The sequence below is a fragment of the Vicugna pacos genome, chromosome 15 (genome assembly GCF_048564905.1).
Source record: "Vicugna pacos chromosome 15, VicPac4, whole genome shotgun sequence".
Taxonomy (NCBI): Eukaryota; Metazoa; Chordata; class Mammalia; order Artiodactyla; family Camelidae; genus Vicugna; species Vicugna pacos.
This window is the reverse complement of record NC_133001.1, coordinates 15,810,537-16,098,894: the sequence shown is the minus strand read 5'-3', so window position 1 is coordinate 16,098,894 and position 288,358 is coordinate 15,810,537. Positions and strand designations below refer to the sequence as shown.

Here is a 288,358-nt window from a genome sequence, read left to right as displayed (position 1 = left end):
GTTAAAGACCAATCTAGGACTTTGGCTAGAGGGTTAGGACTATGAGAGTCTCTCCCTTTGTTAGATATTTCTGTATCATTTGGATTATTACAATGAGCAAGCATTACTTTTCTAATCAGAAAAAAACAAGAAATTGAAAAGAAACACAGATATATTATGAATCTTTTGTTCATATTACTCAAATATTTTATGACTGCATCATTGATTTTAAAAATTCATAGTTTTAGAAACAAATATTCTGCAAAGTAACTTTTGATTTAACTTGAGATTGAACGTGTTTATTTTGTTTCCCTTTGAAACCCCACTGAAATGAGGAAATGTAGAACCCACAAAGACTGTGCAAAACAGACAATACAGGATGAGAGATGTGTGTTCTTATCGGGAGAAGGAAAGGGAATAAAGAAACTATTGGAGCTAAGAAAGCTGAATGCAGAGGAGAATGCCAATTAGAAGTAAAGTACAGGCAACTCCCACATTTCAAAAGTTCACTTTTATGAAAAACCTGCATTATTGCCTATTTTCACTAAATGGGAGAAATCCGAAGAGGATTTTCTTTTTTTATTGGGGAAAAAAAGGTGAAAACCGAAAGTAGCATTCATTATATGTTTTGCAGTGAGCTGAGTGGCACTGCTTAACTCTTTCCCTGAGGAACTATACTCAGAATCTCAGCATCAAGCCGCCACAGCTTTGAACTGTGTCTTTGAACATCTCAGTTTATTTTGTGTATCCGTTAGCACGATGTGTCCTAAGGTAATTGCGTCTTTGCTTTATGCCGTTTGGCTGAGGAAATTTTTCATAGGAATGCTCTCCTTTCGATAGGTGTTGGGGGTGGAGAGGAACATCTGTAATTCATACCTCAGAACTCCAGAAATTCTCTGTAAAGGAAAATTCTATTTCTCTCTATTCCCAGTACTTCTGACACCAGATGTGTGGTAGTTTATCTCACATCAAGCAATTCTCCAATTCTAGGCAGACACTGACTAGATGGCCTACAAATTTAACTCAATTCTGACACTATCCACCTGGAGACAGCACCAGATCCCAGAGGTTAAGGACTGTTATGGCTCATTTTAATGTGTTAACTTGTCTTGCCCAAGAGATGCCCAGATAGCTGGTAAAACATTACTTCTGGATGTGTCTGTGAGAGTGTTTCTGGAAGAGATTAGCATTTGGTGCAATAGGCTGAGAAGAGACCTGGGGGATCCTGAATCCTTCTGAGAGAGTTACCAGGTAAATGACCACCATCTTGGTTTGTCTGGTACTGAGGGGTTTCCCTGAACTTAGAATTTCAGTGCTATACCTGGGATAGTCCTGGGCAAATTGTGACAGTTATTCACTATAGTTACCAGAAGACAATGCTTTGTTTCCTTCTGGACACTCTGAGGATGTGAAGCTTATAACTTCTGAAGACTTTTTGCCATAACTAAGCTAAACTTATAATGAAGTTGACAGAAAAGAAGGCTAACCAGAAAAATGGAAGGAAGTTGTGTCCATGACGACATCAAAATTCTCCTGAATCAAACAAACACTAAAACTCCTTCTAACTCTGGTCTTTCCAGTTACATAAGCCAATATATCTCTTTTATTGTTTATGCTAATTTGATTTCAGTTTCTGTTTTTTTTTTTTTTTTTTTTACAAAATAAGGATTTCCTAAGAATACAGTCCTGTCAGAGAATGCTTGTTGGCCCTCATTCATTCTTCCCCTTTCAATGGTAACAACTCTCATTTTCTAGGTGGGTATAGCTGCCCAGAATATAACTATATTTCTCAACCTTTCTTATTACAAGGTATGGCACTGTGACTATGTTCTAGCCCAAAAGATGTAAGCTTACGTGCTATGTGCAACGTTCAGGAAGTGTCCTTAAAAGAGAGGAGCCATTACCTTCCCTTATTCCTGAGATGGCTGGAGCTGTTACAATCATTTTGGATCATGAGATAATCATGAAGTAATCAAAGTCATACACGGCAGAGCATCACGAAACAAAGAATGTGAATTCCTGACACAATGAAGCACCGTATCAACCTTGAACCTTTTACTTCCCACTTTATGTGAGAGAAAAATAGATACATATTATGTAACCTACTGTTATTTTTGTTTTTGTCATTCATAGCTGAACCAAATCCTAACTAACACTAAACCTTATGTATGTTTCACTATGTATTTCCTTATATGTCAAATTCTACTAGGTGAGCTAAGAATCATAAATGAATCCCACACCAAAGTTCTGAGTTACTTACATTTTCATGGGACATTTTTGATGAGATAAATAAGTATTCCTAGAAAATGTGTTACATTGCAAACAGAAAAACACACACAAAAAAATGGAGGGAGGGATGAGTATGAATATATTTTTCTTCTAATACATTGAATGTGGGAGTCAGAAACCCTATCCTGACTGAAGGAAGGGATATCACTACATACTCTACAGACATTGAAAGAATAATAAGCCGTGGAGTGCATGCTTAGTAGGCACAAGGTCCTGGGTTCAATCCCCAGTACCTCTGTTAAAAAAATAATAATAAAATAAAATATAAAAATAATGAAAAAAACCTAATTACCTCCCCCCGACAAAAAGAAAAAAATTTTAATTAAAAGACTAAAATAAATAAGTAAATAAATAAAAAGCAGATTTAATCACATAAAAAAGATAATAAGAGAATAATGCAAACAACTCTATACACATAAACTCAACAACTTAGATGAAATGTACCAAAACTCATCCAAGATAAAATAGAGAGGGATGAGGAGGGAACAATCCTGAACTTATGGCCATCATTACCCTGATGCTAAAACCAAAGACATTACAAGAAAAGAAAACTACATATGTGTCCCTCATGAACATAGACAGAAAAATCTTCAATTGACTTCAAAATCAAATTTACTTACGTAATATAAAAAAATAATAATACATCATGACCAAGTGGAGTTTATTCTGGGAACACAGGGCTGGTTCAGTATTGAAAAGTTAATGTAATTACCAACTTACTAAAGAAGAAAACCACATGACTGTTTAATTAATGCAGAAAAATAATTTGAAAAAATTAAGTGCCAATTCATGATTAAAAAAGGACCCCTCAGCAAACAAGGGATAGAAGTGACTTTCCTCTGCATGATAAAGGGCATCTACAAAAAGCCTACAGCTGACATTACACTTCATAATTAAAGGCTGACCACTTCCCCCTAAGATCAAGAACAAGGCAAGGCTATCTCTCTCCTATTCAACATCATACTGGAAATCCTAGCCAGTGGAAACAAGAAAAATAAATAAAAGGTATGCAGAGTAGAAAGGAAGAAATCTGCAGATGACTTAACTGTCTACAAAGAAAATCCCAAGGGATCTATCCCCCCCAATCCCTGCAAAAAAAATCTGCTAGAATTAGTAAGTGAGTTTAGCAAGGTTATAAAGTCAACACACACACACAAAATCAGTTGTATTTCTATATACTAATGATGAATTGAAAACCAAAATTAAAAAAATTATTTATAATAGCTCCCCCAAAATGAAGTATTATAAATTTAGCAATACATTATTGCTCTAAAGTGGCAACTATTTTAATTTGTCTAAGTTCCCTTGTATAAATGATTTTAGGATCATTGAATGTTCATGTTTTTATATTATATTGCACTTACATTTTTCATATACATTTTCTTCTAAATTGATAGAGTCATCATATTATTTTAAGGGCTGCCCAATATTTTATCATATTGATATAGTAACATAACATAGCAAGAATGTGAGCTTTTTAAACAAGTCTGAATTCAAATTTTATTTTCCCCAATACTAGCAGTGTGATTATAGACAGGTAACCTTTCTCAGCCTCAGTCATGGTAAAATGCCAAGTTTTCAGCACTGCTGAAGAACATAATATGTGTACAATGCCTGATACATGGTAGGTATTAATGCTATAATTTGGGTATTGGGTACTAATACTATAATTTTATTAATTATAGTATTAATTAACACTATAATTTTGATCTTTCTCCTATTTTTAGACATTTAAGATTGTTTCTTGGCAGATTCTTTATTCTGGAGTCTGAGAATTGTTATCACTCCCCTTTTCAGGATTTTGATTTTCAGGCTTTTAAATCTGAAAATATTATTTTGAAGCTCATCTAGAATGATTAAGCCTTAGGGAATTAACTTACAAGTGCTGATTTGTATATCGAATACCAAAATGTCAGTTCGTGAATAAACAGCAATACTTGTATTACATTATTTTTAGTATTTGCTGAAAGCACACTTCCTGGTTCTTGCTTTCTGTTTATTTTAAATACTGTATTATCCATTCCCCTTCTGTTTGCATTGATCATGAGTGATGTAACCTTGGTCATCAACTAGTCCAGAATCCCCAAGCCAGTAGCCCAGGTAGGAAGCATGGGAGCTGGGGGATAAATTATCCTATAGGCATAACCTCCAAGGAGGGGTTAGCAGTCCAAATAGAAAATCACAGGAGTTTCAGTAAACATGATTCCAATCTGAGGAACAGGGGTAGTGTTAATAGAAGGGATTTTCAAGACAAATAGTTCTCAGGTTTAGAAGCAGCCCAGAGATAACAGTGACAAGGAAGTCCATCTTGGTAATGTAGGAAGCAACAAGCCACTGACAGACAATGGGGAAAAAATTACTGGGGAAAGTGTTGGCAAGATTTACAATCTGGAGTTCAAAGTCAGGCTCCAGCCTCAGCAGGGAGCCAAACTTGAAAACCAGTAACCAGGACTGAAGATTAGTCAGACAGATTGGCCACAATTGAAGGAAAACTATAGGCTTATTGTTCATGATGTGCCCAGCATTTCAGTTTATCCACAGAATGGAAGGAAGGACTGCTCTGTTTCCCTTTCACTAGTGCAAAGGGAGAAAACAATGTACCTCCAGGATCAGCTTGAAGGGCTGAGAAGGTTTTAGTTACAAACTATGCCATGACCAAGGAAATGCCTCCATTATGTGAATGTCATTGTGTAGCTGAATTGCAATGTAGAAATACGTTTCTGAGATTTCTTGTTGAAAATCAATACCATCTGTATCAGTCAGGATCCAGGAAACAGATGGCACCTACAAACTGGGTTATTAAGGAGTGTTTCATAAAGGCAAAGTTTAGAAAAAATAAGGAGAGGTGCTGTAACAGCAGAGACCTATTTCCACCCTTAAACGTGAAGAGGTAAGGGGAGGGGATGGTTTCTAAACCCTAGAGGAAGAGCTATGTTGTGAGGGCCACCTGCAAAGAGTGGTAATTTTGGCAGAGGGAAACAGCCAACCTATGTGGTAGGGAGGGAGCCAGAAAAGTAAATATCCCTTCTTTGTTCTCTAACCAATTTCCTAGCAGTATCAGCCCCCTTCCAGATTGGCTGAAACTAAGTGGCAGCCAGAGGGCAAGGGGGCCCAGTGATGCAGCCCATATAGGTCAGCCTCTCTGGACACAAAGTAGGCTGGAGAATGACTCTGAAGGGAAAAACAGATTATGGTGTGTAAATTTTCATTAAATGTAATCAAACTATCACTTTCCAGACCTGAGTATTTTGGTTTTTTCATCCTTTTTTGCCTCTGTTGTCACATCTTGGATTTTAGGCTTACCTTTCTTTTGAGCACATGGCCCTCTGTCCATCCAAGTCACACCGTCTGGAAGGGTCAAAGTGTAACCATCTCAGAGTCTCTGAGCTGCTATTTATTTCAATAATAGCCACAGCTGCCCCAGAAAAAGAAAGCTGATTCCTATAAGTGGGACGAATCGTATAACTGGAGCTCTGACTCCTTTAAGCATGGTTGGCTGTAATTTAGTTGAAAATATAGGCAGCCCTACAAAGACCTGTGAGGGAACAGAAGCAAAGCCCTAGGAGGCAGCCCCTCCCCCAGCTGGAGAAAGTGGCTGAGCATGCAGCCAGCCTCTCTGAGGGGGTTGTTATCACTCAGCCTTATTCTGCCCAACTAGGTAGGGGCTTCATTCAAATTGCCACTGGGGCATAACTATCAGAAAATAATTAAAATTAGCCAAATGGAAGTGATACTCCATTGGCAACATTCTACTGTTAAAACATTTTTTTAATTAAAAAAACTTTTTATTATTATTTTTTAAAATCGAAGTATTGTCAGTTTACAATGTGTCAATTTCTGGTGGACAGCATACTAGTTCGGTCGTACATACATATATTCATTTTCATATTCTTTTTCATTATAGGTTACTACAAGATACTGAATATAGTTTCCTGTGCTATACAGCATAAACTTGTTTATCTGTTAGCTTTCTGCTGTTTTGTTTTGTTTTGTTTTTTAATAAAAAATGTCATTCTTTTTGCAAGATAAATTTTGGTATACAGAGTTTGTCCGTAAAGAACAAGTTAAGTATGTTACTAGTACATTTCAATTGCCTTTACCAATGCCTTCTTTCATCAACATTAAAAATCAGTAATTGTCATGATTATGGAGCAAGTAATACATGTATGATGCAATTTCTTTATATTAATGGCGTATATGCACATTTTCAATGAACACAATGTACAGCTTTTGTAATTCTTTTCCTTTTTTCTATGCTATTTTTGTTCTGATTACATTTATCGAAATGTAAAAATAAAAGTCAACAGTTGATACACGTACATGAGGATTTAAGGAAAATTGCTTCTGATGCCACTTGAACATTTTGAGTTGTTTGTAAAGATGTCTAAGAATTTCAATTTACAAAGATAGATTAATATTCCAAAGACAGATTGGAAAAAGATAACCTTTAAGATACAGTCTTTCTAGTTAATTTAAGTAGGTTAAAATAATGGTAAGTTTTTGCAGTGCTGAGGAAAAGAACACATTTCTCAAATCATAAATCAGAAAGTTTATAGCACTATTTAGAGAGTAAAAGATATTTTCATATATGTGTTTTAAACAAACTGTCGCTATTTGATTAGTCATATTTAAAATCAAAATTGTTAGATAGCTCTTTGCTAGACAGTGAATCTAGATGAGAAGATTTTTGTATAAGCAGCTGAATGATAGCTGGAAGAAATCATTTTATCTAGAGGCCCAAAACAGCTGCATCTCCCTTTCCATGCTGAACATTTAGTCTCTTTCCCTTTTATGCACTAGCAAAGAGGCAAAAGAGTATTTGATTTGGTGTTACTAATATATGAGTCAAAAAATATTCAAACTTCATATTATCTTCACATATTAATAAAAATCTTTATAACTCATTGCAGATATTGTCATTTTTGAAAGTATTAAATATTATATCCTCACTTAGGTGATTTTAAGATACTTCGCCTGTGCACTCGAATATTTAGCACAAATAGCTCCATGGAGATGACAAAATGCAGCTCAAACACAATTCAGTTCCTTTCTTCTCCAGCGTGTGTGATCTGTTTCCATGGAAATTTCATGTTGACCAGGAATTGTAAAAATACTATAGGCAAACATATCTCAGAAGCAAATCATTTTGGAGAATAATCATGATTTGAGTCACTGCATTAAAATTGTTCAAATAATAGAAAAGACTATTTTTTTCTTTAGCACAGACCATTCTGCAATTCTCCTCAATATATTAGTGTTACAGAGTTGGAGATTATAAGGACTTTAATTTGTCTTTTGATGGGAGTAAAATTAAATTTTAATGATTTAGGAAAATGTATTCCTTCAAAACAGATTAAAGACTTAGTATGAGCAAGGTATTGTTGGGGTGCTGAAAGGAATACAATGATGTATACAACACAGTATGGTATGAAATGAGGTGACTGCATTCAAGTTGACACTGTGCTCTGGTGTGCAGAGGAGGGAGGGGATGTTTCTGGTTGGGGAAAATCAAGGAAATCTTTGGATGAAATGGCATTTGAACTGGGTCTTGACAAATGAGAAAGTAAGGAGAGGGTCTTCCTGGTAAGGGAAGCCATCTGAGCAAAGGCACAGAGGTGGCAGAGCAGAGGGCATGTTTGGGGAATGGTAAGTCCAACTGGCTGAGGTTTCAAAGGAATGGGGAGCTCAAATGAAAAGGGAAGCTGTGGCTAGCTTTTGCAGGAGCTTGAATGCCATGCTAATTTGAGTATTATGCCCAATAGCTGTAGTGTTCATCTAGGTGATGATAATGTGGATTGTCAACATTGAATATTGGGTAATGAGAAAGTAAGGAAGGGAGTAGAACCCTGTTTTGAGAAGAGTGGCACTGAAGGATTAGGAGCCACAAAGTAGCCTGAAGAACCAGCAGGCATGAAAAACAGTTTGAGAGCTATGGCAGCCTTAAAATATGTCCACGCATTTTTTGAAATTTCTTTCTTTAAGAGGTGGAGACTAATTTGGCTCTGTTGAGTATGGGCTGAATTTGGTAACTTGCTTGTAGGCAGAAGTGATGTTGTGCCACATCTGAGGTTAGGTCAAAAAAGGCAATGGGGCTTCCTTCTCAGGTCACTTGCTTTCTGGAATTGCTTGCTCTGGGGGAAGCCAGCTGTCCTGTTGTGAGGGAACTCAACCCTGGAAGTGGATTCTGCAGCCCAGTCAAGCTCTGGTTGACATCTTGATTGCAGCCTCCTGAGAGTCCCAGGGCCAAAATGACCACCAGCTAAGTGGCTGATATTCTCTTATATTCCTGACCTTCAGAAACTGTGAGATAATAAGTGCTTGTTGTTTTAATCTGCTAAATATTGAGATAATTTGTTATGGGGCAATAGGTAGCTAATGCAGGAGGTGTGGGAATAGAAGAATCTTTAACATGTTTGCGGGTTGAGAAGAAGCCAACAGAGACTGAGGAAGTGCAGCTCCCACAGGAGAGGGAGGATCATGGCTAGGTCAAATTCTGGAGGACTTTTGTAGGGGAGAGAATCATTACAAAAGGGTGAAATTATTTTTGCAAAGGAAGAGTGAGGATCAGAAACAATTTCAGATTGGAAGGATGGAAGGTGAAATCAAGCGAGATGTCCCTGATTCCTGCAGCAAAGGAGGTCAGGTCAGCCTCTGAGATGAAGAACACTCTGGGATCAGGAGCTCCAGGAGAGTAGGAAGAATGGGAAGAGCTACCGTGAGATAACACCCAGAGAGTCAAGTAGAGTAAAGAATATAATTCTCTCCACCCCTGTTCAGCAATCTGGGAAAGTAAACTACTGAAGACTGAGGATTAATAAGGCATATATGAAAGATGAAGTGGGCAAAGGATTCTAAGATGCTGCTCTCATTAAAGTGGCTGGGCATGAAGTCTAGAGCAGGTACAAGGGCATGAGAAACTATTAGATGGTTAATGAACTGAGACTATGAAAGAGTGGGTCTTCTATAGCAACTACAATCTGTATCACTCATTTCATATTTTATTCAAAAACTACTTAAATTATCATATAACTTTCTTAGTGTGTGAGCCTAGTTGCCCTGGTGATATCATAATCTCAGAGTAGTGACATGGTTTATACATTTTTTACTCCCTTAGCAACTAGCACATTGCTTCGCAGGGACTCATACATCTGTTGAATCAATGAATAAAATCATTCTAGTGTTCTGTGTGTTTTCTACTGAGTTTCTTCTTCCTTCACAATAAGCATCTGATTGAGGCTAAAGATCTGCTCCTTTAAGATAGATGAAAGTGTTCCAGCTTTGTCTCTAAGAGCCAGGATTTCTGGATGCTTTTAAGAAGCAATTTATAATGATGAAAAGGGGGACAATATCTGGTTGGCTAAAAATAATAAGCCTAATTATACCTATGTGAAGCAACTTGAAATAAACCTTGGGTGACTTCTCTTCAATCTGACAAAAATCAGAATAAAAGTGAAAAGGTTTAGAAAAAAAAAGAGAGAGAAATAGAGACCAGTATTCTCCTGGAAAATCAGGGGAAGCAGAGACCTCCATTATGAAGACTCTTGCAGGAGCTTGGATCCAGAGTGGCTCCCTAGCCTAAGTGGACATTTATATTTTCTTTACTTAGTGCACTCTTCTTTCATTATTTTCCTGGAAAATTGCAAATAGTCTTCTAAACAACTGAATAGAGTCACTGATTACACTAACATCCAGGTGGTTCTTTGGATCTTTACTACCTGCCTTTCTATGCTCAGACTCCAACCCACCTTCCCTCAGTTCAGGTTTTTCTGTATCAGTTAGTGAATTAATAACTTGAAATATATGGTGATAACAATCAAGAGTTTCAGTTTGGTTTTGGCGGTCACTGCTTTTGTTGATGAGTTTATTTATGTAATTATTTGAATATTTTATTCAAATATTTGACTTTTGAAAACCAATATTTGAATATTTGTTTATTTTTTATTAAAATGAAGAGAACCTCAAAATGAAAGTGCTGATCCCAGTGAGAGCAACTTTAGGTTTCATACATTTAGTACAATTTAGACAATGATGGAAATTATCTGACAATCTAAAAGGACCAGAACTTAGCCACAATCAGATGCTCATTGTAAAGGAAAAGAAACTAATGAAAGTGCTGGGACTAAATTACTGAAAATTATGTCTGAAATTGAGGTGTAATTAGGGATTTTATAATAATTTTTAGGTCTTATATCACGTTAGTCCTACTTTCAGCCAAGTAATATTTCAGGATAGAAAGAAAGAAAGAACTGTACTGTGTTGTTTTGTGTTCCAGGAGGCCACATGGACGTGCCTCGGAGGTCTAAGGGAGGCAGAGCTGCAGGCCTCCCACCTCTGTATCAGCTTCTGCCCAAATGAAGCTCTTTTTCTGTTTTACATTTTGGATTCTGAAAAGGATTTCTTTCAAAGAAAGAGTTCCCATGCAACAGGAGTCTGAAAATCACTGCCTTATCCTGATACAGTGTTTATATAAGAACACTGTGGGGGTGGGTACAGCTCAGTGGTAGAGTGGGTTCAATCTCCAGTACTTAAACACACACACACACACACACACACACACACACACACAGGGAACATACAGTAGTTCTTGGAGGGACTACTTGGCAATATCTATTAACATATAAGCATTCACTGGGGAGGGATAAATTGGGAGTTTGGGATTAACAGATACACATTATCAAATGTAAAATAGATAAACAACAAGGACTTACTATGTAATACAGGGAATCATATTCAATTTCTTGTAATAAGCTATAATGAAAAAAATCTGAAAATATATGTATATACGTGTATGTATATGTATAACTGAATTGCTTTGCTGTACAACTGAAACTAACATTGTAAATCAACTACACTTCAATAACAAATAAAACTAAAAAAAAAATTAAGAATTCATACTGTTTGACTCAGCAATTTTACCTCTAGCAATTGATCCTACACAAATAATCATTCAAGGGCAAAAAGATACGTGTATAGGATATTGATTGCAGCATTGTTCATAATAACAAAAGATTGAAAACAATGCAAATATTTATAAATATGCAATTGGTTAGCATAATGATATACATGTTCTGGGATACTACAAGTCTTTTTAAAAAATGATGGAAAGATGTCCGATACATTAAGCAAGTTATAAAACAGTATGATTCCATTTGTAAGTCAAATAATGTCAACAAATACAAGAAAAACATTGCCTTCCCATATGCAAATAGATAGCTATTACTTTACATCTTCCATTATAAAGACTTCCATGAAGTCTCATTCCAAATCCTTTTTAAGCGCTTTAAAGACAATCCGCTGGAAAACAGATCATTAATGGGAGAGGTTATGTTTGTGCGGAAGCAGGAGGTCTATGGGACTCTGCATACTTTCTGCTCTATTAGTTGTGAACCTAAGAGTGCTCTAAAAAATCAAGTCTATTAATAAAAAATAAAAACTTTTAAAATACAATTTGAAACAAAAAAAGAAAACAGATCGTGACTTTACTTGCCTTCTAAATAGAATGATCGCTGTCTCACTTTATACACTGCTGATCCACAGAGAGATTACACTGATGAGCTCATGGAAGGCACAAGGAATGCTCATCATCTGGAAAGCTTAGGTTGAAGCATAGGTTGTCATGCAACAGAGCTCAGCAGATTCACAGAGTCATACACAAAGGTTTAACTTGGAAGTTCACAAGCCAAAGTCTACAAGAGAGGGAACTGGGGGCCGGGTGCTCTGTTGAGCATGTCATAAGTGAGCATTCTAGTGAAGGAACTTCCTCTCTCCTGTTCTCTCTCTCCTTCAAGACCAAAGTCGTGAACATCCTTGTCAGTGCGGTTCACACAGACTACTTGGTATCAGGCTGTTTGGATGTCAACTGTCAAGCATTATCTGAGAGAGCCAGCTGCCTGTATCTGGACTCCTTGGGTGTCCATGGGAAGTGTCAACCCCTCTTGCTGGGAGGGAGGAAGCCACCATGGAAGCCTTAGAAAGGGGAAATTGGAAGAAATAGCGAGGCTGTTGGTCACAGCTGGTCTACAGTCCACGCAACCCAGAGTGATCTCCTGGGGTCATCTGCAGACTATTCTGTCTGTTTCACTGTGGTACTGGTCAGACATCATTGTTTTACATAAAAAGACATAGAATTTAGGGTTCTGTTTTTATTAAAAATTTTAAATGCTTGTTTCTGCCACCCTTGTTTGTAATTTTGAGAACCTTTTGTAGGCCTTCCATTTTATGCCAATTTAAACAAAACAAATTTAAAATATTTTAAAAGTTGGCATTTAATTAAGAATTTAAAATATTCCCCGCCCTTCTGGCTTTGGCTATGAATAGTTCTCCTCGGAGTTTTGCTACTTACTTATTGCCACCTGCTGGAAAAGAGAAGAAGTGCAGTTGAACACTAGCCTTTCAGGTAATAGACCTGTTGGCCTCGCTCAACTGTGGAAATCATACCATGTCCTCAAAGAAGTCGCCCCTTATTGCCCCAGGAGAAGGCAGAGGAATGTGTGTGGTGTGGACTCGGAAAGAAGGCGGTTCATTGACCTTTCCATTCCTGAGTGTGTCCTGCAACCTGCATACGTCCCTTCACCTCAGGGGATGGGTGTGGGCAATGCACTGAGCTGGGATAACACAGGTGGATTCACCCACAGGTCCTGAGAGCCAAGAGAAGTGCCAGCAATGATAACATTGGCTGCTTCCATACCTACATCTATCAGGGTCAGAGCAGCTTTGATATGGTTCCCTGGTCTGTGGACAGGTTAGGTTTACTTATCTAGCTAATGTCAGACAACCTTAGGAATAAAAACTAGAGAAAGCTATTTTCAGGCCTGTTCTTATAGCTACAAAATTAGGCTTATAAACAAGAGATTTGAAAACTCGTTCATCACAGACCACTAAAAGTTTTCACGGCTCCATGAAAATACTTAACTTTTTGTTTCAAGAAAATTACTGATGGAAATAATTTTTCAAATCTGTCAGCTTCCCCACTGAGCTCCAGTTCAGGTAACCACAGGCTGTCCCTGGAATCTCTCTTACCCAGACTGACGGGTGTCTGCCTCTCTTCTTGGCAACCTCTAGTCCATTCTCTCACTGCAGCTGGAACTATCATTATAAAATGCAGATCTGAGCCCTTCTTTAGAATCCTTCAATGGTTTTTGAAGTCCAGACTCTAATAAATTTGGGGGCCACACAGGGGCTGCTCCAGCCTCTTCTTTGAACCCTTTCCTGTCAGCCTCAGTTCTTACCATGTTAACCCACCTCCATTTCCCAAACACTAGCCTTTCGTTTCTGGGCTTTCGCACACACATACGCTGAAGTTTCGCTGTTTGAGCAACTGGCTGACTTTTATTCATTCTCAGGCCTCAGATTCCTTTCACAAGAGGCCTTTGGCCTCCCAAAGGCCAGCAGGGCTCTGCTCCCCCTCTGCACCCATCACCAGCCCCAGCGAAGCACCACGACACTCTCTGTGAGAAACCGTGTCCTTGCCACCATCGCATTCACACTACAGGCTTGCTGAGGGCAGGGGCTGGGTCGTGTTTGCTTTTGTATCCCCAGGGCCTAGTACTGTGCCTGGCACATAATAGGTGTTTAAAAAATAAATCTTGCATGAATAAATGAAATAGCATACTTGAAGCACTTTAATTCCCCTCCACCTAATATGCATGCTGTCAATTTCATGGAGTAAATCAGAACCAGAGCCTTTCTTTAGAATTAGGTTTTCTGATAAAAGAGAAATTCACAATTTACTCTCATAATAATACTTAAAAAATACTGATGCAAGAAATAAAAATGTACCCTTGAATCCGTGGTAAATGAAAAAAGACTCATGAGAATCATTCAATTCTTTCTTTTCTTAGACCTTACTTTCTCAGTAGAATATATTACTTAAGAATGGGATTTTTTTTACAAGACTAAAATACTATTATGAAAAATAAGTGTGAATTTACACACTGATTAAATTTGGCCGTGTTTGTATAATTCATAATATTCTTTACCACCAAAGAAAAGGTGAAAATACTTTGTTGGAACAAAGTTGTAGAATATTTGTTTCTTTTTAAGAGGCTAAAAAACAGGACAAGTTTAAATTCTGGGCCTCCAAACCAAATTTCGGAAAGGCTTAATAATATCAAAATGACCTATGGTTAGTGACTCCTATTTGTCCCTTGTTGTAGGGGCTGCCAAACACCCCAAAGGCTGTGCGGCTCCAGCTCTACCTGTGAAACTGGCACGACTCTGTGCATTGGCACATGGCAGGGACCCTAAGGTTACAGCCTGTTCCATGATGTGAAGATAATGACTCTAAGTGATAAATGGTAAGGATCTGATATTCTGCCTGCAAATCATGACGGGATCTCATCGTAGGATATAAAACATTTTGTTCTCAAATATTGCTTTGCCACCTCCACTGCTCATTAACTTAATTTTGTGGGAGTTTCTTGATGGAAGACAATCAAACAATTTTATGAATGAGTCACAACTACTATTACACTAATTCTTTGGAAAAGGTAATTCTATAGTCATGTATGAAAATAGCCATTGCCGGGGGGAGGGTATAGCTCAGCGGTGGAGCTTAGCACGCATGAGGTCCTGGGCTCAATCCTCAGTACCTCCATTAAAATAAATAAGTAAATAAATAAACCTAATCACCTCCCACCTCAAATAAACAACAACAAAAATAAGTTAATTAATAAAACTAAGAAAAAAATAAAATAGTCATTGCCTTTCTTCGTTTTCCAGAAATAAATGTGTTTTTTTCCAAGGAGGGGAAATGACAAAAGCAGAAAGAAAAAGATACCTCCTGGTATTCTCCTGATATATGGGAACTTCCCTCCAGCCACCAGAACATCACTATAGTGGGCTGTGTGACGGCCCCAGAGATAATCAGGTCTAATTCCTGGAACCTGCACATGTTTCCTTCTCTGGAAAAAGGATATTTGCAGCTGTGATTTTTTTCAGATTTCTTTTCAGTTGGGGAGATTATCCTGGATTGTCTGGTGGGCCCTAATGCCATCATGTACATTCTTGCAAGAGGGAGGCAGGCAGAGATTTGAAAGAGACACAGAGGAGAAAGTGATGTGAAGACGGAGGTAGAGACTAGACTCATGTCACCACAAGCAAGGAAGTCTAGCAGCCACCAGAAGTTGGAAGAGGCCAGGAATCGAGTCTCTCCTAGTGCTGCCAGAGCCAGAAGTCCCAGCTGACACCTTGATTTTGACCCAGTGACACTGATTTCACACTTCTGGCCTCCAGAACTGTGAGAGAATAAATAAATTTTGGGGATTTTAAGCCAGCTAGTTTGTGGTAATTTGTGACACAGTCATAGGAAACTGATACAACTAGAGTTACATTAACATCCATTTTAATGAGCTTATGGGGCAAAATGTTTATTTTAGTGGATTTTGATTATAATCCTGAGGATTCATTCAACAAATATTATCAAACACTTACTATGTGTCACTGGAATATAAGCCCCATGGGGCAAAGATCTTTCTGCTCAGTATCTAGAATGGTGCTTGGCACACAGCAGATGCTCAGTAAATATTTATGAATGATACTTGCTAGCCTCTCCTCTAGGCCTGAGGGTACAGCAGTGAATGATATAGATGATGTCTCTGTATTGAGGGAGCTTACATTCCAGTGGAGAAGAGACAATAACTAAGCAAGTAAATATATTACATAATGCCTAGTAATGATTGATGCTATGTGAGAAAAGCAGAGTAAGACAGACTGGGAATCTGAGGTGGTGCCTTTTTAGATATGGGAGTTAGGAAAGGGTTCTCTGAGGAGGTGACATTTGAACATAGGCCTGAATGAGACGAGAGAGTGAGACTGGTGACTGTTTGGGGAAAGAGTGTGCTAGATGGCGGGAAAGGCATGTGCAAAGGCCCTGTGGTGGAAGGGGGCTTGGTCTGTTGGAGAAACAGGAAGACCTGGAAAACTGCCAGTGTGGCTTTGGAGTGGAATGTGCAACAGTGGGACTCTGGGAAATTAGATCAAAGAGGTGGGCAGGGCAGGAGCCACATCATAAGAGACCTTTTTGGTTAAGACATGGCTGAAATAGGAGGGGAAAAAGAGCTATACCTAGCTCTCTACAAAGAATTTATAGGTGATCTTAATTTTCTGAACTTAAACTAGTTAAGAGGAAAAGAGAGTTTTCACATATCTACCTTTCTCCTCATCCTTTTCTTCTTCCAGGCTCTAATTTTTTAGTGTGTTTGGTTTAATAGGTTGGTGGTGAATCTAGGTTGTCTCTTCCAGAGAGAGCAGAGGATTGGATTTACAAAGGCTGTTGGTGATATTGCCTTTAAATGAGTAGCATTGTTATTCATCATGGTACGTTAAAGGTGCGTGAAAGATTCTGCTCAGATCATACTTGGTGAGACGGGAACTAGAAAAGACTTGCTCTGTGGAATAAATGGTTTCCAGAACTCATTGTCAATAGAACACATGATTACTTGCAAAGATTAAAATAACTTCCTTTATATAGAAAACACGACCATGCACAAGACTCTTCTCATTGGCTAGGCCTCTTGTGTTATAGTATTATTTTCATTACTCAATAAACTTTTTAAAAATTCTAATGAGATAGCTCTTTTTAATCTGCCCAGGCTCTTAATGGTGGTCCTGGCAAGGGTTAATTTCTGTTTCTAAGAATCAGACATTTCTGCTGTAGTGGATATATGTATTCTTTTTTGAAAAATTGAGTTTTGCAAAATCGTGCTCTAAAATCAACTGGACTTAGGAGGAAATGGGCCTGGTGCAAACTGCTTAAATTCTATGCAACTTTGTAACCAGAGCACTAATGAAAACAATAATAAATCTGATAAAAATATTAGCATATTAGATCTGCACATGCATCTGCACCCGCCTTCATAGCATCAGTCTTGGCACCACCAAGATGTAGGGCTCACACCACTTCCTTGGAGATGTAGATACATGACAGAATTACAGATCATCTTCACTGGAGGAAAATGAATTAAACGAATCATATGTGTACCCAACTTCTTCAGCTGCCCTTCAGTAAACTTTTACCAGATAACTTAACATTGGGGGAAGACTGGTAGTACTTGAAGCCACTAAATCACCACTACCTATGCATTTCTGCAGGATTTTCCTCTAAGAATCTTCAGATAGTGTTTCAAAATATTAATATGCTATGAACAATAGCATATAGACCGATGCAACTTCCATGTTATGCTGTCTTCATAACCCGATATGCCAATTGCATGGGAGCTAACCATTGTCACAGAAACATACATCATAGAAGAATAAATTGTATTTAGTAGGTTAGGTAGGGGAGGATTTTGTATAGTGCTTGTCCTATATTGGTCTTCTTGGAGCTTTAAAGACTGCAAAAAAAGAAAATGTCTGAAAGTGCCCGTCAGGCATTGTATCCAGATGCATGTAGTTGGGATGCATTCGAGCTACGATGGCTTTACCAAATACGGCTTTGTTTTTCATGTGGTAGGGGTTGAAAGGTGGGCAGTCAAGGCTGCTGCAGTTGCTCAAGGAAGTCATCAAGGGCTCAGGTTCCTCCTAGCTCCCCAGCCTCCATCCTTTGGATGTTTCTTTCCTCTTCATAATAAGATAGCTCCTCCACCATCAAGCATCACATCCGTGAGTCAGGCAGGAAGAAGTGGGGAAGGGAAGCGCATTGGGCAGAACCCCACCACCCACTGTTTACAGAACTGAGAATTGGCCAGAACTATTTTATATGGTACCCACGACTGCAAGAGAGGCTGGGAGTTCAATATTTTAACTGGCCACTCTGTGCCCAGAATGGAATTGGATTCTGTGAGTAGAGACAACAGGGGAATGGCTACTGGGCAAGCCACATGCAAGGTCTGTGAAACTGGCATAGTATGTACCTTAAGGATGCTAATTAAAAATCTGATGCTTTTTGAACTCTGGAATTTCTTAGGAGGACTTAGGGTAGAAGCTCACAGGAAACATTAATTCTTCTCTGTGGGGAAAATATTAAAGACCACCACTTCACAAATTACTGGAATACATCCTGCAGACCCTTAAATGTCGTTAATAAAGGACTTCAAGTAATGCTACCAGAAGGGCTCTAGGAATGTCATACAACTTTAAATTAAGAAACAAAACAACAAACAGAAAAGTGTACAATTTCCATTCTCTCCACAACTCTTTTTATGAAATGTATTAAACTGAATCAAAAACACATAAGACACATATATTTAACTTTCAGCCAGAATAAAATTGCTGATATAGTCTCTGGGTAAATTTATGAATCCCTAAGAACTTGCTTTCAGAATAATTGTTTGCTATAGCACATTCTTCTTAAAACAAAGCACTACATTTGGCAGGAAGGGTATAGCTCAAGTGCTAGAGCGTGGGCTTAGCATGCACGAGGTCTTGGGTTCAATCCCCTGTAGCTCCACTCAAAATTAATGGAATAAATTATCCCCCCAAAATAAAAAAAGTACTGCATCTGATTTCAGGAGAGCTACGTTTGAGTGCCCGTTCTTCTAGTTATTAGTTGGTGACTGCTGGGGGCACAGTATCTACCCAGAATCCACTCCCACCTTCCTCCTTCCCAATAACATCCCAGTCTTGCTCAGGCATCCACCCTGCCCCACACAGCCCCAGCACTTTAGGAGAAGCCAACTCTATCCCCAGTACCTGGGTAATCCACTCCCCTTTCCCAGTGGTTTTGTCAGGAATGGGCATTAGTCAGTATAAATTAGGATTTCCATTACTACTCGCAAAAAATATTCTAAACAATCACACGAATGTTGTACAAATTACTTAAGTATCCAGCACCCCAGTGGCCTAATCTATAAAATGGGGGTGATTCTGTCTGCCCTATCCACCCAACATCATCACTGCAAAAACGCTCTTTTTATTTTACAAAATGGGCTATACCCAGAAGATGGTAGTATGTCAAAAGAAAGACAACTGAGTCACTTGGGGGCATTTCCTATAAACCATTAGATTATTGCTGAATTTGCAAATTATGGAAGCTATTTTCTTTTGAAAACAACTATTTCAAATATATACATTCAGTGAGTACCATAGAATTAGTACCATTGTCAGTTTATGTATTTATTCATTCGGTTGTTCAACCTACGTTTATCAAGCATCCACCATGCACTGGGCATTATAGTAGGTGCTGGGGGTCAGTAATTGGCAAAATGGTCACAGGCCTGGCCCTCGTGGGGCCTCAGCTGCCAGCAGTGCTGCTCAGTGCCCAAACACGTACAGACCCACCTCAGAGGCAATTTCTGAGCAAGGCAAGAACACCAGTCTCGTTATTTTACTGCTGGACTTTTTTACAAAACCAATAGCACTAGTTTGACTATCTATCTTATTCACTAGACCTGTTATCAAGTGACTTTTGTCAGTTTTTTAAAAGATTAACTGTTCTCAAAGAAGAAATATATGGACTGTTGAGATACTCCAAAGAATACACCCTAGGCTCAGAAATCAATTTCAGTCCAGAAGGATGGTTCTAAGTATGTTTTGATCCACGGTGGCTCAAAGTATATTGAGAACCATTCTTTTGAAGGAGCCATCACTTCTTAAATAAATGCATGTTGAGCTTCTATTTTAAAACTCACATTATTTTTAGCTGGAATGACTTTACAGAACAGGCTTCAGATGTGGCAGTAACTGCAGTTACTCCCTATTATTCTATCACTGTCATTGTGAAATCTTCATTTTAAACACTCAGGGGATGGGAACATGAACCATGCCTTAAAATCAGGTAAAATACTAGTGGTCTTGAAATTTTAATACTAGGTCTCAGTTTTTATTTAGAGGTAAATCTAAGGAAAGAAATTGTTATAAGTAATTTATAGTAAAAATATTAAATCATGTGTATTTTCCACACGAAAGCAATTTTACCTTCCATGTCTTTACTTGAAAGAATCAAATTTCACATTTGTCAGATGAAATTGTTGCCTAAATTATCTAAGATGATTTTTCATGTTCTTTTATGGGAATCAATTTTTGTGAGGTTGTAGAATTTAGAAATTACAGTGGCATGTTCTTTCTTCCAGGAGAGCTTGCTAATTGAAGTTGAAGCATTAAACTTCCTCCTGAAAGCACTTAAGTTAATGAGGTAACCAAAGCCCAGAGGACAAAAACTAAGCAAAGCAAGTTAGTTCTTGCAATGAAACTCTTGAAACCCCAACTTGAGAAAATAAAGAATAAGGGGGAAAAATTTAGGAAAAGGAAAAAGTGACAATATGAGAATGACAGAATACTTATTAAAGGAAGTTTTTTGTTGTTGTTTAATTATAGATTTAGTTTTTCAATTACATGCATGGCATAGATTGTACTATATGGTTTCAAAATATGTCTCTTCCTTGTGTCTTTTCTCTCACTGCTCGAAAATGCACAAAAGAAAGAACTCCCCATGCCTATACCTCGAATGTGCCAGGTTACAAATTCACATGCCTTTTTGGCCAACCCCAGGGACTGTTTAAAAGGTCTAAACTGTATAAAAATCCTAAGAAGCTTCCCGGGACTGCAGAGGCTGGTTAAACTCGTCAGTGAGCTGAGTCTGTGGGCTGTCACCTCTTCCTGGCTCCCTTCTCAGTTCCTTCCATGTTTACAGACCCACCTGATGGTAAATATTTGACTTACCTCTGCCTTTGAGTTGTAAAATGATTCTTATAAGTGAATTAATGAGAAAACAGTCAAGATGAATATCAAATGCTGACCCAGGTGAAGCCATGACCCCACAGCACTGTTTACAGCGAGTAAAGGGAACGCTCCCTATCATGGTTCATCACCCTTGGTCTCCAAGACACCACGATCCCCAGGATCTTGCTTGCTGCTCCTCGTCAGCGTCCCTCGCTGACTCCTCTCCTGGACCTTTCAACACTGGAGGGGCCCAGAAAGACCCCTGGTACAAGTGACAGGAGGGAAGATGCACAGAGAAGGGGGAGAAGGAGGACCTCCAGGCTGGGGGCGGGGCACCCACCACAGAGACACGGGGGTGCAAGATTTGTGGAGACTTTGCTGCGCCCACCCTCTGAAAGGTGTGTGTCTGCAAAGGTGAGAAGCTACATCTGCTTGGACATTTGAGGATAAAAAGATCTTACTGCAGAGGGTGGAAACCGGGTGGTGGTATCTGAATGTTATATATTTTGTAGAGAGAAGGCAGGGCAACTGCATAATTGTTTGATTGATTTCTAGGTCTCTTGCTGTCCTGAAAATTCTACCATATTATTTTTTTTTAAAGAGAAAGAACTGAATTCAGCTTAATTAAGTAATTGGAAAAAAAAACACACACACAGCCCTGAAAAGGTTTTTTAAGTTATTTTCTAAGCAAACGAGAGCAGGAAGTGGAATATCAGGCCCTAGGCCCACTCTCCTGGATGCACAAAGGCAAGGTTCTCCTCCAACTCTTGTCTCCTTTATTTCCCAGAGTCCCCTCTTTAACCTCTTCCTATTTTCTGTCCCTCCTTCCCCACGACACCTGCCTTTACCCAGGGCAGACCAATCTTCCCAACAAAAATAAAGGAACTCTTGACCCCTTCTTTCTTGTGTCTTGCAAATTTTATGCACTTGGGCTTCTACTGGGAAGTCAGCATCTTCTGCTGAGCCCTTCGCCCCATTTCTGCTGGCTCCACAAAGAGGAAAGGTAAACCCAGACCTTGCTTGCCTCCTCAACCCCCACCTCTTGAGGACGGATAAGGTCTGAATCCTAGAATGCCAGTGAGATTTCCATTCCACTCTGGGATGCTTTCTCCCAGAGCATAAAACCAAACACACCTCTGCACCAAAGAATGCATGTTCTTCTGAAGCCCCACATCTGATCAACGCAAACTTTATTCATATTAACATATTTTCTTGCCTCATTACCTAATATTCACCCCTCCCCCACTAGCTCACATTACAAAGCACTCTGACCTTGACTGACAGCCAAGACATCCCCTTATTTCTTGCTCAGATCCCTAAGTACCACCTGGACATGGGGAAGTGGTGGACTGGGGAGTTCGGTCCACCTTCCCTGCCCCTTTGTAAACTAAGTTTATCAGCAAGTTTGATGATACGTGACATTTGTGCTCCTTGACTTAGATCGAGTGGCTCTTTCTTCTCTGTCCTACTTGCCTTGGTGACCCCATCCTTACAATAACTCTACTCCAGCCATGCTGGTTGACCTCGGCAAGAGAGGAAGTGGGAACCCGGATCAGTATTTCCAAAGTAGGAGGCACACCCGGGGGAGGAGGAGAGCAGGATGCCCCATTTGGTGTGGAAAGAAACGACTATGAGAAAATTTCTACTAATTATGTTTACAAAAAGAAAAAAGGCTTTACCGAAATTCAATGTGTGGACTGTCCCTGGCTCTTCACACAGCTCAGTCCCCAGACAGCTGGTGCCATTCTGGGACAGGACTTTCCTTTTTGCACGGAGTTTGTGGCCGTGGGTCTCAGGTTGTGTGTTCCCTGTCAAGGAGCTTCTCAGATAGTTTTAGCAGCTTTTCAAAACCAATCCTCACAAAACAGACACATGGCTTTAAAAGAAAATCCTGCAAAAGAACCTCTGACTGAGGACAATACTCAGCACAAGCACAAGGGAAGGAGAAAATGCCAAAGTGCTTCTCCTGTACCCGGTATGAGCTCTTAATCAGCCACATAAGGGGGCAAAAACAATGGTGACCTAATCAGTCTTATTTGGAGTAAGCCAAAAAATTCAAAATGACAGCAGATGATTGAAATAAGCATTTATGTTCACTGTGAATAACATCAAACCTCACCATATGTGGATACTGGATACCCAGCGTTGAGCCTTGTAGGGTATCTTCTCAGCATGACGGGCATTCAAGCCCACTGCTGAGACACACTCAACTTAGAACCAATCTTTCAAATTGCTTCATCTCCAAGTGTTAAACCAACATCTCCAACAATAAAGTATGCTATTCAATCACCCTCCTCTCATGGAGCAGAAGTTTTTATATAATTATCACATTTAAAAAATTACTTTCAAGATAATGTTATGTTATAATCTTATTCTTTAAAATATCTTTCTGTCCATGTTTTATAATGTACATATATATTAGCATAGTAGCACACACATATAATAAACATTATATTAAAACATTAATGCATAAAATATAAAATAACACAAAATATAAATATAACATAAAATATTAAACATAAAAATTATATACAAATAAAAACACAGTGGCGCTGCATGCTCTAATTTCTTTTTCTCATAGGTACAGTCAAAAAAGGCTGCATTCCATGGATGCAGGGGACAGGTGACAGTGATCTGGACTGGAGTCGGGAGGTAGAAATGGAAAGAAGTGCTCTGATCTTAGATATATTGTGGAGGGATTTCCAACAGGACTTGCTGAGGGCTTGGATGTAGGAGGTACAAGAGAAGTAGGAACCAAGGATGAAAACTCCCAGGTTTCTGGCTTGAACATGTGGGAAGAAGGCAGTGCTGCCTAATGTGAAAGCAAGAAAATCGAAGATTCATTTTTGGTATGTTGCATTTGAGATGTATTTGAGTCACTAAAAGGTAAGACTCTCAGGAGGGGTCTGAGATTGAGCTATGGATGTAAGAGTTTTCAACGGCAGATGCTACTGGAAAAGGATGGCATCACCTGTGGAAACGAAAGAAGCAGATCAGGGATGGAGCCCTGAAGAGCCCTTAGAGGGCACATGGAATTGAAGAGGCTGGCAAAGAAGGCAGAAAACAGGAAAATACCCAGGAGAAGAGAAAATATTATGAAAGGAGGAATGCTCTGACCACATGAACCCTCCTGAAACTCTATCAAAAATGCAATAAAACAATAAAACAAGTATAAAGCCACACAAAGAAAGCAAGAGAAGAAACAAGAGTGGATGAATCCAGAGCTTCACAACATCCAGAGAGATGTGAACAGAAAAGAGAAATAGCAACTAAAGGTAGAAGGCAGCTCAGTTGTAGTCAGAGTGTGGGGTTCAAAGAAATGATTTGGGGGGGGGATAATGTTGAAGAGAAGAGGTCCCTGGGCATGAGCAAGTCAAAGGTCTAAAGACTAAGAGGTCTGGGGAAGGACAGCTTGTCTGCAAAGAGGTGACATCTCTGTGAGTGATGCAGGTGACAGCAGGTATGTCTGAAATCTGTGATGCCATTCATAGGATATAGACAGAGATTACATATAGCATAGAATTGCTATAATATATGTATTATAGAATATTTACATACACATGTAATATTTCTGAAGAATTCACAAGAAGCTGTTTAAAAAAACTTATACCCTTTTATATTATTGATAGTGTTTACCATGAACATAAAGGATACTTTTAAAATAAGGAAAATGCTTTTTACCTACCACCTGAAAAAATCTTTGATTTAATCTTTAAAACTGACTTCCAACAATCACTGTGTAATGCCATGCACTAAGAAATCTTTCAGCTGTGAATTTGATGGCTTCCTAATATATATATATATATATATATATATATAGTGATTTTTACATAGAAGGATTTGAAACTGCCAGTGTCTTTTAAGTTTGGCTCTGTGTTTACCAGATCACTATCCTTTAAAAAGTGGTTCAGTTGACAAAACAAAAAAATAACCTACTAAATGGGAGAAAATGTTTGCAAATGATATGACCAATAAAGGGTTAATATCTAAAATTTATAAACAGCTCATACAACTCAATATAAAAAAAAAGTATCTAATTAAAAACTGTTCAGAAGACATATTCCAAAGAATAGACGTTTCCCCAATAGACAGATGGCCAACAGGCACCTGAAAAAATGCTCAACATCACTAATAATCAGAGAAATGCAAATCAAAACCACAATGAAGTATCAGTTCACACCTGTCAAAATGGCTATCATCAAAAAGTCTATGTTGTAACAAACGTTGGTGATGATGTTCAGAAAAGGGAACCTAGTACACTATCAGTGGGAATGTAAACTGGTGCAGCCTCTATGGAAAACAGTATGGAGGTTCCTCAAAAACACTAAAAATAGAACTACTATATGATCCAGCAATTCTACTCCTGGGCATATAGCCAAAGAAAATGAAAACAGTAATTCGGAAAGATAAACATACCCAATGATCGTAGCAGCATTATTTACAATAGCCAAGATATGGCAGCAACTTAAGTGCCCATCAACAGATAAATGGGTACAGAATATGTGGTATATATATAGAATGGAATACTACTCAGCCATAAAAAAGAATGAAATTCTGCCACTTGCAACAACATGGATGGACCTACAGAGCATTATGCTTAGTGAAATGTCAGAGAAAGACAAATATTCTATGTTATCATTTATGGTGGAATCTAAAAATAAAACAAACAAATGCATATAACAAAACAGAAACAGACTCACAGATATAGAGAACAAACTAGTGGTTACTAGTGGGGAGAGGGAAGGAAGGAGGGGCAAGATAGGAGAATGGGATTAAGAGACACAAATTATTATGTATACAATAAATAAGCAATAAGGATATATTGTACAGGACAGGGAACTATAGCCATTATTTTGTAAAAACTTTAAATCGAGTACACTCTGTAAGAATATTGAACCACTATGTTGTATATCTGAAACTAAAATAATATTGTAAATCAACTATACTTCAGTAAAAATCAATCAATAATTTTGTTCAAATATTTCTAACAAAATAATATTTAAATCACTTTGTATATCATTTAAAGAAAAGTATGTTTAGTTAAAGTTTCTTGAGGAATATTCTGTCCTCTAACACTATCATTTGAATAGCCTAGTTTACAAAGAGCCTTTCCATACATGATTTCATCCAGTTCTTCCTACAGCCACCCAAGATAAGTAATATTCCCAATTTTAAAGAAAACTGAAGATTGGTCCTCCCAAACTCTCCCCATGAAACTAAGGAGAAACAGAATGAGGAGGAAATCGTTAGCAAGCAAGTCACGTTTTAAAGTTTACAATTTGTGGATTGTGTTTCACAGGTTCTCAATAAATTGGAAAGGAAGGAAATATTTTTAATCTCATGTGTACTCATTTTGAAGTAACTATAATTGAAAACCATATTCATCTACTTACTCATCCAAGCATTTATTAAGTACCTACTGTATGTACAAACCTGTGCAAAAGACATACACAGATGAATTTTTAAATGGTGCCAAGTCTTAAAGAGTTTACAATCTAATGATAGTGACAAATAGTTTAACACAATCTGTAGGAAAGGAGTTATAAGTAAACATTTGCCCTTGATTGAGAAAAATCACCTTATTTCTTCATTTAAAGTATAAATTGCCCTTTAGGAAACACTATTATATACATCTTTATTAGTTCATCGTCTTTAAAGGATATTGGTTGTTTTAAGGAAAAAAAGTCTTACCCAATCACATCTTTATGACTGGTTTGAATTTTTAAAACAAAAATCTGCTCAAAGAGCAAAAATGATAGATTCATAAAATCAAATTAATATCATGCACAGAAAGACAAGTGTGTCTGCAATGATGTATAAAAGTGGAGCACAAATGGGTTGAGAATTAAAGAGTTAAATATGAATTACTTTAGAGACTCGAATAAATTATTATGCACAATTTCATCATATATAAAACGGGTGATATTTACTTCCCATTAAGATTATAACTCTTTGCTATAATTATTTCCAAATGCCATAATACACACAGCTAAAAAAACTAGTATAAAAACTTTTCTAATAATTTACATATCAAAAATAAATTGGAATAAAAGTAGGGGTAAAGGACAAAAAGTGATGATGGTGTGGATACTTTAACAGTAAAGTCTCAGTGGAGAAATGAATGTAAATTTCCAAGTTACCCAATTTTTTTCTATATCTTATTACTTTCTAAAAATGGCTCAGATAAGAAACTTAAAATATCTAGTAAAGTAAGTCTGAGGATTCATTTTGTGAGATGTACTGTGGGGAAAAAGAATGGGCAAATAGTATAACTTAGAAATATTTATTGATTGATGCTTTCCTGAAAATTTTTTTCCAACAAATCGCCAAAGGCCAATACTTCTCTCCACTCTCAGTGCTAAGCAATTTTTTCCACCAAAAATAATGAAGTAATGTATATTTTTATGCCTAATTGGCTTGTGACAGCTGTGATTCTCAAACATTTTTTAAAAATAAGAGTAAAATCAAAGTTGCAAACAGACCGTATGCAGCGATTTAAAAAACTGAATAGGCAAAGCCTTACTCTATCTGACCAAGCACCCATCAGCTGGATTCGGCCTCTTCAGGCCACAAGATGATTTTGCTCAAGAGCCCTGCACATATCAGAGGGGTCCTCATCCATGTCCTTGACACCAGAAGTGCCGCTGACGCCCGATGCTGCCAACAAGAGCAGGGGCACAGAGAGGAGACCCTGCTGATTCCTCCCCTTTTATTCTTCCCCTGTCTTCTCTTCTCCACGCTCTTCATCAGCTTCATCTTCTTCCTTGTGAGAATCTTGGCTGCTGGTATCAGTACAATAATTTTCTTCCCCATTCTCTCTTTCTCCTGTCTTTTCTTCTTCATTAAAGCTAGAGGAAGAAATTCATCAGTCTTTCAAAAGAAAAATGATCTGGTTTAAGGGAAAACAAACCCTCTGCAATGCATGACTGCCTGCAGTCAGTCTTCCTCAAGTGCCTAAGTTCCAATTTATCAAGAAAACTCTATGAAAGGACCAACTGGGAAAATAAATATTCCTCTGAGAACTAATTTATTTCAAAACTTGATTGACTCTTTAAACTTCATCTGAAAGCAAGTCATTATTTTCATTATTTAGGTCAGTCAGAAATTTAAATTATTTTACTTTAAAGACAAAATACTTCATCACCATGTAATATTTTACAGTGTCAAACATGTTAAAATATCAATACATTTTACAGTAGTTCACATGTATTCCATTAAGTAAAAGACCTTTTAAAATATTATAGAACAGAATTTTATGCTTTCCCACAAGTAAGAATTTTTTCAACAGTAAACCATTCAGACATCTTATATATGTTACCTTTCTTTATCTTCAGTGAAACTTTTCATCTCTTGATTGCTGAAGTATTCAAATATTTTTCCACTTTGGCCTTTCTTTGAAACAAACTCATCAGATATTCCTAGTGCTTTTAAGGTGTTAGAATAATGCCTTTCTGCTGCCATTTTTGCATTTTTCTATAGGAGAGACAAACCTTTTTAGATGAGAATGAAAGACTTTAAATTTCCATTAAAAATGTAAGGGTTAAAAGCTCCAGTGAAAATGAAATTCAATAATCACAGTTTGTTGAAAAATTATGCATACCCTCTGACCAGGAATTCCACTCCCAAGTATATGCCCAGAGAACGCCTACACATGAGCCCCAGGAGAGATTCCAAAATGCACAGAATAGTACAACCCCAAACTGGAAACAACCTAAATATCTATCAACGATAAGATGGATAAATAAGTTGTGGTCTATTCATACAACAGACTGAAATAAAGCAATGAAAACGAATGAACTCTGGCTACCTATCACAACAGGGATGGAGCTCACAAACGTAACACTGAACAAAAGCAGCATAACACAGAAGTATATCTAGCATGATTCATTCACATAAAGTCCCAAAACAGGCAAAACTAAACTATACTGTTTAGGGATAGGTCCACGTGTGGTAAAACTGTAAGAAAAACAAGGAAATGCTTATCTCAAAAGTTAGAACGGTGGTTACGTCTAGGGGACAGAGAGAGTGTTTTGATCCGGGAGGGGCACACAGGGTTTCTGGGTACCTGCAATGCTGTCACGCTGTATTTGTTAACCTGAGTAGTGGCCACATAGTTTTGATCTATAACTACTCTTTACACTGTACTGTTGTGATTGTTGAAGGATATCTGAAAAAAAATCAGTAAGAAAATAATTTCATGTGACAGTTGTCAGAGGTACTTTATGTGCTTACTGTAAATTTTACTCTTTACAAACCACATCTACAATCCATCAAAGGTGATAAGGTGATCAATGTTGCTACCTTTACTCTGGAAGAACCAAAAAAACAAAAACAAAAACAAAAACAAAAACAAAACCCCCATGAATTCAGAACTGGGTTCAAATCTCCAGAATGTCACTTCCTGACTCTGGGACCTGTGATAACCCTGTCATAACAAAAGCAAGTCAGTTGTCACAGTTCCTTAGACCACAGGCTTTACAAACACACAGATGACTGGGGTTCACACTAGTGCCTCAGCATTAGTCCAATTTTAGTTCCCATGAGTGAATATGAACTAGCATAGGGCCAAAAATTGCTACTTGGACCTTCAACTAAAGCAAAGTGACAAGGAATGACTCAGTCTCAGTGCACCAATGGCATCCCATACAGGAAGGGGTACGGAAGAGCACTCAGTCTCACCTCTAAATTTAACAACTTAAGGACACTAAGACACTCTCTCCATTCTTGTTGAGGTTAAGTGGTTTGCTTAAGGTCACAAGGATATAGTGAGAGGTAAAACCAAGTCTCTTGACCCTTTCCTGGGTCTTTCCACTCCACCATGCTGCCTTCTCTAAGTGGTAGTGGGCGTCCTGGGGCTTGCAGGTAGCCAAAAGCCTGACTTCAGCAAGGCTGTGTCAGATATCTTCCTAACCCACGGATTCCAGCATAAGGAGGGACCATGGAGTCTAGTATCCCATGGGAGAAATCAAAATAGCAAAGACTTATTACAATGGATAAAATTATCACCAGTGCATTTCCTGACACTCTGGAAAGCTAAAAAAGAAGCACTCAAGCTGCTGGTAAAGTGCACCCACTGTAAATAACAATTTTAGAAAAGTAAATAAAAATGCATCCAGAGGCTATGAACACCAACAGACAAGCCTTGGGGAGCCGAGAGGTAAAGCAAAGTAAGATGAGAACTGTGCCCCAAAGCCCGTAAAGCAGAATAAAGAAACCCCAAACCTAACTCTGAATGTGTTAAGAACAGTCAATTTTGACTTAAGCAAATGAGATATAAAAGAGATTTAAATGATACTGATCAAAATAAGTGCTTACTATTTACAATAGCCAAGACATAGAAGCAACCTAAATGTCCACTGACAGATGATTGGATAAAGAAGTTGTGGTATATTTATACGAATGGAATACCACTCAGCCATAAAAAAGAATAAAATAACGCTATTTGCAGCAACATGGATGGATCTGGAGATTGTCATACTGAGTGAAGTGAGCCAGAAAGAGGAAGAAAAATACCATATGATATCACTTATATGTGGAATCAAAAAAAAAAAGATACAAATGAACTTATTTACAAAACAGAAATGGACTCACAGACATAGAAAACAAACTTATGGTTACAAGGGGGGAAATGGGGTGGGAAGGGATAACTTGGGAGTTTGAGATTTATAGATATTAACTACTATAATAGTATAATAGATAAACAACAAGTTTATACTGTATAGCATAGGGAACTAAATTCAATATCTTATAGTAACCTATAATGAAAAAGAATTTGAAAATGAATATATGTGTGTATATGACTGAAACGTTATGTTGTACAGCAGAAACTGACACAACATTGTAAATTGACTATGCTTCAATTAAAAAAAATACAATAGCCAATGGATTAAAAAAAAAAACAGAGTGAGTGCTTGTAAGCCTTCATCTGAATTTGGTTTAAAATTCGATTTAACATCCATTCAGTTAATAAATCCTGTGACTTTCAAGGAACTGGAAAATATGGTTTTTTCTGTCATGGAGCACAGGCTTACTCTGCTAGTGTGAAGGAAAAGCCCAGCTGGGCTAACAAGCTAACTCACAAATCTAAGTGTAACAAGTGTCGGATTACTGATCTGAGTTCTGCTGGGCTAACTTGTAAATCTGAGTTAATTATTGTTGGTTTGCTGATTCCCTGTTCATGTTTTTTTTGCTAGCCAGCTGGATTTTCAAAGAGACATATCTGGCCTTGAAATGTTGGTTTCCTGCCTCCCTGCCTCTACTTTTGTGATAATGATGTTGCTAAAGCTGTTCCATGCCTATTGGCCAAATACCCCAAGCTTGTAGTTAACCCTATAAAACCTCATGCACACATCTTGGAAGTGCTCAGAGCTTCGGAGCAGAAGCCCCTCTGAGCCCGCTGGCGTAATAAATCTGAGTACTCCAACCCTCCGAGTGTTGCTTGTTTCTTGGCTGGCCTGTCATTTCCGTAACATTTCGGGATAACGCAACAGCAGCAAGGCCCAATTAACACTTATAAATAGGTAATGCATAAAGTTCTGAGTGAATTTATTAAATAACAGCTGTTAATTAGCAGCAATAATCACAGCAAAATAGACTGTAATAAAAAATGTACTAACTTATTTTAACAAAACCAAAACAATGGTGAGTCACTGACAGCCATCTTGTATATAGAAGTTATTACCTTTTAATATTTTATATCGAGATGAATAGTGTATAATTGTTCCTAACTGAAACAAACATTTCCCCTTGAATTTCACCATGCAAAAGAATTGTAAAGACCATGAAATAAAAGAAACATTTAAAATGATTATGGTTATTTTACTTTTCTATCAAAGACTCTGCAGAAAAAAAAATAGCTTTGTTTCTTCAAGAAACCAAAATAACAAGTACTGAGGAAAATTTGTCTACCCTCAATGCTCTAGTTTGAAGGTAAAAAAGGACTTAATTTTTATAAGCCCAAGTTTAGTTTATAGTAATTCCTTCCTTTATTTAATAATTACTGAATACTTATTTTGTGACAAGCCCTCATGGGAGGTAGACAGCGTATGGGGAGAGAAGAGTGTTTTGGGCAAAGGGACCAGCGTATGTGTGGGCCAAGAGTGGTAGAGGAAATATCAGCTGTGAAACTAACCTATGTTTTCAATGTTAAAAGTTTCTTTATGGGTTTAATTTCACACCACTTATTTTGCCACATTTCTCTGGTGCTTAGAAAGAGTGGGAATTAACAGCATGGCAAAACTGCTTGTTAACACTGAGATTCATTGCTAGTATGTCAGGGTAGTGCTCTCAGCCTGGGCTAAAACCAGAAACAATTCAGCTGGGTTCAACAAATGTTTGTTAACATCTCCTCTGTGTGATACTTGTCTTAGGTGCTAGGAATACAAAGACTTGACCAACACCTTTAAAAATAACTAGCTGGAAGGGAAGAGAGAGCATTAAACAGATAATTTCCAAACAATGTGGGAGAAGCAAAGACAGGAAGTGCACAAAGGGTAATAAAAGAACAGAGTAAAGGGCACCCAACCCAACCTGGGGAAACAATGCACGGAGTGATTCGACACTAAGCTTTGAAAGAGTAGGAGGAAAGATAGGAAGAGGCTCTAAGGATACAGAGAAACAGCATGAATAAAGATTTCAAGTTTAAAGTGAGTAGTCTGGTATGGCCTGAAAGTAAAGGGTGTACACAGTAGGGGTTGGGGGGAGTGCAGTGGTCGATGAACTCAAGAGGTCAACAGGGATCAGATCACAGAGGATTCTGTACACCAGGCTAAGACTTGTGGATTTATCTTCAGGAAGAAAGCAGGACGGCTTAGTGTTAAGTGTTTGGAAGCTGACTGACTTGGGTTCCAATCCTAGTTCCATTCTTAACTGTAAACCTTATGAGTTACTTATCTTCTTTCAACTTCTGTTTCTTCCCCTGCAGTATAGGAATACCCACCTTGTAGTACTGTTTGGAGAAGTCAACAAGACCCCTTGATACCATTCATTGAAAATGAGAACAAACGGCATCAATGAAAATGACTGCCACTGTTACTGGGGGTTATTAACTACCTGCTCAGAGAGAACACTGTAGCAAGGGAATGGGAAATACAATGGGTGGCTATGCAAAGAGCAAGGTAGGAACATGAGTCAAACCATTCTAATAACTCAGGCAGAAAGTAACAGAGGTTTCACCTAGCATTTCGCCTGAATGGAGAAATGTAGATCCCAAAATTTAGAAAGAGAACTTGTCAGGACTCTCAGTGACAACTGAACAGAGAGAAAAAGTGGTTCCCAGTCATTTAAACTGTGGCCCAACAAAATCAGGAACTCAGAGGAAGATCTAGCTAGGGGCAAGATGAATGTAAGATGCCTTGGGAAATCTGGGTAGATATATCCAGACAAGTGTGTATAAAACCTACAGTTGGGAGCTGGAGATAACTACTTTGAGCCAAAAGTCAATCACTTTATGCTGAGTAATGTGGAGCAGCTTATAATTTTTCCCCCTAAAATTGAAACTGAGATGTCAAAAAAAGGGAACTCATTCCTTAAAATGAAAAGCATTACATAAAATTATATTCAAATCAGTAAGTTAAATGTTCCCATAGTTTTGAGAGATTGTAAATGTAGATTTACCCACAAGACATGCTCCTCATCCTCAGTGAGTCATTGACAAGGGCAGTCCTATAAGGACACTCATCTGTCCTAGGCACTTGCTGGCAGGAAGCTCCAAATATAACAGCTTGAAATTCACAACACAGCACCTGTAACCTCCAGTGATTTTGTCTGTTGTTAAGTCCTTTGGAACGCCTCCCTTATGGGTACAAAGGAGAAGATCATCTGAAATTGACAAATCTCTCTAAAGGGAAAGACTGTAACACTGAGTATAAATGTAGTAAAATCAGGATTCACTGTCTGTAGGACCAAATTATTTTTCCAATAAAAAGGAAGTTCTTTTAGTAATTGTAGATAAAACAAAAAATTACAGGCTCACTTAAAAAAAACTGATCAACAAAGTGAAAAGGCAACCTACTAAATGGGAACAAATATTAGCAAATCATATATCTGATAAGGGGTTAATATGCAGTACATATAAAGAACTCATACAAGTCATTAGCAAAAATGCAAATAATCCAATTTAAAAATGGGCAAAGGATCATACCATACGGCCCAGCAATCCCACTCCTGGGCATATATCCAGAGGGACCCCTAATTCAAAAAGACATCTGTACCCCAATGTTCATAACAGCACTATTTACAATAGCCAAGACATGGAAACAACCTAAATGTCCATCCACAGATGACTGGATAAAGAAGACGTGGTATATTTATACAATGGAATACTACTCAGACATAAAAATGATAAAATAATGCCATTTGCAGTTACATGGATGCCCCTGGAGAATGTCATTCTAACTGAGCCAGAAAGAGAAAGAAAAATACCATATGATATCACTTATATGTGGAAACTTAAAAAAAAAGAGACAAATGAACTTACATATAAAACAGAAACAGACTCAGAGACATAGAATACACACTTGTGGTTGCCAGCAGGAGGCGGATGGGAAGGTATAAACTGGGAGTTTGAGATTTGCAGATACCGACTGGTATATATAAAATAGATAAACAAGTTTATACTATGTAGCACAGGGAAATATATTCAGTATCTTATAGTAGCTCATAGTGAAAAAGAATATGAAAGTGAATATATGTATATTCATATATGATTGAAGAATTGTGCTGTACACCAGATATTGACACAACATTGTAAACTGACTATACCGCAATTTAAAAAAAATGGGCAAAAGATCTGAATAGACATTTTTCCAAAGAAGATATTCAGATGGTCAACAGGCATATGAAAAGGTACTCAACATCACTAACCATTATGGAAATACAAATCAAAACCACAATAAGATATCATCTCACACCTGTTAACATGCCTATTATCCAAAAGACAAGAGATAAATGCTGGTGAGGATGTAGAGAAGAGGGAACCCCTGTGAACTGTTGCTGGGTATGTAAACTAGTATAGCCATTATGGAAAATAGTATGTAGGTTGCCCCCCCCCCCAAATTAAAATAGACCTAGTACATGATCCAGCAATTCCACTTCTGGCTATTTATCTGAAGGAAATAAAATCAGTATGTCAATTCACTGCAGCATTATTTATAAGTCAAGACATAGAAACAACTTAAATGTCCACTGAAAGATGAATGGATAAAGAAAATACGGTGTATACATACACAATGGAATACTATTCAGCCATAAAATAGAAGGAAACTCTGCTATTTGTGACAACACAGAGGGACCTTGAAGGCATTATGCTAAATGAAAAAAGAAAGAGAAAGACAAATACTACATGTTCTCATTTATATGTGGACTCTAAAAAATAATCACACACACACAAACAAAACACACACACACAGAACTCATAGAAAAAGAGATCAAATTTGTATTTCCTAGAAGAATTGGATGAATGAGTCAAAAGGTACAAACTTCCAGTTGTAACATAAATAAGTACTGGGGGTATATTGTACGATAAGATGATGATAGTTAACACTGCTGTGTGGTCTATTTGAAAGTTGCTAAGAGAGTAAATCCTGAAAAGTCTCATCACGAGGAAAAAATTTTTTGTTAACTATATGAGATGATGGATGTTACCTAAACTTACTGTGGTAATCCTTTTGCAATATATGTATGCCAAGTCATGTTGTACACCTTAAACTTATACCTGCTATATGTAAATTTTATCTCAATAAAACTGAAAAAAAAAATGGCAGAAATAAATCTGATTCAATTAGCCATTTTGTTTCATTTTTTAATTCTTCAAAGACTTCCAACTTATATCATGAAGCCTCACCTTAATACCTGGCCAAGTTGGTACTGAAGAGAGACTAGCCATTAAAAACAGGCTGTGAAATTAGTATTTTGAAAACGATTGGATGAGCAACATGCTCTTTCTCAAGCTTACGAGCCTCATCAACAAGATTTAATGCTCAGATTTAAGCTAAATTACTTACTTGACTGATAAGATGAAGCTGTCACAGAAATAAATTAGATAACACATAAGAAAAATGGACTATAATAATTTGCAGCTGGAGATGTTAAAAAAAAAAAAAGCTGACAATAGCTCTTAAATGCCAACAAACACAACCTGAGCAACTCTTTCAAATAGCAGCGGCCTGCTTTTTAATTTTTCTTCTCTTTCTTCTAGTTCTTGTCGGTATTTTCTCATCCTTTCCTTTTCACTCTTTCTAAAATCAAATAAAGGGAATGGAATTTTAAAAAGAAATAAGAACTTGCAACACAACATTTAGCTTAGATGACAAACCAGAAATGAAATTATGAGCAGAGTTTACAGTTTACCAGAATATATTTTCTAGACTGGTAAATTCTTATGGAATGCAGAAAAAAATCCTAAGGTTCTGAGACCACATGTTTTACATCCCAGGAACAATTTCTCAAAGGAAACTTTGAGGTTTCTGAAATCTTCAAAATGTAACTTACTAAGGGCTTCAAACCGGCCAGAAGAGATCGATGAATGACCTCTTATCTCATTTATAAGTATGTAAAACCAAGAAAATTTGGTCCAAATCAAATATCTTCTCTTTAAGGAATTTCTTCTGAAAACAAGACTTTGCTCTTCTTTTTTCCCCTAAGTGAGACCTCCTAGAGCTTGGTAGCAAAGTTAATGGAGCAGGTCAGGGGAGAAATGGGGAGTATGGGAATACAACACACAGAGGAACAAGAACCAAAATATATAAATTCACAGGAAATATACTTACTTTGAACAAGGTCCTATAATGAATTAAATTATGCTATTTTCTCATCATGTAATAAACCATAATGGAAAAGAACATGAAAAAGAATACATATATATGCATATAAATGTAACTGAATCACTATGCTGTACACCAGAGATTAACACAACATTGTAAATCAGTTATACTTCAACGAAAAATTTATGCTATTTTCTCTAAGTAAACCATACTAACTCTACCAAGAGCAAAAGATTTCATGGATTAGAAAAAATAATACTACTATAAAATGATAATTATGGTTAATTACAATTTAGCATTATTATTATTATCCAGCTTACTTTCTAAGGATGAAGAGTGTATTTCTAAGGATTTTTTTGCTCAAGTTCATCAAATCAAGCTCTATCAGTGAATTACACTGATATACGTTATAAGGAATATATACATAATATACATTATAAAGGAATATAATAATTACGATACATAATATACATTTTTAGAGGAATACTCATAATTTAAAGCAAATACAGATTTTGGGAGTATTTATAAGTCAGATTAAAAATTAATAAATCATATTACTTACCCAGATTGGGGGGAGCTATTTTACTACTTAAATAAACATGAACATTTTTTGCAACATAAAAATGTCCCTCTGGAACACTGATTTTCAAACTTTGTACTGCAGAATTCCACTGTGTAACACATACCACTAAATATTAACACATGTGCTAACTGACACATCACATAACTGATGTTAATTAACATCAATGTGTTAATCTGTGCTATCAGATTTCATGCAGACTTTAGAACAAAGCTCTCTGACATATCTATTTATGGAAGAATGTTCTGAGATATATGGCAAGCTGTTAAAAAAGAGCTTTATCTGAATCAAGATTTTTCTCAATATTGTACTGTGCAATAAAAAATAATATAAAGAACAAGATTAGATGATGATATAAGATCATAAATATTAACTATGGCCGCAATCAGAAATGTTTCTTCTCATCAACATGGTATCATGGTCCTCACCACGAGGTGAGAATACATGCTGGTTCTCACATGAAGTCAGTGAATGTGTGTGTGTGTGAGTATGTTAATTATAAGTAACTGATAGTAACTTGAATTCATAAACTGAAATACTAATACTATTCTTAATCTGTTCATAAATTGGGGTCCACTGATTAAAAAAAAAGTTTGAAAATCAATGATCTGCAGGGTCAGGATTCTCTCCTGATACCTGAGAGATTTCACTCTGGATTTAGACATCTGAGCTAAACTCTGATGTGAGTCATAAGCCTTAGCCCGAGTCGTCAGGAGTTTCTGCAATTCTTTCATTCTTTGCTTCTGCTTAGTTAGGATCCGATTTCTCTCTTCTTCCAACATTTTCTTTTCCTCAAGTGATCTCCTGAGGGCAACAAACTAAGGCTTAATTCACTTTAAGCCAATGAAAATGCTTTTTAGCAAAGATTTAACACAGGATATTTCAAAGGTTGAAAAAAAGGGGCAACCTTTTGAAAAGGATCTGACTTGTGAAATTAGGAATCAATAGGCTGACTGTAAGCTTTTCTATCCCCAAAGATTCATAAAATGGAAAATACATTCACTTCTTAGAAGAACACCTTCTGGCAAAAAGTCCTATATTATACAGTAAAATATGTTACCAGCTATAATAACTTCGTACTTGCAAATTCCCCAACACAGAATCAACAGAGCAACCATGAGGCGGCCAGTGCTCTATCGGTTATCTACCTTGTGGCTAGCTCTCTTCCTCTGGAGGACAGGGTGGGCATCGGAGGGTTGCAGCTATAAGGTGCAGGCTTCGCACCTGCACTTTCTACTGGTGACTTGCGCCTTGGAGACAGGTAAGGCCAATGTGTTTCTTTCAAATTTTCTTCATCTGCTTCAATATCTGCCAAAATTTTCTCTTTTTCAGTGGATGCATGTGAGGTTGTGTGAAGGTCATATGGTTCACAGACTGTTAGGAGCTTTGGACACTTCTGTTCTGAGTGGTGTTTCTGATATCTTTCAGGAAGGTTTTCAGAATCAACAGTCTGGCCCTTAAACTTGTGTTTATACTTTGACTTTTCAGCCTGTTCAGGACACTTGGGCTTCCTTGAAGCAAGACTTCTACGAGCTGGTCTATAAGGCAGAGGGGATGAATTCTGTAAAAGCTCTTGGGCTCTTTGCTGAGTCCTAATGTTTCTATAGAGCTCTTCTTCCGCTAACCTGTCCGTGATAGTTGAACCATAAGTAGATCGAGGTATAGGTCTAGCTTTAAATCGATTTGTTTTCTTTTCAGACTTAAAAAAGTCTTTCAGCTGCTTTTTCCGAATTGCTTGCTTCTGTTCCTCCCTTGCAATGAACTTAAATGGCTTTTGCGAGGCCAGAAGAGCTTCTTTGTTTTTCTCCTTCATAGACCTCCTCCGTTCTTCATTTTGCTTGACTATATCGTGATAAAGGGGGAAGAAAACAAACGCGGGAACTGGATTGGCTCGGAATTTTTTCTTACATTCTGATTCTTCTTCTTGTTTTTTGAGCAGTTTGCGTACCATTTCAGCCTCTGATTTAGATTTCATGTTCTCTTCTTTTTTCTTCTGCTCTCTAATCATCATTTGAAAAGGCTCAGGCACTGTAAGCCTTGGCACCCATTCTTTTGGTTTCTTCTTTGTTTTTTCACACACTGGCAAGTCAGCATCTTCATATCGAATATAATCTTCAACAGAGAAGTTTGTCCACATGTTGTTGATGAGCTCCTTAGCGTAGGTCATCATTCTGCTTTTCTCCGGATACTCTTTCTCTAAGCAGGGCAACTCATCTTCAGAGGAAGACACAATCAAGGAGGAAGACTGACCTAAATCAGGCTCTGAAATTGATGTCATTAACGAGACAGGGCAATAGGAGTTCCTTTCTGATACGGACCTAAGTGAGAAAAATAATTTGGTTACTCTTCTAGTTGTATGTGACCAAATATAAAAATTAAGAATTCTATAATTTCTAGGATCAAAGTAAAATCAGTTAGAAGACAGGTGCTGGATAGGGCTTGTGAAAAAGGATCACTTTTTTTTAGAACAGAGCCTGGGAGATGCCTATAAATGATCTAATTCAAATCCCTCATTTTGCTGGGCAGGAACCTGAGAACAGCAAAGGCTCCTTGTGTCTAACCGCTACTGAATTTTCCACACATTTCCCAGAGTCACCATCTTAAGACACACATCTGATCACATCACTCCTCTCCTCTAAACTTTTCCATGATTTGTATTGTTACAAAGTTGAATCTAGATTATAAAGCCCTTCCTACCTTTCCAGTTTCACCTCCTGCCTCTCCCTGCCCCAGTCACCACTCTTAAGTCAGATGCACTCACACAAAGTTCTTCCCACACACCGTGATTTCTCACAGCATCGTGCCTTTGCACACGTGGTTTCTGCTGCTGAGAAGGCCACTCCTTGCTTCCTACACCTGCTTCAGCTACTTCCTCTTTAAGACTGAACTCGGATATGACACTTCAGTAGCAAACTCATGCCTGCATCCCTCCAGTGACACCTGGACATTGTCAACTGCTTCTTCCTCCCTCTCCAAACACTCTGTTCCGCCGTGCTGTGTTTTTGGATCTCAGCTAGTCTTTGACCTCCTTGAGAGCATCTTGATTTTGACTCCTCAGTGCCCAGGCAAGGTCTGGGACACAGGAGACGCACAATCAGCACTGACCAACAGGACAAGTTAAGGGACTTGCCTCAAGTTTCAAAAGCAGTAAATTTATGGCAAAAGTGACTATTTGAAAACTTAAATCAGATTTATGTCTTCGTCCTGAACTCTTTGTACTATGAGTTAATGTTAATGAGTTCATGTTAATCCACATATTATAAAGGGCTTTTAAATTTTAATGTTCATCAGTTGAAAATGGCCCCAGACTAAATATTTGACACCTGTCTAAGAGTGGTGGGCCAGAGAGAAAAGAGCAAATGGCCACCAAATGACCCTCAAAGCAAGAAGCCACTTAGTAGGTTGATAAGCCATCAAAGAATTTTAATAAAATCTCACCTCTGTGTACCATTAAAAGCATAAAGGGACATTTGAGAGAAAATATTCTGAAAAATTTTGTTCTGTGCTGTTAAGTATACATTTTATTTTATGGTCCACAAATAACATTATGAACTTACCCAGAAGAGACACTAGAAGCTTCTTCCCTGATGATTGCTGGCTGAACTTCCTTTAAATGTAGTTTATTCTGGTACATTTTCTCTAACTTTGCCATAGTTTCCAAGTAAGCAGCCTTGAGTTCTTCTAGTTTCTTGAAATACTCTTCATTAGAGTGATAAATATCAGAAAAGTCCACAAAATCCTCATGGGATATACATTTTTGTTCGTCCACCCCAGGAACGTTGGTGTTAAAATCAGCCTGGTAGGAGGAAAACCACCTGTTATGGTGTCTGGATTGAAAGACAAATTAAGTTGACGCTGATTCCCAATGCTGCTTTTTAAAAAGTCCACTTAATTAGGTTATATGTTACTTGTGGACTATGAACATATTATGGATTATAAATTACTTGTGGGCTATGTACATTTTCTCCTAATGAAACGAGAGAGAGACCAAGCCGCCAGAGAATAAATGCTTTTTTATCCATTTCATAAAGAATGGTGAGATTCCCAGATCACGTACTAACCTATACACTTAATAGGATAAACCCAAACCACTCGTTATAAAGAGCCTCCTTCTAAGTAGTCAGTTACTTGAGGTGAAGAACACAGTTCCTCCTGCTGCAAACCAAGCAAGCATAGCCCAGCACTCTCCCCCAGCAGGGCTCCTGCAGCCTGGGCCCCAGGGGTGTGCCAGGAGAAGGGAGGGAACCAAGTTCTTAGTGGCTCATCAAAGGGCCAGGGAGAAGCCCTCCTGGATGTCGGGGGTGGGGTGGGGGCGAGGCCTCAGGAGGGAGTAGGAGGCCATGGGAGGGGGTGGGAGAGATTTTCAGAACAGCTGCTCCCAAGGGTGACAGGGATTGTGGGGTGACAAGACAAGAACATATAGTATAGCTGTTCTGTATACACGCCTGGAAGGGGATGCCCGATCTTTTTCCCTCACTCCCTTCACATACTTTTCAAAATTCTTTTAACTGCAGCAACTAAAGAGATAAAACCCCATACTCTCTACAAATATAAATATTTTAATATTTTCCCAGGTGAGAGACAAGTGAAATTACTTATGATACTATACAAAAAAGGCTGCTGACCATGGTTTTAAATTTAGCTTACTGCCTGAAATAGATTCAAAATGAAAAATGCATCTTTGCCATAGAAAATTACAGATCCAATCTGGTAAGACTCTAGAAAATAAATCTGAGTAGTGTCTCCCAACAGGAAAATTCCAAAGTCAGTTATATACAATATTTATAAATATAATTTTTCAATGGGCTAAAACAGTATACAAAAGGCCAGTGTTGACCACTTGAGATAACTTAGAGAAAACAAATGAAAGAAAACAAGCTTCCTTCAGTAGAACCAGTGTGCAGAAATTTATTACCAAATAAACTGAAGAACTGCTTTATGTCGTACAACTCAGTGAAGAGAATTTTCTGCTGTTTCTGTACGTGCTCTTCACCATTATCTTCTTAGCTATGAGAATGAGTACTTTGCTAATTTCCTCAGTCATTCAATATTTAGGGACACCCAGCATTCAGCTAGCTGCTGAATGGTACAAATCAGATAAAAACCCCATCTTCAAGAAGTTTCCAGCTAGTTTAGGAGAGGACGCGTAGATAAATAATTGATAGCAAATTGAACAAGACAGAACCCCTCATTCTTACCCACGAGCTGGGCCCCGCTGAGCAGGGAGACAGATGAGTGACCATGTATCACTATCAGACACCAGGAGAGCTCACAGAAGGGATACCTAATTCTCACCCGGGGAGAGAAGCAGCAGAATCCACAGAGGTGAGCCAGACTGGAAACATAAGGATGAACAAGGACAGAGTTTGCTAGAGAAAAGAAGCACTGAAAAACAAAGAAACTGAGGCATGGTGCTAGAACATTCATCGTGTTACCTTATGATGGTGCAACTGGCAGGTATTCTGTCTTCAATGAGGAAACTGAGGCTCAGAGGAGTTAGGCGACCTGCCTACGGTCATATAGCCAGTAAGTAGCAGAGCTGGGATTCAATCCCAAGTCTGCTAGGCCCCAAAGACACACCATACTCCTTCCAAGGACAGGAAAGGTTTTTTAGCCACAAGAGGAGGAAACAGGCATGGTGTGCTCAGAGGGAGGTTAACAGTCTGAGGGTGGCTGGGGAACAGGGTGAAAAAGGCAAGTCAGGAGCCCCAACCAAGAGCCCAGGGGGCCAGGCCACAGGCAAAAGAAGCCTTCAAGGATGTTAGCAGAGCAGTGACATGGTCAGCAACACTCAGGACTCTCTGGTAGCAAATGGGGTGGAGTGAGGGAACACAGGGTTGGCAGCAGTTAATGGGCTACTGCAAAGTCTGAGTCAGAGGTATTAAGGGTAGAATTAAGGGAACAGTACCAGGAACACAAGAAAGGAGGCTGTCTTGGGAGATTTAAGAGGTTGAATCATCAACTCAATAATGGCCTGGACGGGGGGCAAGAAAATGAAAAGATTTCTGCTTGGAGTGCTGTCTGTCTAGGTAGACGGTGGTGCTGCCTTTCAAAAATACAGGGAATACAGGGGAGAAGAGTGTTTAGGAAAAGGAAACTAATCTCTGTCCTAGACACACTGAGTGTGAGGGGATAGCGGGGCAGCCAGATGTCCAGGAAACATGTGGGTAAATGTATCTGAAGACCTAGTGAGAAGGCTGGGCTGGAGACAGAGGTACAGGAGCTAGCAATGCACGAAGAAGTGCAAGTGCAGCCTTGTGTGCATATGGCTGCCTGGGGGAGTGTGGGGGCAATGAGAGCAAGAACCTAAGGATGGAAATGCTGGCAAACACCAACATCGAAATAAGCAGTGACAGGAGGACTAAAGGGGAAATAGAAAGTGGTCATGAGAGATGCAAAGGCCAAGTTGAAACCAAGCAGAACCCTGTGGGGCCCTCCTGGGTACAAAAGCCTTTCAGTGTTCTGGTTCCAAAGGGCAGATTCAAACAGTTACCAATTAGAGTGAGGGAATGCAGAAACAAAGGAAAGGCAGTCAAGAAACTTTAGCAACAGTGATGGGGCAGGGTCCTGGTTCCTCCTCAAGAAACATACATAACAGTCTGATACCATCTCTGAGTTCTTCTACAGGAACTAAGGCCCCCATCCAGGTGGAGGATGGTAACTTCAGGCTGGGCATAAGCACATGGAAACCCCAGACTGGCTGGAACCAGAAGGCTGATGATTGAGATTCCTGGAATACCACCCTGTTACCTCCCAGCAGCCAATCAGAGGAAGGTCACACACCTGCAGCCCTCCCTCCAAATTCTGCTTATAAAAACTCTCCCTGAAAACCATCAGGGGAGTTCAGGTTTTTGAGCATGAACTGCCTGTTCTCCCTTGCTTAATCCTACAATAAATGTTTTTCTGCTCCAAACTACAATGTTTCAGTTTGTTCGACCTCACTGTGTGAAGGGAGCTCTGGTTTGGCTTGAGTTTGGAAGATAAAGGTAGGCTTCCTAGAGGTGGTGATATTTGAGCTGAGTCAATGAAATGAAGAATCTGGAGGATCAGAGAAAGTGGAGGGGGAAAGAGGGAAACGTACTCCAGACAAAGGAACTTACATTAGCGAAAGCGTCCAGGGTGGGGGTCATGGTAGAAAGCAAGGTGCACACAGCTGCAGGATGAAAAGAAAGTAAAAATGCATAAAGCAATTTTGGGAAGCTAACCTGGAAAGGGACGTTAGAGTGTAACCAAGTAGGATCCTATTGTCATTGGTGGCCTTATGGTATTTGTAACTGCTTAACTAACTATAATAATTTAAAGGGTTTTTCTCATGCTTTTGCTGACCAGGACTGGGCAGATTGGGTGATCTGCCCAACCCCCTTGTCTTCCTCCCAAAACCTCAGAGACAGCAGTTGGGTGTTTTGTACATCTTGTTGTTCATAACTGTCTGCAGTTACATTTAGCCCCTCATGGTTTCTTTGTATTCTGTTGTCCCAGCCTGTGCAAACACTGAGGCTCAGGCCTCAGCCTGCCTAAAATGCCAGAAGTATATATCAACCTGACTTTACACAGCACAAGTTTTTCTCTAGAGCACTTTTCTACAGATCCCTTTCCTAAGCACCTTTGTTCTAGACACAAGAATATTAGAAGAGTTTCAAAGCCAGAGGTGAACATCAGACCCAATAGAAGAAAGGGGACTACTGCATCTATGAAAACAAGAACAACTTTGCCACAAGTTGTTACCCTGTATGTGATCTCTATGGAAACCAGTGTCACCCCCTGAACTCTTACTATAAAACCCCCTACCTTCTCTCCCTGGCAGGATCAGTCTTGGAGGCATCAGCCCATCATGATCTCCTCTGCCCTGCAAAGAAATAAAGCTACCTTTTCCACTTCATCAAAACTCTGTCCTTGAGTCTTAATTCGGTAAATGGGGTCCAGAGGCCAAGTTTTGGCAACAAGGGCAAGCAGGAGGTAGTTTCTGTTTCTTGTCTACTGCTGGCTCCCGACTACTCACTGGTCACCTGGTTTCAGCCTCATTACAACACTTTGATGGAAGTTAACTTTTCAGTGTGGAGTGTTTTCATGGCTTGAGGAAAAGATTACAGATATGGCATCAGAATTCTCATTCAAGCCTAGGTTCTGCCCATGTAACATAGGCCCTAACCTTTTGAACATCAGCTCTACGATACATGAAGTATATGTGCCGGGTGTTCAACTGTTATCTCTCAGCTCCAGTGCTGTTCTTCTATACCCTGCTACATGATGCTGGGGATTGAACTCTGCAAACCATGCTTCTGCTTGGCCAGTCCCCGCTAGACTCTTCCAAAAGTGGGGCTAGAGGGAGACTGCAAGTCTGGAGGAGGAAGAAGGGACTTATTCCTTCAGATTAGTTCTCTGTCCATTTGTCTGCCTGTGCCACCCCAGCAGCGGTTCCTTCTAGCAGCAGTGGCTGATTCCAGTTTGCAGTTTTTTCAACACTCACAGAATCAGCAAAATCACCTCGGGGCCTTTACTGTTCCCTCTCTCTGGGATGCTCTTCCTCCAGTTACTGGCACAGCCCACTTGCTCACTCCTTCAGGTCTTTACTCAAATGTCATCTTCTCAACAGTGGCTTCACTGACTACTATTTGAAATTACCACCTTTCCCCTGACTCACTGTCAGCGTCCCTTTTCTGCTTTTTCTCATAAATACTCACCACCAACTAACATCCTACATAGCCTTCTTATTTGTGTATTGTCTGCCTGCCCCTACCAAAAAAGCATCACAAAAGCAGGCATTTGTTTGCTTTGTTCACACTTGTGTCCCCAGTGCCTAGAGAAATACCCAGCCAACGGCAGGTGCTCAATAAATATTTGCTGGATGAGTGTATGTCCAGCTAAAAACTACTAAGTTCCTCCCAAGGGAAGAGGACAGGTATTCCCTCACAAAGGACTGAATGAGTCAAAGAGATACTGGCTGCTCTAAAGAGCTATGTTCTACTGAGTATTAAGGAAAGGGCTTATTTTCCAAAAACTCTCATTAAAACTAGGTAGGGGGAGGGTATAGCTCAAGTGGCAGAGTGCATGCTTAGCATGCACAGGGTCCTGGGTTCAATCCCCAGCACCTCCTCTAAAAATAAGTAAGTATACCTATCCCCCCCACCCCACAAAATAAATTAAAAAGAAACTGGGTGGATATTCCAAAGAACTGTTTTTAGGCAAAAGCATCCACATGCTCTCCCGTCATTCTTTTAGAACACCCTTTAAAAGAAGGTCTTATAACAATCATTTTCACAGAAAGGATGATATTTATCTGAACCTGGAAAAACCATTTGAAAAACATTTAGGAGGATGCATAACTTTGGAAGGGATGTGGCAGGTCTGCTAATTATCCTTATGCACTGACTTCTGCACAGCATCCACTGCATGTCAGCCTAATACTGGTAACACAGATAAACTGTTCTCACAGTGTTTTACCTAAAACAGATAAATGGTTAATAGGTGACTTCCAACTCTTAATTTTGTCTTTAATTGTCTCTACACAGAAGGAAACATTAAGTAGATCAAATAACCTAGGCCAAGGACATTACTTTCCAAGAGCCTAAAATAGCACCCTTTCCCTTCAACTGTTGAGCTTTTCGTGGGACATTGTACAGGCAGCCACTAGATTAGAGGATAATCTTCCGTAGATTGGCTTGACCCATTTAGATGATGACTCCCTCCAGCACACATTGCTTCGTTAGTAACCAGCACTCGGAATTACCTGTGTTACAGTCTATCTAGCATTGTCTACCATTCTGGAATTATTATTAAAAAAATTTTTTTTGCATTAAAGGGATTTGTAAGGAATGAGGCAGATCTACATGTAAATGAAAAGAGGGAAAAAAACAAGCTGCAGAACAATATGTACATACAAAATGCTACCATATATTAAAATGTTATGTACACAGGAGACAGGAAAAAGCCCAGAAGGATATATATCAGTTTCAAAACTAATGAGGCTACTAATGAGGAGGGAGAGGACAGCCAGGTTTTCTTTTCAGGGGAGAGGTGTTAAAAGGGCCTAAGCCTTATTTATAACATTCGAAATTTTAAAAGGAGAATGTGTTCATGTATTACTTCCATAATTAAAATGTAACTTAAAAAGACAAAGAATGTTTTGTGAATATTCACACTAAATTAAAAACTGAACAATTTCTAATGGATACTTGGTCTGCCTGGCACCTCCCGTGTTCCTTCTGGAAGGTGGCTCTCACACTCCCCAGCAACACTGCCTTTCTTTCCCTTGCTCTTCTGCCTGTTCCCACTCCCACCCCCAGCTGTCCATGTAACTCCTTATTTTGGGGGGAAAATAGAAGCCATCATCTAAAATAGAAAACAGAAGTTCCCTCATCTTCCCATCCACAAAACTGTACGCTTTTGTTGCCCCTTTTCTCCTTCTCTCCTGCTTCAGGGATGAAATGTCCCTTTTCTCAGCAGTATTTGACCCTTTCTCTCATCATTGAAACCAACAAATTGGAAATTTCCACACTCTTGCAATAATCTTTCTATCACTCTAGCTGGTCTTAATCTCTTTTGCCCCCTTTTCTCTACCTGACTGTTAAATGTTGAGTGTTTTAAGAGTTCTATACTAGGTGCCTTCTTTCTGCACTTCCCCAAGTGACTTCACCCATTCCCATTGTTTAAAAAAATGCTGAAAACTCCCAGACAAAAATCTCCATCCCATGCCCCATAGGACTACAGTTTCATAGGCCCAACTCAGTATTTCACAGGCATCTCAAATTTACCATGTTCAAAACGGAAACCTTGATTCCCACCCAGCCTTTAAAACTATTCCTCCCCAAGTTATCTCCAGTTTAGTAAATGGCATTATCTTCCATGCAGCTGGTCAAACTAGAAACCTGGGGATGAATATTCTTGACTTCTTCCTTGGCCTTCACATGCAACCTAACAGTAAGTCCTATCCAATCTGTCCATTTCCTGCCATCTCCCCTGGACTCTAGGTCCAAGCCACCACCTCTGGCACTTGAATTTTTTTGCAACAGCCTCCTAACCAATGTCCTTGCTTTATCAAACCCTCCAATCATTCTTCACAAAGCCAACAGAATCATCCTTTAAAAATGTAAGTAGGAACAGGTCAGATCTCTTAAAAGTCTTCAAGGACCTCTCACTGGACCTATAATAAACACTAAATTCCTTACCTTGGTCTACAAGGCCCTGAATGATCAGGCCCTGCTTACCTCTCCAACCTCCCCTTCTCTCCCGTCTTCCCTCTCTCCCTTCCTTCTTTCCTTCCTTCTTTTTTCCAGAAAAAAAGAAAGGCTTTGTTTCAGATCCTTAATCACACAAAGCTCTGTCTCTTTCTATCTCTGGGCCTCTGCATATGCTGTTCCCTCTGCCTGGAATGCTTTTCCCACCTCCACTCATCAAATGGCTGTTCTTTCTCATCTATCAGGCATTGGCTTAAATGTTAACTTACTGAAGTAGGTTCCCTCCTATTTTTTTAATTATAGTCACCTGTTCATTTCTTTCCCAGTATTTCCTGTCTTATAATCATTTGTTCATTTTTTATTGTCTAACTTCCTCATCAGACTGGAAGCACTGTGATGACACGACCTATGTCCTCTTCATTCACTACTGAATAGTTCGTGACTGGCACTTAATAAATGCTCAATATTTGTTGAAAACGAGAAGACCATCCCATTAGGAAAGTCAGGGAAATTTTAACTGTGAATTATAGAATACTGCTTTACCCATGTCATCACCAACCACACAGCAAGGCCTATGAACTGATGTCTCCAACTGAGGCTAGATTCCAGAAACATGCTTTAGTGCTCAGTATGGGCCCAGAGTTCTGCATGGGGTGAGATGAAGGTGGGGGGTGGGGTGGCTGGCGTTGGCAAACCAAAGGATTTAAAGGGGCCTACTGTGACAGCTGGTTCTCTAATCAGTTTTGTGCAGCTATGGTAGCTGAGTTTACTCCATTTTACAGATGACAAAGTTGAGACAAACTAACCTTTAAAAATCAAGTTGGAGACACAAGCCAAACTGTGAGGAAGGCAAAGCTTAGCTCCTGCTCTCTTTCCTGCCTTTTTAGTGCTTTGTCCGTAAACCCGTGACCTCTGTCAGGCCTATTACAGTGGTAGCTTATCCAGATTTCCTTTTGGATCCATGTGGTGCTCTGAGAACAGTGTCAAGCTCAATTTAGCTACTACCCCCCACCTTTTTTTTTGGTGGGGTCCTGTCCCTTGGAAACTAGATCATTAGATAAATTAATCTCTCTTAAGGTAATATGTTTCTAATACAGATTTGCAGTTTAACAGGGCACTTTGGAAGTATACCTGTAACTACAGAAATAATGGACTTCTCTAACAAACAAGCAAGCCAAAGTAGAATCTACTCTTTGGGAGAGTTGTTCAAATGACAGTCCCATGGGCAGCTGTTATTATTATTACTAATTGATACAAACTGTTCTTTAGCTATGACACACATTCTCTCACTTGGTTCTCATATTAGCCCAATGAGACAAGAAAGATAGTTACTATAGTTCTTTTACAGATAAGGAAACTGAGATTGCAGGAAGTTACATCTTCATATCAACTAGCAAATGAATAGATCCTAACCCAGGATTCCAAATCTTTTTTCTCCATTCAAGTCTTTTTCCTCCATCACTTTGCCTCCTCTGTTGGCTACTGAAATTTGTGTTGAGGGGAAGCTTTATCATGAATGAATTTGGTCCTACGTTCATGTTCAGGGTCTCAATCTGTCTTACTATGGATAACCTCTGTTGGTAAAATACTACCCATAAGAGGTGTTGCTATAGAATTTCTCATTAATAGTGTTAGTGAAGATTAAAGAAATAAGAATTCCAAAGTATCCAGTGATTTCTATTAGCCCTAGACCACAATGTTTTGAATCTGAAAAGCTTTGGACAAAGGGTATTAAGAATCTTTAATTGGCGTTAAGGAGGTTTATATCTGCAGACTGCTAGTTAAAATTACGACTCCCACTTTTAAGTGAATGGAGCAGATGGTAGAGTCAGCCTTCTACCTGGTGGACAGGTGTTCAAAACACATTTGACACTGAAAATTGATCAGTGAGAAGGCTGTCTCACCCTACCCTGAAGAACCGTTTTGGAAACATTGGATCATCAGTAATCTGCTTCTCTGGACGCTTAACTACAACTGTGCTGGATCTATCCATTGACCTGCTGATGGTTTTAAACACCACCTCTCGTGTATTGTATTAAGATGCACTAATAACCAAGACATCAAGGTGACAACAAAATACACGTGACAGCACAGCTGATTACTTGCGTTTTATGAGTTATCCTCTATGGGATAGATCAGTTTTCCTCAAGTTAAAAAGAAAATCCCTACTCCTAACAGATGTTGGAGCATAAGGAGTAAAATTTTGTACTTTGCACTCTCTAGAAATAGAGCAGCGTAAATGCACTCCAAGAAAATTTTACTACAATCTCATTGGTGAAAATTAAAAGACTTTTCAACGCCTCAGTTTTGAGTATTTCCCGGGGCGGTGAGGTGGGGGCGGTTAGAGAGAAAGTGGTGGGCCAGGCTCACCATGTGGGGAGGTCTGAACAGGTAGGGTGCGTGTTTCCCAGCCGGCGTCTCACCACCAGCCTCCAGTTGCACCCCGCCGGCTCCCAGACCCAGCCTCAGCCCACGTCCCACCCCTGAGTTACCGGCGCCCGCGCCGGCCGAGCCGCCTTCTTCTTTTCCTCTTCCTCTTCTTCTTCCTCCTCCTCCAAGGCCGCCGCCGCCGCCGACAGGGACTCTGAGGGGTCTTTGCGTTCGTACTGGGCGACCCGCACTCCGGTGTTGGGATTGACCGGGATTGGGAGATGGAGGTTCGACAGCTTTGCCGCTCGGTGCAAGGCGGCCATTATCGCGCCGCCGAGGCCTGAGCGCCCGCGCTGGCCCGGGACGGGGATGCCGGCGCGGCCTCTGGCGCCCGACAGCTACTTGCTAGGGGAGGTGGTTACTAGGGGCCCGGTAACTAGGGACGCTACAGGGGCCGCGAGGGGCCAAAAGCCACTCAAAATCCGCGCACGCTGCGGGAGACGCGGGAGGAGGGCCTCCTGGGTAGTCGGAGTCAACAGTAAGTCTTTGCTAGTGTAGAGGGTTGAGGGCTGAACGGGGCACCTCTTCCCCTCCTTCGCGCGTCACCGCCTAGACGCAGATTTCACATTATACTAACGAAACGACTCGTTTTGTGGAGGGAAAAAAAGCGCATTTTTATTAACTGAATTAACATGTCAGGCGCAGATGGCAGCGGCAGAGGAAAGCAGGAGATGTTATTGTGTTTGCGGTCTCAGGAAAGTGGCAAGGTTTGCATCTTTCTACCTAACATGGTTCCCTGGGGCCAGAGAATGGGAAGGACTGCGGTACAGTCTACTCTGATTGACTGGAGAGCTTGCAGAAATCGACCAATCCGGAGGAGGCTTCCAGTTTTTCCTATCGCCTGAGTGACAGTGCAGGTGTACGAACCGGATGTTTGCAGTTTGGGTTCCTCAGCTTTATAATGGTGGGGTTGGAGGCGCCCAACGTTAGCCGCAGGCGCGCCTCATCTCCGCCTCACCCCATCAACATTTTCCACTTGGGATTTGGGCTTTTCAAATGGCGCCTTCCCTCTCTACACGACCCGTCTGAAAGACAGACCTCGCCTTAAAATACCAGGCGTGTTGCAGGTTTAGCCACCTGCTACCTAAGCCCCTATTTCCTGAGGCTGAGGCTGTAGCAACCTTCCCCTGCCTATCCTTCAGCCTCCTTCTGTTCCTGGCCCTACCACCCGCCATCACCACCAAAGTTACAGTGGGCAGCGCGCGATGTCCAGAATCCACCTTTGAGGTCTGAGCCTTCCATACCAAGCCTTTCTTGTTCACGGGTCTGGAGTGTGAGCACCTGCAAAATCTGTTACTCCCTCGCTTCTTCAGGCTGCTTTGTTTTGGTTAAGCATTTGCTTCAAACACTGGAACAGATGCTGGCTGGATTCTGCGCAGAACCCGAGCTGAAAGCCCATGAGGTATGGATGCCCCGATACTATAGAAGGCACTTCCTCTTGTTTGCATGCAGCTAATTCTGCGGCTGCACTACTCCTCCTGGAATCTGATGTAAACCCGGCCCCCTAAAACAGCAAGACAGGTCTACATGTTGAGACACTGCAAATGGATGACTAGAATAGAATAGATAGAAGGAATGAATGTGGAGGACGTGTGTGTGTATGTATGTAAAAGTGCAGAAAAGCTTCCATTCACCAGCAATATTCTAAATTTGCAGACATCTAGTAACATAGCCTCCAAGTATATACAGCAGAAATGGACAGATCTACAGGGAAAAAAAAAACGGTAAATTTTGCATCATCATAGGAAGAATTACTTTTGCACTTTTGCATCGAAATGTAACATATACAGTGCAATGAACAGATTTTAAATGCATAGTTAAATGAGTTTTGACAAATGCATACACTCATGAAATCATACTAAGGGATAGCACATTTCCATCATTCCAGAAAGATCTCTCATGCCCCTTCCCAGTCTGTTCCCCATTCCACTCCCTTGACTGTTCTAGAACTTCATATAAATGGAATCATACTGTATGTGCTCCTTTTGCTTTTAAACTTCTTTTGATCAGCAGTTTTGCTTGTTTTTCAGATTCATCCATGTTGTATAGATGAGTAGCCTGTGCCATTTAAATTGCTGAATAGTACTCTACTGAGTTTTCCAATACTGGAATAATTTTCCTCATTATTTTGTGCCATTCATAATGTAAGTTACAGAAAAGGCATACTCTTATTAAATTTAATCTGCACTCTGCACTGTTAACATTGTCCTTATCACTTTAAGTTTATTCATTCACTTGTCCCTTCCTCTGCCCCCCTGCTCAGTTTGGGTCCTTCAGGAAGATACCAAGGAGTTAGAAGTGCAAGAGATTTATTGGGGGAAATCACTGTGAAAGACAGAGAAGAGTAGGAATGTTTTCAGGCCAAGAAAGGAGGAAGAGAAGGGAGACTCCTCCTGTAGGAGGTTGATACTATAGGACAGCTCTGAGAAAGTCTCAGCCAGCTGAAAAGTTCCAGTACACAGATGGCTCATAGAGCAGAAATGGCCAGACCCTACTTGCCCTGCCAGCTCAGTCATTGGCTAGGGCTCCCTCTGAAGAGCATGTTCTCAGATGCAATACTGGGGGAAATCCCAGGTGTTGCCGCTGCAGGATGTCTGCCAGTCGCACGCTGGTAAATGGTTAGTGACTGGCTCCTGTCTCTCTGGGATTGTGTGACTATGCTTACATACATGTAAAAACCCCTCACAATTGATTCTCCAGAATACTTTCATCGGTTGTCGCTGAACTCTTGTACCTATAGCCAATCTATGGTTGCAACTAATCCATTAACATACTTCCACCATGAAATGTTGGCTGATATTTTTTACAGTAAGATGAAAATAAAACTGTGTATGTTAGAATTTCACTTGTTTGCCAATGTTACCAACAACTTTGCTGCACTATTTATGGTTAGAGATGGTGCTGGTTGATCAGGATAGAGGCAAAAAAGATGTTTTAAATCACTGCCAAATTACTAGTTAAGAATCCTTTTCCTACAAATAATTGATTTCCTATATATATGCAGACATTTTTTACTTTTAGAAGGAATCCCAATTAACAGATCAGTGGTTATTCTTGGAGAAAGGGATTAGAATGAAAAAAACTTTCATTTTTTACTTTCTGTACTGTTACCTTTTCAAACAGCATATATATTACTGTAAATGGGGATTTATCAGGGTAATAAACATATTGGATCATTTTTCCCCCTTCTCATTACTTCTATTAAAAAAAGCACATGAACAAAACTTAAAAGTACCCAGGATTAAGCCCTAAGAAAGTTAACAGGTAAATGTGAACTTTTTTCACCCCCTTTATACAGGTTTTTCAACAGTGTGAGAAATAATAGAACGTTGGGGAGGAGATAATGGAGGGCAGTAAATGAATCTGCTTTTTGAAACCAAACATTTTAATGTTTTTATTAAACTGTGTCAATACAATTTCAAGCAAATGTCAACTGGAAGACCAGGCCCAGAAATCCACAAAGTAAACAAATCTTCCAAACAATAAGGATGCCAAGGTGCTCTTCCACTCCAGATGCATTATTAGTGGCCATGATGGCTAGTGGCCATGATGGCGCCAGTCAGCCAGTGTTACCCGGATTACCGAGTGTTTACCTGAAAAAAAACAAAAACTTAAGTTTCAAAACCTGTAATGACAGATTTTTAAGGATGAAAGATGTTTAAGGCAATTGTACAAATCTACCTATTTTTATAGATGAGAGAAAACTAGAAATATAAACTGTTTTCACCCTTAATGACTAGCAAACTAACAACATTTACTGCTTCCTACCCCAACTCTTGAAAACAAACAAAAAATGCCTTTTTGACTTTGTAGGGAAGTTCACAACCTATGTATACTTACCACATCATCAATTTTCAGAATGCTCCGGACAGTTTCAGTTGCTAGAGTCAGTGCACTGACTGAAACCAGCAGAGGCTGAACAACCAGTTCCTCCAATATGTTGGAAATACCACCCTGCAAGTCAGTCCAAGTTGCTTTTAGTGTTTATAATGATACACATGGCCAACTACACTACCAGTATGCCCTAAGGCCTTTCAAACTTAGTTTTCCCCTGGTCTAGTCAAGAGTAAGATACTCCCTACTAAGCTCTTCTCTACACTGTAGGTTGTACTTCAACTAACATTTGGAAAAATTGAATTAACGCTGGATTCTGCCTATCCTCACTCTAAAACAACTCCTTGTAAGTTTCTTTTATTTAAAAGTATTCTGACAAAAATAAGATGATTGTAGTTATTAAAAGTAATGAGACTTTAAATCATCTCTGAATCCTAATTCTGAATTTGGCCAAGTCTGGTCTGCCCTGCCTTTATATCTTTCCCACTTTCCACTTTCAGATTCTTACTGCCACTAACCTAGTCACCTTTACCCCAGGATTAACAACAGGCAATTCTGTCTCCAGTCTTCCGGCCTCAAAATACTCTTTTCATCATCTTAGCCTCTTTTTTTTTTTCTCTTCTCACCTTAGATTAAAGATTAAATTACCTTTCGGACGTTAATGCCTGTAGTTTTTTCTCCTTGGGCATGCCGGTTTCTTAGTTCTGTTACTGTAGAAATGGGATTCAGGCCAGCATTTTCAGCTAGTGTAGATGGAATGACTTCCATAGCATCTGCAAAAGCACGAACGCAGTAGGCTTCCATACCACTCAATGTTCGTGAATATTCAGTTAACCGTAGGGCCAACTCTATTTCTGGAGCACCACCTCCTGCAATAAGAGCTCTGAAATTCACAAATATATTTTTAGCTTATTTTATCCAGTAGAAAGCTATATTAAAATAATACAGTATTTACACCTTAAAAATCAAAATACCTATGTTTTTATGCTCAAAATGTTACTGAGTAATTTAACATTACCTTTTCTTTACTAAACAGCGAATAACACATAGGGCATCATGAATGGAACGCTCAGCTTCTTCAATCACCAATTTGTTAGAACCACGAACAACAATTGTAACTGTTTTTCCAGGGCTTGCGCAGCCTGTAATCTTTAGTAAACAAACTCCTAATTAGGTATTTGAAGTAAGGGTTGACACAAATAAAACCCGCCACCCAACAAAAAAACCTAGGTAAATATAAAAGCTACTAACTGTAATACTGTTACCTTGAGCAGTTTGCCAGAACCATTTAAATTGACCTCCTCAGCTAACTCAGCTGATCCCAGCATGTCAGCAGTGAACTGGTCAATATGAGCAACCGGTTTGGTTCCAATCGTCTAGACAGGAAAAATAGTCAAATCCACAAACTGAGATATTTGAGTATCGAACATTTTCACACATACAGATGTTAAGAATATTTTACCTTACAAATGAATTCAATGTCTTCTCTTTCAATATCCTTAACCACCATAATCTTCATTTTGTTCAGGAAATGTAATGCAAGATCACTAAGAGCATCTCTAAAATACAAAATCAGTGATTATGTCAGTATTAGGTTAAAAAATTCTTTCGCTATTCAATTGCTTTTCAAGGTTTTCATAATTTTACGGTTATTTAAATGGCCAATTACCAAACAATTTATTTGTGAAAAAAGATGCTTTAAGTTTACCAAGTTTATGAGCTCAAAATTCTTAACTAAGATTTCTAATGGATATTTAAAATGCACCCCAATGATACTACTTGTAAAACACACAATGAAAGATAATTGTTAAAATTTTCTCAACACTAAGTAAGTATACCTCTGACAATTAACTTTATCAATACTTCAGGTTTTTAGGATTGAGTATGATTAGTTCAAGACCACAAATTTACACTTTCCCACAAATTATCTGGAATGATCCTCCTGACAACCCTGTAATACTGGAAGAGTGGATATTACTATCCTTGTTTTACAGAAAAGGAAATTGAGTTTTGAGAGCAATTTACTCAAGGTTACTAGCTATTACATAACCTGAGATTAGAACCAGGTAATCCAACTCTTCATCAAGGTTTCTGTATCAAGAGCATTTGTAGTACTTTCTGGCATAATGTATTAACAGAGTACATGAGACTGTGTCTACCTATTAGAAGAAAACATTGAAAACAAACAAAAAAGTTCACATTTCAGAGAATTCTTTCAATCCATGGACTAGCTAGCATTCCCCGTGGAACTTCTAAAATTTCAAGGAACTTTAAATAAATGCCCTTTTTAGCTGGTTAATTTTAGATCAAAGTTAGCTTTCTACTTGATATTAAGGGCCTTGGTCTAGAAAGATAACACATCTCACACTTAAATATCACACTGGGAAGAGAACTCACATTAGATCATTTACTAGAACAAAACAATGCCCCCAAGAGGAGATTCATTCCAGATTTCTTTGTGGTTTACCCACCTCAAATGTTTCTTTAAAAATTGCTAGAGGGGATCCAAAATCAATTATCATTAAGAGATGAACAAAATAAAAAGCCCCACACCTTAGGATAGACTTCTGTATGAGAAGAACATTACATCCTGTTTTTTTAATTTGCTTCACTAAATTTAGAATATAGGCTCTCTCCTCCCGCAGCACTCGGTCCATCTGGACATAGTCAGAAACTACTATTTGATTGTCCATCTGTTGATAAAAAGAACATTATAATTTGCATTTTAAGAGTTGTTTAGCGAAAAAGTGAAAGACTTAATGAAAATACTATGTACAGTATAAACACAAAGAAAATTGTACCAAATAAGAAATTATATATACATGCAGAAAAAATCTAGAAATACATGAAACTTAACTCAGGCTTTTTACTTTCACCTATACATCCTGCTGTCTTATTTGTAGTTTTCACACTTTTGCAATCATAAAATATAAAAATGATTATCCTGTTTCATGAGTATGTCAATTCTCTTCACACAAATTTATGTATTACTAATTTCAGTTGCATTCCTTTAGTCTATGGCTTGTTTAAAAAAAAAACTTGTATGCTAGAAGCACAAAGGACAAGTATTATTTATAACAAAGATCTACACATCAGCATTAATTTTTACATGGGTTAAAAAAAAATTAGGGAAATGACTTAGCAAGAAACCTCTACACCAGCACAATGTAAAATGAAAGCAAACCTTAGTGAGGTGACAAAGATCAACCACCCCTTCAGGGAATGGTATTTATAACTAATAAATATGAGAATACATCAATAAAAAAAGTTTCTTCAGAGTATGGACAATAAACTGATTTTAAAGTTCTATTCCTGCAAATGTAGGACAAAAAATCTGCCTGCTACTGAAGGATGGGTGAAGATTTCTGTTTTCAGAAAGCTAGAAAGAATCTGGAAATTCTATTTACACTACAACTTTTACATAACCTAGTTGTATTGTTTCATACATATCCCTATTGTTTTGTCTTCATTTGTGAATTAAGTCAATGATCAATTTCAATAAATAACCAGATTATAGATTTATGATGTTTGGCATCTAATAATTTTTACTTCTGGTCTCAATTTTATTAATTCTTTTGAGATCTATGCTTTTTTATCATAGCATTTTCTGTTTTTGCAATAACAAGCAAAAGCCTTCATCATTAGAAAGCCAAACATATAAGGAACCAATTTCAAGTGGTTCTACTTACATCTGTTTTGGGAGCAGATAAGCAAAACTGAATAAGCCCAATCTTAGCCTTTTCAACTCTGGTTATGCCAGAGTTTGCCACTTTTTGAGTAAGAACCAGACCTTCCACCAACTCACAGTCATCAATTGTCCCACTAAGAAAAAAGAAAAGAAGATAGTTAAGAGGAAGTGGAAACCTGTGAGTTTAGTAGACTGCTAACAGATTAAAAATCACCAGTCTGATAAAATGTGCTTCAGTCTCACTCACATTTATTAGTGCCCCATTCCTGAAACTCTCTGATCACACCACCGCCCTGCCATCATTAGGTAGTATAATTTCTTAAGATTCTCAGATTAATACAAGTTACCATGAAAACAAAACAACAAAACCCCCCAAAGTTCTGTGATTTTCATCTAAGTACTTTTCATTCAACATATTTATTTTTGGCAACAGCTTATGTTTACTTTCAAAATTAATTTTTATTAATTAAAGTTGTCATTAGAGATGCTTACCCAAGTTTCTTAACGATTTTAATATCTCTAAGATCTACACTAGTAGCTGTGGCTGGGTCAATCACTTTCATCACTGCATTCACACTCATTGGAGAAAGGAGACTTGAATATTGAGAGACAACCTAGAATTATATATATAAAAAATTAAGTCAAGGTCAGAACAGAAAAGTCCTAGTTCTTTAATAACAAAGATATTTGAGAAGTAATCTCATTCACTTTTTTTGGGCAGTGTGGAGAGCATATGAGGAAACATTCCATATATACTGTCTTTCCCATTCAGGTCTGTCAGTCACCAAGGGTACAAAATTAAAAATATACACTTGCTTTCCTCTTTTATTAATAAAGTAGTCAGGACTGACTAGATTACTAATAATTCTACAGGAAATCCAAAAAAGTAAATTAATGTTATGTTGAGATTTCTTATCTAAAATGAACTTGTGATCAGATGTTATAAATGTGCACCCCTAATACTGAGACACTGATAAAAATAGCTAATATTTAACACTGAGCACTTACTGTATGTCAGGCAGTGGCATTAGCACTTTACATTCATATAAACATTCAATCGTCAGATGAAGAAGCTAAAACATACATCTTAGTTAAGTGGAGCCAGAAATGAACCCAAGCAGTGTAGGCTCTACAACAATGCTTGTAACCATTATGATATTCTGTCTGTATTAGTTCTGAGGACATTCATCAATAATAACACTGAGTATCACCAATACTATCTAGCTTTTCACTTAACATTCAAAGAAAATGTGTATCAGTATAATGCCGATGAAAAGGAATGGGGTTGGGGGTATGACACATGACATAACAGAAAACGGGTGATGAGTTCCCAAGAAATTTAAAGTAACATCAAACATTAAGTCTGATGAATAAGAAAAGAAAAGTAGCATGGATATTAAGAGATGGACCATGATGGTAGCCCTGTCTTGGGTTCAAATCTTAGCTCTAACTCTTATTAGTGAGTCTTGGATAAGTTAATTAACTTTACCAGACCTCTTTTCCCACCTGTAAAATGAGGATACTACAACTTATCCAAAAGCCTTAAAGAAGTAAATTTTACTTGAACTAATTCAGTTACACAAACTAGTTTAGTACCTAGTCATTCTTGAGACTTAAAATTAACATTTATGAACTGTACAGCATCAAAAACCACTGCATAAGAGTTGCAGTTCTTAATGAACCTTAAACTGTAATTTTATAATGATCCCTTAGTGCTTGCCTCACCTTTGAGTTCAATGAAGTAGTCGCACTATTTAACAAAGTTTCTCTGTCACTCAGCTCCACAGGTCGAGACATGTCAGTCAAGATTTCAGTACCCTTTTCCAAAGCCTTCTGGAATGACTCAGAAATGATGGTTGGATGAATCCCTGTCATTTGTGAAAGGCGAGTTATTTAATCATAACAGATAAACTACATATTTGACATGAGTTAAAATGTTTCTATTCATTAAGATTTCAAAGCAGTTATAAATTTTAAGCTATCCTTAAGTATAAACTAAGCTTCAGTCAAATAGTAATGGCTTCAATACCCTTAACTGATAATATGTCGAATAATTTATTTCCATTTAATTTGGACTAGATCAATTACACATTCATGTGATATTTAAGACTAAAACCACTTTCATACTGTTCACAACTCTACAAATCTACGTAATAAGTAGAATAAGTGACTGGAGAGTCACTAATATAATCAAGCACTATTTACCAAACAAGAACTGATACTTTCGCTTCCAAATCACAGTCCTCATCTACAGTCTTAAGTTTAGCAACACTACCACCATTTGTTTTTAAAAAGCAAAATTTTCTCAAGTTCCATTCAAAAGGAAGCCTAGCAAAAAAATAAAACAGAAGCAAAAAGAATTTTCTAATTTATATGATAATTATTGCAAAATTTAATCTAAAAATTCCTAAATAAAAAGTTAGCTCTTCCAAGTTAAATTTTAAATCTCATATTACTCAACAACTTTTTGCCCTCATTTGGTAATGGACATGTCCTATGTCCTACCTACCTTTCTGAAGAAGCTTGGTACAGGAATCTAAGAGAGAGCCAGCAATAATGACTACAGATGTGGTCCCATCTCCCGCTTCTACATCCTGAGCCTTAGACAACTCCACCAGCTAAGTGAACAGAACATGTCTCAATGAGAAATGAGAACCCATAACATCTAATTCAAATGGCCTTCACATCAATTTCACATACAGATTTGGATTATTATCAACATCGTAAGATTCAATATACTCTTAACTTCTGATCTGTTGTCCACCTTGGGTTTCATTTAAAAATGATGACCTATATATATTTGTGGCAAGCAAAATTCTACTTATAAACTTTTATATACTTTCTCTCTAAAAAGCTACATTATGATTTCTAGTTTAGACTATGAGTTATAAAATTTTTCTTCCCACCTACTTAAAAGAACTATAGGTATCCTATCCAAGCTATGAAATGCAGCATTCCAGATGAGAGGAAATTGTTAGTTTGGAGTCCTTGGCCAAGTTTATCTAAAGTGACCCTGTATGAGCATAATCTATTCATTTTTAGTCATCTTTAACTAATTAAAAGGGACTTTTAACAGATAGGAATTTCTTTCTAAGCAATTTGTTCTTGATGTGGTGACTTCTCACTTGACATTGGAATCATCATGATGATCCTTAGCTGAATTAGCAACTGTTTCTAATAATAAATGTTAGTGCAAGTTTAAACTAAAGATTTATTTTGCTCTCTTCCAGCTAACATCCATGGAACCAATAATTTGTACAATTTCATGTTTTCATCTCTTCCTTCCTCATCTATATGGCACACTACTGTGGACAAGGACAAGATGACTCATGTTTTATTACAACTTGCAATGAAGACCATAATGCTAGGCATACAATGCATCTTAAAAATATGCCTATTTAGCATTAAAAAAGAGAAAACAATTTCATCATGCTTAAACATCTGATCAAATAAAACAAATTTAAACTGTTTACCAAATATCAAACAATACAATTAAAAGAAACTCACCTAAAAGTTACACTTACCATTCTGGCTGCTGGATGTAACACCTGCATTTGTTTCAGAATGGTGGCACCATCATTTGTAATGGTCACATCACCTTTTCCATCTTGAATCTGGAAAGTTTGTTTTTTTAAAAGAAAGTATATATTCAAAATATATTGTTGTTTCAATATATTCATATTTCAAAAATTGTCTTTACCCATATTAACGGGAAACTCTTAAAGCTCAATTAATTTTAATACTTATTGAGAACTTAATTTACATTTGCACAGTGCTTAATTTCAAATTCTTTTCCTTTACATAGTATATTGATTTAAGAATATGCAGTAAAAGTCCAAGTTTACAAGTGAAATAGTTATTCCTACTTAAAAGTTAAGAAATTGAGACACTAAATGAGGGGTAGAAAAGATAAAATAAATTATTGTAAGTGTATAATAACTATAAACTATAATTATTGTCATTCCTAGATTCATACTAATAAGAAACAATACCATGAATCCCCCAAAAGACAGCACCAGAATGTGACACACAATTCTTATAGTCAACACAGTAACTTGTTTCTAGCATCATCAACCAAGGGCAACAGCATTACTAGCAGGGACACATTTTAAAATATCCAGAGGGAATGATGACCTATAATCATCCAGACAACCCTCCATATAGTTTTCTTTTCAACGTTAACTAGCAATGAATTTGAGTGTATATTGCTCAGAAGTTACTGAAATGCGTCTGTTTTAAGCAGCCAGCCAATTAAGCCAGAAGTAGGGCTGAAATCCCATATATCCTTGTCAGGTCACAGAGTTACATCAATAAGTAACACAGAACTTAAGCCCCAACACCTACCCTTCCTATGCTTTCCATCTAATTAACTACTTTTGTGTATGCACTTTCATTGTTTAAAAAGCATTAAATAAAATATGAATTATAGTTAGGTCCTATTCATCCCAAAGTAATCTATCTCCTTCTGAATTCCCTAACGGCATATCTTAATCATCTATAGAGATCTTGCAGTATGGACAGTAGCACTCAATAGTAATGAATGATTCAGCTTTTTACCATTTTATCCATTCCTTTTGGTCCAAGGCTTGTTCTAATAGCATCAGCAACAGCTATAAACCAAAGGAAAAAAGAAATCAAGACTCTTCCAAGAGCAAAGCATTTCTATTCTCAAATACTCATTTTGTCCTTATCTGCATATGGTGCACAACAATCTGTCCACTAAAGAAAACTCAATGTCTAATAATTATCTACTGGAAACAGAATAATTATTTTACTCTTTTAACTGTACAACACTCACCCTTTGTTGTTAGAATCACTATACATGGCACTTGTACTCTACATATGGCAGAATAAATTTTGAGGATTCACTTACTCTTCGTTTAAATATCAAAATGGTACAATCTAGTTATGTGCGCTCACTGAGGACTGTACTATTTTCTTCATTTCTTAAAACAAAAAACAAGCAGCAATAGGACAGGGTAGGCCTCGTAGCACACTGTATAACTACAGTATAATTTCTGAGGGCAAAGGTTTTTGTTCACTAATGTGAAGCTGATATATGGATGGCCCACAGTTTAAAAAAAACCCCAAACACCTTTGACCCCAAAACAAAATCAAACAAAAACTCCACAAAAAAACAAAACTTCAAAATCTGAAATAAAAAAACAAATCCAAAAACCATAGCTTTTAGTCATAATTATATATTAAAAACCATCTCCATATATATAGCCTACCATTCCAAAGTTACCTGTTCTTACTACCTGTCCATGAGCATGTTTCTATTTTCTTAGTCTACTTATATTCTAAGAGATTGCAACTGATAAACAGTACTCAATCCCCTTTACTTTGACAAGTCCGGGGCGAATGAGTAAACCTTTCTCTTTTACATATACCATTACACCCCATATACACAGGTCTGAGATTGCATCCTATGTATATTTGTATACTCCACAACTAGCATAATGCTCCCCCATACTGTGTAAACAGTAATGCATAATCTTAGAGAGTCTGAGAACATGTAGTTTAAAAATTATACTGAACCTAAGTATTTCATAATTTTAGGCTGCATTTCCTAATCATCCAAACACCATTACCCTTTCAGGTGATCTTAGTGGACTCCTGTGGTCATGATTCTACAAGCAGACCAATTCACTTTAAGAATGCCCTTATATTCATTTACATGAAGATTCAAGAAAGACACACTATCCAAAAAATTAAAAATTTTAGACTGATTATCTCTCTGAAAGTGTCTGAAATTTAACATACTGTGTGGCATGCAGTATTATCTGTTAAATACCTAGTGCTGAATAGACTATAACTACTGCTACTTCTTTTGTGTGTGGTTTTTGACGTCAACCAATGGCACTGTTACCTTCTTGGAGCCAAAATGAAAAAATGGCTCCATGAATTACACTAAAGATGTACCTGGCAGCAGCTTTTCTAGACCACTTTGTAGGGTTTGTCTGACTTGGGCACACTGGTTATGCCCCTGTGCTCTATGAGCTCTCCTCACTTAAGATGTAAGGATGAGGCTCATAGGTAATTTAGGTGGTCTTTCCTTCTTGTAGGTAGTCCTCTCTCATCCAGTTTCAATCCTCTGTGCACCAGTATTTCCAAAGTTAATCAAAGTAAAGGTACCATCTTGTATCTCCCTTGTGTCTTGAAAATCTACCATATTACATAGCTTTTTTGGCCTCCCCAGAATCTATCCAACATCTTGTTTCTAAAGGAATAAATCTACGCTTCAACTATGCTCCCCAGGTAACTATTCACTAACTTTTATTTCCAGGTAAATATTCTTTTGAACTTCCAAACGATTCCTAAGCTTACTCATCAGGTCCTTTTGACCTCACCAACTCATTCAGACCCAAATGAGAACCTATGCTCTCTTTTTCCACTGTCCTTCCTCCAATGCACCTGCTGTTTTAGAATCATCACCACACCCTCAGTCACCCGGACAGATAAGCTCAAATATTTGTAAGGCTGTACTTTATATATGTGGCTCTTCATATGGTTTATTTAATCCTTACAGCAACCCTCCAAATTAGCTATTACCTCGTTATGCTAAAGGAAAATCTGTAGCTGCGGGAGTTACGCCAAACCCTTTCCAGTATACTAGGCCCTTCAAAATTTGGCCCACTCTGCCTTAGGATTTCACCTCTCATATTTTCATGCATCTTATTCTCTAACCCGAACGAAATACTCACTGCACCCAATACACAAAACCAGCAAAATCTCTTTAAGCCTTTGTTCCTCACTTTTACAGGTAAGAAAACCTTGTCTAGAATTTAAAGGTCAAAGCCATGAAGTAATGTGACAGAAGGGAAACCAGTTTTCTTGAATTTCACCAAGGGCCAAGTTGTTCTCCTTTTGCTTGTGCTCTGTTAAACGTGCAGAGAGAACATCGAGCACAATGTAGCTCCTCATAATTTTTCTCAAACAAGACTGGTAAGTCGGTTCCTCACACTTCTGTACAATGGGCCATGCCCCAATTTAAGATATGGAGAGTCTACCCAAATTCGTTTCAAAAGCTGCGCCGAGAGAAACCTACTTAAATGCTTTCATTAGACAAAAAACCCCGAAAAAGTATTCTGCAGATAGTCTACCAGTGGGCGGCTGCATGCGGGCCTCAGCCACTTTTTGAAGCATGATGAAGGAAGCACAGCCCAAAACGAAAAATTATGGGCGTCTAGGCCGCAGAACAGGGCAAGCCCAAGGGCCTCCATACTTGGGGTCGGGAATCCTGGGCAGACAACAGAAAGAAGATTCCCCGCAACGAGCTTATTCAATGGGAGGAACCAGAGGGGTTCATCTGAAGGAACACAAAGCGAGCCATGCCCACCCCAAAACCCGGTGAGTGTGCGCAGCTCGATCCCGAGGGACGCGGCAGAGGCAGGGGGAGCGATACCTTTGGCCGCAGAGATGTTGCTGAAGCGGATCTGGGCTGGCTTATCGCGGTCCTGATAAGCGCTCTTCCCGCGGCCACCGGCACCCCCGGCCGGCGCCCCGCTCCGAGGGGCCACGTTCTCAGGCATGGCGAGCTTAGCTGGGTCTGAGCGCGCTCGGGAAGGACAGATGGACGCGGATTCCGCGGACAAACGGTAAGAGCCCGCTGCCTTCACGAAGCTTCCAGAAAGCGGCACCAGCGCCGGGAGAAGGAGGCGGGGGCGGGGAAGGGGTCCTGATTGGCGGCGCGGCGCCGGGATGACGTAGCCGGCTGCCCGCTGCGCGCCGGGTGCGGGAGCCGCACAAGGGAGTTCGGGGCTGGCGGGGATTGTTAGGTTGGCGGGTGCTGTTAACCCGGGGCCCTGGGGGCCGCGGACACTCTGGACGGACTCCCAGAAGTAGAAATGACCAACAGCGATTGTAAAGGCGGGTGTCGAGACACCCACGTCTCCCCACTCCCAACACCTCCCGGGCGATGAGGTCCCTTCCGTTAACTCAAGCTGGACCCGTCCGAGGGTGTGGTCCGCCTTCAGGTTACGCCCGAGTAGGTAGGGCTGAGCCTGTTTCTGCCAGCGTTGAACCCGTGTTTCTTCATTTTGAAATTTTATTCATTTTTCGGAGTAAATACATTTATTGATATCCATTTTCTAAAATTCAATGAAATAATCTGTAAGTATAAAAGCATTTTTTTAATATCACCATGGTCTATGTAAATACTCAATCAACAGTCGGAATCGTTTGCAGGAAGCACTCCAAGTCACGCAGGTTTACAGACCTGAATATAAGTATTTGAGTAAACAGTGGCACTTACGTCCTCTAGTGGTCCAGTGCCTTGGAGTATATGACTACTGGGCATGTGGAGTAAAAATGTTAATATGTTAAGTTTAAATCAATGGAAAGGATATCAACCTTCAACAAAAAGAAACAATTATGAATTAATATCCTAGGTATACAAAGTACCACAGTTGACACTTGGCGTCAGAATCCTGGAGACGAAGTATGTTTATCAACAACAATCGTGGCGCCATGTGCTCTCTTGAACACCCAGTGTACAGTCCACCAGTGCGTATGGTCATTCATGGTCAACGAAACAGCAGTTCTTAAAGAATCTTGATGGCTTAGAATAAAAGGTGTGTGGTGCCTGATATCAAGTTTAAAGAAAAGTGAACTAAATATTTCAGTGACAATACGTTTCTCTCCTAGGAGGAGGAGATTGTGGGGAAAACAATTTTTAAAAATTCCCTTTGTTACAGTGATCATAATCATTTATCTTATGTAGGATAAAAAACCTTGACGTCTGGTACCCAAAACACAGGTGCAAAAATTCTCTTCTGTTTTGAAGTTTGTTCCTCACCGCAGGGAACAAATGCAGCAGCCACTGTTTGGAAGTGGGAAGAGAGATTTGGGAGAGGTGCCTGCTTTTCTTTGCTTTCTTTTAAATCGAGGTATAATTGATTTACAATATTATATTAGTTTCAAGTTTACAACATAGTGATTCAAAATTCTTATAGTTTATACTTCATTTAAAGTTATTGTAAAATACTGGCTTCGTTTCCTGTGCTGTACAATATATCCTAGTAGCTTACGTTATACATAGTGGTTTGTACCTCTTAATGCTCTGCTTCTGTCTTCCCCCTGCTCCCTTCCTTCTCCCCACTGGTAAACACTAGTTTGTTCTCTTTATCTGTGAGTCCTTTTCTGTTTTGTTATATTCATTCTTCTACTTATTAGATTCCACACATAAGTGAAAACATACAGTATTTGTCTTTCTCTGTTTCATGCTCCTATATAGAGGGACATTGTTATCTCACCTGCAACATGTCTGCCTATTCACCATTAAGTCTCTCCTTGACCTATTCAAACTGAGTTAATCATTTTTCTTTCTTTTATCATCAATTCTGATAGCTACTTCTAGGTACTAAGTAATAACAACCCTTAGTTCATTGCATTTTAAGAATTTGTTTATCTTTATTTTCCCTCTAACCTTCTGTTCTGGCTGGGACCTCTGCAACAAAAGACAGATTAATGAGTAAAATGAAAGGAAGTTTATTAATGTGTATACCTCATGTATACATGTGAGATGCCCAGGGGAAAAAATGAGTAACTCAAAGCATTTTTTGAGTGGCTTAGAACTCCAGTTTATATACCATTTTCAACCAAAGATAAAAGACAGGAAGGTGTCAGGAAGCCCAGTCACGGAGAGATGACCGGGAAAAGCACGGTAAATAAGAGTAAGTATTGTAACATAGATTTAAGTCAGTGCCTTCTCCATTGAAGAGGATCTAAAGTTGTCTCCTGGGATTAATTTTTGTCCTTGGTAGACAGGGAAGGAAGGACACCTTTGAAAAAATGTATGTCCTGCTTTTAGGCAAATAGGAGGGGAGCGGTGAGCTGTCGTTACATCTGCTTCTTCTAAGTTGACTTCAGCTCAACATAATCCTTATGCCAAAGTGGCTCTTTTGGGGTGGCGTATTTTGCTACCCTTCATTTACATATTCTTTTCCCTTACCAGAATGTAAGATTTTAGAGAAGAGTGTCTCATTCATTCTATATCTCCTGGAGCCTAGCACAACGATTGGCACAAAGCCCTCAACTGATGTCTGTTGAGTGGCTGGTTGAGTGGAGAGTGAATGGTGATTGAGGTAGAATTGGAAAAGGCAGAGGAGAGGCAGGGAGCAGGGAGAGTTTATTGCAAACTTTGGGGCCCTTTGATTTGCACTTTATTTTGGTTCACTTTTTAAAAAAATTTTTAAATTTTAACATTTTCAGAGATGGAAAGCCTTATAAAAACATATATTGCTGGCCTGGGACCAGACAGCCTGTGAGCCATGAAAGGAATAGTTTAATAGGGGAAGCGACTAGTTGCTTAAAGGAACTTAGAATGGGAAGCTATTTGGCCACAAGGAAAAGGAAACTGGTTTACCAGGAGGGCTGCTAGTTAGGTGCTTGTAGATTCCTTTGAGCCAAGGCTCAGGGTTTTTCCCTTGCTGTTGCCTCTCCTTAAGCAATTCTTGTAAAGGCTTGTGCTCAGGTTTGTCATCTGGGAAACAGGTTGTGTTTTGAGATTTAATAAAGCTTTGTACTTTGATCCTTTTCTTTGAAAGACATTTTAAAAATGTGGCTGTTACCAACCTGGAACAGTTACACTGGCAATAGCAGCCTCTGGTGGCACAGAGATGATTTTCTTTTATTGGTCACCTTGGTGTTTGGAACTTGTAGGCTTAGGCAGGCTAAGTTTTAAAAAAAACCCAACTCAACTGAGAAATTTTAAAAATCTTACTGGCTGTATTCAATGATTCATAAATCAAGCAGCATCCAATCTAGCGACAGAAAGGAGCTCCAAGGAGCGATACAAAATGAAGGACTTTTGTAGACAGAAGGAATTGGGAGCAAAGAAGTTATACTAGACAAAAAAGCCAGTTGGTTATTACAAGATCACCTTCCTTTAGGGAATGTCAGGACCCTATCGGGCAGATTACCTAACCTAATTAGGCGATTCCTGATTGACCAGTTTAAGATGCCATTTCTGGGAGAGCTGAAACTGTAATTAAGTTAAATCTCCCTTTGGTGATGTGGGGCTTTGCATAAGTGACTCCATTTTGCGTCTTTGTCTTATTTTTAACAAGTTATATGTCCAAGTATTATATTCATCTGAATAAGAATTAAATAATGATAATGATGTACAGAATTTCCCTGTTTCTAAAAGAGTAATCTATTTCTTATGAGGATTAATTAGAACTGAGAGTACTAAGGGAGTGTTCTTAGAGCCAGTGGAAAGCAAGCATGTTTAGGAAAGACGTCAGAGGGGTAAATTAACCCCTAGATACTGTAGACTACATTTGGTGTGTATTTGTATTTGCGGGGAGGAAGTATCTGAGGTTTCTATCAGATTGTGGAAGCATCTAATTTTATCAGAATGTTTAAGAAACACTAAAGTGCATGGCTTTTCTCAGTAATGTAGAACACATAGGCTGTTTAAAGCTTTTTATTAAAAATGCTGATTTTAGGACATACTGATTCATCTTTTCATTAAATAACTTTATTGCAACAATATTACATGTACACTGTAGACATTTAGAAAAAACAGATAAGCAGAAAGAAGCAAATCAAAACCATCTTCAATTACTCAGAGATATGCTCTATAACCGCATTGCTGAATAACTTTTCAGACTTTTTCTGTGCAGATTGATAGATTCAACTATATAAACCTGAGGAAAGTATTGCAATGTAGGTGACAAACATTAGTATTACTAATGTATAAATAGCTCTGAGAAATAGCTGAAGTGACAGAAACCCCTATAGAAGATGGGTAAGGAAATGGGAAGAAAGACAGGCGGTCAATAAATATATTTTAAACAGTCCTCCCATAAAGGTGGTTGTTAAAAACAAGACAACAGGTCCCACATGGAGTCACTTATGCTAAGTCAGCCCCATATCACCAAACTGAGACTTAATTACAGTTTCAGCTCTTCCAGAATTGGAATCTTAAACCAGTCAATCATGAATCACCTAATTAGCACTAGTTAAGTAATCTGCCTGACAGATCCCTGACAGCCCCTAAAAGAAGGTGATCTTGTAATAACCAACCTGCTTTTTTGTTTTGAGGTATACCTTCCTTGTTCTCACTGCCCTTTGCTTATAAAAGTCTTTTATTTTGTACAGCTCCTTGGAGTACTTTTCTAGCTAAGATTGGATGCTTCCCTACTCATGAATCCTTGAATAAAGCAAATATGATCTTTAAAACTTTCTCAGTTGGATTTTATTTTCTAACAGTTGAAAAGGTACAAAATTCTATTTTTGAAATAAATAAGTCCTGGTGATGTAGTGTACAGCATGGTGACTATAGCTAATAATACTGTATTGTGTATTTGAAAGTTACTAACAGAGTTAATCTTAAAAGTTCTCATCACGAGAAAAAAATTGTAACTGTGTGGTGATGAATGCTAACTAGACTTATTGTAGTGATCATTTTGCAATGTATACAAATATCTAATCATTATCTTGTACACCTGAAACTAACATAATGTTATATGTCAATTAAATCTCAATTTATAAAATATATCCACTCTTAAAATTTAATAAATACAAATTAAAACAATAAGATAATATTTCTCATGTATCAGATGGCAAAGACTGCAAACAATAATACCAGGGGATGGGGATTAACAGACACACATTACTATATATAAAATAGATGAACAACAACAATCTACTGTATAGCACAGGGGACTATATTCAACATCTTGTAATAACATAATGGAAGAGATTCTGAAAAGAAAAAATATATGTTTGTATATATATAACTGAATCACTGCTGTACACCTGAAACTAACATTGTAAATCAACTATACTTCAATAAAAGTTTTTAAAATTAAAATAAAGGGAATACCAGTCAGTGGTAGTAAGGTTTCATGGAAATAAATGGGGGTAACCTTTTTGGTGGGTAATTTGGAAGTCATGTGCTTAATAGTGCTTTCTATTCACTCACCACCCTTGTATTACTTTTTCCCGTACATCACCCATTCTCTGCAACTCCTGCAGGTATACTTAACATGATGTATAGTTTATCTCTAGGTTTACTCTTTTTGGAGCTGTGAAAGCATCTCCAAATTTGCATTTTAGAAAATTAATTTTTTTAGGGAAAGACATATCTTCTATCTTTTCTACTATAAAGAATACCTCCTCAATTCAGGCAAATGCTAGATAAATATTAGTTAAAGTAGTCTAGATCAGTTATTCTCAACAAGGTGGCATTACCTTGAAGGGGTATTTCAGTTGTCACATAATGGAGGGGGAAGAATGGCCCAGACTGGACAGACACCAAGGATATAAGGCATCTTGCCATGCAGGGGACATTCATGTAGGTGAAAAACCTACCAGTTTGTTATTGTCTAAGCCTGAAATCTAACATTTACACATTGAAATGCATATATTATAAATTACTTTCCTTTAATTTTTATCCTAAATTACAGTTAGGTCATTATATTGATTTTTAAATTGAGACATAATTCCCATACTATGAAATTCATCTTTTTTAAAGTGTACAATTCAGTGGGCTTATCTATTCACAAAGTTGTACAATCATAACCACTAATTCTAGAAGATTTTCATCACCACCAAAAGAAACCCATTAATAGTCATTTTCCATTCCTGACTCTTCCAGCTGCTGTCAACCATTAATCTGCTTTTTATCTCTATGGGTTTGTCTATTCTGGAAATTTCATATAAGTGAGATTATACAATTTCTGGCTTTTTGTGTTTGTCATCTTAGCATGCTTTTAAGGCTCACCATGCTGTAGCATGTATCAGTAACTCATTCTTTTTTTGTGAATAAGTAATATATTGAAGTTATATTATGTTCGTACTTCATTTCAGGATAGTAAAGAAAGTGTTAACAAAATATTTGTTTTAGAGAGGAGCATTGGATCGGAGGCAATCTAGCTGAAAAGACAAGACACATGTATATAAAAAGGCCATTAGCAACCCAAGCAAACATGTTATCAGGGTATGGTTAAATTTTCTTGGACAAAAGGAACACAGGTAAGAATTAGGCAGAGATCAGATTTGAGTGATGGATCCTATTCATATAATGGTTTGGCCAAGCTTGTGATGAGAAGCAGCGATCCAAAAGTTAAAACTGCCACTCCATGGATGCTACTCCATCTCAAGCGATCTCCACCAAATGATCTTTCCTTTGAGTACGGCCTAGAGTGATGAAGGAGATCTGCGGAAGCAAAGTGAGCCTTCTGGAACTGAATGGATAGATTGCTCCGCAGTGGCAACCTAAGGTTTGGGTTTTGCAAAGCTGGGAGCTACGAACACCGACCCCTGCAGGAACTCGAGCGCTTTTGCCTAGCTGTTTAGGCTCCTCTCGGCTGCCGTGGCGGGGCCGCGCTCAGCTGTTGGGGGCGGGGCCTCCGCTGACCATGGCGGGCGATCTTGAGAGCTCCAAGGCCCTGAGCGGGCTGCTGAGCGGCCTGGCCCAGGACGCTTTCCACGGGCACCCGGGCATCACCGAGGAGCTGCTGCGGAGCCAGCTCTATCCGGAGGTGCCGCCTGAGGAGTTCCGCCCCTTTTTGGCGAAGATGAGGGGGATTCTTAAGGTACCGCTCTTCCCCGCCGCCTGGGCTGCGGAGCCCAGTCTCTTCCCTGCCGCCCTCAGACGCATCCCCCCAAGAAGCTGAAATGCTTCCCTCCTCAGACCTCTGCTCTAGAGGCTCCACATCACGCCCCTTCAGATCCCGGGCGCTCGCTCTGTCACTTTCTTAGGGCTTACCCCCAGCAGTGCTGACCGACAGCCACGGGGGAGGACTGGGGGTTTTTTTCTCCAGACACTTCTCTATTGTTGTGTGGATAACAATTTCGCGTTCTCTGGGCGGATCTGTACGCTCAGTACTTTTTAACATTAAGACTGATCAAGCCATCAGCTTTCCCGGGTTGTAGACGTGTTTAATAGGAGTGTTAAAGTGAGCAGGATTAGCCAGAGTGAACCCCTGTCAAGCAATCCACTGTATGGTAAAGAGCACGTTCACCGGCTTGAAGTAAAGCGTGGCTCAGCCTGTAGAATAGAAATGTAATGAGAGAGCCAAACGTATAATTTTACATTTTCTAGTAGCCACATTAGAAAAGTAAAAAGAAAAAGCTGAAATAAATTTTAATGCTTTATTTAACCCAATCTATCCACAGTGTTATCTCTTCACATGTGATCAATATACAAAATATTAATAAGATCCTTTATATAATTTTTTTTTACCAAGTCTTTGAAATCTGAGGTGTATTTTACACTTAAAGCACATGTCAGTTTGGACTAGGCACATTTCAAGTGCTCAATAGTCATATGTGGCTAATGGCTACCAAATTGAACCGCACTGGTTGAGAGGAGAACTAGTCATAGTACCGAATCTAATAATGAAGTATACTGGAGAGATAATCTGTAAAAATTATCTATTTTTGTGGGCCTTCTCTGTATTAAGAACTCGATTAGACATTTTACATTTTAATTTGTTTCTTGCAAAAAACCTTTTGTGGCGGACACCCAGTTTAAAACTAGGAAACATGCTCAGGGAGGCTAAATAGATAGTTATTTCACACAAATAAAGATTGTCTCAGAAATGTAAGAGGTAATATCTCATGTGATTCTAGACATTCTAAGTAGTTTTAGTTGGTATCATAAATCGCTGGTGAATGCCTTCTATTTCTATCAAAGCTTACTCTTCAAGGGTTCAGAAAAGGTTTCCTAGAGAATTTGACATCTTATCTGGGTTTCTGAAGTGGTTGCTAGGCCTATGGGGGATGAGGATAAGGGATGAAGGCCAAAAAGTAAGAACAGCACTTGTATAGGCAGTGTTTTAGGATCTCTAAATATCAGGGGTTCCTTCTTGGTAGGCCATATTTTGACTCTTGTTTTTTTATGAGATAGAAATTGCAGGATACTGAGAGAAGAGATTGTATTGAAAACTCTTTCCCTTATTTTCTTTAAAATACATTGCCGAATAATATTTAGGTCTTACTCTCACTGCTCTCAGTCCTCTGCCTGAAGTTGGAACAGTTCAATTTTCTGAGTGGACTCTGAGTAGCATGTTTCTCTTGATATTGGAGTGGAACAGATTTCCCTGTGCCTTGCAGCACTGCCTCTGTGCAGCTGATTGCTCTGAGGTACCAAGGGAGAGAGCCTTTGATTGTTTTGACTTAAGGGCTGAAACTATGGGCCCAATATGACATCTAGTTCCAGTCTTCATTTACATTATAAGCAGCACCGAGGGATAAAACATCTAATTATTATGAAAACATAAAAAAAGCAAACATGATTTTTAAACAAAAAGGCTTTGAGCAGTGGTGGAATGTCCATCTGCAATAAAAGAGAACATACACAAATAAGCATTGGTAAAAGGATGCCAGAGTATTTGGAAACAGAGGTCTGAGTGGACTACTGTGGACAGAAAAGAGGTATTTTTGGCAAATTTCTTGGAGCATCTTTTGTTGCTCTTGAATGAAGTGTAGAAAATTTTAGACTGAAATGAGGGGCAGCCACATAGGACATTTAGGCTAAGAAAATAGCTGGGATGGAGCAGGAAAATGTAGACAGGTTCAAGAAATGGTGAATAGTCCAATTTGATCAATTAATGTATGGCAGTACCCAATAAAAAGTGAAACAACTTTTTACTCCTTTATTCCTACTAACCTTTATTCCTAATTTTTTAGCAGGGTAGTTATTTTTTTCCCTTCAATTTAAAAATTTTAGTAAAATACACAAAACGTAAGATTTATCATCTTAACCATTTTTAAGTATAGAGTTCATTGGTATTAAATACGTTCTTAATATGCATCCATCACAACCATCTGTGTCTATAACTGTTGTCAGCTTGTAGAACTGAAACTGTATACCCATTAAATAGTAACTCCCCATAACCACCCCTTCTGCCCCCTGCCAGCCCCCGGCAACCACCATTTAACTTTCTGTCTCTATGATTTTGACTACTCTAAGTATCTCATGTAAGTGGAATCATACAGTATTTGCCTTTTTTGTGACTGGCTTATATTATTCAGCATAATGTCTTGAAGCTTCATCCGAATTGTGGTTTATGCCAGAAATTCCTTTTTAAGGCTGAGTAATAGTCCATTCTGTATATACCACATTTTGCTTATCCATTCATCTGTCAGTGGACACTTAGGTTGCTTCCATGTTTTAGCTATTGTGAATAATGCTGCTATGAACATGGGTGTATAAATACATCTTTGAGACCATACTTTCAGTTCTTTTGTGTATATACCCAGAAGTGGAATTGCTGGATCATATGTTAATTCTATTTGTAATTTTTTGAGGAACTGCTATCCTGTTTTCAGAAGCAGCTGTGTCATTTTACATTCCCACCAGCAGTGCACAAGGGTTCCAGTTTCTTCACATCCTTGTCAACACCTGTTATTTTGTGTTTTTTTTTTTAATAGTAGCCATACTAATGAGTATGAAGTGGGCAGGGTGTACATTTTTACATGTTGGTGACAGCAGAGGTCAAAACAGTTTTTTTCTTTTGTCTGTGGAGTCTCAACAATCTTGAATTCAATATGCAGGCTAGAAGTAAAGCAGTGAGGAAAAATACTAAAGAAAAAATGGCAGGAGTTTAAGCAGAGGATAAAAATGGAGTAGTATCTCAGTTTTCATTTAGTGACCATACCTTTGAATCATATATAGAACATAAAGTTCTGTAAAGAGAGTGAAAATGAAGAGGGACAACTGGGGTAGGAGGAAAGGAAGGAAGGGATGTGTAACGCCCATCAGGGGTTAGGTAGTGGGTACACAGTTAATAGTCTCCTTAATTGTCAGCTGCCGGCATTTATTCATCCATAGGCTATATTTCAAGTTCAGGTCCTCCTGAGCTGTAGCCCTTCCCTCTAGCCTTGATGTTGTGTGCCCAGGTGTAGTGTACTGATTGTTCACATTTGTACTGGTCCCTGTTTTCCACTTGAAATGGAGCTTTCTTACCCTACTTGGCTGGGACACTGATTTCTCAAGCTCTGCCTGTTGGTCGTAAAAGGGCACATCTTTCATCTGCTTGCAGATGCATGAAGCCGACTGTCTACTTGCTTCAGTTTTAGTTTTTGGTAGCTTTCAAGAAGCAGTGAAATCAGTGAATTGAAAGGGGTGTGTTTAGTTAGGGAAGTCCTATATGACATCCCATATAAATACCCTGCCATTTTGATCTAATTTCTTTGCTCTCATTTGTAATTTCAACTTCTCATATATTTGCGTTTGCATACTCTCTAATTCTTGCTTATGCTGATAACCTTGCAAGTATGCTCCTTAATTCTAGCTTATTAGAATCCTAAAGAAAGGTCTTAACTATGAAGCTAGATCACATTTTGTACACTTAGATTCTGTATTCACTACTGCCCTCTGTTGGTGATGATGTTGTATTTCCTCACTTAAGTTTCATATTAGACGAACATTTTTTAATGGAGAGTAGATTTTTAAAAATTGGTATTTTCACCATTGTGTTTAATGTATTCATTGAAAATTAGAGCTGGCAAGAAGCTTCCATGACAGGAAGATCACCTAGTAAATGGGTTATTGCTCTTCTCTAGTGTAGTAGAATTTTCAGTACATCTTGGTTGTTATTTTCACACGTCCTGCAGAACCTCAAGAAGTGGTTAGCCCATGATGGACAGTAACTGCATCTTCATTAAGCAGCATGTATGAAAAAATAATTGAAATTCTGTTAGAGGTACTAATTGAAGATATTCTCCATTTACTCCACCTGACTCCTAAAAATTAAAATAAAAAACAATATACAGATGCTTAGGCCTGTATAACAATGAAGAAAACTCAGCTTGGAGAGAGTTGGTCATTGGCCAGCAAGAGATTTCAACACATTTACACTTTATGGGACTCGGTGGCCTCTGAGAGATGAGAGGGGGCGCCCAGTGTGGTTACCACCTGACTTTCCTAGGCATCTTAATTATATACTATGCACTGTGCTTGGGATACAGCAGTAAACATCACTGTTTAGTCCCTGCTCTGAGGGTCATGTAGTTCCTGGAGAATATAGACATTAAGCTAATGGTTACAGGTATTTTGAAAAGGCGGTCACAGAGTACTTTGTGCCAACTTAAGTAAACTATAGGAAGTTTAGAGTAGTTCCTAGCCCACTCTACAACATGAACAAAGAGAAAAAGGGGTGAGGGGGAGTCCTTCTTTTGAAATGTAGTGGACTAAAAGGAAAAGACAGAAATAGTATAGAACTGACTTCTCCTGGTTGTCTATTCCTTGTCCTACGATAGAGGTTTCTCATGAACGTGGCTGACTAAAGTCATGATAATGTCTTTCCTGGATGAAGATTTGGCTGCTCTGGGACCCTATTTTAAGTTTCTTGGCTCCATCTTTGGGGCCATTTTGGCTGTCAGAGCATCATGACCAGACCAAGCTCCATCTTCTCCCTGGGGTTCATCTTACTTACTGTGCCTCTTCTCAGATCCTGACACATGTTCTCAAGTAGTTCTGTAACAAAGGCTGTATGAGAGGTAATTTTTTTAAAGTCATAAAAAATGTCTATTGTAGTCTCACATTTAATTGCTAGTTTGTCTGAGGAGATGTTTCTAGGTTGTGAAATAATTGAGTCACAATTATTGTTTCATTGAATGTGACCTGTGTTTTTCTCTCTGGAAGCTGTTAGGATTTTCTCTTTATCCTTTATTTCCTTAAATGTCAGTAATGTATGATTTTCTTTCATTTCATTATTTGGTCCACTGTGTGCCCTTTTATTTTGGAGACTTAATGACCTTTAGCTCTGGGAAAAGTTGTATTACTACTTTGATTATTTTCTTGTCTCTTTTTTTCCTCTGTTCTCTTTCTAGTATTCTGATTTTTCAAATTTGCTTTTATTTTCCGTTTCCTTGTTTCTTCTGCATTTTGGTAGATTTCCTCAACTTTATCTTTAGCCTTTTAATTGAATTTTTCACTAGGTCACATTTTACTTTCCAAGAGTTTTCTTTTAACATGAACAATATGCTGTGTTTAGCCAGTGTAGGAGAGGAACAGGTTCCTGGCCGGGTCTGAAAATTAAACTGACAAAGACAGATTAATAGGAGAAAAGTGTATACATTTATTTAATATCAACTTTATGTGACATGGGAGCCTTCATAAGGAAATGAAGACCCAAAGAAAGTTAGACCTGAGTATTTTATGATGAAGAGTGGACAGTCATGGAGGAATATGATAGGTTAAGAAAATGGAGTAATTGAGTAAACTGAGGGAAATTTAGCAAGGCCTAAGGGTTCTTCTTGGAATTCCTCTGTCTTTAGAGATGAGGATTGATGCTCCATTCCTCTAGGTATAGGGAGGCACCTCTCATATGTGGGTTTTATGACCTGTTTTAGGGGGAAAGGGTGGAGGAAGGTCAGGGACCTTCCTGCCCTGCCTTTTCTCAGATTCCTTCTCCTTAAGGTATTCATTATGCCAAGGTGCCATATTTTGGGGTTACATGTCCTGAACCCATCATCAGCAGTCTCTCTTCTTTTTTTAAAACACAAGGGGGAGCATACAATGCATAATTCTTTGCATTTGGCTTTTAAATTTGACTCTGATTTTTTTTTTCACTACTCTTCAGTATCAGGAATTTAATACATTTGTACTCAGCACTGGTGAGAGCTTTTTGTAGAGGCTTTTGATAAACATTATATTGCTGGCCTGTTTTGAGGTTTGATGTAAATAAAAGAGGTTCAATTCTGTGGAAGGATACCCCACTTAATTTTTTAATATTCCAGTAGTTTAATGTTTTGCATACTATGGTGTGTATGGGTGTGCATTTTATTATTGGTATGTTTTATTTTAAAAGCGCAATTTGGTTCTAGTTTCCAATAACCTGGAAAATTTTGTGGAAAGCGTTTATAGTAAAAACAGAGGCTTAAAAGTGCACTTGGTAACAAATTTACTGAATGACTTGAGCTGACTGCCCATTAGTGATTTTTTTTTGTTGTCAAAGAATGGTATTGAAATTTATCTTGTGGCATGTATACAGTGCCTCATTCTTGTGAAAAAGCCAGAATGCTTTTAAATATTGAGCTTTCTTCCTTCTGCAGTAGAGTTTTTGGATTTATTGTATGATGTAGAAAGATTTTACTGTATATGATATTTTTTAATCTATTATTGGCCTCTCTTTACAAATGAAGAAAAACATGTAAAGCAGTATCTTTGATACTTGAGTCAATTTAAGAATGAACTTCATACATATACATTTTGGACAGCAAATATTAAGTGGTAATAAATTAACTTGAGTATAAAAAGTGGATGCAAAATATCTTGCTTTAAAATGTTTAGATCAGGAGACGTGAATAGGAGAGACTGAAAACACTTGACCTATTTTCAGGATTCATTTGTCTTTTTTTTTCTTAACTATAAGCCGTAATTCCCTTTTTCTACTTTAGGTGGCAGTAGCATACTGGCTTGCTAATACACTGATAAAATATGCTGGAAGCAACATAATGTTTAAAATATTCTTTCTCTTGAATGTTCTAGTTCAGAAAACAAGGTTGGCTGCTCAGCAATAAGAATTTCTTATCCAAAAAGAAGTCTAAATATTTGGTTTGATATTTTGAATTTAGAAATACCATTTTCTGGAAAATTTAAAGCTCTATAAACAGATTTCTTTTGCTATAGAGCTCTAGTTTTTGTGTAACTAAATTTTGCTAATTTCATTGATCATTTTTGAGAATTTAGTTAACTTATACATTCCTCCTTCTTTGAAAGATTGGCAAACAACTATTTTATAAGATGTTACTTTTTTATATCTTTGGACATCACATGATAAAGCGGCAACTGCAGATTATCAGCTAGAGTTTGCAGAATATTTTAGTAGGCTCAAATGACCTGTAATGAGGTGTTCTGTAAGTTTCTTTCTTTCTTTCTTTCTTTCTTTCTTAGTTGCGAGCAAAATCCATATTAACTAAAGATCTATTTTTGACTCTCCTTTTCTCAAAGCAACTATTTCTAGGTCTAGAAAATTAACTTGGGTTGAAGGAGTTCCTGGGTAGGAAGATTTTAAAGAAAATTTCTATCTTTGATTGACATGAAATACAGTCGGTCATGCTTATTCACAGCTTCCACATCTGAAGATACAGAGGGAAGCTATACTGTGTCATTTCATATAAGAGATTTGAGCATCTGTGATTTTGGTGTCCCTGTGGACACTGAGAGACAGCTGTATTTACTGAGTCCCTAATATGCTATACAAAGGTGAATGTCACAGTCTGTGTCTTAAAGAATCCTGTATTATATGGTAAATGCCATAAGAAAGATTTAAATGATGTGTTCTGCTGGAGTGGATCCTTATTTATAATTCTTATAGATTACAGAAATATGAAAAGTCTAAGTTTTTTTGCCCTAATAAAAAAACCCTGTATTTTTTGGCTTTGTTGTAACTTAGAATGTAATTTTTATAAATTTTAACTTCCATTATGGTTCATCTTTAATAAAAATTTATGTTTCTCAACCTAAATGTCCATCAATAGATGACTGGATAAAGAAGTTGTGGTATGTTTATACAATGAACTACCACTCAGGCATAAAGGAGAATAAAATAATGCCAGTTGCAGCAACTAGGATGGACTTGGAGAATGTCATTCTAAGTAAGCCAGAAAGAGAAAGAAAAATACCATATGATATCACTTATATGTGGAACCTGAAAAAAAAAAAGGCAAATGAACTTATTTACAAAACAGAAACAGACTCACAGACATAGAAAACAAACTAATGGTTACCAAGGGGGTGAAGGGAGTGGGAAAGGATAAATTGGGAGTTCGAGATTTGCAGATACTAAGTACTATATATAAAATAAACAACAAATTTATACTGTATAGCACAGGGAACTATATTCAATATCTTGTAACCTATAATGAAAAAGATTATGAAAATGAATATATGTATGTATATGTATGATTGAACTATTATGCTATACACCAGAAATTGACACAATATTGTAAATTGACTATACTTCAATTAAAAAAAAACTTAAAAATATATAAAGATTTATGTTTCAATGAGTTCCTTTTTTAAAAAGTCATATACTAAGTTGTAGAAATTTTGGTATGGGTTGTGTTATGTGTGCTTTATATATGATTGAATTTGATGTCTTTATATGCCAGTATGGGATTATCTCTGAAAGATATTCTTTGTCATGACATCTGGTCTCTTCCACAATTTTCTGGAGACCTATTTCTAAACAAAGAAACTACCTTAAATTTCCATTATGTTTTTCGGAAATATGTTTCTTAAGAAATAAATCATTTGCAAATCATTTATAACTTATTTAAAAAGTGTTTGTTATTTAAAAAGTGTTTGTTTATTCAAATGAACATTTATTGAGTACCCGCTATATGCCGGGGCCTATACCTGGGACTGGAAATATCATTGAAGCAAACTGACAATTTTCCTGCCTCCTGGACCTTACATTCAAGGGGGACTGGGTTATCTTGACAGGAAACAAGAATATGTGCATAAAGGAATGATGGCAAAAAATGTATTCTTTTTTTACATATTTCCTTCCCTTCACCTCTAATAATCTTTTCTGATCCCTTAAAATCAATGACAGACATTTTCCTAGGATAATGAATGTTAAATTATTAGTATCTTTGATTTTATTATAAGAAAACCACTAGATTTTACTTATAATCAAGGTGATAGATGTTAACATATTAATTTTATATAAATTTGATGTTTAGGACAGAATCTCCTAGTGTATTTTTTTACCATCCAGGTTTTCTTGGTATATAATAAATTTCTTGGTGTAGAGATTTACAGTGACTTAATTTTTCTATTGAGGATTCCACACTGAGGATTCTACTTCTACATATATATCATACATCAGATTTACTTTTCTTTAGATTCCTTTTATCTGTTCCTATCGTCAGTGAGTCTTTATATCTTTTATGGCTTTTCAGCTAATTGCCTAGAAGGAACACTTACATTTTATTTTTAAAAACTTGTTATATCGAATGTAACATACATGCAGAGAAGTGCACAGCTAACACGTGTGCAGCTTAATGAATTTTCACAAAGTGAACATACCCATTTAACAAGCGCCCTGAACAGGAAACCAAACACTGCCACTCCAGAGCCCTCCTTATGCTCTCTTCTGATCACTAGGCTCCTCCCTCCAAGGGAACCACTTTCCTAACTTCTAATACCATAGTTTAGTTTTTCCTGTTTGCGAACTTTGTTTATAAATGGTTTCTTACAGTACATACTCTTGTGTCTGGCTTTTTTCACTCGATATTATTTATGAGGTCCAGTATTGCATATAGTTGTAGATCATTCTTACTGCTGTAGAGCAGGGTCAGCTGCATGCCCCACAGGCTTAATCTGGCCCTCTACCCTATTTTTGTACGGCAAGTGAACTAAGAATAGTTTCTATTTATAAATGGTTTTAAAAAAAGAATTTTTTGTGACGCATGAAAATTATATGAAATTCAAATTTCACTGTCCACGGTAAAGTATATGTTTGCTTTCACTCTATAAGAGTAGAGTTAAGCAGTTGCAACAGGGATTATTGCCAAAGCCTAAAATATTTACCGTCTGCCCTTTACAGGAAAAATTTGCCAACTCCTGCTGAATACACCAGTGTTAGAATGTATCACAATGTGCTTATCCATTCTACTGTTCGTGGAGATTTGAGAAGTTTCCAGTTTTTGCCTTATTATGGATAGAGTATACATTTTATCCTTAAAATGTAACCATTATTTTTATTTTCTCATTACGTCTCTTCCATAAACAGAGAATCCTTCTTATTTATTTCAGATTTTATTTTATTATGGTAAGAAAACAAAATTTTAAGTATACAGTATAATGTTGCTGACTCTAAGTACAATGTTGTATAGCAGATCTCTAGAGCTTATTCATCTTGCTTAACTCAAACTTTATACCCGTTGATTCTTAACTCTTTCCCCTTCCCCCAGCCCCTGGCACCACCTTTCCATTCTTTGATTCGGCTATGAGTTTGACTGTTTTAGATTCCTCATATAAGTGGAATCACGCAATATTTGTCTTTCATTGACTGGCTTATTTCACTTAACATCCTGAAGTTTCATCCATGTTGTTGTATATTGCCATATTTCTTTCTTTTTTAAGGCTGAGTAATATAATAAGGTTGTATGAGAATCATTTTTGATCTCAGACAAGTTGACTTTATACGTTTTTATATGGTTTCATTGGGCTCTGTTTTGTCCTGACAAATAGATTGGAGGTAGGAAACCCTTCCCTGAGTTGTCTTTCTTTTAAGAGCCTTTATAACTGAGATGTTCCACTTTGAAGCTGAGAACGATTTATTCTTCTCAAGTATCATAACCCTGTTATCTCTCATCATACATTTTACAGCCTATCCAATAGTTCTTTAATGGCCTTATTAACTAGTACAACTGGTGCAGTATTTTTCTTTATCTTTTCTCTCATTCTTATTTTCCCTTTATTATGAAGTCATTTATATTTCCACAGGACCAGGACTTTGTCTCCTATTGCAGACCTGTGAACTTCAGCTGGTACTGGGGCTCTCATTGTAAAAGATGACCTCTAAGCACTTCTGATTCTTGAACTATTTTTTTTTACATAAATATTAATTTAGGCACTCGAATTGGATACTGCACTAATCATGTGCTGTTTCCCAAGAGAAGGCTTTATGGTCTGTCAGGAGGAAGGGAAGAATGGGGTTTTTTTGTTTTTTTTTTTGTTTTTTTTTTACTTTGTAATTGCTTCTGGAGACTTTCCCACACTTACGTCCCTGAGCTGGCCACAGAATGTTCTTTTAGAAAAGGCTAAATTCTTTCTTCATGAAGTTAAAGGCTAATGTGTTGCTTGGAGTGTTTAATAGGGGGAAACTTTTACTGTACTTTATCATGGTTTTTTTTTTTTTCCCCTTGCTGTCAGAGATAGAAGTCCTACCCAAACGGGAAGAACATAGAAGATAAATAAGTTACTGTGTAGCAGTAACTTGGCAGAATGAAGAGCAGTTAGTAACCGTGAGCTTCTACTGCAGAGTGTACTTGGGAAGCATCCTGAACAATAGGTGTTCTCCTTGTGGCATAAATGGCCGCTTAACAACAGATCCAAATCACTGTTTGATTCTCCCAAGAATAGAGGGGATCCTAAGCCTGAAAGATTTTTACTGGAGAAAATTCTGGGTTTACTCAGAGCTATATTTTCTATCTTTAATTATAATGCTTGAAATACGTACTTGTAATCTTTTAAAATGTGTTAAATTCTTGAGTTTTGCCATTTACAGAAGTATTGGAGTGTATGTAAATACATTCTGTTGGTCATTGTTTCTAGAATTAAATCAATCCAGCCTTATTTTGTGGGGGAGGGATGATTGATGATTTTGCTTTACCTTTCTTTACCTCCCTGTTTTGCATGAATTATTTTCATCTTGATCTCTAGGAAGATCTCAAGTCCAAAACTGGCATTGCTACAAATTCCTTTATTTCTTTTATAGATTTACTGTGTTTTCTTCATTATGTAGATGCAAACTGAAAAATTAGTTTTTTTGAACCCTTATTTAACTTGATGATTTTTTTTCTTATGATGTGTTCTGCATAGTGTTTTGGACTTGAGTATTATACTTGTTATCATTTTACTATATAATAGACTGCACAAGAAATGTAGAAGGTAGTGATTTGGTTTGTAGTCTTTTTAATACAAAAAATGAACAGGTCTTAATTTATAATGCTTCATATTATGGCATTGGAAAACTTGGTGACTTTTGGCGTTTAACAATGACATGGGCTTATTTTTTGGAGGAATCTGGGCCAATGCAGGAAGTATTCTATAGACTTGCTCTGAAGACAGAATCTTAAATTCTTAGTCTGGTTTTTTAGGTTCTGCTTCCCTCCTATTTTTATGGCTTTGTGGCTATTTTATTATCTTATAAAAGTTTGTGATTTTTTTTCCCTTTTTGCTATTTTATGCAACTTGAATTCGATTAAAATAAGCAAATGTGGAGTAATTCCAGAGATACTGTAAATTGTAATTACTTTAAAAGGCCCTATATAGACATCTGGCCAAAGATTGTATATTACCTGGGAGAAGGTTAAGATGGGGGTAGACATCTGTTTGGAGGAAGATGATTAAGAATCAAATTCATATATGAAAATATATGTATGTGTATGCGTGACTTGGGACATTGTGCTGTACACCAGAAATTGACACACTGTAACTGTACTTCAATAAAAAAATTTTTTAAAAAAAGAATCAAATTAATAGAATCACTCAACTTTGCATGATTTCTGAATTAGCATCGAAATTTGTTCTGGAGTGACTAAAATTGTAGATCTTTTTGTTGAATAATGGTGTAATTTAATCTAATCCTAGTGTAATGTTCTGTAATTAGACCTGGGTAATATGGAAAGCAGCAAACTGCATTCAGGATATCTAGTCTCAGGATAACTTTGCTGAAGCCGATACTAGGCTGTTCTTTCAGGCGATCAGAATATTAGGATTTTAAAGCTGGTTTGATTAGTGGACTTGGAAACAGAAAATACCACTTTTTATAGAATATCTGTCAAAATTCTTTCATTGTTAAGTTGTAAACCCTTTTAATGCTCCATCAGGTTAGGCATAGTCATTTTCTTCTGAATGATAGATGATTCAGAATTGGAGTAGTCATTGTAATCAGGTGATGAAACAAGTATGCAGTCTTTCATTCATTCCTATATTCATTAAATTGTGTGCAAAGTATTGTGCTAAGTATTGGGGAGGATATGAAATGTATAAGAGCCTGTAGTTTACTGGTTTAAAACACCTGACCCACAACACATTTGTCAATAAGGCTTCATTTTCATCAGGAAAGTTGCTTGGAAGGATCAAAATTAATCAGTTTGAATTTCACAACATTTTGTTGCTACTTACCTAGGTCAGACTTTCAGTAAACAACAAAATGATCATATGAGTGCAGCAGAAGGAAGCAAAGTAACAGGTGTGATCCACAAGATGGGAGATGGATCTGAATTATAAAGTTGATTTTTCCACAGGACAAAATACTGAATTTTGATTCCCATCATATATTACCTTTTCCTTTTATTTTCTATCCTATTGTGAATTTGTATTCATTGATAGTAAATTCACTTCAAAAATTAGTGGGTATGAATCTGGGAGTCATGGTCCTAAGGCATTGGTTTGGATTAGGTTCTAATTGGGGCAAGCCATTAGAATTGCTTTTGGTTTCCACTATGTCTTAGCCTGCTTTGGCTGCCATAACAAAATACCACAAACTGGGAGACTTAAGCAGCTGAAATTTATTTCTCAGAGTTCTGGAACCTGAGAAGTCTAAGATCAAGTGCCAGCAAGGTAGGTTTCATTCTGAGTCCTTTTTTCTTGACTTGTAAGCGACTGCCTTCTCACTGTGTGCTCACATAACCTCTTCTTTGGCACTAGTTCCGTTATGAGGGCCCCACTTAATCACCACCCAAAGGCTCCACTCCAAATACTATCACATTGGAGATTAGGGCTTCAACATTTGAAATGGGGGAATGGGTTGGGGCACAAACTGTTAGTCATGTTTGAAGAGGAAATTAATCTTTATGCTTACTTTTAGTTTTTATATAAATGTCTTCTTGAGACATTAATAACCATCAGGATCTTTAATCTTTTTAAATGAATCTGACATTTTCAGATTCACATAGTCAAACCTGTGGAATGCTCTCATTCTGAAGTCTACTAAATCAAGTTGTTTTTTGCACAGGGAGAGCAAGCAGTAAATAGAATAGGAACTGAACATGTATTTAAGCTGTGGTACAGGCTTGTTCCTAACTTTTGACTTTGCCAAAGAAGTAGGTAACAGTCTGCTCCTGGGAAACAGTTATGTCTCCTCCCCATAAAAAACAAAACCAGACTAATAATTTTCTTTTGACCATGTATGTCTCCTGATACGAAAACATGCATTTAATTTTCTTTATAATAACCAAGATCTTTGAAACTCATAGCCTTTTAAAAAATGTAAATAGGCTTAATTTTTAGAGCAGTTTTAAGATCACAGCAAAACTGAGCAGAAAGTACATAGAGTTCTCATTACTTCCTGTTCCCATACATAAAGTCTTCCCCCATTCTCAGCACCTCCTGCAGAATGGTACATTTATTATGATAGGTGAACCTACACTGACACATCATTATCACCCAGACACCATAATTTACATTAGGACTCACCTGTTCATCTCTCCCTCCACTTCTCCTTGGCAACCATGGTTTTGTCTCCATGGTTTTATCTTTTGTAGAATGTCATATAATTGGAATCATAGACAATGTAACCTTTCCAGATTGATTTCTTTCACTTAGTAATATGCATTTAAGTTTCCTCCATGTCATTTCATGGCTTCATAGCTCATTTCTTTTTAGTATTGAATTATATTCCATTGTCTGGATGTGCCACAGTTCATCCATTCACCTGCTGAAGGACATCTTGGTTGCTTCCAAGTTTTGGCAGTTGTGAATAAAACTGCTGTAAATATCTGTGTGCAGTTTTCTGTGAGGACATAAATTTTCAGCTCATTTGGGTAAATACCAAGGAGTGCAATTGCTGCATCGTATAGTTAAGAGTATGTATGGTTTTGTAAGAAACAGCCAAACTGTCTTCCAAAGAGTCTGTAGCACTTTGCATTCCTACCAGCAATGACTGAGATTTCACATTCCTTCACATCCTTGCCAGCATTTGGTGTGTCAGTGTTTTGGATTTTGTCCATTCTAATAGGTGTATTGCTGTTACGTTTTGATCTGCTGGTTTATTTCTGAAAATCCTAGAGACTGCTTGATTGTGTGAGAGTGTTATTAAATATCTTTCATGACATTGACACTGTATTTACCCAGAAAAGAATCTAATTGCAAGTGCCAAATAGTCTTGAGTTGTGTATACATGTTTATATTAAATGCTTTAATATATATTTATACTGTGACTACGCCTAGAATCAGAAATCATATAGGCGTATAAAGAAGAGCTAGAAGGGAACTTTAAAAAGTGATTTGTTGGCCTGTCTTTTGTTTTCATTAAGAATTATAACATTTGTAATGAAGTAAAGGAAAGCTTGAATAGTTTACCTTTTAGGATGTGTTTAAATATTTAATATTTGAGTTGATTTTAGTTGTAATCCAGGCCATTTGTTAAGTCTTTGTGACATTTGTTTTTGTTATATACACATTTATAAACTCTTTTCCTAAACTTGGTCGCCCCCCCTCCTTTTTTATTTTTTTACTGTATGTTTGATTATATTCCAGAAATATCACAGATTGAGAAGTGAAACGTGGACTACCATGGATTTTAATGACTTTGTATGTTCAAAACATTAGTGATGCTAAAAATACCTAAGATACTATCCCCATGGGTGAACTACATAAAACAGTGTGATTATATAACTAACACAATTGACAACAATTTCTTAATATTTCAGTGTTTCCCTAATTGCCCCCAGATATGTCTTTTATTGCTGGTTTATTCAAACCAGAATCTGATTGTAGACCACACGTTAACATTTGGTTGTTGTATCTGGAAGGACATTTAGAAGTAGAGATGGTTGAAGGAGCCATTTTTGGATTTTAGTAGTGAATTAGGACATAGATTCCCTGCAGAGATTGAAGGGTAGGAAGGAGGATTTGGAGTGTGGAGAGATTAGAAAGGATTTGAAATAAGTGTAGTTAGAGGTGAAGAAATAGATGCTAGGTAGCTTTGGTGGATCGGAAACCCTAACAACAGAAGGATTGAGAGTCAGCAGTGGATATCACCTTAGTCAAAGGATGAAAGTTAGCATCATCAATAGACAAATTGACATCTCTGTCTCACATATAATATTTCTGTCCCCAAAATGTATAAACCTACTCTAATGAATGATCCTGCAAAACAACTGACCTAGACTCTTCAAAAAGTCAGGAGAGACAGGATCATTGGGGGTCATCTTGGAGACTGGCTGCTATAAGGAAGAACAAGTTTTCTAGGTAAAGAAAACCATTTATTGGAACATTCAAGTGAGGATCCTAATGGGCTTGAATATAAGGAGTATGGAGTTTAGAAAAGATCAAGATTGGGAGTCATCATGATAACGATGATGATTGTACTGTTAAAATGTAATTTTTCCAAAAAAGTCAAATTGTGACTCCTACAAAATGAATACATGTTAAAGAATTAATTTTACTCATATGAGGCAACCAGGCAGATATAAGCCACTCAAAGGAAAAATCAAAACAGCACAGATTTTTGTGGTGTAAAGGAATTACATGAATTGTAAATTGAGACTAGACAAGACTGGTGGTTTCCCCACTCCCCGCCTCCAAGATAGTAATTAAATTACTATTTGACAGGACATAATTTACATATCTATTAGTAATCTACCACTTTCTTGCTAAATAGCACAAAGACATTTAATTGGACTAGAATCTGATAGCCTGGAAAAGTGTGCAGTAGAGGATACATAGGATATCTTGTACTGAGTTTCTCATTTAATCCTCAGTACAATCCAGTGGGGAAGATATTCTTAACTCCATATAAGAAATGACAAGTTGAGGCTTAGAGTAGATAAATAACTTGCACAAGATCTTCTTAGGGAAGTGGAAAGTGTTAGTACTGAACACAGGTTATTTTGACTCTTTAGTCTGTAGTTTTAATCACTCATAACAGGTAGAAAAATGGTATTGGGTAGATAAAGAGGAGGAAACCACTAATTTCCTGAGCTGTGTTCTAAAGGAGTTGGAGAAGAGTTGGGGGTTGTAGAGGATATCACAACCAGAGGAAGCATCTTGAGCCACAGCATGGAGATGTAAAAGATCATGGGATATTTGGGTAACAGTAAATACAAGAAGATGTCATCAACTGCCATCTTCCTACTTAAAAGAAGAAACCATTCTGTTGGTTACTGAACATGAGGTTTGGAGATCACCTAGCACCATTCTAGTGAATTTGTGCATTTTAGGAGACTGTTTGTTAGTAGAAGTAATAGGATTTCAGAGGCAGAAGGACTTTAGTTGAAAATCCCAGTATTACAGTTTACTAATTGGGTAAAGTTGGGTGAAGTGCTTCATCTTTCTGAGCCTCAATTTCTTTATATGCAGATTAAGAAAAATAATTTGTAATTCAGCTATATTTAGCAATATATCTAATATATGTGATAATATATGTAAAACTCCTAAATAGTGCTTGGCATATGATATGTATTTAGTAATTGTATCTATTATATTAAAGTCCCACTATGTGGTAAAGTGTTAATTCTCTTTATCCTTCAGGAAAGTAATTTACTTCAAGGATCTGTGTTTAGATCCACTGGATACAGAATATATTACAAGGGTTCTCAACAGCCAAAAGAAAAGGCCAGTTGTAGAGTTAGTGTTTTTTAAGTTAAACAAATATTTGCAAAATTTGCAAGTAAGAGTTCCCTCATTATGAAGTTAGGTTTTAGTTTTTTGTCTTGGAGAGCCATGTCCATCTGCAGTGGAATACACTTTATACACAGTGATAACAATCTTGTAAGAAACTGAGTCATATGTAGCTTTTTTTTTTCAGTATCCTAAAGAACTAATTAAAAATTTCAGTTTTGGAAAGGAATTTGTCAGATATTGGCTTTTTCAGGGACATCACCTTATCTATACAATCATGACCACATGTTATTAAAATTCCAGGTGAATGCTATTGGAGTTCAAGAAAAATAGGAGTTCTCCAATATAAGGAAGCCATCCAACTCCCAGGACAGTCTTCTTTGTATGGCAGAATTTTGAGAGTTACCAGGATTCAGCATTGATACTCTTTGAATGTTTCTCTTTTGTTCTGGCATCCAGAACTGGTCAGTCTCTTAGAGGTAGACTTCTCAGAGCCTGCTGGATAAATCAGAAGGGTTTTTGTTTCTGTTTTTGTTTTTGTTTTTGGTCATCTTATGCTTGAGCTCACCTGTATATTGACCAAAATATTTGTATCCATTGTTCAAGACACTTCTTACTAAGATTACCTACAAAATTAAGATAATAATTGGATGGTTGCTTCAACTGGAACAAAGGGAGTTGAGTGGGTATGTGTCTTTAGGGTTCTTTGGAGAAGGACCAAGTTTCAGGTATGCTAAGGCTTAACATGTTATGGATTGAAATTTTCAGTTAAGAGAGAAGGCTAAGGATATGCAACTGAGAAGTAAACAAAGTGGACAATGAAGGGCTAGGGTAGTGTAGCATTCACTGGTTTGTCAGTTAGGCTTTATGATTAGTGAAGAGCCCACTAAAGCCAAATATTACTCTCTAGAGTGTTCATAGTCTTCAGTGTTGAGGTTATTGGTATTGACTAGACTGTATTAAGAATATCTTTCCCGTTTCATTGCTTGATGTTGCTGAGAGGAAAACTTTTCCAACTTGGATCAAGTGGTTGTGCCTGCAAATTAGGTGATAACAGACAGATTAAGAGGAGGAAAAACAAAGTTTATTTAGGCTTTCATGGTATATATGAGGGAGTGCTCAATAGCCAGAGATAAAAGGTTTGTATACCAAACTTAACAAAGGTGGTGGTAGTTGTGTTTAGGGCTTCAGTGGGAAGGTATGGAAGGTTCCATTGGGCTTTCTGACGCTAAGACATAGGCCATCTGTCTTCATGGCAGCTGAATTCTCAGGAAACTTCTTTAGAGGGGGGAATTAAAGGCAGCTATGTTTTTGGAGACTCTGCTTTAGTCAGTAAGGAAAGTTTAGATAAGATTTCTTTCTATATCTTAATTCAAATGTTTTCACTTTAATATAATCTTTACATCAACTCTGAGGGTCAGAGTGGGTCCTCACATTTCTTCCATCTGAAACTTTCCTAGAAGCTTCACACACACACACACACACACACACACACACAAGCAAGAGGAACACAAATTAGAATGTAGAAACAAAGATTTTTTTCTTCCGTTAAATTTTTAATGTTTGGAGTAGACTATAAACACATTTTTTGAGTCCAGAGGGCAGCCAGTTGAGAATATTTCTAGATGTTTTTCAGCATCGTTTTTAGTTAGTGGAGTGAGACATCAGCGTCTGGTTATTTACTAGAGCAGAGCATGGAAGGTACGGGTATTTGGTGAACCTCCTGAGTGGTCCAAACTTGAAGTAGTAAGTGGTTTTAAGTTTATAGAAAGTTGTCCAGCTTTAGTTTGCAGGGCATTGGGACAAGACAACCTAGAGTGTCAGTAAGGATCTGGATAGTCAGTTTTTAGTTGTCAGTGATACTAAGTCAGGAGAGTGAGAGAAAAAAATGGGAACATGATGGCAGGATCCAGCTTACATGGAAGTGAAAAAGAGCTCAAAGACAATGAACAGAAATAGAATCTAATAACCCATAAGAGTGGGTTTTAGTTTTCTACTGAAAAAAATATTTCTCTCTGCAATTATGAAATTTCTCTCTATAATCACCCTCATTTTGATCAATGATATCAAAGTAAGATTATCCTTGTTTATAAAATAAGTCATCTCTTTAAATTTGGCCTAATTATTTACATAAATGCAGCAAGGTTGATAATTGACCACATAGACCTTTTAAAATTTGCTTTGCTGGGACTTTCATAAGGGATCTCAAATTGGACTTAAAACTCTCTTGAGGCCAGAAAGCCAAGCCAAGAACTCACCACAGGACTTCATCTGCAGTAATCTATAGATTTGGGTATATTCTTCTCTTTTTGTGGTCCCCAAAATAGCTTAAAGCTCCTGAGCTTGCCACTAGTGACCTTCCTTAGTCACCTATAAGGCTGGTAACACTGTAACTTAGATACCAGGCTGGCGGTTCAAGAGGGCTTTGTAAACATTGGCTCTATAAATCAACCATGGTTCCTTAAAACTGTCTGGTCATATCTAAGTCAATGCTCATCATTCTCAAATGTGGCATTTCTGTCCAAGTCTTGGTTAATATAACCAGTGTTTCCAATTGTGTCCTGTTACAGGGAGAACAAATTCTTACTGAACTTATGAGAATAACTATATTACCGTGAAAATAAGAATATGCAGTAAGAGTTCCCGAAACTAGTGGAATCAGGCAGGGAGAAAAAGATAACATATTTATTTTTGTTGACAAAGGTATAATCTACTAAATTGTTGTGAGTTATAGATAGTTTGAGAAAAAAGAGAAAGGGGAACTTTACCTCCAGAAAATAGAACATTAAAGAACCAGCAATGTTCCAAACAAACAAAAAAACTTATAATTACTCTTTATCAGTTAATTTAGTCCCATGTAATTAATTCTCATTCTGCTTTATATTGGGTTATCAGTTGTATGAACCCATCAGCATCTTCACTAGAGTTCTGGAAATTCTTGTTCAGTACAGAAGTTTGATCTCAAAGTTATGTAAGCAATGCTGTCAGAAGCCTGTATCTCAGGTTATTTGTCATAGTCCTTTCTGTGAGTTTCTAAAATAGTCCCTTTGTGGAAGATAAAGCATTCTGGTTTGTAGCTGATTGCAAATGCTTTCAAGAAAGCCTCAGAATAAAACAATAACTATATGTGAGTGACAGGAGACTTTAAATGGCCATGGTTATAGATCTGATGAGAGTTCGTTATAAAAATAATGCAGTTGATGAGAAATTTGGTTGTTTCTGTGACAACACATTTTAAGATAACTAGAATTATGACTAATAACATTATATCAGGACATATCAAGGATATCAAGAGTATTAACAAATTTCTAGGAACTTTGTATAATTTCTGAAGAATCTATATTAATAACATGTGCTCATACAAATATAACCGAGAGAAGGCTAAGCATCACTTCTTATTTGACAGTGTTTCCCATGCAATTTAATGTATCAAACAAACTTAATTATCTCAGACAGCTCTCTTTTTAAAAGGTGAAAGAACAGATCCTTTGAGGTTTTCCAGATGTTCTCCGGGAAATCTCGTAGTTCAAGATCAAGATTTTATTTAGGATTTGATTTGGGGAAGGCAAGATATTAAAAGCTGTCAAAATGTCAAAAGGCTTGAACACTTGATTAAATAGATCATGGGTCACTTTTTAGAAGAGAAGGCTCAGTTCTCTTAACTAATGACATGATAAAACATCAGAAATTATTCCAATAGACACAGAGTTTTTGTTTCCTTAGGTAGATTATTTAAAAGGTAAAGAAAAAGATAAAGTGTAGGCCAATAGTCCAATAAACTTTGTCCTTTTAAGAGAGGAAGAAAACCCAGTTTATTTTGCATATGTACAGTATTGATATTAAAGTTCACTTTAAAATCTTAAAATAAATTCATTCCGTCTTAACCAACTTGACCACATGAGATAAATTTCTCTTGCTCTTGGTTTTGTTTTCGTTTTCCCCACAGACCCTTTATTACTTTCTGTATCATTTTAGGTTTTGTCCTTTCACTTTCCTTTCTCTGGAGCAATCTTTAAACGATCTCTAAACAACTAGTTTAGGACAAAATTACTCCTTTTTTTTCCCCCCTCAACAAAAACATATCCTACATTCCTTGAATACTTTTCATACAGAAATGTTTCCCTTAACCCTTGTTGGTTTTTTGTAGTCCATTTACATATAAAATTGATGATAACTTTTAACCATTAGTAACCTTTATTTTATAGAGGAAACTAGGTAGTAGACAACAGAATTGCCTGTCATATACTAGCATTTTGTAGCAGATTAGCACATTTTATAAATACACTCTCTCACAACTTCTAAATGTATATGCTGTTTTCATAGTACAGTTTCTCAGTGTGACAGGAAGAACATGTTGATTAACAGACCTAAAATCTTTAGTCTCTCTGTAAAAATAAGCAAAAAATATATACACTCAAACTTATATTCAGTAATTAATGTTTCAAGTGTTTTATCTTATTTAGGAATGATCTGGGTACTCAGTAAATATCTATCACTTAACATAGTATAACTATCAAGTTCAAGTTACCAAAAAGATTTTGGACACTATTTCTAAGCAGTCCTTTTTATAACACAATTATTATTAAAATAGTTTGTCAGAATAATGATTCAGTTTGATTGAGATCAAACCATAAGTTTTATAATCTTAAACATCTAGTAAATATAATATTAGTTAATTTGACTAGTAAGTTCAAGTAGAATAAAATGTATGTCTGCATTATACTTAATGCTGACAACTCTGAGGACATTCCTGTTTTATTAAACCAACAATATTAAAGGTTTGTTATTTACCAAATCATGTTATTTTCAAGTCATGTGAACTCGAAAAACATTTTGGTTAGTTCCTATATTTCTGAGAGTTTAAGGAATATTTAATTTATATAAGTGCTTATTTTTTTCCCTAAGCCAATTAGAACCTTTTTGTTAATTTAGTAATACCATCTGGAGGTAGGAAAATACTACATATACATAACATATATATGGATAGACTGACATACACAAGTAGAGAGCTTTATGACTTTTGTTCTAAAATTTTAGCTATCAGTCTGGCATAAATACAGTAATACAGAATTCATTAGTTTATATTTAAGAGTTAGTTCTCATCTTTGTCCTACTTTATATTTTTACTGAATTGTATTTCTGGTAAATGAAACAAGCTGTTACCTACTCAATATAAGGGCTACAGCTTTTTACCAATATTTGTGGAGGAGACTGCTAAGATTTTCTTTTGTCTTGATGTATAATCTTCTGAAGGATGTGGGCTAAACTTTGTTTCCAGTTAACCTTTTTAGCCAGGTGGTTGCTTTTGTTGGGTCCTTGAGTCCCTAGAGGGAGAGAGCAGGGGTCTGAAGTTCCAGTGACTCTAGGGAGTTGGGCTGGAATGGGATGGGGAAGGTCTTGGTGGAGTGAGCTTGGGAGATGTTGAGTTTCCCAAAGAAGCCTTTGAAGTTCTAAATTATTCTTAGTAAAGTCATGCCAACAAGAGAGGAAGCCTATCGAGTTAGTGCTGTAGTGGCAGAGCGTATAGTCAGCAGGGGTTTGAGAAGGAAGGTTTCAGTCAACTTTTCAGTCAACTAAGTTTCCGTGGCAGCAGCAGGATCAGGTAGGGAGAACAGAGAGTCCTTGGAACAAAAAAACCAAGAACTCACAGCCTGAGAAAACAGAGAGGCTTCGAAACAGAACAGAGAGGCCTTGAAACCAAAGCCAGGAAGAACTCCCAGCCCAACAGGTACCTTACAAAAAAGACGCTTGGGACTCTAACCCAGCTTCAGAGAATATACTCATTCAAAATGTTACTCCAACCGTAAGATTTTTTATGGCTTAGTCATGGATGCAAAGGATATCCCCCCAAAGGTACAGAAGTGAAATGTCTATTTAAATCTTTTACCCATTGTAAATTCATTTGGTGTTATTACTGAGTTATAAGAACTTAAAATATATATATTCTGGATACAAATTTGTTACGAGAAATATGACTTGCAGATATTTCTCCCAGGCTATGGCTTGTCATTTAATTGGCTTTTGAACTGCAAATGTATTTGATTTTGAAAAAGACCAGTTTATAATTTTATTCCTTCATGGGTTGCACGTTTAGTGTTGTGCTTAAGAGCTGTTTGCAAACCAAAAGTTCTCAGAGATGTTCTCTTCTGTTTTTTTTTTTAAGAAGTTTTATAGTTTTAGGTTTTAAATTTTTGTATATGATCCATTTTGAGTTAATTTTTGTGTATTTGTGACTTAATGTTCTCATGCATTCTCAGTGCAGGAGAGAATTGGTTCTTGAGGAATGAAAAAATCTTACTGTTTTTATGTATAAATAAAGCAGGGGTAGATCTATAGTACATAAACAGATAATCAGGATATTTGTGTCATTAAAATTTTTTGAAGTGAAGGCCCAATTAGGTATAAAATATCTGGAGACACTCTTTAAGAATGTGATAATGAAAACTTGAGGACCACAATCTAAATTAGACTTTATGCACATGGGTGCACAATTATTCCAGCCCCATTTGTTGAAAAGACTATCCTTTCTTCATTAAATTGCCTTTTCACCTTTGTTGAAAATCAACTAACCATAAATATAAGGGTTTATTTCTGAACTCTTAAGTTTGTTCCACTCATCTTTATCAGATAACTTGGCTTTAAGATCACAAATAATAAGTAGGATAATTTTTGAGGTGCTTTAAAAGTTAGCCCCTCAAAAGTAATTCCTTGTAATTTTTATTTGAACAAAGATGCATAATTTTTGGTTGAAGGAAAATGGAAGTTTATGTTTTTCCCCAAGTAAAAATTTACATCTGATATTTTTATTTCATAGTGAAATGGATAGGAAAAGATGACTTACAAAAATTTTAGTTCAAATGTATTTTGCAAGGTCAGGGAACTATTTGATTTTTCCTTTAAGAATGATATTTAGATTTCTGTAAACAACTGTTTAATGTTAATTTAGATGCACTAAAGATGCATTAGGGAAAGGATTTAAATAGTCAGCCTAATCTTTGTTATTTAAAAAAGAAAATCAAAACAAAAACACCAACCCTCCCCCAAATAGTCACTTTAAAATAATTACTGAAGACAATTAAAAATGAAAATAGTAGCATATTTTGAATCCCCCCTTATACATTAAAACAAAACATGGCTTTCCAGATTTATTCCCTTTGATTATAACCTTTCTTGTTTTTATTATAAGATGGCTTTTGTAACTTTGACTTTTCGGTACCTCCTTGAACTACCATACTAAAACATTTCAAATTGTCATCTGGCTTGAGTGAAATCCTCTATTTTCTGTATAAGGACAGGATTTGCAATCTTTCTTTGAGACTGATTTTTCCACTTTTATCAAGGATTCTTACCTTAGTTTTTGTATTGACTGCTTTGCTGGCTGAGTTGAAGCCTTTAAAAACTAATGTCAGCTGTAAAATCTTGCTTGGTCTTAAAGGTAGACCAATGAAAGGAAACTTAAAGCAAGGAAAAGGGCATTCCACTTGTCAGCGTACTGAGTTTCTTTGTTATGAAATAAGCCCAAACTGCCTATGGTTTCTGTTTTAGGATTTTGAGTTTATTGTTAAACCCATTCTCTAACAAACCCAAATAACTATGTTCTTTTTTTCATTTTTCTTAAGAGTTATAAATAAAGATTTCTAAAGAATTATCTGCCCTTAGTAAAGCAGGCAACTACTCATGAAAAAAATCCTAAATGAGAGAAGGAAGAAAAAAAGAAAAATGTTTCTTGAGTGCCTACCATGTGTTTGATACCATTTCATGCTTTCATATATTATCTCATTTAAATCTTGTCAGTGTCGTTTGAGATTAGTATTACTAGTTCCATTTGAAAACAGAAGAAATGGAGGCTCAGAGAAGTTTGGCAACTTGTGTAGGATTTTGCATCTAGGGAGGAGATCTTTCTAATCTGAAATCCTGTGTGCTCATTCTGAGGTACTCTTAGGCTGAGTCTTTTAATCTGACATCAAATATTTCATAAAAATTAAAGATGGAAACAAGGGCAAAATGCACATCTATATTGTGTTTTCAACTGCTTTATTTGAAAAATCAGAGCAAACAAATGCCGGCCACTAGTTGTTTGCTGTTGAGACAGCACCCTCAGATAGTTTCGTTAGTCGATGCAGCTTTTCTGGCTACTTTACGAAGTATTGTTTTATTGCAGTGAAACTGGAGACATCTAAAATGTGAACCTTTTTTCTCTTAATGGCTTGTGCTTGTACAGAACACTTATTTCTATCCTGACTTTTTAAAAGAAGCCTTTTGGAGCAGTGAAGGTACCCTGCTTTCTATTTCACAGAAAGGTCATAAATGCACCCCCCCCAACACACACACAAAGCCTGAGTAATGACTGTTAAAAGATAAAGTGAGGCATATTAAAAATTTTAAGAGTTTAATTGAACAAAAATTGATTCCAGTTGGGCAATGCCAAATCAGAAGTAGTTAGGAGTTCACCGCTGATGGGAGCTAGGGAAAAAACTTTCATAGAGAAGAGATGGAAGCAAAGCAAGGAAATTATTTGATGATTATGATGATGCTGATGATTGGCTGTAGCTTAAGCAGTTGCCTTATTTGGGAAAGCTTAGTTGGCTCTTTGTGATTGGTTGTCCTTAAGTTTTGATATGTTAACCTTGAGGCGTTTCAGGCTTAGATTTGGGTTTGCTTACATAGGCTACCTGAGGTATTAGAGCCACCTCAGTCTAAAGGCCTCCTTGTTTAATTAATTTAACAGTTCTTCTCTTTTGGTCATCCTCTCATACATGAGAGATTAATCAAAAACTTGATATTAGCACATTCATGGTCACTACCAGAGTTAAGTTGTTCTTTTTTTGTGAAAGTTGTAGGTCATCATGTCAGGTCTGTGGAAGAATTGTTTTTGCTGTTTATCTCATTGTTCATTCTGTTTCTGTTTCTCTAAGTGCAGTGAGACCGTCTGATGTACTGTTGATGGGTATGAACACATATTTAAGACCCTTGAGAGAATAGTGCACCAGGGAGATTATATGATAATGACTATCAGGAGGATAATACCAAGAGACTAGAGTATGTTCCTTAGTCATGGCCCCCATGAACCAAACTAGTTGGTATCAAAAAAAAAAAATCAAAGAATGTCCCCAAGTGAATTGTTTGTTAAAACAATTTCTTATATTTGCTACAATATGAGAGGTTTTGCTTCATGTACAGTGGGAACTAAATGCTTTGGCACAGACTCCTCTTTGTTCAGCCGGTAAGTAATTTAAAGCAATTCTGTTATCTAAACCATCTTAGCCAGAAAGCCTAGGGACATTTGTTATGCAGCTGTGGCCTGAGGTGGCTCTAACTGAACTCAATTGCCAAAAAACAAATAATCGTGCCAATGTAATGAAACCCCAATAAAAACAGGAATTTTTATCTCTGATGAGTTTTCCTGGCAAAAAAGTAATCTGCATGTATCGTTATGCATTGATGTGCCAGGAGAGTGATGCATCCTGACTCTGTGGTGAGGTGACATGGAAACTTTGCATTCCCGCTCAAGACCTTGCCCTATGCATCTTTTATTTTGGCTGGTCCTGATTTATGTACTTTTTTGCTATAATAATACTGTAATTATAACTATGGTGCTTTTCTGAGTTCTATGACTTGTTTTGCTGAATTATTTAGCTTAAGCAGGTGCTTGGAATCCCCAAATTTATAGCCAGTTGGTCAGAAGTATGGGTGGCTTGGAATCCCCCAGCTCCATGGCTGGTGTCTGAAGTGGTATCCTCTTTGTGAAGGATTTTGCCCTTAATGTATGAAAATTGGCCCAACTCGGGATAGTTCATGCCATAATTGCATTGCAGGGTCACTGGTGGGAAGGGACTGGGTAGCCCATCAATCCTTAAGTAGAGTTACACTTCATCTCCCAGCTTTCAGAATAAGTCCCTTGCCTTGAGTTGCCTAGAGTCCTTCTAGTTTACTCTGTAGGGTGGAAACCCAGTCTTTCATCGAGGGCAGTGATGGGGTAGTAGTTGGGTTAAGTAAGTGGATTTTCAGCCAGTTCTCCAGTTTCCAACTCCACTTTCACTCTGAAGTACCTAGTACTTTCCATTTTTTTGTCTCTCTGGAGTTCTGCAGTGGGAATTGCTTGCCTCTGAGCTGTATCAGAGAAATCTAACACCCAGAAGTCCTAACACTCGTTTCTTACTATTTTCTATTCTTTCTCTTATCTTCTTCCTTGTATTTTTCATTTTTATGTTTGTGATAAGGAATTGAGAGATTGAGTAGTTCTTCTGTACTTACTATTGCCTGAATTTTATTTTTTCAGCTAGTTGACTTAAGAGTATTTGATATCTAAAAGAAGTTTTTGTGAATATTCAAAACAGCAGGTGTATTTATTTTGCTGTACATGAATGTAATTAAAAATTCTGAAATTACTGTGATCAAGTTTTTGTTAATATGGAAGCATAAACATGGAAATAAAATTTCATGTAAAAATGTTCTGAAATATATTTTCTTTAATTTCTGTAATTTCAAGCTGATAATTTCTGATAAATTACATATTTAATAGAGAAGACTATCTGGATAAGTCATGTGATTTGTATGTGAGGCTAACTGACAAGTGGGACTCTTTCAAAAACCAGATCCGAAACTACTTGAATAGAGAAAATCATGGATGTGATCTGTAGTCTCCTATGAGACTGTAAACATTGTGTGAGCAGGTATTTCACCATGGTGTTAAGCTTTGAACACTTAATACGTATTTGTTGATCAGTTGACCAACCCAGACTAAAGAATGAAATTGTATACATATCCAAGGAAGAACTTGAAAAGCCAAGTGTAATCTGAGTAGGGATAGATGTTTAAAAATACACCAGAGGAGTTACTAATGGTAAAAAAAAAAATGGCTGCTGCAAGAGGCTGAGTTATCTTTAAGGGCAAGATAAATCTCAGGGACAGGAGTTGCAGCCTCAAAGTTCAGCTACCCTTCTCACATGGAGACTCCATTGCCTTTTTTCCCCTCAATATTTTGTTATTTTTTTTGCCTTAAAAAAACTTTTCTAAGAATTTTTGACATATAAAGGGGGATATAAGTATTTGCCTTTATTGAAGTATCATGGTTTGATTTCATTAAGGAAACAAGTTCCATAAAGCTGCCCTGAAAATGTTGGTGGGAAGTTGAGTAGGTTTACTTACTAGTTAAGCAAGCATACCTCCTGGAACACGTGATTCAAATTCGTATGCGCACAGTGACCAATTACTGGATACTAAAGACTTCCCAGTTGCCCAAGGCTGTCATGCATGGGTGTTCTGTGAGATGATATGGGTATAATAACCAGTTTAATCACTCACTTGAATATAGTGTGTACTTTTGTATTTTCTCACTCCCACCTAGCTCTCTATCACCAGATTTTGGGCTTGGTTAGCTGTTCAACTGTCTGCCCTTGATTGGATTTTAGGGCAGCCAGGAAACTGGACAATTCCTTGCACAGTGACTGTTACGTAGCAGTTGCACAAAAAATCACTGAACTTTGGAATGTATCTGGAGGTGCTCTAGGGGAGTCCATCACTGGCCAAATTTTTGTCTTATGAAACCAAAGTATTTTCTTTTTTAATGTGTAAATTTGTTAAGTTAGCATGCAGAAGATGCAGTAATACCCAGGAGATGCACTGGTCAGCTGTGTGTTAAATCTAATAATGGGAAATATGAATTTGCCTTTGAAATATGATTTTTTTGAAATATGATTTGATTGCACTTCTGTGCTTTCCTGTGCCAAATGAAACATGGCTGGATTTTGTGCACCAAGTCTCTGGTAATTCCTGGATTTGGAGGCATCAGATAAACAGACTTTATTACTATATCACAAATGGCAAGAAACAGGACCAATTACACAGATGTGTGAGGAATGAATTCTCCTATCCACTCCATAGATCTTCTTTTTGCTGGAGTTTCTTCTAATTTTCATTTGCTGAATTGTGTAAGTTGAGGAATTCTAACTGATTATAGCTATTTTTTTTCCTATAAGAAGAGCCAGGCATAGACAACAGTGATTTATAAAATTCGCTGTCAACTTGAAATATTTTCCTTTCTCCCCAGTATAAAAGTACTAGCATTTTTTTTTCTTTTCTTATTTTTAGCTTTGACTTTAATCTCTCCAACTTATCCATGGCCAGCACTTTATTTTCTTTTTGGTATCCCTTTTTGCCTCTGTTTAAATGTAGCCAGGATTTTTATTATAGTAAATGTGGCCATTAGCTATTAATTGATGAAGCCTGATATGAGTTGAGTGTTTTTACTTTAAAATGCAGCTGACCTAAATTGCAAAAACAGTAGACCCTCCACACCAGTGTTTCTTAAATGATGACTGTTGAGGACCAGTTTTGTAGTGTATGTGTGTATGTGTGTGTATTATTTTTAGAACTTTTAATCCCGTGCCAAAAATATATAAAAACATAAGCTTCAATTATTTTATTGTTAGAATATTTGACATAAAATACCATCATATTGGCACAAAAATTTCTGAATGTTTACTCTCAGTTTCTATAGTCACCTCAGGGTGGACATGTAATGAAGTTTGTGAACTAGCACTGTTCTGCAGACTGCACTTTGGGTAATACTGCTGTCAATTTTCTGACAAATGAGAAAAGCCAAGGATGCTGCATTGTGCTTTTGGTTACACACCAGGTTGTATGCTCTTCAAAGACATGTTTGTATGTTATTCATCTTTTTTTGAGAACTTAGGACAGGGCCTGATAGGAAGGTGGTTGAAATTCAATGATATTGATTATACAGTGATAACAAGTGATGTCATGAAACTGAATGGGCTAGCACAAATCCTGCAAAAATTCAAAACTGAATTGTGAAATAATAACATAAGAGAGTTTCCATATCAAATTATCATCTTTTTCATCAGGGATAAAATAGGCCTTAGACATTTTCTAATAAAGTACTTTCAATCCTAAATGTCAATTGAGTGTCATTCAGTGCCTCAACTTTGAGAATACAAAAGCTAAGTGATGCCGAAGATAGTTTACAGAAGGGAATAAAGCCTAGGAGATTTAGCAAGGTCGAACCATTTCAAATTATCACTTTTGTAAGTCACAAGCAGTTGAATACTGGCAATTTTATGTAGTTCAATCTATAGATACAGCAACATGGAATGTTAATACTAGGGGTAGGAGTACATAGAGATCATTTAGCAAATCCCCTTCATTTAGTTTTAGGGAAACTGAAGCCCTAAGAGTTTCAAACAGCAAAACCATTTTCTAACTAACTATAAGTACAGTAAATCAGACTTCACTAGGAATTTGACACATTGTAAAATGATTATAAATCAATAAAAAAAAATCAGACTTCACTATTTTACTGAAGGTAAATAAAAGACAAAACTGAATTGCTTTTCTCTTGGACTATTTCTACTTACTTTTAAGACTGTGTTCTACTTAAAATAATAGCATAAACAATTTCAAGGGAAGTATTTAGTTTTTTTAAAACAAGAAGACTTTTAAGAGGGTTAGAAAACACTGATTTACCTAAACCATTTTTTGGACAATTTCACTTGCTTTATAGCTCATCATATTCTAAGAGTCCGTAGGAATGCAGCTAATTTCTTTTGACTTGGTATTTGATCCTTGTGTAAATACATATTTCTGACAAAATATTCTGATGAAATAAATCAGGAGAAAACACATTCTCTTGGTATGACCCTTTACTAACAAGCTAGTATTAATAGTTACTAGAGGCAAATTGCTTTTACTTTCTCAATGAGTTATTTCTTTGTGCTGACAACTGGTAGCATTCTGTAGTTTATAGACTTAGCTAAAGTAACATCTACCCATTATGGCATAGCAATTTCTTGGAACCTTAACAGAGCTGTTGACCAGGAAAGGTTTGTTTTTGTTACCATGAGTAGTTTCTATCGGGATCAAACTATTGTTAGTTCTTGGTTGGCCTCCTATGCTTATCAGTCTGTTTTCTTCAGAAATGATGATGAATTTAAATCTACACAATGTGTTCCAGTTCACTTACTTAATGAAAGTTGGGGGATTGCATAACTTTTGAGATTCTTATTTACTGTTCCCATTAAGGGGTTGGAGAAGCAAATATTTATATAATCATGCATTATCTTGGTTAATTCCTAATCGTTCTTTCTTCTTGGACATAACTTAGTCACTGGAAAAATAGCTATCCATTCAAACTACTGCTTTGGCATATTCCTGCAATACATATGTTTTTTACAATATTAAAAAACCCACATATAATATAACTGGAAAAAGACAGTTATTTCTAAGCAGAGTGAGATTGATGGCACAGTGACTTCCTACCAAAGAGTTGATTATAATAAAGGGGGGAAAAGTTATTTTACAATGAAGAAACCTGACAAACACTACTTGAGCTAGGTTTTATTTACAGTGGTAAGCCATGTTGATAGCATATACCCTTGATATGGTATGATGAGAATGACAGTTTACCTCTAACCTTTCTTTCAAACCCCTCAACCCTAGTCTAACTATGAGAAAAACAGGAGGCAGATCCAAACTGAGGGACATTCTACAAAATACCTGACCAGTACTCCTCAAAACTGTCTAGGTTATCAAAAACAAGAAAAGTTTGACAAACTATCTTAGCTGAGGGAAGCTTAAGGAGACATGATGACTAAATGTAATGTAACTTGGATGGGATCCTGGAACATAAAAAGGACATTAGGTAAAAACTAAGGAAACATGAATAAAGTCTAGACTGTGGTTAATAATGTATCACTGTTGGTTCATTAATTGTTACAGGTGTGACCATACTAATGTAAGATGTTTATAGCCTGGAAAATTGAGTGTGTGGTATATTGAAACTTTGTACTAGCTTCACAAGTTTTCTATAAATCTATTCCAAAATTAAAGTTTTATTAAAAACATTAAAAAATTACAGATACTACTAGAGCCCTCTATATACCTCTCAGATTTCATGCTCATTGAAATAACCACTAGACTGCATCATGTGTTTATCAATCTCATGCAGAAGTTTACATTTTTACTACATATAAATTTTAAATTTATAGTATTTTTCATCTTACAAAATTTCATATAAATTGTATCATACTTTATATATTTGTGTGCAGTTGCATTTTTTGTTATTGTTGTTCAGCATTATATTTGTGCTTTATCCATGTTAATAGATATAACTACTTAATTTATTGTGTATTAGTTCATTGTTTGAATGTCACTAACCATTTTTTTGGTTAAAGTTCTGAACATTAGGGTTGATTCTTATTTATTACTGCTACCAGCATTGTTGCAATAACCATTCCTGTTTAGGACTCTGAGTGCATGGTTATAAGAGTTCCTCTAAGGCTTTTCCATTGCGGAAATGAGTAGAATACATAGGTCTAGAATACGTAAATCTTAAATTTTGGTAGAGAATGCAAGACTACTCTTCAAAAATGTTATGTTTTCACGACAGTGTGTAAGAATTGTTGGTGAGGAAGTGAAGAAACAATATTCAGTATTGTGAGACATTTTACTTTTGGCAGTTTAATGGAGGGGAAATGGTATTAGTTTACATTTTCTTTATTACTAGTTAGGTTGAGCATATTTTTATTGATTGATTGATTATTTAGGGTTCCTTTTCTCTGAGTAGTCTGCTTGTATTTCTGGTCAGGTTCTTAGGTGGTATTCTTTTATTTGAAGGAGTTCTTTGTAAATTCTGCATACTACTCTTTTGTCAGTTATATACTTTACAAAATCTCAGTATTTCATTTGAATTTGTAACTTTTAGAAGTGATGTTTTTTGTAAGAAGTTGTTTTCATTTTTTGCTTTTAAAAAAACTGAGTATCATTTATATATGATAGTACTTAGATATTCAGTCTGAGTTTTGAGAAATCTATATTACCTGTATAATTCACACCTCTGTCATCACCTTAGCTTTCTATTATTACCACAGAGAGCTCCCTCCTTCCCCTTCCCACTCAACCCCACCTCTGCCTCAGGTAACCACTCTTTTGATTTCTGTTATCATAGATTAGTTTTACTTCTTCTAGATACTGGTCCTTTGTTGGATATGTGGCTTAAAATATTTTCTCCCGATTTGTAGCTTGTCTTTTCATCCCCTTCACAGGATTTTTTGCACATGTTGAAAGTTCTCACCAAATACAAGGACAAACTATATTGCATTCCTGGCAAATTCAGTGCTTATTAAAACTATGCAAAAAATACTTTTTTATGTAAAAAGAAAAAGATTAATTTCTAGACCCAGGTAATTATAAATAGGTTTTTCCACATAATGTTAGATTGGACATTACCAATTCATGTGGGACGGTGTCAGCTCATTCTGTAGGATGCTCTTGAGCAGGGAGGGTTTGGCAAACTACATCCTGCAGGCCACACTGTCTATTTTTGTAGAGCGCATGAGCTAAGAATGGTTTTTACATTTTTAAAGAGTTGGGCAAATAAAAAGAAGAATGTGTCACAGAGATGGTAACATCTTTACAGAAAATTTGCCAACCCTATTTTCTTGAGCACTGTAGGATGCCTGGCATCCCTGGCTCCTGCTCATTAGATGCCAACAACATTCTAGTTGCTATGAGACCAAACATAGCCCCAACATTTCTCAAGTACCTTGAGGGAGCAATAGTACCTTGTTGAGAACCACTACCCTAATTTATTAGTTTTCAATTTTTGTTCCTTTGTGACACACTTAAAGGATTGTAATACATACATGATATGTTCCCATGCAGAGTTCTCTTGTTTGTAATTTTCTTTTTTTCCCTTGCATTCAAGGAAACAGAATTAAAATGAAGAAAAAAATTGTTAATATAAAGATAAACTTGGGGAGTCACATTTCCCAATTTCAAAATTTACAAAAAGCTACAATTATCAAGACAGTGTTTTCCTGGCAGAAAAGACATATAGATCAATGAAACAAAATTGAAAGTCTAGAAATAAACCCTTATACTTAGGATCAGTTTTCGACAAGGGTGCCGAGACAATTCAATGGGGAAAACATTAGTCTCTTCAACAAGTGGTGTTTTGACATCAACATGCAAATGAATGAAATTAGAATTTTACCTCACACAATATGCAAAAATTAACTAAAATGGATTAAACACCTAAATGTTACAGCTAAAACCCTAAAACATTTGGGAAAAGACATAGGTGTAAATTCTCACAATCTTGGTTTATTCACTGTATTTTAGATGACACCGCAAGCACAAGCAACAAAATATAAAAATAGATAAATTGGATTTCTTCCAAATTAAAAATTTCTGTGTTTCAAAGGACACCATCAAGAATGTTAAAAGACAACCCTCAGAATCAGAGAAAATGCTTGCAAATCATACATCTGATAAGGGACTAACATCCAGAACATATAAAGAACTTTTACAACTCAACAATATGAGAAAACCCAATTAAAAACTGAGCAAATACTTGAATGGACATTTATCTAAAGAAGATATGCAAGTTGCATATAAGCAGATACAAAGATGCCCAACATCATGAATCATTAGGGAAATGCAATCAAAACCACAATGAAATACTGCTTCACCTTCACTAGTATGGCTAAAATAAAAAAGGCAGACAATAGCAAGTGTTGGTGAGGATGTAGAGAAATTGAAACCCTTAAACATTTCTGGATTGTAAAATAGAACGGCTACTTGGGAAAACAGTTGAACAGTTCCTTAAAATGTTCAACATCGAGTTCCCATATGATTCAGCACTCCTACTCCTAAGTATATATGCAAGAGGATTGAAACTTTAATAAGAAAACTTCTATGTGCACATTCATGTCACCGTTACTCATAATAGCCAAAGAGTAGAAACAACTCAAAGCCTGTTAACTGATGAATGGATACATAAAATGTGCTATATTCTACAATGGAATTTTATTCAGAAAAACAAACAAACAAAAGAGGAATGAACAATGCAGATGAACCTTGAAAACATAATGCTAATTTTAGGATGGTCGCAAAAAGCCAAATATTGCATGATTTGACTTATATAAACATCCATTATCTATAGAAAAAGAAAGTAGATTAATAGTTGCCAGGGGCTGGGGTCAAGGGAATGGAGATTAACTGCTAACTCTGGCCATGGTGTTTCTTTTTGTGTCGAAATCGATTGCAGTGGCTTTTGCACAACTCTGAATATGCTAAAAACCACAGAATACCTCAGATGGTGGCTTTTTTCTTAGTAAACCAGTTAAAAAAAAAAAGATAGCCTTGAAAATCCTCTGTTTTATACATGTGAAAATCAGTCTTCACAAATTTCAATACTTCTACTACTAGTAATAGCACTACTTGTAATATACCTCATAGTAGAATGTTTCACAACATTTTGACTAATAACCACTACAGCAGGTAGTGGCTAGCTGTTGGATAGCTTAAACAGGGAAGTGATAGGATCCTATTGAAATTTTAGATAGATCACTTTGGTGGTGGTATAGGAGGTAGACCTGAGGAACCTAGTTCAGGTGTAAGATAATGGGGCCTCTATCAGGTAGTAGGGATAGTACAGAGGGGACATATTATTAGAGAATCAGATATAAAAATCAGTAGAATTTGATGATTAAAAGATTATATAATAACTTACAATGGAGTATAAGCTACAAAAATGCTGAATCACTGTGCTGTACACCTGAAAATAATATAGTATCGTAGATCAACTATACTTCCATAAAAATTAATTAATTAAAAAAAAGGCTGGAAGCATTAGTTCTTAGCCTTTGTTGCCCATTAAAATCATTTGAGAACCTTCTAAACAATACCAGTGCCTGAGCCCCACTCTAGAATTTGTAGAAATCAGAATTTTGGGGGTAGATTCTGGGCACTCATATTTTAGAATTGTACCTCATGATTCTAGTGTACAGCCAGTGTTGAGAACCACTAATTCAAGTTGTGGAGAAGAGGGAAGAATCAAGGATAAGTGAATACCAGGCTGCCAACTTAGGTTACTAGTAGATAGAGGTGGCCTTTAATGTCTGTTCCATGGTAACTACTCAAATATTTCTTGAATTAAATGAAAATTCATGACTTTGAACTGGAACCAAAATCAATGCCTCATGTAATTTCTAATTATTCTAAATTTGGATGAATTGACCCCAGTTCAAGATATTATTAACTGGAACCCAACCAAAATAACCTCTATCACAAATAAAGTTAAATCAAAATGGATTTTTTGATATGCTTTGAGGAAAAGAATGATAAAAATCACCTGTGTTGATGGCGATATTGTGAATCAAAGTGCCAATGGAGATAATTTTATTTATAGTATATTATACAAATTAGTGTTTCTACTGAGTGGCATTGCCAGAGATTTGGGGTCCTGATACCTGGAAATAGGCAGATATTCAGTAAATATTTGTTGAATTGTAATGTGAAATATTTATTCTATGTTATAATATTTATCATACAATTATTATATTAACAGAGAAATGAGAGACAGCTTGTTTGTATTTCAGCTCCAGGTCCACCCACTCTGCCTACACTCCACCTGTACACACCCTACCTTTACATTCTCACTGCTTCTGCTCAAGTTTAGGTGGGATTCTTATTTCCAAATGATAAGAATACAGCTTAAACTATCTTGAATACTAAATGGGATTTTTTGATGCCTGAAGGTGAAAAGGATGCTGAGATAACATAAGGAATTGAAGGAAGGTCTGCAGGAACCTAGCCTTGGGGATTACAGAACACGAATATCACTCCACTAGAACCCACTCTCATCTCTGCTTGGTTTCATTCTATTTTATTGCAGTCAGGCCTTTGTCAAAAGATCAAAATGGTTGTCTGTAACCGCCCAGCCTTATGTTCTGGTACCATGACCTGAAGAGGCAAGATCATTTCTACCCCTGCTCTAAATTGAGAGATTCATTTGGCTCAATCACTGTCCCCAGAGAAAGGAGGTACTATGATATTTTGGTTTGGAGCTCATACCAACCCCCATGGGCAGGCAGGGGAAAGTTTGTTCTGGGACCAGATCATCAGCTATCACTGTCCTATCCAAGGCTCCATTGCCCCAGCCCTTTGATGATTTCCCACTTCAGTTTAGCTGTTTACTGTTCTCAGAACAGCAATGGCAATTAAGATTTGAAAATGTATGGAAAAGCACAAAGTAGTATACAGTTTCAGAGTAGTAGTATTGGATATGAGCTGTTTGGTTGAAAATGGGCTACAAAGCTAAAATAACACCTTCATTTAACAAAATTTACTTAGTACTTCATATGGACAAGGCATTGTACAGTTATAGTATATCAAACCAAGCCTGGTTATAAGGCACTGTGAAATTATGTAAGATTTTATCAGAGAACTAATTAATTTTATTCTCTTATTTTATTATTTTATTTTTATATATATATTTTTATTTGTTATTTTATTATTTCCCCACCATGGAACTGCATATTTATAGAATCTCATTATTGATAGAGAATTTGAGTGACATGGAATTTTTAACAGTAGCTCTTCTGAAATTTGATATTTTCAAAGGGAATATTTTTATACTTATGAAGAGCTTATTCTCATTACTGTCTTTTGATGACCCTTTTTGAAAGCTTATTCAGTGATTAAAAATCACTCAAAGTATGATCTGTAGTTGAGAAGCTTTTTCTAGTTATCTACCGAATTCAAATTTATTACTTTTTCTGTCATTATAGTCTATTGCATCTGCAGACATGGATTTCAACCAGCTGGAGGCATTCCTGACTGCTCAAACCAAAAAGCAAGGTGGGATCACATCTGACCAAGCTGCTGTCATTTCCAAATTCTGGAAGAGCCACAAGACAAAAATCCGAGAGAGCCTCATGAACCAGAGTCGCTGGGACAGTGGGCTTCGGGGCTTGAGCTGGAGAGTTGATGGCAAATCACAGTCAAGGCACTCAGCTCAGATACACACTCCTGTTGCCATAGTGGAGCTGGAAATAGGGAAAAGTGGACAGGTGAGTTCAACTTCAGTCAATTTCCCTTTGTCAACTATATTTTCCATTGCATATTAGTCATGTATTCAGATTGAGTTTGTGTAACAGTCTTTGTTTGTGGAGATAATAGCAGTAGACTCTGTTTCTTAGAATCCCTTTTCCTAGATAGAATCATCTGAAATTTTGGATATTCCCAATTGTGGATAGTCTGAAAACTAGCCTCTGGCAGCTATCTCAGAAGAACAAAATGGGTCAGTAATTGTTGACTGCACAGAAGTTGGCCACTGCTCCACTTAGGTTAGAGCTCAGAGTTCTTGGCGTTTGGCCAGAATCTCCAATGCAATGATAAGGATGCTAAGTAAAGACCAGGAATTGAGATTAAACAAAACAGAACAAAACTATCTCACAAAACTCATCTTTATAGGCAGGCATAGGAAGCAGTGTATTTTAATTGTAGTATTGTTCCTAAATACCCTAAGTATACTACTTCTGTCCTTGAGCCTCCAGATAATTTTTAATTGATCTTGATTGTTTACAAAACAGTATTGCTTTTCTTGCAGTTTCCAGTGTCACTATAGCAGACATCTACATGTTTTTTTTTTAAGTCATTCAGTTTGTACTCAAGATGACTGCCAGATCAGGCTTTTAATGACCAAGTGTATGTCTTTTGGGGAAAAAAAGCAGCAACTTGTATTTAGGAAGAGAAAACCCAGATCACTGACTTAGTTAACCAGATTTATTTTTAGATAAATAATCAAATAAGGGCTTCTATTACATCCTATAATGGAAATTTATATCTTTTCTTCTAATGATGAGAACATTGTTTAGCTGACAAGTTCTCTCACATATTCCCTTTTGGAATTTCTTAGGTATTTTCAGTATTTGTGGTTCTGTAATGCCTTTAATTTTAATTTAAAAGATAATTCTTTTTAAAAAATTGTTTTTCAAAATATATTTTGGGGACCTTTTATTCAGTTATTTTGCAGTAGTGCTAATTGCCTTTATTGGCGTTGGTTTGTCTGATCCTAAAGTCCATTTTCTGAATGTTTTCTTTTTTTTCAGGGTGGGGAGTAAATTAGGTTTATTTCTTTATTTATTTTTGGAGAAGCTACTTGGGATTGAACCCAGGACCTCATGCATGCTAAGCATGCACTCTACCACTTGAGCTATACCCTCTCCCTTATTTTTTTAACCATTGTGTTATAACGACTTTCCTCCTGTTGTTCCTAGTCCAAACATCTGACAGGTTAGAAAGGTGCAGAAAGTGTAACTGGTTATCTAAGTTTCACCAGCCATTTGTATAGGCTTTTTATTTTTTATGCTGTCAGTAGTGATTATTTCATTTTGTCTTGAAGTATTTATCATTTCTGCAGGAATATGAAAACGTGCATGTCTACTTTGACTTTCCTAGAAAGCAATCATAATATTTCTTTAACTTGATGTTTTCCTAATATTTCTTAAACTGGGGTTTATAATGTGCCTTTTGATTTTAGCAACCTATATACCATCTGAATCTATTGGGTATTGCTACAGCAGTTTTTAAATCTATTTTTAAGTTCCTATGGTTTTTCTTCCATTTTGTTAGCTACAGTGACAAAAATATTTTTTTAAACCGAATGATTTTTGCCAATCAGTAAATCTAAACACTCTACAAATGATCAGAGATAATATGAAACAAATGGACATTGCTGTCTTTCTTGAAGGTTTACCTATCTCAATAGAATCAGTAGGTCTTAGAAGTCAGAGAGTCCTTAAGCACTCATCTAAGGTGAATTACATAGATGAGGTGGGATATCCCCATTTTCTAAAGAAGGTATATGAGACAGATTAGTGACTTGCTTCAGACGTAGCTGTTAAGTGGTAAAGTGAAAACTAAAATGGGGATCACCAAACTGATTTTTTCCAAAAACCATTGATACCAACAATTAAGAACTTTTATTAGCTTTTCACAATAGTCTGTGCCAAGAAAGCATGTCTGTTATACAATGCGGTAATTGAGAGCATTGGTAGGAATATCAGTCAGCAATTGGAAGGAAAAAATTTGTGATACACACAAGATAGTTGAATCTCAAAATCATTTCCTAAGTGAAATAAGCCAGATAAAAACTTTTTTTTTTAGTGTAATATATGATTCTACTCATATAAAATCCTACAAAATGCAAAATAATCTATAGTGACAAAAAGCAGATGCCTTGGGATAAGAGTAGAGGGAGGTTAGATTAGATTAGAGGGATGCATGAAAATTTTTAAGTGTGATAAAAATGTTATGTTCATTTTAGCAATGGTTTCATGGTATACACATGTCAAAACTTATAAAATTGTATACTTTAGGTATGCAGTTTATTGTGCATTGTTTATACTCCAAAGTTGTAAAGAAAATGGTTGACATGAAAATGATTGAAAATATCGTTTAACCTGCAAAATCCTTTTAATGCAAATATATTCTTAAGTCAATAAAAGTTATAAAGAAAAAAGTAAACTATAGTAGAACCTGGCTGACAGTAAAATATACAACCCAAATCCTACAGGAAATGCTTTTGTGAGACCTGGATCCTTGGTTAGTACTTCTGTCAGTTTCTAGATGAATGTTATTTATGAGATAGTCCACTAAACCAAACCAGTTTTTAGAACACATGTAGGTAACTCAGTCAAAGTTGTTTTCACACTGCTGACCCTAGATGAGCTTGTGAGAGAATTCATGATCCTAGGATATCAAGAGGTTGCTTCCAAGAAGAATGACCAAGTTTTTTTGAACTCTGGTGTGTGTTTGTGTGTATGTGTGTGTGTGTGTGTGTGTGTTCATGTACCCCAAGCAACTAAATTACTGTCTTTAAATTATGCATTTTAAATCAGTGGTTCTCAGTCATGGCTGCACATAAAAACTCACCTTTGGAGCTTTAAAAATTGTCATACTCAGGCATACATCAGACCTGTGGGGATGGGACCTGGGCATCAGTAATCTTTAAAACTGGTGATTTCAATATTCAACCAAGGTTGAGAACCACTGTGATAAATACTCTGATTTGAAATGTTAATAGAGCTTAGTATCAAAATTTTACAGTGAGAATTCAATATATGTTGGCACGTTACTTCTGCTTGCCATTATTTGTTAAGTGCTTGGGGACTGTTTATTCAAGGACTGGATGTGGTGGGGGGTTATTTTTTTGTTTTCCCCTCCCTTTTTGAATTTCTCTCTATTGCTCAGTTTGTCTGCTTTAGTCCTTTCTTTGGTGCAAAAAGTGCATTTGACAATTGGGAGCCAAGTGCATACATTAATTTTTTTTTATTAACCACAATATATAATGCCTTTAGGATATGACGACGCCAAAGTAATAGAGAAGTAACTAAGGCAGATACATTTATGGAACTATGCAGAGCTAGAGGAAATAACTATGCACTAGTGACCTAGTTACCTGTCTTGTAGAATGGTTCTTTTTAACAGAAATAAAATATTTGCAAGAATAAAACATGAGTTCAGTTGTTAAAGTACACAGAAAACTTTGAGGCAAACATTTCATGTCCAAAGAGAAGAACGTCAGTGCTTTGCTTATATAGTTGAGATCCTTTCATATTTGGTCCTAAATCACTGAGGGGCCCAAGCCTTGAGGACTATTAAAATCTAGCATGTATCTTTAGGTAAGTTTTTATTGTTTTGCTTACTTCATTAACATCATTGTTGTGTTTTCCCTTCTTGGAACTTGAATAGAAATTGTAATGGAGTATGTCCTTTTTAAAAACAGTAACTTTTGGGGAGATAATTTATATGTTTCATGGAGTCTCAAATGTGGTTCTTTTTTTTTTTTTTTTTTTGAGACTGAATTTTGACATTTTATAAAGATGTGTTGGGTTTTCTTTTGTGACTTCTTGTTTTCAAGACCAGTAAATCGTTTTGAGAGGAAACATTTAGCCACAGCTTCCATTCTGAACCATTTAGTAATAAATTATTTCTCCTTTCTTTTACTGAATTGTTCTTTTATAAGCATTTAGAGATAATGCCTTGCCTATAGAGATCCTGAAATATCAAATTCAATTTCTTTATTGCCCTTTTAAAAAAATGGCTAATGGAGGATGTCAAGATGGTGGAGTGGTAGGACCACAAACTCTTTCCTTGCGACTACAGTGAAACCACAACTGAATGCTAAACAACCATCGAAAAAAAGACTGGAACCTAGCAAAAAAGATCTTCTGCAACTGGAAGCATAAACACAGCAGGATGGCAGGATGGGTGTGCTCGCCATATAATTGGGCCCCATACCCCCCAGAAGCTGAAGAATACTTAAGTTGCAGAGGCCCTCCCACAGGAGTGAGAGCTCTAAGCCCCACGTCAGTCTCCCCAGCCCAGGTCCTGGCATTGGGAAGAGAAGGAGACCCCAGGACATCTGGTTTTGAAGGCCAGTGGGGCTTGGCTCTGGGAGCTTCACAGGACTGGGGGAAATGGAGACTCCATTAGCTTGGAAAGGGTACACAGAGACTCGCGTGCACCAGGTCCAAGGGCAGAGGCAGTGATTTCATAGGAACCTGGGCCAGGACTTCGTGTTGGATTTGGAGGGTCTCCTGGGGATATGGGAGATGACTGTGGCTTACTAAGGAACATAAAAGCTGGTGGTGGACATTCTGGAAGTGGTCATCTACGTGAGCTTTCCTGGAGGCTGACATCTTGATTGGATCATTAGCATCAAGACCTAACCCCACCCAGCAGCCTGTAGGGAAGCCTCAGACCAGACAATGTACAGAGTGGGAACACCACCCCACCCATCTGCAGACTTCCTAAGCCACAAAGTCCCTACCCACCAGAGGTCCAGGACCAAGCTTCACCCAGCAGTGTGCAGGCACTAGCTCCTCCTGCCAGGAAACCCTCATAAGCCTCTAGTGCAGCCTCATCTACCAGGGGCAGATACTAGAAATAAGAAAGCAACAATCCCAAAGCCTGTGGAAGGAATCCACAAACAGAGAATGATAGACAATATGAGGCGGCAAAGGAATATCTCCTTGGCCAAGGCACAAGATAAAATCCTAGAAGAACAAATAAGTGATGAGGAGATAGGCAATTTATCTGAGAAAGAGTTTAAAGTAGTGATGGTGAAGATATTCAGAGAACTCAAGAGGAGTATCACAGAGCAAAGTTTTTAGCAAAGAATTGGAAAATATAAAGAATACCCAAACAGTTGAAGAATAAAATCACTGAAATGAATAACACACTAGAAAGAACCAAGAATAGACTAAATGAGGTAGAAGAATGGATCAGTGAGCTAGAAGACAGATTAGTGGAAATCACTACTGCAGAGCAGAAAAAAGAAAAAAGAATGGAAAGAAATGGATAGTTTAAGAGAATTCTGGGACAACATGAAGTGCACTAATATTCCCATTATAGGGATCCCAGAAAGAGAAGAGAGAGAGAAAGGATCTGAGAAAATTTTTGTAGAGATAATCACTGATTCCCCCAACTTGGGAAAGGAAACAGTCACCCAAGTCCAGGAAGCACAGAGAGTACCACACAGGATCAACCCAAAGAGGAACACACCAAGGCACATAGTAATCAAACTGACAGAAATTAAGGATAAAGAGAAAATATTAAAATTAGCGAGAGAAAAGCAACAAATAACATACAAGGGAACTCCCATAAGGTTATCAGCTGATTTTTCAGGAGAAACTCTGCAGGCCAGAAGGGAGTGGCACAATATATTTAAAGTGATGCAAGGGGAGAACTTACAACCAAGAATACTCTATCCAGCAAGGCTCTCAGTTAGACTTCATGGAGAAATCAAAAGCTTCACAGATAAACGAAAGCTGAAAGATTTCAGCACCACCAAACCAGCTTTACAACAAATGTTAAAAGACCTTCTCTAGTCATCAAACCATAAGAAAAGAGAACAAAAAGAAGAGGAAAAAAAAAAAGACCTACAGAAGATTGCTTTGGCTGTTCGGGGTCTTTTGTGGCTCCTTATAAACTTTGGAATTGTTTGTTCTAGTTCTGTGAGGAATGTTGTGAGTATTTTGGTGGGAGTTCCATTGGATCTGTGGATTGATTTGGGTAGTGTGGCCATTTTGATGGTGTTGATTCTTCCAATCTAAGAGCACAAGAAAATTTTCCATTTCTTTGTGTCATTTCGGTTTTTGGAGTGTAGGTATCCTCCTTTGTTAAGTTTATTTCTAGGTATTTTGATGTTTTTGATGTAATGGAAATGTTTATGCTGGTTATAAAATTCTGGTTTTTGAAATGAAATAAAAAAGTGAATGAAGGGCTGCAAATGGCAAAATATCCTTCTTTCTTATGGGTGAATTGTAGTCCCTTACATATATGTATATATGCTGCATCTTCATTATCTCTTCAACTGTTAATGTGCACTTAGATTGCTTCCATATCTTGGCAATTATAAATAATGTTGCTATTAATAGAGTGTATGTATCTTTTTGAATTAATTCTTATTTTGTGGCTGGCTTTATTCCTTTGATAACTATGTAAGTTTAAAAAGCTAAAGCTCTAAACATAATTAGAAACAATAAATAGTTCATATATGTATAAAAAAATGTGCAGAAAAAAAAAAAAGAAATGAGCTATCAAGCCATGAAAGACATGGAAGAAACTTAAAAGACATATTACTAAATGAAAGAAGCCAGTCTGAAAAGGCTACAAACTGTATGATTCCAACCAAATGACATTCTGGAAAAGGCACAGCTATAGAAACAATAAAAAGATCGTCGTTTTCAGGGGTTTGGGGAGAGGGAGGGAGGGAGGAATGAACAGATGGAGCACAGGGGATTTTTAGGGCAATGAAATTACTCTGTATGATACTGTGGTGGTGGCTACATGTCATTATGCATTTGTCAAAACGCATGGGATGTACAACGTCAAGAGTGAGCCCTAATGTAAACTATGGACTTCGGTTGATAATAACGTCCATGTTGGTTCATCAATTGTACCAAATATGCCACACTGATGAGGGATATTGAGGAATAGAGGAGTATATATATATATGTGGGTGGGGAGGGCTATGTGCGAACTCTCTAATTTTCTGCTCAATTCTGCTGTGAACCTGAAACATCTCTAAAAGAATAAAGTCTTAATAATTAAAAAAAGGAAGAATATCTCACCTGTCACATGCTACAACATGGATGGGCCTTGTGGGTATTATGGTAAGTGAAATAAGGCGGTCACAAAAAGACAAATACTGTATGATTCCACAAATCTGTAGTATCTGAAGTAGTCAAATTCATAGAAACAGGAAGTAGAATGGTGGTTGCCAGAGGCAGGGGGAAGAGGAATATGGGGGAAGAGTGGCTGGTGTTACTGTCTTTTCTAGCTTTAGTATTCCAAGTGCCACCCTAGTTTTGGGCTGTGTTATCAGCAGACATAGGAAAGAAGACAGAGTCTGTCTTTACTGGTCTAATTTTTTTCTGACCAACTCATCATATGTTCAGTCTTGTCACTTTTAAGCAGTTAGATAAGAGAATATTACATATCAAGAGAGTATATACAATGATATAATTACTCTAATTTAGAGGATCAAGGTAGGTTAGACTCTGTATTAAAAGGCCAACATTTTGTCTAAAACAAAGGTAAATTAACCTCAAAGGAAAGTAGTTGCTTATTTTTAATTTCCACAGTTCCTTCTAAAACGAAGTACACTGATCTCCTTGTATAATTCTGGCTGGTATGGAGTAAGAACCTGCTAAAAACCTATGATTAATAATCAATTTATGCTGAGCTCTGTTTTGCACTAGTGTAGTTCTACAAGCCTGAGCAGTGTCACAACTTCCTGCTTTGTGTCAGGAGAAAAAGCCAAATTTAAAAAAAGACATTTTCTCTCTCTCTCTTTCCCTTTCTCTCTTACATATATATATACACCCTTGTAAGTATGTGTATTAATATATGAGGAAATTTGTAAGGATAGGATATAGAGAGCAAATAAAATGACATTTTAGTTTATTAACACTTAGTTACTATTTTGAGATCATGTTGCATTTCTCCAAATAGCTATGAAGTGGAGCTTAGATAATCTTACTTGGTTATACAGTCTGTAATGCTTGGCCTGTTTCTGGTAATTCTTGTATTTAAGGTTGATTTTCACATTTAACAATGTGATAAAGGAAAGCCTCCAGAGAAACTATTCAAATGAATCTAATAAACAAACCACCCTTTTTCAGTAGGAATTGATGACATTTAACAGATTGAGGATGCTTAAATCAGTTTAGAATATCTATTTTTTTAATTAAGGAATTTTCCATTTTATATTTTATATCAGGTTTAGAACATGGGGTTTATTTAAACTTTAATTCTGGGGGTGGGGTGGGGAATAGCTCAGTGGTAGAGTGCATGCTTAGCATGCATGAGATCCTGCGTTCAATAAATAAATGAATTGACACAACATTGTAAAATGATTATAAGTCAATAAAAATGTTAAAAAAAGAAGAAAAAGAAATGAAAATAAATCTAATTGCCTTCCCTCTAAAAATAAATAAATATTTACAAGGGAGTCACAAAAATTAAATAAAATCCATGATAATACAAAGGAAAATTACCAAACCACAAAAGGAAGAAGAAAGGAACAAAGAGGATATACCAATTCAACTGCAAAGATAAGTTCAAAATGGCAATAAACACACATCTATCATTAATTACTGTAAATGTTAATGGACTAAATGCTCCAGTCAAAAGACATAGAGTGGCAGAGTGGATTATAAAGCAAGAACCTTCAATATGCTGCATACAAGAGACCCACTTTAGGGAGAAGGACACATATAGATTGAGAGTGAAAGGATGGAAAAGGATATTCCATGCAAATAGAAAAGCCAAAAAAGCAGGTGTTGCAGTACTGATTTCAGACAAAATAGACTTTAAAACAAAGGCCATAAAGAAAGATAAAGAAGGACATTTTATAATGATTAAAGGAGTGATACAAGATGAAGATATCACACTCGTTAATATATATGCACCCAATATAGGAGCACCTAAGTACATACAAGAATTACTAACAGAGATAAAGGGGGATATTGATGGGAATACAATCATAGTTGGAGATTTTAACACTGCATTAACATCACTAGACAGATCTTCCAGACAGAAAATAAACAAGGCAACAGAGAAATTAAATACTACAATAGAAAAACTAGATTTGGTGGATATTTTCAGAGCTTTACACCCCCAAAAAGTAGAATATACATTCTTTTCAAGTGCACATGGAACATTTTCCAGGATCGATCATGTACCTGGACACAAAAGAAACCTCAACAAATTTAAGAAGATAGAAATTATCTCAAGCATCTTTACTGACCACAATGCCATGAAACTGGAAATCAACAACAGAGAAACAAAGGAGAAAAAAAGAAAAGCATGGAGATTAAACAATATGTTATTGAAAAAACAATGGATCAATGAGGAAATCAAAGCTGAAATTAAAAAATACCTTGAGACAAATGATAATGAAAGCACAACCACTCAAAACCTATGGGACACAGCAAAGGCAGTGCTAAGAGGGAAGTTTATTGCGATACAGGCCTTTCTCAAAAAAGAAGAACAATCTCAAATAAACAAGTTAACCCACCACCTAAATCAATTAGAAAAAGAAGAACAAAAAGCCCCAAAAAGCAGCAGAAGGAAGGAAATAATAAAGATCAGAGAGGAATTAAATACAATAGAGATTAACAAGACCATAGAAAAAATCAACCAAACCAAAAGTTGGTTTTTTGAAAAAGTAAATAAAATCGACAAACCTCTGGCCAAACTCACAAAGAAGAAAAAAGAGAGAGCACAAATTAGCAAAATAAGAAAGGAAAATGGAGAAATTACAACAAACAAAATAGAAATACAGAATATCATACGAGAATACTATGAAAAACTCTATGGAACCAAACTGGATAACCTAGAGGAGATGGACAAGTTTCTGGAAACATACTGTCCACCAAAACTGAATCAAGAAGAAACTGAACACTTGAACAACCCGATCACTAGAAAGGAAATAGAAATAGCAATTAAAAACCTCCCTACAAATAAAAGTCCAGGACCGGACGGCTTCACCGGGGAATTCTACCAAACATACAAAGAAGAACTCATACCAGTCCTTCTCAAACTCTTCCAGACGATTGAAAAGGAGGGAATACTCCCAAACTCTTTCTATGAAGCCATCATCACCCTGATACCAAAACCAGGCAAAGACACTACAAAAAAAGAGAATTATAGGCCAATATCACTGATGAACACAGACGCCAAAATCCTCACCAAAATTTTAGCAAATAGAATCCAACAACACATAAAAAAGATTATACATCATGACCAAGTGGGGTTCATCCCAGGGACACAAGGCTGGTTCAACATACGCAAATCAATCAATGTAATCCATCACATCAACAAGAGAAAGGACAAAAACCACATGATCATCTCAATCGATGCAGAAAAAGCATTTGATAAAATTCAACACCCATTTATGATAAAAACTCTCGCCAAAGTGGGTATAGAGGGAACCTATCTCAACATAATAAAAGCTATATATGACAAACCTATAGCCAGCATAGTTCTCAACGGTGAAAAACTCAAAAGCTTCCCACTAAAATCTGGGACAAGACAAGGATGCCCACTATCACCACTCCTATTCAATATAGTCCTGGAAGTCCTAGCCACAGCAATCAGGCAAGAGAAAGAAATAAAAGGGATCCAAATTGGAAAAGAAGAGGTAAAAGTGTCATTATATGCTGACGACATGTTACTATATATAGAAAACCCTAAAAGGTCCACAAAAAAGCTACTAGAGCTGATCGAAGAATTCAGCAAGGTAGCAGGTTACAAAATTAATGTTCAAAAATCAGTTGCCTTCCTTTACACTAACGATAAATCAACAGAAAAAGAAAGTAAAGAAACAATCCCCTTTAAAATAGCACCCAAAGTAATAAAATATCTGGGAATAAATCTAACCAAGGAGGCGAAAGAATTATACACAGAAAACTATAAACCATTGATGAAGGAAATTAAAGAAGACTTTAAAAAATGGAAAGATATTCCATGCTCTTGGATTGGAAGAATCAATATTGTTAAAATGGTCACACTGCCCAAGGCAATCTACAGATTTAATGCAATCCCTATCCAATTACCCAGGACATATTTCACAGAACTAGAACAAATCATAATAAAATTTATATGGAACCATCAAAGACCTAGAATTGCTAAAGCATTACTGAAGAGAAAGAATGAGGCTGGAGGAATAACTCTCCCAGACTTCAGACAATACTATAGAGCTACAGTCATCAAGACAGCATGGTATTGGTACCAAAACAGACATATAGACCAATGGAACAGAATAGAGAGCCCAGAAATGAACCCACAAACTTTTAGTCAACTCATCTTTGACAAAGGAGGCAAGAATATACAATGGAATAAAGACAGTCTCTTCAGTAAATGGTGTTGGGAAAACTGGACAGCAGCATGTAAAACAATGAAGCTAGAACACACCCTTACACCATATACAAAAATCAACTCAAAATGGATTAAAGACTTAAACATAAGACAAGATACAATAAACCTCCTAGAGGAAAACATAGGCAAAACATTATCTGACATACATTTCAAAAATTTTCTCCTAGAAGAAATAAAAGCAAGAATAAACAAATGGGACCTAATGAAACTTACAAGCTTCTGCAGAGCAAAGGAAACCAGAGATAAAACAAGAAGAAAACCTACGAAATGGGAGAAAATTTTTGCAAGTGAAACCGACAAAGGCTTGATCTCCAAAATATATAAGCAGCTCATACGACTCAATAAGAAAAAAATAAACAACCCAATCCAAAAATGGGCAGAAGACCTAAACAAGCAATTCGCCAAGGAAGACATACAAATGATCAAAAAACACATGAAAAAATGTTCAATATCACTAATTATCAGAGAAATGCAAATCAAAACTACAATGAGGTATCACCTCACACCAGTCAGAATGGCCGTCATTCAAAAATCCAAAAATGACAAATGCTGGAGAGGCTGTGGAGAAAGGGGAACCCTCCTACACTGCTGGTGGGAATGCAGTTTGGTGCAGCCACTATGGAAAACAGTGTGGAGATTCCTCAAAAGACTAGGAATAGACTTACCATATGACCCAGGAATCCCACTCCTGGGCTTGTACCCAGAAGGAAATCTACTTCAGGATGACACCTGCACCCCAATGTTCATAGCAGCACTATTTACAATAGCCAAAACATGGAAACAACCTAAATGTCCATCAACAGGTGACTGGATAAAGAAGAGGTGGTATATTTATACAATGGAATACTACTCAGCCATAAAAACCGACAACATAATGCCATTTGCAGCAACATGGAGGCTCCTAGAGAATGTCATTCTAAGTGAAGTAAGCCAGGAAGAGAAAGAAAAATACCATATGAGATCGCTCATATGTGGAATCTAAAAAACAAAAACAAAGCATAAATACAGGACAGAAATGGACTCATGGACAGAGAATACAGACTTGTGGTTACCGGGGGGGGGGGGGGTAGAGGGTGGGAAGGGATAGACTGGGATTTCAAAATTGTAGAACAGATAAACAAGATTACACTGTATAGCACAGGGAAATATACACAAAATGTTATGATAAATCACAGAGAAAAAAATGTGACAATGAGTGTGTATATGTCCATGTATGACTGAAAAATTGTACTGAACACTGGAATTTGACACAACACTGTAAAATGATTATGAATCAATAAAAATGTAAAAAAAATAAATAAATAAATAAATAAATAAAAATACTTAAAAAAACAACTTTAATTCTGAATGAATCAATCCTTTTTTGTAGCACTAAGATGTATTTCATAATAGTTTGTTTTCTACAGTTGTGGTCCTAAACTTACAGTTCCAAGATATAATTTATAGAAGGGTGTGTCTAAAAGGCTTTGACAGCACAGAAAAGAAAAAGAATAAAAAATTTGGTCCTCCTTGAAACCCATTGTGATTTTCATTGTGTTTATTTTTGCTAAGAAACAAACATAGAGAGCCAAACTTTAATATTTAAATTCTGAATAACTCTGAATTAGCTATTTACAAAAAAATACCTGTACAGAAGGAAATGTTTTACAAAAAAAAAAAGCTAAAAAACTTCTGTGTAACATTACTAATTAGAATGAATAATTATGTAGCAGAATAGGTAATAGCTACTAGAAGAAAATGTAAGTTTTAAGTGGTCATCTTGTTTTGAAACAATTAAAATCAGAATTTTTCAGTATTTGATAATTTACCAGTTAAAATGTAGACATTTTGAGATATGTTTTATATGAGAATTGTGTAATAATTGTGTAATAATAATTTAGTATTTTTGATGTATTAACGATTACTCCTCTACTATTAATATAGTACTTGTGTTTTTTATTTTTAGTACTTGTGTTTGTTTTAGCCAAGTCTTCGTTAAAAAATTTTATATAGTGTTTTTACATTTATTTTGATCTTAAATGATAACCTTTTGAGACTTGACCCATGAGCAACATTGACATACTTGAATTCTCTTTTCTTTAGAAGACTTGTCTTCCAGGATATCACATTTGCCTAATTTTCCTCCTAGCTTTCTAGTCTGTTTTTTAATTTGTTTGTTTGTTTGGTTGGTTTTGTTTTCCTTTTTAGATCTTTTTTGCTGGTTCTTTCTCATTTCTCCAACTTCCCAATGTTGGAGTGTTCCTGGGCTTAACTTCTTGATCCTCTTTCTTCCTTATCTACAATGCACTTCCTAGGTGAACTCGTTTAATTTCATGGATTTAAATACCATCTATAGCCTAACAACTCCCAAATTTATGTCTCCAAACTGGATTTCTTCCTTAAATTCCTGATTGTCTATTTATGACATACTTGAGAACTCTACTTAAATGTGAAAAAGTGAATCAAAAAATTGAGTATGCCCCAAACTAATTTCCTCCTATGCCTCCCAAATTTGTTCCTCCTGCATTTTTTATCATCTCTGTCAGTGGTACATTCTTCCAGTTCATATCCTCTCTTTTTCTCATGTCCATATTTGGTCCATCATCAAATCTTGCTGAGTTTAGTTTGATTACTTCTCACAACTCCCCACTACTCTGTTCAGATCACGGTCTCTTCTGTGTAAGATTATAATAATACCCTACTAACTGACCTCTCCGCATCTCCTCTTTAGCCTATTCTCAACTCACAGCAGTGTGTCAACAGAGTGATTCTGTTAAAGGTTAAGTCAGTTAATGTATTCATGGTTCTTATCTCACTCTAGGGGCTTCCTCTCACAATCAGATTAATAGCTCTCTCCCTTACTCAGTCTATCTAGCTAGACACAGTGGCCTCCTTGCTGATTCATGGAACATGCTGAGCATGCTCCTTCCTTAAGGTCTGTGCATTTGCTATTCCCTCTTTCTGGATTGGTCTTCCCTCAGAAATCTGCAGTTAGTCTTTTCATTTTCCTGAGGTCTTTTTAAAAAATTTACCTTCTCAGTAAGACTTTCACTGACCACCTCTCTAAAGGTTTAGTCCTCCACTTTCTGCTTTATTTTTTGAAAATTTTATTGAGCTATTATTTTCATCCAATAAACTATTCATTTGAAGTATCCAATTTGATTAATTTTGGCTGGTGTATACAGTTGTGAAACCACCACAGCAGTTAAGAGGCAGAATGTGTTCATCATCCCTTACGTCTCCTCATGCCCCTGTACAATCCATCTCTCTCTCTACCTCAATTTCGAGGCAACCACCAATCTATCTTTTATCATCATAGGTAGTTTTTTCTGCTTTATATTTTCTTCTTGTCATTTATTGCTACCTAGCATGCTGTATATTTTATTTTATTTATTAATCTTGTCTGTGCTCCACATTAGCATGTAAGGGGGGCAAGGATTATTACTGTTTTGTTCACTGCTATATCCTCAATGTCTAGGATGCTGCCTGGCACAATAATGTTCAGTAAATATTTGTGTAGGTGCTGAGGAACAATACAGACAAGTCTCGTCTCTTAAGGAGCTTACAGTAAACAAAAAATAGTAGTAATTATTGTGAGACCGTATATGAGAGCCTGAAGAGCCTTATCAAAGCTCTGAAGAGGAAATGGCAGTTGAGGAAAGCAGTTCTGAGGAGGTAACATTTGCATTTAATTTCTCTGGCTTCAACTCTGATTCAGAGCTGAGTGTCATGAACTAAGAACAACAAAAAAGTTGGCACAAGTTGTGTGAATTCTCTAGAGTTTATGAACATAACCCTTGCAATTAACACATAGGTGTGACCTTTAGCACTGGGTTAATACAGGTTCCTGATGATTTCCATTTCTTTTTTTTTTTTAAACCACTTCCTACATGGTTTTCCAGTTTCTCAAACTATAGGCAGCGAGAAGTACCAAGAAATAAATTGGCAGAAAAATTGTTGTAAGCAACAGCAAGATTCATTTACTGCTGTGTTCTCAGCATCACTGTGTATCAGTATCATTTGAGGAGCTTTAAAAAATTATGGATGCCCAGACCCCACCCCAAAGTAAAGGGCTTTTGCTTTTGTTTGAGTGAGGGAAGTTTTCTCTAAGGAGGCAGGCTGATCTGAGAGCACAAAATACGTGCAGAGGGAACAGCAAGGGCAGGAAGTTGGCTTTGGTAAGATACCTGGATGTTTTTTTCTGAGTATAATAGGGAACCATTAGAGGATTTCAAACAAGAGAGTCATGAAATGTGATTTATGTCCTCAATAGGATCACTTTGATTCACGTGTGAAGGGTGAATTATAATATAGTCAGAAGTGAAGCTGTGAAACTGAGATCCCAGAAAAGAAATAACTAAGGTTGGAATTGGTTTTTTTCATATTAAGAGCTATTCTCTTGCTTCCAAATCTCTGTATTATAGTAGTTAAGTATAATGGGGTCTCAAGTTAAAAACAAAGAACCAAAAGCTTCACCCTTTGTTCTGTTAGCAAGGTTAGGTATCCAGAATGAACAGAGAGAAAATTTAACTCCTCTTCAAAATGGGGCTACATGGATTTCTGACAACCTTCCTTCCAATTTTCTACTTCTGTTCCACAATTATGACAATCATCCTTTTTAAATTTTATTGTAACATGTTTCAAAATTTGGCAAGCCCAGGGATAAGTAATAAAAATCATTATAGTACCAAAAGGAAAAAGAGGGAAGGCAGGAGAACACTTAGAGGGAGCTATTGTAGGGGTCCAGGTGAGATCATACTAGCCAGGAAGATGGAGATAGTTTTCGTAGTTGAAGTGAGCAGGTACAAGAAATGTTTTATGTATATGAGTTGCTTTGAGGTGGGTTGAAAGGGATGTAGAAAATGAAACAAAGTGAGGAATTGGGGTAACTCTCTTTTTGCATGAATATGTTAGTATGAATTGGTAACCATAGTCTTTGTTTAAAGTCTTATTGCTTAATTGACCATCTAATATACAACTTGAGATTTTTAAAATTTAATTCTTATTTTTTATTGAAATGTAGTCAATTTACAGTGTTACAACTTGAATTTTTTGATGGCTCTTTCTAGCCCTTCCACTTGGGGAAAAATCAATCAAAAAAATTAACATTTGGCAGTTAAGAAAATGCTGTTTGTGCTGAAGTAATTTTATTTTTAAACTCCCAGTTTATGAAAAGATGCATTAGAGATTGAGCTTAAATTTTTCCTGATAGACTTAAAAAAAAATCATTGTTTCTTATGATATACCCTTTTCTGTATGTATATTATGCTTCAGTATAAAGAATTAAAAATGGAGAAAGAGATGAATGTTTGTCTTTGCAAACTCGTTGACCCTGGGAGAACAGGGCTTTGATGCTGCTGAAGTCCTCAGTTTCTGACTAGTAGCCTGCCAACAGGCAGCCCCTGGTGTTGGACTTCTTTCAGATTCTTGCCATTCAGGCTCTCTGATTCTATTCTTGTAGACAGATGGGCTGCTTGAGAGGAAGCCAGGAAACTAAGCCTTAAAGAGGGCTTGGAAACAATTTTTGGGTGTAAGTCCTTTGTGCTAAAATCAGGATGACATTGTATCCTGCCCAGCAGTGTTGAAACTGCTTGTGTTTGTCTTGTATTTGTGTACTGGCTGGTGGGCTGTGGGCTTCATTCCATGTATGCCACTGCTCTACTGCCAAGATGAATGCAGAAGGCCTCTGGCCCAAGCCTAGTCTTAGCACTTTTTTAATTGTGTAAAATATACATAACGTAAAATTTACCATTTAACTACTTTTAAGTGTACAAGTTCAGTGGTATTAAGTACATTCACAGTGTTGTGTAACCATCAACACTCTCTATTTCCAGAACCTTTTCATCATCCCAAACAGCAACTCTGCACCCATTAAACAGTAACTTCTTATTCTCACCTTTCTCTGTCCCCTCGTAATCTCTGTCTGCTTTCTGCTTCAATGGATTTGACTACTCTAGGGACCTTAAATAAGTGAAATCGTATAGTATTTGTCTTCTGTGACTGGCTTTTTCTCTTTGCATAATGTCTTAAGATTCATCCATGTTGTAGCATTCTGTTGGAATTTCATTCTTTTTTAAGACTAATATTCCACTGTTATTATATGCCACATTTTATTTATCCATTAATCTGTTTTTTTTTTAATTGAAGTACAGTCAGTTCCACTATGTCAATTTCTGGTGTATAGCACACTGTCCCAGTCATACATATACATACATATATTTGTTTTCATATTTTTTAATTAAAGGTTATTATAAGATATTGAATATAGTTCCATATGCTATACAGAAGAAACTTAGTTTTTTAAATTTATTTTTATATATCATGGCTAACATTTGCAAATCTCAAACTCCCAAATTTATCCCTTCCCACCCTGTTTCCCCTGGTAATCATATGATTGTTTACTATGTCTGTGAGTCTGTTTCTGTTTTGTAAATAAACTCATTAGTGTCCTTTTTTTTTTTTCAGATCCCTCATATGCGTGATATCATATGATATTTTTCTTTCTCTTTCTGGTTTACTTCACTTCGAATGATGATCTCTGGGTCCATCCATGTTGTTACAAATAGAATTATTTTATTCTTTTTTTATGATTGAGTACTATTCCATTGTATAAATACACCACAGCTTCTTTATCTAGTCATCTGTTGATGGACATTTAGGTTGGTTCCATGTCTTGGCTATTGTATATATTGCTGCTATGAACATTGGGGTGCATGTATGTTTTCAAATTAGAGTTGTCTCTGGATATATACCCAGAAGTGGGATTGCTGGATCATATGGTAAGTCTATTTTTTGTTTCTTGAGGAATCTCCATACTATTTTCCATAGAGGCTGCATGAAACTACATTCTCACCAGCAGTGTAGGAGGGTTCCCTTTTCTCCACACCCTTTCCAGCATTTATTGTTCATGGACTTTTGAATGACGTCCATTCTGACTGGTGTGAGGTGATACCTCATTGTTGTTTTGATTTGCATTTCTTTGATAATTAGCGATATTGAACATTTTTTCATGTGCCTGTTGGTTATTTGTATGTCTTTTTTGGAGAATTGCTTGTTTAGGTCTTCTGCCCATTTTTGGACTAGGTGGTTTGGTTTTATGTTATTAAGTTGTATGAACTGTTTCTATATTCTGGCAATTAGGCCTTTGTCAGTTGCATCATTTGCAAATATTTTCTCCCATTCCGTAGGTTGTTGTTTTGTTTTGCTTATGGTTTCCTTTGCTGTGCAAAAGCTTTTAAGTTTAATTAGGTCCCATTTGTTTATTTTTGCTCTTATTTCTATTGCCTAGGTAGACTGTCCTAGGAGAATGTTGCTGAGATTTATGTCAGAGAATGTTTTGCCTGTGTTTTCTTCTAGGAGTTTTATTGTGTGTTGTCTTATTATATTTAAGTCTTTAAGCCATTTTGAGTTTATTGTTGTGTATGGTGTGAGGGGGGTGTTCTAACTTCATTGGTTTACATGCTGCTATTCAGTTTTCCCAACACCATTTGCTGAAGAGACTGTCTTTTCTCTATTTTATATTCTTGCCTCCTTTGTCGAAGGTTAATTGACCATAGGTCTGTGGGTTCATTTCTTGGCTCTCTATTCTATATCCATTAATCTGTTGATGGACATTTGAGTTATCTTCATCTTTTGTTTTTTTGTGAATAATATTACTATGGACACAGTGTACAAATACCTGTTTGAGTCCCTGCTTAGCATATATACTTAGAAGTAGAATTGCAAGATCATATGGTAATTCTAAGTTTAACTTTTTGAGGAACTGCCAAACTGTTTTCTACAGTGGTTGCAACCGTTTTATGTTCTTTCTAGCAATGCACAAGAGTTATAATTTCTATACATCCTCATCAACACTTATTTCCTTCCTCCTTTCTTTCTTTTCTTTTTTTAATTGCCATTGTAATGGGTGTGAAGTGGTATCTCATTGTGGTTTTGAGTTACATTCCCTGATAATTAGTGATGTTGAGCATCTTTTCATGTGCTTATTGTCTATTTATATATCTTCTTTGGAGAAATATCTACTCAAATTCTTTGCCCATTGTTTAACCTGGCTGTTTGTTGTTACTGTTGAGTTGTAGGAGTTCTTTGTATATCCTGGATATCAATCACTTATCAGATATATGATTTGCAAATATTCTCTTTCATTCTGTAGGTTTTCTTTTCACTCTCTAGATAATATCCTTCAATGGACAAAAACTTTTAATTTTTGTGTAGTCCAATTTATCTGTCTTTTTCTTTTGTTTCCTGTGCTTTTAGTGTCATGTCCAAGAAATAATTACCAAATTCAGTGTCATGAAACTTTCCCCTGTTTTCTTCTAGGAGTTTTATAGTTTTAGCTCTTATGTTTAGGTCTTTGATCCATTTTGAGTTAATTTTCGTATATGGTGTAAGGTCTTTCTTAACACTTTTGGGTGGATTTTTAAAAAAGGATTTCTCAAAAGCAGAGACAGAAAGTGGAACTTTTGAACTTAGAAGCTAAGTTTCAGGCTTATCATGCTTCTGAACTTTCTAAATAGCTCTGTCTGTAGTTAATTAAAGAGACCTCAGTGGTATCACCGAAGATACAGGTGGCAATAATAATGAGTGGTAGAGACTAGGAACAAGCTCAGGTTAATAAAATAAGTTCAATGTCCTTTTCATTGCCAGGGTTATTAAACTAAGTAGATTAGAGGAAGCCAATAATAGAGAAAGTATATCTGAATTTTAATAAGTCATTTAATACTCTATGGTTACAGTAGAGGGACATGAACTGAATTATGATGATAAAGCTGGTGAGTACATAGCTAATTGAGTGGTGACAGCCAAACAGTATTGATCACAAAATGAGTCTGACCAGTTATTTTATGCTAGATAACTCCCCCTCACACACTCCCTTAGTCTGGAGAAAACAACCTGGCCCTCTAAGAATATAATATAAGGTTTCCATGTTCTGTCACCTATTTTTTTTTAATTGAAATATCATCAGTTTACAGTGTTGTGTCAATTTCTGGTGTACAGCACAATGCTTCAATCATACATATACCTACATATATTTCTTTTCATATTCTTTTTCACTATAGGTTACTGCAAGATATTGAATATAGTTCCCTATGCTATACAGTAGAAACTTGTTAATCTATTTCATATATAGTTGTCAGTATCTGCAAATCTCAAACTCCCAATTCATCCGTTTCCACCCCTCCCCCACCCCAGTAACCATAATCTATCACCTATTTATATTGCACAGTCCAACCAAGTGGGACTGTATATTCTATACATGCATATCCTTTTCCATTGCTATTGGAATGTTCTTTATCCATCCCCATTTTCGCTTGGCTAAATAGTATTTTTCTTTAGAGTTCATATTACTGAATGTCTCTGCCATGAATTCCTCCCTAGTTATCTCAACTGGATCAGATAATCTGAATTCTCAAGATATTTGAACCTTTCTTTAACATTTGATACAACTTAGATTTAAAATGAAAAACAAAGCACCTATATTAGTGTCTAACTTAAGCAAGAAAGGAGGTTAGCAGTTTATGTACTTAGGAAGCCTAAACGTGGTTCCTGACTTCAGATACCTCTTGGTTCTCTCTGGCTCTGTTCATGTTATTCTGTAAATAAGCTTACCCCCTGTGAAGGTAAAATGATGGCTCTCAAGCCCAGACTTATCTTTTCAGCTTAGCAATACCAGCGGGAAGAGGTATTTCTCTTCTCTCTTTCTCTTTATATATATATTTATTAAAGGCTGAGATTCTTATTTTCCTTGCTTAGGTCACATGGCCACCTATGGAAAAGTCACTCTTAACAGAAATTAGGGTAATTTAAACTTGCACTATTTGTCCAGCTCTTTAACCAGGGGTAAGGTAAGGTATAGACTGACAGCTGATACCACAGGGGATAGGTGAGAAGTAGTTTCTGAAAGGAATTAGGCATATTGGACAAACAAAACCAATATAAGTCCACCACAGTGCCTTGTTAGTTTATGGCTTCAAGAAGCCTACAGTTTTCCACTATTATTTGTATCCCTTATAACCTCAAAATATTAAAGTAGGTGTGATAAATTTTTGAATGAGTTGATAAGGAAAGAATCCATGTATTAGTTATCTACTGCTATATAACAAATAACCCCCAAAATCAGAGGCTTAAAAAACAACAAACTATTATTTCACATAGGAGTTGGGATAGGAATTTTTGGAGCAGTTTAGGTAAGTGAGTCTAGCTCAGGGTCTCTCATGAGTGGCAAATCTATGTCATCCAGGACTATAGCCATCCCAAGGCTTGACTGAGGCTGGAGGATCTGTCTCCAGGCTTACTCATGGCTGTTGGAAGAGGCTTGAGTTTCTTCCTGGTTCTTGGCCACAGTGTAACATAGCAACTGGTTTCTTCCATATGAGTGATCCAAGAGAGAAAAAGCAAGCAGAAAACTACAGTGCTTTGTATGACCAAGTCTCTGACTTGTACACCATTACTTCTGCTTAAAAAAAAAACAAGTAAATATATGCCACAGTTTATTTTTGCTGGGAAAAAATGAGGAATAGAGTGACATTAACAAGTATGGAATTAATGAAATTAGTTCTTCTTGGTTTGTTATTGTATGTTTGAATTCTCATCCATTTAGCAAATATCTACTGAGTGTTTAGTATCAGAACAACTAATAGCTATTATTTATTATATCCTCACCATGTACCAGATGCTGTTCTAAACCTATTTTATGCATTGACTCATTCAGTTCTCTTACCAGCCCTCTGAAATAAGTATGATTTTTTTTTTCTGGCTTCAGATTAACTTTATTTTTGAATAATATATTTATATATTCTTAATATTAAACTCTTATTTGATAATGTGATTCACAAATATTTTCTCCCATTCCATAGTGTCTTTTCATGTGCTTGGTAATGACCTTTGATGCATGAGAGTTTTTAATTTTTATGAAGTCTAGTTTATCTGTTTTGTTTCTTTTATTGTTCATGCTTTTAATGTCAGATCTACAATTTATTGCCAATCTGAGTCATGCAGACTTACCCCTATTTAGCTGAAGAGCAGTAGGTCAGTATAAGTATTTAGGTCATTGATCCATTTTGAGTTAATTTTTATATATGGAATAAGGCAGGGATTGAATGAATTATTCTTTTTGATATAATATTTTAGAGGGAAAGAACTCTAACCTGTGAATGTGTGTTTGTTCTTACACTGTAGGACAGACAGTATCTAACTTAAGTTGTAGGTTATTTTATTAATTTTCCTGTAGTATAGTTTTTGATTCTTCTGTGAGACCCTAAGAAAGTTACTAACTCATAGTTTTTGAAAATTTTTTTTGCTTTTTTTAACCTTTTGAATTTTAGTAATGAAAGAGGGTAGTTGTAGAAACTGTAAGTCAGATAGTCTAAGATCAATCTTCTAATATTACTTACCACTGCTCCCTTTCCTTTTACATGAAGTGGGGACCAGTGTAAATTGAGGTACTTAGTGAACAAGTTATGAGGATAAAATATTTTTAGCAGTCTGTTTAGGTGTTTTTCTTTAGAATGTGTGTGGTTTTTTAAAAAAATTTTTTGTGAGGGGGGAGGGAGGTAATTAGGTTATTTATTTATTTATTTATTTATTTATTTATTTATTTATTTAAATGGAAGTACTCAGGGATTGGACTCAAGACCTTGTGCATGCTAAACACGCACTCTACCACTGAGCTGTTCTCTCCCCGCCTTGTAAAATGTGTTTTAAATATAGTTTCACATTTTTATTTCCTTTAAACAATTGAGTATGGAGGTACTTTTGAATAATGTGATTCTTGTAAATTCATACTTTATGCCCCCTCTACTCCAGTGGAAATGATAAGAGCAATAAAAAATAGAAACTCAGAAGAGTTAGCCACATTGATGGAAGATAAACTTGTCTGTGAACCTAAAATGGAATCAAAAAGCAAAGTGATGAGTTGGGCTAAAACCATGGGTCTTCAGTCTCCAAAATAAGTGTTGGTAGCTGAGTTTGATTCCTATGCAAGCAAAGGAAGTAAGTGCACTTCACAGATACCATTTATAAAAATGTTTAAAAACATCCAGATCACTTAAAAATATGCATGTGATGGTAAACATAAAATTCAGAATAGTAGGTGACTCTGAGGAGTGGAGAGAGGAAAATGAGACAAAGGAAGAAACCAGTAGCACAGTGTAAACTTTTATTACTTAAAAATAAATAATAACAAAAAGAAAATTTGAGTGTGTGTTCATTGTAGGGGAGAAGGGGTACTCATAGGAATTTAGCCTAAGGAAACAACCTGAGATTCTCTAAATATTTATTTATGCAAGTATTCTTATGGGATTTATGTGATAGAAAATTAGAAACAACTGAATTCCAATAATTGGTAAATGAATGGGGGCCAGTGAGGGAGAATAAGTGAATAACCATATAATTGGTTAGATCTATTGTATGATTTGTAGTCATTTTATTTTACTTAAAAAAATTTCTTTGTTATGTTTTCAAATTTTATTTATTTTTTATTTTAGTTTTTATTTTTTGATTAACAATGTTGTATTAGTTTCTGGTGTACAGCGTAGTGATTCAGTTATATGTGTGTGCGTGCATATATGTGTATTCTTTTCCATTATGGGTTATTGTAAGAACTCTATAGTCATTTTTTAAAAATCAGTGTTTTTCAGATTATTTAATGATATTGGAAAATGAAATAATGTTCAGTGTGGAGAAAAAAGCAAAATACAGAACTGTATATATGGTATATATAGTATAATCCAAATTTTACAAAAAATTTTTATTCTTATAAAATACACATAACATAAAATCTACCTTTAGTGACATTTAGTACATTCAGAATGTGCAACCATCATAATCCAAATTTTAGAAATACATATTTACTTGCATAGGAAAAAGTGCCCCCCAAAATACACAAAAAATGTTCTTGGAGATTTTTTTGTGTGTGATGGAGATATTTGTATTTCTTATTTGTTAATCCATTTTAGAATTTTCCATATTTTCACATGCCTTGTTTGTTTGTTTTCCTATTCCTAAAGAGTCATTCTAAGCTTGAAAGTAGTAATGTTTATTTCTTTTATTTTTAATCCTTTTAAAAAATGTTTATTTTCTCTTTGCTTATTTTGAAATGTCATACAAAAGGCTGAACGCTTGAATAATTCATTTTGACATGTGTACAAGAAAAATGCTATACTGCATCAGGTTAATAAGGAAAAAGGTTAATTAAGAAATTGAATGAGGTTTAGAATTAAACTCTGATAATGTTTTAGGCTCTTTCTTATTGCTGGGCAGCATTCTAAAAAGTTAAACAATTACCATTTCATCGAGGTTTTCAAATTTACTAATAAATATTTGTCTTAATATTTTCTGGTCATGAAATACTCTCCATATATGTTGTATACGATAATTAGCAATATTTAGGTGATGAAGGTGTAGAAGAAATCTTTGTACTGTGTTTGGATTTAAATCTGCTGGGGACAGTATTTTATTTTACTTGCAGTCTGCACAAGGAAAAGCTAGACCTAGGATCTTTTCAACTAAAGGAAATGACTACAAGATTTTTAAAGAGTTCATTATAAGCCTAGTGAATTTCTTTATAATATATGTGGTATGTGACTGTACTCTATAGGTAAGTAAATTATACACGTATCCTCCCTGTCGATGGTTACATTCCAGGAAGGTAAAATAGGAATTTTGTATTGAATCTGTTGGGAAGTTATCTATGAATATCTCAGACAATCACACTTCTTCAGGGCCTGTATAAATTCAAATTTAAACAAGACCTTTCCCTACCTGTCTAGTCTCATAAGAATGTTCTTTGTTTATAGGCTCCTATAAGCATGTAATGTGATGTTACCTTATGTAATTAATATGAGTTACCTTATCAGCATGGTATTTTGAAAATCCAGAATATTTACCACAATATTATTTACTACCCGAACTTACCTAATACCTAATTTAATACCTTATCTAATATCTTATATCTAATTTCTTTTCTTCTTCGCCAAGTGTCAACCGAAAAAAAAGCACAACATGAGAGCTGTGAGTTCAGTTTTACTTACTGAGGACTGTAGCCTGGGAGATAGCCTCTCAGATAGCTCTGAGGAACTGCTCTGAAGATGTAGGGGAAGGTCAGTATATGTATGATTTTGGTGTAGGAGTTACGTGCAATCAGGTACACTTCTTGGGAGAAGTTTGCTGCTGGTCATGAGGAGCAGATGTCTCTGTTAATGATTTTAGTGCTTTTCTGGGTATGAGAAGATGCAAAAAAATTGGGTTCATAAAATTTTCTCCTAAAAATATCTATCTGCAGGCCTGTTCTGCCAGGTTTTTTTCCAGAGCACAGAGTGCCTCATTCCTGATCTCTACCCTGCATTCCTTTTAGAGTGTTTTAAAGGTCAGTGACTACAGTTGCTAGTGACTTAATTCTTGTAGAACCAGGTGACATTTTTTAGTTGACAGTCAGAAAGGGTGCCAAGCCAATAAGCCAATAGTAATAACAAAGATATCATTTGCTTTCTGACAGGTTAGCAAAAGCCCAGTGAGGATGTACTGTTCTTATCCTACTTTCCACATAGGAAAACTCGGGCATGGAAAGGTAATGTAACTTGCCCAGGGTCACACAACTGGTAGAAGACAGAACCAGAATTCAGACACAGGCCTATCTGAATTCAATCAGACCTTATGTCATAACTCAGCAACCCACCTAGCTGCCTGTTGCTGTGTGATCGGTGCTCTCCCTCACTTTTAGCCTCCTAGGACTAGTTTTTCTCGGAGGTATAACTCACCCTTTGATGCCAGGTCCCCTGTGTTTTCTAAGGAGATGATGTTGTCATGAAAGGTATAGAGGAAGAAGGATAGTAGATTCTGTATCCCACCATTCCTGGACTTAAATTCCACCTCTGATACTTACTGGCCAACTCACTAAACCATTTTGATACTCAGATTTCTCACTCATTAAATTACTTTAAAAGTAATATATTTTAAAAAGTTATTTTGAAGGTTAAAGATAGTGTACATTATATATATGAATATAGAAAATATATAATATGTATATAAATTTATCTCAGTGCCTGTCACATTTAAAAACCAACTAAATGGTTTTAAAAAAAAGATTCATTCCATCCACAGGCTATCGACTACCACTGTCACCTGTAATTCCTCTTAATTTTAGTCAAAATTCTTTTGGGGAGTTTCTGGTTCTCTCTTTTGCTGCTTATTTTGGTACCACCTTGTTTTGTGTATACTCTTAATTCTTATTGCATTTCTTTAATGATAAACTGTTATCTTAGTACTGTTATATCACATGCAATTATTATTCATAGTTTTCTCAAAAGTCACTAGCCTAAAACCTTAGATCACCATCATTGATAGGGTATAGTCTGGTGTTTCCTTTCTTAATATGTCTAATTGTATCATGGATAAGTTTTGAATTACGCAAATACAGGTGTAGCATCCTATATTTCAACTCATGTTTCTCTTGTGCAAAATCAAGAGCTGTAAAATTTTATAAAACCATAGGTCTAATATTTGCCGTTTCTATAGTAATTTGATCTAGTGAATTGACTATGTTATTGCTAATTCTTTGGAAGAGCATAGGTAATTATTCTACTAAGAATGGTTGTTTTAGTCTTAGTAACATACCATGTACTCATAATTTCCTGTCTTGTGTGTCATGTCAGGTAAAAATTACTGGGAAACACAGAAACACTTCCTTTAGAACCATGTTGGAATATGGACATTGCTCTGCACATTTTGGAGACATTTAAATTTTTAGCATAATTTTATGACAGAAAGGAACAGGAATGTCTTCAAGTCCTGTACCTTAATTTGAAAATGGATAGTAGTAGCAATTAAGTTAAGTTCCTAATTTTGATAGTCCATGTTAGCCTGTTTGGGGCATTTAGGAAAACATTGGAACAGAAAATCTTCCCTTTAGAATACTTTAAAGACCCAGTGATAATGTCAGCTTATTTAGGAAGAGTAGAGTAGGAACTAATAGTCACCAGGCAGTGTTCTGCTGCCCAGATGATTCCAGTGTTGTGGTTTTATGTAAGAATGTTTACAGAGGCAAGATTTTCAGCATGATCACTCTGTCTCTAAGCCTCTTTGTAGGTCTGCTGTAAGGTCTTATTTTTACAGTGGAAGGGAAAGGATGGCATTTTCCGAGAGAAGAGAGATGATAGCGTTCTCTGAAATTTACAGGGCCTTAATCTCTAGTTTTGACACACTTTAATGTTTAGTAATAATTTAGCAAAAAGTTACTTTAAAAAATTAGTTTTCAATGCTTTATGTAAACCGTAAATGTGTGTCTTTTATAATTCAAGAATCCAGCTGTTTTATTAGGACCATTATTTTGATAGTTTTTTTTTCCCGATTGACTGATAAAGCTATTTAGTTCTCATCAGAATCTTCAATTGGATTATTTTGAAGCAAACTCCAAAAGTCATCTAATCTGTGGAAGCCTTATATCTCTTTATATGTATAATCACAACACTATTATCCCACCTGAAAAGAACTGACAGTTGTATCTTAGCAACACCAACTGTCTGATGTTAAAATTTCCCCAACTGTATAACCTCTTTAAAAAGCTTTTTTTGGTCTAAGCCACACATTACCTGTGGTTGGTATGTTTCTTAAGTCTCATTTACTCTGTAGATCCCTGTCATTCTGTTCTTGCGTTTTACAGTTGAAGAAATTGGGTCATTTGTCCTATAGAGTTTCCTAAGTTCCAGATTTTGCTGATTGCATCCCCAAGAAGTTCTTACGTTAGGCCACTTCTCTGACCCCTATATTTCCTGTTAGATCTAGAGAAGGGTTTCTCAGTCTCCCGTTATTCCTCTTTTGTGCTGGATAGTAATTGCTACTGTGTTTAATGAGTACTCTCTCTTTTTTAATCAAGTTTACCTGGAAACTCAAATGCATTCAGTAGATACTGTTTCATATTTGATCCTCTAAGCACTCACCTCTGTTACTAAAGATCATAGATTGTTTTTTCCATCTCAGTAATTGGCTTGACTTGTAGCATGTTAATAAGCATGATTCTCATAGGTAGGATACAAACGAGAAACACCACTTGCTCTTAAATGTGCTTCACCAGAGAAAGTTGTTGGTAATTAAAACTAATTAACTTATATCTGGTTTTTCATTTACACTAAACTGAAGAACCAGGGATATCATCTTTCTCTGGGCTCATCTTTTCTCTGGGGGCCTATTGCCATTTATGTTAATCTAAATTTTGGTGATGCCACATTTGCATTGAATGTTTTGAAGATCTTCACTTTGTGGTTTTTGGTGGCTTTTAAAATTAAAACGGTTCTGCATTCTGAGGAAGAGTTAGAATTTGATCTCTAATTGAATCGTGAAGAAAAAGCTTGTATGGTGGGATTCTGGTGATCTCTACTCAGATTTTCTGTGTCTAACATAAATAGAAACTGAATTGTTTTAGCATCCTTTAACTTTGCTTTCGGGAACATCTGCTATGACACTGACAGCAACACTTAGTTGATTATTGTTTCTGTGAAACAGCCTTTTCTACTATATGGTCTAGCTTTTCATCTATTCTGGCAACACAGTCGAACAGTTACATGTCCCTTTATAATTTGCAAGTTCTTCCACCGTAGGGTTTATTATTTTTCTAGTTAAATTCAGATTTTTTTGAATACTGAAACCGTCTGATATATATCTTACACTGAACATAGAGAAAATACTCAGAATATGCTTGTGATTGATTGGCAGATGATTATAGACTGCCTAGAATGGGTGGATTTTGTGAACTATTCTTGGGAAGAATTCCTTCAAATTTGACTGTGCTAGAAATACTGACTCATAGGTCTGTTTTTCAAAGTCTTAAGTTTGTTCTTTGAAATTGAGAATTATTTACTTTAGTGGAACCTGGTACACTCATATAGACTTCCCCTTGCTGTTTTTTTTCCCCTCTGGTTTAGCTTCTTTAAAACAAGGCAGAACAAAAGTATATTACCTTAAATTTTATTTTTAGATTCCTGGGCCATTTATGACTTCTCTGTATCTAGTTAGTATTTTTTTTTAACTGACTTTAAGTTAGTAAATTGCATGAATATTATAGGACCTCATTTACTTCCCTGTTTCTTTGGAAGCAAGACTGTGTGGTATAAGGAGTAATTTACTAGAGGTGAGTGAGGAAACTGTAGTTCTTAGATGATTTCTGCTAATAGAATATGCTTTAATTATGCTTCTACTTACCTTTCTCCTCAGTTACTGAACAAAGGCATATTTTTTGGAGTGAAAATGTTGAATTATGGGAGCTTTGAGAGGGAAAAGCAGAAAAATACCTTCTTTAAAAGTTACTTCTTAACAAGTATATAGCACAGGGATTTAGTGTATAGCACAGGGAACTAACTATATTCAATATCTTATAATAATCTAATAGAAAATAATCTGAAAAAGTATGTATGTATAACTGAATGATGTTGCTGTACACCTGAAACTAATACAATACTGTAAATCAACTTTTCAATAAAAAAGAAAAAAGAAATGCCTTGCATAGTAAGAATTCAAATATTTGATTAATTGAATTGCTCTGCTCTCAAGTTACTACATATAATTGTTAAATTTGAATCATAGTGTGTCAGCTAACAGATACAATAGATATCACATTAGGGACATCCATAAAAGGGGGTGACGGCCTCCCCCTGCAATTTATGATGAAAGCTGGAGTTAGAAAAAGTATCAAAAGATTACGAATTTAAAATTCAGCCTGTTGAAGTGGAAATGTCAGGTAGGAGACTGTGATTTTGTTTGGTCCTTTTGGTTTCCATTAACTATCACAGTCAAATTATGTCAAAGAATAAAGGGTATATTATAAGGTGCACGTGGACTGTCACTGAGCCTAGTGAGCCCCAGAATTGTTCCAGGAGTCAGTTTCTCTTTGACCCTCTTTTTTTCTCTCTTTGTCTCTCCTTTCTGCATGGGTCACTTTCAGGCTCTCTTTGTACATTCTATCCATTCTCCTCTCCCTTCAGACTAGCTGCTTTTGCTTCCTCCATCATCATATGTGCTGTATGTGTAATTGTCATATCTTTTCCAGCCTTTCTCTCCATCACAGCCTTTTAGTTTAACCTCTCTCTCGTGACTAACATTTTCTCCTCAGTATTTCCTAAATGTTCCCAGATGTAGGGCTGAGCTCATCATTTTACAATTGGGCCATTCCTACCTTGACCAGGAAGTTGTTATAAAATACTTAGCAGCTGCAGTATAATGGCCAGTCACCACATATGTGTTTAATGGGTAAGTTTCTCAATGTACATAACACCAGAAATTGCCCTTTGAGAAATAGTAAAAAATATTGCCGTTTGAGAAATAATTTTAAAAAAATGTCTAATTCTATGTGTTTGAATGCTGGGCTGTTAGAGCTTCAGTTTAGTCACATACTAAATAAAACCAAGTGACACTTGAGGCAGTTAGCACGTGAGGCCCAAATCACATGTTTTATCATCAGCATCTTTGATGATGAAACAGCCAGAAACTGTTACTGAGTGCCTGTTCTTTGTAAAACATTATTTCACATATTTAATTCTTTCAGTTCTTCCAGCAAGCAGGAAGCTTAGAACAATATTTCAGTATTTGGTATAGACAAAAATTTGTATTAAACTGCTTGCAGGACCAGACCACTAGAGCACAGACTTCCATAGCACAAGGCCTTAGACAGAGTTGAGTAGGGGTTCACTCACTGCATGTTTAAGTGAATCATATTATTTTGTATATTGATATAGTTTCTTTCAAAAAGATGGCACCTCTCATTTAGTGTTTTCTCTAAAAGTTTTCACAAAATATCTCCCCACTCTTATTTTAATACAAAATTTGTTATGTTAGAATTCAAAGCTCAACTGAAAAATTGCTCAGGCTATTGAACTAAATTTTTATTGACAGTGACCCCTGGTTGGTAAAGATTCTCAGTTCTGTGTCTGTAATGTTGAGAGAGAACCAGAGCTTGTGTCTAATCTGGGGCTGTCATGATGGGTTCGTTTCCCTGCGTACAGGTATAGGGATTTTTCTTCTTGAGTCAACACTGGTAAATTAATATAGAGTCTTTTCAAGTTTAGTTAACAAAGATAAATTAAACCTATAGTTGACTATAACTAGTTGATAAAATGGATATATTTCACAGTGTACAAGTTACTGGTATTTAGTGCTTTAAATCATGCTTTGATGTCATTATTTTATCATATAATTACAGCAATATTGTGAGGTAAGTAGTGTAGCTATTAGAATCCCTTTTTAACAGATGAAAGGCTGAGGAAAAAAACATCTGCTTTATCTCACATGGGTAATTTGTAGCACAGGCAAGAAGAAAACAAAGTCACGTTTCAGCTTGCTGTCCTTTTCAGAAGACCACATAGTCTTTAAATTATCGTGTATTATAATTTCAGGATATATTTTTGGATACAACAGCCACTTAGTGTATGTAATATGTTCGGTGGTAAGAAAGGAGTGGAGCTGATAATGGCTTCCCTGGAGCTCATGCAGGCTTGTTGTTTTTTCTGACCTTACATGATTTAACCTGACATCAGCTCTGACTTTCCTGATGCTTTTTGTAGATGCAATCTCTCATTGTTTGGTGGTTTTCTATATAGACTGTCAAACATCTCCACCCTGGTTCTCTTCCATATTTAAGGTTTATTTTCAAATGTAAATTAAGTTTGAGTTTGCTCTCTGTTTGGCACTTGGTATTAATAAACTTGACCTGCTGGTTGATAACTGCTCAAACCCTGGAAAGTTTGTGCTGGTATTTTAAAAAACAGTATTTTTTTGAACCTTGTGTGTGCCACTGGCAATAAATAGTACTTTTGCAGAAGCATACAGAGTTAATATGTTATATAATGGTTATTCAGGTGGGTGTGGACTGGAAGTTTGTGCTGTACTTTGCATTCAAGTACATTTGTTTATGCCTAAAAACCAAGTGTTGTTGCCTCTGCTTCTGCTTCAGATGTCAGTCTATCAACAGTGTATGCTGCTTACCATTTATTCTGCAAACTTTTCAGAAATAATCCTTTACTTTGGCCAGCTGTTCCTCCATGTTAGTGTTCCTAGAGCCTTCGGCTGCTTTATAGAGGCTTGGCTAACTCATCTTGGCACCACCCTCTGCTCTGCCCCATTTCACTAGAATAGCATAAAATACCTTCTGTTTAAGATTTTATTTAAATTTTATTTGAAGAAAGGTGTCTGTTTTTAACTTTGGAAATAAATGGTTTAGCTAGTGTATTTATGTCAGAATTGTAAATGAGGTGACAGTATTGCTAAAGAATGACATCTTCCTCCTCCCTTCCTGTAACATGACACAGTACATGGAAGTCGTTCAGTAATTAGTAAACCCTGTGTATCCATTATCTTTGGAATGGCACGTATCAGATGTAACTTTTACTTCTGTCAGTACATATTTGTGACTATAAAAGTCTCAGATGTGGTAGCATGAGAAGTGTTATTTTGTTGGTTATTAGTCTTAGTCATATTCCGGTTAGACTAACTTTGTGGATTTCCCATAGGGAATGAGTCAGAAAGATGAACTTTGATGATGGTATTCTACACTGTGAGGTTGTTTGTTTGTTTGTTTGTTTAGAGTCATTATCATTTTCTTAAGTGCCCAGAAGTGCCTCCAAGTCCATCATGGGGGAATAAAAGTGGAGCGAGGTGTACAGGGCTCCGGACCCAGTATCAACTTCAGTCAGAGCAGCTGCGGTTTTATCTACAGAATTAGTAGAGTTTTCACAAAAGATTTAGTTTGAAGGAGGATTCTGGGGCTCAACTTTGAAACTACCAGATTAGTAGAAAGACCTAGGAGTTAGAAAGCCTAGGCACCAATGTTGGCTAGCCTGTTAACTAGTTTTGTAGTGTTAGGCAAATCACTTAACATATCTTTCTCAATTTTTCATATATAAAATAGAACTAATTCTGTCTGACTGACAGAGTTGTGTACAGATAATGGTTTTTAAAACTGATGAATCAGAAAGTATAATATACTGTTATTAATAGCAGCAATTCCCAATAACTGAGAAATCCAAAATGGTTTTGAATTTTGTTGCAGAATTTATTATAATAATAACTATGGTTTTTCTCCCCAACTTTCTGTGATCTAGGGCATTTTATTTCTTCTTTTTTAAAAAATAAGATTTGTTGGCAGCCTTCCTTAAAACTTGATTTCTCATGGAAGACAATGACTTTATAAACACACACACAAATGTATGTATTTTTTTTTTTAATTTATATTCATTTTCTTCTACTGTTTCTAAGAACATAAGTAGGTAAATGAAGCTTGGAGAAAATTTTAACTTTCCCTGCATTCCCAAGAGGAATCGGCTCCGGGACACTTGCATTCATTTCCCATCTTTGAAGGGCCAGAAAATTGTGCCTGAAGTTGGGTTATCACATTTCTGAAACTGATGTTAAGTTACTCTGCTTAGTTGGGTTCGATGTCATTTCCTTTCCTTCTTCTTTCCTTGGAGCAGAGAATACAAGCTTCATGTTTTCTTTAGGAAACATCCCAAGCCTGCATATTTATTTAAATCCCACAGCTTGTGAAAACACAGGGACATTGTATAAAGAATAGATCTTATTCAGAAAAGGCTCAGTAATTTTGTTACTGCCTTGAAGAGAACAAGCTTGTGCTCTTCTCTTTTACCTGATGGCCTCTGTTTAAGAAGTTTGTTAGCTAACTTGATTCATAGAGAAGAAATGAGAGTAGCATCGTAGAGTTAGGTGGTGCTGGCTGATTTTCTAGCATTTCTAGCACAGCACATGCATTTTAAATATCAGAGGAATTAACCTGCTCCTTGCATCATACCACCAGAGTTGGACAGCCCAGGTTACAACTTGAACATAGCTGGCCAGTTTTCATTAGTTGTTATGGACATATAGGAAAGCACAGTCCTATCTAACAAAAGAATGTAAATGCCTATGTGGTATTATGTGTGAGATATGCCAGAAGGGTAGTATTTCCTGTCTTCTAAGAGTGAACAAAATTAAATGTCTAAAAAGTTATATTCTTTCTTTTTAATTTAAAACTCTTTCTACTGAACAAAAGAAGTCCTTAGAACCAAGAATTTGATAGAAATTAAGGAATTTTTAACTGGTCAGGTATTTTCTGCCACAGTAATATGTAGTTTTATTGATCAAAAGTCCTCCTGGGAAAAATTTAGCAATTCCATAATATTTGCAACAATAGCTACTTGCTGAGTGCCTCTTATGTGCCAGTTCTTAAAATAATATTTTAAGGTACATAAAGGAGGAAAAAGGTTTAGTGACGTTAAACAGTATACTCAAGGTCGTACAATTCAAGTAAGAGAGTAGAGGGTTGAGCACAGTTCTTCCTGGCTCCAGAACTCATTCTCCTTCCCTAACCATGCTCTCTCTCTGTGAAGAATCATTCATGAAATCTCTCTCTGCTTTTGGAGTACAGTTTCCCTTTACAGCAATTTATGTCAGGTGAATCCTACTTTATTTTTATTTTTTTTGGTGAAATTAGACATACTATACCTAAATATCAAAATCCAAAAGACTAAATTAAAATATTTCAGAAAGAAAGTTAAGGTTGGAATCCTTGGAATTATGTGTCACCAGCCTTGATTTACCTTGCTGAGGCTTTTAGTACACCACTGTCAGCTTGCTTTTTGTTTGTGTTATGTTCCTTAGTACAGAATTTTTCCTTGATCACTGATCACCATTTTTCTCTTCACATTGCTGTGTTCCCTACTCCTTATAGATTGTGGGGATCTTTTAGGTCCACACCACCAGAAACTCTTCTCTTCCTGACTAATATCCCTGACTAATGGAGGGATGCACATTACGGTTAGTCAGTAGTTGCCATCATCGAACATCATGTGCTTCAGCCTGAAACTTCTTTCATTCATGACTTTAGGTTTGTTTTAAATGAATCCATTTCTACTCTCTGAATCAAAAAATTTGGATCTCTATTTTGTTTATAATGAAAAACCTTCTAGTTTTCTTTGCTTGATAAATTACATTTGTAAAGTTAATTTGTTTTTCTGCTGCCTGTTTTATTAGTAAAAGAAATTGAGTAATAACAGAGCTGTTTGTATGTATTTTGTATGTTGGCACGGGTAATGGTACCACTGGTAAAAACAACCCTTTGATTGAAGATGAGCTATCAGGCCAATTAATATGTTTACCTTCCAAAGGTGTTTACAAGAAATAGAAACACCTCATTTTATTTCTAAGGCCAAACAATACTTCAAATGTTCCTTGATTAGAAAGATTATTTTCTTGATGTCCCTGTCTGGGTTAGTCCCCCCATCTCCCCGCCTCTACCTTCCATGCTCCTCCTTTTCCCTTTTTATAATACCTACCCCAGTTGCTTGTTTAACCTTAAGGGCCATGAAAGTAGGAATTAATGCTGTTCTTACTGCTCATTGAATCATAGTTTATACAGGAGAAAACAGGTCATTCTTCTCATGATCTGGAGCCTGTTCCTTGTAGATCCTATATATAAATGAGCAGAAGCCAATTCTCACCAGACTGTTTCTTTGATATGTGATGGGAGAAGTAATGGAACCCTGGTCCCTAAAGTCCTATTGCCCGCAGGGTGCATTTAGCAGTGTCAGAAAACATTTTTGGTTGTTATAGCTGGGGAGATACTACTGATATCTAGTAGGGATGCTATGAAGCACAGGACAGTCTCTGTAACAAAAGAATTATTCAGCCCAAAGTGTCAATAGTGCCGAGATTGAGAAACCCTGCCCTAGATGGGCATTTCAAAATAACTGAACGAAATTGCCTTAATAAGGTGGAGGCAGAACTTACTCAGGCATTCCAGTACCGCAATATCATGCCACCCTGTGGTTCTAGTGTTTCTTCATTAATGGGTTTCAGACTTTATTTAAAAACTCTCTGGTGTACTCATATTCTGCTTTTGGTTCATTTCAATGGATGTGGTTAAAGTAATATGGAATGGTAGCTTGGGTTTGAAATTTGGAACTATACTTTCTTTTTAAAAACATTATGCAAACTAGGGATATGATTAATATATTCCTATTATTGTCTTTTACTGTCAATATTTACTGAATTACGTGACTATATCTAATAGGTAAATCCAAAAGCATGATCATTATAGATTAATAGATAAGAAAGACTGATGGATTAATAGGTAGAAAGTAATCAACATAGGTGTCTATTTCTAGATGAATACTCTAGAACAATGCTTCACTAGCTTAATGTACACCTAGAAATCTTATTAAGATGTATGTTCGATATGTCTCAAGTGAGGCCTGAGATTCTGCATTTCTCTCAAGCTTCTGGCTGGCAAGGTAGATGAAGCATTAGGCCACAGCACAAAATAAGTATGCTGGAAGTATCACTATTCTCCCTCCAAAGAGAAGGTTAATTTTTAAAAGGCTTTTCCTGCTTTTAACTTATTTTTAATTTTCACTTTCTAGTTATAGAAGTGATAAAACTAATGTTGGAGAAATTTTGAAAAACATAAAGAAAGGGAAATCTCCAGTACTGATAATCTCTACCACCCCCAAAATTGCTAGTATTTTGTGTATTTTCTTTCAGTTATTTTACCCTAAGGGCTTTAAAAAATATATCCTTAAGCACAATGTATATATACATTATACAATTCTGTATCTACTTTTGTTGAAAAAACAAAAGAAAAAATCCCGCCCCCCCCCTTTTTTCCCCTCATTTTCTTTGTCCTCTCTACTACTGCATTTTATTGTTCAGCTTTGAATAAATTCAGTTTAGGGAAGAATTTATCACTTAGGAAGAGGCCTGCTGAAAGGGATAAAGGTTCATATGCCTTGCTGTGAAGACTTCATTTTGTAAGCTGACTTATGTCATGTGGCAGTTAAAACTGTATTTCTTATCATTGGGAAGAACAAAGCTGAGAAAAGTATGTTCCTTTAAATTTGATTTTCTTTCTCCTTGGAGAATACATAACTGATATTCTTGAATATGCCACTGCTATTTGAAATTCAACTTTATTTTTCCTTAAGGAACTAACATTTCTTCCTTATAATTGGAAGCTCAGTGACAAATATGGGATTAAAGTACAAGCATACATTGATACATGCAGGTACTAAAAATCTATAAGTTGAATGTTTGTGATTGTGAATCGTATTTTCCATTTACATATCTTCCTTGACTTATGATGGGGTTATGTCCTGATAACTTACAACCCATCATAAGCTGAAAATTCATTTAATGTAACTAACCTACCTAACATCATGGCTTAGCGTAGCCTACCTTAAACATTCTCAGAACACTTACATTAGTCTACAGTTGGGCAAAATTGTCTAACACAAAGCCTATTTTATAGTAAAGTGTTGAATATCTGATGTAATTTATTGAATACTATACTGAAAATGAAAAACAGAATGGTTCTCTGGGTACAGAATGATTGTAAATGTGTTATTTCCCTTGTGATTGTGTGGCTGACTGGAAGCTGTGGCTGCCTGCTTGGTCCAAGAAAAGATCAGAATTCAAAATTCAGAGTACAGCTTCTATTGAATGTGTATCTTTTTGGTATCATTGTAAGGCTGAAAAATCATAAATCTAACCATCATTAACTCTAGGACTGTCTGTACTTATATCATTGTCCTCTAGTGAGAAGATTGTAATTTACAGATTGTTAGAGAAAATTACCCTTTGCTCTATGCTTTTAGTGCAGCTTACCTGTCTTATTACCTACTCACCTTATTTAGGCTAAGTGTATCTCATGAAAGACTTCCAGATTAACAAGCAATTAGCTTATACTCTGGACTTTTTGATTATCTTAAAAGTCTATTTAAACTTTTAAGCCATCTGAAGTCTCTAAAGTTTCAGTGAACGATATACACTTCTCTAATCTCAGTTCATAATCTGTAGAAAGCATCAAATGTTTAAAAATGTAGAGTCATTTTATAGAATTGTAAGAACTTTTGCTTTGCTGTAAGGTTTACCATTTTTCATGTTGCATCATAATTGTCAATCAAAGTGATTTATAACAGACTTTCTTTTCATCTGTGGTCTTAGTCTTCTATGACATTAAAATCTTTCAAGCTTCTTGATACTTTCTTTAAATTGACAAATTTCTGAGAGTGATTATGTAAAGTATCCCATTGGTTATTTAGACCTGTTATGCTGTTGAGAGTGATCTTTTACAGATCGTCTTAGGCGTGACTCTTTTAGGAATGGATTTTAAGTCTTCTACAGTTATATCATAATTGGTTCCATTTGGGCTTCCCAGAATTAGTTGAAAGCAACACTGTCAACAGTCCAAAGGTTTTTAAAGCCATATGTTCAGTAAAGCATGTTAATGGTTCAGTAAGCTCATGTACCCTGTCAAGCCATCAATGTGATTAGGCTTCATAGCAACTATCAGCCTTCTGTGAATATCCCAAAGACTTAGCTGATCCACTTAGCTGAGCTCTTTAAAAGACTCTTATTTATGCCATGTAAACAACCCTTCCAACCTGCCTCATTAATGGGGAATTAAAAGTTCTTCATCTCCTTCTCAAAGTACGTATCATCCTCTTTCAATCTGCTTTAGTGGAATGACTTTCCAACTCAATTAAAGGAATCTTTTTACCATCTTATTTTTCTTTACTTATTGTATTAGATGGGATTAAGTTCAGCTGTCAGTCACAGAGGTTCAAATTAACAAAGACTTTAAAAAGATAGGAATTTGTCTTTTATGTGAAAGTCCAGAGATAGGCTCTGTTCCACATAGTCTTCAGAATTCCAGACATTTCCATTGGATCACACCATTGTTATTGGATGTTATCCTTGTCTTCATATCCCCAAAGGCCATTATATCCACATCTCAGGCAACAGGAAAGAGTCAAAGAAGAAAGGAGAAAAAGTTACCTGTCTTCTGTCTTTTAAGGAAGATTCCTTGAAGCTGGCACAGCAGTTCTTACAGTTATATCCCATTGATTAGAGCTAAGCCACATGGCCATACTTAGCTGCAAGGAAGAGAAAGACATGTTTTTATTCTGGGTAGTTACATGTCCAACTTATTACTGTGGAAGAAGGGACGATGATGTTGAGGAACAGATGGGAGTCTGTCACACTCACCATGATTTCCTCCACTGTCATTGAGTAGAATAAATTTCAACACAGCTTTATCTCAATTTTAGCATAGTGTCTTTAGGGTATTATTGATAAGAACTTTGGTGACGGTAGACAAAGATTAGGGGGAAAAATAGAACTGACATGAGCTATTCATCAGCATAGTCACACAGCTCTTTTTTTGAATTTCCATGTATCATTACAGTTTATTTTCTCACTAATCACTGTAATTTTTTTGTCAGTTGGTCCAGAGGAACAACATGTTAATGGAAGATCATTCTATTTTTCAGAGAGTCCTGGGCATGAAACCGAGATTGATTAAAAAGTATCATTTCTCAGTATCTTTTATAATTCTGATGCTTACCTCACCTCCTTAGAAAGGTGTGTGCTCCTTACTGCATTAGAGTATTAAAATATGAGTCCCAGAATATTGAGAGGAAGATGAATGTGGGAGCTATTACAGGAAAAAAAAAATGACACAAATGGTGTTAATAGAAATGTTTTCCTAGTAACTCAGGGCATTTCAGGTAGTATATTATCCGTAGCAACAAAACATGAACCCAGGAGAAGTTGGGACCTCTGGAAAAGAAATGAAGACCAAGATCAGCCAATGGGAAGTAATTTGTCTGTATATTTTGGGAGGTACTTAACTTGCTTTTTTAAGTATCAAATTTTTAGGGGTTGTGGGTATAGCTCAGTGGTAGAGTGCACACTTAGAATGCATGAGGTCCTGGATTCAATCCGCAGTAGCTCCATTAAAAAAGAATAATAATTTTATTAATGGGGTTTTCATAATGAGAAGAAATGGGAAATGCCTCCACCTTGCTTTTCCAGTGGATGAGAGAAACAATGTTCTCAACTCCTAGTGATCCAAATGCATTTTGGTGAGGGATGTTTGGTGGGGGGAGGTAATTAGATTTATTTATTTATTTGATTTTTCAGTGGAGGTACTGGGAATTGAACCCAGGACCTCAGGCATGTGCTCTACCACTTGAGCTATACCCTTCCCCAACCAAATGCATTTTTGAGACTAACGAACTGAGCCTAAGGTTGGGACTCTAAGAAAAAAGAATGGAAAGGGCCTGTTCCTTCTTTTCAATTATTTGAATGAACCCAGTGAATTCCTGTGGGATTGGCTGACCTCAGCAATTGAATTTCAGGGATGACTGAAATGGTTGGTTTGGCCATTATGCAGTCCAGCAGAACATCTGGAAACACATTTGACCAAATCCCAAGGAACAGTGGGCATGTCCATGGATATCACATTGATATCACACCCTTAACCCTAGAGAAAAGAGATTTTTGTGAATGAGGTATTATAATTGTCATATTTTTTGTTGTATTTAAATTTGTCCATTTAAAATGAGGCCTGGAAAACCAAGAATTTTAGTGTTCTTTATTAAATGTCAGATGTTTTAGAAGTAATTCTAACACAAACCAAAATGTACATTTCCTATTCATGGAGCAATTTTCAGATATTTCAAAGTACTTTAAAAATTACTTTTGCATGCAGAAATTTATGAGAATTTAAGCAGCTTTCCCAAGGCAATGTAGTTATTATACTTGAGAAAAAAATGAAAGAAAATACATTGTAAATTTAAAATAAATATAAGAAACTGGTAGAACTAGTGGACATGTTAACCAAATTCTAAGAAATGTAATTCTATGTATCATGAATGGTGTAGAAGAATGCAAACCGATAATGATCTACATACCATATATTTTTCAAGTGTCTGCTCTCAATTGCCCATCTACCTTGATTTTTTTAAAGTAATTTTCCCATAATATTTTATTATAAAAATTTACAGACATACAGAGATTTTGAAATAATTATACTGGGTGCACCTCTGTAGCTGCTATGTATATTCTACAATTGTTAACATTTTGCTGTTTTTTCTTTATCACTATCTCTCCATCCATCTATCCGCCGTTTTTAAAATATACTTCAAAAGTCAGTTGCAGGCATCGACACACTTCTCCCTTAAATTTTTCTATATGCATTTCATTAACTAGATTTGTTTATGATTTTTAAGGTAAAATTTGCATATACTAAAGTGCAAGTGTATCATTTCATGAGTTTTGAAAAATGTATACACTGGTGTAACCATAACTATGGTCCAGCTCTTGCATTGACCAGGTGGTTTTCTATTAGTCCAAGGTTTATTTTTCATTTATTTTAAAAACTTGAGAAACAAATTTTTCTCAACTATTTTAAATTTTATCTGTATCCTCATTTGGCTTTGCCTACACTTTCTAGTATTATAGGATGTGTTTTTTAAATGTTGTATGCAATTAAATGTTAGTATTTGAAACATCTTTTTGGGTCCACAGAATTTGAGTTGTGAGAGTGGAAAAGTAACATAGCTCAATGAAAAATGAAAAGTAGTACCTAATGGAAAATGAAGACTACTCCTTGAACAAGGAGAAAGGTAGAACGAGCGCTCGTTGCTTATAGTCTCATCTTTCCAAACACATTTGGACATTCTATTAATACCAATAAAATTCATCTCTGTAAAATTAATTCTTAGACTTCAATTTCTAGAGCCTTATCAAAGATCAACAGCAAAAGTATTACAGTTTATTTTTAGATTTTTCTAGTTCTATAGAGCCTATAAATTTATGAGACTTGTTAAGGTCTTCAGATATTATCCTGGTGGGGTGCTGCTAGTAACACATCTGCTACTTGTACTATTGTGTCATTGTCACCCCATAGTAAAATAAGACATTGCCTCCCAACTATACTCAATTTACAAGACAGAGCAACAAGTAACAAAGGCACACCTGTTTAACCAGCTATTGTTGCGGAAAGATGAAACTACTAAACATGTCACACCTGGACCATCCCTGAATAATAAACTGTTCTAATTGAGATCTGAACTTTGAGTTGTTTTTCCAATAGCAAGTATACACTTGTATAAATTTCCTCCACATCTTCTTGTGTCTGGTGGCATGTATTTATGAGGAAAAATCTCTAGCTACTAAAATGTTTAGACCTGACAGTTCTCACGTTTGTATAATTCTTTACGCTTTGCTTTTCAGTGTGCTGTTTTTTCCTATTCTTACGACTCAAATTCTCTGGACTCAAAAGATTATTTCAAATACTAACATTAGTTGCATGTAATGTTACCAAAAAAAAAATCCTCCGAAAGGGTGAAGGAAAGCCCGGGATGAGAGATTTAAATCTCAGACATTTTCTATTTCATTCATTATTTCATGATGAAATATTCATGACAAAATAGTGGGGTTGGCCCTGCTGAAAAGCTCTGATAGGTCAATAACACTGAGTTATAAAGTCACTGAAGACCATTTTGGAGCAGAATAATACATACATTTGAATACATTGTTTGCTGTGACAAGAACATTGGGTTTTTACAGAGTTAATGAACTCAAAGTTTCTCCATTTACTCAGGATGCTGTGCTGACTAAAGAATAAAGGTGAATTGTTGTGGTTCTGGTCTTTCGAGAATTGTGAAGAGACTGAGATTTTACCCTATTTACAAACTAACAAATTAATCTACCTCAGTTTTATGGATGCTGGCAGATTCATGGGCCAAAGACAAAGGACTTTATTACTCCTGGTGGTGGTAGTAGCACAGGCAGGGCACCAGCATTCGCACCATTTGCCGAAGTCCCAGTTTTACCAGAGTGATGCAAAGAGGGTCCGGTGACACCTGCACATGCATTTGTCTGTGTTATAGGAGAGGAACCCTGAACCCTGCCTGGGTAGAGATGTTACCATACTAGGCAATAAACAAACCTGCCTTCTGCTCCGAAGGGTGACTGTCTGTCTTCCAAAGCTGCTTGCTGTACTAACATTTTTGAAATGATAGTCTGGAACAAAGATAGTTCTTCAGCTCGCAAAACATCCAGAAATGTGGAACACCTTTGGAGAATTGTTGCCCAGTGATGTCCTTTAAGATTTTCTTTTAAAACATAACTAGATGGATCAACCAATATAAAACAAAGCACATGAGTAAGTTTTTTCTTTTCCTTTTAAAATATTATATGATAAATGCCTTCTATCTCTATAGGATATTTAAAAGCCTATTCACATCTATTTTTGTGTTATTCTTATAATCTATGAAATCAGTAGAGCAAGGGAAGTCAGCATTTAGGAGGTGAGAAATTGACACACAGTATATTAGTTGCAACAGTATTCTGACTGCCAATCATATATTCTTTACTAAGCATAGTAATGAAAGTCTCCACAATCTTGGCATAATTCTTGGTCATTTAGTCTTATTTGAAACTTGACATAAAAATCAAAAATTTTTACAACCATAAACCAAGTATCATCTCTCATTTTGATACTGAGAGATGTTAAATGTTTTTTAATTTTATTTGTATCTGCCTAGCATATAGAAGGTGCTCAGTAAATATTTCTTAAATGATTGAATAAATGAACAAGACAGCTTTTCCTATAGTAAAACCACAATACCAAGTTCTAGAGCACAGGACTGTATCCCTTAAGGCAATGTTGCTACATTAATTACTCTAAATATTTTTGGGTAAAAGATTTGGCCTGCATGCTTGTAGAATTTTCTATATACATGTGAACTTAAGAATCTCTTTTGTATAAATTCTGACATCAATGTAGCCATTTTTAGCATCTTCTTTTGATATTATAGTAGTCACTTGAATTTAGTGATTATATTTTCCTAAAAATTCTTTTTGGCTTTTTTTTAAGTGTGTCTGATCATTTAAAATACCTTGTTCTTCATTCTGTGTGTCTTATGATTCCATTTTGTGAAGTTCTTGAAGATCTGAATTTGGCAGTTTATTTCTACTTACTCTCACTCATGGTGACTGTTATTAGTCAGTGTTCTCTGGAGCAGCAGAACCAACAGGAATAATATATAGATATATAAACAAGGGGAAGTTTATTACAGGAATTGGCTCACACAATTATGGAGGCCTAGAAGTCCCATCATCTGCTCTTTGGAAACTGGAGAACCAGGAAAGCTTGTGGTATAGTAATTCAGTCTAAATTTGAAGAGCTGAAAACCAGGGGAGCCTGGTTGGTACTTCTCCAATCTGAGGCTGAAGGCTTGAGATCCAGGCCCAAGGGCAGGAGAAGAGGGATGTCATAGCTCAAGAAGAGAGAGAATTCTCCCTTCCTCCTCCTTTTTGTACTGTTGGGCACTCAGTGGATTAGATGATGCCTGCCAACACTGTTGAGGGCAGATCGTTACTCTCTACCCATTCAAATACTAACATCTCCTGGAAACACGCTCACAGATACAAACCAGAAATAATGGTTTATCAGCTATCTGGGCATCCATTAGCCCAGTCAAGTTGACACATAAAATTAACCATCATGACTTTTTTCTTCTTGTGTTTTGTAATTTGAGATTGAGATCTCATGTGACCTCTTTCTTCCCTTCTCTTTTGGGGGAGCAGGGCGGTGGAACTTATTCATCCTTTTGCTGAGGAGGAAAAGTTCTGAAGGTGGCATCTTTTATCTGGGAGTCTGTTACCTCATTGCCTTGCATGGGCCTAAGGCTTTGTCTTCTGTATTGGCTGATCATTAAAAATCAACTGATTTTCAGCTGTCTTTTTGTTTTTCACCCCTTGCTTTTTTATGAGCTTAGCTATATATTTATGTATTTATCCAATATTTCGAACTTTTTTAAAGGAGATTTATGTCTTTTGAGTGAGATTGTCAGAAACTTGAGACTCTAGTTACTTTAACCCATGTAGTGTTATTAAAGTTATTCTACACTGGATGGATGCAAACATATAATTCAAAGGAGTAGTCAGCCTTATATCAGTATTTGTCATTATAAAAATATATGCTGTTTTTATAAGGCAAGTAGGTGATGAAGCTTGAAATACTATCAAAAGGATGCAGAAATTCAAAATATGTGAATCAAAACTAATTATGTAAGTCCAGGCTAACATGACTCAGAAATTTACAGTAGTGACATTCTGTATGCACTTACTTTAAGGGAAACCTGGAGTTTGTTATTTTCATTTCAAATGCTGTTTCAAAAATAGTATTATTCAGATAATAAGGATATGATGTTTATTATATTTGTTAATTTGTTTTTAATGAAAGTCCTCTTACTAAAACTTTTGATAGATTATAACTCAAGGCAAAAGTTAACTTGGATATTTCTGTGTAATTCAGAAGAAGAGAAACTATTTAACTGGAAAATTCTTTGTGATGATTTGAATTCTGTAATGCAATTTGATTATTAAATTAAAATTAGAAAAGGTATGAAAGAAAATAAAAGAAAAAGAGAAAAATAAGAATGGAAAGTAGCTAGTCATCATGGAAGGAGTATGTGACAAATCTGGTAGGTTGGTGCGGTGGTCTTCCCAGTGACCACTGTAGAAGTACAGCAGAATTAACAGTGATATTGCTCACTCAGTTTTGTCTGGTTATAGACAATGAAACTGACATTATTCAGACTTAATCTGAATTTACTAAGGCTTCTTGTCCCCATTTTTTTTTTAAAGATAAAGTTGGAGAGAAGACAACTGGATTCTTGAATTATCATTTCTAATCTCACAATTATTTCCTGAAATTACCAGTAGGAAAGAAAATCCCTACCCCACCCTCTCTTTTTTCTTTACGATTGTGCTCTCTTAAGATGATCTTTGTTTATCATTTCAATACTTATACTATAGTTTGAGGGAGGAGAAGAGGGCAAAATATCTATATGAAAATGATTATGAAAATGTTTAAATTCCCAGGGGACAACGAGGGGAAATTTTGACTATAGCTGCTTCACTCCTGTGATGACTGATCAGGAAGGCAAATCAAGGCTAAATGTATAAAAGTTTTGATAGGCTATTTGTTATTACTTAAGTCCTAGATTCAAGTTTCAACATTCAGATGTGGAGGAAAGGATGAAAATTCATGAATACTTAAAATTAGATGCCTAAATGAAAAATCAGAAAAAAATATTTTGGTTGTGTGACCCGTTTGAGGCATTTTTCTATCTATCTGTTTTCTCACTTCACCTTCAACAATCCCATGTAGTAAGTATGATAATCGCCAAGACACATGGAGGTATATGACTTCCATTCATTGATGATAGGATTTGTATTAGAATTAATTTCTATTGATTTGTAGTCCCATATTCTATTTATAGGATGCTGATCACTGTCTCAAATCCAGTTAATGGTGAAACACACTGATCATAATGTAGGCAGCAAATCACAGTCATTTGGCTTGTGGTCCCAGTTAACTGAGAAAGGATAAGCACATATATCAATGAAAAGAATACAGAGTTCAGAAATGGATTCCTATATACATGGTCATTTGATTTCAGCAAAGATGCAAAGATGATTTAATGGAGAAAGGGTAGTCTCTTTAAGAAATAGGAGCAAGTAAACATTTGAAATTAAAAGTGGTTCCCAGAAGTCACTGCAGAGATAGTGTTTACCTCCAAGGGGAAGATTTGAGAATGCAGTTGGGAAGGGGAAATACAGCACCTTCAGAGATACTAATGTTGTGCTAATTCTTCAGCTGGTCATTGGGCACTGTGTATTTTTATTATTCTTAAAGCTCTACATTTATGTTGTATATATTCTTGAAAACATGACTAAATTCATTAAGAAATAACATTTAATTAACTTTGAAAGGATACTAAAGACCTTTTTTGGAAAATGGAAATACCAGTGTCAAAATCAATCAGTCAAACTTTATTAAATAGTTTTTGTCTAGCACTGTAATACTTGGGATTTAGGAAAACTTGGCTTTGCATAATAAAGGGCAGATATTTTATATTCTGGCTTCTTTACTTTTTCTGGTGTTTACATGATATTAACCTTATGTGTTTTTGGACTCTGCAGAAAGGATAGGGGCAGATGTGGGAGACTGGAAGGTTTTCAGTGAGACAGCCAAAATAATTGAATAATCTGAGAGTAAATGATATATGATAGAAGGTGAGCCTTCATTGATTAAGGCCAAGCAGTTAATTTAACTTGAGAAAATAGATCTGAAGCAGTGTTTGGAGTGAAAAATGTTAGGACTCAGGTGGGAGTCCTACCTATGAAGGTAAGAGGGCTGGTAGGGAATGATGGGAAGGACAAAGATTTAAAGTTAAATGAAAATAAATAATAATATATATTGCTTCAGCCTGAAAGATAAACTCTCACTGGTTGTATTTCTTTCTGTCAGACTTGTGACAAGTCTTCAAGGGGGAATAAATGTTAGTTTTCTATTTTGCTCTAAGAAAGGAATAATTTCCAATTTGTCATTTTAATGTAACATTTGGTACCTGCTTTGCTAACATTATCACTTGTGGCTGAAATATGAGCTATTGAGTTAGGCTATAAATGAGTTTAGGCTCCTGAGTACTCCTGAGATTAGAATTTTCTCTGGCACCAACAATTTAGATCTATCAAATGTTTTGGTAGTGTTAAATCTTATACTTAAAAGGTATGTTCTTGTATACTGCAATATTCAATTCTGATATTAATCACCCAAAGTTAGTGCAGATCTCACAGTTAAAGGCACAATCCCCCAACAGACTGCTATCACTTCAGAGCCTGCAAGTTTGGGGGTCCCAGAACACCCACACTTCTGATTAACTAGATACAAATGTAGGAGGTTCCTACAACCCCCCCTCAGGTTTGATAATTAGCTAGAATGACTCAGAACTCAGGAAAGCACTATACTTACTACTACCATTTAATTATAAAGGATACAAATCAGCACCATCCAAATGAAGAGCCACATAGGCTGAAGTCTAGGAGGGTTCCAAATATAGAACTTTCATGCCCTCTCCCCTTGGAATTGGGATTCATCACCCTCCTAGCACATTGATATGTTCATCAACTAGGAGTCTCAACTGAGCTGTGTCCAGAGTTTTTGTTGGGGTCCCATTACCTAGCCATGATTGATTGTATCATTGGCCACATGACTGAACTCAATCTCCAGCCCTCTTGCCCTCATCAGAGGTTGGGCTGATATTAAGTGACTGAAAATCAACCCTCTGATCACATGGTTGGTCTTTTCTGCTTGATCTGTCCCCATCCTGAGTCATCTCTTTATCATAAGCTATTTAGGGGCCCACAGTGAGTCACCTCTTTGGTGTAAACTATCAGGGCCCACCATAAATAACAAGACATTTTTTATCACTGGGGAAATCCCAAGGCTTTAGATGCTTTCCCAGGAACCAAGCACAAAGACCAGTCAAATCTGTATTATACAATATTCTGGATCCAGAATATTAAATGGTATTAAAGGTCTTTGCTGTCTATGTTTGACATTGTCTATCAACAATAGAATCTAATTTTGTCTGTTATCATTTTCTTAGCACAGGAAAAACGAAGAACCAAGTGATGAAACCAAAAGCATTACCTTCCACTCTCATTAAGTCTTTGAAACTTCTAGCAAGGGAACTGTATTTGCAGCCTCTCCCTTCCTTCTGAACCATTAAGGCATAGATTGCAAATTGGGGATTCACAGGTTTTAGCAGATGTTATATTTGGTGCACACTTTAAAAAACTTTAAAAATTATGTGCCACTGTTTTTTAAAAACTGGAGAGTTCACATTAATGCGAACTTTCTGACTTGTCTTAAAATAAAAAATTATATGTCACTGGCTTGTGTTCCTATATGGCAATATTTGGCTGCAATGAAATAGTGGCCATTCCCTTTAAAAGGCGATTTAGAAATCTCTACAGTTTCTCACAGTCCTTAGCATCACCCTACTCCCCATCCCCTTACCTCCATTGAGCAACTTGATCTTTAAGGAATCTCTGAGTTAAAAAGAAAAATAAGCCCATCTGTAATGTCTCAGCCTCCGACTAGAGCCTTTGTTTATGCCATCTCAGTTAATTCTGGATATAATCAGGTGAGGTAAGCATTGCAACTCCCATTTTGCAGTTGAACAAAATGAAACTGGCTAAATGAATTTCCCAAGGCTTCATAATACATGGAAGAGCTAGAATTCATATCCTATTCTTTATTGGTTATACTTCTGCTCACCTGGCCTCATATTTACAGCTCCTAGCACATTCATAAAGGCAGATTCTATGTCTTACTCTTACCCCATACACATTAGCACAATGTTTGTAAACATAGTGGGCATTCCGTAAATGTTTGTTGATTTTGATTGTATTTATTTGGGCAGAACTGAAATATTTGACAGCTAATTGGATGTTAACCACAAGAAAGAAGAAGATGTCAAAGGGGACCATGGAGATTTGAGATTAGGATTGGAAGGATAATGATGATCTTTGGAAAAATAGAGAAAACAGGGTGAAGAGTAAATTTGAGAGAGAAAATGTCTAGTATTTTTTAATGATTTCTGTGTGTCAGTCACTATGCTTACATCTTTAGTGCATTATCTTATTTAGATATAATAAGCCTTTGCTAAAGGAACTACTTGTATCTGCATACTACAGGGGAGAAACAGGCTCAGAGAATTTAAGTAATTCACTCATTGTCTCATAGCTAGTAAGTAACAGAATTAGGATTTCAACCCAGGATTGGATTGTATCAGAATTCATTTTGGGGGATATAATAGGTTTAAGGCCTTAGCAGGATAGCTTTTGGCAATGCCTAGCGTATATTTGGAAATATAGGAACTGTACTCAGGAGATGTTTCAGGGAAGAAATTATTAATCATTATTAATGAAAGTAATCTGCAGAGAGTTGATTGTCATGGCGATGAGTTTGTACCCAGAGAGAGAATAAGGAGATAAGAAATCTAAAGCCAGAAAATTGAGGAACGTCTGTTTACTGGATGAGAAGAGTGAAGACCTTTTTTCCTTTGATGAATAAAAATAATTTTGCATGTACTATTTGTTAAGAATAATTCTTATGTGACAAGTTCAGTTTCATGTTGTTTAAACACTAGTGGTACATATTTAATTTGATTTAAGATAGGGGAAATATTCATTGTTCCAATCTTGTGATAAAATTACAAAATTAATTTTATTTTGCTAGGTATACTTGTTAAAGTTAATATTATAAAAGAAATAGTGAATTTTAAAAATTGACATATAACTTGTAAATTTAAGGGCAAAACATGTTGATTTGATACATTTGTATATTGTAATATATTACCATTGTAGCAATAATTAGCACCTCTATCACTTCACAAAATTATCATTTCTTTTCAGTAGTTGGAATATTTAAGATCTATTCCTTATCAAGCTTGATGATTATAATACAATATTGTTGTCTATATTTACTATCCTATGCATTAGCTCTCTAGGACTTAGTACCTGTTGTAAGTTTGTACCCTTAAATAACATCTATCTGCCCCTCAGCCCCTAATCCCTTGATAAGTACCCTTTTACTCTATTTTTTATGAGTTTGGCTTTTTTAGATTTCACATATAAGTGGTATTGTACAGTACTTGTCCTTTAAAAAGAAAGATGAGGGAGGAGTTTATAGCTCAATGGTAGAGTGTGTGCTTAGCATACATGAGGTCCTGGGTTCAATCCCTAGTACTTCAATTTAAAAAAGGAAGAAAGAAAGAAAAAGAAAGATGACTTAAGGATTAACCAGATTAATTACCTCTTCCTATTTGGAGACAAGATTGAGCAAAGATAAAAAACTTTAATTTAACGTATTTTTCTCTCTCAAATGGGGATTTTCTGGTGTGTTTCTTAATGGTGAACTAAAATCAGCCTACCAAACAGTTAACTTTGTACTGCATGTGACAGGTAATTTGCATAGCCTCCCACACATGTTCCTGTTGTACTTCATTTTATAGACAGGATCTATTTATGTGTCAGTGTCCTCTAGGAGACTGCAAATTCTGTAAAGACAAGGGCTTAGTCTTAATACTTTCATGTTCCCAGTGGCTAGTGTGTACATGGTAGGAAGTCAGACAAACCATTTTTCCTTCACCCTACATTCCTGGAGACCTCATTTAAAAAGAAATCTTTCCAAAGCAAAATTCTTCCTGCTTCTGCCTTTGTCAGACAGCAGCAGAAAAAAAAAAAAATTGAATGAACTGGAAATTCACTGAAAATTGATATAGGGCTTTTATGCAGCATATAAATAAGTAAGGAATGATGGAATGTGAAACATTGAAAAGTAATAACTGTGTGAATATGATCTTTCCAAAAGGTCTGAAATAAGCACCCCAAAGGATTCTCCTTCCTGGGAAATATAAATAGTTGTGCACCTCAAATTTCCTCTTGCAGAAGTGGCTGACATTCTATGTGATTTGCCCTCACACCATACCTGACATATAAAGAGTATACTTCCAAAGAATGCCAAGACTAGCACTGTGGGTGCCTTGCTCACTGTTCTATCTCCAGTGCCCGGTACTGGAGACAGAGATTTTTAGTTTTCATGAAGCCATTCCTATTTGTTGATCATTCATTAGTGGACACATTTCATTCAGAGTATTCAGCTTGATTGGCTACTGAAATTCTGACATTTAAAATTTAATTTAAAATCTCTTTATTCTCTCCTAAATAAAGCAAAATTTACTACTTTGGTTTCTGGATTGGTTTTGTTTTGTTTTTCTTTATAGGATCAGCTCTAAGCACAGCTGCAACTGTCATAAGTCAGAAGAGGAGGTAACTTATACAATGACTTCCTAATTTTTAAAATACTCAGTTTTATGACATCTCAAAAAGACTCATTTGATCTTTTTTGTAGTTAAGTGAAAATATACCACTATCAGTTGTTTTCTAAATGATTTTCTATTCTTTAGATGGCAACCATTATTTTTATACACGTCTTGTCTGACTAGTATTCTTTTAAATGTTCTACATAGACTATAATTGTTGTAACTGGCCTAAATCTAGATTAGACAAGCCAAGACTTTTTAAAGTGTTTTTTTTTTTTTTAAATTTTGTAGCCTCTTCCAAGCACAGACTTTAGGTAAATCTGAGGTAGGAAAAATGACATCAGAATAACTCCACCAATCATTGATAATTAAGGCCTTTCATCTGTGCAGTTCAGAGAGCTACAAGAATGTTATCTCATAATTCTCAAATGACTCAGAAGTAGGCGGGCAAATACTATTACCCGAATTAACAGATGTAGTTTGTGGTCTTTAAAAGATTAGAGAGCTACTCCACATAGAGTTAAAGGCAAGAGTAGGGATGAATTTTAACAACAGTCTCTTAACCTTTCTAGACCACTCTTAAGTCCACAATTGCTCATTTCAGAATGATAGGGATTATTATAATGTAGTTTGAAATTTTTTTTAGTCAAAATAACTTGAAATGAAAATTTTAGTCTGTTCTGGTTAGTGCATTTCATACTCAACTAAACGTTTCTGTTGGGCACTTAATAAATAGTTAAGGATGGTCCCTCTTATCAGAAATATTTAGACTTTACAGAAAACAATGGACACACTGTCATTTATTATATATTACATAAATGTCCTCAGTGTGAATAACATTTTGTTCTTAAGTTTCCTTTAGGATTACGCAGTATACCTAGCATCCAAAACCTATTTCGGGGTGCAGGTTATTAATATTTTAAACTATGAATAGAGACATTTCTACACGTGAATGTGTGTTATTCTTACTTTAAACATATATCTTTCTCATTTCCTGTTTCAATTAATGGCATCACGATCATACTTCCAACCTAGACTGGAAATATTCGTGATTTTCATTACTTTTCTCTCCCTTACCTCCAATCCATTTGGTTACCTAGTCCTGTATGTCTCCAGTACTTTGTGTACCTATCTATCCATTTATTCCCATGGCCACAGCCTTAGATCAGGCCCTCTTCACCTGGTCCCTAATCTTTTGCCTCTAGTCTTTCACACTGCCTCCTGAAAGACACACCTGACCATTTAATTCCTCTTGAATGGCTTCCATCACCTGAACTCCTAATGCCTTATTATGTAACCTCACCATGGCTTTATCTCATCCTGACTCTTCTACCATCAGACTGGACTTCTAAACTTTATACAAAAACTCTGCTCAAACAAAAAAACTGTTCCCTCTTCTTTGAAATATCACTGTTTCTTTCTATAGGAACCCTAGTACACATGCCATTTCCTTCATGACTCTGACTTTCTAATTCCTCCAGTCAGACTTAATATCCCTCTTGTATGTATATTCATAAAACCTGCACTAAACCTTTTTCTATTACATCCTTGACATTTTATTTTGAATTGTAGTTTATTGTGTATGTACATCTCTTTCATACTATGATGATCTTGTTGTGGATGAAGACGGTATATAGAACACAGTCACACCTTAATAACTTTGCATGTAGTAGTCTTAGCTTTCAACTTTTACTGGAATTCTATAATTCCTTGAACGGATCAATTGAGCAATTTCACAAATTGATTCATGTTTGTATTACCCCTGAAAATTGGCTAGAAAGAAGGGGCAGGGTGTAGCTCAGTGGTAGAGTGCATGCTTAGCATGCACGAGGTCCTGGGTTCAATCCACAGTACCTCTGTTAAAAAATAAACAAATAAACCTAATTACCTCCTCCCCAAAATAAATAAATAAATAAAATAAAATTAATTGTACAAAAAATGTTCTTAAAAAAATGACTAGAAAGAATAATTTTGTTTCACAGGTGTTGAAAACTCAGGAAAAATTTGCTGTCTTTGTACATGTTTACTGAAATCAGCAATGTGGATAGAAATGGATTCTTCTATCATCTGTAGTAAACTGTTCTAAACAATTAAACTTTTAAAGTTGTCTATGTTCTACCTGTATTCTTTTCAATGAAACTGTTATGGGACATTAATACAGGCTGACAGAATTCAAAACATCCCTTAGTTTGTTTCATTCTTATATATTTCCCACCAACCGCTCTTTATCATTTAGAAGTGCCTGCCATGTCCGATGCACAATTCTAGAGGCTAGAGATACAACTGTAAACAAACATAGTCTGTTTTCTACTTTGAGGAAGCAGTCATGTAAAGAAAGCATATATGTACAATATAGTAGATTAAGAATTGTGCAAAATGCGAAGAAACACAGAGAATATATTTCTATATGATTGTCAGAATATAGGCTCAATTGCTTGCTTTGAGTTTAAATTTAATTTTTCAGCATTAGGGGATTATATTTAAAAGACTAATTTTAAAAAACTTTAGAAAATGAACAATGATTTTTCACTTGTGTGAAACTAAGGATTTATACATCTATGGTAGTTTGCTTGAATCATGGTGCATACATGTGCACACATAAACAGATGTCATATTTAGTCAAATGAACAGTTTGTTTCCATTGGGTATAAGTTAACCTTACATGTTTGCTGATCTTAAATGGCCATCACATCCACTTGGCTTTAAAAGCTCTCTGTGCTCTACCTAGTCAATTTTCTGCTCTTCCCAAGCTATAGCAAAAAATGTCTATCACTGCCGGCCCTACCTTGCCAGCTGACCCAAGAGACGCTGCTTTCCCTAGCTCTTAGTAGCTCTTGCTACTTGAGTAGTAAGCCATGTCAGCTTTTCAACCCTACCCACTGACCTCCAGTTAATTAAATCAGAGGGAACCCTGAGCAAGGATTGTCCATCTGTAGTCTAAACAGGTATTTGTGACATGGTTTGGAGAGATGGGCTCTGCTCAGGCGGAGCCTGTGTTTTTGGGGTGAGATAGTTTACTTTCAGGATTTTCAATTTATTGATGTAGGGAGGCTGCCAGATGGTGAGGAGCACCATAGCTGAGGGGTCACATAGAGCTTGCACGCGGGTAGTAAATATTGGTCACGTGTATATTACAGAAGTTGTGTTCTGGGAAGAAGAGAGCTATGATGGATGTATGGGGGATGTGCACATGCATCTGTGTGTGTGAGAGAGAAAGACTAATAACAGTTCTGAGGGTTTCCTAAGCCCTGAGAGGCCCAGCCTGGCCTCCTCACCATCCTTCAGACCCACCATGCTCATTGCCAACTCTGTGCTTTTGCTCAAGTTATTCTTCCTATTTTTAGTCTTTCTCTCCACTTCAGGCCACCTTGAATAGTACCACCAGGTTAGTATTCCTTAAAATCTTCTCATAATAATATTTATCTGGCCAAAAATCATTAATGGTTTCCACATTTGTGATCAAGTTTAAGTTCCTTACCTATGTGTATGTGACCTTTTTCAACTCTGCCTTCTAGGGTGTTTGGTCTAAACAAACGAACTCCATTTATTTGGTATTTGGTATTTTAGTATCACGGGTCATGGTGGAAGTCCATAGCTCTATTCTTCTGGCCACTTGTCTCCAGGAACTTTACTGAGAAGATTAGTTGGACTGGAAGCCTCAGAATCATTTGTTGCAGCAAAAAAACAGAAATGGCTCTGATGGTGAAACATGAGCTGCCTGTTGAATGTGGATGGATGGTGGCACAGAGTTCTGGGGCTGGTGCCCCTGGTGGAAGTCTTAGGAGTCCAGCCTTCCCTATCCAGCTTCATGCAGGCTGATACGCAGTCTGATGAGAGTTCTGTCTGTTGATTAACCTGACAGTGTGCCAAACTGTCCAGTAACCCTTTGAGTTTTAAATTCTAAATGTTTTTATTGATCAGAAAGAAATAGCCCTTTAGAGATCATTTAATTTTTGCTTTGAAAGCCTTGACCACCACAGTGCCAACAGAGTTGACTTATAGTGTGGTTGGTTAAACTGGCATTCACTGGGAATTTTTTAGAACTCCAGGTTTCATGGGTCAGCATTCAGCCTTGTCCTCTGTTTTGAAAAAGGTGGGAAGAATAGCAACATGTATCTCTTGGCAAGATGTGAAATGCGGTGATTCCCCCTCTTCATAATGGTCTTTATCTTTTAAAGGTCATCTATTAAAATCTTAACTCTTTACTCTAGAATTCAAGGTCTTTCATAATTGTTTCCCATCTGCATCCCATTCCTCCTCTAAAGGAATTCTCTTTTTTGACCAAGCAAGTCTATCCATTCTCCTTACTACCCCAACATGCCAACATGCCAGGCATATTTCTCCCTCAATGTCTTTGCAAATAATGTTTGCCTACCCTGAAATATTCTCTTTCCTATCTCTGGTTTGCAAGGCCCGGCTTAATATTTACTTCCTCAGATCAAAATAACATAAATTATATGTCAGCATCAATAAATACTTTTAAAATAAATGATTCATCTTTTCGCTGGCAGAAGAAATATGCACTGTGAATTTATACTAACTCCAGGTGACTGAGCATTTTGCAAATAAAATTTAAGGGGTGTCACACAAAAATGTGGTTTCTAGACTTTTTTGAAATAACAAAGATTGGTCAACACTGGGCCTACTTTTCTATAAGTAACAGACTGGAGCTGAGAAATCATTGTCCCTTTAAATGATACTTGTATTCACCACTTTAATCCCGCCACTCCTCACTCCCTGTATTGCCCCAGCCTGCTCTGGCTCTCTCCTTGGCCCTCTGCCCCATGGGCAGTTGAATTTAAGATGGTGGCCATGGGGATACCAAGGAAAATGGAAGGATAGTCTTCCAAGGAGAAAAAAGAGATTATCAAGATCCTTGATAGTCTGTCTTAACAACTAAGAGAGGTGACTTCATAATTACTTCCTACCTCCTAATTGATAGTAATCAGTGAGAAAACTCATAATGTAAGGATGTTTAATCATGGGATAAAGTTACCAAGAAATGAAGTATCTTTTAGAAAGTGATGTTCTGATCTTGGCTTAGAGTGGGGAGTAATCACTAAGAAGGCTGTCTGAGACTTGACATGATGCTTTAGGATCCATTTCTTCCAAAGGGTGATCCCTTTGGGACAATAGAATGGAAGCCAAGTTTTCAAAACATCTAATATACAGGACTAGGGATTCATTTTGGCCTTAAATGTAAGTTACTGTCTCTTTTCTCACCTGCCATCCTATAAATAGTTTGATTAGGCAATAATAATTGGTATTTGTCCAATGTTTTAAATATTTTCAAATTCTGTTATTATATTGCCTCATTTAAAGTTCCTAAAACCCCTACAAAGTGGGATAGAATAGATGAGGAAAGTCAGGCTTTGAGAGTTTAAATGAATTACCTAAGTTCACATGAATATTAAGTGATAGAACTGGAAGTAGATCCTAGATCATCTGATTTCTGGTCTTGTGCTCTGTAATTTTATGCTGAGTCTTCATTATCTTCCTATGAATGATCTCATCCTGCTTTTGTATGTGTTACCAAAGGACAGAGGCAATGACACTAAGTCTACAGTAAAGAGACAATAATGTGATAACTGAATTTTAGAACTGGGTCAGTCTCTTATAATTTATTCAGTCTTCTTTACTTCCTCAGATAAACTACCTGGGAGGTGGCTAACGGTTTTCTCAGGGTATCAAAACTACTCGATCTAGTGAAATTGCCTGTTAAATTGTTTTAATTTATTGCCTTTTCTCCTCCATTAGAATGTTAGCTCCTCAAGGGCAGAGGCTCCTTGTTTACCACTGAATCCTCAGTTTAAAACTATATCTGATGCCTAATTCACTGATTAGTGTTTTGTGATCCTTATATTGAGAACCTACTGCCCCACATCAAATGTTGGTTGTGTTTCTGACTTTTCTCCTTTGGTCTGACATGAATGGTCAGCCCTGTGAAGGAGCGTGGACATTGACCTAGAGCTACTTGGAGTTGGAACAATTCTATTTAGGGGGTAAAATTCTCCGACTCAGGTGGCAAGTGGGTTTATCTTTGTTTGCCTTTTCTCTCAATGCTGCTTTGTAGCCATCAATACTTTCAAGTCCCTTTAGCTCAGAGGTGTCATGTGTTAAGATCTGTCTGTACCATGAAGTGAGAGAGGTTTGGAAGTATTGCTTTGTTAGATTGCAATCAAAGTCTAAGATTCTGAACTTCAGCAAGAAGACATGGTAAGAGTTTTATGGTAATGTAGGCAAGGGAAATACACAGACATGTTTGAACCAGTGCATCAGCAAGTCTGCTATTTCCAAGAACAGAAAGCACAAAATCCAGATTCTGAAAGGTTAAGAAGGGCTTACTGTTTAGTCCTGAGACTTTGCCAGTTTTTTCGTGGTTGAGCCTGGCCTCTTCTGATTCCTAATATTTGAATCCATTGGGTGGTCTTGTTGAATAAAGACCTCTATTAAGAAGGGGAAAGAGGGCAAATAGTGTGCCTGATCCTTGCAGGGAGAAAAAGGCTGTTGAAAGAACACAAAGCGCTCAGGATGTTAAGTAACACTGCACAGACATGCAGGAGTTGATTTACTGTTTGGGGCTTGTCATAGCCTGAAGCAGTTGGTGCTGTTTCCCAGTGTGAGAACTTTTTTGCTTCTCTGGGACAACATCAGACCCCAGGAGTCTTCCACATTTCTATTTGTCACTCTTAAGAGCCAAGTGCCTGTTCTGAAGAAAACCGAGCTGTAGTTAAAGTGTTCAGCAGAACTGTTAAAGTGTCAGGGGACAGGATGTGTGTAAGGGAGTAGAGAGAGAGACTAAGATTTATTGAGAGTCTTTTCACACAAGATACAGTGCTGGGTGCTTGCATATGTGCTGTCTTAGTCTTTATAACAGTCCTATAAGATAGATATTACTTTTCTATTTTCTAGATTTGGAAACCAAACTCAAGAAAATTAAATGACTTTCCCAAGTTCACACAGCTGTTAATAGTGGAGCTGTATCTAAATCCAAATTGTTTAACTCTCAAACCAGATTTTTCCCTCCATAATATTGCTTTGGGTTCCATATGCAATGATAGAGAGGGCTCATTTCTTGCTCTTCCTATAGAGGGAGAGGGAAACTGAGTGTAAAATGGCAGAATTTACATACATTTACATACTTCTTTCTAACCCTAACCTTCAAAATGTTTTAAATATACTAGACTTTTAAACATAATACTGAGTGAGATCTTATGAGTAATGCAGTGAAGTGAGCTGAGAAGTGCTTTTCTCCTTGAATTTAAAGATGTTTACAAAAGTATGTATTACTTTCTGGAAATTTCAAATTATGAGCCATTATGTTCTAAGGAACAAAGGCTAATAGTGACCTTCATGATATAGCATAATCATTGTTGTATGTTTAGATTTAACCTCCACTTGAGAATTCCCATTTCTAAAACAGTTCATTTCACTCTAAATATTTCTTGAAGACAGACTCAGACTAAGGTTCTGTGTCCTATAAGTGACAGAATTATTGAAAGTTCTGTCTTAATGTTCATACTATAATATTTTTACTCTTCTTTGATGAAGATAAAGGCTTTGCATTGGAATTTTCTTTTGTTTTTTCAGCTTATAGGTGTAAATCCTCATCTCAGCCCAGTGTTGAGAACATAATTTTCCATTTGCTTTGCTGGAGGCCCCTCCTCACAGTTTGAAATGTGGAACACAGGAATTTTCTTGTTTGTTTCATTTTTTTTTAACCCCTAGGGAATCATTTGACTTTCATTTGAAGTTCTAATTGACAGAGGGGGGAAAATAGAAAAATGATGAAATAATCTGAGTTAGTAACATAGAAAAATCCCAATTAGATTAGATCCCAAATCTCAAGTGGGTTTGTATTTCCATATTTTGAAGAATTGGTTCAGTTACTATAATTCGTTTTGTTTCAATTTCTGACACAGAGGACTGATTTAACATATGTAGAATAATTTTATTGGTGTTTTCTAAGTGAAGGTGGGGAGGATAAGATTATCATACTAAAACAATAGGAAATGCTCTGCAAACGAGCTCCCTTGCCCTCTTGCTATGGGCAAGGGAGTTATGGAAATGAAGTAAGACTGGCATCTTAACTGTGGACTTCCTGATTTTTCAATGTTATTGTTGAATATTAAAATTATGTCTCAATTTGACTGTAAGAAAATTGCTTGATTTGGATATTCTCTTTTTCTTAGGATTGACAGTGATGAGTTTACAGGAAGGACAGAGTTTGCACCCGAACTCCTGACCCTGCTTTTAGTCAGGGTATTTATTAGCAGTGCCCTAAACAAGTTCATGTTCTTGGCAACTCTAGCCTAGAGTCAATAGGGATGCTGCTTAATCAACCAATATTATTTTAATGTTGCTGGATATCAGGTACTGTGGTAAAATCAGAGAGGTGTAAGATACAGTTTTTCCCCCACCCTAACTGTGTTAAGTTGCTTTGAATGCATTATCTCATTAAATCTTCACAGCAACCTTATCCATTAAATTTGTTAAAATCATCATCTTACAGATTAGGAAACTAAATTTAGCCAGCCACACAGCTAGAAAGTAGAGTTTTAATTTAGGTTTGCATGACTTAAGAATCCATATTCACTAATCACAGGGGATAGGAACTAGGGAATAGATAGGTATTCATATGCATATAGAATCTCATCATGAGGAAACATCAGACAAACCCCAGTTGACATTCTGTAAAATAACTAGCTTATATTCTTAAAAAAAATGTCGCAATCAAGAAACACAAGAAAGGTTGACTGAGAAACTCTTCCTGAATAAAGGAGACTAAAGATGTATGACATCTAAATGCAATTAGTATGTGATTGTGGATTTGATTTGAGAGCAGAAAAAAACAAAAAAACCCTTTATAAAGGACATTATTGAAGCATTTGATAAAATTTGAATATAGACTGGGTTAGATAGTAGTGTTTATCAATATTATATAACCATGGTTATATGAGAAACTGTCTTGTCTTTAGGAAATGTACACTAAAATTTTTAAGAATACAAGGTCACAACATCCCCTACTTTCAAGGATTTTGAGAGAGAGAGAATGACAAAGCAAATGTGGCAAGGTATTAATAATTGAACAAATGGTGAATCTGGGGAAAGAGTATATGAGTGTCATATTTTTGATATACTTGATGTAATGAAAAATTTTAAATGTGTTCTGTTCTATAAATGTGGCTAAAGTTCTTCAGAAACCAGCAAAACATGACTGAGGCATCTCAGCTAGAAGACCATATTCTGTTCATGCTTCCTCCATTGGCAAAGAACTTGCCAAATCACGTTGAGGAGATTAACACAGACTTATTTCATAGAGGAAACATAAATCATACTGTCAAGATGTTTTTCTTATACCTCTTTTGGAGACATAACTCTTTCCTTCAAAATAGTTCATTGTTTTCACCAATATTTTTGTCCCGTTTCTTTGACCCCACTTAGATAGTTCATATTTCTGGCTTATTGACATAATCTTGGATAGAGTGGTAAATGTGTTCTTTTTAAACAAAAGAATAGACTACAAAGTAAAGTAAGCATTATTTTTACTAGTTTTTTAAACTTTTTTTATTGATTAATAGTCATTTTACAATGTTGTGTCAAATTCCAGTATAGAGCACAATTTGTCAGTTACACATGAACATGCATATATTCATTGTCACGGTTTTTTTTTGTCTGTGAGCTACCACAAGATCTTGAATATATTTCCCTGTGCTATACAGTATAATCTTGTTTATCTATTCTGCATGTACCTGTCAGTATCTACAGATTTTGAAATCCCAGTCTGTCCCTTCCCACCCCCCACCCCCTTGGCAACCACAAGTTTGTATTCTATGTCTATGAGTCTGTTTCTGTTTTGTATTTATGTTCTTTTTTTTTTTCAGATTCCACATATGAGTGATCTCTTATGGTATTTTTCTTTCTCTTTCTGGCTTACTTCACTTAGAATGACATTCTCTAGGGACATCCATGTTGCTGCAAATGGCATTATGTTGTCATTTTTTATGGCTGAATAATATTTTGTTGTATAACTATACCACATCTTCTTTATCCAGTCATCTGTTGATGGACATTTAGGCTGTTTCCATGTCTTGGCTATTGTAAATAGTGCTGCTATGAACACTGGGGTGCAGGTGTCATTTTGAAGTAGGGTTTCTTCTGGATATATGCCCAGGAGCAGGATTCCTGGGTCATATGGTAAGTCTATTCCTAGTCTTTTGAGGAATCTCCATACTGTTTTCCACAGTGGCTGCACCAAACTGCATTCCCACCAGCAGTGTAGGAGGGTTCCCTTTTCTCCACACCCTCTCCAGCATTTGTTATTTGTGAACTTTTGAATTATGGCCATTCTGACTGGTGTGAGGTGATACCTCATTGTAGTTTTGATTTGCATTTCTCTGATAATTAGTGATATTGAGCATTTTTTCATGTTCCTGTTGATCCTTTGTATTTCTTCCTTGGAGAATTGCTTGTTTAGGTCTGCTCCCCATTTTTGGATTGGGTTGTTTGTTTTTTTCTTATTATGTCATATGAGATGCTTATATATTCTGGAGATCAAGCCTTTGTTGGTTTCATTGTTTGCAAAAATTTTCTTCCATTCCTGTAGGTTGTTTCATTTTACTTATGGTTTCCTTTGCTGTGCAGAAGCTTGTAAGTTTAATTAGGTCCCATTTGTTTATTCTTGCTTTTATTTTTCTATTGCTTGGGTAGACACTAATTGTTTATTTTTATTTGTAACAGTGTATATGCTGTCTGCACTCTCTCTGTTTTAGGTGGTTATCAGTTAAGCCTTGATTACATGAGTGTACTATGCTGTTTTGGGCATTATCAAAGGCACTCTTTTCCTTCACTCCACCCAGTCCTGTTTACCCTTGGCTTGGTATCCCAGAGAATAGATGTTGGCCAAATATGAAGGATGTTAAAGGTGTAAACTCATAATTTAATATATTTTTAATACTTTTCAGTTCTCTTTCCTTTTTAAAAAAGATTGAGATATAATTGACATAAAACATGAGTTTTAGACATACAACATAATGATTTGATATTTGTATATATTGCAAGATGATCATACTTATCTTTTTACATTCCAAAAGTGCCTGTGAATGCAGATGTGATTTTTTTCAAGAAGAATAATTTAGTGTTCTTGGGTTAGATAACAAGGCAGAATTGGGAATTCCTTCTGATTATAGATGGAAAGAACCCCAGGTTTAGGCACATATTTTGGTTCTACAAAGGAGTGGAAGTGATCATGGAAAAGGGGCTCCACACAGTCAACAGAACAAAAGTAAATGTTACCTCCTACTCCTGGTGATGGGGACAAGGAGCTATATATACAAATGAATCCTCCCTGCCCACCCAACCCCCCCCCCCGCTGCGACCAACACAGAGAGGAAAAAAAAAGGCCATCTTGCCTCAGAATAAGAAATTAGTCTCTTTATAATATGCATCTCTGCATATTAACTTTGGGTTATTGTACTGTCAACACTCAGCTTTCCTCTGACTCTTTATTAAAGTTAGCTGAATCATAGAATAACTTTCACATGTGGGTACTTAGTGACTATTAATAATGGTGCTTATGTTATTACTTATGAATGTGAGTCAGCATTGTGAAATGGTTAAGTGCTTGGACTCTGAAGCCAGGCAGACCTGAGTTTAAAACCAGCTCTGCCACTTACTGCCTGTGTGGCCTTAAGCACATTGCTCATCTTTCCTCATTTTCCGCTTCTGTAAAATGGGATAAAATTATCCTCGCCAATGTGAAATGGTAAAATGGTAAAATGTAAAGCATTTGATGTAATGCCAGGCATTTTGTATGTCTTCAGTAAATGTTAGCCATTGTTAGTTATCATTGCTATTAATATTATTATCATTAGTGTAATTTCTCAGTCACCCTGAATTTGCTAATGTCTTCAGATTTATCACACTTTCCCACAATCTCTCCTCCTCCTGTCTTCCAGGCTGACTTCTTTTTAATTGAGGCATTTCGTTCTTTAGGCATTTCATTTTTCCCCAGGGCTCAGATCCTCGAATCCCCCTCAAACTTTTCTGTTCCTTCCACTACTTCCAAAGCATGCTGAATGAATGTGACAAATAAAGAAATTCTCTTCACCAGTTCTGTCTTTTGCAGAGGACTGAACTTGTAATCCTAGTTTCTAGAACTGTGGGCAATTTTAAGTAAATGAGGTCTTACTTTCTTTTCCTTCATAAATTGGATCAGAGGTACATCAACGTCCATAAAGTCCATCGCATTATCTGATGAAGTCTTCCTGCTGAATATAGCTGAAAAGATCTGATTTTGGGGGTTAGGTGGACAAGGTCTGTTACTTCTACAGTTTTTCAAAGTAGCTCACCTCTGGCTTGGTCTCTTCCTGGTTAACAGGGCCATTCTAAGGATCAGATGAGGTAGATCATGCATGTGAAAGGGCTTTCTGTAAAACACCATGTTAATGTGAGGGATGACAATTATTGTATATGAATGAACAAAGGCCCCAGCAGCCTAAGTGGTGTCAGAATTCAACCCTAGACAACAAAGATGCAACTCCTCTCTTTCTGCCACCTCCAGAAGTTTGCAGTAAGTTATTTGAGCTAGAGAAGCTAGTGACTAACTTCATGCAGTGACTACAAATCCTGTCTTCTTCCCTCATCCCCGCCAGATTCTGAGTCGCCCTTCAGGGCTGGACTTTGGGACACAGTGTGGCAGGCCAGGTACCTAGTAGAATCTGGGGGTGAGGGTTGGGAAAGATTTCTTTTGTGCCATTTTCCAACTCGCTTCCTGGAGCCTTTATTGATTAGATGACATTTCAAAGTCAAGTTCAGTAAGGATGAGGCCAGATACGGCTTCTGCCACACTGAACAATCAGCAGATAGCTTTTGTGTGTGTGTTTTTCTTGTTTCTGGACTATTAGAAATTCTTTTCTGTACAGTAGGAACAGCATACCTAAACTCATGTGTGAGATCAGCATCATCATCAACCACAAACACTTAGGGGATGTTTGATAAACACAGTACACTCCAAGCACTGGGGATTGTTGTGGACTGAATTGTGTCCTCTGCAAATTCACATGTTAGCATGAAGGTTCCAATCTCCAGGGCCTCAGAATGTTACTGTATTTGGAGTTAGGTGGAAACCCAACAAAATTAATCCCCTTCCCCTACAACCTTGACCCCCCCCAAAAAAATTTTATCCAAAATCTTTTCTCCCCAAATCAGCATTTTTTGAATTTAAAAGTCCTCTTATCCTTAGGCATTTCAACCTTTGCCTTCCTTACATTGGTTTATTTGTTTTCTCTGAAGAAAGGCCAAGGGAAGAGCAGCTTTCTAACTGTGCCTATTCTGCTTAATTGTGCTGTCATGAATGACTTAAAAGAAACCACACTGAGAAAGTTGGAAATAAATAGATGGTGCTATTGGCAGACTGAGCACTGTCCTCTAGTTGGAGAAAATCTGCAGTTCCAGAATTGGTTTGATTAGTACCTTTCTGCCTTCCTCTCCTGCCAAGAAGTTTATCAATGAATGCATTGCTACACTCCTGTCTTTTTATTGGATGTATTAATGTGTTTCCCCCATCTTAACCTGTAGGTTATCAGGAACCCCTTAGAAAGCAAGTGCTGTTGCATACTTTGTTCTTACCTGACTAGTGATACTGCCTGAACAAGCTGCTTTGGATGAGTTTTTTTTTTTTTAATCTATTACTTTCATGTAAATGTATTTTAGTTTGTTTGTCAAAGTTGTTTGCAAATGAGTTTGCCCTGGAATGTAATTGATCAGGAATGATGAGGGGCCCCAATTTGAACTTCAAACTAAAATTAGTGATACTCTGTTTCTCATGTGCTACAAGAGTTTTGTCATTTGGTTTCTCTAAGATTTAGGTGAAACTTCTTTCTTCACTGTGAGTTGCCTTTTCATTTGTTCAGCAGTTATTCCTCTGATTCTTTATTCATTGTCACATGGGAACTACTTAGCCAAAATCCTGTATGACTTCCTGTAGATCAAACCAGAGCACCTAAAAATAACTTTTTACCCAAATATTTTTCAGCCAGAGTTTTTTAAAATACAGAAAGCCTTAAGAGCTAAACATTAAATTCTCCCGAAAACGAAAAGTTGTAAAATGAGCTAGAGCACAGTGTTTTGTAGAAATCAGCCAATGATCTAATTGTATTGAACTTCCAGTGTTTGTATAACTTGGCTTCATTTTATTTTCTTTTGTGGGGTGTTTCTAAAATACTAAATGCTTGAGTATTGGTGCTTATGTAAATTAGTACAAAATCAGGCATTTCTAGTTAGTTTCCATTCTACTCTGTTAAATGTACACTAAGCAGGTTTAAAAGTGTTCACATTGAGAGTCAGATGTGGGTGTTAGTGGGCAATGGGTTTAATCAAAGAGCTGGGAAGTCTGAGGCTAGTCTCTGACCTTGTTTTTAGTGGTAAAATGAAGATTGAGGATACCTCTACCTTTCACTGTACACTGATGGGGAGCAGAATATATGTCAGGCTGCTTTAAAATATTTGGAGGACGGGAGAGAATAGTGATGGTCTTGTTTTAGCAGTATAGAATTCAGCTAATGAAAGAACCACTCATTCTTGCAAAGGTCAAAACTATTTTCTCCCTTTCAGAGACAAGTTGGGTTGCCTGGGCCAAAATACATGTTCCTTTTGACCACACATTGGCAGAACAGGCATGTCTAGTTTTCTTCTAAATCATGGCTCTAGATTTTTTCCAGCTAAGAAATCTTAAACCAAAAGAATCTCAGGGTCCTGTTCTTGGCATACTCCCACTTTCTCTCTTCTTAGAAATTCAAACAACCTTGAGTGGGCAGTGTTCTTGGAATCTCACTGCCTTATTGGGTCACAGGCCCTGAGCCTACAAACAAAAATGAAGGCACCGCAGGAGAAGTGTGTGTGTGTGTGTAAATTTAGCCTTTGGTTTCATTGAGATTATCTTGCTAATGCCCCCTTGATAGGGTTCACTAGGTTTTCCTGGCACTTAGTGATCTTAGTGATCAGTAATTAGAAAGGCATGAAGACTGTGGGTCTGGGATCTGACTGGCTTAAGATGCTTCACCTATGAATCTGTGCCTCTGATACGGGTTATGTGATAAGAAGAAGGATTTGCCTTTGGTACTTTCCAACCTCTTTTATGTTTTGTGCCCTACTATACATCCCACTTCCCCCAGTCCCTCTTAATGGTAGGTACCCTGTGTTTTCAGGCAGGCTGATCCTCCCCGGAGGAAAAGAAGTGTCCTGATTTAAAAAGTAGAAAGGTGTTAATGGCTTTTTGTATTACCTCTCCTGGGAGTATTTCTGTTTTAAAGACGTTATCTAGGCTGAGAACAGTAGTCTTGGTTACTGAAGAAGGGAAACATTTGGGATAAGAAGATCTTCCTGACTTAAATTGCCACCATATGGGTATGATTTTAAGCATTAGTTACGTGAAGTCACCGTTAAAGTTCCTTCCAATAGCTCTAATATCCTTTTCTATAAAACTTTTTGCAGAGCTTCTATAATTTGGTCATATTAATCAATTTAAATTTCACATCCTTTTTCCATTTCATAGAAATACTTAAAAGATGGACCAAAAAAGAGGAGGAAGTCAAGCAGCAGAGACGTAGATATTAGGTCTCTGAATAATTAAGATCTGATGTTATTTTGTTTAAAATTTTTGCTACTTTATATAAAACCTGTGTACACCACTTGGAAAGTTGAAGTTAGGTGCCTTAGATTTGTTTTGCAGTAGCTTACATCCGTGGTAGATCTGAAACTTCCTAGATATGTCTCTTTTCTTACTTGAGTTTCTAGTTAACTGATTAAAAATTCATGTTTTTCCATAAAGTTTACTTTTTAATGTAGTAAGAATTGGTGATAGTGGGGACTTTTTAATTTTTTTAAGCACTTTAAACTCCTGTTGTCAGGTTGTCCTCACAAAAGTCCTTTGAGGGAACCCTCCTACAGTGTTGGTAGAATTGTAGTTTGGTGTAGCCATTATGGAAAACAATATGGAGATTCCGCAAAAGACTTACTGTATGATCCAACAATCCCACTCCTGGGCATATATCCAGGAGGAATCTTAATTCAAAAAGATAAAGGCACCCCAATGTTCATAGCAGCAATATTTACAATAGCCAAGACATGGAAACAACATAAATGTCCATCGACAGATGACTGGATAAAGAAGTTGTGGTATATTTACAAATGGAATACTACTCAGCCATAAAAAATAACAAAATAATGCCATTTGCAGCAACATGGATGGCCCTGGAGAATGTCATTCTAAGTGAAGTAAGCCAGAAAGAGAAAGAAAAATACCATATGATATAACTTATATGGGGAATCTAAAAAAAAAAAAGGACAAACAAATTTATTTACAAAACAGAAACAGACTCACAGACATAGAAAACAAACTTATGGTTACTAGGGGGAAAGGGGGTTGGAAGGGATAAATTGAGAGTTTGAGATTTGCAGATACTAACTATGTATAAAATAGATAAACAACAAGTTTATACTGTATAACACAGGGAACTATATTCAGTATCTTGTAGTAACTTATGGTTAAAAAGAATATGAAAACAAATATATGTATGTTCCTATATGACTGAAATATTGTGCTGTACAGCAGAAATTGACACAACATTGTAAACTGACTATACTTCAGTAAAAATATTTTTTTAAAAAACCTAGAAATAGACTTACCACATGATCCAGCAATCCCACTCCTGGGCATATATCTGGAGGGAACTCTAATTCAAAAAGATACATGCACCCCAATGTTCATAGAAGCATTGTTTACAATAGCCAAGACATGAAAACAACCTAAATGTCCATCGACAGAAGACTGGATAAAGAAATTGTGGTATACTTATATGATGGAATACTACTCAGCCATAAAAAGAATAAAATAATGCTATTTGCAGTAATATGGATAGACCTGGAGATCATCATTTCTAAGTGAAGTAAGCCAGAAAGAGAAAGAAAAATACTGTATGATACCACTTATATGGGGAATCTTAAAAAAGGACACAAATGAACTTACTTACAAAACAGAGACAGAATCACAGACACAGAAAACAAACTTATGGTTTCCAGGGCAGAAAGGGGTCAGAAGGGATAAATTGGGAGTTTGAGATTTGCAGATGCTAACAACCATATGTAGGACAGATAAACAACAAGTTTATACTGTATAACACAGGGAACTATATTCAATATCTTGTAGTAACCTATAATGAAAAAGAATATGAAAGGAATATATGTATGTATATGTATGACTGAAACATTATGCTGTACACCAGAAATTGACACAACATGGTAAATTGACTATACGTCAATAAAAAAAAAGTCCTTTGAAATGCCTGAATGACATCACCAGAAAACTCAGTAATTGTTATCCAGTGATGGTTAATGCTTTTATACTACACTGGTAATACTCTGTCCTCTTCTAGGGGATTGTAAGAGTATGGATAAACATTTCCTATAGAAGTTCCTCTGGCTCTAAAAGTACCTGGTGTGTGCTGAGGCACTGTTATGTTCATTTGTTAGTGTTTTTTTTTTTTTTTTAAGTTCTTGAAGAACTCCTCTTAGTCCCACATAGCTCTTTGCACATTATGAATACCTGTTGAGTTTTGGGGTGAATCTTTTTAATTCAGTTGCTCAGTCATTAAGGTACAGTCTTTTCCTCCAAAAGAGTCTGATTTTAGTCTTTTTTTATCTTCAGTAGGATGGTTTGCTTTGTGATTTATAGCATAATTTTTTTCCCTTTTGGCAAAATTGGTTTCTTACGCTTTTTACACAGTAGATATAGGACTTGACAGCTATTATGTTTGAAATGAGAATTTCCCCGGGATAAAAATGGCCTAAGTAAGGACTGTTAGTTGTAATATGTATTGCTAAAAAATTTTTGTTGCAAGATAAAAAAAACATAAATCACAAGTTTGCTTTTGGAAGTATTGTTTTAAGCTATAGCAAAAGATATCTGTTGCTTTGGATGTGGGGTATAAGAACAGGTTGTAGAGATGAGGCTGTGTGTTGGTATGAAGACCTTTGATGCAAATTCTTAATGAAGCGTTATCTTCCACGGTTGTTTTTGCTGTTGTTACTATTGTTGCTTTTTTTTTTCAAATACCAAAGTGCTGTTTTATAAGATTTCAATATCAAATGATAATAAAAGAAATCAAATATTGGTTCTGGTTCATCCTATTATTTATCACTTGGAGTGCAGCCTTCCTATCAACTCAGTCATGACGAAAATCCTCGCTCTGCTCATCTTTGGAGTTTGTATTTGGTGATTATGTACTTTTGCAGTCTGAAGAAACTCATCTTTATGTTTATACTAAAGTAGTGATTGAGGCCAGAAAGTAAAGTAGGAAATAAAGAAACGATACCCTCACATAGAAAATACTGGAAATGGCAGAGGAGGAGGAGTTGGGGGTTGGGGAATAAATATCCTGACCTCTCTTCTCTTATCAGAACCCAACTGTATGCCAGAGAACACGGGAGTGACACAGTCTTAGAGGACCTGGAACAAGGTAGAGAAGGGTGGAGAATGGCTATGAAAGGTCAAGTGGAGATTAATCAGCACAGGTTTCAGGGAGCTGTTAAGAATTTAATTTGGGATAAGTGGTTCCTCAAGAAGGAAGTTGGAAGATCCTTTGCTACAGAGAATCTATTTCAAGGCATCCTGATTGAGTTAGCAGTAGCAAGATAATTCTGAAAAAACTGCAGGAAGTGTGGGAATGAGTGGTGAACACAGGTTTATTTATGATATTGTATTAAACTTCTCTGGTGGGCAGTGTTAAAATCTCCTGGGTAACTTATTTATTATATAACTGCTCTTCAAGAAGCCACTGCCAGTTTTGACCTTTGCTCCATGTTCTCTTTCTCTTGCCCGTTGTTAAACACAGGAGACACTGAGTGGCAGAGCTGCAGGTCAGAGGATTAATCTAAGTTTAGGAAAGGATAGCCCAAACAGAGGGATAGGCCTTATGGTTTAAAGTTTTTGCTCAGAACAAAAACCAAAAAACTTTGTGCTCAGGCAAGAATCCCTTTGTGTCAGTGCGTGAAGCCAAAAGAACAATTAGGGGAATAAGCCTTATGAAATCTGGCCGCCTGTATGTGGCCTTCCTGAATCAGTATTGGTTAGCAGGATCCTAAAGCACCCACCCTTTCCACTCTTACCTTCCATTCCCCAACTTTACTATTTTTTAAAGAGATCACATGTTGGAACTTGCCAAAGTTGTATTATAATACTAAATAGGACCAATAAATTGGGGATAAATCTTTGTGGAAACTTTGCATGGGAAATAATATAGAAGATAGGCTGTAAGATTTCTGTTTTCTCTTTTGTTGAATTTATTCTGAATGGTTCTACTTAGGTGCTTAATAAGTCATAATCCTTTTTATTCTGTCTTTAGAATTTTGTCACTGTCGTATTGTTTTGCCAAAGAAATGCTCAGGGTATGCTTATGGGCCTAGATAAGGAAGTCATTTAAACGGACGTTATACACAAAGAGGTTATTTAGTGTGTGGCTGGAGAAACCAAACACAGCCTTCTTTTAGTATATAAACTAGTAATTGGTTATAATCTCTGACCCTGTTAAGAAATGAGTTTAAGCTAAAGCATTCTAGACTTGGTTTGACAAGTAAGAGTTCCCTGGGAAAGGAGTTCCTTAGGAACAGGGAACATGTCCTTCTCTAGAAGCTAGGTTGGTTTTTGTTGTTGGTTTGGGAAGGGTGGCCTCTCAAGGATCTCTTCTTGGGGTTTTATGACTTTTTAGCTTTTGCACTTAGAATATTTGGATATTTTGCCTTTCCTTTCTTTTTAAATTTGAAATCGTTACTTAAACCCTTGAGTTTAATACACTGCTGTACTCACCATGATCACAAAGTACGTATTCTTACTAACGGTGTGCCTTCTTAGTCATCTGCTAACCTCTTCCTGGCTCTGCCCCATGTTGTGTCTACATTCTACTAAGAAGCAGGTTCTAACTCTTGACTCAGATACCTAAATGCAGGAATTTAGTCATCATCTCTCATTATTATGCCTAGTTAGGCCCAGATCAAGATGGATGATCAAGACTGAGGGAGAAAATCAGGTGTTTCGGAATACTCTTGTACTTTCTGCGTCTGGCTTGAAAAGCATCACCTGAATTTCTAAAGATCCTCTCAAATGTATTAGATGTACTTTCTGTAGAGTACCCCAGCCAAATGTGAAATTTGAACAAAACCCCATGTGTTAAGCCTCAGTTTAAAGGCTCTTGAATTCCTGATAAAACATAAAATATTTGACAGCATAATTAGATGAAGCTAGTTTCAGTTAAACCATGTCAGGTAAACTGTTTCTTCAAGAGTCATGTCTGGTTATACGTGTCTTTCTAAGACTGTCAGTGTGCGTTGTTTGAAGGGGAGAGGAGTGAAGATTGGGAGTGCATGGAAAATATTTAACTTTAGAGCCTCTTTAGCCTGCTTTTTCTCTGTAGTGTTTGATTTCACTTAAAAGTAAGCTGAACTTCATTAATACTTAGAGATCCAATCAAAGATAGTTCTAATATGAAACTTCCAACAAATTAATTACCCTTAGTTAGAAAAGACCTTGGTTGTTTATTAATAAACTTTGCTCAGGTATTCCTATCTCTATAAATACTGTCCTTGACAATTTCCTCCCATATAAGTGGACTGAACCAGGTTATTTATTATTGTAACTGACCTTATCTCACTGAGATAAAGCATGGGTTACATCATCTTTTCTGCCAGTTCCCTGAATGTATCTGTTAGGCTCTGGTAATTATTCGTTTCAAGACCGTTGTTTCTAAGGCCAAATGTTAAAAAAAATGTTTTAAAGTAAGGCTAAAGATCTCAGTAAAACTGAATGAAGAATAGAGGCTTTCAAATCTGAGACTTGTTCTCAGTTTAGCCAAGTGAAGTGCCTGATTTGCCGTAAATTTGCTCTTCTCTCCAAAAGGAGATAACCCTTTCTATGGCTCAAAATGTGGAATATCTTTCTTTTTTTGTTTGTTTTCTTGCTTTTTTGATTTGTTTTTTGTTTGGGGAGGAGGTAATTAGACTTTTTTATCTATTTATTTATCTATTTTAATGGAGGTACTGGGGACTGAACCCAAGACCTCATGCATGCTAAGCACACACTCTACTACTGAGCTATACCCTCTTCCTCTTTCTGTTTTTTAAATTTGTTTTTGCTTTCAACTAAATGAAAACCTGGCAGTTTCTAAGCTCACATATGAGATGGTACCCCTTTTGTTTAAATACATGTTTGAGGAAGAGGTTCCTTGTAGTCGGGGAAAACTGCCTTTCCCCCCTTTGAAAGACTCATTTGAGGATCCTCTTCTTTCCCTCTGTTCTTGTTTCTCCTGGTGGATGTTCAGTGCCATCAGGATAAACTCAGTATATAGCTTAGCATCAGCAAAGCTACTTTTACAAAATCAAATCCTGAAGGTTCTTCTAGCTAATGACGGAGTAACTCCCTTCCTCTGAAGAGGTTTATTGTTCTTCCTTTACCTGCCCTGTGGGTCGGGGTAGTTAGAGAGGAAAATATAGAGAAAAGAATTTTGATCTGGTGGCTCTACTATCAACAAACAGAGGTACAATGGGCATGTCATTTAACATGCCTGGAGCCTCAGTTTCATTACCTAGAAAACAAGGCAGTTGACTTCTGTGATCTCTAAGAATTTATAACTGCTTTAAAATTATACAATTACTGTTCTTCAGGATCTTGAAAATGGTCACTGTTAGAATAGAGACAGTAGGGACCTAGGATTTGTCCAGTGTATAAGAAATTTCTGTCACCACATTTCAAAGGCCTTTTTCTTTGATAGCTACCTTATCTGGGGTAGATTGGCTGATCCTAACAGTGACTGAAAGGAATGTGTTTGAGAGAAATCTTGGGAGAGTTGGCTTGCAGCAAGTGGAAAGACCCCAGAAATGTTCAAGGCTGTTTCAAGATCTGGTTTCTTTCAATTACCTGGTTAATGTTTCCCAAGCAACTTTGTCACAACGTGTCATAATTTCTAGTACCACTGAATGCGAGATGGCCCAATTCCCAGGCTAACACGGAGCCAATCCAAATCCTCCTTCCATTGTTACAGTACAGGGTGCTATGGAGACAGCATGGACTTTGGAGTCAGCCAGAGCTGGGAGTTCACAATCTGACTCTGCTTTTTTCTTAACCTCCCTGTGTCCCAGGGTCATCATCTATAAACTAGCAATACTTAAGTACTTACCTTAAAAATTATTATGGAATCAAATATGACATCAGACAAGAAGAGCTGCTCACGTGCCTCATAAAGAGAACACCTGACATCTGTATACCTCTTAAGCATTTATGAAACACATAGAAGTAGTTTCATTTAGGGCACTGTGTGGGCTTGCTTCACTGGGTAAAACATCATTTAGGTACTGGGGCCTGAGTCAGGCTTGCTGGGTAGGGACCCTAGGCCTTTGGAGCTGAGTCGCACCAGATCTAGAGCCTTGGCTATCTTGAGGGTCTTGTCTAAAATATCCTTTTATGTTTTCCAGGAATCCGAATTTCTGTGTTTGGAATTTGATGAGGTCAAGGTCAACCAAGTCCTGAAGAAGCTCTCAGAGGTAGAAGAATGTATCAGCACCCTGATGCAGCGAGCCTAGCTGATGATGGAGTTGCTGAAGCAAAGGTGTTCATGATCCCTCCCCAGGAACCTGTTTAAAAAAAAAAATTTGTTCCCCCAATAGTATTAAATCCTGAAATTCCAATCTTGCCTGCGTCTGCTTGGTGGGATTTCTTCCTCTCTCCCTTTCATTCACTCTTACAGTTGTTTTCCTGCAGAGGTTCTTATGCTTCAGCATACAGAGGCACTCCTAAAAGCATTTAAAAAAAAAAAAGAACAAAAAAAGAGGCTTTCAGGACCCTATCCATAGAGTCTTAGGTTCAGTAGAACTGGGGTGGGATCAACTTCATAAACCCTTGCTATGGTGGTTTATTCTTGGGTAGGATTTTGGGGATTTATACATGATAAATCATGTAAGAATTAGAAAAGGGGGAGAAAACATTTTACTTGTGAAAATACAAGGCTGACCAAATGTGTCCTGAGCTGAGGCCTAGAGGAGCCTGCCTAACCTAGAAAAGGTTTACTGACCTTAGTAAGAACTAATATGCTTTTGGAACTGATTCAGGCATTTGTATTAGTTCTGCCTAAATCTGGGAAGTCTGATTTGATCTGAGCTATTGAAAAACTTGCGCTTTTCTGGAACCTGGAACTAAACTGGCCTCATCATAAAGGGACTCCCCTGACTTACCTCAAGTCAGGATTGTGGGAAGGGAAAATGTCTCCTGAAGTGATGTGAGCTCAGAAAATTTTACCTGAATCATCAAATAAAACCTCTTCAATAAAATTTCTTCAAGAAAACTGGCATAAAAACTAGGTCCTAGTAAAGAGGTTATACCAAACACCAAGAATATTTTAAGAGGAGGAAGCTGTCAGCCAGTATATTGAGGTTATGGTCCTTGTTGAACAGGTTTTGTCATCTGACACTGATAACATTTAGAAATTTCTGTTGCCTTTGGAATGTAACGTGTTCCAAAAATGTAGTTTTCTTGGTCTGTGGTTACAGCATATGTCAGTTCTACTGAGTTTGTTCCAGGGCAGGAATAAGTCCTCTTCTGTTAAGCATTTTCTCCTAAATCAGTTTGGAGACATTTTAGGAGCTCTTCTGAAACACAAGCTGAAAATATTGGCTTCCTGCCTGATTAAAACCAGTCCCAGCAGTTAGCACTCAATGCCCACAAGGTTTTAAATGGAGCCCCTGTGGACCCTTCAGAAGACATCTTGAAACAGTATGGTAAATAGATTCAGGAAAGGCATGTGGTTTGGCAAAAGAACTATTAAAACTTGCTTTCTATTCCCAGGCTACTGTTATGTGATCCAGGAGAATTTAGATAATGTCCCCTGCTGTAAAATGGAGGAAAAGAGTGTCTCATCAGATAACAGGATTCCAGGTGTCATTGGAAGAACTGTAGGTACCGTGTTAGTATTGAGTCATGTATCCAGTGAAAGTCTATGGAAGCCTGAAGAAACAGTCCATGGGCCCACAAGGTGAGGTTTGAAGCTCTATTTAGGTCAATCCTATGAAAGTAATAGCCACAAAAGTGGACATAGGCTTTTTTTTTTTAATCATATCCCCAAACCCTAGGTCATTGGAAAAACTGTTAACGTGTACTGAATTTTTCAGAATCATAAAAATAATAATAAAAAGAAATTGGTTGCTGAAAGTGGTCCCTACATTTAACATTAAACACTTTTGAACGTAAATGGTTTTAAATAGGGTATGTTTGCATTTTAGAAATTTCTTACCGCCAAGGGAGTATATGTTTATTATAGTCTATTGTGAAAATACAGAACACACTAAGAACAGTTAAATGCCTGTCAACCTAACATACAGAGATAATAGAAAGAAGTCCTGAAGGGGAAGTAGAGTTAACTTTCCCTGAATAAATTCCTGGAAGTGGAGCACACGGGGTTTTTTTTTTTTTTTTGTATTTTTTTTTTAATTGAGGTATAGTTGATATACAGAGCACACAGTTTTTAAGACTTTGATAAACATTACAAATTGCTCTCCAGAAATATTATATTAGTTTGTATTACTTCTAAGAAAGTATGAGAAGTCACTCCCTTTCTTGCCTGATTGAATATTATATGGTTTTTATATTTTCTGGGACTAATCTGTTTTTGTAAGTTTTTGCAAGGAGCATTTACTTTAACTAGGACATCTCCCTGGGGATATTTTCTGGGACTTTTAGTGCAGGCATGAAGAAAGGACCAGGGAAAGAGAAGACTGACATATGGGTCCCAGCAGACCCCACTAGTTTTCCTACCTCTATAATCCTAGATTAAAACCACTTTATTTTGAGTTCAGGAAATGTGGGGCAAAATAAAAATAATCCTCAGCCTGAATTGGGCCTTGTAGAAATTATCCCTGCTTGAGCAATAAGCACTCTAACTTCAGTATGTTTAGAAATAGTCCAGACAAACCAAATGTTGCTTTCAGAATAAAATCAGAAAATCCAGACTTCAGGAGTTTCATGTTGATAAAGAGCAAAGGATTTGGCTTTATTCTCAGGACTGCCTTTTCTTGGAAGGTCTGGTTCCTATCGGCTACATCAGTGAAGGCTTAATTTCCACCATTATCGCCTTCTCTTTTCCTTTATATAACCTCTTTTCTCCCAGTCTTGTTTTAACGATGATTCAAAAAGAATTACAGCATTTAAAAATTTAGTTTAACTTCTTCTTTCCCAAATGCACACAGGCAGTGAAAAGCAAAGGATGGCATCGAATATCTAAAATCTTCAATAGCTGACCTTATGTCAAGCTATTACTGAACTTCTTTTTTTTTTTGATCTGAGGGAAAATTTGGAAAACAGACTATAATAGAAATTAAAGGAAAATAAATGTTAAACAGATGTTTAAAAATACTGTTTTCTGAAGTACATAATAAATATCTAGACCAGCGAAGGGACAATGATACAGGAGGAGGCCTTCTAGACTCAGCTCAGAAATAATTGAATATGTTCCTAAAAGAACAGGATGCCGGAAAGGATGGGCTTTTGTGGGTCAATTGCCACCTTATAATTCTTAACTGTCCAACTTTCCAGCCAAGTTTTTCAAATATTTTAGATGGTGATTCAGCCAGCAGAAGGGAAAACTTAGAACATAATTAGTTTGCACTTTAGTTACAGAGTATACAGATTTTTACCTCAGAATTTGAGAAATAGCAATTTTTATCTCAGCGCAGTCACTTCTCCCTTATCTAGGGACAGCCACAGTTGTCTCTCACAGTATCGCAACTACATGCAGCACTCACAGCCTCTGTTGCAAAGGAACCTGCCCTGGCCTTCTTCTCAGATAAGCGATGCCAACTGACTTGGCTTACCAGTTCAGTACATGTATTATCACAACACAATATTAAACCTGTACATGAGAAGATAATATAATATGGGTATTTGCATCTTTTACTCACCAAGGACTATAATTAGGCCTTTTGTTTCTCTCTTACCTGCTCTTGGCTAGTTTTCTGTTTCCTGCTGATGTTAGGCTTTCAAGTTCTGTTGATTTACAGGATGCAGGTGGGGGAGAGATGGAAAGGGGGAAAATATGGATTTGATTGCACAAGTAGAATAAGAGATTAACTATTAGTTTAAAAGGAATTTAGGCTGAAAAATGAAAATAGTTAAAAATCCTTAATGCTGCTATTATACTGTTTTTACATAAAGAGATAAAAATAAATTTGGGGATTTTATATGATTCATATTCAATCTATTTTGAGAACCATGACTGAAATTTGATGGTGATCTCAGAATGACTGATTTGAAGGCTTTTGGTAGAAACTATTTTATCATCTTGTCATAATGGGGAAATATTGCTGGACAGACAGGGCAGAGGACTTATACAAGGCCGTGGTCATTAAGAGACGTTAGGAAACTATCTTCCATCTCTATGTTCTACCTGCCAGATTCACCAAAAGAATAAAATATACTTCTAGAAAGTGCCTATGTCCTTGCTCATTGTGTTTATTTTAGATGATGTTGGTTCCTATGGTGATGATTTTTGTATGGAGATACGACCTTGGGACTGTGAGGTTCAGTGTCACTTGCAGCCTGCAACCTGTCTCTGTGCTGAGGCTACCAATGTTTACTTTTAGAGTCTGATGCTGTTTCTGATGAACTTGGCCTCACTGTCCCCTCAGTGCACCCATCTCTAGTACAGTATGCGAGATGAGTCTGCTGCCACATTGGGCTTCCTCGCTGTCCACAGAACTCAGGTAGGCAGAAGAGTCTTCTTCTCCTTGGTGGAAAACCATCACCCATACTTGCTAAGTACAACTTAACTCTTGGCCACTAATTCATTATAACAATGTCTGTAGTGAATTTTATAGCAGCCACTTCCTCACTATTACGGTTTTCTCAACATGGTCTACTCACAGTACAGTAGAACATAGATCAGATTTTTTTTTAACTTTTTAATTATAAAAGTAGCACATGCTCATTGAAAATTATTAATAATTAATTTTTAAATCAGTACAGAATTCTATAGAGTGAAAAAAAAAAGAGTGTTTCTGCCTTCTGCTTTTAAAAAACGTTGCTATTAACAGCTTGGTGTGTTTCCTTCCACTTTCTATGCACTTGAAAGTAAGGGGATGTATATATACGTACATATTCACACACACACACACACACACACTATATACGTAGTTATAGTTATACACATATATTTGGTTATATAGTTACCCGTTCAGGTATAACTTCAAAGCATCGTTTTAGTGGTTCTTAACTTCCGTGTGACACTTTATGTGTTTAAGAATCCATTGCAAGCTGTGGTTTTTCTTTCCCAGATAAAAGACATGCACATAGTCACTGAATTTTTCATTCAGTGTCAGGAGTTTCATGAATTCCCAGAAGACAGTCTGTTACCACCTCTACCAACCCCCTACGGTTTATGGAGCCAGGGGCAACCAAGAAAATAGCAACAATTTATAGTGGATTTGGAGAGGATTATTTACAGCAGAAACCTAGTGAATCAGAATACTCAGAGTGCTCTTAGTTGAGTTTTCTGGTCAACAGAGTTTATCACAAAATCTTTTCTATCACAAAACTCTGAGTTAAAAACTTTATAAGGAGTCTGAGTTCACACCCCTGTATGACAACCAAGGATCCCTCAGTACGCCGTCCTCATCCTTTGGCTGCCATCACAGCACCTACAGCATTTTAGTACATCTCCTTGTCTGTACATCTGTCTCCCCCATGGCTGTGAACTCCTTAAGGGTAGAGACCTTATCTCATCATCTTTGTATCCTTCTCCCTTCCCCTGCCTGCAGAAGTCTTCACAATTGTGCATGAGATGAAAGAGCATCAGAGGTATGACAACTGGGTTGAATGTCAAAGGTATGACAATTGAAAATTAAAAAATATTAAATGGTTTCCATTTAGTAGGGAAAAAGAAAGCTTTCGAGTCAGAGAGATCTAAATTTGAATCACAGCTCTGGGCAGGGTCCTGGCTCTGTGACCTCAGGCAAGTTTAGTTTTCTCATCTGAAAATAGGGATGATAAAAACAAAAAGGGGATGATAAATCTGATTCACAGGGTTAGATACTATGCGATAAATAGGAATTAGGAGATAGTCTAAAAGACATCTTCTAGAGACCCAAGAGCTCTTTGACCTAGGTGAAATCCTGGCTCTTACATTAACTAGTTGTGCAACCGTGGGCAACTTATTTAACAGTGTGCCTCAGTTTCTTCATTTGTCAAAATGGGATGATAATACAATAATACCTACTTCTGTTGGCATCTGGGGAGAGTGAGTTAACATGTAGACTGCACCCAGAGTAACATCTGCATAAAGTCAGCACATATAAATGTTTGCTGCTGCTCTTATTATTATCATTATTCCTACTCTTAGGAACTGTCTCCTTAGGAAGCTAAAACCAGTAACCATGGAGCAGTTTACAAGCAGTACAGGTTAGTAGCCAATTAAGTGCTAAATTGAATGGTGCAAACACAATTGCTCTGAGAGTTTGAATAAAGAGAGAGGTCAGAGGTGGCTGGAGTTGTCAGGAAAGGTTTTAAGCCAAAGCTTTTGAAATCAATTGAACTTGTGAAGAATAGAGGGGTATGTCTTTGAATCTGGAGATGGAAAGGGAACATGTTTCCAGGGATGGGTAGGGTCACACCTCTTCATGGAAGCGGCCTGCCTTTTCTCTTGGTGGATGTTTATAAACCCGGATCATATCTGCCTCACCATCTGGGGCTCAGGTTCTAGGTGATGAGTTGTTATAAACGGAGAGCTGAGGAAAGGGAGATTAAGGCAGTCATGTTCCCATGGAGGACAATCAAACAGAGCTAAACATAGCTGGAGTCAGAGAACCTATGACTGCTAACAGACATGGGGCTGCACAATGGAACAAACCCCCAGGCTCACTCCCTCCCTGGGGAAATGAAGCCAGAAGCCATTTCTGTAGCATCTCTGGTGGAGCTGTGGGCCCATTCTGGCTTGATTGGGAAGGAAGGTGAAGTCTTTCAAGGGTCACTGTCCTGCCTCCTGAAGAGAACCCCCATGGTCTCAATTCTGGAAAGGGAAGGGAAATGGAGGAGAACGGAAAAAAGAACCTTTGTCTTGTTAGCCCATGACATTCATGTTTACCTCCCCCAAGCAGTCTGCAGGAAGGAATGATGGTTCTTAAAAAAAAATGTATATTTGTACATTTTATATATATATCTACCTGCTCTTGTCCTCAAAGCAGAATTCAGTTATGGTGACTTAAAGGAGGTGAAGGCTGTTACTGTGCATAACTGAACTTTGCCCAAAGGGTTTATATTTGCTGTCAACCAGTATCAGCCAAAGAATGGCCCAGGAAGGCAGATGGGCCAGATAACATTTCAGTCTTCCCTGGAGCCCCAGCCTAATCTGGAGTGGCCGGCCAGGGTGGGAGGGGGTGTGAGGTACCATATCCTCTGGGCACAGAGGGTCCACCTGGCTTTGGACCTCACAGACCAAAGAGGTGCCTTTCTGCAGATCCCCTCTGAGGTAGAAGAAAGCAAATCACTTCATAAATTCATACTTACCGAATGATCCATTAAAGCACAGAAATAGCCATTTGCTGGATAATGTACTACCACTTCAAATGTGGTCTATAGGGAATTCAGAGAAAAATCTTTTACTCCAGTAACAGGAAGTAAGTAAATAATAAACAATTAATAATAAATAGTAACTAACCAGGTTATCTGAATCCACGAGCATCAAGTGGGCAAGTTATCAGACCCACCCAATTCCCTTGCTGAGACAGGTGGGAAAAGATGATCCCGATGCTTTATGTATGTAATTTTAGGTGAAAGTTTAACAGACACCTTCCCTGTCCCTGTACACATAGGAAACAGTTGAATAAAAAGCCAAGGGAATTTGATTCTGAAGTTCCCTGAAGAGCTGGAGAAATCTCCTCACTGGTGACCTAACCCGGGGAGAATCAACTTGCAGCCCCTGTGGGCAAGCAGCCCAGGAACCACTGCTGGAGGGGCAAGACCCAGCTAGTCCCTGTTGCCTTGGGTGAGCCCTGGGAGAGAAGTGGTTGCTGCGTAACAGCGGGGCCTTTCTTTGTAGATCAAGCACCTGGAAGCTTAGCCAGTTAATTGTGTTGAGGAGCTGGTTTGAGGAGACAACTAGGGATTAAACTCATCCTTTCCTTCCATTCTTTTGCCTTATCCTTCTCCTGGGGAAGGACTGAAGATTGCTGGTGACTTGTTCCACTTCTCACCCTTATTTTGCCAGGAGGTGAATCACCCCCTCACTCAGAATTAAGCACGTGATACCAGCTAAGTCAGAGTTTTTTGAGAGATTTTAAGTTTTTCAAATATCAAAAGTATTACCATGGTCATAGGAAAGATCAGGACTTTGTAGGATTTCTTTGCTTTCATAGTATTTTTATCTTGAATTATAAATGCAGAGAAGGGAGGAGAATCATCATCTTTTCAGTGCTTTTCAGGGGCTGTTAAGGGTCTTAATCAGGCCTGATATCCCACAAAGTCCCCAGAGTACCCCGCCAGAGAAGTGCAGGGCTGCCCAAGAGGCCCAGGCCACTGGAAGAGGGATTATATTCCAGGTGTAAGGGGGTGCCTCCTTTTCCAGGATCTCAGAGCACTGACTTTGGCCTTCTGAGTGACAGTGTATGGACATTTCCATCTTTAAGGAGCTGTTTTGGTTTGGTTTTAACTTTACACAAATAATACATGAATATATTGTCCTTGAGAAATATTTAAGGCTTACAATTAAGGCTAAAGTCCCCTATGACCAATAATACAGTCCATCCTAGTTTCCTCTTCCCCAGCAATAACTCTGTGGTCACTTTGAGTATGTCTCCTTCCAAGTTTTTTTTCTTAATGATTTTCGCCTACCTGTATATATGCCCATATTTACAGTGTTGTTTTATGTATTTCTGTAACATACGTGCAATCACACTGTATGTATTGTCCTGAACATTGCTCTTTCCCTCAACAACACTTCTGGGGACTTTTCTAAATTAGTACTGCAGAGACCAACAACCCAGCAGACTGATACAGGGAATACTTCACAGTGGAAATGTCTGAGCGACAGAAGATGCTGAAAGAAGTCTCATTAGAGCTTCCCATATCTGGTAAGAACAGGGCTGTACTAGCTGCCAGCACTCTCCCCCACCCTTCATGACTCAGATCAGGGAGGCTGACCTTGGGCACCCCTCCCCTCCTATAAAACTGGTACGTAAACCTTCGCCCCTAGCTACGCTAGAGTTTTACAGGAAGTACTATGAGGTGGTCACACATGAGTAACACATTTTTCTCCTGTTAATTTGTCTTCTGTTAGTTCGTGTACAGCCCACTCCCCCAAGTCGGACCTAAGTCGGTAGAGAAGTTTTTCCTCCCAAAAGTTTATATAAATTTACCTCATTAATTCCATCTGCTACTTGGTATTCCATATGCACAACAGTTTTGTTATGTGTGTTTTTTTAAGTCCCCTATCAATGAGTTTTTAGGTTGCTTACAGTTTTTCCCCATTGCAAACAATGCAGCAATGAGCATTCTTGCACAAGCCTTCCTGTACACGTCTGCAAATATATCTTAGAAAACAGGAATTGATGTATCATGAGTTATGTGCTTTTTAGATTCTAGACACTGGCAGATAGACTGTGGAGCAGGATAAATGTTTAACAACCAGTCTTGCCAAAAGGAGGTAGGGGCTGATTTGTAACATTTGCCCTATTTCCACTGTGTGAGTTCTCCCACCATGGCCAATTTCAACTACTAATGTGACATTGCTGAACTTGGAGTTGGGACGAGATATGCACAATTGGCTCTTGCAAGCCGGTATGAACTGACTCCAGCACAGTTCCCAGAATCCCTCAAACTCAAGATGCAAACAGATACTGGCATATAGCCCTCTAAAGTGGCCCATCCAACTTGTACTTTCACAAGCAGTGTACGAAAGTAGCTTGATAATATCACTCCTTTTTGCCAATGTGAGTCAAAAACAGTATCTCATTTTGCCTTGCATTTTCCCAGTCAGTGAGGTTGAGCATCTTTTCACATCTTTTATTTTATTTTATTTCCCTTCTATGACATGGTCCATATTCTTCGCCTGTTTGTTTTTTAGTTATTTATCTTTTTATTATTGATTTGTAGGGGCCCTTGATGGAGTCTGAAAATATATTGTCCATCAAGGAGTTTTCGATCTATTCTTGAGAATAAAGTTGGAGGAATAGTCCCAAATTTTATTGAGTATCTGCTATCTGAACATACCCATCAAGGACTGGGATCGATGAGAGGGTAAAGTACCCATGGTGCACGTCAAGCTCTGTGTGTACTTGTATACCATTGTGGTAGGGTCAGTGGAAGACACATGCACACCAGCAATACTAATAAAAAGTAATTACTGTGAAAAAATGATGAATTGTATTTTGGCTCAGTCAGGCTGTCATTTTTTCCACAAACATCTTATCTATCCTTGCTTCTTTTGGGGTCACTTAGGTCACTGGACTTTTTCGCTGAGGGAATATGTCCACCAGCACTTCCTGTTTGCGCTCAAGTCTCTCATGCGTCTTTCTGTGAGACCTCGTCCCCGTCTTGGCCCTGATCTGGAAGGTGGAGTGCTTCTCTCTCCAGGCTCTTCCTGCCTGCAAATGGCTGCCCCAGCAGCTGCTGTCTTCTGGGATGAATTAAGAACTAGTTTTCCTTTGGGGTAGACTGTTCCCAGAGTCCCTCAAATGCAGGATGAAGGAGATGGCCCGTTCTTACTAAGGCAGGGCTGTGTAGGGGGAAACATAATAGAGATGTCACCTGGGATGGAAGTGGTTATCTGCAAAAATGCAGTAGTGACTGTTTCTAATTTGCTGCTCAGAGAGATTTCATACTTGAACTGGACCTCAAAAGTTTTAAGTTGAAAAGATACTGAAAAAGCACCAGGTGGCAATGCAGATGTTAGGGAGAGCAACTCCTGAGACCCTCCAGTTTCCTGACATTCTTGCCCTTTCTCCCCCTGCCCGAGGTTGCCCGGTACTGGTTTTAGTGAATTCTGAAAGAAGATCTCGGTTCTCTGAATTCCCACTGAACTGGCAACAGTAGCTTTGTTAATATGTTAGAGCTGCGAGTGATTCTTCACTAAGGATGGACATCAGAATTCCCTGGGGAGAGTGTCTATGCAAAGCCTGCTGAATCAGAGTCTGGGTGGAGGGCAGGCCCATGTATTTGGTGAAGGTTCTGAAACGATTCTGATGTGCCTTCATGATAAGAAACTCTGTACTTGTGCCATTCTGTGACAAGATTGGTACATACATTCAGAGTAAGTGTTAGAAATGTCTTTGCATTAATGTCTGTTGAGTGTAATCATAAGGTTGAGCTTAAAGAGGCATACCTGGGAGATGTTGCAGGTTTGATTTCAGACCACTGCAATAAAGCGGATCATGTGAGTTTTTTTTGGTTTCTCAGCCCATATAAAAGTTAGGTTTATACTGTACTGTAGCCTTATATCTAAAAGAAAAAAATATATACATACCTCAATTTAAAAATGCTTTATTGCTTGGGGAGAGGGTATAGTTCGGTGGTAGAGTGCATGCCTAGCAAGTACAAGGTCCTGGGTTCTGTCCCCAGTATCTCCATTTAAATAAATAAATAAGGAAACCTAGTTATCTCAAAAAACAAAACAATAAAAATGCTTTATTGCTAAAAGAAAAAATGCTAACCATGATCTGACAACACAGGGGTTCCACAAACCTTCCATTTCTAAAACAGCAATATCTATGAAGTGCAATAAAATGAGATATGCCTGCATTGTGCCTATCTTTTAAAATTTCATTTTGTGTTTTACGAATTATGTATCTTACAAAATTATCAGGCTGTGATAGATGGGAAACTTAAAAAACTCTCTGGTTTGACAGTTTTGTGATATTAGGTGAATAACTAAGTCTCAGTGACCCCTTCTGGGAGGTCGGTGAGAAGATTAGAGGTAATGAACGTACTAAAGCACTTAGCACAGTGCCTTATGTTAATAGAAGTTAATGGAATCCCATCATGGAACAGTTCCTAACAAAACTATCTTCCAGTTGTCTGTTGAAGAACACACAGAACCATGGAGTGTGGTGAGTGAATCTTTTAAATCAGGCTCATGCATCATATTCTAACCAACTGAGAGTGCATGGCATGACAGAGATTTGAGTGGCCTCTATAAACTGTTCAACCATGAGTAAGGGGATTTAGTAGCCATGGCACTTAAACGGCCAACCTCTGGTTAGCAGACCTCCCCGCAGCCTCCCCTTCCTGCCTCCTCTCATATTTCCCTTCCCCGTAGTCCTTTTCTCTGTTCCTTCTCCCAAAGATCCCAACTGCTTTTCATTTCTTAAAAGCACAGTCGTTTTCTGTTCCTGGAGGAGGGTGAGGGGTAGAAATTTCTGGCCATTGTGGTTTGGCCTCCTGTTCAAGTGTCTAAAAATAACCAGACCATTCATACTGGGCCAATTAACCTCCTACTGGCATCACTCTGTGTCCTTATTGTGCTAAAAGAATATCTGTCCCTTCTTTTGACTTACATTACAAAACCCCCCTTTCTCTTACTTTCATCTTGGTAGGTAAGAGATAGGTATCTGTATCATTATTACTGGGGGCAGTGTCGTTTGATGGTTAAATACAGGTACTTGGGAACTAGCAACTTTGGATTGAATTCTGTCTCTCCACCTTGTTAGCTGTGTGGCTTAGGGAAAATGTGATTTTTGTTTGTTTGTTTAAATTTTGGGGGGGGGTGGGCAATTGGGTTTATTTATTTATTTATTTATTTTATTTTTCAAATGGAGGTACTGGGGATTGAACCCAGGACCTTGTGCATGCTAAGCATGCACTCTACCACTGAGATATACCCTTCCCCCAGGAAAATGTAATTTTTAAAAAATTGTAGTTAATATTAGAAGCAACAATACCAGGGCTATTATTCTATGGAGAATGGATTTGAGCCCTAGCCTAACCTGAATACTCAAGAAAGTGAAATGGAGTGAAAAAAAGCTTTAACAGACCAACTTTTCTTCCAGGATTCGACAGTTCTTTTGGATGACAGCACAAATCACTGGTTTGGTATGACTATAATTCTAAACTTCTCTGGTTAGGGTTTTCAATGTAAGGCAGTGGGATTTAAAATTCCTCTGTGATTTAAAATTTATTTCCTGTAAACTAGAAGTTAAGTCTAGAATCTTGATTAGCTCAGATTAAAATTTTTGGTAAGAATACTTCCGTTTTCTTGAACGTAAATGCCTACACAGATTTGATTCTAGCAACTAAGTAATTAGCTGTTTGCTTCCTCATCTTACTTCTGTTTATCTTCACTGACTTGTTCACCCTTCTGGCCTCAGCTCAGACATCTTAATGAAGCTACCTCTGACCCCCAGAGTCTATCACATGGCCTTCTTTCATGGCTTCACTGGAGAGGATTGTAATTGCCTGCGAGTGTATCTGGATGCCCCACCAATCCATAAACCTCTTATAGCCCACCTCCCCCACCCTGTCTCTACCTGCCTTTACCCTACTTGATACCTGTCCGTCCTTCAGTCCTCAGCTCAAATGGTACACCCCCATGGAAGTTTTCCCCATTATACAGAACCATATTTTCCTGTGCTTTTCTTTCTAGATTTTCTTTTTCATGAATGTCTGTCTCCCTTATTAGACTATAAACTCCTTGGAGGCAGGACCATGTTTGCATTTCCTACTGCTGTATCCCCAGCACCTAGCATTTATTGGCTGATAAAGAGTGCTGTTTCATTATTCATCTCCTTTAGGACGAACTGTCTGATTGATGTTTGTGGCCTCTACAGCCCATGGGTATACAAATCCTTTATAGTATGAGAGAGAAAGGCAGGAAAATAGGTCTGCATGGAGGCAAACAAGATAGCTAAATAGGTCTCTACCACCTGTGAACTGTACTTACCAAAAGTGAAACCTGAATCTAATCAAGCTTCTAGACTTAACTTCTATTTTACAAGAAAAAGAAATAGAAGAATTTGATAACACATGAGGAAGCAATCAAACAAATCCAGAAGTCTTAGAACATTCTGCAAGACAACTGGAATAGACAAAAAAGGTCATGAAAAGAAAAAGATGGTAAGATTATTCTAGATTAAGAGATTAAAGAGAGCATAACATCCAAATGCTTTATATGATCCTTAAGTGGATCCTGGTTGGAAAAAGACAATTACAAAAGACATTTTAACTACAATTAGAGAGGTTGGAATATGGACTGTAAATTAGATGATACTTTGAAATTGTTGTAACTTTACTTAGATCTCTTATGTAGAAAAATGTCCTTATTCTTAGAAGATGCATGATAAAATATTTACGGTAAAATGTCATGATGTCTGCAACTTATTTTCAAATGATTCAGCAAAAATAAAATTCATGTATAGGTAAAGCAAATATGGGCAAATATTGACAATCATTGAATCTAAGTGAAAGGTATGCAGATGATCACTGTACAAGGTTTTTTGTTTACTTATGGTTTTTGGATTGAGGGGGTCAGGTTTAATTTATACAGGCATAATTTACATAGAGTAAAATTCAAAAATTTTAAATTTACATAGCATAAAGTTTTATTAATTTTGACAAACACATGCAGTTGTGTAACTACCATCATGATCAAGATCTAGAATATTTCTACTGCCTTCAAAACTCTCCTCTGCCTCTTTGTAGTCATTTCCTCATCCTACTGCCAACACTTGGCAACAGATTTGTTCTCCATCCCTATAGTTTTGTCTTTTCCAGAAGGTCATCTGAATGCCTTTTAAGTCTGGCTTATTTAACTTAGTGTAATAGTTTCCTAAGTCTGCTGTAACAAAGTACCACAAACTAGGTGACTTAAAACAACAGAAATTTATTATCTCACAAGTTCTGGATGATAGAAGTCAAAAATCAAGTTGTCAGAAAGTCCATGCTCTCTGGATGGCTCTTGGGAAGAATCTGTTCATGCCTTTGTCTTAGTTTCTGGTGTCACCAGCAATTCTTAGCATTCCATATCTTACAGCTGCATAACTTCAGTCTCTGCTTGTGACATCACATGGTGTTCTCCCTGTGTGTTGCCTATTATTACATTGGTTCTTGTGTGTCTTTTATAAGGACACCAGTCATATTGGAGTAAGGGCCCACTCTATTCCAGTATGACTTCATCTTAACTAATTACATCTGCAATAATCCTGTTTCTAAATAAGGTCACGGCTTGAGGTGTTAGGGGATTAGGAATTCCTGTTTTTTTGAAGGGGCGATACAGTTGAACCCATGACACTTAGCATAATGCATTTGAGATTCATCCATGTTTTTGCACATTTCATTAGTTTGTTCCTTTTTATTGCTGTGTAGTATCCCAATGTATGGATGTACTGCATTTCTTTTTATTTAAGTTTAGTTGATTTACAATATTGTATTAGTTTCAGGTGTATAGGGTAGTGATTCAATATTTTTATAGATTATACTCCATTTAAAGCTATTACAAAATAGACACAACATTGTAAAATGACTATAACTCAGGAAAAAAATATATATATATATAAATTTTTAAAAAAACAAAAAACAAAATAGTAGCTATATTTCCCTGTGCTGTACAATATATTCTTATTCCTTATCTACTTTATACATAGTGGTTTGTATCTCTTAATCCCCCCTACCCCTTTTTGCCCCTTCCACCTTCTCTCTCCCCACTGGCAACCACTAGTTTGTTTTCTATATCTGTGAGCCTGTTTCTGTTTTGTTATATATATTCATTTGTTTTATTTTTTAGATTTCACATATAAATGATAATATACAGTATTTGTCTTTCTCTGTCTGACTTATTTCACTAAACATGATACCCTCCAGGTCTATTTATGTTGCAAATGGCAAAATTTCATTCTTGTGGCTGAGTAGTATTCCACTGTAAATATAAACCATATCTTCTTTATCTGTTCATCTGTTGATTGACAGTGAGGTTGCTTCCATATCTTGGCTATTGTAAATAATGCTGTTATGAACAGTGGGGTGCATGTATCTTTTCAAATTAGTGTTTCTGTTTTCTTTGTATGTATACCCAGGAATAGACTTGCAGGATCACATGGTCATTCTATTTTTAGTTTTTTGAGGAAACTTCATATTGTTTTCCATTGTGATGCACCAATTTACATTCCCACCGACAGTGTACAAGTGTTCCCTTTTCTCCACATCTTCACCAGCATTTGTTATTTGTAGACTTTTTGATGATAGTCATTCTGACAGGTTTGAAGTAATATCTATCTTGTTTGGTTTTCATTTGCATTTCTCTAATGATTAGTGAGATTGAACACCTTTTCATGTGCCTGTTAGCCATCTGTATGCCTTCTTTGGAAAAGAAGACCCATTTTTTAATCAGGTTGTTTGTTTTTTTGATACTGAGTTGTATGAGCTGTTTATATATTTGGTGAAAGACCTATACTCTGAAAGTGATAAAACACTGATGGAGGAAATTTAAGATGGTGCAAAGAAATGGAAAGATATTTCATGCTCTTGGATTGAAAGAATTAATATTGTTAAAATGTCCAAATTGTGCTCTACACTGGAATTTGACACAACATTGTAAAATGATTATAAATCAATAAAAAATGTTAAAAAAAAGTCCATACTCCCCAAAGCAATCTGCAGATTTAATGCAATCCCTATCCAAATGCCCATGGCATTTTTCACAAAACTAGGACAAATAATCCTAAAGTTCATATGAAACCGCAGAAGACACCGAATTGCCAGAGCAATCTTGAGAAAAAAAGAGCAAGGCTAAAGGTATTCTCCCTGACTTCAGTCTATACTACAAATCTATAGTAATCAAAACAGCATGATACAGGCACAAAAACAGACACATAGATCAATGGAACAGAGTAGAGAGCCCAGAAATAAATCTATGTACCTGTGGTCAATTAATCTACAATAAAGGAGACAAGAATGTACAGTGGAGAAAAGACAGTCTCTTCAATAAGTGGTGCTGGGAATACTGGACAGCTACATGTAAAGTAAAATTCAGAACATTTCCTCAATCATATACAAAAATAAACTCAAAATGAATTAAAGACCTAAACGTTAAGTCCTGAAAACATAAAACTTCTGGAAGAGAACATAGCCAGAACACTCTTTGACATAAATCATAGCAATATTTTTTGGATCTGTTTCCTAAGGCAGAAGAAATAAAAGCAAAAATAAACAAATGAAACTAAATTAAACTTAAAAATTCTGCACAGCAAAGGAAACCACTGACAAAATGAAAAGACAACCTACTGAATGGGAGAATATATTTGCAAATGATAAGGGCTTAATATTCAAAATATGTAAACAGCTCATAAAATTCAATGTCAAAAAAACCCCACCTGATTTAAAAAAAGGATGTACCACATTTTGTTTGTCCATTTATCAGCTGAAGGACATTTGGATTGTTTATAGTGTTAGGCAATTAAAAATAAACACTATAAATATAACTTACATTTATACAACTCTATAATTATGAACATAACACTAAATGTAACACTATAATTATGAATAAACACTGCTACTATAAACATTTGCATATGGATTTTTGTGTGAACGCAGATTTTCACTTCTCTTGGGTAAGTATCGAGGAGTGGGATGTTTAACTCTATGAGAAACCGCCAGACTTCCAAAGTGATGATACCATTTTCCATTCCCATCAGCAATATAGTTCCCCACATTTTCATCAATGCTTGATATTGTTAGTTTTTCTGATTACAGCCTGTGTAGTGGTATTTCACTGTGGTTTTAATTTGCATTTCCCTAATGACTTATGATATTAAGCATCTTTTTACATGCTTATTTACCATCTGTATACCTTCTTTGGTTAAGTATCTGTTCAAATCTTTTGCCTATATTAGGTTATTTGCTGTGTGAGTTCTCCATATATTCTGGATACAAGTCCTTCAGCAGATAACGTGTTTTAAAAATATTTTCTCCCAATCTGTGGTTTATTTTTTTTTCTTTTTCTTAATAATATCTTTCAAAGAGCAGAAGCTTTTAATTTTGATGAAGTCCAGTTTATTTTTATGGATTGCTCTTTTGACGTCACTGTATGTGTTTTTCAACTTTTCTGTGAGTTTGAAATTTTTCTTTTATTTTTTTCTTCTTCTTTTGGGCTACTGAAGAAATGAAACTTTTCATAATAAAAAGTTGGGAGAAAAAAGAGGCAGAGACAGTTTTTTGTTTGTTTGTTTAAATCAAACAATTATTAAAAGGCAAACAATAACAAAAAGATAAAATCCTTTTTAAAAAACTCTCCCATCTGCCTCCTTTTCACCCTTTAGTCCTCCACAGATGCAGTCCCTTTAAAGCCTCCTGTTTCTTTCTCAGTTCCTTGTTTCATCAGTCTCAGAGAACCAGAGACAGCAGAGTGGGAGCTGAAGCGAGAGTGAGAAACGCGCTTCTGGAACATACCAGAGCTCACGATGGGGAATTTTGGTCCTATCTTGGAAAGTGCTGCTGAGGCTAGAGTGGTAGCGACCAGACTCCTCAGCCCCAGCAACCAGCGTTGATCTGGGCTGCGACGTGAACACCCAGCTCTTGTTACAGCAAACTCGAGACTGCAGGGGGCTAGTCAGTACTACTGGTCTGTGGGGTCTGCCTTGGTGCTCACTCAGCCCTTAACGAACCTCAGGCAGTTGCCAGGCCTCCTGCCTCAGCCAGACCTGGTGAGAGGCTTGCTGAAGCTGCAGCCTGTGGCCTGAGAGGTAGCCCTCAGCATGGCAGGCGACTGTTCCTCCTGTTGCATGTAGAAATCCTCCAAAAACAGATGACGAGCAATGGGAACTGCAGTCTCTCAACTGGCTGCTTCTCCACCTGCCTCCCAGCTGTCTTCTGCTGTACGCACCTCTCTCACCTCTCCTGGGCAGAGATTTGTCCATCACATCCTATTCAGAGACTGTTGGTATCTCCCTCACTCCACCACCCCTATGATCCTTTGAAGTTGGTTTGAAGGGACAATGAGAACCTAGGATAGACTCCCTGTAGAACATTTCCAATGTGGTAACCCAGATGGAGGAAGACGTAAGACATTTTTTGGACTCCTTGCCATGACCTTCTGGTTTCTCTTGCTTTCCCTGCTACTGCACACATTCTACCAAAAAGGAAAAAGTTGGAAACTTAACTCAATTTGGGTCCTAATTTTCTTATTCCTGGCCTGAGCCTGTGTCATATGTCCTGGGTTAACCTTGTTATGAATTGCATTCTGGATGATCTTTGAAACAGGTCCTTCTGGATGGTCTTTGGAAGACCCTAACCTACCCAAGTCTCTTTTGGGTTAAACCCAGCCTTGTCACTGGTCCAAAAGTTGGCTTCGTCCCAGGGGAAGGCACTCTCTTTATCAGGGCCACAGCTGACTTTGAACCCTGCTGGCTGCCTTCAGTACATGGGCAATAGGGTGGCTTTTGGGTGTCACTAACTTCCCAAAGTTCTTACCTTGCAAACCAGTCAGACCCTATTTCTTGCCTACTTCAGCCATGCTGGAGTTTCCCTGTGGCCCATGTGCTCTCTCCCTGATCAGCTTCAGGTTCTTCCCCAGCACCACTGACTCCTGATCTCCAAGCACCTGCTAAGTACAGCCAATCTCCACCTCACTGCTGGTACTTAGTTGCTGCTCCCATTAGAGCAACAGCCAGTGTTGGTATAGCACTTTTCTATTTAGAGAGCACCATTAAACACAATCTTACTAAATACTTACCTTAACCTTGTAAAGTAGGTACTGTTACTCCCATGTTTTAGATAAGGAATCTGAGGCTGAGAAGTGAAGTTACTTATCCATGGTGACACAGCTTGTTTTGAGAGTGACGAAACTGGGATTTAAACCCAGGTCGTCTGAGAAAAATAAAATATATGTCCAGAGTTGCTTTTATAAAATGAACCTGGGAAGATGTAAAAGAAACTAGTTTCATGGATGGCCTGTAGGAAGAAAGAACTGGGTGGCAGAGGGATAGGAATGGCTGGAAGACTTCCTACTGTATGTCATTCTGTGAACCATGTTACTGTATTATCCATTAAAAAAAGAAAAAAAAAAGCTTGTCCCTGCCCTCTTTGGCCTGATGTGCTGATTCCTCTGTCAGTGACCAGCTTCGTAAGCCACTCAGCTGAGTGCATCAAGACATGCTCCTGGAATTGGCAGTATTTATAGTGTAAAATCCTTATACTAGCTTCAGTCTAGCATGAATCCATTTTACATTACATTAGTGTAATGTGTGGAGACACAGCCAATCTCCTTTAGGAAAAAAAAAAGAGAGAGAGAGAAAGCTCTATTCTCCTTGTCAAGGCAGGCCAGCCCCAAGTTACCTGGGCAGTGCTCCTCACCGAGCCCAGGAGGCGTCTGAGACCCCAGGGAGGCGACAGCACTTCCAGTGTCATCAGCCCGGGGAGGATCTGGGATGGTCCACTGTTCTGGGAATTTAAAATTTGGGGGCAAGATGGGAGATTCTTCCCTCTATCAGATTCTTGGAAATACCAAGAATCAAGCTTGAGGGGCTGGGACCTCCAGAATGGCAGGGTAAGGAGCTGGGCAGAGTTTATCCCTGGCAAATAACAATATGGGGGAAATGAATCTCTGAGAATTGTCCTAAGGACATACTGCAAGTGAGGAAACATTGATTCAAGAAAACCCACTAAATCCCAGTAAGAACAGGGAGGGGCTCTGGCATTTGGGACATGGACAGGCTCTTTTATCCCTTCTCCCTGCTTCATGTTCTGGAAGTTCTACCTCAGGCATTATGCTCCAGACAAGTACAGCCAGGGAGACAGGGCCTCCTCCCCAGAATCTCCCAGTCCAGGATCACAGTTTAACCCCAGGAGGGACAGGCTGCTAGTTTTCTCACCCGCCTCCCACAGCTCTTGTTGCAAAAGCTCTATAGCAGGCAAGCGCAGCAGGGAGGGCCGGGTCTCCCTTCCCGACCCAGCCGTCACTCGGAGGAGAAACGGATCACCCATACATTGTCAGAGGGAATGTCAAGTGGCACAGCCACTCTGGAAATCAGTTTGGCAGTTTCTTAAAAACCTAAACATATGACAACCTACAGCCCAGCAATTGCAATACTGGGCATTTATCCCAGAGAAGTGAAGATACATGTTCAGACCAAAACCTGTACACATGTGTTAATAGCAGCTTTATTTATAGTAGCTCAAAACTAGAAACAACCCAAATGTCCCTCAACCGGTGAATAGTTAAACTGGTACATCCATACGATAGAAAACTCCACAGCAATAAAAAGAAACTATTGACCATAAAATAACCTGGATGAATCTCCAGAGAATTATGCCGAGTGGAAAAAACCAATCCCAAAAGGTTATATACCGTATTATTTTATTCACATAACATTCTCTAAATGGCAAAATCATAGAAGTGAAGAAGAGATCAGTGGTTGCCAGGGATAAGGAGGGGTAGGGGCAGGAGGGAAGTGGGTGTGGTTATAAAAGGGCAACACGAGGGATCCTAGTGGTGATGGAAGTGTTCTGTTTCTGGATTCAGTGTCAGTATTGACTGTGATATTTATACTGTAGTTTTGCAAGATGTTGCATGGGGAAAATTGAGTAAAGGATTCTTGGATCTCTCTATATTATTTCTTACAGCTATATGTGAATCTACAATTACCTCAAAATAGGAAGCTTAATTTTTTAAAAATTGGAGAGGATTTAAATAGACATTTGTCCAGAGGAGAGTTACAGATGGCTAATAAGTGCATGAGAAGATGCTCAATGTTATGAGTCATTAGAGAAATGCAAATCAAAACTGCAGTGAGGTAGGATACTTATAACCAAAAGCCAGACAATAACAAGTGTGGGGTAGGATGCAGAGAAACTGGAACCCTTATACATTGCTAGTGGGAATGTAAAATGGTGCAGTCGCTTTTGAAACTTCAAAATCGTAAACATAAGTTTACCATATGACCAAGTAATTCTGATCCTAAATATATACCCAAGGGAAATGAAAATATACACTCACCAAAAACTGTTTTTCAGCAATAAAAAGGAATGACTGATACACACTACAACGTGGCTGAACCTTGAAAACATTCTAAATGAAAGAAGTCACCCATGAAAGACCACATATTACATTTACATTTTAATAAATGTAATGTAAATGTAATAATTTACAATTATATTTATGTAAAATGTCCAGAATAGGCTAATCTATAGAGACAAAGTAAATAAGTGGTTGCCTGGTTACCTGTGGGCAACCTGGGTGACTGCTAATGGGCATAGGATTTCTTTGGGGGGAGAATGAAACTGTCTACAATTAGATTTTGGTGATGGTTGCACAAACCTGTGAACATACTAAAGACATTGACTTTTACTCTTTAAAGGGGTGAATAGTATGGTATGTGAATTATAATTCAATAAAGCTAAAAAAAAATCAAGCTTGAATCCAAGCTCTCTCTTTCACACTTATTTAAGAACTTTTTATTTGAGGGGAAGGGTATAGCCTAAGTGGTAGGGCACATGCTTAGCATGCACAGGGTCCTGGGTTCAATCCTCAGTACCTCCTCTAAAAATAAATAAGCCTAATTACCTCTCTTCCCCACCAAAATAAAATAATCAAATAATACAATAATAAATAAAATATTTTTTAAAACTTTTTATTTGGAAAAAATTTTTTAAGTTGCAGAAAGCTACAAGAGTCACCAATTACTGACATTTTGCTTATTTTTAAGGACAAATTTCATTGGCCTTGTGCTGATGTGTTCACTACCTTTTTTTGTAGGCTGGATTTCAAATTATGTTGCCTACTCTGCTCCAGTGGTTTGAAACAGGGCCATTTGGCAACGTTTGGAGAATTTGGGGGGCAGCTGCTACCAAATTCTAGTGAACAGAGGCCAGGGATGCTACTAAAGATCCTACAGCCCAGGGCAGCACCAACAAGAACTTATTTGGAACCAAAATGCAAATAGTGCCAAGAATGAGAAACCTGCTGTCCTCTGTTAGTGTATTTATCAGAAAGAGAAATATGGTCTGGTTAAACTGAGTGGGGATCTTATTCTCAGATTAGAGTTTTGGAGCATGGAATGTATGTATCTCATATAATTTATTTATTGGTATTTCAGTTGGTTCTCTCACCCTAAACATTTGCCTGTTGTCTAAGAGGGCAGGAGCCAGACAGAAAGTGCTACAGCATCTGAGAAGCACTAGAAACTAATGGGCACTTAAGTATTCGGAAAAGATGATAGGACAGCAGCTGGGAAGTCAGGAGGCAGCTTTAACAGGGCCCAGAGGGACAGTAAAGCCTGTGGCTTGGGAGATCTCGTCTCAGTTTGAGGCAGCCTTGTCATGGCATTGGGATAACCACAACCATAAAACTTAAAGGATCCAAGAGGTCATTTCACACATGACTTCTTGCTACTGTGTTTCCTTCGTGAAATGGTGTCACTGTGGCCATTCCCAGAGGTTGATGGTTATGGGGGTGACTACATGCTAAGATATCTCTATATTCAAGTAGCCAAGGCTTTTCAGTGGACATGCCCCTCCCAGTTCCATATGGTGGTCTTGTGCAGGGTTTCCACGGCCTCCAGAGAAGATGGGAACCACAAAGGGAATCTTGGGGCTTCTGAACGACCTAGGAATAGGAAGTTGAAACTTTCACTACCATTCGCCCATGATGGGCCTTGGGTGGGTTTGTGGGGGGGTGCCAGTCATGAACCCCAGAATCCTTTATTTCTGCATATTCCCAGAATGTCTATAAAGAGTATCCTGCTCAGAGACAGCACTCAACAGTTTTCAGTAAATATCTGAGTCCCTGCTCTGTCTCAGGCACTGTATGAGGCACATGAGTGGACAAGAGAGACAAGACCCCTGATCTCAGGTAGCATATATTAACAGCAGTGTATATCTATTCATCAGCTGATTTTTCTCTGTTGAGAAACTGGCTTTATCACATCTTCGCTAGTTATCATCAGAAAGTTTTCAAGATGAGTAATGCTTGCCATGAGAGCAACAGAGAGACCATCTGTTGAGTTTTCTAGAAGGGTTAATAACATCAGCTGGAGACTGATGGAGACTACTGGAAAAAATCCTTCTTAAGATATTTATTTAAGTGGATAAGCCACTAAAAGCTCAGTAATTGAAGAACAAAATGGTGAAATGGAAAATATGGGTGTATAAATTGAACCTAAAACTTTGAAGAGGTTATATGGGAAAAGCCGAAGGATGGCTTCCTAAAAGTGTTATTGCACTTGAGTATTAGAAGCCAAGAGCATTCCTTAAAGCAAAATATAAAAATTGTGGATGATAAATACTAATTTGTCCACATCTATTTTTCTGCTTCCTTTTAACTAATTTTAGTTCTGTTTTCCTTTCTGTTCTGTTTTGCATGAAAGTATTTTAATTTTAAAATTTCTTCAAAGGTTTTTTGGTATAGGGTGGGGTATAAATAAATACTTTTTTGAAAAATTAGACCAGAGTGTGGACAATAGATGTCCCCTGGGGTGAAGGGCAGGAAGGGCAGGGATGGAGACAGGTATGCTGGGAAGGACGGAAACTCCCCTGATAGCATTAGGCCTCTGTGAGGTCTGGAGCACAGTGATGTGTGTCATTCCAGACAAAACTGACCTTTGTCTAAAGAGTTGTTTTTTTTTTAAGCCAAATATTTTTGGTACATCAAGGCCCTCTACTCCTTAGATAAATGAGATCCAATAACTGTACAATAACACGGTTTAATCCATATTCACAACTGTCTTTATGCCCTAAGCTTGATGCAATAGACAGAAGTTGGGGAAAATGAGAGAACTGAACTTGGATGACAATCTAGGAACCTTCCTTAATGGAATCTACTAGAAAGGGATACGTGCTCTCTCAGGTTGAAAATCAGTCCCTTTTTGCCACAGGTAGGACTTCGTTGCTTTGTCCTATTTCTTTGCAAAGCACAGGCAAAATCTGAACCCTCTTTTGGAGATCCAGAGGGTAAATGCCATTTCTTTTACCTGGAGTTTCAAACAGCCAACTCTGAGCCTCTGCTGCATCTAGACAGTGATGTGGGGGTTTTTTTCCCCTCTGAGAGCTACAGAGATTTCACTGACACGGGTTCCTATTAGGGGCTCAGGGTTTATCATCCAACACACATAATTACTGGTGAGCCCATTAGGGGTGACTTTGGGGTAACTGGCTTCCTCTAATGCTCTAATCTTGCCTCTACTGTCCCTCATATGCAGGAGCTGAGTCTCCACCACACTCAAAAAGCCTAACTTGGAGCTAGGCATACAGGGAGCATTAGCTGGTTAGTGTTGGCTCAATTGTTTTAAGACATTTATGGCTTTTCAAAAAAAAGTATGTATACATCTATCAGAATGGCTAAAGCAAAATTGGGGATAGCACCCAATGCTGGCAAAGATGCAGAAAAACTGAATCACTCATACACTGCTGGTAAGAAAGTAAAATGGTACAGCCACTCTGGAAAGCAGTTTGGCAGTTTCTTACAAATCTAAACACATACTTACCATGTGACCCAGCAATTGTATTCCTTGGACATTTATCCCAGAGTAATAAAATCCTATGGTCACACAAAAACCTGTACATGAATGTTTGTAGCAGTTTTACTAATAATAGCCAAAAAGCAGAAATAACCCAGATGTCCTTCAATAGCAGGTAATGATTAAACAAACTTTGGTGCTTCTATACCATAGAATACCATACAGCAATAAAAATGAATGAACTATTGATGAAAGTCCATCCAAAAAGATACACCCTGTATGATTCCATTTATAGGACATCCTTAAAATAACAACATTTTAGAAATAGAGACCAAATTAGTGGTTGCCAAGGATTAGGGTTGTAAGGAGAAGGAACAGGATGAAGATGGGTGTGGTTATGAAAGGTAACAAGAGAAATCCTGTGGTTATGTAATTGTTCTGTATTTTGACTGTGGTGGTGGATATTCAAACCTAATCATGAGATTAAATCGTATAAACACACACACACACACACGAGTACAAGTTAAACTAAAGAAATCTAAATAAGATTGGTGGATTGTATTAATGCCAATATTCTTGTTGTAATATTGCTTTGTGAGCTGTTAGCATTGGGGGAACCTGAGTAAAAAATATGTGGATCTCTCTGTATTCCTTCTTATACCTACATATGAATCTACCCTTAAAAGTTCAACAGCCATTCATGATAAAAACTCAGCAAACTGAGAATAGAGGGGAATTTCCCCAATTTGACAAAGAGCACCCACAAAAGTCCTTGTCCTCCCCCGCAGTTGGTATTTAGTTTTGGGTTTTTTTTTTTTTTTTTTTGAGCCATTCTCATAGGTTGGTAGTGGTATCACATTGTTGTAATTTGCAATTCTCTAATGACAAATGATGTTGAGAATCTTTTCATGCACTTATTAACCATTTGTAGATCTTCTGTGGTGAGGTATCTGTTCAGATCTTTTGTTCACTCTTTAACTGGGTTGTTTATTTTCTTATTGTTGAGTTCTAACTGTTCTTTGTATAGTTTATATACAAATCCTGTATCAGATATGTGTTTTGCAAGTATTTTCTCCAAGTCTTTGGCTTGCCTTTTCATAATTTTAATGATGTCTTTTGCAAAGAAGACATGTTTAATTTTAATAAGGTCAAACTTATTAATATTTCTTTCCTGGATCATGCAACTGATGTTTTAGTTGAAAACTCATTATCAGAACCAAGGTCATGTGAATTTTCCCCTATGTTTTCTTCAAGAAGTTTTATAGTTTTGCATTTTACTTAGTCTATAGTACATCTTGAATTACTTTTTGTATAAGGTATAACAAGGTCTGTGTCTAGGTTCATGTTTTTTTGCATATGGGCATCCATCACCATTTGTTCAATCATCATTTATTGAAGAGACTATCCTTTCTCCATTGGATCACGTCTGCCCCTTTGCCAAAGATCAGTTGGGTATATTTGTGTGGGTCCATTTTTGGACTCTTTAGTCTATTTCATTGATCTACATACATGTCTATTCTTTCATAAATACCATGTTGTCTTGATTATTAAAGATTTATACCATAGTTAGTCTTGAAATTAGGTAGTGTGAGTCTTGCAACTTTGTTCTTTTTCCTCAGTATTGTGTTGGCTTAGGTCCTTTGCCCTTATATATAAACTTTAGAATCAGTTTGTCATAATCTACAAAATAACTTGCTGAGATTTTGATTTTGATTATATCGAATCCACAGATTAAGTTGGGAAGAATTGACATCTTAACAATATTGAGTCTTCTAATCCATGAAAATGGAATATTTCTATTTATTTAGATCTTTGAATCAGAGTTTTCTAATTTTCCCCGTATCGTCCTGTGCATGTTTTATTAGCCTTATTCCTAAGTATTTCACTTATTGGGTGCCTTTGTAAGTGGAATTGCTTTTTGATATTTCAAGTTCGAATAGTTCATTGCTGGCATATAGGAAAGCAATTGACTTTGTATATTAACACTGTATCCTGAGACTTTGCTTTACTCACTTTTTAGTTCCAGGAGGGTTTTTTGTCAGTTCTTTGGGATTTTCATGTCTTCTGTGAATAGAGTTTGTTTCTTCCTTTCTAATCTCTATACCTTTTATTTCCTTTTCTTGCCTAAATGCACTAGTTAGGAATGTCAGTACAGTGTTGAATAGGAGTGGTGAGAGAACATCCTTGCCTTGTTCCTAATTATAGGGGGAAAGCATCCAATTTCTCACTACTAAGTGTGATGTTAGATCTCAACAGATACCTCACTAAAGTATATCAGACCAGGACTCAAAAAAATTCTTAAGGGACATCAAAAAACAAGAAAGTTCTGGGGAACAGCCACAGCCAAGAGGAGCCTAAGGAGATAAAACTGTGAAAGTGGTATGGTATCCTGGATGGGCTCCTGATACAGGAGAAGGATGTTAGGGGAAAACTGAGGAAGTCTCAAAGATGGACTTCAGTTAATAAGAATGTATCCCAGATTGGTCTATTAATTGTGACAGATGTACTAATATGAAACGCTAATGATAAGGCAAAGAAGATGTGGAGTATGTGAGAACTCTGTACTATCTTCACAATAATTCCATAAACTTGAAACTAAAAATAAACATTTATTTTGAAATAAAAGGAGTGGGCATGGTCCCTCTGCCTCCCTGGAGAGGGTCCCAGTGTACCTGCGCCTGGGGTTGGGGCCACCATTGCCCCTTGGCCTTTCCTTTGGTGTTTCCGCTCTGCCCCACTCCCTGTGCGAGGCTTGTGCCCCAGACTCAGTTCTGAGATTGTCTAAAGCCACTGGGAAAATGGTGGAAAATTCACCATCATCGTTGCCAGAAAGAGTGATTTATGGCTTTCTTCTTAAGCTCCCAGTCTGGCCTCACACTCTATCTCCTGTGGGCTTTTATTCCTGAATCTTAGCTAAACTCCTCAGGCTTAAGCTTTTGGCCTCAAAAATATTGGGCAGTTGCATTATCTGTCCACTTCCTATTTCTATGGTAATTGGCTGCAGTAATCAGCTATGTACTCTTATTTGGAGTCCATACAGTCACAGATAACTATGCCAAAAATCAACAGCGGAAGAAATACCAAGAGAAGTCATTCCAGCATTAAGAAATATTCCTCTTGGTGAACTAAACCTAGTTGTTCTTTCTTGCAGCCAAAGAACTTTATACTTGAAACTGAGTTATGTGTAGACATACTAACACCAGGTATTTATTTTTTTTTTCATACTTTTTTTTGCAAATTGTATCTTTTTATTTTTACCACATTTCTTTTTTTTAAACATATTTTGATTGAGTTACAGTCATTTTACAATTTTGTGTCAAATTCCAGTGTAGAGCACAATTTTTCAGTTATACATGAACATACATATATTCATTGCCACATTTTTTTCACTGTTTTCCATACATTTTTATTGAAGTACTGTCGGTTTACAATGTTGTGTCAATTTCTTGTGTACAGCACAATACTTCAGTCACACAGGAACATACATACATTCATTCTCATATTCTTCTTCACCATAGGTTACAAGATATTGAATATGGTTCCCTGTGCTATACAGTGTTTATTATTTATGTCTTTGAAATAATAGTTTTGACAGTTATTTTCACTGTCTTTTTTATTAATGACCAGTATTGAGATTTAAAAAAAAGTAAGTTGAACTTCTCTTAGATTTAGTTCTATTAATATTGTAAATGTTCTTAAGTATTAGCTATTAATGGACAGAATAAATAAAATAGTAATGCATTACCAAAAATTTTTAAAATAAATAAAAGAAATGAACTATTGATACACACAACAACCTAGATGGACCTCAAATTATGTTGACTAGGAAAAACCAAACTCAAAATATTACATTTATGTAACATTTTATATAACATATAGCGATTTATATTTAAACTTTTAAATAACAAAATTATAGAGATGGAGAATAGATTAGTGTTTGCTAGGGTTTAGGGATAGAGAGAGAGGGGGCATGAGTACAAACAGAGCAGGAAGGATCCTTGTGATGATGAAATAATTCTGTATGTTGACTGTGGTGGTAATTACACAAACATACACATATGATAAAATTGCATAGAATTACATGTGCGTGCACACACACACGAGTGCATGTAAAGCTGGTGGAATTGAAATAAGCTTTGTGGATTGTACTAAAGTCATCTTCCTGGTTGTGATACATCACTATAGTTATGCAAGATGTTACTATTGGGGTAAATGAATAAAGAGCATACGAGTAAGGGTAAATGGAATTTCTCACTACATTTTTAAAGGTATTACCCATTGCTTTTTTTCATTCTGTTTTTTAAATTGACTTACAATTTTTATGCCATAAAATTCACCCTTTAAAGCATACATTTCAGTGGTTTTTAGTATAGTCACGGTTATGCAACTATCACAATTCCAGAACGCTTTCATCCCCCCAGAAGAAACCCTGTGTGCATTAGTATTTATCCCTTTAGTATTTACCCCATCTCTGCCCCACTGTCCTCTAGCCTTGCTTTAGACATTGTTCATGCTACCTCTCTTTCCTGTCTAACTCTACTGTTTAAATCTTAAATTCCTCAAGCATAGTTCATTCTCTGTGCTGACAAGCTCAGGGCTTTTACAGACCCCAGCCAGTATGACTGGAGCAAAGCCACCAACCATCGGGACCACAGGGACACATTCAGAAGGGACAGCAACAGGGTGATGATTGCCTTAGCATAAGTGACGCCCTAAAGAGATCACTCCAGGCCAAGAAGAAGAGATGATCTGGAACAAGGCCTTGTTGCCAAGCAACCCCAGAGGGGATGAAATTAACGCAGTCTGTTTTTCATGTAACTGCATCTCATATGAAAGCTGAGGCCAGAGTTGATCCCAAGCAAAATTAATAATTACCGCGTGATTCTTTCTTTTAAATGGCTGCTGCCAAAAGACTGAGAAATGAAGAAACCGGTATACCCTTTTTTAAGGGGATGAGGGAGAGGGAAAAAAAAAAACAGAACAAGTAAGTTCAAATGCTGTGTTTTTCCGTTTGCGTCTTAAGTAGGATATCAGGCATTTCTATCTTAGACTGCTGTTGAATCTGCCTGGTGGGAAACCTGCTTTAAAAGTAGGTCCCAAGTAGACAAGATAATATGCACCAGAGAGTTGTGGAAAGATATTTTTTTAGAGGTGAGAGAAAGCTTCAGATCACTTGAGACCCTTTGAATCTCCTTTTTAGAAAATTAAAAATGAACTTTTCCCCATTAGTGTGTTCAGAGAGGGTAAACTGTCATAAAAATAAAATACTCCTACTGCATCCACCCACTTTCCCTAAACCCCACACGAAAGGCTGAAAGAGGAACACAGCTTGAAGTGCTCAGTAACCCTTGCTTTTCAAGAGCTTATCAATATTAAAAGACGTAAATGACATAAAAAGAAGATTCCACCTCCACTCTGCTTCTGCTGCATTAATTTGGGTAAATTAAATGTGCAGTTAAAGCAGAGCAATGGCATCCTCACCTAAAGAACTTTTTGATTATTATTTTGTGGTTGTACAATAAAATATAACTCAAAACAAAGCATCCTTAGCCAAAGAAACCAATGTTATCAGAGAAGGAAGACTTCCTTGCTTAATGGAAGGTCAGACCCCTTCATGCTGGGAAGGTGGATACCAAGTTAGGCATCTTCCTCGCTAGGTGTTTATGCCGTGTGCTTACTAGCATTGAGGCAGGACACTCTCTTGCTTCCCTTCTGCCACCCACCACCCTCACCTCATACTGGGCCAGTTTGAGCAAACATCTTCCCAGCCAGCTTGCCTCTGTGAAGCCATGAGTGTTTGCTGATAGAGCTGAGCGGAATGTACTAGTACATGGAGAAAACCAGATAGCAAGAAGCGTGCAGTTGATTTTTGGAACCTCTATCAGTTGAGATCTTAACAGGAAACAGATGCTACATTCAAATTGGGTGCCCTGAGGAGTGTTTAATGAAGGCGTTATTTACAAGGGTTGGCTAGGAAACCATAAAGGATTGGTGTTGCCTAGGGCTGGTAACATTGGGTTGGGGGTCATTACCACCGCGAAGGCCCAAAGAAGTATGAGAAGTGGGAGACAGAGGGGTGGGATGGAGAAGGCCTCCTGACATGAATGTAGCCTTCGTGGAGGCATGTATACCCTGATATCATTTGCCTCCTCTCTGATACCTAGCAAGGGTTCTGCATTTGGCTGAACCCCACTGGAAGTCAGGGATAAGGAAGCCTTTGAATGTAACTATAGGTCAGCCTCCCAGGCATGGAGCAGCGAGAATAGAGATTGTGATTCATGGGAGATAGCCACTGCTAACCCTCAGTTAATCTCCCTGTTTCCCAGTCTATTCCATTATTAATTCAGCCAGCGCTTACTGATCACCAGCTTTATGCAGGCACCAAGCTAGGAGATACAGCAACAAACAAGGCAGCCCTCATGGAGCTTACAATTTCTGTGGCCATGTCAGGCCTAGGCAAGCCTCGAACTATGTCTAGACTCAAAGGTTGAGATCACAAGCCCTCCAGTTCCTGCCATGGGGATTGCATGACTTCTCTTATTCCTCTTCCCCTTTGATCAGGAATGGAGATTCTCTTGTGACCATAAGTAGTGGTGGTAATGGAAGTGTGTATGTGGAGGTGTGTGTGTTAAGGCGTGGGTATCAAAAGGGGATCTATACAGAGGAGCCAAGAGAAAAGGAAAACAGTTGGGCCTCAGGAAAGACAGATCAAAGGAGCTTCTCTCCAGGGCATGGCCTGTAAGGACCCAGCTCCTACCCATGCATATACCCTCAGCCTCCTCCACGTACACTCAGCTCCCATAAGTTTTGCCATCTTTCCATGCCATTCCACTCAAGGCAACTGCCTAGCCTATTAGGGGTGGCCCTTGGGCTAGGCACCTGCTCCTGGACCAATCAGTGGCCATTCCTGGACATAGAACACCCTAGTGCTCTCTCTCTGAGGCTCTAGGTGGGGTAGGCTGTCCCTCTATAGGAGACACTGGGTGTGTCAGAGCCCACAGCTGACATGCTCGGGGCCTCCTACCACTAGATGATAAGGTCCTAGAGGTCAGAGGTCAGAGATCAGAGGTCAGGGACCTGGGTCTTACATTGGTTTTCCAGTAGCACATGGCAGTGTTTCTTCTAAGTCAGCCACTCAGTCGATATTTACTGAATTAGACTGGACAAAATAACCCCTAAGTTATGATTAGATACCTCAACCATATCCGTTCTTGGCAATCTTTTCACATACAAAAGCATTTGACATTTGTTGAGAGGGACTTTGTTGATCCACAGGCAGAGAAACTGACCTGTGTTGGGCTGATGAAGAGACACGCTGGCAAAGCATGCTTCCTGCTGGGGACAATGGCTCCCTTTTTCCTGAAATGCCTCCCAGCTGTGTGTGTGGCTAAGCCAGGGCTAGGCTCAGTTCCTTGCACTAAGAAGTCTCTCAGTAGCAGGAGAGCAAGGCAAGCGCTGCCTTCCTGCTATGGTAACCCTCTTACTTGGTTTCAGTGATACATGCTTATTGGCATTGTGCAGAGAGACTGACACCATCAATTCTTCCCAGAATGAAGCTGGCCTTTCTGACGGTGAGCATAGGACTCAATGCTGTGTATCATGGAGCTGTCTTCTTCCCGGGGTGGGTTGGAGGGATAGGATTCCTTTGGCTGAGAAACAGGGGTATGAGCCATGGTAAAAGTCACTAGCAGAAACGTCTTTGGGCTCTCCTACACTCCTGGCCTAGAACCTCTGAGGCAGAAAATAACTGTTTCCCTGCAGGAACAGTTGGCACCTTCTGCATGACACAGCCTTCCAACCCAAATTCCCAGGTCCTTGGGAGACTTGTTCATCCAGAGACTAAGCTGGACCGCAACTCGAAGGTTATCCACGAACAGCAGGATTTGACCCTTGGGGCACAGGAAAGTTTTAATTCATTTCATCTGAGAAGTTTCCAAGGACTTTCCAGCTGTTTTGGAATGTTGTGTTCCAGGCTGTAGAGGTTAAAACTTCCCTTTTCTGGTAAGCAAAAGTGATTTTCGGGAGCAAAATAAGAACAGCTTTTGGCCCCTGATACCACAGTCCATCAGACAGGCTTGCATCTTGCCACTAAATGAGGAGCAACTGTCTCCTTACAGCCAGGATGGCTTGTTTGACCTTAGACATGAGAACTTGGTAGTCTTGGAGCAGACTCTGCTAGGGTCTGAGTCTTCTCCTGATGCCTGAGACTCTGAGGGGCAGCTGACAGATGCAACTGGGATAGCCAACTGGGCAGTGTTGAACACCAGGAGAGGGGAAATGCTGGCCCCTGAGGCCTGGTTTTCCTGATGTATGGAAGCAAAGAGTACCTGTTGGGACTAATGGATCTAAAAAATCAAGGAAAAAGGTATAGGAATTTTTTTTCTACCTAAAAGATGTGCTGCATCTTTTCAAGAATGGACATCTGATTCTTTCATTCAAAGGTTAACTGAGCCCCTTTTGCCTACCAGGCACTGTGCTGGGTGTCAGAAGATAGAGCAGCAAACAGTCACACATTTTAAGGGCAAGGACCGTGTTTCACTCTCCTTAGTCTTGCTTATAACAGACACTCGGGTAATATTTCACTGAAACGGTTCCCCCAGAGTCACATGGCTTCACCCATTCTCCAGTGTCTGTTTTCTTTCCTTTAACTAATCTCTCATCTCACCAAGTCAAGAAAATATGTTTATAGTCTTCCCTGTGCCAGTTGCTGACTTGCACGATGGTTCACCTACAAACCAAACCAAATGAGAGAGGGGAGGGAAAGTAGAATTGAATTCCCTTGAGCCCTGCCTGGTTTGTGTCTGGCACAACCTGATTCTGAGAGGTTGCTGGTCACAGTGGCAAATAGCCTATTTCACCCTGACTCTTCCTCCTCAACTGCCCACTCTGCCCAGATGTTAATTTTAACCAGATTTTACTAATAAGAGCATAGAGAGACAGGCAGGAAATGGGGAAAGGGGCCCAGGAGTGAGATTTTATGTTTTTTTTTAAACTTTTTTTATTGACTTATAATCATTTTACAATGTTGTGTTAAATTCCAGTGTAGAGCACAATTTTTCAGTTATACATGAACATATATATATTCATTGTCACATTTTTTTCTCTGTGAGCTACCATAAGAGCTTGTATATATTTCCCTGTGCTATACAGTATAATCTTGTTTATCTTTTCTACATTTTGAAATCCCAGTCTATCCTTTCCCACCCTCTGCCCCCTTGGCAACCACAAGTTTGTATTCTATGTCTATGAGTCTGTTTCTGTTTTGTATTTAAGTTTTGTTTGTTTGTTTGTTTAGATTCCACATATGAGCAATCTCATATGGTATTTTTCTTTCTCTTTCTGGCTTACTTCACTTAGAATGACATTCTCCAGGAGCATCCATGTTGCTGCAAATGGCGTTATGTTGTTGGTTTTTATGGCTGAATAGTATTCCATTGTAGAGATTTTATGTTTATAGTAGAAATAGCACTGGACTGGGGCCTGGGCCCTCAGTGTGAGTCCAGGCTTTGCCAGTAACTTGCTATTTCCTTAAGAGAGCCTCTCCGCCTCTCTGAGTGTTTATTTTATCATTTGTGAACTGATAGTTGATATGGTTATCTCTAACATTCTATAAATTGCCCTGACCCATAGTTTAAGAGTAAATGTTTATTTGGTTAATTGACTTTCTCTCTCTACCAGGGTTTTTACTCTTTTCAATGACCTACTAATTTTACTGTTTCGCGTTACCCAGCCCTCTGGCTCTTCCATGTAGTAAGAAGCAAAACGTTCTCCTTTCCAGCTGTTCAGGCCAGTGAGCAAACTTGGCTCATTCTTAGTCATTGCCAGGCTCTTTCTCTTGCCCTTTCTGTTGTCTTCCCAGTCTTTAATCCCAAACAAGATCTCACAAAAGCCAGTTTGTCCCTCTGATCTGTGGGTTTAGCTGACATATTCAGTTAACTAACAGGTCTTTATTGGGCACCTACCATGAACAAAGCATAGCTCAGTGCTGTTAAAAAGATAAAGTAGGTTCAAGACAAGTTCTCAGCCTCCCGGGAGCCAAGACCACCACTGATCTCTGTGCGGCCAACACTGACACCCACCCTCCCTGCCCAAACCCTTTCTTCCCCTGGCGGCTGCATCTCCACACCCTGTTCTCCTCCCTCTTCTCAGTCCTTCCCGGCTCCTTGACCCTCCCTCAGTCCCGTTCTCTGAATTTGGTCCTCGGCCCTTTTCTCCGCTCAGTCTCTTCATTCCCTGGACCGTTCCAACCATTCCCATGACTTCAGTTACCATCTCTATGCTGGTAATTCCCCCAAATATGTATCTTCATTCAGATATATTAGTGTGTCTGGAGCAGCACCTGTGATCAAACACGTGAACATATTTGTAGTGAAATACAGTATAAATGAAAACCAGAACTACCTTCCTATAATTTCCAGTCAGGTTTTGCGGCCAAGTTAGTTTTAGTGCCACTATGAAAAGCTTTTGTTTCCCAGAGCTTTATGGATTTCAGAACTGCAGAAAGGATTATGACCCGTACATGGCTTTTGTTAGTCCAGAGACGGGAAAAAGGAGAAAGAAAGAAAGAAAGAAACTATTCTGCATTTCCTTTTCTACAGAACAATGAGTAGCCACGAGACTTGAGGTCTCTCCTGTTGGAATGAGGAGTGATCAGAAACTTGTAAACAGTTTTTCTTCTTAAAAAATGATAATAAAACAATGAAGTTCTATCATATCTGGCCCCCTACTACAATGGTGGCAGATTATTGGATTCAAGCAATTCATTTTACCTAGAATTTCTCACTTAGCTGAAATGCTTGGGGTTTCTGTGACACATAGCCTCTGCACTTCCTGAATATATACACAAACACTCCTGGGTATGGCTTTAATTCTCTGGCTTTAATTTATATTTAACTAGATATATAACAACAAAGAAAACTCCCTGGCTCCTTTCAGTGACAACTATTTTTACACCCTAGTGTAACACTTCTCGGTGAGTTGGCCCTACAGCCAGGTTGGTAGCAGAGCTAGAGAGTGAATGTTCAAGGGGTTTGGGGTGGAGGATCTGGGACAGGGCTGCATGGGGAGACTGGATAAAATGTTATTTTAGTATTTTTCAGTGAGACAGACAAAAAATTCATGCAAATATCTCTACTCCCCCCACCTTTTTGTTTTATAAAGCCTTTCTTTGTCCAAATCTCAATTTTTGGATTAGACTCTTGTTGACTATGTCTGCTTAAGTCCTAGATAAAGGCTTATTTGTTTGACCTGTCGTATCCATAATTGGTCTAACTGCTCGTTTTGATTTCCCCATTGGATAGACTGTGCTAGGAAGCTTGGCAGGAAGCACACTATGGAAATGTGGAACTGAACAGCTTAATGTGTGTAATTTGGGAAGTTCAGCAGATGCCAGGGCTTAGCAGGCTCCCAGCTTGTTCAAGACTATTCCTGTGGATTTTCATTCTTGTGGGCATCACGCGCCTTAAGTCTGAGGGCTTGGGTCCTGCCCAAACTCAGTCCACATAGCCATCTCCCAGCCACCCCACTCTTAAAAACCAGGATGGTAGCTGATGCTTGGAGGCTCTTCCGTCACCCCTTTCTAAGGAAGTGGAAGGGTAATGAGATGATTGGGTTCCAGAGACGGTCCTGGCAAAGGCTGACATATAATGTTTTCTCTGGACACGACTGTGGACTCCTAGTTGGTTTCCGGGAGACCTGAGGGATTGCTCACGCAACATCCATCGCTCTTATAGTGGATGATGTGTTGAACCACCCAGATTCCCCTCCCAGCCTGAAGCACTCATTTCCCCATCTACTGAAAGAGTTGACAGCATCAACTGTCCACCTAGTCCCTCTCTGAGACTTTTCCTCTGCTGAGAAGAGCTGCCATGGTAATGCACCCTTCCCAGGAGCAGCCCACATCCAACGTCTGGGTGATGCAGGAGTGAAAGGGTCCAGCTCTCTTACCCCGATTTGGGACAACCCTGAGTTGTCCCAGCACCAGAGCTCTCTGAAAGATCAGCTAAGGATTCTATTATGACTGCATTGCAGTTTAACTTCTCCCTTTGTCCATCTCTGCTTATTTCACTTCCTCCCAGGTGCTGATGCTGAGAGTACTCCCCAATAAACTTCCTCCATGCAGGGCCAGGGAAACCCTACCTGTTACACCCTCTTTGTCCTGGTTGGTAGCACGGACTGTTTGGAGGTCCAGACCTTCTTTATGTGAGGACTCAGGAGTAAACCATCATTAGTCTCAACTTGTCAGTGACTGGCTCAGGGAGGGTCATGTTATTCTATGCCAGCCAATGAGATGAAAAGGGGACTCTGGTAGGAAACTGTAGGGAAGGTTTCCTGGAGCATAAAAAGAGACAAGGGGAAGAAGAGTCATTTTTCTGTTGGATGTTGCTCTGAATGAGATGACTGTAGAAAGGAACAGAGGTGGGAAGAAGGTGGAACCCAAAGAACAGCAGAGGAATCAATCTGAAGCCAAGGCCACCCTGCCTATGATCTTTTTGTCATCTGCAATAGATCCCCTTTGACAACACAGAAGGGATTTGGCACACAAGTACTTAATAAAGGAGCTGGGTCTACAATCTGATTTTTGTTCCAGTTCCAACTGCACATTCCATTTTCCCACCGTTTGGAGGCCTCTGCTTTTTGAAATTTTTGATTGTCAGGATTCTCTCTTCTTGAAAGTTTCTTGATGACTCAAACTGTCTTTTTTCTGACTTCTGATCATTAATTTGACTTTGGCTGGTCAATTAAACTCAGCTTCCTTTTTCTATGGCATTATGGGCTGGAGGTTTATGGAGTTAATGTTATGCAATAATGTGCATGTGTGGCTGTGGGTGGAGGCAGGGGGACTTCTAAAGGAGGCTGGTTCTTAAAAAAACATGTCCTGGGTTGGCTTTAGATGAGAAAAGAAGAAAATGGTGATGGAAAGTTTTCAAATTGTAGAGGAACAAGGGCTTAAAGCTAATGTTTGGCCCAGAATAGGATATTCATTTTGAGAAAACTGCATCGCCTATCTGTAGTTTCTTTTGACAGGTCAGTTCATAGCTGCCCCAGAGTTTCGTGCTGGAGAAATTGCCCAGCACAGTGAGGGATGGTGGGGCGCTACCTTCTTTCTCCCCTTGCCTGTGCTCCCCTTTGCCTAAACATTGCTGCTTCCTTTTTTTTCCTTTTTTTTTTTTGGCTAATTGAGGTCTAATTTATAAAGAATAAAATGCACAAATCCAAAGTGTACAGCATGATGAGTTTTGACAATGGTATGCTCCCATGTAATCATCATTCCAATCAACAAATGGAACATTTCTCTCATCTCAGAAAGTTCCCTCATGCCTCTTTCCAGTTAATTCTCTCCTATCCCTAAGGCAACTAGCATTCTGATTTCTATCAGCATAGATTAGTTTTTACATCTTCCTGAACTTCATGTATATTCTCTCCTGTATGAATTCCTTCATTCATCATGTTTTGAGATACACCCACAAGTTGTTACAAGTATCCTGCTTCCCTTTTAAGACTATCCATGGGGTCCATTGCTCTCAGATTTCTCTGACTGTCATGTTTAAGGAGGAGGCCCTGCCCCTCCTGGTGGTGGTTTTACCGTGTGATAGTCTGCCAAGTGAGTTTCATAAGCCACTGATTCTTAAAGACCAAGCAGGTGGCTCCTTCCACGAACAGCCAGTAGATCTTTTCATTCTACATGGTGATAATGATTGATGATGTCTGAACTCTTTGGGAAGGAGGACAGATAGCAGTTCCTCCTATGGGCTCCCAGGAGTCTATGCCAGGATGGTACCTGAGCTTCGTTCTGGTCACGACTTAGTCCAATTGCCAAGGCCAAGGGAGAAATGAACATTTATTAAGCACCAGGTGTCTATAGGCACTTGGTTATAAGAAACCTCAACTTCCCTTCCTGGGAACTCTTTGACACAGGTGTTACTATACCTATGAGGACATACAGGGCTTTCTCTGAGATTAGGATTTGAACCTGGGTTTTTGTTTTTTTGTTATTATTGAAGTGTAGTCAGTTTACAGTGTGTCAATTTCTGGTGTACAGCATAATGTTTCTGTCATACATATACATACATATATTTGTTTTCATATTCTTTTTCATTATAGATTACTATAAGATATTGAATATAGTTCCCTGTGCCATGCAGAAGAAACTTGTTTATCTATTTTATATATAGTAGTATCTGCAAATCTCAAACTCCCAATTTATCCCCTCCCACCCCCTTGAACCTGGGTTCGTAGACTCCTATACCACAATTTTTCACCTGTAGCAGACAAAACTTGGGCCCCTGTGCCCACCTAAATGGCACATGCATATCTCCAGGTGACAGTTATACCCATGACTGGATTGCTGCAGGGCTGGAGAGGACTCAGGGCTAGATGGACATCCTTTCTCAATAACACCAACTAGAGTTGGCAGGTGAGTCTTCATTTTTCAGAAATGTTCTCTGTTCTTAGCCAGGCAGCTTTGACCTTGGGTAAAGGCCAGCAGATCTTTGTTATGCCCCTTGGAAATCACTCTTTTGTAACAGTTGTGTTTACAACTGAGATGGTTTCCAGACCCGGGGAAGCTTTACAAAGGATGATGCCAGCAAAGAGGCATTAAGGTCTCTAATAGGCTTATGCCCTGATAATCGTATTAATGGCACTGTCTCATGCTTGATGCTGCAATTATGGGCCTCTCCTCTTGAATGTAATTTTGCAATTTGATAATAATTGGGAATACAATTTTGCATTTCTCTTTAATGAGAATTCCATTCCCCAAACACTGTGATGACCCTAATAGAGATGACTGTTCGTGCCTCTTCAAATTGCTGACCTTATACATCACCGCAATGTCATGTACAAGCTGGACTTTACTCACCTGGGAATTCTGAGTGCTTCCTGCATCAGGACTTTGTGGGATTTGGAACAAATCCCCGGGGAATCATGACATTGGTTTCTAGCCTCTGCATCTGATAATGAGGTTTTATGTTTTTCTGTTGCAAAGTCAAAGTAACCTTAGGAGAAAGGGTCTGCTTTAGAAGTCAGGTGATTTTTAACATGTGACTTAATTGTCCAACATTCAAGATATTATCTCTAGGATCAGGAATTTGGCCTCCGGAAAGCTACTTTTGGGGCCTTCTTTTTCTCAGTTGTAAGGAACAAGGGAGTTGGACTAGAATTCTAAGAATTCCACACTTTCCATCAGAAATTAATATTTTAACTGTTGACAGAAGGTGGCTGTTGTTTTCACAGCCCCACCTGGGACTGATTAACAGACTGCCAAATTACTGCTGTCCTTTTGGAGAAACCTTTGTCCACAGCATAGATGAGATTCGGGGATTTCTGCTTCTGTCGCTACCTGTGAGCGCTTGGCTCCAGGGCGTGCTGGGGTCTTTCTCAGGCTTGTGGTGAAGGAAGGACAGAGGTCCATGGCGGAGGTACCGACCAGGCCATGGGGTCTAGCTACTAAGGAGGAAGGTCTTCATTCTGAACTGTGTCCAAAGGGCTGCAGGAGTTGACTTCAACATAACCAAGGAGGCAGAAGCCAGCTCTGGGGTTGCAGGACTCGGGCTGGAGAGGGGCAGCTCCACGGCACGTGGCTGGGTGCTCCTGAACAACGAGGCAGAGGCAATAAAGAGCAAATGAAGCAGGTGTGGGAGCTGGCTCAAGGCTTTTGTTCTATGAACATGCAGGTGCTCTAGGCTGGCCAGGGGCCTCCAGGACTGCTTGCTCAAAAGCCTGCAGTCTGGCTGGGCAAAAATACCAGGTGTGCGCTGGCACAAAAGAGGGCACAGGAAACTTACTGAAGGTCAACCTCTTTCTTCACCAGGAAATGGGTGACATGAGAGACCCAAACATGAGAGGCCCAGGGCCAAGCACATAGGATTCTTTGGGGCCAAGGTGGCCCACCAGCCTAGGGGGAGCACAGGAGTGCACTTGAGAGGGGGTAGGGCATAGGAGTAACAACAGAAGCAGGGGCTCCAAGAGAGAAATCTTGACTGGGAAACTTTCTGTAGACCCATGTCCGATTTTCAGATTGACAGTCTTTGCAGCCACAAAGGAATGGGCATATTTGCAAATATTCTCCTCGGGATAAGTGAGCAGCCTGGGCACCTTCCACCCACCTTCTCTAGGAAGTCTCCTAGACTTTCCCAACTCTGGCTAATTGTTCCCTTGTCTGATCTCAGAGCTCTCATTGTCTGCATCTTACAATTTAGCACTTAATCAGACACAGCTGTGCATTCCTCTCTAATTGTTTTGGGTGTGTGTGTTCTGTCTCCGGGGCAAGATGACAGCTTCCTCTGCAGCAGGGACTGAGTCTTTCTGGGAGGGCTCCTGAGAGAGGTCCTGAGAGGGGGCTTCTGAGGGTGGATGTGAGGGGGTTCTGAACAAGGGAATTCACTCACATTCCTACAGTGCTTTACAGTTTAGAAAGTGCTTTTACTTACTTATCTCCTCTACTCCTTACAGTTGCCCTGAGAGGGGTGTGTGTTTAAGCATCCTCATTTTACAGACAGTGAAACTGAGACAGAAGAGGTCAACAGCCTGTCTGAGGAAAGACAGAAGGTGAGTAGCAGAGGTGAGACAAGCCTGGGATTCCTGATTACCGCCAGGCTCCCAGCGGGTTTCATTTGATGGACAACAAAGCCTCCAGGGAAGAAGAGGGGGAGGAGGGAGGGAGGCCTCCACATGCCCTTGTCCCTGATGGACATCTTGGGGAAGAGAAGGAAGTGAGGGGACGTGGCAGTGGTCTGCAGAGCCCTGGGTCTAGAGACAACCGGGGCGAAACAGACTGGGCCTCTGGTATCTATTTTCAAAGTCGTTCCCTCGTGGAGCCTCTATCCTGCCATCATTCCACAGTGCTCATCCCCCCAGCTGGTGGTTCCCATCTTCTGACCTCCTGGTCATTCCCTCACTCTCCTAGCTCCTAGCTCCATAGCCTTCACACCACGACCCTGACCCCAGTTCTTGCCCAGACCCTGCTGGATGGTTTCACTATCCACACAGATGATTCCAATAACCTGCCTCTTAATCTCTTGACTTTACATTCTCCAGTGACTGTCTTCTCTACTCTCCCCCATCACATCCTGGCTTTGTCATGTTCCTAAACTTCTCCACCTCCTGAACCACAAACTTAAGCATCCAAATCTCTGATTCAACCTCCTATCCTTCCACGATGATTGAGCTCCTTTGGCCCTTTGACTTCTGTCCTGCTATCATGCATCATGTCAACTACCCTTTTGCCAAGGTTCTCAATTCATTGGCAAAAGGAATTTGTTCCCCTGCCCTAGCAATTCCCTCATCTGAGCCTGCACCAGAGCAGACAGCTGAGCTCTGCTGGAGGCAATCACTTAAGAGGGCCTTACAAAGGGCATCTTACAAGTTCAAGCCACCAACCTTAAGAGGGTGGCCATTGCTGCCTTGTCATCCTGCCGCATCTCTGGTCATGTCAACCCTCCCACCTTCTGCAGTGGCTGTATCAAACCATCTCCTCTCTCTTCAATTCTCTCATCTCTCCTGGCCCCACTCCCAATCTCCTTCCAGAGTAAGAGGAAGTCATCAGATGGAAGGATTCTACGTCCTATTTCAAACCTGCATGGTTCAGTCCTGCTCCCATCCCCCTCTCACCTCTTATAATAGAGGAGGTGGCCTCCTGCACGAGGTCAGCTTTTCCACCCATACTCTGCTTCCATCCTTTCCCCTGGTCATATTGTCCATTGTCCTTTCTCTGCTGTACCTTCATCTTCCTCTTCTCTATAAAACCTTTCCCATCTGCATTTAAACACATTCAATTTATTCCACCGTAAAATAAATAAATGAATGAGTCAATAAATAAATAGTAAAATAAACCCTCTGCTGGCATAACATTCCTCTCCAGCTATTTCTCTCTCTGACCCTTCGCAATCAAACCTTTCAAGAGTTGCCTGTACTCAGTACCTGTCTTCATTTTTTCACCTTTTGCTCACTCTTCAATCCACTCCAGTTATCTCTCACCCCTTCATTCCCCTAGTCACTGCTCCGTAAAAGCCCTAGCGACACCAAGGTCACCCAGTTTGGTGGATATATTCAGTCCTCATTTCCCTTGGGTCTCTCAGCCATTGTGAATGTTGTTGGCTACTGCCTATGACACATTCTTTCCCTGGGCTCCATCACACCACTTCCCCAGGCTTTCTGGCTGCTCCTCCTCCTCTGCCAGATAGTTTGCCTCTGTCCAGCTTTTAGATAAGGTTTCTACCAGGCTCAGTCCAAGGCTCTCTTCTGGTTGAACTCTGTACTCTCCTAGGAGGCCATCTCACTCTTGTGACTTTATCACCACCTCCAAACCAGCTACTTCAGTCCCAGCCTCTCCACAGAGCACCAGACCCTACAGCTAACCACCTACTCAACATCTCCACTTGGACATTATACAGGCATCTCACATCCACCTTGACCAAATGTGAACCTTGGGATGGTATTCTCAATCCTCCTTCTCTGAGGGTCTCCCAACTCCGAAAATGGTACCACCATCCATCTGGTTGAAGAAGCAGAGACCTGGGGCTTTCCTTGATTCCTCCCTAGCTAAGCAATCACCAGGTCTTGTTGGTATCTACTCCTCTCCATTTGCTCTACTGCTTAGACAAGCAGCCCCTTTCACTTATATTATAGCAACAGTCTCCTAACTGTCCCTCACCCGACATCTCCCCCTCCCTTATTCCTTCTTCACATTGTGGTCAGAGTGATCTTACTGAAAATGGTATAGTAGGCCGTGCATGATCTAGCCCCTGCCTACCTCTCCAACCTCTTCCTCAACCACATCCCCTTTTGTAGCCTGAACCAGCCAGGAACTCTGTTCCATGCTGCTCCTCGCCTGAGTAAATCCTGCTCACTCTTCAGAGCTCAACTCAAATGTCGCCTCCCCTTGGACTCTCCAGACAAATGGTCCCTCTACCTTGCACTCCTTTTGGCCCATATCACAACAGTAATTATACAGTTGATAGTGCATTTTAATTGTTAACCTCTTCTCTTTCCATCTAGACTGTGAGCTCCAAGAGGGAAGAGCATGTCTGCCATGTTCACCACTCCAGTGCCCAGCCCTATGCCATGTACTTAGTAGGTGGTCAACACATATTTGTTAAATAAATGAATCATACATCTTTATCTACTGGTGATAGACTCTGCTGCAACTCAAGAGCAGACTATAGCCAAGTGGGCATTTAGCGTTGAGTAATTTAGTTGAATAGTGGAATTTAGCATTGAGTAATTCCCCTAAAGACACATTGTAACTGTTACAGATACACTCCCAGCTTCATTAATTAACGGCACTATGAAAAGAATGTCGGTATTTTTAAATATCAGGGCCTGGGCAGCTTTTGGCAGCTGTAGAGGATACAGCTTAATTTCCTTGTTGGTTGCCAGCTGACATTGTAGCAGTTCCTTTACTAAAAACTCCTTGGCTGGCAGTCCCTGAGAGTATGTCTGTGGCTACCGGGAGTGCATTTAAAGGGAAGACACATATGTGTAGAAACAATATACTCATCTGATGGCAGAAAAGAGTCTTCAGATGCCAGTCTTGTTCCATCACAGCGTTTAAAAATCAGAAGAGCAGCCTGAAGGTATTCTTATTTAAATCTATGAACATGGACTCAGGATTAATTATTTTGACACAGAATGAAAGATATAGGTTTCATTTGTTTATTCATTTATACTTTCTGTAGAGTTCTTAAGGAATTTTTTATACCTTTATCTCTTTAAAAATGTTTTGTTACTTTTCTAAATTATGAAAGTTAATGTAACTGGAAAAAAATTCAAAGTCAATAAGGGTATAAAATTCATCTCCCCTCCCGATACCCCAATCCCACATCTGGCATAATGGTGGTTAACAGCCTGTCTGCTTCCTTCCACATGTTTTTCTATGAATATACAAAAATCCACCTGTTTCTTGGCCTTTATGTCCCAGTCTTAGGAGAATCATGTGATCAACAGAAAAACAAAAAGGTCTGAAGACTGCAAATCAAAACTTTCCCAGATCTGACTCAGAATTCCTGTTTCTAGAGGACAGCACCCACGTGGCTCAGGGCATCCAGCAGCAACCTGCTCTTCTTTTGCTCTGAGTTTGGATAAGCATAAGGGCCCTTAGTTGAGTAGGCTGAGCTCAAAGGAACCTGAAATTACTACTTTAGTAATTCCTTCTCTTTCAGTTAATTCTGCCTCAGAAAGACTTCTGAAAAATGTAAATAATTGAGGCTGTGGTGTTCTTAATTCCTTATTCAGATTATCTAAAAGGGATTGCTTTCTTCCTGGAGAGATAAGGACCAAGGGAGGAGAGGGAGCGCTATCAGGTGCGCCTCTGGGCTTACCTCCCCGCGGAGTGTAGAGGACGAGCACTGGGCCTTTCAAACCAGGGTAACCTCTCCATCCGGTCGCGTCGGGGCCCTCACCTGGGGCCCTCAAAATTGTGTCAGCCAAAGCTTGGACTCACCTTAGAATGCAATGCTCTGGCGAGCCGACGGGGGCGCTGGGATAGGAGAGTGCGTCAGTGGTCTCGGGAGTTGCGGCGGGTGGGTGGGGTTGGCGCCAAGTCCCCATCCAGCCAGAGGGAGCTGGAGGTATGTGTGTCAGAGTTCAGCCATTAAGGTTGCATCTAGGTATCCACCCTGTCCCTTGGGCTGCGGCGCTGACTCGAGGCCCAGCATCAGGGTACCTTGAGTTTCTGGCTTCCCGAGACTCGCGTGGAGCTTTGAGGGAACTCTCTGCAAGACAGCACAAAGAGGAGAATTAAAACCACCCCCTCCCCATGTCCTGGGCGACTTCATAAATCCGAAGATCGGGTAGCAGTGCCAAGTAGACTTCATTTGGGCACCTAAGAGGTGGCGGCAGGTACCAAGTGGGCAGAGAGCAATGGTCAAGTTCCATTTTGGTTCCCAAGCCCCACACTTTCCATGGTGGAACCCTGGATTTGGGGGGGGGGCGCATCTGCCCAAGCACTTGGGTGGCCAGGGTTCGGTCTAGCACCAGTCACAAACCGGCTCCGGCCAGAAGAGGCCACTGGAGTCCTCACAAGGCCAAGTACTTAGTCTTCCAACATCAGATGCCTACAAAAGGGGCGGCTGCAAGAGGGATTTAGGTTAGACTGGAGTTGGAAAACAGTTCTTTGAAATTTAAGCTGCCCTTTTTCCCCACAAGGTCTACTTCTTGGGGTCCGCTTTCCCCCTTTTAACCTCTTGCTTTCTAGGTGTGGGCCCGCAGGGTCCCCGGAAGCCAGGTGTTACACGAGCTTGGGCGGGTCCCAAGGCGCCCACTGGCAGACTGGCAGGAGCTGCGCCTTCTCCAAACTTGGGGCGCGGGGCGGCGGGTTGGGCTGGGCTGGGCGGTGACGTAAGGGGCGGTGCCGGGCCTGATTGGCGCGTCGGGCAGGGACGGGGCCGGGCCAAGGAGCCCCGAGGCAGCGGCGGCGGCGCCGGGAGCTGGAACCCTGAGTGAGGCGCAGCGGCTGCGGCGGCAACAAGTGCCGGAGCCGAGCCAGGCCGAGCCGAGCCGGAGCTACCCCGCCGCTGACACAGTCCGGCCGCCCATCGCGGGCACAACGCATGGAGCGAGAGCTGCGGCGGTCGCCGGGCTGAGCCGCGCGGAGCGGCCGGGACGTGGATGCGGCCGCGATCTCCCGCCCCCGCCCCCGCCCCGCTGAGCAGGAGCTGCTCCCGGACAAGGTAGGGCCGGGAGAGTGTGCACTCCCGCCGCCTCCCTCCCCCTTCCCCTCCCCCCACCTCCCCAGGCTCCCTCTGCTCCCTCCTAGCTGTCTAGTCCCCGGCTTCCCCTGCGCTGGCCCCTCTGTCTCCCCCTACAACCTGGTTCCTCGCCGGTTCCGGCTTCGTATCGGCGCCCCAGGGGAGGAAACTGTCTCTAGGTGCTCCTGCTGCATTTAGGCGTCTCCGTTCTCCCCCTCGGTCCCCGGCCACCTTCCTTACCCCAGAGGAAGTGGATAACGAAACCCGCAGCAGCGTGTCTAAAAAGCCTCTTGCTCCATTCCACACCCTCCACTCCCCCGGGACTAGGGAACATTCCCCCTCCCCTCTGCACCCCAACTTCCGGGGGAGCCCGCGCCGAAGTGATGCAGGCTTTGGGAAGGGGCATCTGGGGCCAGGCGTCCTCAACTGGGTTGCACGGGCGTTTTGGGGAGGGGGCTGTGCTTAATTTCGCGCTGGCACCCCCGCACCCACACCCTCGCACTGCGCTGCCTCGGGTGCCGCATGGGGAGATCAGGTGTTTTGTGAGCCAAAGAGCCGCCAGCAGTCGCTCCCCACCCCCACCCGCCTACCACTGCTACCTCCGGGTCCCTAAAGGGTAGTTTCTGTGAAACTTAGGGAGAACCTTTCGCTTTGACCTCTACAAAAATATTCCACGCCGCTCGTGTTGAATGATTAACCACGCTACTTGACCGAAACCTGAGCAGGGGGAAGGGTGGGTGCTGCGGGGAGCTTGTCGAGCCGACCGCTGCAAAACACCTGGCGTGGAGGGTGGGCGTGGGGGTGCTCGGTGCCGACTCCTTGAGGTATTGAGGCTCAGGTCCTGGCAGCTGCCCCGGGACGGCAGGGGGACCCTTCTGGAGGCAGTAAAACCGAGTCACCTTAATTTCCAGGCCACTGTATTCTCCACTCAGGGCTGGGGAGCCCTAGAAGCCACTGTCTACCCATCAAGTGGGGAGGAACAGCCTAGATACTCCCCACAAGTGGCGGAGTAAAAGCTCATCTCTGAAAATAATATCTACATTTTAAACTTGGGTTGGCGAGGAGGCTCCCTCTCCTAAAACGTAGGGGTGGTATGTTTGTCTTGTCTCTCCTGCCCCTCATGGCCTCCTGAACTTCCCCAACTTCGTAGAACGATAGTGGAACAATTATACCATGTTCTCCTGCCGCTCCCTTGTTGGAGCCTTTGCTGTAGATTTCAGATTGCAAAGCCAGTTGGTGAATATGGGCTTGTTATAACAAATCCTTCCACAGTAATTTTGCCTCGGGAGGTAATGGGATGGTTAAAGAGGTGGCCGACCGGGCCAGGATGGGGGCTAGGAAGGCGGGGGCCCAGCCGAGCCCAGCCCAGGCCTGGGGCTCTCAATCTCAGCCTTCTCATGGTCTCTCCCGTGCGGATCTGACAGCTGACTCAGAGGAAGGACAGGGCTGGGCGGTCACTTCTTCCCACTGTCCTAGTTCCCTCTTCTGTTACTTTTGAACAGAGGTTACTAAGCCTGGTGGAATTTGGGAGTTAGGTTTTAAGACCAGGGAAGTTCGGGAGCTCTGCAGAACTCTAATTGAGTAAACCTTTCTCCTCCGCCAAGCCTTTACTGATGTCTTTATCTTTAGGTCTTCTCTTTGGAAGTACTTTTTCAGTTTGGAATACTGCTTTTTCACTTGGGAATCTCCCTACAGGAGCTCACTGCTTTTCATTTAGTTTTTGCGCAAATGGCATGTGTATGACAAAAGACTTAATTCTCCCTGGGAGTTCCAAGTTCCCACCCTCACTGTTCACTGGTCTTGATTCTGCCACATACTGTTCAGTGACCTTGGACAAGTTGTTTATCATCCCTGCCTCATTTTCCATGTCTGGTTTTGGAAATGGTAGTGTCTGCTCTACAAGATTGTTTTCGAGGACAAATAGGATAAGGTTTGCTAAACTCCTAGCTCTGCATCATGGGAGTGAAGAAGTGCTCGATAAGTGGTGGTCACTGTATAATCAATATAGCAGTTCCTCCAGACATCAGCTCCCCTTACCAAAAACAATAACCATTTAGATTTGTCTGACTAAGACTGAAATCAGCCAGATTTGGCAAATGTGGATAGTTTTTAAAATCCAGGGAAGGAGGTAACCTTTTAAGGAAAATAAACATAATACGCTTATAAAAATTACGAATTGATTTTCTTTTCTTGAGTCCCTGATGAAAAGCTGAGTATACATCAGTGGTTTGTAGTTTTGCAGATTTCCTTGTTTTCAAATTCACAATTCACATTTCTCTAAGATACTAAAGTTTTGCTAAAAGTAGGAAGTGGAACTGATAATTCATGGTTGATTTTACACTCTACAGTTTGTTGAAGTTAATCATTTTGCTTTACATGATGCACCGTTGGTATAAAGTTAAGATTTCTGGATAAAAATGTGTGGGACTTTTTCAGCTGAGGCAGGGATAAGAGAAAAGGTAAATCCTTTGTTTCTTGAATTTTGAAACTGTAGAGAGGAAAACTTTTCTCTTCCCTTCTAAGTTCTTTGGCTCTCTAATAGTTAAATTGACATAAGACAAATTAACAGGAGAAGAACAAATTTGATTTCTTGTGTACAGGATCCCATAAAAGTACACAACTCAAAGAAATGACCAAAGGAAACCAATTTCTGAAGGATTGACAAAACAAAGGAGTTTGGGCTTAGGGTAGCTAATTAGTGAAGAAGTAACGAGGTTTGTTTGTATAGCCTTTTCAGCCCTGAATTTCCTATCTCTATTGATAAGAATGCCTTCTCCCCTCATGGTGCAGGGAGGATACCTTCACGTGGGAGATTTATTTCCTGCTTTCAGGGGGGACAAAGGAGGGTCGGAGTGTCCTTTGCTGGCTGTTTTCTCAGGTAACTTTAGTTCAAAATAACCAGTGTGTCAAAGTGACATATTTTGGGGTGGCATATTCTGCTCCCCTTCAAAACTTTTTAGTTTTAATGTTTTCTGACAGTCCTGGGGTGTTTTTTAAAACCATAATTTAGGAATGCTGAACCAGGGCTGTGAATGTGCTTGAATCACACTCTGTTCTTAAACATACCAGGTCAGTGTTTTAAATTCATCCTAACTTGCTTAATAGCCACAATATTTGACTCTACTTACTTTCTTTTTTGACAGTTTTATTGGACAGTTTGTTAAAGACTTTAAAAATTAATAAATGCAAGTGGTTACTTTTATAAACATTGACATTCTTGCGTCTGGGATAATACTTGGTTATGTAACCCCACTGCAGCATGCCCACGGTGGTGCATAAGTTACTGGTACTGCAAAATCTTCATAAAGGCCTTTTGATCTTATATGCGAATGGTCAGGAGAAACTAAAATCATTTCAGTCACTTGCCTGGCATTTTTGGTGTGTATGGAATGTTAAAACATGATTTAAACTGGGCTCTGATCATTTGAAAATTGTGTTTCCTGACTTGAAAAATCAAAAGCACCCAGTAAAGACCAAAGCACATACATACACCCAACAGGCGTGGATCCAGCTTTCCCTCTCACCTTCCCCCAAGGTGGGATAACTGTTACTAGGTGCTTGCCAAATACGTCTCCAACTTGGAGGGTGAATAAATTCCTCTCTCAGGAGAGGCAATTACCGTTTGAATAAGAGGTATATGTATGTGTAGGGTTAGCCTTCGAGTGAATTGATGTAATGATTTCATCATCACCAGCTGATGATGAGGCTTTGCTAGTCTGAGCAGAGCTTGAGTGGGAAGAGCTTGCTATCGGAAGGAGAACTTATTAGGGCATACGTGACACAGTTACTTCACTACTGGAAAAAGTTGTTTGTACAAGTTTTCTGTTTGTTACAACTCTGCACAGAGATTTTACACTCACTGCGTGTTGCCCCTGCTGTGAGTTTTATGCTCTTTGCCCTTAACCTTTGTCTTCTTGCCTTGTCTTAATTTTTGTAACGAAATTCGAACTTTTGAGAGCGGGCATTGTTGATAAAGTTATAACGTATGTCTTGAAATATTTTGTGTAGTCTGATTTAGGTATTTCCATAGATAACTCTAAGGACTTGGTTACAAATTATTTTCTGTGCATCTATGATCATTCCCTTAGAGCAAGGTTCAAAATTGTTTTTATTCTGATGTGGTTACAGAGGGGAAATTCCCAGTAGTAGCAAGGAAATTGATACTTTCTACTTTTCATTCTGTGGCATTTAAAACAGGTTTGTTGTTCAGATGTCTTCACTCTAATGTAATTAGCATGTACTTTGCCTACCAGAGTGTTTAAAAAAACTTATTATCCAAGGGAATCAATTCTAGAGGGTGGCCAGGTTCTGTCAAAATGGTCATGTGGTGTTTTAGTGGTTAAAGAGCATGAACCTGGAGTCGATCAGAGGAGGATTTTTTTTTACCTTGAGGTGTAGCATATAGTAGAGTGTGTAAAGTGCACTGATATTAAGTGTGCAGCTCATGAATGTGCGTCCACCACCAGGTCAGGAGGTAAACGTTTTCAGTACCGCAGCAGGTCCCTGTATCCCGTCTCAGCCAGTATCCAGCCCCTAGAGGGAACTGTAATTCTGACATATCATCTAGGGTGTGACTCATATTGTCATAGATTAGTTCTGCCTGTTTTGAACTTCATGTAAGTGGAATTTACAGAATGTGTAGTCTTTTGTGGAACAGATCTGGATTTGAGTTTCATTTTTGCCACTTACTGTGTGACTGTGGGCACCGTGTGATGAGCTACTCTAAGCTTCAGTTTACTAGTTAGTGAAATAGGGGAGATAAAGCCCTATCTCAGATTTGCTAAGAAAATTATGTGATGGCACATGTAAAATTCCTAGCATCATGCCTTGACATACAGTTTCCTTGTCCCCCTTTTATTTCTTTAAAAAGGTGATAACTAAAGCAACTACATCTTTTGTGTTTTAATGTGCTATTTCCCTGTAAAAGCTGTGTAGGTCTTTTATTGAAAGTTAGAAGCCAAATCTTTGTTGATTTAACACTTTGTTGGTGTAGCATTTAGCTGAAATAAGACATTATTTGTTGATAGTTGATCCCTTGTTATTTTTCAGTTTTTTTCTTTTACATTTTGTTTATTTTTTTTAATGGAGATATACTGGGGATTGAACCCAGGACCTCTTGCATGCTAAGCAGGCACTCTACCACTTGCGCTAGACCTTCCCCTGGTCCCTTATCATTTTTAATTAACATTTTCCTCTGTTACGCATAAAATGACAGTCATTGAAGTGTCCCATTTAGAGCTGATCGGACACCTGTGTGTTATGAGCTAGGGTGCAGTGATGACAGCTGGTTTACACTCGATTATGAAGCCCATGGAAGAGTTTCATTTAGTTAAGACGCATCAGTAAGTACCCAGGATGCCCAGAACAACATTTTCCTGCTTTATGTTTTGTGAAATAATTAATTCAGAAATGAAAGCATAAGACTAGTTGTTACTTGCATGCTTCAGACAAGCCATTTAAAACATTTTCACTTCTTATAGTGTTCCTCTGTAAGTAGTATTGTATAGTCAATTGTCTCCAGTGTTTATGTGTTCCTTTTTTTTTTTAATACGTTTTTATTTTTGGAGCCATTCTTTAAAGGTAACTTGGTGGTACTTTGGCATTCTTTCTAAAAGACTTTTTTCTTATGATGTTTATTTAGGGGAAAGAAGTCAAGATAAAGTAAAGATAATAAAATTAATTCCATCATCTCTTAATACTGTTAACTACTATTAACTTGGTTGGGATCATTCTAGAAGCTTTTCTCCACATCTGCATACTTCTAGAATGAGACAAGGAAAAACACATTGCCAACACTGTAGGCAAATGTAGAACAAATTCTGTGGGCCTTCCTAGAGATACCTGGTTGAGAGGACAGAGGCTTTGAAGGCCTGGGTTCAACTCCATCCCCACTCTGGCCCCTACTTGTGTCTGTATCATGCAGTCCCCAGAGGCTCCATCACAGGGAGCCCTGGCCTCCAGATTACAGTAGCCAAGGGGGTGAACCTGTCCTTGGACAACCACCACCCACCCCAATCCCCCTATCAGGACCTCAGGATGAAATATAACAAAAGGATCAATTTGTTCACTTAGCTGGCATGCACTGATTGAGCACTGTGATGTCTTGTACTGTGCTTGGCCCCTGTGTATTCCGAGATGGGTCAGCACAGTTCTTGCTGTCAAGGAGTTAGCAGTCTAGGGGGAACTCTAACCAGGAACGAACGAGAGAGTGCTCTGGTAGAGGTGCAAGGAAAGTGCATTTTGGGGGGCAGCCAAGAAAGGCTTCCTGAGGAAGTGGCATGGGGCTTAGCCTTGAGGGATGAATAAATAACTTCTCAAGGGCAAAGAAAGGAGGGCAGAGGCAGTTGAAGATTGCAGGCTTGTTGTGGTGTGTCAGGGAAACGGCAGGTGATCTCGTGGGTTTGAAGGGTAGGGTGCTTAGGGAGGGTTAATAGGACACAGTGTGGCCATGGTGACTGCAGAGAAGTAGCATTCGATAGTTACAGAGGTCCTGGGGAGTTGTGGAAAGTTGTCGTGGAGAGAATGTGGTGACATGTCATAGTCAGGCTTGCATTTGAGAAGATGAGCTTGAGCCAGAGAGGTGGCTGTGAGGCAGGTGTGATCATGGTCATTTTATGGCCTCCTAATGGGACTCCCTACTTCCCATTTGCCCTGCAATAGTCTGTTTTGGAAGGAGCCGAAGGAATCTTTAAAAATTGAAACTGCTTTACCTACTTCTCTGCTCAGAATCCTCCAGCCTCCCTCATAGTAAAGCCAAAGTTCTGTGTCACCTGTCAGGCCCCTGGCTCAGTTCTCTCCTGCTCCTCTCTCTCCCCCAGCTCACGCTGGCCTTCGGCCTTCGAGCTCTCCTATCTCTGGCCTTTGCACTGGCTGTTTCCTCTTCCTGGAATGTTCCCGCCCCTTTCACTCCACCTTCTCTCTCTGACTGGCCCCATCCGTCTCCCCGTACTGTGGTACTGTGCGTGCTGTGCTTTGTATTACTGCGTCTAAGCGCTTATCAACTTTGTGATAATCGACCACGTAACTTCATTTTTTTGTGGTCTGTTCGAAACCTTGCTTGGCTTAAGTAGATGCTTGATATGTGTTGAATTAGGTCACTGCATCAGTCTTGCTGGGGGAAAACTGAGGGCCCAAAGCAGGTCAGGGATGGTAAAGGATTAAAGTGTATGTGTGTGATCTATTTGAAAGGGAATGTGAGAGAAAGATTCTCATGGAATGAGATGTGGAAACCAGTTCAGGGAGGTGTGAAGGAAGTGGCCCATAGGTGCAGGTATACTGGGGTTTTTTTTTTTTAACGTCGGGACGTTGGAGACTGTGGTGGTGTCTGGTAGTGGGTCTACAGGACAGGAGTGGAGGGCAAAGGAAGACCCAGCAGTAGGCTTGAGCCCAGGACTGTGGAGAGTGCCCATTTCAGGAGATGGGACCAGAAGCAAAGGCTGCCAAAATGCAAGAGAACCAGTAGAGAATTGGGGTTGGGGGTGGTCTTGAAGTTGGGGTAGGCAGTGGAGAGCCAGCTGTGTTAGGTGCTCCGGGAAGTTAGTGGAGGCTGAGGACTGTAAAGATTCTAGAGAGTGAAGGGGATTGGGAAGGTCAGGGTACAACACAGGGGCGTACCAGGAATGGAACCTTTTCAGGAAGTTGACGGAGAAGGGGTGGAGCCTATGCTGGAGCTACTGGAGAGGGAGAGCTCTGAGGGGAGGGTGAAGTTGATACAGAACGCCAGGGGGTCAGCAGGGCTGTCAGAGGGACAGTAATCTCGCAGAGACTGGGGAGCAACTTACTGAAAAGGGAGACTGGTCCCTGTGGAGAACTTGAAGCAGGTTTGGGTCCCTGAGCTGACATCAAATATCTTTGTAACCAGGGTAACCCAATTAGCAGGTTCCCTCCCCTTCTCCACCCCCTGCCTAATAGGAAAAAGCCTGCACAGCCAAGCTCCTATGTTGATTGTTTGAATCCAGTGCAGTCATGAATATGAAAATGTTAACAATCCAGCAAGGTTACTTCCATGGACCATAAACTTGCTGACTTATAATTTGTGCTTCAGAATTCTATTGTTGTTTATTTTCTTTGAAAAGCACTTAACATCCAAATGCTTCTCAGAAGTGTTGTTTTTTTTTTTTTTTTTTTTGAGTCCTGATCACGGGGTAGCACAGTTATGTTTAAGACAAAAAACAACTTTTAAGTCTGGCTCTAGATTGTTCAGTGAAAGCCTGGTGATGTTTTCAGAATCAAATCTATTTGTCTAACATTAAAAGGGTTAAAGTGGGGTTGGTACAAATACCATCCTCTCTAAATATTTAACCTTTGGAACTAATGACAGAGTATTTTACATTTATTATTTTATAGCTAAATTTGATACTTGTTTATAAGGAACTCATGTAGCTTTTATTCTTTAAGTAAATGAGATGCAGCCTTTTATTTTTCTTCTCCCTTCACCACATAAGGAATTATTTTCTTCAAATGAACTTAAAATATCTCTCATGAATACTCCTATTTTTAACTGACTGTTTTCTTTCTTTTGAATTTTCTTTTCTCGAGGTTCTGATGCCTCCTCTTGAGGGGAAAAAAAAAAACTATAATGGAAATTTTCAAGCCAGTGCAGATACACAGAGTGATGTAATGAAGCCTCAGGTGGCCATCACTGGTTTCGGCACCATGGCCTCTCTTTTTCTGTCCCTACCCGACGCGTGACTGAAAGGCTTTTTGGGCACCACCCAGAGTAGGAGGGCAAGCCCATGCTGGACCTTCAGGGATGGGTATGCGAGTCATCAGTGTAGAGACTTGGAACTTCTGGGAGCGATTGGACCCCCAGGGGGAGGGAGGAGTGGACAGGGCGAACAAACGGTGCTGGGAGACACAGGGATTACCATGGTCCCTGATGTTTCCATGGGGGCGATAGTGTATGATATATGAAGGTAACATTCACAGACACATGTAGAATTAGGTGATTTAAACTGCTTGGTAAAAGAGGCCCAATTTCTGAGCTGCTCAGCAGTGTGCTCCTATACTGAGCAAACAACATGTTCTCTCTTATTTTGGCAACAAATTTTTCTTGGCAGGTGGCCAGAGAAAGCAATGTTACTATTTCATCCCTTCTTTAAATGTGTAGACATAAGTCTTGGTTGAATACCTTCTGCTTTAATAGAACATTTGGACAGAAGACCAAAATGTCACTGTTTGAGGAAGTATATTTTAAATTCATATGGTTTATTTTGATATTAAAAAATAACCCTAAAAACAACAATCTTCAAGCATCTATCAGTAACTTGTTGAAATTTAACAGCCTTTGAGAAAGAGAAAAGAAACAGGATAGGCATCTGGAAGATGGGAGCTGAGGGAGAGGGGGAATCGTTCTGCTTGTTTGGTACCCCATCCTGAAGTTGCCACCCCAGAGTCACTTGTCACTGGAAAGGTTGTCTTCTGGGAGGAGGATGGCCCTTGATTCTGGAGCAGAGGTGGCATCCCTGGGGAGCACCCATTTTAATTGGATGCTCAATATGTGTCAGCGAGGAGCAGTGCCTGGTGCTCAGCGGGTAGGTGGTAGGTGCTCCCCCAACTCTGGCACTGGTACAGCCCCCAGGGTGCGGAGCCCCTGGTCCTGCCTCCCTTGGTGTTAAAGAGAACGGCTCTCAGCTCACCTGGAACTGTTCGGGCTAGGAAGCATTGCTGAGGGTGGAGATGGTTCTAGGTAACTAGCTCTTGGTACTCCTTTGGAGGGGCCTCTGTTTTGGGGGACCCCAAGTGCCAGGAGGAGAGGATTAAATACCGTGCACTGGGGGAACCCAGGGTGTTGTCATGGAGGAGGCAGAGGGATTTGAACTTGGGCCTTTAAGGATGGGGGCAGGATTAAGAAGCAAGAGAATGGATGTCTCAGGCTGGAAGAAGCCAGCGTGAGCCATGGTGTGAATGAGGACAGCAGTTCTTAAGCCGGGCTGGGGCCAAGGAGGCCCAGAAGGGGCTTTTGAGGGTCGCATACTTGGATCTAGGATTGAGTCTTGTGAGAGCCCGTAGTGAGGGATGCGTACTCTCGTCCATCTGGGTTGTGCCAGCCATGCAGCTCCATGCCTGTCTTCAAGTTTGACAGCAGCTGGGGTGGATTGGTGGGCTGGGAGCTGCCCATTTGGGTTCCCAGTTCCTGCTCCCTCCCTTAACTCTCCATCTTGGGAACCTCAGACAAGTTTCTGGAAGCAGTTCACTCAGTTCACTTATCTGTAAGATGAGAAGACCTCAGGAAGCCCTTCCCAGGACCGTGTATCCCACTGGGCCCTTGGCACGCTTCCCGGCCTGTGCGCATGGTCGAGCCCCCGAGAACAGGTTGGGGCTGGTGTGCTCTCATTCATTTCTCTTGTTGTAAGGAATGTCCCTGGTCCCTCAACCCCGTTTCTTCATTTCATGGCTTTTTCCCCTCTCCCAAAATGTCAGACCTGTTGATTCCTTTTATTTTAATACAACATTATTTAAATCTCTGCCCATGCCAATTCTGCACAACTCTCTGTGATTTTCATGTGTATTTTTAAGAAAGTCAGGCAGTTATCTCAAAGCTGCTTCTCTGAGAGACTCCACGTGGCCAAGCAGGGAGTCCTGGAGCCCAAGGTGAGGTGATTCATGCTCCTTAACAAACATCCCCTTTGTTGTACCAAAATGCGTCACCAGCAGCCTTCATCCCAACAGCCACGAAATTGAGATTTCCCAAGGTAATTTATTAAATTACTTACGATAAACGCAATGAATGTCATTGGTATTAATTTAAATATTAAGTTACAAAAGAAGGCTAATTTTAAAATGCCATCCCATATGCAGTGCGAGCTTGCTGCATGTTCAAACAATGCTTATTTTGAGATTATGGTTTTACTTTGGAAATAAATGTGAACACGTGTAAACTTTTGTTTTGCAAGTATTGTTGGGGATACTGTGAAACTACGTTTCATGGGGACAAGAATTGCCAAATATACTTTGATAGGACTGAGAAGGGCAGTGATTGATTTGGAAGAGTTTATAGCATACCTTTCGGAAGCGACATAGGTGAATCTCTTTGCCAGAAAAAATGGCAGACTGAATTTGGCTGCCTGAGTGCTTAACATTAAAGTGATTGTCTTAAAGTCTAAAATGTTACTTCTCACAGGGAGTACCTGCATTAAGTAAATAAATAAATAAACCTAATTACCTCCTCCCTGCCCCCCAAAATAAAATAAAATATTTAAAGAATCACAACCCATGGAATTAAGTGGTGAGGAATGATATAATTTTGAAAGTCAATCCTAAAACTATGAGGAGAGTGAACTTTTAATTTTCTTCAGTTAGTCTTAATTGAATTTTTCATGCGTTTTACTGTGTAAAATGACAGTAATCTCTTTTCCAGATTCTTTTCCAAAGAATATGAAAATATTCTTTCTTAATTGATTTCGCCAGTGTTTCTGTGTGTGACTGACTGTAGGCACAAGTTGCCCACATAGCAAGCACCAAATTACTTCCTCCTCCCCACCTCTGCCCACTGAGATTGCCCAGCCATGGCTCATGGCCTGCTTGTTTCCAGAAGCATTTATACAAGGTCAGTTTGATAACTTAATTTGTATAATGGGATTCTGTTTCTAGCCCAGTACTGTAATTTATGTTTAAGCATTTTTATTAATTTTTAATTGCCTTCTTCCTCCCCTCCTCTCATCCTTTGGGCCTTTGTTTGTTTACAGATTTATTTAGTCGTATGAGACTTTCCTGAGGTTTCTTTAGGTGATGTCCTGCATTGAAATGGCATCCAGTAATGCTGCCCTGGTTGGGGAGGCGTGGGGCATTGAGAGGAAACTGCAGGAATTGGGAAAGGCTTATGATGGTTATGAAAAGGAGTGGCCTGGACTGACAGACAGCGGAGGGCCAGGGCGAATATCCCGGGGGCCTGGAAATGTAGGGCTTGGGTGTGAAATTACTCAGCGCTGGTTTGTTTAGAGCAAGAGAGCAAAAAAGATCAAAGAATTACAGATTTCCTTTAGTTAGTCCTTGCTTCTTTACTGCCCCTCCCCTTTTATGTCCTTCTTGTCCTCAGAATTATTTATTGTACTGTCTGAGGGGCAGACCACAGATGTAGAAGTGACATGGCCCAGCCCCTGCCCTGGGGGCCCTGTGGAGTTGTTACCAACAAGGTGTGGTAAGTCAGAGAAATGAGTGCGAGGTGTGAAAACTGCAGAGAGGAAGTAATAAAACCATAGTCTGGCAGGGGAGGGACCCGGGAAGGCACCACAGAAGGTGATGCTGGGGCAATTGGCCTTTCTGGCCTTGTGTTTTGTATGTCAGTGGCCCAGAATTGAAGCTATAAACTGTGAGAAGAGGATTTGATTTTGTCACCGATGATTCCCACTCAGGGACTCCTCCCTGTGCTGACCTTGGCTCTGTGCCTCGCTGTACTTTGGTTTCTTCTTCTGTAAGTGAGCTGGTTGGAGTCAGAGAGCTGCGCGGCCCTGGGAAAAGTTCTCATGGCTTCTTTCTGGTCATGAAATCGGGATATGGCCTGTGTGTGGAATGTGTGTGCGTGTTCCAGAGCAAACAAGTAAGAGGGTGAGAGGACACAGTTTGTGGCCAACACTTGCTCTTCCGTCACCTTTTCTGACACAAGCTGGTGTCCCTTCCTCTCAGAGCCGCGAGAGCTGGGTTCTAGGCAGCTCGGGGGTCAACCCCTAGCAGGTGGGAGGACTGTGCTGGGATCCCTTCAGCCTCAGGCTGTGGTGCTGGAGGGGAGGCGAGGTGGGGGGAAAGGCAGTATTTTCTCTGTGTAGATGGCTCTTGATGCAAGGACGGTTTTGTTAGACCAGGCCACTTTTTAAGCCCATGCCAGTCTCTTACCTTCCGTGTGGAAAATACCTAACACACACCTGCAGGGATTCCACCCGTGGCAGGGCAGCTGCCTGCCTTAGCATACCGGGACCTCTGGGCACCTTCCGCCAGCAGATGGTTCCCAGCTGGTGATTTTGTCTACGTCATTACTTTCCCGTGCTGCTGAAAAATAAAACTTGACCCTCTGGCTTTCCTTGGAACTACCTACATCTTCCAGGTACCCACAAATGCCAGGATTTCATTTCCTAACTTTTTTTTTTTTTAGGTACAACTTTACTGGGGGATTCTTGAAATCCTCTTTGAGCAAGAGTTTAGATTTGGGTTCAGGGTCCAGGGTCCAAGTGCTGGCTCCACCCGGATTAGCTTTGTGACCTCAGAATAATTGCTTCACATTTTTTAGCTTGTTGTGAAGATTTAATGAGATTCGAACATCCCAACATAGAAAATGGGCAAGGGGTGTGAGGAGTGGCAATCAGGAAGGACACACGTGAATGACGGGGTCGTTTGAAACAAGCAGAGCTCCTTTTTTGTGTGAAGATTTAAAAATGACAGTGTCCACAGTCAACATGGGTAGCTCCGTGCTCTTGGGTGCTGGACAGTGAAAGGATAAGTGTGTTCCAGGCTTTGTGCCTGCACCCCAGAGTGCTGCTCCTGCTTTCCTGGTGACTGGACCACCTCTGGCCTGGGCACCCGGGAGCTGCCACCTGTAGCTTTTACTGCAAGCACTGAACCTTTCTTCTCCATTAATCCTTTCTTCAGTACCTTTCACCTGGTGCAGGGCACCCTTTAGAGTTCTTTTTTATCTTTATAGTTATTCAAACTAGTTATCCTATATTTAAACTTCCCCTGCTTCAGTTACTATGTGGTTTCTGCCTCCTGGTTGGACCCAGACTGAAATGCATCCTGTGTCGCCCACCTAAGCTAACAGAAGGATGAATCTGAGAGAAATCTCTAGAAGGTTTCTCTCAGGGTGTTTTGAGAGCCTGCTAGACTATACCCATTTGTACGTAGGTTCTGGAGCTCGGAGTGGAAACACTTACCAAGCCATAGCCACGTACAGGCTCTCAACAAGGGCTTCCGGACACATTAAGCTTCCCAGAAAGTGACTGCCTGCATTGCATGCAGCTTTTCTTTTCTGAAATGGTTTCCCACTCAGGCAAATAGATGCCCCCAAGTTTTAAGTGTCTACCAAGGGCCTTCCTTCCCTAAGGCACATTCACCCTGTCCCTCTACAGTCATGGCCTCAGTCGGGGGAACAATTGCTGGAGGTGCTCCCCTCACCAGGAAGGAAGTGTGGAGGCTCCTCTATTTAGGGATGGGTGGAGGTTTGCTGGCTTGGGTGTGCTGCCGGAGGAGGGACGGAGCCCTCAGCAGGAAACTCCTCAGCGTCCCGTGTGCCTGCATTCCCACACAGGTGGGTCTGGGGCTGCTGGTGGGAAATGAGGGCTGGGTTGGGCTCTTCACCCCAATTTTACCTCTTCAGATCTTGCCCCAACCCCCAGGTCTAATGTGGACTCACTACTTCTGATATCCTTATCACCCCTAAACTCTAGAAAATCCTTTAAATTCTTCCTAGTATAGTACTTTATAAAGTGAGGCAGAGTTACATAAATATATATATATGTCGTTGCCCAGCACACATGAGATTCTCCAGTGTCACTTCTTCAAAGAAAGTGTGTATTTAATTAATCTAATTTCTACTGAACACCTGTATTCCATGAACTTGACCGGATGACTAAAATACCTGTTTATTCAGGTGGGTTTCTAGAGAAAGGCAATGAATGACAAAACTTGAAAAATGTGCTTAGTGTTTGGTGGAGAAATCGAAACCCAGGAGGAACTATTGAGTGCCCATTGCTTGGTGGACAAGAAACTGGTATGGTAGGTTATATCATCCCCATCTTACAAATGAGGAAACTGGGATGCAGAGAGGTCAAGTAACTTGCATAAGGTCACACAGCAAGTAGGTAGCATAACCAGAATTTAACTCTGGGCTGTCTGACTCAAGGTACCAGGCTGACTTTCCAAAGTGAAAATGGATCCTGGGACATTTCTGTCCTCAAACATCTACCAGCCTTGTTTTATGATGACATAATCTTGTAGACTGAAGATCTAAAACTCTTACCAGTTTTACTAAAGACAGGGGCATCATGGCCTCTGAGAGGGTTAATTCCCTGTCATTGTTTACTAAATTTTCTTCCTCCTTTTCTGAAAGTTCTATATGTGTTATTTGAAGAATGAACTTGGTGATTGATTTGATTTTAAATGATAAATACCATTTGAGAAAATCAGCCACACTGGGCTTTGGGGAAACTATAATCAGTGGGGACCAGAACTTGTCCAGCAGACACTTTGATGTGTAATGTCACCTGTGGGGACATGTAGGTGAATTGATTCATCATATATACTTTTCCCTTTAAATTTTGAGCATGAAGGGTACTACTAGTGACCATGAGCCAAAGTCCTTGAATTTAGCTGGTAGTAGTTCCGTGACTTGCGGACCAGAAAGCAGTCAGGCACACATTTCCTCTTCGTGCCAGCTTCTAGGTGAGGTGGTAGGGGAATCCTGGGGCTCCCCGGCCATGGCAAGAACCCAGGCCAGGCTTTCTGTTCCTGTTAAGGAACAAGCTCTAGGTATTTTCAGCTCTTCTGTTCCCACTGAGCTGCTGCACTCACACCCTTATCACCCTGCTGTCTACCCTGAGTGCTGGGGTGTGTTCTCTCTCCCTCGGAATCACTTAGCTGCAAACTGTCCTTGTCTCTTTATCTGAGTGGAACCTGGAGAGGGCTGGCAAGGACCATGCAGCATATGTTAGCAGCCTGGCGGGTAAGGATTTCGGAAAGCCACTCCAGCCAGGATTCTGGGGCCAGGATGGGGAGCAGGGAGGAAGATGGTGCTGGTGGTTGGGCAGGCAGAGTAACGTTCAAGTCCCCTGCCCCCATGACATGGCAGAGGAGTTGGGTTCTTTCTCTTTGAGGATTTGTGTGTCCAGTTTGTGCAGGACAGGGAACAGGACGCAGGACCCCCTGGACACGGAGGCTGCTAGCTTAGACCCCTAACACCTAATCAGGGGCTTGGATTTCCAGCCTCCCAGCTTCAGCCTGCCTGGATGGAAGTGGCTGGCTGGTCATTTCATTTTATGATTACAGTGAAATGTCATCATTTCATTTCCTTTCTCCTTAACCTTAGTACTGGGTAGGTTGGTGGGGGGTGGCACATAGACAGTCTTGTACTCAGCTTTTGGGTTGGGCCTGGGTATGGTTGCTGGCTGTGTCCCTCACTAGCTCTTGGTGGCCATCTGCCTAACATGCCTGAGCCCCTTGGGGTGGAGGAGTCGGTCCTTGACTCAGAATTTTGTGAGAATGGGTCCTTCTGGCTGTCAATGACCACTTTAAATGTCTTCTGGACAGCACTTTGCTGACAGAACTGGAGGAAACCTTTAAGGATCATCCTCTTCAGTGATTCCCACTCTCATGTCCAGGAATGAAACATTGGGATTGTTTGGACTGCATATTGGGAAATAAAATGACTATAGAATAGTCATTCAGCAAATGTTACTTACGATATCACCCTGCCTCCCATATTGACTGACGGTACTTTGAGGGTTAAAATGTATAGATATAAAGCTTTGAAAATTTTAAATGATTTTTTAAGAAGATTAACCACTGAAAATCAGACTATCATCCCTTTCATTCCTTTAATCATAAGCCTGAGTTGCAGTGTTCACTGGCACCATGGTTTAAAACTCAGATTCTGGAGCTGAACCGCTTAGGTTTGAATCTTGGCTCTGCCATCTGCCAGCTGTGTGACCTTGGACAAGTTCAGTCACCTCTTTGTGGGTATCTGCTTCATAGGGATCACTGGTACCTGGGACGTAGCCAGTGGCACCTAAGTATGTATTAAAGCAGATGTGTTCATATTTTACTCTTATTTTTAGGAGTCCTTTCTAATAGATGGCCTCAGGCAGACAGCACGGGCCTGCGGAAGGGACGGCTGTTGTGTGGGAGAGTGCGGGACTGTGGGGCCGAGGCACAGGCTGTGATGTGGGCTTGGAAATGGACCCCGCAGCAGGATTTGTGTGTGGCATGCTCCCCACCCTCACCCCGGGCAGTCTAGACATGTGGGATAGAGGCTGTTCAGGAGGGGAGACGGTGTGGCAGCACGAAAGAACTTCAAAATAACCTGTAATCCTCCTGCCCCGATTAAACCGGTTTAGGTTTTGTGTGGCCTTTTATCTGGATTTTCACATCGTTTAAGCATGGCATCTGTACTGTTCCGTAATCCTGTTTCAGCTAACACACATTTTTGTGTGTGTGTCCCTACCTTTCTAAACATTTGAATTGCGAAGAAGGACGTTGTTGTTAAACAAAATCAGCTGAAGTGTTTGAGAAATTTGAGGACTGTTCAGTCCCCGTTGGGGAGAATTTACTCCCAAGAACAAGGTGAAAGCTAAGGCTGTTCTTTGTTTGCATTTGGGATTTTCTATTTCTGTTATTTGCAAAGTTCTGTGTTTCACAGTGAGGATTGTGTAACATCTTCCCTAGCTTCAGGGTAGGTTTTCTCATTCAAATTCTTTTTGAGCAGTGTAACTTCCTGCTCAAAAAAGGACATGGAATTGGTTTTAGGTCTGTAATGGGAATATTTAGTCAGATATTCAGAGAGCTTTTTCCCACAGATATTTTTATGGAGGTCACTGCTTTATCCTTTCCACGAACTTTGGTTTGTTGGAAGAGTCTAGTTCTCATGCAAGGGACTGCGCCTAGGTCACAAATGAAAGATGACATTTAAACCTAACGGAAATGTGTAACTGAGAATCTTGGTGATTTTCCCATCCTTCCTTCTCAGGTTGGTTTGGAAGAAATGCCCTTTAGAAATAGTAGTAAGTGTTAGCCTGAGCTGCAGTTTGGGAGTTTAGATAAGGAAGGCTGGCCCCTTCTCAGAAGAGGGTTTGGGAGCTTCTAGACTCCCATTTCCCTTTCTTGGGAGAATTTTATCAACAAACAGATGTATCCTGATGATTCGCCTTGGGTCTTTTCAGTCTTGAGCCAGCCCTTGCGACTTCACAGTTGACCTGGACCAGGTTACAAGAATGTAGCCATGCCTTGTAGAAATAGGAGGTCCAAAGAGCCCTGGATTGGAGCCTGAAGGCTGTGTTATCTCAGCCTTATCACTTAAGTCTTAGGTAACTGGCAGCTCAATTAACCCCCTCTGAGCCTCCATTTTTCTCACTGGCAAAGTGGTATCCTCTCAGCTTCCCTTACGGGGCACAAATGAGAAATGGGCAGGAAGGTGTTCTGCCGACTGGAATCCCTGAACAGACATAAGGCGAGTGTGCTTTTCCTTTGAGAGCCACAAAGCCCTGTTTTGGCTGAGGGGATGGGAGGTCTTGGCTAGATCCTGACTGTAGAAATAAAAAGCCTGAATTGCCGGGGATGAAGCTGAAACCTTGGCCAGTGTCGGCAAACCTAATGTAATCCTCAAAAAGTAGTCCCAAAAGAAGGACCGGTGTTTTCGGTGATAAGAAACCTCACACCATCACTTCAGACAGTTCTGGGCGGATGGCAGGTACCCATGACTCTGCCCCCTCACCTGAACGTGTAACTGGCTCATTGCTCTGGATCATGTCGTATTATTTACCCTGAATCTTTCCCTGGAAGAATGAGCTTAGAGGTTCATAACCTGTTATGTAAGGTGCTGAGCTTCTCTTTTTCCCTTCATTATGCTGTCATCTTTGACTCTAGAAATTTCAGGAATATTCTACTGATATCCATATTATTTTTCTGAGTTGAAAATTTCTGCCAAGTAGTTAGCTGTTCATAACATGTGCTGTTTTTTCTGAGAACCCTTCCAGGTCTTTTTCCTCTTTGTCGTCTTTCTCTGTTCACCCTCATACTTCTCCTTGTCTTCCTTTCAGCCTGTTCACGTGAAAGGGCAAGACCGCGGGCCCCGTGATAATGGGTCAGGTGCTACTCTTAACTTTAGGATGGTTCATCCTAATTCAGAGAGTTGTTTGTTTTTGAAAAGTGTTTTGTCTCAAATCTGGAAGCCAAAAAACAAAAAGCTTAAAACCACCCATGATTTATTTGCTAAAAAGATGACTAATTCTTTAACTGTCAGATTCCCACGCAAATACATTCGAAGTGTCTATTTGAGCTCTCTAGTCCTTGCAAGTTAGGCCCCGAGCAGAGTGGTGTGGGTGGCCAGAGATGTACTGGACTCAGACCTTCAGTTTCTCAGCAGCTGTGCTCAAAGGCTCCCCGGAAAGGAGCTGACCTAAGGAGGGTGTGGCCTCTAGCTTTAGGTGTGGACATTTTGAATTATTCAGGTTGTGTGTGACTCGGGGCCCTTTAGAACTGTAATTAAGGGGTAGAAAATATCTTGTGGGGTTTGGATTTTTTTTTCTTCAAACCACTGTGTTTGGAGGAAGCTTAAGAAGGCCCTTTCTTGATAGTTCAGTAGTGGGATTCTTGAGGGGTGGAGGGTGGGTAGTGGTTGAGAAGTGAGGGGAGAGTGGAGTGGTGATGGGAGGCTGTTTACTTGAGTGAGCTGAGAGCACGCACTTCATCTGCCATGTTCTGTAGATGTGCAAGGCTCTGGGGGAGTTGTGGGTATGGGGTAGGGATGGTTTTTTTAAAAACTTGTTTTACTTACATGTCCATAACCAAAGCTGTTTATCAGTGGTAAATACAAACAACTGGATTAGGATCTAATGGACAGATTTTAAGAAACATGAAACAGCTCATAAATTCCTGTTGATCTAATCTGGGCTGTTCAACATTATGATAACTTCATAGCATTCTCAGCATGACAAATACTTTTTCTACCTTGGGGCTATTTGTTAGAACCCAGTGAACTTAAAAATCTTATATTAAAAAAAAAAGGTAAACATTACCCTTGATTAAAATACAAAATCTAAACAAGTTACAAGGCTGTAATATACAGCACAGGGAATATAGTCAATATTTTATAATGACTTCATATGGAGTATGAGTTGTAAAAATGTCAAATCACTATGTGGTAGACCTGGAATTAATATAACGTTGTAAGTCAACTATACTTAAAAAAAAAATCCTATGCTCTTCCAACCAAATTGTTTCCTTGACACCATTCTTCTTCAGCTTTCACAATCTGTACTGAAATTTTAGAAGAATCAGTGTTTGTTAACCCCCTGCCCCCTTGCAAGAAAAAAAAAAAGACCACTTTGTTCTAGAAGTCAGAGAAGAGTGGCTACCATTTGACATGGTGGTCTTGGAACCCTATCCCCTTAGCTAGGATTCCAGCTCTGCCCTTGACACAGTTTCTTCTTTAAATCTGTTTCCTCAAGTATAGAATGGGAATAAAAGTAACAGTATCTACTTCATAGGCTCACTGTATCAAGACAGTGCCCAGTGTCTGAGAAGGAGTTCTACTTTGGGATTCTTTTCTAAGGATACATTCTCAGTTGTAGAATTAACCTGATAAGAAAATTCTTTGCAGTGTATTGCCACTCCACTTTTTTGGTTTTTTGGTTGTCTTTTTAATGTCAGGCTTATCTAACTGGTTGTTCTTGGGCAGGTCATCCATCTCCAGAGTGCTCGATGCTGGAGTTACAGCCCTAGCAAACCATCTCATTGCTCTTTCTTTGTTCTTTGTTGCCCACAGCCTGAAATCTATTCTTGGCCTTTGATATTTCACTGAAATGTCATTTTCATTTCTCTTTTCCTTCTTGCTATAGACAGCAGGGCCTAGATTAATTTTGCCTTCTTGAACCTAACGTAAATGGAATTTGAGGTCTGTCTCTCGCTAGTACTGTACTGCTGTTGCTAGTAGCAGTAGTTTTCGTTTTTATTGCTGGGGGTTATTCCAGTGTTTGAATATACCACAGTTTCATAATCTATTCTTCTGTTGATGGTATGTGTGTTGGTGTCAGTTGTGGGCTATTCAGATAAAGCTGGTGTGCGTCTTTTCATTTTAACTCTCTGAACACTCAGTATAGTTAGTGTCTTCTTCACCTCCTAGCCCTGCAATCCTGGGCAAATGTCTTAATTTTTCTGCTTTGGTTTCCTCATCTGTAAAGTGGTAAGTTGGGAAACAATTCAAGATTGGATACAAACAACCACTGTTAAAAAAAGAAGAAGAAATAGAATGAAATATAGAATCAATGAATTACATAGAACTGTAATGTACATGTGCATACATAATAACAAATATAAAATGTATTTGTTATTATGAGTTGTGAGCACATCCCTTTGCAGCACACTAATTTGTATATTTCATTGTCTAAGCAAGGAAGTTGAACCACCTATGAATTATTTAGTAAATGATTATCTCTGTCCTTTGGTGTCAAAAACAGCCAGTGTTAACAGTCACTATGTACAGCTCACTGTGGGCCAGCCACTGTTTTATAAGCTTACATAGAAAAGCATATAGCTCTCCCATCCATTTTCTGACATGAGTTATTATCCCCATTTTATAGATGGAAAAGCTGAGACATTGGTTATGCAACTTGCCTGAAGTCACAGAGTTCAAATCTAGAATGGTAGGGCTGTGATTAGAACCCAGACAGCACAAGTCTAGAATCTGCTCTAAACTGCTATTCTGAGAGGACATAAAGACAAAGAGGGGACAGGGTATAGCTCAGTGGTAGAGCACATGTTTAGCATGCACGAGGTCCTGGATTCAATCCCCAGTACCTCCATTAAACAAACAAACAAACCAATTACCTCCCCTCTCCAAAAAAAAAAAAAAAGACAAAGAGGCAAGTGACATAGGAGCATGTGCAAATGGACAACAAGCTAATTAATACAGTCCTCCTCTCTTTTATTTCAGATATGAGAAATGAGTGTTGGACGTCGAAGAATAAAGTTGTTGGGAATCCTGATGATGGTAAATGTCTTCATTTATTTGATTGTGGAAGTCTCCAAAAGCAGTAGCCAAGAAAAAAATGGAAAGGGGGAAGTAATAATACCCAAAGAAAAGTTCTGGAAGATATCTGAGCCTCCCACTGCATACTGGAACAGGGAACAAGAAAAGCTGAACAGGAGGTACAATCCCATTTTGAACATGTTGCCCAACCAGACAGGGGAAGTACCTGGATTTTCCAACATCAGCCATCTGAATTATTGTGAACCTGACCTGAGGGTCACATCCGTGGTTTCAGATTTCAACAATTTGCCAGACAGATTTAAAGACTTTCTGCTGTATTTGAGATGTCGAAATTATTCACTGCTTATAGATCAACCAGATAAGTGTGCAAAGAAGCCTTTCTTATTGCTGGCAATTAAGTCCCTCACTTCACATTTCGATAGAAGGCAGGCAATTCGAGAATCCTGGGGCAAGGAAACTAATGTGGGGAACCAAACAGTGGTGCGAGTCTTTTTGCTGGGCCAGACTCCCCCAGAGGACAACCATCCCGACCTTTCAGATATGCTGAAATTTGAGAGTGAGAAGCACCAAGACATCCTCATGTGGAGCTACAGAGACACGTTCTTCAACTTGTCCCTGAAAGAAGTACTGTTTCTCAGGTGGGTGAGCACTTCCTGCCCAAATGCCGAGTTCGTTTTCAAGGGTGATGACGATGTTTTTGTGAACACTCATCACATCCTGAATTACTTGAATAGCTTATCCAAGAACAAAGCCAAAGATTTGTTTATAGGCGATGTGATTCACAATGCTGGACCTCATCGGGATAAGAAACTGAAGTACTACATCCCGGAAGTTGTTTACACTGGCGTGTATCCGCCTTATGCAGGGGGAGGAGGGTTCCTCTACTCGGGCCACCTGGCCCTGCGGCTGTACAGTGTAACTGACCGGGTCCTCCTCTACCCCATTGATGACGTTTATACTGGAATGTGCCTTCAAAAACTCGGCCTCGTTCCAGAGAAACACAAAGGCTTCAGGACATTTGATATAGAAGAGAAAAACAAGAATAACATTTGTTCCTATCTAGATCTGATGTTAGTACACAGTAGGAAACCTCAAGAGATGATTGATATTTGGTCTCGGTTGCAAAACGCTCATTTAAATTGCTAAACTATATACAAACTAAATTTTGCATAGAAAGACATATCTCGAATAGCTCCCATGTTGTGCTCTCTCACATTAGGGGTAATTTCTATGTTAAAGCATCAAAATTGCCTTCATAAATAGTGTCCATTTGAGGGCTTCCAAACCCTACTGTGTGGTACTTTCTGAAGAGGGAGAGCAGATGGGTTTTTTATGGAGGTTGTCGGGAGACACTTGGCTCTGACCCTTCCTGCTGTCCAGCTCGCCCTAGTTTCTGATTTACCCTCCTTGTTATCTGAAATCATGTTCCTGGAACTTGACCACTTTAAGTTATTTTTGTTTTACCTTCACATGATAATATTCCTATTTCCCATTATAATGACTGAATTATCTGCAATTTAGGTGTCCATACACCTATTGGCTACAAATGTATTGTTTGGACTCTGGTTTTTGTGAAATGGAATTATGTTTATTTTCATGAAATTTGGGCTCATTTTTCAAATTGTCTAGAAAAATTGACTTCTGTCAAAATTTCTTTCCACCCCAACAGTATTTTGTTAACCTAATCTAGTGATTTTACAGAATGAGAATCATCGCCATGTGGCATCCAGTTTATCTTGTTACGGTCTTATAGTCATCAGGAGAAAGTTTAACTGTCTTGTATTTGGTTTGCTGGATGGTATCATAATAGTTCTCTATTTTTAGTATCTGAAAATAATGAGTGTAATTCCATAATCTTCAAACTGAAGATTGACCTGACTCCGGCAACCATATTATGTTTCTGATTTTTCATTGTGGACCAGGAAAGCATGTGTAACTTTTGAACTTTAAGTGAAAAGACTGAAGTTGCAGACCTTTTCATGAATGGTTTGTTGGTTTAAAACTGCAGGATTTCTATTCTTGCTGTCTTTTCACATGTTGCTTATACAAAAATAATTATTCTGAGTAGCAACTGCTTCCCTGTCTCAGTGTAGAAGTGCCTGTGTTTTTATTTATTGTTCAGATCAAAGACCAAAACATTTTCTTAAATATATTTTGTGTAATATTTTATTTGTATACAGTGTTGTTGATGATATATTTAACTAGAGCATGATATTTTAAGTGTTAATGTGTAATGTGTTAAATAAAGGTAATTGTTATTTTTGAATTTTAAAATTTGGTTTTGGGGGGGGTGTGAACTACTAGAATTGATAAAATTTTGCCAAACTATTGCTTATATATACTATCTTGTAACATGCTTTCTTGAGATATTTTTGTGTTTATAGAGATGAGGATTCTTACCAGATGTGATAACTGGGGACTGTAAGAAGTTGGAAATAAAGTCTTCTGTATTTTTAATTGTCATGTGTAATGTGTAGTAATCTATCATCTGTTCCCTGTATTTAATTGCATTTTACCCCAAAGAGGCCATTTTTCCCCCTAGAAACTATTACCATAATATTGAAGTCTACCTTTTTCTCTGTCCCAGTGGGTCATCTGTATTTGCATTTAGAATTTGTAAAAGTGCTTTCCCATGTAGAGTCTTTAAAGGATGATATGAATATTTATTTATGCTCCTATTTCCAGTGAGTATAAGGAATTTAAGACATGGAGCACCATCTTAAAGGCTGTATTATTGTAAGCCATGTCCATTTTGGGGTTTGTATCCGCAGTGATGAAATATAGAGCAGCCTCTGATCACTCAAGTGTCTTTCCTAGACTTAGGTTGAGAAGAAATTGCTAATGTTCAATTAAAAACAAGTAAACATTTGATGAAACTCAAAAAACAGAAGGATTAGTGTTGTGAGAATAGTCGGCACACTGTCCTCTCCCACTGGGCACGTGGAGGCCGTGTATGTGAGGGCACAGTTACGTGAAGTGGGTTTTGAGGAATTGTATGCTTGGTCCTCCTAAAGGTTTCACGTGCCTGCATCTGACCTCTCTGCCCCAGTGGTTGCCAGCACCTCTTCCTGAGGGCTCCGTCAGCACGTCAGGTTTAGAGAGGAATAATGAAGCTCTAAGAACATTCACAAGTAATTGGTTCACCATTTGCTTCTGTCCACGTAACTTGGCCAGGCCTTCTCAGGTAATAGACTTCTCCTCTGAGGAAGATTTCTTTAACTTTTTTTCTTTTATGGGTTCTCTGCTGAGATTTCAAGTCTGTGGAGACAGAAGAGATGTAGCAGGTTTTGAAACACTTTGGAAGGGCTACTGAGGGCCTTTTGTGAGCCTCCACTTGACACGTGCCATTGTTTGAACAGAAGTCCTTGGCGCTGATGATACTTGGTGGGTGAGATGATCTCTGCTCTTCTTTATTTGGCAGAAGTTCTCCTGCAGTCATGACCTGCGCCCACAGCACTGGTCATTGACCTCACGGGCTTTTCAGCACAGGGATACTCATCTTTAGAGCTTTGCACATACTTGGGCTCAATTCTGGTCCTGACTGGTCCTTAAATCCATGAAGCCCTCTCTTGGTGCCCATGAGACGGATTCTAACCTGAGCTTCCAGCTCCTGGATGTAAATGTCAGTCTAATTCATTCTTAGGGAACTGTTCAACACCTGAAACCTCAGGGGAAATTGGTATTTGAACCTTTTTCATGGTTACTCCCAAGTCATGTTGGTTTTGAGTTTGAAGGTCAAAAGGCTAAAGGAGCATTGCAAGAGTTTGGACTTTTCATAAACCACCCCGGCCTTAAGAGGGAAAGGATGAAAGCGACCAGAACGACTCATTCCATCCCTGACCCTGGTTTCCTTTCTTGAGTTGGTTGAGGGAGAGTAGAAAAGGGCAGGAAGTCGGAGTCACCCTTGAAGTTGAATCTAGAATTAAAGGCACCCTGACTATCTCCTACTTTTCTACCCCCAATTGATGTGATCTGGAAGTTCTGATGTTTTGGGTTGCCTTGGCTCCCTCAGAAGTAGAAGGGGAGAATAAGTTTATGAAGGTAAAGGATGGCTCATTCCAGGAAAGCTGCAATGAACAAAGCCTTTACTTGGGCCGAAAGTTAACTTCTCTGTGATTTGCCTTAAGAAAAATATCAGATAAAGTAAAAATTCTTGTTTAGAACAGGAAAATAAATGCTTCATGTGCTGGCCTGTGTATTTATAAGATCAACTCGTTTTTCCTTTCTGTTAGTTCTATATTGGCTTTATTTTTTTAAATATTCGGAACATCTGCCAAACAATTTTGAAATTGAACTTTACCTTATTAGAATTAACAATCAATCTGGAAAATTAAAATATAATTCATTCAGGTCTGAAAGTAATACACTTGGAAGTTTTTGCCTTTAATATCATCTTGAAAGACAGAGGCCGAGAATGAGGCATTTTTGTCTTTAAGGAGCGCGAAAAATCTTGTTTGTTCACATCACATATGAAATCCCATGTTTATTAATTGTAAGATGCAATACTTTCTGTATACCACTAAAAAAAACCCACTGCCAGTTGAATGTGACTTGTATCAATGGTATGATATCCCACAATTGCAGAGGTGTTAAAATGTGAAATAGTATATCTTAGAATAATTGAAATCCTGTGTGTGTGTGTGTGTGTGTGTGTGTGCCCTTAAACTGGAAGGTGGAGCCCCATTTAGGTTGATTTCCTGCCTCTCTCACTTTGATCTGTGATCAGGAATTTTCACCCAAGCAACCATAGTGGCTTCTGAGCTGGCAGTTGTTTTCTTCCTGTCTATTGTGCATTGTGAAAGGGGATGTATTGATTGTGCTGAAGCAGCAGAAGTAGTTTTTAATTTGATTGTAATCCAAGAGCTTATTCTGAAGTCAGGGGCCTGGCAGTGAACAGTGGTGCTTGCAGCTTCCCGACAGCTGCCCTGCATCAGGGAAATGCTCTTTCATTCTACTCAAGCAGTAAGCCGGCTACAGCATGGCCTCATCCACTGCCTGGAATCCTGCCATCCTGCGTCCGGCCCATTCCTAGCCTGTCTTCAACTGACACTCTCTTCCAGCTCATCAGCTAAGCCCTCCCCCAGACTGGCCTCCCTAACCATCCTACTGAAATGTCATCAGTCACCCTCATCCTGGCACCAACTTCAACCACCTCTTCTTTTAAAATCACTGAATCAAAATGAAAAAATATTATTCTTGGTTGGGGTTCTTCCAGAAATAGATCTTAGGAGGATTCTATTCTCTATAGTGTTTTGGGAAGTGCAGGTCCATGGTTCATGGGGAAGTAACTTTGGGAAGGAAGGCAGCCAATAGGTGGAGTGTGTGTTAAACCAACTGGCAGCATGGAACTGGAGCTCAGTCTGAAGAACAGTGCATGAAACAGGCCTCATAGTGACCCACCTTCCGGCCTGAGGGGGCTGGGCTCCTTGTTTGTAACAGCTCTGTTGAGATATAAATTTCCTACCACAATATTCACCCATTTCAAGTGTACAATGGCCTTAGGTAGATTAGGGTTGTGCTGTGACTATTGCTACGATCCACTGCAGAAACAATTTGGTTTTCAGTTACAGCTATTCTATTACTTAGCCCTCTATAGAAAATTTTAATTTGGCCATCTTTTTCCCTTTTTTTTTTTTTTATTTCCAAAACAAGATCTTGTTCTCTGATTACTCCTCTTTCCATAGCAGCCTGTTCTTTTTGGATGCAATGACTTCCTTTAAGAGAATAAATTAGACTTTTATTTCGACAATTCTTCATGAATTATTTCAGGACTTTGTTATACTGTGTTTATCAATTTTTAGGGAAGAGAGTGATTATTTGCCATTTTATGAATGAAGGACTGAACTGATATACACGTTCCTGAGAAGGATTTCTTTTTCAGGACTGGTCACCTGAAGGCCACTTCCCTGCTTTGGGAGTGAGGGTCTGTATGAGTATATGTCACTGGTTTAGGCCAATGTCCTTTCAGGGAATGAGCAGGTGGGGAACGGGCAGATTTGACCCCAGGTGCTAGAGCTGCCTTTCCTCTTTTTGCTCTGGGTCTGTTTGGGGTGTTCTGCTCTGCTTCTCCCAACCTGCACACTGCATCTCTGCTCATTTCTTAGCATCTGAGCTCGTGCTCACCCAACTTTGTGTATAAGGGGTGGGGTGTTGGTCCAGCTGTTGTGCAGCCAGTTCCCCAGCAAGGCACCCCCACTACCTCCTCCAATCAGGGAGCCTATGTGGGGCTCCCTCTAGAAGGCGGACCCCTTATCCCCTGCTCCTTCCCTCATTCATGTTCTGGATTGTGCTCTCCTAGTTTGTCCGTTAACACAATTCCGTGTGTTTCCCATCTTTCAGAGAGGAAATCTTCTGTTGCTGGTACCATCCTTGTTGTCGGTGCTGTCTTGGGTCTCTTCATTTCTGTATTCCTTACTGTCATTTCAAGGTGATTCGAGCAGTGGGAGGAGGCCAACACTTCTGGCCTTGCGCTATTCTGACCTGGGCTCCCGGGCACTGCTCCCTGTCCTCCAGGGCCTCTGCAGCATCGCACTTGGCGCTCTCCCACCCACCCTGCGCCACCGCGAAATCCTTGGGCTCCTAATCCTGTCACCTCCCTGGTTCTGAGCTGCCACAGTCTCCTCCAGGTGTCTCCCTTAGGGTCCTCCTCCTGCTCTCCTCAAGGTTATCTCTGGGCGCCCCCCCTCCGCTGAGCCTCCTTTCCCGTCTACCTCCAGTGAAGAACCAATGGGAAACCTTTCAAGTTTGTCTCTCACCCACTGCCCCTCCTCCGCCCCTCTTCGGAGACCTTGCCCTCTCCTTGGCGAGCCGCCCTCCTCTCCCTCAGTCAGCTCCGCCTCCGCACGACCTGCCTGCCTGCATTCTCCCCGGAGCCTAGCAGACTCCCCAGGGTTGTACTTGTCCAGAGGTAGAGGCTGCTTAGGATCTCGGTCAAGCCCCGCAGTGTCCCCTGCCTCCACCCCCTCCTGGGGAAGGGGGGGCTCTAAGTCCCTGGGTCTGGGGGAGGCCTTACAAAATGGAAGGGGTTCCCTTGTATGGTTTCTAGGATGAATCTCCCCCCGATTTAAAAGGACTGGTCCTTGGTTCCTGATCTCTTTGAATGCTCTCACCTCTGGAGCAGGTGGGGAGTGCGGTGGGGTGGTGCAGACCTTCAGTCCCCTCCAAGTGGCCCTGGGTTGCCCAGGAGTGTGCTGGACGTGTGAATGCCCCTCAGACCAAGGAAAAATATCAATACGGAAGTTCAGTTCCTTTGTTGTTGGGGTCAGAGCACTTGCTAGCTTGCATTGTCCTCGTTAATATCTGCCCTGTGCTCCCCCTCAGAGCACCTCTGACCTTCCTCTGACTGCCTTGGAGTGAGGCCTCTTCTTCCCTCCCTTGTTTGTCTTTATTCTCCTGGTGGTGACAGTGGGGACTGGCCTGAAAGGGCCTGGGGCAGAGCTGTGTTCCCCTGCCCTGTCCTCCACACTGCCCCCATGCATAGCTCAGTGGCTGAAGGTACTGAGGGTGGGGTGGAGGTGGGGAGATGACCAGGGAGGGGGCTCTGGGGCTGGTTCACAGACATCTGACTCTGCCCAGGCAGCACGCCTTCAGCTGCCAAAAATTCCTGAGTGAGTGGGAAGTGGCCAGGCCTTCCCAGCCACAGTCTGGTCCTACCCAAGGTCTCCCTGGACACTAGAGAAAGGCCTAGCTCTTGCCTCCTTTGACTCAGTGGCCCTCTAGACTCCTCCTCCTCTTGTTCAAGGGTTCAAGTCACTGGGATCAGAATGCTTTTCCCACTTGTCACACCTCATTGCAAAATGGGATAACAGTCACGAGATGTTAACTAATCATTGGATAATTTATTTCCAGTCTGTGGGTAGAGAAGAGAAGGGAAACACAGAACTTTGTTAGCACATCACAAAGTTAGCCAAGGGGCAGGCTTGCAAGGGGGCCTAGCATAAAACCTAACTGTGCAGAGACCCACGGTCAGATGACAAGTGCCAAGGTCCGGAACAGTGACCAAGCTCAAGTCCTGCCTGTTTTGCCACTTGGACCTTGAGGACCAGCACACCTAGAGCAGCAGTCAACCAGGAGCCAGAGCTGCAGATTCTGTAGCCTCTGATCTGCTGTTATCCTCCTGGCTGGTGAGATGGGAGATGCCCAGAGAAACACAAAGAGAGAAAAATAAGAAAATGATCAAACATGGGCAAACCTGAAATAAATAGCAATCATCTCACATGTATTTTTCCTCTTGGGGGACGTGAGAAATGCAAGGTGAACATTGAGGGGTAAAGTTGTCTGGCTTAAAGTTGGTGGGAAATGCCTTTATTTATTTGATTGCGAAAGCCTCCCACGGTGAGTCAGGATGGAAGGAATGATGGAGGAGGGTTTGTGATGCACGGTCAAGAAAGAGAGGACCAAGGGGGTGGGGGTGGGAAGGGACAGACTGGGACTTCAAAATCTAGAATAGATAAACAAGATTATACTCTATAGCACAGGGAAATATATACAAGATTTTGTGATAGCTCGCAGTGAGAAAAAATGTGACAATGAATACATGTACGTTCAGGTATAACTGAAAAGTTGTGCGCTACACTGGAATTTGACACAGCATTGTAAAATGACTATAACTCAATAAAAAAAAATTAAAAAAAAAAAAGAAAGCTGGAGAAACTTCTCACACACGGAGTCCTACTGGATTGAAGAAGTAGACAAACAAGACAAACAGAAGATGCGGAACAGCCCCAGGGAGAGCCTGCTGGCCCGCAAGGCGGAGGACGAGCCTTTCATGTCCTGTCTAGTTGGTCACACCTCCAGAAATTGGTACGGGCCCCCACCCCACTGACTACCTGCTCGACACATAGGAGATAGGATAGCAATTAAAAAAACCTAGCTGTGGCAGATTTTTAATAATATGGTGAACATTGAAAATGTTTTTTGCTTTATTCAAAGTCTGGGCATTTTTCTTCATTGGGAGACCAACCCAACAAGTTACTCTTCTGAGATGAGATTGATTTGTTTGTGGAATCTTGCACTTAGAAACTTTAAATTCAGAAATAATTTGAAAATGTTAATTTTGAATTAATTTTTGACTTACAGAAAAGTTGTAGAGAGTACCTGTGTATCTCTACCCACCTTTCCCTTATGTTAACATTTTACGTAACTGTGTCACAGGGATCAAAATGAACATCAGACCGAACAACAACAGGAAACCGATATTGTCTGTCTGTTACCTACAATACAGACCTTATTGGAATTTTATGAGTTTTTGCCATTAATGTCCATTTCTAGAATCTCGTTTAAGGCTCACATTGCATTTAATTGTTTTTCCTTGGCCTCCTCCAATCTACTGGTTTCTAAACCTTTCCTAGCCTGTCATGACTTTAATACTTTTGAAGAGTACTGGTTATTTGTCAAATGTCCCTCAGTTTGGACTTGTCTGATGTTTTCTTATGATTAACACGAGGTTATGTATTTTTGGCGAGAACACCACAGAAGCGATGTTTTGTCCTCAGTGCCTCATGTCGGGGGCTCCTGGGGTCAATATGTCCTATTCCTGGCATATTTAACCTTGTTCACCGGGTTTCTCCTCTGTAAGGTACTATCTTTCTCTTTGCAGTTAAGAAATGTCTCGGAGGACATTTGTCCACTTGAAATTCTGTCAAATAACTGAGTTGGTGCATGTGAAGCATTTAGAATCTGGTGTGTCATGAGTGCTCGTTGAAGGCGCTGTTGTGTTTTTTCTTCATCGTCACCATCACTGCTGCCTCTGGCCCCTTTCTGTCGCTGGTTTTCCTCTGGCATTGCTTCTTTTCCCTTCATTATCCTCTGCATCCCCTGCTGATCACACCCGTCCTGGTCCTTTCCTCACATTGGAATTGGATTCCTCATTCAGAATATCTGCGGCCTTGAGAAGGATGCATCTTGGCACGTGGGGGTCAGGGTGGGGCAAGAGTCTACCGCTACTCCAGGGTGAGGGGGACATCGTGATGACAGGAGGAAGGGCTCATCAGTCTTTGCACGGTGTGCTTGCTTTAGAGGTGACCTTGGTTGGGGGCGCCCTGCTGGCCCATATCCCTTGGGGTGGAATCTGAACCAGAACCCGAGAACCCAAGGTCATACTCCTCATGGACCTGGAGGGACAGGCTGAAGAAGAGACCCCCCCCCCCACCTAGCTGACGTGTGGAACAGGAATGAGCCAGAGGGAGACCTCCTCGGGTAGAAAGCGGAGCTTTTTCCATTGAAGGGTGGGTTGCTGCACTGAGCCACCCTCGGGGTCACACCGGCGGAGGAGACTCAGGTGCGGGGCGGAGGGTGCTCCAAGACCCGCTGTGGGAGAGCCCCTGCTTCCTGCTCTGCGCAAGGCTGCCCGAGTTAGAGCCACCGTGGTTCCCTCTAGACGAGAGCAGGGGCTCCTCGGCCAAGGTCAGGAGATGCCTGTGCGCCAGGATGCCTGCTGCGGGTTGCTTTCCAGGAGGTTCCTTGTCCTTCTGGCACACACGGCTTTATTTACAGAATGGCTCTTCTTGGCAGACTTCTTGGCCTCCAGACTCTTCCCCTACTTGAGAACACTCGGGCTTTATTTTGACACAGAAATGAAGTTCCCATGTTTGAAAATATCTGCCATCCAGGGGCCTGTTTAAACACTACTTTTGCCTGCAGCATGCACTCCTCCATCCTTCTCCTCTAGGCGGCAGACTGAGCCTCAGGACAGGAGGGCTGGGCACCTGACCCCCTCCCCCCAGGGCCCACAGGAGTCCTTTCCGGGCCGGGAGAGGGCTGAGGCAGTTCCCCCACCAGCTCCCTGACTCTCCGCAGGAAGCTTCCCACCGGCAGAGGGAAAGAATAAGGGTGCACGTGTGGCTGCAGGCAGAGGGGGTGGAGAGAGCAATGGTGACACGTGGGTGCCTCGGAGCCCTGGGTCCACGTCCACCCCTGGCCTTCCCGGCTATGTGAGGCAGTGGTTCCCTTTGCTCTCAGGCTCGCTGGAGCTGGCTTTCTTGGTCCTGAGTGACCCAAGAAGCTTAGATCCTGCCCTGAGTTCTAGGCTGAGCCCAGCTGAGGATGCCTCCAGACTCCTACATCAAGGCACCCGACTTCAAGTTGGCTGCTCCCACTAGGCAGCTGAGGATGGGAGCTGATATACTTGTCTTAGGTCAAAGAATCTGGGTGGAAAAACTTAGGAAGCAGGAGCTGGGAGTAAGAAGTCATCTTTCCGTTCTCCCACAGTGTGTCCAGTGCTGGGCTGGAGATCCCTGGATGAGAGAGTTTACAGATTCTCTATCAGGGTCAAGTTTATAGGCTCAGTTTATAAGTGTTTGCTCTGCTGACACGTGAAGAGCCAAAAAAGAAAAGGAAGAGGCATGCATGCGTGTGTTTGCATGTGTGAAATCCAGTTCCTTGGAAGAAGATGCTAGCAGCTCGGGAAGAGTTTGGTCAGGGCTTAGCTGCCTGTACAGCCCGTGTGTGGGGTGCAGCTGGGCTGTGTGGGGTCTATGGTTGGTAGGGGGAGAGCCTGGGTTCTGACCCCGGCAGCTCCACGGTGGGGTAACGAGCAGCCCGGCCCAGCCAGGAGGGGGAGGTGGATGGGCGCTTTCTAGGAAGCTCTGTGCTCCCCACTGTCCAGGGTTCTCCTGGGCCTGAGACCACTCACCGACAGTCCCCTGCTTTCATAGTCCAAGTAGCCACCCCTGAAAACGTGCTTGATGCTGGCAGGTGTTGAGAGGTGAGACCTCCATGCCTCAGAGGGAGTGGCAGGTGTCCAGCTGTGTGACAAGCATGCTGGCTGCAGGGAGGGAGGTTCAGGGTGTCTGCGCCCTGTGACCGCAGAGCCCCGCCGTGGTTTCCTCCTTCAGCTCACAGGTGAGGAAAGAGACACACAGTTAGCAAGTGGGGAGCCAGAATGTCTGCTTGGCGTGTCTGACTCCAAAGTGCAGCGGCTCTACCCTGCTGCGGGACTGTCTCCCCAGACCCTCCAGAGGAGGATGAGCAAGGCCGTCGCAGTCCCAGGAAGTGCCACCAGTGCTGGGGCATCTCTGCCCAGGTCCCCAGCCGTGAGCTTGTATTTGTCCTTTGGCCTTTGACCCCACTGTCTAGAGACTTTTTTTCCCCCTTCCATCAGCTACTCCACTCGGGTTTTGTCATCTGAGAGTCAGACCCCAGCCCCACCCTGGCACTTCACTGTGCAGAGAGAGCCTGGTGTCCTGCTCATGGACCCACAGTGTTAGTTGCTGCAGATGTGTGACCACCAAGAAGATACACAGTTAGGTGAGAAGACTGAGGCTCCTAGATCATGTGGCCTTTCCATTTCAAAGCGGCAGTGGAAGGTGAAGCAGGTCAGTGATAGCCTAGGGCTGGAGGTGACAGTGGAGGAAGACGGGGAGTGATAAAGGGTGTGCAGTTTCTTTTGGGGATGATGAAAATCATCTGAAATTCACTGTGGTGATGCTGCCCACCCCTGTGAATATGCTAAAAGCTATTGATCTGTATACTTCAAATGGGTGATTTGTGTGGTATATGAGTTATATCTCAATAAAGTTGTTACTGAAAGAAAAAAGTCACCATATTGAAGAAAAAAAGAAAGGTAAAGCGGGGCCTCAATACCAAGTGTTACACAAAACAGACCAACTCGGTCGAATCAGACTGTTCCTCCAATACCAGCAGCAGACACGTTGGGCTCTCCGAGGATTACTGTCCATGAGAACTGTCTTTTTAACACTTCCCCTCAGGTGTCCATACGCTTCTTCCCAGTTCTGGTGACAAATCAAAGGCCTCGTCTCTTCTGATGCTGAAATTCTATCATTCTGATTCCACAGTGCCCTGAGACCCCTGCCTGTCTGTGAGCTGGTTGCTTGGAAACAGGGGTGCAGTAGGGGCGAAGGCTGCCATTCTCCTGGCGCAGTCCCTTTGCTGCCCTCCCATCTGTCACCCTGTTAGACAGGGGCTCACCCGCGATGAGGCCGAGTCTGTCCTGTTTGTCCCCGAGTCCCTGGTGCCTGCTGTCCTGTTCCTCCACTTTCTTGTCTTCAGGACACTGACATCTGTCTGCCTGTTGTCTCCCATCCTCCAAAAGAGAAGCTCCACAGGGTTGGGGGTGTGTCTGTCTTGTTCACCTCTGCACCCGCCCACGATCGGAGCGCAGGAGGTAGTTGTTGAATAAATGCGTGAACATAGTAACATTTGTTGAAGGAAGACGTATGGGAGCCAATAGATCATAGTTTCAGATTTCCCGTGTTTTTCTTAAGCTTTTGTACCAGATTGACTGATTTGGTTTGAATTTAATCTTTGTTCTCTTCCACTCGGTTTTCATGGGAAAGTAGGTGAAAAGTTCCACAGGGGCAGGTATCTGTTGTGTTTCCCCTGTATTTTGTCCATAATAGGAGCTCAGTAGAGAGCTGTTGAATAATGAATAGATGAACGTGGTGGTATTTGTTGGAGGAAGAAAAGTTAGCGTGACAATCAAAAGGTCTCCAGAGAGGAAAGGAAGAGCGAGCAGAGAAGTGTTTGTTCCACATCATTGCTAACTCTTTAATGTTTATTTTATTTTGGGTGGGGCGCTTTTTACCTGAATATTTTTTCTTCCAATTTTATTGAGATATAATTGAAAGACAGCATTGTATAAGTGCAAGGTGTACAGCATAATAATTTGACTTACATCATGAGATGATCACCACAATAAGTTCAGTAAACATCCATAATCTCATAAAAATACAAAACAAAAGAAAAAGAAATATGGGCTTTCCTTTGATGAGAACACTTAGGACTTAGTCTCCTAACAACTTCCATACCTAACAGACAGCTGTGTTAATTATATTTTATCATGTTGTACATTACGTCCCTAGTACTTTTTTATCTTGTAACTGGAAGTTTGTACCTTTGGACCACCTTCATCCAATTCCCTCTCCCCCTACCCTCTAGTAGCAATCACAAATCTGATCTCTTTTTCTATGAGTTTGTTTTTTGAAGTGTAATTGACCTACAGCACTATGTTAGTTCCTGGTACACAACACAGTGATTCGCTGTCTATATATGTTACAAAATGATCACCAGATAAGTCTAGTTACCATCTGTCCCCATACAAAGTTATTACATTACTAATGACTGTATTCTCCACACTGTACACGTCATCCACATGGCTCATTTTTTTTTTGTAACTGGAAGCTTGTACCTTTTAATCTCCCTCACCCATTTCACTCATCCCCCTACTGGCTCTTATATCCTTTCTGTCTGTCCTATCCTGGCCCCTTACATGGACTCAAACCCCGACTCAAGAATAACCTGAGGATAGTAAACACCTGGCCACAGGGGCCAGTCACTAACCTCAAGGACTACCTGGATCACTCTTGTCCTGTCCTCCAACTCCTGTGTGCCTCTGCTCTTAGCTTTGATGTCTGTCCCAGTCCTGCTTTGAAAGACTCATTTTGGGACTTGAATCTCAGTATGAGATATTTGACTGGAGTCAGCCATTCAATCTCCAGGCCTGCCTACAGCCACAGTGGGTAACAAATACTCCTTATTTCTGCCCCACCCTGTAGGCCAACCATCTGGGTCAAGTCCTGCCCAGTGTCCCTTCCAGTGGAAGGAGACAGAAAATTATTCCAGGGACCAGCTTCTCCATGGAGGTTCCAAGCATCTAAACTTAGAGATTTGCTTCTAAACAATGGAATACAGCAAGGATAATGAGATGTCACTTCCACGATTAGGTTATAAGCGGTTTCCGGTTAGCAGACTCTCTCTTTTAGTAGTTCTAATAGAGCAAGTTGTCCCGTTGGAAAGGACTCTGTGGCAAGGAACTGAGAGTGGCCTCTGGGAAACGAGGCCTGTAACAGGCCTCAAGGAAGTGGGTCCTGCCAACAACCACATGAATGGGCTTCAAAGCTGCTTCTTCCCAGTGGAGCCTGCAGGTGAGGCTGCAGACCCTAGACCAACAGATTGTGGGTGCAGCCTTGTTGACAGACCAAAAGCAGAGGACCCAACTCAGCTGTGCCCAGATTCCTGACCCTTAGAAACTGTGAGATAATAAATGTATGTGGAAGCACTAAGTTTTGATTTGTTACTCAACAGGAGATAAATGATACATTGTGCATGTGTTTTGTTTTATGCTCTCCACCAAGAGATAGATCGACTAGGAAACTAGTGAGATTTAAATTTCTGGGCCCCTTACTTGCCTAATCCCCTTGCACAGCCCTGGGAAAGTCTTAAGCAGTATGTTCACATAGTCATACGTTTTTGTAAAGTGGACAGAAAATATTTTAACTGAAATCAGTCAGGGCTGGTGCCTCTTACTACTTCAGCTTTCCCTCCCTCGTATTTCCTCTTGAGTCCGGTGGTGTAGCAATGAGTGGGGACATTTTGAGGATCTGACTGGATCTGACTAAGCAGAAGTTGATTGGGAGAGACATTTTGTGGGACTGAGAGATATACATGCATGCGGTTTGCAGTCCTTCTGTGTAGAGTCACATTGTCACTAGCGAAGTTCCCCAGGCTGGTACTTGGCAAACTTAGGATTCAGTCCAAGGCTCCTCTCATGGATTTAATGCTAGACTACACTGACTTTCGTTTTCTCAGTGGTTCATCAATGGCTTGATTCCTTAACTTAAAGGCATGAGAGTCTGTCTTCAGATATTTGCTACATTTGACACTATTTTTCACTTTCCGACTTAGTCAAACACCCTGCTCTTATCACCCATTGCCACCATCCCTGTACCCTTTTCTTGATTCATGGAACTTCCGTCTTTGCTGGGCCCGCCTGTGCTCATGCTTCACCCTTTGCCTGAAATGGCCTCTCCCACACACCTCTATGTAGAGTCTGCCTAAGTTTCTGCTGTTCTGATATGAGATTCTGACATAACCTAAAGCTCATAATAAGCCACTATGAGGATGTTGGAGGCAAACTGGGTGATAAATGTAGTCAGTTCAAAGAATAATATGATTCACTGAATAAGAAAACTTGAAAGTTCTTAAAACTAGTTATAGCTCCTATGTGGGAGGAACTTGATAGTTTTCCCCAAATTTGGGAAGAATCCTAACAATATACATGGCATTACAAATGAATTACGAAGCTGAAATGATGGTTTTTCTAAACCATCCATGAAAAGAAAGTTTTAATCAAACATGGTAGAGGAAAGACTGAATGATCCTTCTCTTCTCTCTCTAAAAAAAAAAATCATTTCACAAAAATGTTGTTCTGTGAGGTACAATCAGAGTGTGGAGACCAAAACATGTAGGGAAAACGCATTATAGAAGGGTCTTAGGCAGTTTATGAAAATCTGTAATTGGGGAGTTAGGATTCCTTTATTCCTACTCTTTATACAATTTTTAATTTGTTGTAATTTCCTTATTTTAAGAAAAAAATTTATGTGTATTTGGAGTTTTGTTTTTTCTCTTAAGAGGGTCACAAAATTATGTCAGCTTCAGGGTCCACAAAGCCTCGATCTGCTCCCATTCCCATCAAGCAGGAGAGAAGATTCCTTGTTGCAGAGATTGGGATTCCTTCTTCCTACTTTCTCCACTCTGAGCCCAGCTGAGTCTTACATACAGGCAGGGTCAGCTGGTTTTACTGGTGAATTCTACTGAGTATTTCAGGGAGAAACAATACCAATTTCACAAATACTCTTCAAGGAAATTGAAGAGGAAGGGACACTTCCCATCTCATTTAATGTGACCACCATTGCTCTGATATCAAAACTGGGCAAAGACATTGCAAGAAAACCACAGACCAATATTTAGCATAATCATAGATGCAAAAATTCTAAACAGAATTTTAACAAATTGAATCCAACAGTAGCTAAAAAGGATAATTATGACCAGGTAGGATTTATTCTATCAATTTAAGTCACCGTATTAACAAATTCAAAAAGAAAAACTATATGACTATCTTAATAGATAAATTCTTAAGGTGAAAACATTTTTTTAAATTGAAGTACCATCAGTTACAATGTGTCAATTTCTGGTGTACAGCACAATGTCCCAATCATGCGTACACATACATGCATAAATATACATATATTTGTTTTTATATTCTTAAGGTGAAAACATTTAATTAATAAAGATGACAAGACTTTGATATCTTGGCCCTGGGCTACAACCACATCCAACCATGCAGAATCAGTCCCAGTGCTGCCCAAGACCCTACGGAGAGTGAATCCTTAGGGTGCATTGTCTGCCCCCGGGGCTTGGGAAGGGGGATTTATATTTGTTTTGAGATAAGTAGAGATTAGTGGACTGTTCCCCATCTTTATTGCTAAAAGGTTTAAGGTATTTAAGAATTCCAGGAACCAAGAAACTTCTGGATAATGTGTTCATCCCAGTAAAGATCCACACTAACATGCAGAAAATTTTCAAACCATGCTTAGTCAATACACGTGCGCGCGCGCGCACATACATACCCCAAAACAAAAACAACAACAAAATCATATTTCTCCTAACAAACTGAAGAAATTTGACTCTGCAAAAACATTAGACACCCTTTTACATTATAATAAGCAATTTAGCTCATTTTCTGCTTAACATTTGCATAACATTAACGAGAGAGGCAGGTGGTTTTCCAAGAAAAAAAGATTTTTTTTCCTTATTGCAGGCAGAAAACTGTTCCCAGCTTTGAAATGACAGCTTTTAAAATCTTTGTTTTTCTGCCTTCTACCATGTTCTGGGTAGCCGCCCCCAGCAGTCTCTGACAGAAAGCAGCTCTTCCCAAGCACTTAGTGTGGGTCTGGGAGTTCAGCGCGAGGCATCTGCAGAGGAAGCTTACCCCTCTGCACCTGCGCCGGGATCTCTACTGCCTTCTCTCGGAGCTGCAGGGTCTCGGTTACTCCAGGGTAGTCCGTTAAAGGAAATGCCTTGGTGAGATCTGGGTGCTTGTGCTCAACTCTAGTTTGTAGGACCAAGGTAGAACTCACGCATCTACTGGGGTTGGCCAGAGCTAGGAACTGAGAGCTACAAAAGTGAACGAGGCAGAACAGGGTGTCACTCCCCAAGTTACTTATTCATTGCAAAGGGAGATACCTGCTGATCAGCATGTTAACCATGCACTCCAGCCTAGTCACCAAGAGTGGAACATCCGACATATGCATTCTGGTGGATTCTATGAAATATAAAGGGCCACCTGTGAAACAGTTTTATCAAAAAGGCTTACCCTGGGTGGGAGGGGGGAGGTTATAACTAAAGTGGTAGAGCACATGCTTAGCTTGCATGAGGTCCTGGGTTCATATCCCCAGTACTTCCTCTAAAAATAAATATATAAACCAAATAGCTCCCCTGTTTAAAAAAAAAAAAAAAAAAAAGGCTTAACCTGAATTACCGAACCTCTACCTGTTTTCAGTAGGAAACACAGGTGCCAGAGAAACAAGTTAGACAGCATCTGGTGCGCACAGCCAGATAGGGGGCCTTCTGTGAGACTATGACCTGGATCTTTCAAAACTCAGTGTCATAAATAATAAAATAGTGAGGATTATTCTATATTAACAGAAGCTAAAGAACCAAATGCAATGTATAAACCTCAGTTAGATCCTAGTTGGAAAAACAAAACAAAACCGAGCTTTAAGACATTTGTGGGACAGTTGGGGGGCAATTTGAACTGGACATTAGATGATGTTAGGAAAGTATTTTTATTACCATTGATAATATCATTATGGTTTTGTAGGCAAATGTCATTTTTAAGAGATGCATGCTGAAATAATTAGCGGTGAAGTGTTTTGCGGTAAAATTTATTTTCATATTATTCAGCCAAAAATAAAAAAGGGCAAAAATGTTAACAACAGATAAATATACATAAAGTTTATTCTATTATCCATTTCAATTTTTTGATTCAATGATTTGACAATTTCCGTAATTAATTGTGAAGAAAAAAAAAAAGACTAGAACGTTGCCCCCTCAAAGTTTCCCTTTATTCCTTATGTACTAACTTTTTGGGCTTTTTATGCATGTTTGTTGTTAGCAAGAATAGCTATTGGAGCACCCAAGGGGGCGGCAGCAGGAGCCAGTGTTTTATGGAAGACTGGGGCTGTGGTTCTCAGCTCCATCTGATTCCACCATTAACGAGGTGGTATAGGGGAGGGAAAAAAATCTTTTCCTTCTTCACTTCCAGGTTTTCAGCTGGGGCCTCTGTTACAAAAGACAGATTAACAAGAGAAAAAGAAACAGAAGTTTATTAACAAGTATCTTATATATATGGGAAGAGTAACTCAAAGAGGTGGCTAGAACTTGAGCTTAAATGTCATCTTCAGCTAAAACAAAGGAAGAAAAGTTGGGGGGAGGTAAGTTATGGGAGACTGACAGGAAATGTACGGTAAACAAGGGTAAGTTTTGTTATGCGGCTTTAAGTCAGTGCCTTCTTCACTGATAAGTCTCTTGTGACCTAGAGTGAAGAGAGGGAGACACCCCACAAGTGGAGATTTCGTTTGTAAACGTAAATGTCCCTTATGAAAGGGTAACTTCTACTCTGTTTTCAGTGTTTCTCCTGTGTCTGCAGTTTCTCAAAATGATGAGCTCAAAATGATCCTTAAGCCAAAGAGGCATATTTGGGGTGGCATATTCACGATGGCCCTTGCTCTGGACCTCAGTCAACTCCTCTATTACACACCAGCCACTGTGCTCAAGCTCTACAAACATGACTTCATCTAAAACAGACCAATGAACAAGCAAATGATGCCTCCAGCCTGCCTTAAGAGAGCCCATAATCTAGCTGAGAGGTCTTTCATCAAGTCCCTGTAAAATAAGGAGGAAGAAAATCAGAATTATTACAGGAGATTCTAAAAAGAGCCCTTAATTCTACTGGAGGATTTGGGAAGGATTCACCAAAAAAGGCAGCTTTTGATGCCACCTTGAATGATCTTGATAAGCAAGATGGGGGGCATGAGGCAGATGGAGGATCAGGTGAGCAAAGATGCACAGATCATTAAAAGTGCCAGTTGTGCTGGAAAACCATGTGGTCAGGTACCTGCTAGGATCTGGAGAGTCCAGGATGTTTGTGATTGTTGGTGAGGTTGAGCAGTTTTTCCTGTGTTCATGGTCTGCTCATCTATTCACATTTCATATATTTGGTCTTAGAACTTGTCCTCGGATCTTGCTTCTAGAGCTTGATGTTCTTCTATGTCTGCAAATAACAAAAAGACTTCCCTTTCATTGTTTTGGAGAGAAAATGCTTGCTTAGTAGAGGTGTATCTGCTTTGAATTTAAACCCTCCTGATGGATATTTGGACATTTGACCATCTTACTCTTATTTGATTCAAGATCATTTGAAAAGAGGAGAAAGGAATTTTTGAATCACAAAACCCAAATCATGGTTTCTCACAATTTACCCCAGATGGGGCAGGAGGTTCTGAATCATAGCTACAAGTGAAAGATGTTATATAAAGCTGTTATTTTTTCATTCAAGTTATTTTTGTTGCTAACTACAGATTTAATAAAATACTGGCCAACTATTGACTATGTATCTTAAAAAGCAGAGAACACAGGTTTCAGAATCAAGCTGACTTGGGTTGGAATTTTGGCTCTCCATTTAATAGCTGTGAACTCAGAGGTATGTAATTTAGCTTCTCTGAGGCTTAATTTTCTCATGTGAGAAATGGATCTAACAAAAATATAACCAAGCCTTCCTGGGCAACTCAGATCTGGCCTCACCAAATAATGATGGTCATGCCTTAGCTCTGTACTGTGCTGACAAATAAAAAAGAAGGGGGAAAAAACCCATAAATCTGAATGTAATGGGATTAAAGAATAATCTACTGTATTTCTTTGAAATTAGTACATGTTTTCAACCCATGGGGGCTTGCAATTGATAGTTTTCTCTTCCTTCCTCCCTCCCTCCCTCCCTTCCTAGCACATGAAATGATATATCTTGCCATTGATTACATCGTACAGTCCATGGTGCCTTAGATTAGATGAAATATGGCAGATTATGCACTGAGGTTTTCCTGGAGCTATGAGAAAAGGAATATATACTTCATGTACCAGAACTTTGGAAAATCCTTTCCAAATATCCCACTCTTTCCTCACATTCTCCTACCCTCTGTAGTGACCTGACACTTTCCTCTTTTATCTCTTGCCTCCTCTCCCACCTGCCAGCCCTGGCCAGCCTCCTCGCCCCTCAGCTCTGCCCTCACTTTTTCTTTACCCTCTCCCCTCTTATCTCTACTTCCTACAGCCCTTCAGAGTCTCCATCTCTCTACTCCAGTGTAGCCCTCTCTCCTGGCTTCTCTATTTCCTTTCCCCAACAGCACCCCAGCAAGAAACAGAAAGAGACCTCCATGTAATCTACCTTCTTAGGAGAGCAAGGAGGCAATTATAAATACTTAACATTAATTTTTGTGTCTGGTTTCACAGATAATAATACTATCTACCTCAGGAGGCTTTGTGAGGATTAGAAGAGACAGGCAATGGAAGCCCTTGGCAAGTTGCTGGCACGTGTGGATAATTCCATCAGTGTTATTAGCTATCATTGTTTACTCTTGTTCCACGAATGATTGTACAGTCAACAGTATAATCACACATTAAAGAAAAGACCAAAGGAGAAAGAATCATTCAGTCTTACATATATATATTCCTGGTAGTCATAAAAATGCCATGGTGAAACTTGATTTTTATGCTTTCCAGTGACAGCATCCTTATGAATCACAGTCCATAAATGGAGATTTAAAAGAGCGGAGAGAACGTCATTGTGCATTTTTAATGCATTTTTACATGTAGCATTCTGTGATATTTTTAGATAGCCATGGAGAGGAACTTAACTGTCATCTTCCTGTAGCTAGCATGAATTTCTTTTTCTCCAGAAGAAGGCCATTTGGCAGACACTTTTGAAATTCAAAGGAATGCTACTACCTACTATTCTAATGAAGTATCTGAAGAGAACTGTAAAAGAAAAACAACAAAACTTTAGAAACTAAGGTAATAATTTAAAATATGCATTTCTAGTTCTAGTCATGAGAGATAAGAGGGCAACTTTGCAGAGTAGAGAATGCAACATGTGGTCTTGGTTGTCATTTCACATCACGAGATTAGGAATTGAAGAGACTGCCCCAAAGGCTGAGACCCTGCTATGGACTGGATGTGTCTTCTCCAAACTCACAGATGGAAGCCCCAATCCCCTCAGTGTGATGGTATCTGGAGGTGGGGCCTTTGGGAAGTGGTTAGGATTAGATAAGGTCATGAGGGTGGGGCCCTCCTGATGGAATTTGTGCCCTCATAAGAAGAGGCATCAGAGAGCTCTCTCTCCTGGTGTGCACACAAGAAGAAGAGATCACACATCGAGGCTTCCCACAGGCCAAAAGAAGGAGCTCAGAATGAAACCTACCTTGCCGGCACCATGATCTTGGGCTTCCCAGCCTCCAGAACTGTGAGAAATAGGTTTTTGTTGTTTAAGCCAACCAGTCTATGGTTGCTATGGCAACCCAAGTGGACCAATATAGTCTAGGGTCCTCCCATATTCAAAGTCAGCAAAAAGGTTAACATTGAGCTTTCTTAGGCCAGCCTCTCCATGCAAAAGAAAGTCTCCTTTGTGAAAACTGAGACAACATAACAGGTAAAGAACATATGTGTAATACAGGCATGCCTCGGAGATACTGCAGGGTAGGTTCCAAGTCATCACAATAAAGCAAGTCACATGAATGTTTTTGGTTTCCCAGTGTATATAAAAGTTAATTTTAAACTATACTGTAGTCAATTAAGTATGCTATAGCATTATGTCTAAAAAAAAGTGCATACCTTAATTTAAAAATGCCTTATTGCTTAAAAATCAGATCATTTGAGCCGTCAGAGTTGCAGTAGTGATACCAAAGATCTCTGATCACCATCACCATAACAAACATAATAATAATGAAAAAGCTTGAAATGTTAGGAGAATTAGCAAAATGCGACAGTCAGGCACAAAGTGAGCAAATGCTGTTGCAACAATGGCACCAAAAGACTTGGCCAATGCAGGGTTGCCACAAGCCTTCAGTTTGTATAAAATGTAGTATCTACAAAGTGCAACAAAGCAAAACACACACACAAAAACGAGGTATCCTTGTATTGCAAAACAAAATGAAGCCTTGATGAAATTCAAAATTAGTTTTATTTTAAGAAATTGCAACATGCGGCTCAACTGTTCCTTGATTTCTTGATTTCTTTTGCTGCCTAGAGAATGGAGGCTCCGAGTCCATGCCTGGTGCAGGATATTTTGCTGGCTCAGCAGGTCTCATGCTGCTGTTTTGGTTCTGACCACTTCATGGCTGCTTGCAGCACCCAGGGGGGAGGAACCTATTTTGTGGTTCAGCAAAGAGCCCTTGGACCATGTGCCTGGAGTCAGATATGAATGATCTCTGCCCGGAAGACTTCTTGAGCCTTTAGGAAAACTAGGTTCTTCCCAAAGGGCAGTTCTTAATTCAGCTCTTTTTTGGACTCTGAGAGAGAGAATATAATATTTACAATACATGATAAATTTAGGAGTGGTTTCCCTGAGAGCCCCGTGACAGGAGACATTTCCTCTTCCCTTCCTCCATTTTGCTATTCATTTGTATTGCTCTGTCCCGTGTGTGGTGGGAGAAGAAAAGCTGGCTTTTTAAAAGAGGTACCGACTGCTGCCACCCTCGCATCCTGGAGGAGCGGCTTATTTTGCCTGAGGGGCGTGGCTCTGGGTCCGGGATTATCCCTCTGGGCCTCGGCGCCCTCTCACTCAGGTCCAGGCCAAAGGCGCGGCTTCGCCTTCCCAGGGGAAGTGGGGGGAATTTAGAATTCCTAGAGGCAGCCCTGGAGAGAGAGGCTGCGAGGCAGGGGAGAGAAGGGAGGACACGCGGAGAGGCTTACAGAGAGGAGAACCGAGCGCTTCATGTCCAGACAGCGCAGAGCGAGGCCTGGGGCGGGAGAGCCGGCGGAACAGCCCAGAGCGCAGGCGCGCTCGCAGGTCCGGCTGCAGGTGTGGACGCGGGGCTTCGCGGGGCTGCACGGTGGCCTCTCTCCAGCCTATATGCAGGTCTGCTGCACGCAGCTGCTCTGGGCAAGTGATGGCTCTGCAAAAATCAAGAGAGAGCTGGGTTCTAGGACTAGGACCTAGAGAAAGAAACAGCTGCGGTGCCTGACTGAGGCGTGTAGTGGGAACAGGAAAACTGGCAGGAGGTGTCCGCGAGAAGGGAAAAGCCCAGGAAGGCACAGGTGGAACCATTTCAATGTAAAGCTTAAGGACGGGGCCACTCCCTGAGGCTGAGGACGTCCCAGCCCACATCTGAGTCAGGTACAGTGAGTATGGGGTTTTCCTATAGAACTTGGAGGAGTCCCAGGCAGCGCCCGGGGAGTGGGTGGGGGTAATAGCTCCGCGATGGAGTGCGTGATTAACATGCACGAGGCCTTGGGTTCAATCCTCAGTACTTCCATTAATACACAAACAAACAACAAACAAACCGGGCAGAGTCAGGAGGACGGAGGATCCAGCAGTGACTGATCCTTAGAGTCTTGCTAACCCTTCTGGGAAGGGTGGAGCCCCAGATCGCATAACAGTCCAAACCTGAGTGGTAGACATTGACACTCTCCTGGTCTAACTCTGGAGGCCGGAAGGCATGGGGTTGGCAGCTGGTCAGATGGCCCCGTCTGTGCAGATGGTGGGGAGCAAGGAAGGAAACCCAGGAGGGTCAGGGTGGCCTTCTGCACAACTCTGTCATCTCTGGGAACACACAAGGCCTGAAGGAGATAACACCTTAACTGTGATCAGATCGGAAGCCGGACTGTTTTGGTGCTTCTTAAATTCCTTGTTTATTCTCTTTCTTTCATGTTTAGCAAAGTCATTTCAAAAGCCTCCTACAGCTGGGCTAAGAGTGTCAAAGTTTAATTTTCAAAAAGTTAAAAACAGAGCTCGTATACAAGTACATGGTGAGCCCTTGTCAAATATTTCTTTAGCTCATGAAGGAGGGAACCAGTAGGATAACAAAGCTAGTTCAGAGGAGAACAGACTGAAGGATATTCACTCAGTGAACAGGAGGAATGTTAAAATAAGACAGCCGAGTTACTCAACAGGTTAGCGTCCTTATTGGGCAATCAAATGGTGACCTTTGGGCTTCTTTTCTACCAGACAGAAATCATTTACATCTTTACCAGAAAGAAAGTCATTTGCAAAACTTATCACTCTTTTACACATTAAGTGTGGCTTTACAGAGCCTGGTCTAGCCAATTGTAAATTGTAGGTCAAACAAGTTACATCCCTCATGAAATCAGATGACTCACAGGCAGGTTGTTACACAGAGTCATATGGCTTTGAAAGGTCATACAGTAATCTTTCTGCTGAATTTCCATTTTGGGGTTAATTTTCCTTAAGGGGAAGCAGGGTCCTAGACCGCTGTCCTCACTGAGGTCAGACAGCCAAAGAGAAGTAGAACCTTGGATGGGGTTGAAGTGATTCGGAAAAGGAAGCCCAGAGGTGGATGAAACTCCAGGAAGACAGAGAAATGACTAATAGCCCTCCCCTCCTGGAGCTTCCTCTTCTATTTCTGAAACTGGACTTTTCTGCTACTGCTCCTATAAAGGTACCGCTGGTCTTTATATCCACCAAGTCCCTCTGTGCCACCACCTGGTGACTGTTGATCTAGCACTGGGCTCAGCACATTGTGGGCAACGCAAGCACTGTCCTATGTCCTAGGAGTGGGAGAGGGGAATGCTAAAGCCTCTTTTAGGACAATTTGGCAATATCTATCAACATTTAAAAAAAATTTATAATAAAATACACATAACATAAAACTTGCCATTTTAACCATTTTTAAGTGTACAGTTCAATGCTATTAAGTCCATTCACATTGTTGTTCAACCATTACCACTATTTTAATCTTCTGAAACTGAAATTTCAAAAATAACTTCCCATTCTCCTTGACCCCAGCCCCTGGTAACCATCATTCAACTTTCTGTTTCTATGAATTTGACTATTCTAGGTACCTCATATGAATGGAATTGTACAATGTTTGTCTTTTTGTATCTGGCTTATTTCACTTAACATAATGTCTTTAAGGTCTGTCTGTGTCATACCATGTGTCAGAACTCCATTCCCTTTTAAGACTGAATTATAGTCCCTTTGATGTACGTACCACATTTTATCTATCCTTTTATCCACTGATGTGTGTTCATATTTTAAGTGAACAAACAAGTCCATTGCAAGGACTTTGACCTATGAATGTACTTGCATATATACATACAGATGGATATAGCAGAGTGTCAGTGGAAGACCCTCTTGCTTGCTACCTAATAAACATTTCAGCCTTTTTTTCTTGCCGGTAGCACATTGAGTCAGTTCAGGTACCAGGATGCGCAGTGCTCAGAGAAAGTGTGTCCTTCCCCAGCCCTGGCAGATGAATCTCAATTGATATGAGCCAATAATTGTAACTCTATTCCCCTTTGCCAGTAACTGTTTATGGATGAGCATGTTCTAGCCAAAGGTGTGTGAGGGGAAGTCTGCAGCAGGGCTTCTGGGGAAAATGTTTCTCTCAGAGAAAATGAGATGTATAAGGAGAAACTGACTTCTCTTTGAAAAGAGTTGGGTGATGATTGAACGTCTTGGACTGTGGCTGCCTTCTTACTCCCAAACCCAGGGCATAAAATGCCACATTTTGACCATGTCTAGAGAAATAGAGAAAGCACCTGGTCCCTTAATGGCAGAATCTAGTCCAAGCAAATTCATCCCTAAACATGGATTTAATCGGGTCGCCTGAGTTGCCTTTTCTACCTATCTGGGGCTGACACTCAGCTGGGACACACTGACATGGGCTTGTCTATTATCTGTGTTTGGTGTCCATCCTGGCTGGGCCAATGTTCTTTCATATTTTTTTGTGCGTCCATAATGGACAAGTTATTAAATATTTTGAGTATCATCTCTGACCTGTCCCACTCAACATGGCTTTTCCCTAGCTCTTCCAGTGGCTTCAAGCATCTGAATATATCCTCAACTCCTGGTTTCTAAACTTATCTCTTGATAGTGAATATTTTTTGGGATGTATTTGGCAGCAGATAATAGAATATCAACTAAAATAGTTTCAACAATACATAGTTATTACTTTATATAACAAGTCTGGTAGTAGGTAGTTTAAGGCTGAGTTTGGTGGCTCAGTGATGTCATTGAAAACCTGGAGTCTTCTCATCTTTTCTTTCTGCCATCTCAGCATGTTGGCAGTGTCTCCCCTCTTGGTCACAGGATGTCTGCTGTAGCACCAAATACTGTCTTCCTGTGACAGCATCCTAACAGAAAGTTTAAGGAGGAGCACTCTGGAGGCTTTTTCCTCTTGTGATTCTCTCTCTCTCTCTTATTATTAACTGAAGAGTGAAATCTTCCATAACAGTCTCCTTCCTGTGTTTTTTTGGCCAGGAGTGGGTCATGTACCCATCCTTAGACCAATTACTGACAAAGAGAAAGAGATTTGGACCAATTATAATTAACCTTTTTCAGCTGGGTATACTGACCCCGAATCAAGAGTTTTCTGTAATCAAGAACAAAGAGGAACGGGGAGGAGGATTAGTGTGTATGCTTACATGCTCAAGGTCCTGAGTTCAATCCCCAGTACCTCCATTAAAAAAAAAAAAAAAGAAAGAAGAGGAAAGGGCAGCTGAGTAAGCAATCAGCTATGACTGCCACTCACAGCTCTTCAGCTGGTGTTCTTTGTAAACTGGAATCCTGTCAATAGTCTTTGTTTAAAAATAATGTCTACGTGTTTCTTATTATAAAAGTAATGCACACCGATTGCTCATTGGAGAGAATATAGAATACCCAGAAGAAAATAAAAATCAACACAAGTATGTGTGTTACACATAACTGAGACTGCATTACAAACAATTTAGTTTAGAATCCTATCTATGTTCACTTAAGATTTTATGATGAACTTGCTGTTCCCCTCTTGGTCCCAGCCCCTCTCCACCCGTGTCCAAATGAAAGGACAAGAAGCGTAGAACACATGATGAGTCTCCATGAAGTGATTAATGAAAGTCCCTTTTGATTTAGGAAGGTCCTGATTTCCTAGCTCCTAACTGGTCTCCACGTGGGGCCTACGTCTTATCACTCTCCACCCAAGAGCATCTCAGATTCCAGGACAAGATTCTTAGGGTGAGAGAGAGAGAGAGAGAGATAACATTCTCCAGACTGACTAGGGCTTGACTCTGGGAATGACCTCACTCTCCTGGAGGGTCCCAGCCTCGCCCTTGCAGGCCTCAACGGGACACCTATATTTCTATATGACCTGAGCACCAACTGTTGTGCAAGGAATAAACCCACGTGGTGTGGGTGAGTGGGGTAATCTCTGTCTCCACTGAGCATGGCTTACACCCTCACGGTGTGTGTCATCATGTTGGCTATAGTGGAGCGTGCACGGGAGAATCTCCCTGCTGTGGGAGCTCCAGATGGAAAGTCATTTGTCCCGATTACTCAATATGTCCACAGCACATTGTCACCTCAGGCGGCTTTCCTTTAGCAAAAACATTGTCTACAATGGTGCTCTGGAGTACCAATGTGCTATCATTATTTGTAACTTTGGTCATGGTGTCAGCAGGGTCGAATGCCTGCTGTCAAGAGGGCTTAGAGCTACTATCTGAGAACAGTTGGCCTCAAAGCTCAGAGTGAAAGGGAAAACAAATGAAAGAGGAGCTTCTCTCCCAATGCTGTCCATCCAGGTCACGAAACTCAAATGTCATCTTATAGAGGGTGGAGAGCCGCAAAGTCTCGGAACTGAAAGTGGTTAGAAATCAAACAGGAATGTGAGACTACGTTTCCACCTGCAAATAAGCAAAGATGGAAATGAATGAAAACGCCTAGTGTGGGAGAAGATTTGGGGGCTGGGGTTCCCTCACCTTTCCAGATGGACATGAAATTACACAAAGTTCTGGGCAGCAAGTTACTTCCTCAGCATCTTAAAAATCCAGTGGTCCTCCTAGAAATTTATCTTAAGAGAATACTTAGAAATATAAATCAAGAGGTATACTCAAGAATGCTGTTTATTAATAGTAAAAACTAGAAACAGCCTAAATATGTAACAACAAAAGATTGGCTAAATAATTGCCACATGGGACAGCATGTATGTTGCCATAAAAGTGGACAATTTATTGACATACAGATATTCCAAAAATGTTAACAAACAATGCAAATATTAGAGTCTCTTTTTGAAAAGTATATATATATGCAGTATAGACCTGGAAAGATCTCTATCTCAACATTCAATGCTTATGGTTGATTGATAAGATGTACTTTTGATTGAGATGTAATTCACATACTGCAAACTTTACCATTCACTTCATTGTTTTGTTTTTTAGTTTTTTTTTTTAATGGAGGTACTGAGGATTGAACCTGGTACCACAAGCCTGCTAAGCATGAGCTCTACCATTGAGCTATACCCACCTCTCCACTTCCCCATTTTAAAGTGTACCGTTTAGTGGTTTTCAGTATATTCAGGGTTGTGTAGCCATCACCACTATCTAATTCTGGAAAATTTTCATGACCTGAAAAAAATCCCATACACATTAGCAGCCATTCCCCTCCCCAGTCCTTGGCAACAACTAATCTCTTCTATGGCTTTGCCTACTCTGGACACTTCCTAGATGTGGAGTCATACGATGTGTGACCTCTTGTGACTGCCTTCTTTTAGCATAATATCTTCACAGTTCACCCTGTAGTAGCATGTGTCAGTGCCTCATTCCTTTTTATTCCAAGTAAGATTATGTTGTGTGGACATGCCACATTTTGTTTATTGGACAGTTGATGGAAATTTGGGTTGTTTTCACTTTTTGACTGTCATGAATAATGATGCTATGAATTTTTGAGTACAATTCTTTTGTGAACATATATTGTCATTTCTTTTGGTTGTATACCAAGAAGTGGAATTGCTGGATCCTATGGTAATTCTATATTTAACTTCTTGAGAAACTGCCAAACTGTTTTTCCACAGTGGTTGCACCATTTTACATTTCCACCGGCAGCATATGAGATTTCCCAAGTTCTCCGCATCCTCACCAACTCTTATTATTTTCTGGTTGTTTGGTAATAACCATCATAATAGGTATGAAGTGATATCTCATTGTGGTTTGAATGGCGTTTCCCTAATGACTAATGATGTTGAGCATCTTTTCACGGACTTGCTGGTCGTTTATACATATTTTTTGGAGAAATGTCTATTCAATTTTGCCTGTTGGTGGGATTTTGGTTGTTTTCTTTTTGTTTTTCCACGTATCTGATTTGTCTGCAATGACAAGGATTGCTTGTGTGATAATGGAAGAAAGAGTCAGGATAAAGACTTGATGTGGCGAAACAGTGGTCCCTTCAGAGTCCCTTGAAGGCAGAGCCACTACCCCCGCTCCCCACCGCAGGATTCACCTGCATGGCCAGTTGTGGTTCTCCTGTATGGCAGAGGCCCCTCTGGTCCTGGCTGAGGGGCACGTTATCAGGAGGAAAAGACAATAATCAGAGGTGGGTCCTGACTATAGAGAGAAAATTCAGAGTCTGAGGGAGGGTTCTGGTGGCAGATGGAGCAGGATCAGGTCTGGGAGCATCTCAGCAGCCATGGAGGAGAAGTCGTTCTGAGGCACAGAGTCCCCATCCCAGCTCTGTACAGCTCTGGCCCAATGTGGGCCTGATGTGGGCCACAATCTTCAAAATTGGGAGGCCTCCTTCCTTCAGTTATAATTCTCATTGTGAAGATACTTGCACAACAATTCTAGATAGTACACCTGGAATGATTTCTTTCTTTCCCTTCTGATATGAACCAGCAGAAGCTGATTTGGCTTCAAGGTTTTTTTTGGGTCAGTTTGGGATCCTTTAAAGGTCACACCAACCTCCTACCAGGCTGTTCGCTCCACTGAGAACAAGTCTGAGACCAAAGTCCACCAAATACCTGAATGTTTCCCAGCAAACTGTCACAAAAACAGTGATACAGCATGTGCAGGAAGCCCTGCTCTCTGCCCTGAGAACCCCCCGGCCCCTTTACTGAGAGCTCCTCTCTGAGGTGATGCTGCAGGAGAAGGGGGAGCGAGAGAATGGTCACAGCCCAGGTCCCGGCCGAGTCCCTGGTCCTTAGCTTCATGCAGGAAAAGGTTCAAGAGTGAGCCAGAGTAGAGTGAAAACAGATTTATTTAGTGAGATACATTCCACAGACGGAACGTGGGCCTTCTCAGAAAGCGAGAGCGGCCCTGGGGTACAGGGCTATTTTTTATGGGCTGGGTAATTTCACAGGCTAACAAGTGGGAGGATTATTCCAGCTGCTTTGGGGAAGGGGTGGGGATTGGGCCACCGCCCACTTTGGGGCCTTTAATGGTCAGCCTCGGGACTGCCTTGGTGTCTGTGGGGGCGACATTTAGCATGCTAATGTGTTACAGTGAGCCTGTAATGAGGCTCAAGGTCTACTGGAAGGTAAATCTTTCACCACCTTGGCCTAGTTGGTTCTAACTGGTTTTTGTTGTATCCTCAGTGGCTGTGTCATTGTTTTAACGGTTGTGTCCTGTCCCCTTCCCTCCTGTCTCAGTGATGTCACACTCTCTGGGTCCCAGCATCAGGTAGCCTCGTGGCTGAGGCAGGTAACTGGCCCCTCAGTGAGGTAGTGGGTGGTGGGACACAGGGGAATCCTCGGGGAAGGTGTTAGACCCTGAGGCCCACCTGATAGACCCTTATAACTCCTTCCTGCAGCCTGCTACCTCTTAGTCAACTGTCACGTTTTGACTATGACTCTGACAGACTTGATAGGGCTATGATATCTTGCATGGCATGAAAATGCATTTCTAGCTTCCCTTAGGCGAACTACCAAAACCTCTGGTGTAGATTTTGATAGCATTTTTGAACTGCTAAATAATCCCCTCTGGAGTGTTATTTATGATTAGGGCATTTTAGATGTTAACTAATCACCCCCCTGAGTTATGTTAAAGTAAAAAGTGAGTAACAAAAACGTATAGAAGAACACATAGGATAAACTCATAAGCTTGTGGTTGGCAAAACTGTGCTTGACAGGACACACACAAAAAAGCACTGCCGTGGAAGAAAAGAAAAGTGACAAATTGAAACTCATAAAGATAAAAAATGTCAATAAAAAGCATCCGTTGTTTGGAAAACACCACTAAAAAAATAAAAAGCAAAACAAAGACTGGTAGAAAATTTTTGCATTGCATGTATTTGACCAAAGACTCAGAATCAGAATATAAAATGGACTCTTAAAATTCAATAATAATAAGGAAAACAACCCAATTTTTTAAATGACCAAAAAGGTAAAAGGTGTATCAGAACTCTCTGTATTTTCTTTGTAACTTTTCTGTAAATCTGCAGTTATTCCAAAATAATATTTATTTTTAAAAATATAAGCAAAAAATTTGACCAGAGCCTTCACAGAAGAAGGTATGTGGATACCAAACAAATATATAACAAGATGCTCAATATCATTAGTCATCAAAGAAATGCACATAAAAGTCACAATACAGTACCACTGGATATCTGCTAGAATGACTAAAATTGAAAAGATTGACAAAACCAAGTGTTGCCAAAGATGTGGGACAACTGGGACTCTCACACATTACCGGTAGAACTGTAAAATGAGAAAAGCACCTTGGAAAATAGTTCGGCAGTTTCTTAAAAATTTAAATATGTACTTATCATGGGACCTTACAATTCTACTCCTAGGTATTTACTGAAGAGAAAGGAAAGCATGCCCACAGAAAGACTTATACATGAATGTTTGTAGGCACTTTATTTATTACGTAACAAACCAAATTTCTATTAACAGATGGATGAATAAACAAATTGTGACATAGTCATGTGAGTGGTTACTACTCAGCAATAAGTATGAATGAACTGCCCATACATGCAAAAACACAGATATGTCTCCAAAATATCATGCCAGGTAAACATAGCAGGTACAAAAAGGTAACGTGCTGTGTGACCCCACTGAAATGAAATTGCCAGGGGCTGGGGTGGGGGAAGCCACTGACTGCAAAGGGGCACAGGGAACTCTTTAGGATGATAGAAATGTTCTATAACTTGATTGTGATGGGTCTACAAAAACTAATAGAATGGTACACTAAAAAGGGTGTATTCCATTGTGTAAATTACACCTGAAAAAGTTACTTTAAAGAGAAGTGGAAGAAGAGGAGGAAAAAGAAGAATAGGATGAAGAAGGAAAAGGAAAAAAGGAGGAGGGAAGGGGGAGGAGAAGGGGGAAGCGGAAGTGGAATGAGGAAGAGGAAGCGAGGAGGAGGAGAGGTGGGGGAGGAAGAAAATTAGCACAAAGAAATGATCATAGTCCCAGCTAATCCATCACCTACCTTGAGCCTGTCACTGTTAGGTGCTGGGAGGGAATATGAAAGAACAAGACTTGTCCCCTGTCTCTACGAGCTTACAGTTTTTAGAGAGGTGAGATTTTCTTCAAGATCCCCAGAGTGTGAGGAATGACGAATCATATCTCATCTGGTCCCCCGCCGACTAGGGTTGGTGGGAAAGACAATCTTTGTCATCCGTTGGGGTTCCTCCTTCCTTTCCCACTCCATTCCTCACCCTCAAGCCCCACCCAGCCTGTGGGCATGCATAGGAACCTCAGGCTTGCACAGGCTTGGGAAGAGTCCCCATCTTCAGTCCAGTGTTGGCTGCTTCTCCTAGTTCCTTTTGTCCACAGTCCTCATAATCTCTTCCAGGCTCATGGCTCCAACTCTTTCAAACTAAGCTAAGACACAGCTTTGGAGAGGTTCCCAGGTCCCCTGTCTCTCATCTTTGAAGCACCACCACTCCTGGGAGCTGATCCCTATGAGTCAAGAGACCTGTGAGGGTAGATGACTCTTGCCCCTCTTCCTTTCCTGCACTTTGGGCAACTCCCCTCTCCTGCTACCTTCCAAGCCCTCCCATCAGCTCTTTAGCTACTTGATAAAAACAAAGGCTCACCTCTCTGGGCAAGGGGAATCCAAAGCCCGGCACTTAAGCCTTGGTTATCCATTAGGAGGAATTTTTTCATTATGAGCCTACAGCCTGCAGAAAACAAGGGACTGGTAGTTTCTCAGCCTGGTTGTTCGATCACAGTGCTGCAGAAGACCTGTGTAAAGCAAAGAGAAGGTGCTGGACCTCCGGTGGAGGTTAGACGGCTCCAGACAGTGGTTAGTGCACATCAGTTGGTGTGGTAACGTCACAAGGGTAGGGCCAGCGGCAGGCAGCCATGGCTCTGGAAATAGCATCTCTGTGTCCTGGCACTGCGCCCAGCCTGTCTGAGGCCAGCATCTTGCCAGTTGAAATGTGTGCGATTACAGGAGAAAGGGAACAGGGTTA

General features: G+C 38.9%; 4 protein-coding genes, 5 long non-coding RNA genes and 1 pseudogene across 33 annotated transcripts; 4 read left to right on the top strand and 6 right to left on the bottom strand.

Moving 5' to 3' along the window:
- Positions 1-26,251: 26,251 nt before the first annotated feature.
- FAM161A (FAM161 centrosomal protein A) lies at positions 26,252-51,180 on the bottom strand. 5 transcript variants are annotated; one of them, XM_015237028.3, is made up of 7 exons: positions 50,873-51,178; positions 40,764-41,002; positions 38,355-39,524; positions 37,843-38,010; positions 36,002-36,101; positions 28,184-28,338; positions 26,252-27,713 (listed from the first exon to the last, which is right to left on the bottom strand). In XM_015237028.3, exons 1-7 carry the CDS (start codon positions 51,071-51,073, stop codon positions 27,575-27,577), a joined length of 2,172 nt encoding a protein of 723 aa, XP_015092514.2. In that variant the 5' UTR covers positions 51,074-51,178; the 3' UTR covers positions 26,252-27,574. The 5 variants fall into 5 exon arrangements, 4 of the variants coding, with proteins under 4 accessions (XP_015092514.2, XP_072793774.1, XP_031531528.2 ...); XM_072937673.1 differs by lacking the exon at positions 50,873-51,178 and adding an exon at positions 44,995-45,013 and having other exon boundaries at positions 27,133-27,713; XM_031675668.2 differs by lacking the exon at positions 50,873-51,178 and adding an exon at positions 44,307-44,351 and having other exon boundaries at positions 27,133-27,713.
- LOC140685677 (uncharacterized) lies at positions 51,154-52,990 on the top strand. The gene is made up of 3 exons (XR_012058966.1): positions 51,154-51,288; positions 52,124-52,212; positions 52,841-52,990. It is a non-coding gene; the product is annotated as an uncharacterized lncRNA (long non-coding RNA).
- Positions 52,991-54,172: 1,182 nt separating this feature from the next.
- CCT4 (chaperonin containing TCP1 subunit 4) lies at positions 54,173-66,010 on the bottom strand. Its single transcript, XM_006201489.3, has 14 exons — positions 65,741-66,010; positions 62,890-62,942; positions 61,857-61,946; positions 60,842-60,950; positions 60,058-60,200; positions 58,825-58,946; positions 58,334-58,466; positions 57,198-57,337; positions 56,107-56,203; positions 55,910-56,020; positions 55,663-55,793; positions 55,293-55,527; positions 54,651-54,764; positions 54,173-54,403 (listed from the first exon to the last, which is right to left on the bottom strand). The coding sequence occupies exons 1-14, from the start codon at positions 65,865-65,867 to the stop codon at positions 54,389-54,391; spliced, it is 1,620 nt and encodes a 539-aa protein (XP_006201551.1). The 5' UTR covers positions 65,868-66,010; the 3' UTR covers positions 54,173-54,388.
- Positions 66,011-72,681: 6,671 nt separating this feature from the next.
- COMMD1 (copper metabolism domain containing 1) lies at positions 72,682-229,914 on the top strand. Of its 13 annotated transcripts, XR_012058956.1 has the most exons (12): positions 72,683-72,881; positions 111,193-111,474; positions 137,331-137,402; positions 185,860-185,993; positions 187,226-187,412; positions 190,015-190,134; positions 191,188-191,254; positions 191,769-191,827; positions 194,384-194,493; positions 225,116-225,211; positions 227,248-227,343; positions 229,792-229,914. XR_012058956.1 is itself a non-coding variant. In XM_072937670.1 (5 exons), exons 1-4 carry the CDS (start codon positions 72,705-72,707, stop codon positions 185,965-185,967), a joined length of 639 nt encoding a protein of 212 aa, XP_072793771.1. In that variant the 5' UTR covers positions 72,683-72,704; the 3' UTR covers positions 185,968-185,993; positions 187,226-187,588. The 13 variants fall into 13 exon arrangements, 5 of the variants coding, with proteins under 5 accessions (XP_006201552.1, XP_072793771.1, XP_072793772.1 ...); XR_012058954.1 differs by having other exon boundaries at positions 227,248-229,914; XR_012058955.1 differs by having other exon boundaries at positions 225,116-227,343.
- Positions 213,594-213,966, top strand: LOC102530780 (phosphatidylinositol N-acetylglucosaminyltransferase subunit P-like; annotated as a pseudogene).
- LOC116279413 (uncharacterized) lies at positions 220,068-228,545 on the bottom strand. Of its 5 annotated transcripts, none has more exons than XR_012058959.1 (4): positions 228,406-228,545; positions 227,226-227,326; positions 225,656-226,386; positions 220,068-223,125 (listed from the first exon to the last, which is right to left on the bottom strand). It is a non-coding gene; the product is annotated as an uncharacterized lncRNA (long non-coding RNA). The 5 variants fall into 5 exon arrangements; XR_012058962.1 differs by having other exon boundaries at positions 227,226-227,322; positions 228,406-228,505; XR_012058960.1 differs by lacking the exon at positions 228,406-228,545 and having other exon boundaries at positions 220,068-221,134; positions 222,934-223,125; positions 227,226-227,364.
- A 129-nt stretch (positions 229,915-230,043) lies between the features above and the next one.
- On the bottom strand, positions 230,044-232,786 carry LOC140685676 (uncharacterized). Of its 2 annotated transcripts, none has more exons than XR_012058963.1 (3): positions 232,602-232,786; positions 231,114-231,506; positions 230,044-230,385 (listed from the first exon to the last, which is right to left on the bottom strand). It is a non-coding gene; the product is annotated as an uncharacterized lncRNA (long non-coding RNA). The 2 variants fall into 2 exon arrangements; XR_012058964.1 differs by having other exon boundaries at positions 231,236-231,506.
- Positions 232,109-256,626, top strand: B3GNT2 (UDP-GlcNAc:betaGal beta-1,3-N-acetylglucosaminyltransferase 2). 2 transcript variants are annotated; one of them, XM_006201491.4, is made up of 2 exons: positions 232,109-232,463; positions 254,113-256,626. In XM_006201491.4, the coding sequence occupies exon 2, from the start codon at positions 254,122-254,124 to the stop codon at positions 255,313-255,315; it is 1,194 nt and encodes a 397-aa protein (XP_006201553.1). In that variant the 5' UTR covers positions 232,109-232,463; positions 254,113-254,121; the 3' UTR covers positions 255,316-256,626. The 2 variants fall into 2 exon arrangements, with proteins under 2 accessions (XP_006201553.1, XP_072793769.1); XM_072937668.1 differs by lacking the exon at positions 232,109-232,463 and adding an exon at positions 243,327-244,029.
- A 5,361-nt stretch (positions 256,627-261,987) lies between these two features.
- On the bottom strand, positions 261,988-266,913 carry LOC140685865 (uncharacterized). Of its 3 annotated transcripts, none has more exons than XR_012059299.1 (3): positions 266,752-266,913; positions 265,802-266,003; positions 261,988-262,289 (listed from the first exon to the last, which is right to left on the bottom strand). It is a non-coding gene; the product is annotated as an uncharacterized lncRNA (long non-coding RNA). The 3 variants fall into 3 exon arrangements; XR_012059300.1 differs by having other exon boundaries at positions 266,773-266,913; XR_012059298.1 differs by having other exon boundaries at positions 266,806-266,913.
- A 5,994-nt stretch (positions 266,914-272,907) lies between these two features.
- LOC140685864 (uncharacterized) lies at positions 272,908-276,481 on the bottom strand. The gene is made up of 4 exons (XR_012059297.1): positions 276,437-276,481; positions 275,678-275,994; positions 274,085-274,240; positions 272,908-273,249 (listed from the first exon to the last, which is right to left on the bottom strand). It is a non-coding gene; the product is annotated as an uncharacterized lncRNA (long non-coding RNA).
- Between the last annotated feature and the right edge of the window lie 11,877 nt (positions 276,482-288,358).

What these genes read in the sequence shown, in the direction of transcription:
- FAM161A (XM_015237028.3), bottom strand. Translation starts at nt 51,073, where the DNA reads ATGGCCGCCTTGCACCGAGCGGCAAAGCTGTCGAACCTCCATCTCCCA. An exon ending in CTCGGCCGGCGCGGGCGCCG is followed by an intron (nt 41,003 to 50,872) that starts GTAACTCAGGGG and finishes TCCTCCTACCAG; the next exon opens with GCTGATTTTAACACCAACGT. An exon ending in TATTTGAAAGAGTTGCTCAG is followed by an intron (nt 28,339 to 36,001) that starts GTTGTGTTTGTT and finishes TCTCTCCTATAG; the next exon opens with AAAAATGCAAAAATGGCAGC.
- CCT4 (XM_006201489.3), bottom strand. Translation starts at nt 65,867, where the DNA reads ATGCCTGAGAACGTGGCCCCTCGGAGCGGGGCGCCGGCCGGGGGTGCC. An exon ending in CAAAAGGAATGGATAAAATG is followed by an intron (nt 61,947 to 62,889) that starts GTAAAAAGCTGA and finishes CAAACTTTCCAG; the next exon opens with ATTCAAGATGGAAAAGGTGA. An exon ending in CAGGCATTAACGTCCGAAAG is followed by an intron (nt 54,765 to 55,292) that starts GTAATTTAATCT and finishes ACTGACTTGCAG; the next exon opens with GGTGGTATTTCCAACATATT.
- COMMD1 (XM_072937670.1), top strand. Translation starts at nt 72,705, where the DNA reads ATGGCGGGCGATCTTGAGAGCTCCAAGGCCCTGAGCGGGCTGCTGAGC. An exon ending in AAATAGGGAAAAGTGGACAG is followed by an intron (nt 111,475 to 137,330) that starts GTGAGTTCAACT and finishes GCTTTCTGACAG; the next exon opens with GTTAGCAAAAGCCCAGTGAG. An exon ending in GAAAACTCGGGCATGGAAAG is followed by an intron (nt 137,403 to 185,859) that starts GTAATGTAACTT and finishes TATGTTTTCCAG; the next exon opens with GAATCCGAATTTCTGTGTTT.
- B3GNT2 (XM_006201491.4), top strand. Translation starts at nt 254,122, where the DNA reads ATGAGTGTTGGACGTCGAAGAATAAAGTTGTTGGGAATCCTGATGATG.